Source organism: Dufourea novaeangliae, unplaced genomic scaffold (assembly GCF_001272555.1).
Source record: "Dufourea novaeangliae isolate 0120121106 unplaced genomic scaffold, ASM127255v1 scaffold11, whole genome shotgun sequence".
NCBI classification, from domain to species: Eukaryota; Metazoa; Arthropoda; class Insecta; order Hymenoptera; family Halictidae; genus Dufourea; species Dufourea novaeangliae.
In genome coordinates, this window is record NW_015373895.1 from 572184 (window position 1) to 841280 (window position 269097).

Sequence of the window (269097 nt, forward strand, 5' to 3'; positions counted from 1 at the left end):
TATTGTCAAAATAATCGTTCGGTTAAAAAAACGATCTTTTGAATCGATTCTCTGCCATTCGATTGTTTTGCGAATCGATTCGTTACCCCGAAAATCGAGAATCGATTTTTCTTTCTTCAATTTTTTTCTATGTAGTTCTCTCATGTAAATCTAGCATAAGTTCAGTGACTTCTGTGCTTCTGTGATCAAGGGGTGGTAGCCCTTCCCTCACGTCACTTTTCCCTCAACGGAAACCGTGTTCAGTGATACCAGAATCGTGGAACTTGGTTTCCCCACTATGACCTACCGGCGTCTCCCACTTTACTTCCACCGTTTTGACACATAGCATACCTCTAACAGTTAGAGCAAGTTAGAGCAGTGATGCCAGAATCGTGGGTAAACCGCGCGAGCGCTTACCCTCTCCATGCCTCCCGTGGGTATTTTACACAAGCATATTCTAGCTTGTCCGTGAGCTCTGCCCCCACTACGTCCTACTCGGCGACTCACCAACACAAGCGTTTTCTACCTCTGTCCGTGTGTGCTCTGCTTCGGGTGTTCTCGGCAAAAGCCTACGTCACGCGTTTACGACGCGACGGCCGAGTGGCCCAAGCCAGGTCAAAAATCCCAAATCCCAAGCAACCTAAAATTTACGTCCTAAACGCGGAGAGCTGCATGATTTCTCTCACGCGTTCATGATGAAGACCCCGTCCGAAACCCCGTCCGAAACCCCGTTCGAATCCCGATGCGACGGTTTTACTTTTTATTTTTAATTATTGCATAATTTCATTTTGTAATATGTCAGTAAAATAAAAACTTCGAAGATATTGATTCAAGAAGCATTTTAAAAAAATGGGAGATGTATTTATTCCTCTTCAATATTTAAATTTTATATTACACAAATACATATTCTCTTATGTATACACAAATTATTCGTACAATTAGATGTTACCTTCATTCTAAGTATTACAGTACATACATATGAAAACATTGGAAGAAAAATCCATCACATTAATATGTTACGTACAGTAAAATGAAAGCTTGGAAGATATTAATTTGAGAAGCATTTTCAAAATCAGATTTTTTTGTTAAGCTGGTCCACGCATATGCATTTTGTTGATTTGATGTCGGTGAGCATGGATAATATGCATGTACATACAACACATCGTCTTTTCTTTTTGTCCTGTAAATAATGTCACAAGTGTTCCGTCCTCAATATGGACTTTCTTTACTCACGGTATATTAATTTCTTTGGGCGGCTAAAATGCTTCTTTCAAAATCTGGGAAATTCCTAACAACCCCTTTTGAAATAATCGGACAATAATGTATTCGGCGCGCGTATAATTGCACCTAATTCAAAGTCCCTTTACGTTAAAATGGTTTCTAAGAATTCAATACCGTCCTACTTTCCGGTAATAAAGACATTTCCAAATTATGTGTTACAATGAGCCACCGTGCAGTCTCGTTATTGCCTCCATTTACGATAGGGTTGCCCGCGTTGCGGTCAGATACGTCTCACCCTAAGTACCTGCTCATATACGCGCGTCATGGTCATATTCGGTAGTAGTACTATTATTCCAATTGCGGTTCACACTATGTGTATACTTCTTTTCAGACATAGAAAAGTAAAGGACTACTAACATCACATGTGCGTGGACCTACTGCAACGGTTCTCAGAAACGCGAAATATATCATTAATACAAAAATCGAATTTTGAAAATGCTTCTCAAATTAATATCTTCGAAGCTGTTATTTTACTGACATATTACAAAGTGAAATTATACAATAATTAAAAATAAAAACTAAAACGGTCGCATCGGGATACGAACAGGCTCTTCATCATGAACGAGCGTGTGAGAGAAATCATTCTGCTCTCGGCGTCGGTCCTTTACTTTTCTATATCTGAAAAGAAGTACATATGCACATAGTTTAAACCGCAATTGGAATAATAGTACTACTACCGAATATGACAATGAAGCGTTTCTGAAATTAATATCTTCCAAGCTTTCATTTTACTGTACGTAACATATTAATGTGATGGATTTTTCTTCCAATGTTTTCATATGTATGTACTGCAATAGTTAGAATGATGGTAACATCTAATTGTAAGAATAATTTGTCAATAGTATATATAAGAGAATATGTATTTGTGTAATATAAAATTTAAATATTAAAGAGTAATAAATACATCTCCCATTTTTGTAAAATGCTTCTTAAATTAATATTTTTGAACCTTTTATTTTACTGGCAAATTACAAATTAAAATTACACAATAATTAAGAATAAAAAGTAAAAGCGTCGCATCGGGATTCGAACGGGGTTATGGACGGGGTCCCTCGTCATGAGGGCGTTAGAGAATTCATGCTGCTCTCGACTCTCGGCATTTAGATTGCTTGGGATACGGGATTTTGACCTGGCTTGGGCCACTCGGCTGTCGCGTCGTAAACGCGTGACGTAGGCTTTTACCGAGAACACCCGAAGCAGAGCGCACACGGACAGAGGTAGAAAACGCTTGCGTGGTGAGTCGCCGAGTAGGACGTAGTGGGGGCAGAGCTCACGGACATGCTAGAATATGCTTGTGTAAAATACCCACGGGAGGCATGGAGAGGGTAAGCGCTCGCGCGGTTTACCCACGATTCTGGCATCAGTGAGTTAGAGTCTAACTGCCTCTAGGCTCTAACCTGTCCTGCCCTGTCCGCGTGCGCTACCCGTTCGGGTGTTTACGGTATTTATTACGTGGTATAATTTCAGTCTCTCTGGCAGATTTAGTTTTCAAAATAAATTAAAAAATATCTGTGATAAATGATGCGTTTCAGGTATCATGTTCACTTTGATCGTTGATTAAATATTTTTAAATGTTTTTAACGCAATAATAACTTGTATCATTTTATTCGAAAGAGTTTATAGAATCAATCAAAGATGACTAATTCTCATATTCAGCATTATCGTAATCATGCATGACATCTGCTTTATACCTTGATTTCTTATTCACACACAACACTCATATACACAAGCATTCACAAAAATGTAACAACAATACTTTATTATATAATAATACAAAATTAAATGTAATGATCATTGTACTGACATAATAATAACAATATCAAGTATAGTTAAAATAATTATTAATATAGAAATAACAACACTTATAATAATCATTAGTGCAATGCATGGTGCATGTAGATGGTTCTGTCTAACTGAATCTCTAAAGATCCATATTTCATAACCACTACCCATTATATCAGTCTTGTTATTCTCAATAGTTACAAAATCACAGTGCCACAGATAAATTATTTCATCTGCAATTTACAATTAGCTTCTTGTAACATACAATTTTAACTAATGTAAGTAGGACCCCCAATGATTGCATCTTCTTGTTGTTTCTTAAACAATTAGTAACTGTAAGATAAGAAAAAACTATAAACTCAATGAAAAATTCTAGATTTGAAGTTAAATACATACATTCAATTTAATAAAATGGTTTTTATAAAAGATATGTAGAATTTCAACTTCGACCATTTTTTACCATTGTCTTCGGCAATACGTTGATTACAGAAAAGTATCACTCAACTTCATGGTTCTCATAAATTCTGTAAAATTGTATTAAATAAATAAAGTTGTATAAAAAAAATAGATATGTATCAACTAAATAAAGCTGTTACATCAGGGAAATAATTAATTTACCCACTGTATCCTGTATGGAATCACATGAATAATTCATCTGAATTAGGTTGAGTTTCACCTCTTCCTTCTATTTTTTCTTCATTCATCCTCTTGTTCCATTTGTTCAAGGAAAACTTCTCTGAATGTTGCCAGCATTTTTTTAATAAAGCTTGGCATTGGTTCAACATGTTTCTTCAATATGTCAAATGCTTGCATCACTTCCCTCACTTTCTTGTTACCTTTTTTTTCATCGCATAATTGTTTACTCTGCTCTTTTATTGCAGTTTCAACTTGTACTTGTTGTACTTCTTGCATTGTTGTTTCACTTCGGTCTGTGTCTTCTGGTTCTTCTTTCACTACTACTGCTCTTTGCTTTACTTTTTCTAATTCATCTTTCATTACTACTCCTTCTTGTTTTATGTCTTTTAATTCTTCTTTTTTTCTTTCTCCTTCTTCTCCTTCCACTGTTTCTTGTCCATGTCTCATTTCTTGTTGTTCTCCAAAAGGATTTATTGTTAATTCTTTTTGCTTTATAACTAGTCTTTCCCCAGTTGCTTTATCTATGCTTTCTTTACCTTCAAAACTTTGCAATATCCGAATACCATGGCGATCTTTAAAACTATATAACCAGCCATTACTTGCCTTAAATGTTGATGATCCTCCAAGTTCAAAATTCATTGCTAGTGCCTTCTGCCGTAGCACCAAATCTGATACAGGGTTTCCCAGTGCCCTACATTGTATGAACCATGCATGCAACCTGCTGTCCAAATCTTCATTTACTGGTTTCCGCAATTTCTTTTTCTTATAAATGTTACACTCTCCATTGATAATATGATTCTCAATTGTTGCACTTTTTTGTCGAATTCGTCGCACAGTTGCAGGATTTACATCATATTCAGCAGCAAGATTACTGGTACTAACCCCTCTTTCCAACAGCCTAGAAATCTGAATCTTCTGTTCTATTGAGAGTGAAGTCCTTTTCCTTTTGTTGCAATTACTTGCCATTTCAGCCCACGGATGTTGCAATGATTACAGTAATTCTAAGACAGCTTAAATAATTTTTATTGTTGACATCTCAAAATAGTTATAAATTTATGCTTTCTTGAGTTCTTTCTTTTTATATAATTTATTAGAACGCTGTGCTTAATTGTCGAGGAAGAAATGAGTGATCATTTACATCTGAAATTCTAATTTTTCCGCGGAATTCATAACGCAAAATCAGCAGCCGCAACAAAAATTTATGAATTTTGATTGGCGGTTAAACTTTATTTTCCCGAACCAAAAATTATAGACTTTTTTTTACCTCCTGATAATATTCAATGAGTAGAATCTGAAAATGCAAGTTTTAAGTTTAGGAATCCAGCGGTTCAAAAGTTATGCGTATATAAAACCAAGCATTTTTTGCGCACTTTACAGGTTATTTTAACGCCATATTGACTTCCATACCAAATTCGTCCAATCAGTGGTGTCACTGCTTGTAAGGAGATGCACGTGATGGCGGTCATTTTTGCGAGATAATTCAAATGTGCTTGCAAAAAGGAATCACTTATTCAAAGCGAAATACGGATTCTGAATTGGTTAGAGCCTGTTTATGAATAAAAACATGTATTCAAAGCGAAATACTGATTATATATTTCCTTTTTATTAATGAGTGATGTTATTGGTTGTAAAGAAATGCACTATTTTTGTTATTTTTAAGTATTTGGATATCAAGTCCAGATAGCACATGACGCCTTAAAGACGCCTATTTTAAGTCCAAGGCGTATGTGCTACCTGGGAGAAAGAGTGATCAGAGTAGGTCTGGGCCATGGCCATAGGAATATAGGGACGAAGCATAAACCCCCATTTTTGGCGAGGGTAGTGAAGCCTTTTCAGGGGCAGGGAGGTACCAAGTGTGCCTAAATTTGATTGGTTGCATTTCTACGCATGCTCGGTACCACGAATTACGAAGTGATAATCACAAATTAATATAGTCTGGGCACCGACTAGGTATAGAATAGACCTATCATCTTATGGGACTTCGTGTCTCATGTTCTGAAATACCGATAGTATAAAAAGTCAGGGATTTTCTGCTGCCCTCTACGTTATGAGAACGGTGAATTTGTGAACTACGTTAAATCTAAGAAGGGACCATGGTCGTGAACGGATTCTCTTCCGTCCGTTCACTGTAAAATAGACGTATTAGAAAGGAGTCTTAGGTTCCAGTCCCGACGGACCTATTGGTTTTTTTTCGCGTACAAAAAAGTTATTGCGTTTAATATTGTTTTTATGAATATGTATATGTATTATTATGTACATTTGAGTAAATTATTTTATTATTCCATTGTTATTACAACAGTTTAACAGTGACAACGAACGCATGTATATTTTCAAATATCGGACTAACAGTATATTTTTATTCTATATTATTACATATAAGTGAGTAATACGTATCAAAAACGTAATCGAAACACAGATTTTTATTACACAACAAACATCGCATAAAAGATATTTCGTTATATTGACATTTGTAATAATTATGGATGTTGCGGGGAAATCAATATTATTGACATTATGGAACATGTAACGAAATATCACTGTAACACTTAAAAAAGTTTTAAAGTTCCATTTATATCATTGTCCTGTGAAAATGTTCATACTTCCAGCAGCATTCATATTCCAATCAAAGAATTTACAGAATAAGGAAAAGGAATCTAAAGTAATTTTCAATAGTTCCATGTATGTTTATCTTGAATAATTTTCTAAAACATTCAAAGTACTAGACATTTTTACACTTTGAATTTCATTTCGATTTCTAAAATAATCCTAGTTCGATGTAATATAGAACGTGCTTTTATGAGAGATTCGAAGTTCGCAGCCATTAGCTCGATATTGTCTTCAGTTTACAGAGTACATTACCGATGATAATACCAATTGCCCAGGCCTCACCATGAGGAGGTTGCTGCGAGTGGAGGCCCAAGGCAGGTAGATGGAATCACAAGTTCTACATCTTCCCACCTTTCACAATAAACCTTATAAATAACTTAAATCTTAACTATCTAATACTATCGGTACTAAAATCCCTCGGCGGATGACTTCTTTCTTGAGCCTAAACCTATAAAAAATTAAGTTCCCTCGTCGGTTGTCTTCGTTCTTCAGCTTAAAACTAATATTATCTTAATATTCTAATTATTACGAATTAATGCTATTAATACGAAATAACTTAAACTAAAGACAAAGTAGTCGCTAATACTCAAACGAAAGAGATAGACGGAATGAAAAAAGTTCCATCAATCATTTCGTTTACGCACCTAATATTCTATATACCAAGCAGTTATTAAGTCTACGAGAACTACGCGTTAAACTACAGTATGAACAAGTATCGCGATGAAAGTGTTGTCGCCAGAACCTGGTTTAAGAAAATAGGAAAGACGGGCGACACCTCGCTAACCCGGATCCATCTTTTACTGTCATGGAGCTTTGGGCTGGTCACCTGCGTACCAGACCCGAACCAAAAGAGTACACAAGCATGGTAGTGCAAGCGAGATTCTCTGTTAACCAGAGTCCGTTTACGGAGCAGCCTCCCGACTACTTCGTACCCTTGCACGCACGAGCCTTTCTCCAAATCCTACTTACCAGGCAAAGACTAAACACTTCCGATATCTGGCTTCTCAATAGAAACCAGAGGGATCGGCAAACAGTCTTAGTGTACAGACCCACTGCCCGTACCCCAAGTCTGTGTAGAGAATCAACGAGCAAAATGAATTAATAATAACTTGGTATGCACAATGGATGGTCACAATTTAAGTCTATTAATAGATAGACTAAAATTAATAATAATAATTATCATTACGATGTGATGATGAATATGAATATAACAATGAATATCGAATTATGATTTAAGTTTAACTTACAGTAACTTAATGCAGTGGTAGACGCTTTGAGGATGTAGACGTTGATCGATGTCTTCTTTCGATAGAATAACTGATTGGAAAAATATTTTTCATTATACAATACACATAGAATACATAATATGCACAGTAAATAAATCACAGTATAGAAATCACAGTAAATAATTCACAATAAATGAATCACAGTTTTTATTCTCGTCAAATCATGTAGTACACGCAATATGAATGGAATATATAACACTTCATTTGTGCTAATAATACTCAGGATTCATGCTTTATCGGTAACGTTGGGTATTGATACTAAAATGGTAACAGGGTTACGTAGCCCTATGAACGTGGGACAGAAAAAAGCATTGCCTCCCCCAAAACAACAGACGACTTTCTACGATTGTTTATTTTAAAAGGTTCTTTCAAAGGTTCGCACATGTGACTCTAACCATCACAGAATGAGTATTTTACTTTGAATAAGTGATTCCTTTTTGCAAGCACATTTGAATTATCTCGCCAAAATGACCGCCATCACGTGCATCTCCTTACAAGCAGTGACACCACTGATTGGACGAATTTTGTATAGAAGTCAATATGGCGTTAAAATAACCTGTAAAGTGCGCAAAAAATGCTTGGTTTTATATACGCATAACTTTTGAACCGCTGGATTCCTAAACTTAACACTTGCATTTTCAGATTCTACTCGTTGAATATTATCAGGAGGTAAAAAAAAAGTCAATAATTTTTGGTCCGGGAAAATAAAATTTAACCGCTAACGGAAGCCGAGGTGTAGAAGAAAGGTCTCCGACCTATCACCTACCACTTGGTCTCGGGAATTACTGAAATTTATTACTAGTACTACTACCAACAGCCCCGTTAGAAAGTGACAATTATAGACATATATAGACGGAGCATAAGCTACCACTTCTGGCGCGGTGTCCGTCGGATTGGAGGGGAAAAGACAGCGGTCGTTAAATATACGTCGGTTAGCTTCGGATGCATTCGGCTCGATTCGGCTCGTTATTAATGGCTGGTGGACTGTGTGCCAACTATTATTTAATGCTTTATACTATTTATTAATTTTGTTAAATACATATATCTATACAAACTACACGACATACGGAATTTTTAACGTATAATGAGTATATTCTTTTCATCTCTCATACCATACATGTATGTAACGTGATTGTATACCCGAATAGCACCGGAAAGGAACGAAGTTACCAGATTTATAACTAACCACCCCCTCACCGCGAATCTTACTCACCCGCTCAGTTCATGCTCCGTCTATATATGTCGATGGTGACAATTGTGAACACAGGTATACCAATCTTAATCGTCTGTGTTAAAAAGGGTTACATAGTAATGAACATGAGGTTACATTAAAAATTGTAAAAGTTATAAGTGTGCAAATATCAGGGATCGAATGATGGAAAAAAATAAATCAACAGCGGAAGTTGATGAAGAAAATTCTAAGGAAGTAGCTTGGAAGGATTTGGTAAGTTCAGTAATCTGTTTACAAAAAACATAACCTAAATGGAACGTTTCTTCTGTGTACTTATTTAACATTTTGTAATTAAAAAAGCAGTAAAACAACTATATAAATATTATAGTATGAATTTGTAGTTATAAATAAATATTATTTTTGTAAACTTTCGAATAAAAAGTGAACAATATAGGTTAGGTCAGTATGTGGTTGTTAAAAACAGTATCTAAAAATGATACATGTAATAGTTTTTAAATTTTATGAACGAGAATGACATAAAAGTCGTTTTTAAACATTATAAAACTTTCCTCGTATTCTTAGTGATTCAGTCACTTTATGATTATTAATAATATCATAAATGTCATTGTCATAATTGACTGTAAAATTAAATACATTATAACATAATATAATAAAATCACATTATTCGTAGTAATTATTATTTATTTGTAGGGGATTGTTGATACTTTATGTAAAACATGTGAAGATCTAAAGTGGAAAGCACCTACCAAAATTCAATGTGAAGCTATTCCATTAGCACTACAAGGTAAATAACTAGTATAATAGTATAAATTTAAAATTACAAACTCATAAATTATTTTATATTTATATTTCATAGGTAAAGATGTAATAGGATTGGCAGAAACTGGGTCTGGCAAAACAGCTGCTTTTGCACTTCCTATATTACAAGCATTATTGAATAGTCCACAAAGATATTTTGCTTTAATTTTAACACCTACTAGGGAATTGGCATTTCAAATATCAGAACAGTTTGAAGCTTTAGGTAACAAAGGGACCTTTAATGTGTTTTGAGATATCAAGATACCATGATAGTAAGTTCTGTAACTTTATTGTGTTGTAGGATCAAGTATTGGTGTAAAATGTGCCGTGATAGTAGGTGGAATGGACATGATGTCTCAAGCATTATTATTAGCAAAAAAGCCACATATTTTAATTGCCACCCCAGGGAGATTAGTTGACCATTTGGAGAACACTAAGGGTTTTAATCTACGTTCGTTAAAATTTTTGGTAATTATCACTATTTTTATTCATTGTATTTCATAAAAACTAAAATTCTGTTTGTTCAAGGTTATGGATGAAGCTGATCGGATTTTAAATATGGATTTTGAAGTTGAGGTAGACAAAATTTTAAGGGTAATTCCCAGAGAAAGGAGAACATTACTGTTCTCTGCGACAATGACAAAGAAAGTTCAGAAACTTCAACGTGCATCTTTGCAAAATCCAGTTAAAGTAGAAGTTTCAACAAAGTATCAGACGGTTGAAAAGTTACAACAATATTATATATTCGTTCCAGTGAAATTCAAGGTACAAACAGCTTATAAGCTATTTATATAAAAAATTCTAACTTTTGTTTTTAAAGTAATTCTTACGTTTTAGGATGTATATTTAGTACATATCTTAAACGAACTGGCAGGCAATAGTTTTATGATTTTTTGTGGAACTTGTAATAATACAGTCAGGACTGCCCTTCTTATACGTAATTTAGGCTTCACTGCAGTCCCATTACACGGACAAATGTCACAGAATAAAAGAATAGCTGCTCTTACTAAGTTCAAGGCAAAAAATCGATCTATACTTATATCTACAGATGTTGCCAGTAGGTAAGTGTATCTCGTTAAATCTATTTATTTACAACATTTTCATATCCTTTCTTTTTATAGGGGTCTTGATATTCCGCATGTAGATATTGTAATAAATTTCGACATACCTACACACAGCAAAGATTACATACATAGAGTTGGCCGTACTGCGCGTGCTGGCCGTTCCGGTCGTTCCATTACATTTGTAACGCAGTATGATGTGGAATTATATCAAAGAATCGAACAGTTGATATCAAAACAATTACCCTTGTATCCTACGGAAGAAGAGGAAGTAATGGTGCTTCAGGAGAGAGTAGCTGAAGCACAACGTATTGTTAAAATGGTGAGTACAATTTTTTAGGAATTAATTTGAATATTAATACAAGCAACATTCTATCTAAAACCTTAATACACCACTTCAGGAAATGAAAGACATTGAAGACAGTAAAAAATCTGGGAAAAGAAAAAAGCGTGGCGACAATGAGGACGATGACACGGAACAATCTGTTGGAGTCAGGAAAAGAATACACTTCAAACATAAAGGAAAGGGAAAAAAAGGTTGAGCGACATAGTCATCTTGTAAGATATGTTTGTTAATTCTTAATAAATAATCTGAACACCGGATAATATTTAATTTTATTATCATTGTCGTTTGTTTTATTTATAAATCAGATCACGATTCCTTTCATATGTATGTGCATCCAAAACTCATAGTTTGTTTTAAGATCCTTAAGTAAGTGTCAATTTACAAAACCACATTTAAGTTTTTTTCTTGTAATTTCTGTCTTTAACAGAATAACAAAAATAGATTTCACTGATGAACCAATCGATTACCGCTGTATCAATTTATTACTACATAACTAATCAAATTAAGTGTTAAAATTGAGCTTTAACAAATAAAAACCAAACGTTTAGCTTTAAAAGCTGTAGAATAAGATAAATGTTTTTATATCAAGGAAATCAATCTATGATAATAGATTGTTTAAGTTGTTTTCACAAAACAAACATCTGTTCCCCAAATAAGAACAATACAAAACAGATAATGAAAATCACAATCTTTTAACCTGTGTCATTTATCACTTGTAGTACTATTTGTTAGATGATATTAATAAAGCACCAAAAGCAGAAAACATCAGCCTACACAACCAATTTAGGTGTCTGTTAATTTCTGTCTACATGAATTACAAAGCAGAACCTTGTTTACTAGAAAATTTGAGATAAAGATTAGAAGCATGTAAATACATTCAAAGAGCGGGAAAACATTGTAACAAATGCAAAACTGTTATACGGCAGCACGCTGTTGTAAAATTTCTTCAAACTTCTATAGAAAATCATTGATTAGCATTGTACAAGATACTCAGGAGTAATATTGTTCAGTTTTAACATTATGATTATAATGCGACTTCTAAGGGCTACAGTATTATTTAACTGTATAAAGTGGTAACAAATCCTTATCTCTTTCTTTGCATATAACATGAGCCAGTCTGAATAGTTGAATCTCTGTTCGAACATGAGGAATTGCAAAACCAATCTCATAAAATGTGCACCGGAGAATAATGTAGTGCCGCATAAAGTGAATACCCTTGGTTTAGTGTAATTCTGCAAGTCTTGCCTAATCCAAACCTAACTTCCGTTACTGTATTATTAACAAACATGACACCTTCGATACACATTAACATATTGAACACTATGAAAAGGGTCATTATCAGTGGATGATGTGTAATCACGTTGGCAAGATTTTCGTCGAATATACTGAGAATAATCAAATCTGAAGTGTATTGTGAACTTGCAAACCAATATTTACGGCAACAACATTTGTTTTGAAGATGTATATATGTTATCGAATGTTGTCTCTCTGAATTGAATGAAAAAAAAATTGTTAAGTACTGTAATTTCGTTTTTAACAAAAGTTATCTGCTTAGAATACATCTATTGTTTGCTTAGTAAGTAGATTTCCATACTAGTGCTCAAGTGAAAACGAGAAATCTCGATTTTTCTCTGTATTACTAGGGGATGCAATATGCTTAATCTCGTTGTCGAAGGCTTTTTAATGATAAATAGCACGCGTGCAAGCGATCACCTTGAATCTCTGAAGCAAAGACATTTTGTCTGAAGTTATTTATTTTAGATGCCGATACTTTCTCATGATATTTAATAAGAAACATTGGAATTCAAATGAATAATATAGTATACAAACAACTATGTACATCTGAAATTACTGAAAATGTTTCTTTTTCTTTTGTTTCTCGTTAAAAATCTTTCGTTTCTTGGTGATATCGACAATTTATAATAAATAAGTTCGTACAATGTAGCTCTGTCTTTCTCACTCGCTCTTTCTCTCACTCACTCTTTTTCTCTCTTTCTACCTCATTTTTTCGATAATTCATAAATACATATGCACAGTGATTATCACGAATCGCCATTCGACGAATACAATATGTCGCTGTCGGGTCTGCTGGAAAAGAATGAAATCAAGACTCCAGAATTCATAAGGTGTGTAGAACAGTAGCTTACTCTGCCTAAGTATGCCACTTATAGATACGCGGTGAATGCGCTTTTGACTTTAACGAGCTCGAGTCTCGTTTTCATTTAGCCAAAATGCAGCTAATAACCTGGTCGTGGGCAAAAATACCTAATGGATGGAATGTTCCGAATGCAAGGTGTCGAAAAATGTGCCAGATGTGATAAAAATTGAAACAACTTAGGTTTCATTTAAATGAGAAATAAAATATATTCCATAATATTATTATTCACTATTTCTACACATTCTGTACAGTAATTCAATTTAAGGATTTTATACCTCAATATACTTTATACAAAAAGGCTACTTATAATCTAACATTAAGACATACCATTGCATGAGCGGCAGATGAGCCGCACGCATGTTTGTACTGGTATTACAGAGTCAGTCGCCAGCGAGTATAACTTCTTCCTCTTGTATCACACACCACACACTAAAATGTTACAAGTGTGTCTCTGGTGCCTCTCATATCATTACTTTTTTTATAGTTACAATTTACTGTCCCCGATTAACTTACTCCATCCTTCATAACAGTTGCATTTTTTTTGCTTCTTCAGATTTCGTGATTGGTGTTTTGTTTTCTTTTTCTCGAAAAGGAATATACATATAGAAGAGATTTACCGTCGCAACATTGAAATGTAATGAAGTGCCTTCATTTCCTGCTATGCACGATCTTTTCTTTCGTTTTTGTTTCATTTACTTTTTTTCTGAGATACTCTTTACCAATAAATAAAATTATATTTTGTGAAAATATAGAATTGTAAAAAATAAAATTTGTCTTTTCGATTTTTGATAATACCGGTACAGAAATAGTGCATTTCGGAGACTCCATGAGCAACAGGACTGTTAATTCAGATCCCTGTCCTCTAAGTACTTGTACTCAAATGTAAAGCCTTCCTTTTTCCTTTGTCCCCATTTTTCGTAATCAAAATAAATGTAGGTTCCCTAAAATAATCATACGTTACATAATCAACTTCTTTCTATTTTATGTTAAATTTGTGTAATTTATATTGTCTTTTGTCAAATAAAATAAAACGACGTCACCAACCTGCTCATATTCCTCGTTGATTACTTTTGGTTCTTCATGTCTTTGAAACCACATCATGTACTTGGTATGAAACCTCCAACTTTGTTTCTTTAATGCTTTTGCAGCCAGATACTGGCCCTTAGAACCCTCCATATAATAAAATATGAAGAATAACGTTTCTGTAGAAAGACGTTGGAAGAATTCCACAGTATCAGAATGGGGAAGTTGAACCTATTGAATAAAAATAAACATGAAAGAGAATAAAAGGACAAAAAAAAAAAACTAAGTATTTTATAGTTACAGGTACCTTTAAAATACTGTTCGTAAGATCAATTAATGTTAGAATAATACCTGCTGATAATATGGAGGCGTTGGACACAGATTTCTTGGTAAATACGGTCGTAACCGTTCAGAATCAGATGGATGAGGCATATGATAGTAAGCAGCCTCCATCATCTGGAACTGAAGCTGATGTTCTTTTTGAAGGGGTACTGGTCCGAGAGGCGCGACACCAAGTAAAGGAGGAATGTGTACTTCCGAAGTGGCATTATTATTGTTGTTATTTGCCATAGCACTATCAAAGATGTTTCTGTTCGACTCGGACGGCGGTATTTCCAAACCTGCTCGGACAATTACTTGTTGGGCTATAGATTTCAAAGAGGACATGCCATCAGGAAGCTTAGACATGAGACCATTGGCAGCGGATGGCGCTGGCGAGCAGGAATTTGCGGGCGGAGGTGAAGACCTACTGCTAACTGATGATTGTGGCGAAGAAGATGGTGGGATTGGCGTCGTCATTTCAGTTTCACTGTTATGATTCTGACTTTGTTGATTGTGTAATACGTGTGTCGTCTGTATAGGTGCAGGGTTATTGTGCTGCTGTGAGATCGTTTGTGGTACATTCGAGGTTACACTGGACGTAGATGAAGACGATAACAAACCATTTTCGCTGCTATGAGCTGGAAATGTAAAAAAATAAAAGGAATAATAAAATTATTAAAGAAATATTAATATCAAAAGATTTCATCGGTATATGGTGTTTCACAAAAGTACTTACAAGATGTTTTACTAGAGGTAGAATGGATGGCTTGTGAATTACTATGCGAAGCAGCAACCGTGGCAAAGTTGCCTGCATTAGTTGTAGCAATATGATGACTTGTAGAACTAGGCGAGTTATGGCTAGGTGTCATGGGAATGGTCTTGCTTGGAGTGCTGCTCGATAATAAATTCGATTTTATACTGGCAGTGCTTCCCGTGGTTGGAATGCTCGCTTGTGAATTTAATAATGGCCTGACTGCTGTAGGTTTCACAGGCTGAAATGAAAACATTCATTAAAGATCTGCTTTTTATGAACTACAAGTTATATGTATATTCAAAGAGGAAACCATAAAAAATACTATGTTATGAACCAATATTAAGCATGACAATATATAAACCTTTGTTTTTTTGTCATTATCCGTAGAACTATCACTTGAATGGTTGTGCATGGTGGAACTTAATGGAGGTGATGGTATGGGCGAAGTACCAGAGTTAGTTGAGGTTGGTGTACCTCCAGTCTCATTGCTGTTGTTGCTATCGGTAGTTGCTGATGAAGGAATACCAACCCCAGACAACTCTACTTCATCGAGACCAATAATATCATCATAAATATATTCATTTTCTTCAAAACCAGGTTCCTGCGAGGATTCTATATAATACTCTACGTCATCTTTTATCGTCTTAATCTAAAACAAAGGAAAAAAAGAACTTTTAACAACTGCAAACCATTAATTAGTATCACCTATGCGTAATAGAATTTTAATTCACGATAATTAGCATACTACGTTATTAGCATACTTACAGTATTAACTTCAACAGACATATTGTCCAACATACGTAACAATGTTTCCAATTTACGAATATGGAAACGGTGTTTATCAAGCTTCGCTTTCAATTCATCCATCCTATCCTGCTTATCTTTATCTAACCTTTTCTTCTTCCCTGCGAGTAACGATTCCATCTCCGATTCAAATTTATCCAGCTATACCAAAACCAATCATCAGAACAATATACTTGTTACAAGGAAATTTTCGTGCGTTTAATATCTTTAGCTATCTTTAAGATTATTCTTATAATCTTTTGTTCCATACCTGAAAATTTAAAGTATCTATAGAATTTGCAAGCCAATTGCTAACTTCTTCTCTTTCTTTTTGAGCTGGGTCAAGTTTCTGAGCTGCTCCCAAACCTTCTTTCGAATATGCTTTCGTTTTTGTTTCTCTCTCTACAACCTTAAACCTCTCCATTTGCTAAAAAGAATACACTGCATTTAGTACACGTTATACAGTAATATGTACAATTTCACCATTTCATTAAATTATACTTACAGTCTCAATTAACTTCCTATACTCAAGCAGGGTACTTTTATCCTTAATCTCGCCTGACGCAAGCCAGGTTTTGATCTGATCACGTAACCTCTGGAGTTTTTTGATTTCCTTCTTAAGGTCAGCTTCATATTTCTCCTTCTGATTGCTGTTCGTAGCATTATGAACCTTTTGCCAAATGTCCTCAAATGTCTCCACACCCTCTGTCACTTTTTTAAGGCACCGATCTATTTCACCTAGAATTTGAAAGTCACACATGTAGTCTTTCAAAATGTTTACATAAAATGTAAAAGTATACAATATCATTCCAAATACTATTAATAGAATTCAATACAAAACCAAATGGATTAAAGGCTGAGTCTTTTAATAACCAGTTACCTTTCGTTTATATAAAAAAAAGGTATGAACTTCTTACAATATATGCCTTATACAGGTCATTTATTTGAATAATTCAGTTTTTAAATTAGAACACTTGGCAAGCTACATTGTGCAACAACAGTTTCAAAATCACTATATAAGCAATACCTAATAGGTACAACTGATCTAGCTAAAAAAGTAACAGATGGAATAAAACATTATAAATAATAATAATGGATCGCTTTATTATTTTTGTATCGACTTCTTTACGAGTTATCATGAAAGAAAGTAGAAACCACTATCCCTCTAATATCTTAGAAATGTAATTTGTACGTGACCACTTTATGTTAGAAGCTACCATTGACAAATATTTCATATATACTGTCCTCGTACCACTAACATGTATATGATACAAAAGAAATAAGAAGGTGTTTAAAAGGTTATGCTGACATAAAAAGGTAATATTAGACACTTACGAACGTAACTTATATTAGAAAGAACAGATTTTTATTAAAGAAACATATGAAATGTTGAAGAGAACATACCAATCCATCATACCCTGGCAACCTGTACCAACTGTCAGGCACAGAAGCCTGCATGCAAATAGGTAACGCAAGTTAAAAATAGGCCGCTACTAGTTGTAAATACAAGCGTTTTAAACCGGTAGAGAACTGCAGAACGCGAAGCAAGATCGTAGGCAAAGTTGTAGTGGTGCAGGGCCATAACAAAATTTCTAAATGTAAACATGCTGGAAACATATTCTCCTCACCTTGCAACTTTCTCGTCGCAGCCATGGCTATGTAAACATGTGATACAATAATTCATGCATAGTCTAGACGTAATGGAAAAAGTACGAAACAATTTTACGGGACAAATAGTCGCTGAACTATTATTCCCTGTATAATATGGGAGGCTCGGCCACAAGATGGCTTCCGTTTTCAAATGACAACGTCCGACCGTCCGTGAACGAGCTGTGTTGATGCTCGCACTATTTTCCTCGTTAATCTTTCAACTTCAGCAAAATATAATGTATGCTACGTTTGGTCGTGAATCGACAACACATAAAAATACACAAAAAGTGATAGCATCAACAAATGATATATATGAAATACTGAATAAATGAGATGGTGTATTATGCATTGGCGCATTCACACATTCTATCTAACGCACATACTTAATGCATTCGTGTTCATAAACCAATCGAAATTTGTTTGAACCTTCCGATGCGTCCACAACAATTACACCTGAAAGTACTATTTATTTTATGTGACAATTTATAGTTCTTGCAATTTTGTCATTTATTCAATTTTGTGCAACTCTTAGAAACAGTACTACACAATTTCCTGAGATATATATGATAACACGCATCATGTGGCTTCTGTAGTTTCATAATTTCTTTTTAAAATCTGTTTTTCGTGAGAAATAAAATGAAAAACTTTATATTTTTACTAATTTCAGTTCAATTCTAATATATTTTCTTGTATTAATGGCAATATAAAGTTGTAATTATACCAGACGAAAAAGACAATGTTGTATAAATGCGCATTTCAAAGTAATAATTTAATTAATAAATACTGACATAAAGAACTCTATTTAAGAAAGGCATGCGGTAGGTACATATCTGAACGTAGAATCAATTATTCGTACAAAATGAGTAAAAGAATAACGATTAAAATAGTTGTTCACCCTGGTTCACCCCACTTCTGCGCTTAGAAAAAGGTATCCTCGTGAGCAAACTCGGCTTCCGCTAGGGGAAAAAAATGGCACAAAAGACGGATCTCGTGCCATTTAGTAAATTTATTTCAAGTACTGAAATAAATGTTGAATCGAATGTTAATTTGGCATAAATTTCAATAATTCCCGATATCAAATTGTAGGAGGTAGAATTACTGAAATTTATGTCAAATTAATATTCGATTTAACATTTATTTTAGTACCTGGAATAAATTTACCAAGTACATTCACAAAATTAATTAAATTTATACTTAAAGATGTATTATTGCTGTAAAGTAATTGTAAATATGTACAATATACCTGTTTAATATATATGTGTTGATTCAGTTGAATTCGAAATAGGACAATTGTTATGTTAAGTGAAAAATATTCTGTTATATAATTTTTACGTAAAGATAGTTTATTTCGAATCGATCTACGGCGTTGGTAATCTGATAAAACTATAAACGACATTATTAATATTTTTTGAAGCATCACAAGGAGGAGAATAAAAGATTTTACATATTAACACAAATTTGACGCTACGGCTGGTTGGGTCAGGTTGAAAATAAGAGTGGGGATGTCATAGCACTGATAGGCAGTATAGGCACTACATTGGGCGTACATGAGTGCGTCCACGAGAGATGCCGTCGCTTTGTGTTTCGAGTTTTTGCACGACAGTCGTGAGTCAGACAATAGCGCACTCGCGCTCAAGTCGGACGTTCTCCAAGGCGGATTTAAAGTCTTGTTCCGTTTATCAAAAAATCAAAACATTACAAATTCTATTTCTCTCAATGGCTCTGGTCTAACCTCTTCTATAGCAGGTTATGGTGGAACATGAAAGGTGGCATCACTGGGGACGTGTTGGAAGCACGGACGGAGCCGTACTCATTGATATGACGCCATTTTACTAACCTTTTCGGCGCGGATTGCGACGAACCACTTAAGGTGCTCCACTTCGTACCGTTTCAAGAGCGTCTGATACTATCGTTTATCTTTTACAAACCGCGCACGGTTATACATAATTTCAAGCAATTCATTCGAGCCGGAGTTTACCGGAAGGTACGCAACCCTCGTTACACTGGGATCATCTTGTGTTCAACAAAAGCTTATAACAATACTCTCTCGCTGAAGCTCGTCTACTGTGGTGTATTGTCCCTGTGTGTATTTTCATTCTTCTTACTCTGAAATTAGTTTCATCATAGTAATCTGTTTTGGTGGAATTTCTGGGGCTGAATCATTGTGCAGTGATGGTCACAGCGAAGGAGTTCTTGCATGTCATACCATGTGCTCAGTTTTGTAATACTCTCATCAGAGGTATTATATTAAATGCTTGTTACCTTATAGAGCATGTATTAAACATAAAGTTCTATCTTTTATATGTTGATAACTATGTAATTTGTACAATGTTCGATGCAATTTTAAAGTGCCTTTAAAAGTGAAGTAAAATGTTTATTTCTCTAAAATTATGGTGCAGTAGTTTTGGATCTTATCTAAAATAGTAATTTGAAACTTTTATTCAGTGAGCTAAACCAAAAATATACACACATTAAGTGTAACAGGTGGCTTTGTGCACATATCAATTGTGATCAGTTTCATGTTCTTTTAACTTACTTTTAATTCACACGTATAGACTTCTAAATATGTAATACATTTCTTTATTAATGCCATAATTTTGTTCAATATAATTTTAACAATAGGCATTGCTTATATATAATAATTAATAATAACAAACATTAATAGTTATGTGTATATATATATATATATATATTATGGAAGATGAAGACGGTGAAAGTAAAGTTGTGGATACGTGGAATGTTTTGGGAGAGCAGCAACTTAAAGATACTTCTCTTGGAAATTCATTGAAGTCTTCTATCGATAACACATACAGCGACGTCATAGAAGAAGAAAAGCAATTATTACGATATAATTCAATTGCATCTAAGGATTCGTCAAGCAAGAATAATAGTACAGGATCTCAAATTGTATTTAAAGGTTTTAAGAAGCGTATCCTGGCACAAGCTCAAGAAATTCAAACAAATACATCAAGAAGCATAGGACAAGAACCACAATTGTCACATTCTAATACATTGTTGAAGAATAGTAAAGAAAAAAAGGTGGAAATTAAGCGAGGCAAAATAACAGAATATGCACAATATTTGGGTCTTCAACCTTCGTCAAAGAATAAGTGTTTAAAGTGTTACTCATCATCAAATTTGTGTTCTGTATTAAAACAAAATTTGTGTACTTGTAATACCACAATGACACCAATGCCCAGCACATCGGAATCATCCACAGTGTCGCATTCTTCTAACTTTAAGATTACAAGGAAAGTTTATTTATGTGCAGCATGTGGCACTTACTTTGAAAATTGGAATTTATTTTTACACATGAGAGACATACACAAGCGCCATATATGTCTATTTTGTCTTGGGATGTTTGGTCAGGCAGAAAGGCTGTCGTATCACTTAACTAAAAATCACAGTGTTCCTGAAATGGCGTTTACATCTGTTGAAGATTTTTATGGTGCATTCAAAGGATCCTGTTACTTAGTTTGTTGCACTTGTGAAAAGGTTTTCTCTGAAACAGATAACTTTTACAATCATTTTTGTTCACCAACATCTAAACAAGATGTCACTGCATCTATATGCACTTTGTGTAGGCAGACAGGCTCTCATGCAAGTACATGCAGTTTAGCTATTGATACAAGTAGAGAAGCAAATTCTGCTGTATCCCCTCCTACACAAACAAGCATAATACCGACACATATACTTGATAGGACTGTGAATATTGGAAATAAAAGTGTTTCAAGGAAGTCAATAAAAAATAATAGGTCTAAGCATATAGAAGATGGTGTTTCTAATCAACAAAAAGTGCATACACACATAAAAAAGGCAAACAATAAAACTGTGTCTCAATTAAATGAAAGTCCAACTTTTAGTGATATTTTAAGCAGTGGTGAAAATTCTCAAAATGAGGTTCAGAATGTGGTTAAAGATACAGTCTCGGAGACAATAATGGAAGTCTCAAAGTGTGTTGAAGACTCTTGCGAGGAGAAAGAAGAGACGAGTGAAAGAGAGTTTTGTCAAAATGTTTCTGAAATAAAGTCATCAATTGATGTAGCCAACCATAATAAGCCATATGATAGTGTAATAGAAACTATTATGGAAGTATCACGTTGTACAGATAGTGCACAAGAGTCGAGCGATATAAACAAGAAGGAAGACACAGGTTTAAATGATACATTAGACACATTTGAGAAGCTAGAATCAGATTCTGATGAAGCAGAAAAACCTGATATTGAAATTGTGAACTCAACAGAGGACATTAATATTAGAACGCGTGAACTTGATACAGAGCATAAAGAAGCGGAAGAAAATACAACCGAAAATAATAGGATGGAGGTTGTGTTAGAAACAAAAGATGATTCTAGTTCTGAGGCATCTGAAAGTCCTGTTCACAGTCCTGTTAGTCGGTCGTTATTTAGTCCTCAACATGAATCACTTGCATCAGATTTACAGACTAAAGAAGAGAATTGCAAAAATGAGACCACAGAAAACATTAATGTACCTAATGAATCTCAATCTTCAGTGTCATTTAATGCCGTCGCTTCTTCCGATAGAAGTCTAGTTATAAAAATATGTACCAATAGAAATTCTCAGTTTTCTGTTACATCTAATACCGGTGGTATAGAAAATCACGACACCAGCAAAGAGTCTGAGGAAAATAATAACGCGGAGAGTCCATTAAGGGAAAATAAAAAGTCTAATGCTCTCGAGAGAGACATGGACAATGACAATAGCGATCAGGCAAATGAAGGTGACAGTGATTCTGATAGCTTCAAATTAGCGGTGGTGGACAGTAATGCTGAGGAGATTGACGAAGTTGAAGAAACTGATGAATTAAATGTGACATCACAAACTAAATGTAATTCAAATACGGATGTTGCAGAAAATGGAAACCAAATTAATGAAGCTACAGAAGAAAGTACAGCTGAAATAGATACAAATGAAAGACAGGAAGTTAACGAGGAATCTAAGGATGTAATGCATAGTGAGGAAAATGATGGTATACAATCACAAATGCAGCCAAGCGATGGAATCATGCTCGCTGGAGAAGATGTTCCATCTATTGATCTTAACGTTGACGGAACGTTAGATAGTCTGGAAATAGAAGATCTATTGAAACGTTGCATACAAGTAGCAAGTCCAATTTGCGTATACTGTAACCATGCACGCCATATAGCAGTAAACGGTAAACAATTGGGTTTACACATGCTTGGAGAACATAAGTTCCAACCTCAGCATCCTGCCATAATAATCCAATCAGAACAATTTATCATTAGAGTGAAGAAATCCCTCGATGAGTTGGACCTTCAGTTCTTTAATTTAGATTCTTATAGTAGTAGTACTGGTACCTACAATGTTCCAGACGTACGGACATACGAGTGTTTTCATTGTCGATTTCACTCAGCAGTACACAAGGAGCTTTACTTGCATAATCGGAAAATGCATCAAAAGACAATCTTAATTTGTATAATGTGTAAATCTACTTTCTATAGTTATAGCGAATTACTTTGTCATTTGTGTCCTGGCACATATTCTCCAAACATCAACGTCAAGTACAGATGTTGTCTTTGTCCCACGGGAAGTCTACCATCTGCGTTCAGATTAATGGTGCATTTACGAAAGCGACACCATGCATGCGACGTCTGTTTAGAATCTACTGGGAATCAACAACGGCTTTCAAATCATGTTTGGAAACACAAGCTTCACCATTTATGCTATAGATGTGGTATTGCATACAGAAATAAACCAGATATTACGAAACATTTGTTTTGGAAACATGGGACAGAAAGTGTATTGTGCAAGAAGTGTTTACAGAAAAAATGGCCGCATATTTATCACTTTTGTATACCACCGACTGCTTTCGTTTGCGAGGAGTGTGGATCCAGTTTTTCTAGAGCCGTTGCTTTAAAAGTGCACAAAAGGTTACACTCTGGAGACCAGCCATATGGTTGCAGCGAATGCTCTGACCGGTTTATTTCTCGAAAACTATTATCCAAGCATGAAAATGCTCACAAGGAACCACCACCTATTAGCACAAATTTGACAGATTCAGTGAATCAACAACAACTGGTGACCGATGAAGAGAAAATCGATAAAGAGAAATTAATTACAACTGACAGTATTGCCACAACATCTGATTCCATAAAGGAGTCTAAGGAACCTGTGAAGAAGGTGGTCGACGTATATGATCTGCCGCCTTTGAATCTCTCATCTGAAAGTGATACAGACTCTGAGGAAGAAAAGGTTGAGATAAAAGAGCCTACAGAGACCGAGAAGGCTAAGTCAATCGAAGAAAGTGCAGCATCGCCCATTGCTTGTCCAAAGTCTGTTTCTCCTCTGCCAGCTACAGACATAGTCGAGGTTGAACAGAATGAGGAAGAAAAGGAACAAGGTGCACAAATTATGGATGGTATTTGGGATAACTTTAAAACATACACAGCCAGCTTGCAGAAAAAAGAGCCAGGTAATGATATTTCGATTGACGAACAGGAACCAGAGACTGACGTGGCATTCTTGAGGAGTATAGTATTGGCTGACCACGATTACTGTGTGGTATGGTCGGAAAAAGAAAAGGAAGGGGAGTCAGGGTCCAAAGTAGAAGACAAAGAAGAAGTAAACTCGAACGGGGACCAGGATCACACCAGTAAAGTGCAAAGGAGTCCGTCTGGTAGCAATGGAATACAAAGCGTTAATGAAAGCGATCCGAATAGAAAGAAAGTGAAAAGTCCAAAGAAAAAGAAACAAAGCGGAAGCACTTCGTCAAGTGATTCGTCCAGTGACAGTGATTCGAGTAGTTGTTCCTGTGGAACGAACTGTAGCTGTAGCAGTTCTTCGTCCGGCAGTTCTTCAAGTTCTAGTAGTAGTTCCGATTCCGACAGTTCCACATCGGACGGTTCGCCGAAGAAACAGTCCAGTCGTAAGGAGCGAAAGAAGGAGAAAGAAACCGCGCAGGAATCGGAATCTGCAGCCATAGACGTCGAGAACAAAGGAACTTCTGCGGAGACGAAGAATGGAGACGCAACGATTTCGGCCGATCCTGTCTGTCCGCCACAGATTCCGCTTAAGGAGTCCGACTTGGAAACTGACGAGACGGAGACTGACGAAGATTTTTACGACGAACATCCGCAGCAGCTTGCGAACAAATTGCTTGCCGAAAAACGAAATCAGTTGTTACTTCTAGCAGCGGTTGCTCCGGCGTCTGTGGAGACTACAGTGCCGTTGAATAACGGCCTAACAGACACCGCCGCGATTCCCTCTCCCGACCCAATGCCTGGTACCACCGAAGATCAACCAGTGCAGCAAAAGAGGAAGGTAAAAACAAAGAAACGGAAAAAAGGTGAGAGAACGAAACAGCGTAATGCAGTGCCAGCTGTGGAGTCGATTAAATTAAACATTCCTAAAGCGTTTTACCAAAAGAATAATCCGTGTTTCTCGGCTTCGTCGCCGGTGCTGATGCAGCAGAGTATAAATTCCGCGCCGAGCATCTCGACGAGTGATATACAAACTATGAACGTGGCCGTTGAACAGCAAACGATAGGGATAACGAGTCAGAATATCAGCGGCAGTGGTTCCGAGACAGAGAATAAACGTTCTTCGAAGCGGAAGCGAGTGCCGAAACGATTCTACGGGGATTCCAGTGACGAGGAGGTGGAGAAGCAGCCGACGATGAAATGGAGAAAAATGGAGGCCCCTTCGTTCGCGGCTGTGCCAACTGTGAAACCGATGCCGCCGAGATTGTCGTTCGGTGGCAAGACAGTGGCGTATAGAGCAATGGAGAGCCAACAGGAGAATCTAAGAATCGCCACGGCCTCCGCGACCGAGTCGGAGGAACCAGCAGAAAGCAGCAGTGATTCCAGTGACACTGAAGTGGAAGCCGCCCAGCAGCAGATACAAGCACGTCTGCCAGAAAGCAATCCGCCGATACCAGAACGGCCAGTGAATTTGTACTGTTATTGTCAGTGCCCGTACGACGAGGTCTCGGAGATGATTGCTTGTGACGGCGAGGACTGCCGTATCGAATGGTTTCATTTTGAGTGTGTCGGTATCATGGTGCCGCCGAAGGGCAAATGGTACTGTCCGGACTGTCGAAAGAAGCACGATATTGTGCAGAATAGCGAGGACTACTTTGACTGATAGCAGCGGATGGTATCTGCGTATTGAAGTTGCTTTTTAGGTATACTTGATGATGATCATTCAATTTTCTTTCTCCATTTTCCAACAGTTTTGAACGATTTGATGATATATATATAAGTATGTCCGTGTGTGTGTATACACACACACACACACACACACACACATACACACACATATATATACAGGATGTACATTTTAACTCGAGCACCTAAATTATTTACGCTACTATTTAAAAGTAGAAAGAAATGACTAAATAGGATGTATATGGTTTTAAGACGTGCATCTGATGGTGATAAAATATTTTTTACTTATTACGTTTATTTACTTCTGCAAGCTGATCTTTTCGCCTTGAAGGTCACTTCAAGGTTGTGGTGTGTAAGTCGTTGAACTCATCTTGACGCCGACTACCACATCGCGTTATAAAAAATGCGCGTTATAAAAATGTTAATATGCAAAAAAAAGTACGATGACCTTGAAAAAACCGTTAAAATGACCTTCATAGAATTTATTTTATCACCATTAGATGCACGCCTTAAAACAATATACATCCCATTTAGTTATTCTTCCTTACTTTCGATAGTAGCGAAAAGAATTTAGGTGCTCGAGTTAAAATTAATACCCTGTATATAGAGGATGATCTAAAAAGAATATCTCCGTTGTTTTCGAAGATATGAAAGAACTTTACTAACAAAACTTGATCAGTATAGAGGAGACTATAATATGGCAGTGATAATCTTTTTGCAGCTATGGAAGTTTCGGAAATTTCAAGGTCATCTTCAGTTTTCTCAATGAAATAGTATGCTTTTTTATGCCTTGGTTGATGTAACTCGACGTTCTTTATAAAATTGTGTTAACTTATGTACGTCGAAAAATTATTAGTTTAGGAGATAGGCTATGGAAAGGCGATTACGTTATAAAGGCACTTGTTAACGAGCGGTTCGAGATGTGGGGCGTTTAATCTGGAACATTAGATTCGCAAAGGCGCAGCAAATATTGAATTATGAGAACCGTGATAAGTTATCGCACAAAATGTAATATTGCAATATTAGTATGTACAAGACGATTGTATGTATTTCCATAACCTATCTCCTAAACAAATCACTTTTCGACGTACATAGGTTAGTACACTTTTTTTATAGAGAATGTCGAACTGCATCAAATAATGCATAAAAAAAATGAAGGTGAACTTGAAATCTTCGAAATTCCTCCACCTGCAAACAAAATTATTACTGCCACATTATAGCATCCTCTATACTGAACAACCTTTGTTGATAAAGTTTTTTCATATCTCCACAAACAATGGAAATATTCAAGTGCTAATTCTTATCGGACCACCCGGTATATCCTCGTTCGGGTTACTTAAAATGTTATTCTAACACAAAATCTTTATAATGATTGGATGAATTCGTAAGACTTAAATGTTTATTGAAGTAGAATTGATATCCTTTAGAGCCTCGAAAATTACGTAGGTGTTGACATACCGAAATGATAGTATAATAGTAATGAAAAGCGTGGTAAAAGGACGTAGAAAAACATGTAAAGTTTCAATACAATTATAAGCTCGCATTTTAGGTTAAAAAATATTATAAAATATAATCTATCTCTATTTTTATTACAAATACTTTTATTATCAAATTCTTTGGGCAAAGGATTTTTATGCAGACCGTGATAGCAGAACAGTTCTAAATATTTATAGATAATTTTAATAGATTCGAATTTGTTTCAAAATGCTTAAGAAAATTGCAGATATTGTTAGTAAAAAAATTATAAACTTCCATAAACGAGGAACGTAATATACATTTTTTGTGATTGTTACTTTTTTAAAAATCTTTTCATACATTATTTATAGTAATTAGGTAATTAACAACAAAATCAGCCATTCAGAGTTGAATATTATTGTGATCTTTCTAAATTTTATACGAATTAATATTGTTAAGTTTCTCAAGACTTTCTCACTTTTGTCAAAATAATTACAGTAATTGTTAATTAAATACGTGGTTACTGATAACGAAACCTACTTCAAGTTACTGCAAACGTATAATAAAAAATAATGAATCTCTTTGAATATTATTCGAAGTTTAGATCACTTGAAGATTCTGCAGACCTAAAGAGGTCACATATGTATTACCATAATAAACATCTCGTACTGCGAACATTAAAACTTTTTTAGTAGCTACAGAAATTCTACTTTGATGATAGCTCTTACGAGAAATTCGAAAAGCTACGATGACTTTATAATGTACGCAATCTGAATAAACAATTTCATTAATTCAAGGCTCTTAAGGAATATTGATTTCTTACAAACATTTGAGCCTTCTGACGTTCTTCCAGAAGTTATCTGTCACTTACAAATGTTCAGGCAGTATTTTCATGCTACGACAGACATTCATATTAATCGTCTTTGAACGGGAATTGCCAGAAAAAGCTGGCCGAGCGGAGAGAAAATTAAATGGTCACCATTACCCCTCAGCGTTCTCCTTCATTCTTCTTCGTAAAAACAAACGAATCGTACACTGTTCCACGTTGATATTTTTCTTAAGCTGACATACGATAACGAGAAATGTTTGTAAATAACTGTACATACGCCTTAGAGTTTATAACAATGAAGTAAGGTTTTTTCTGTACATTTGTTTGTACTTCTTTTAAACGTCGAAAATGCGCCGTGTATAAAATTGATTAGTCTAGCCAGTAGCGGCGATGTAGCATTCTAGAGCGAAACCTAGGCTACGGTGCGTAGATCGAAAGAACATTTCGTGGTTTAACGTGAGAGGGGAGGGCTGTGTTTTTATCAATTCGAAAATCACGATATCGCGGCTGATACGACTGTCGGCACTGCTGGCAGTGTCTTGTGCCCCCGTTGGATAATCGCATTCCTTCGAGAATGACTACTTTTAATTATTTTAAAGTATGCGAGAGAGAGACACACACACACACACACTTAGCGAGCTTTAAACAAATTTTTGTCACATGTACCGCGGTTTTGTTTTCTTTACTTTTTGAGTTTAAGCGAAATTTTTACAAATTACACCCTGCTTTGAGGTTAACCTTATTCCTCCCAAATCATCAACTCCCACCCCAGTTATATATTCTTTTTACTATTGTATCGTGGAAAGCGCAGATCCCACCAATCTTTTCATTCTTCGTTCATAGAATAATCGACCAGTTAACGAACAGATCATCTATCTTTTTTTTTCTAGTCTAGCTATTTACTGACTCTCGTTCCTGGCAACAGCTCCTGTATTCACTATAGTACCAGTTCCTTGGCCTATACTGAGCGCCGCTAACTCTTCTTCGATCCACATTCGGTGTAAGCATTGTTCGTTAAAATTCAACGTCGATGACACACGTTTTGTCGTTAAAACTCGACGTAAGTATCGGATACGATTTCCGATCAATGTGTAAGTTTGGTGTTGCGCGAACGGCGAAACGAATGGACATACGAGCGCAACTTTTATTATTTTTTTTTTCTCTTCGTTTGACTATTGAATTGTATTCTACTTTCATGATTCGTTGGACTTGTAATTTATTTAATGAATTTTGTGGTTTTTTGTAATTTGGTCGAAATAGCGATGAAAGAATATAGGGGGGAGAGAGAGAGAGAGAGAGAGAGAGAGAGAGAGAGAGAGAGAGAGAGAACATCGTTCAGTACTGAAAATAAAAAGAAAACATTGCATCTCTGTTTACTGGAACAAAATCATAGTCGGATCAGTTTTATAAATTTAACCGAATTGTCTGTAGTACGAATTTCCGCGTAAACTGAGTCTGTCGGTCGCCGGAACATTGAATTTTTTAACGCGTAAACCATAAAAAGACGGTTAAATACGTTAGTATTCGTACATGTTTAATAGAATTCACAAGTACATGGTAATGCTAATAATATTGGTAATAATAGTGGTAATTGTAATCGACGTTAACATGCCAGCAATGCAAATCACGGTACAGATTAATTATTCATGGTCAGCCCTCGTTTCCTCCGGCAATTCAATACCCATAATGTCCGTGATAAAATCTTTGTAAGATATCCTCTGTATCATAAAATAATAATACATTACTTTCGGCGAGCCTAAGTGTCTCCTCTTCTGTTTTATTTTTTTATTACACGTAGTACTCACGAAATGTCTTAATATTTTCTTCACGGTATTAATTACTAGACTGCGAATGTTTATGCAAGTTTAGATTTTGTAGGTTACCTTAAAAGCAATTTATTTTTTCCATCAAAGCTGTTTGAGAGGTTAAGTTTTAAATGGAAATATGTTTGGATTTTAAATTGTCGTTATTGCTTTTGTTTCATTGTTTTGTATAATTGATTATGCTATATAAATGCATAAATTTCGCAATCTAATCACTATTATTATATTTTAAAATTTACGTTAGTATTGGACACTGGAGCGCATTCAGTACTGCCACGTATAATTTTTTCGACAAGACATACCTTACTTTTTTGAAATTTTAAGAAAAAATAGTAGGAACGGTTACTTTGGAATCAAAATATTTATATAATTAAAAATTATTTAATTATTGAAACTATTATTTAAGAATAATTGTTAAATATTGTTTCTTTTTGGTACAAGTACGTGTTAAATGCAAACAACTTTAATTTTTTCAAAATGGAGTAACATTTGGCTATTCAAAATTTGTTTAATATTATTTTTCTTTTTATTTAACTGATAACAGTTTTTTTATGATGCTGTATTGACAATTTAGTAATAATAATGTTTTCTAAATACATATACTTTAATTTCTCTTGAAACTGTTAATTTCGAAAGAAAACATTCAATGAAAAAATTCAAGTTGAATCGAAAGTAATATCATAAGAAATGTTGAATAGGTTGTAAAATAATGCATACTTCTGGCAAAAAGGTGAATTTCTGGAGTATGGATCGTTCGTCTTTGTTATCGTCATTTGTATTTTGCATATTGTCATCACAACCGCAGAGAAACTTCAGGTACATACGTGCTTCTTGTGGTAGTAATCGTTCTCCTAAAGAAACGGTATATTACTGACGTTATTATTTCTATCGGTATATTGCAAAATCTAAATTCATCCGCAGGAAAAAATCAACCGAAATCTTTGCTTCTGCTTTGTGGTTCCTCTACAGGACCTTTTCCAAATAAAATATTCAAAAACTGATTGCGCGTTAAAACCGGATTTCCAACGTTTAAAGAGGGATCTCCACTGGGATTTAGGAAGACTTGAAAAGCTTCCTGCAGTTCACGTAATGAAATGCCAAAAGCTGGACGATGGTTTATGTAAAATTTCACAAATTCTTCAAATGTTATTTCTTCAATTATTTGACCACTTTCTGCATAATTTCTGTAAGAGATCTCACTCATAAGAATCTCGATCTGAAATATTAAAAATCTCTGGATACTGAACTATAATAAATTGAAGCTTTGTAGTATATATATATAACTCGAATGAAAAATCAAAAAGCAAAAATTCTGAAATAACAATTTTATAATTATCATAATTGTTACATCTTCGTTACTGGGATAAAATCCAACGGCACGCATTAGATTTGGTATTTGTTTGGCAGACACTTTATCAGATACTATCCTGGTGGCTGTTGTATTTTCACCTTGGTGTAAAATTTGAGCGTAATAAAATAGGTCTTTCATTTCATGGATAAGCCAACCATCTCTTCCTCCTTCGAGAAGACAATAATAGGGCGAAAGCCCATTACCTCCTTGGTGTGCCAGTATGTCAACAGATCTGACATCATTTACGAAAAAGGTAAAATAGGTAATTAAATTACATTTTACTCAATTCTGGTAGTGGCCCGTTACGCTGCCATTTTATAAATGTGACCATTACCTGCATTTAATTTTCCACATTAAGACACAATGATCGTTGTAACCAGAAGTAAATAAATGTGTCCCGTCGGAATCAACACAAGTATTGGTGATCTGTTAAAATAGCATCTGTTGTAGTTTCAATATTTTTATGCTCGCAATAGGTTTTTGTTACCTTTCGCGGATGTCCTATCATTCCTAAAATTTTATAAGGGTCACCGTCGAAAGGAATTATCTGAAGACCAATTTCCTTCTCAGTTACAAATATTACATATTGATTTTTTTTTAATTCCTTGTTACGTAACACCTGTAGAATCAGTAATGCCTATTAGTCTTCTTAATTTTCAATCGATTGTTTATATTTTTGATTACACACCTCGAAATGATGTACTGGTGCGCCGAAAATTGGACCCAAAAACGTTCCTCGAATCATTTTTGTCACGTCGTTCAGTAATCGATACTTGTACTGATGGATATAACCGTGATATGTAAGCATTAATAAAATATTAAATATTGCTAAAAAAATAAAGTCAAACATATATTATAGAACAACATATTTTATAGACATTATATTGAATAGTGTGCGCGTAAATATTAGATGTACCAATTGATGGTTTTTTTTAAATTGAATGTCTGTTGCCAAGAAAATGCACAACACATAATAATACATTAATATAGTATTTGCAATTGTATTCTCTAACCTGCAACGCCATATTTTTATCAGTTTCAACTACAATTCGAATACATACGAATATGTATTAATGTGTACCCATTAAACTAGACCCAACAATGTTTTACAGTTAAATAAATAATTTGCAAGTTATTACTTCTGAGTTAGATATCATTAGGAATTTTTCAATAGAAAAGTCAGGGTACCACGCAAGGCAAAGAGGAGTTGCAGTACACTCGATTTGATAGATTGCACTTATCATGAGACCAGGTTCTGGATACGGACCACTGTAAAACGGAAATCGATTACATAAAATTTGTATCTGAACATTTTTTTTCAAAATGCAATAAATTTGATGAAATGTGAGGTTAAAGTTTCGATTGCGGCTTCTTTCGCTATCTTGAAGAGACAGAATATTAGAATATTTTCAAATTTTGCACAATTATGATCACATCTCTTCAGGGAGAATTTTATTTGAATGACAAAAGTAAAATAACTTTTTACGGGAAGTTCTTATTTTAATCTAAGTTCAATGACTTTTGAACATATCATGTATTATACTTATCTGTATTACCTATTCTTAAGGTCGTATTCAACTAGTCTCTTATCTTCTCCTAAAGAAAACAATTGAGGTGCAACACTGATGGGTGTAGCCGGACCAAACAGTATATCTGTTATCGTTGCCATATGTGTGTGATATTTTCCAAGAAAATCCCACAAATAATCGCCTAAGAATGAGCCATGATTTCGTTTAAATACCGCTACCACCAATGTATTATCCTGGAAACGTCAATTGTACTTTATTTTTATAGAACCAAAACTTGGTTAATAAAATGGATAGTTGTATTGAAAATATTCTTTTAACATAACATTATTCAAACTAGTACGTAATATCTCTACATTTTTGGTTTAATTATCACTTTGTAAGTAAGATGAAAAATTGATATATCAATAGTATCTATTTAAAATATCAGATCCCGCGGAAAGTTTGTTTGTTTTTTTGGCAGAGTGTAATGAAAGAGTTTTCGTTCCATTCGGTAATGATTTCTGAACATTAATCTGATTATACACATGCCCCCTATTCGTGGAATTCAACCCATATAGCACATGACACTTTGAAGACGCCCATTTTACGGCTATTTTAGGTCTAAGGCGCTTGTAAGTCGTTTTTAAGGCGGCATTAGGCATCATGTGCTATCTGTTAAGTTTCGAGCAAGCAAATTGTCAGCAAATAATGGAGTTTGTCTAAAAACTCATAACCATCTGTTTCCGCACTTGACTTGGGTTTTGCCGGCAAAGTCTGCTGACAAAATGGTAAAGCAAATTGGCAGCAAATATTGCAACACAATCCAGACTAACTAACCCAGGTTATATTGCAAGACTTGCTTCTAATCTGCTGCCAATCTCCGTGCAAGTTGTTGGTAGCAGATCTTGCATCAAACTTGTAGCCAAACTGACTGGGAGGTTTTGCATGGAGAATTATGTATTTAAAAAACAATCAATCTTCACGTGGAATCTGATAATTGCTAGTTCCAATAGATTTAGTTAATATTAACCGAATAGGCCATATATTCAGCACACTCTGTGAAAGCTAATTGAAGTATAGCTTCTGTAGAGTGCTTGTAAGGAATGTTGTGAATGGGTTCCAATGTGATGGGATGTAATATCCAAAGTGTTCCATTATCAAGACCACAAACAAGCTGATCACCTAACGTATAATACCTCAACTTTAAATAATGCACAATTTCATATGTTATAATAAATTCCGAGTAATTCAGTAACTACTGTCATCTCACAACCCAGATAGCACATGACGCCTTGAAGACGGCTTAAAGACGCCTTAGACCTAAAATAGCCGTAAAATGGGCGTCTTCAAGACGTCATGTGCTATCTGGGATGTGATACACGTGTAGGATTCATATTTACAATATACAAAGAAAGTTGAAATGTAATGCATATATACAATGTAAACATTCTCCTGTAAATCATCATTGACTACCATCCTCCAAACCGACAATGGTTACCGAATCTCTCCTTTTTACGTGTTGTTAACGAAATGCTTGCCTAATGGTGAATATCGTAACACAGAAACCGCAACTACACTGTCGTAGCTTTGTGGACATGTAACGTATCTTATATTACCAGTTTTTGCTTGCTTATCAAGGAACACATGAAAATCTGGAACAGGTGGAGTTTTTCTGCGTACGATAAGCTTACGTTTTTCGTACTGGTACAGGGACAGCAGACCTTGCGCGTTTCCCGTGACTATGTAATTACTTGTAACAGAAAAACAGTATTGTTAGGGCAGAGTGGGGTCCCATACAGCACATGACGCCTTGAAGACGGCTTAAAGGCGCCTTAGACCTAAAATAGCCGTAAAAAAGGCGTCTTCAAGGCGTAATTTGCTATTTGGGATACAATATCTAATTTTGGAAAAATGATTATAAAAATCAACTTTTTAGTCAGAAACTTCATTGTTTCAGTTCCGTAAAATCCTCAGACAGTCTTTGTGATGTATTAAATAATCAATGTATTTTCAGGTAGATATAACATTTTCCATGATAATAAAGTTAGGTTCGCATATAGTAACGTGTTTATCACTTTGGAAAATATGTAGTGTGAGACTGACGATAAAATTTTCTTATTGCAAAACATTCTCAAATACCTTCTAGGATGTGCTGCTAAACTGGTAATTGGTGCACCCACATCTTGAAATAAAAGTCGGCACTTTAATGCCGGTATGTCTAATAACGCGATTGCTCCAACTGTAGAACCTTTGAAAAAATATTCCGAATATATAAGATAGCTGTTTCAAAGTCAACGTTGTATAGGAATAATTGTGTTTTTGAATTTAATATATATCGTTAGATACGTATACAAATTTGTGGCACGACGAAAATATAAAATAAATGGGATAAATTAATTCTTTATGCACATATCTGTTGCAAATTATATAAAATAATGTATGTAAAAAAATTATTAAGTCTGTTTTTAAACGGGCTTAATACAAATACATATTTTTGCTTTAGCATTTTCGGAATATGTGCCCAGATAACACATGACGCATTAAAGACGGCTTAAAGGCACCTTAGACCCGAAATAACCGTAAAATGGGCGTTTTAAAGGCGTCATAAAAAATAACACAAACTATACTACTGTAAATAATAAAGAAATAATTGTATGTAACAAAAGAAAAGTATCCCCATCCTATAAGAATAATAAGAGGAAGATAGAAAAGTATGTTCGAAAAAGTGACAACTATAACGTTATTTCGAGAAATAATTTTAGTATCCTTACTGACTAAAAAGGGGTCAACATGAAAAGGGGCATTTTCAAAAGTAGCATCCAGTGGAACCTGATGTGGTCGATTAGATTTTTTGTGTTTCTTTTCGTGATCTTTGTACATGTATTCGACATTCAGTGTTATCGTAGAATCAACTTGTTGGTACGGCACTGTTGTACCTTCTGTGAGTTTCAGTAATTTAATTTTTTCTGCGCAAAGTGTGCTTTGTAGTGGGTCGTCTTGTTCTTCCCCTTCTTCCGCGGATTCAGAGTCATCTGTATCATCAACTACAACAAATAACAGATTTCTATATCCTTATCTTTAATTTCCTTATTTATAATAACTGCCAGAAAGTGGTCAATTTGGCGTGGAATAACCCGTACGGTAGTCGACCGTAATAGTGGAACGCCCAGTTGTTTTTTACCCAAACCGGGGTGCAACACTGTCTTTAACAGCTTACTGCGACGTTAATATGAACAGCACCACCCTACCGATAGGCTTATTTTATGTAAAACACTTCAACGAATACGATAGTATTTCTTTCGGATTTTTAAAATTACGACCTCCAGCCAAAATTTGCAAAAGAAGAATTTCTTTATAATTTTCAGTATTGCAAAAATGATTTTTTGACTTGAAAAAATTTATTCGAGAAGGCTGATCTTTCGCGATTAAAGCAAAAAAGGGACCGATCGAATACGATAAATAGCTTCCGAGATATAAATTCATAAGTACAATCCAGTGGAACACCTTATACATTCTGGGTCTCTTTTATTACTTTATATTAACATAAGTGCTGCCCATAGAGCATTAATATCCCCTAGATAATATTTATTTCAGACATTCAACAATTTCATAATACCCTATTACACTTACGTCGTATCCAATAACCCGGATAGCACATGACGCCTTGAAGACGCCCTATTATTAAGTCTAAGGCGTCTTTAAGCCGTCTTCAAGACGTTATTGGGCGTTATGTGCTATCTGGGAAGTGTTCTAATACTTATAAACGGCAATAGATTTATTTTATAAAAAGAAGATTCTAATTTGGGCATAGAACATTTTAATTTTTGTGAAATTTCAACGAGTTTCATATATTTTAATCAGTTTCTTGTGGTTATTATGTAACAAATCATAAACTTACATGTAGACGTACTATCACTAGCTACAGGGCCTAATAAGGAGGATTCAAGCGTGAAACCTATCGATCGTATAGAATCTAGACCATAATTGTTACACCAATAAAGAAGTTTTAATTCAAGGTCATAGAAGTTAATTCGTCCCACTGCAGTCCCCACAACTACCATTCTGAAATCAGATATGGTGATTACATTAAATTAAATAATGTACATACATATCGTGTGCAATCTCGGCGTCTTCCGTTAGGGGAAAAATAAGTGTCGTAAGAAAAGGGCTTCCTACCACTTGGTAAATTTATTTCAGCTACTGAAACAAATGTTAAATCGAATGTTAATTTGGCATAAATTTCAGTAATTCCCAATACTGCGTAAGTAGTAGGAGGGAGGAAGTAGGAGGCCCTTTCCCATGCGACATACTCGGGTCCGCTTCGGAGCATTCATGGCAAGGCGGAATAGCTTTCAGCTCCTCATAAATTTGTTTTTTACGCGAAGTGGAGCCTCTGTTTAGTTTCTGTTTATCCTATTTTAATTGATTCCACAAGGAGATCCCCCCAGTGATGGGAAAAACGCGGTTGTTCGTGTCGCATTCATCGAGTGATCACTGTATAACATAACAGCACTAATTCAGTTTCGTTATTAAAGGTTTCACTAGGTTGAAAATATAATAAAAGCACTAATAAACTGCACATAATGTTTTCGTATTATTATATTGTATTGCATATTAGACTATGCTATAAACATGACAGATTTTCAACCGAAAAGTCTCTGTATGTCACGCAGTTTTAGATTTTCAAATAATATTTTAAGAATAATTATGATTTAGTACAGGTTTACCCTTTGTGATGTTGTATCACAGTAAGACAGTATTTCTGCAATCGTACAGACTTGATGTGTTTCATTTTTCCTTTGTCTTTACTGCGCGTCTTTTCGGAAGTTTCACACCAAATCAAAACGTATCCTACGTACAGAAATCGGAAAATTAAATATTTGCAGCGGAGTGATTAGAATGTATAGCATTTACCATGACATTTAGGTTTTGTTACAAACTTGAACAAAATAGCAAGTAATTGTTTTATTATAAAAATGTTGGAGGACCTGAGAATGGGACACTCGTGAGGTGATTTGAAACAAGTTTTTCCTTAACAAAAATATTATTCAAGGCTTTGTTAACGAGATATTAACGAAAAACCCTGACCAATCACAGCCCGAGTCTGCCAGCTGAGTTCCCGCGACACGGAAACTCGGCCGGCAGACTCGCGCTCTGATTGGTCGGGGTTTTTCGTTAATATCTCGTTTACAAAGCTTCGAATAACATTTTTGTTGAGGAAAAACTTGTTTCAAATCACCTTACGAGTCTCCCATTTCCGGGTCCTCCAACATTTTTGCTACAACTTGTAGATAGTGTATACAAGGCTGAGCCTGCAAGCAACCTTAGGAATACCGTGTGACGTTGCAGTTAACATCCGTTGCACCTTCGACAGGTAACAAGAGCAATTGAGGGTTCCGTACCGTCGTACGTTGCCAGCTATTCTTGGACAATAATACGTCAGCTTGGACTGTTCCTGGTAAGTGATTATAGAAATTTGTAATTATTTCTGTTGATAAGCGCCCACTAAATATCAAAGTCACCTTATAACTCTCGTCCCCAGATAGCACATGACTCCTAGAAGACAGCATAAAGGCTTTACCTAAAATAGCCGTAAAATGGACGTCTTAAAGGCGTCATGTGCTACCTGGGTCTGTATCACAATAACGGAGATATTTCATGTAATTTCGTATATTGACTTATAACTTAGAACATCGATAATTATGTACGTACACTTGGATTTACAAGTTTGAATAAAATATCCCAGTCTTTCAAGATTTTTTTCCTTTGAAGAATATTTATGATATGATTACAATTTCCATTCTAAGAAATATCTAAACATTGCTAGATAATATGTAACATATAAAATAAAATATACAGGGTGAATTATTTGAATCGGTCCGTCCAAATATTTTCGAAACCGTTGATGATATCGAACAAGTATTTCAGACAACAGTTGAATAGTGCTTTATACGAACCCAAGTAAGGAATACAACACTATTTTCGGTAGTCAAGGCAAATTCCTCGGGTAAATCTTCGTTGAAAGTTATTTCCTTCACTCTATCCAAACAAGTTTCAGTCAGCTCTACAGAAGCTATAAATAACATTTTCAAAAACACTTAATGCATATAAAAAGAATTGTGATTAATTCAGAAGTCTTTGTAGAAGAACGAGTAGCAGAATTCCGTTTTCATATTATTCTCATTGTCAACCGTGAGTAATTATTTCGTAATCCACTGAGACATTCACTAGTGATCCCCAAATTCAATAAGTAATATTCAATAGTAAATTAACAGAATCTGACCTCTTAATATTACATTGCATTTAAATTATATTAAAAAAATACTGCACTATTCATTGGTTACTAAAAAAGAATGATAATAGATATATGAATTGAATGAATTAACCGTTAGGTTCATCTTTTCCGTAAGTCCACAACCAAAAGTACACTTTTTGATATCTTTCATTGCCAACAGTCACGATATACTTCGCATTCGGGCTGATTCTTGCTGCAGACAGATGACTTTCTCCGTGTGGATTGAACAATGTGCAAATTGGTACACTAGAAAAAATATTTTAATAACGAAATACTCCATATCCCTGTATATAAATGAAGTATAACAATAACTATTCAATATCATAGTTTTATTACTTAGAATAAAGAGTTTTCTATTAGAGCTCAAAAAATTATTATTTTTATTCTGCAGCTAAAAAAATAAAGTTTCTGTTCTACTAATTACACGTGCTAGAAAAGATCATCCACTACGGAAACCATCGAGTACAATATCCATTATTTCCAAAATATTCGATTTTTGGACATTTTAAAAAATGTGGCCCATCCTTCCTGGATTTATCTTGCCTATTAGTTGCAACGTTTCCTGATATATAATAATTTCTTTACCCACTTTCGGTGTCCCAAATGACGACCACCGGATCAATTTCGAAATCCGCAGATAACAACCATTTTCCGTCATTCGTGACCGAGATAGTTCTTACTGCATATTGCTACAAATTTCGTAGATCATTAATTTACTAAAAATTGCAACGACACGAAAAAAATTACTTACGTGGCCTTGAAGTGTCACCGCAGTTTTCGTTTCGTAGTTGTACATTATTACAACGTGAGAACAGACGTACGCGATGATCGTCCGATTTTTCGTAGTTAAATTTATCAGAGGTACTTCGGGATTGATTCCAAATGACCATAATAATTTCTGATTGCACACAAAAGAAAAAACATCGTTGAATTTAGGAGGAATTTGAAACATTTTTGGGGGGGGGGGGTTGCGTCGCGAAAAGTGTTAAAAATTACATTCATCAAAAGTAAATAAAGAACCACTCTAATGAAGACCAATGAAACGAAAAACTTAACCTAAACTAATGAAGTTTTTATCACATTTTTAACTTAACAAACGCTGTAATCAACAAAATAAAGCTTTCTTGAACTCTGATTTTTATAAAATTGTATTTGAAAATGAGAATTTGTATTGAACTTACTGGTTTAATCATAAGGAACTATGTATTATAAGCAATCTAATCCTTCGAGAAATACTTTAATAAATTAATGAAATACATTAGCTTACGAAAGGACATAATTCAGGCTTCTTAGTTTGTTCCTTTGAAGATCTCTCATCCTGAGAATCTGTTGATTTCTCTGAATACAATGACGAAGAACCGTTCGATGCCATGTCTATCAACGAATAAAATATAACTCTCTAGAATCTGAAATCGTCGAAACGTTATTCAACGCTTTGTTCCTTTGGAGATAATATCTGTTTTATTTTCGCACGATAAAGAAGGAAGCATCGCAAAATGATTCTTGATTGATTATTGATGATCGAGGCCGAAGAATATTAGTAATTCTTAACAATTTTTATCTTAGAAAATTGCTCCCAATTTGCTTCCTCGGAATCTAAAATTGCTCCCATCACAAACATTACATTTAAATTTGTAACTCAACATATACGTTCTCGTGTCTACGTATCGGAGGAAATACAATTGTCAAACATATTGCATGCAGTGCATATTTTGCCAAGAAACAAAGTAGTACATTAAAAAAAAGTAAAAGTTTTCACGTTTCCATTACATTTAAGAAAGCGCGGGAAAACTACGAAATCAAGAAATATCGACAGTAAAAGTGTTAACGGGATGGGCTACGTGAATCTTAATATCTTCCTCATATCTTTACGAAACATTCAGTTATTTTTGTTTCAAAGTCACTAATGGAAATATCCACCCTTCCCCCCCATGGTTGAAACTGTAAAATACATTTAGGTGTGTGTCATGACCGATGTGTTGGAACATTTATGTTTTCCATATTCAAATTTATGGGACCTTCGCCCTGTCCCATGGTCGTACCAGGTATACAAAACCTTTCAAGGAAGCTTAGTCGGCAAAATCATTTCAATTCTGTCTGTGAAAAAACAAAGTGATGCGTACATATAGTTAGGTACCCTTGATACGTGCAAAAGTCAACCACCTTCCGCAATACCACATCCCCACTCTTTAGACTCTAACAGGAGTCGCGCAGCAGTCGAAAATTTGCAGTCTCTCCTGACAGTGATGCCAGAATCGTGGGTCGCTTTACCCCCACCACTCCCCCATTCCGACGTACTATCGTCTCCCACTATGATGTCCCGGCTACCCCCACTTTACATCCACCGTGCTGGCACACACACAAGCATATCCCAGCCCTGTCCGTGTGCGCTGGCCGTTCGAGAGACGGAGAGCTATAGTGAGAAAAGAGTGGGGGGTCTACGACCCACGATTCTGACGCTCGAGACGGTGAGCTATCTTGGGAAAAGAGTGGTGGGGGTAAAGCGACCCACGATTCTGACATCACTGCTGGCTTCGAAATCCTGTTTGAATCCTACTGCGGCGAAAATTCATGTTTTCAACGCGATGCCCGGCAACCTAAACGCGTGAGCAACAGTCAGCGAACCCGGATCGAATCCCGATGTGGCGGTTTTACTTTTTATTTTTAATTGTTTTGTGATTTCACTTTGTAACCTCCCAGTAAAATAAAAACTTGAACAATATTGATTTGTGAGGTATTAAAAAAGAAGAAAATAAATGTTTTCCACTTCAATATTGAAGTTTTTTATTCTAGTCTTTTGCTTTTCTGCATATGAAAAGAAAAAACATAATTGAAATAGTAATTTTAATAAGATAAGATAAAATATTAAGGTTGCTATGAACTTATCTTTTTTTTGTAAAAAATATAAATATTATTGTAAACTTATCTTTTTTCTGGATAGAAAAAAATCCATCGATGGAAATGTAAGATATTACGCGAAAAAAATACACGCGGCGGAAGTACGGCGAAAGAAATACGCGTACAAGCGACTATAATACAATTGTAATTATATAATAACTTCAAAATGGACTCCTTAAGCCTGACATCTCTGACTACACTGTTCAACGCGTAAAATACCTCACAACTGTTAATAAGCGTTTCTGATAAATCTTTATGAAGTGAATGCGAATCTGGGAACCGTTTTCTCACAGCACGTTCATTTTGAAGAAATCAAATTAAAAAGAAGCTTAACAATTTCATTTTTGAAGAAATGTGGTGCTTCTACAGTAACAGTTATTCAGAAGCACCACATTTCTTCAAAAATGAAATTTTTAAGTTTTGTTTTAATTTGATTTCTTCAAAATGAACGTGCTGTGAGAAAACGGTTCCCAGATTCGCATTCACTTCATAACGATTTATCAGAAACGCTTACAAATATAGCTTATGTTAACTGACGTACGTTTATTGGAATATACATATACAGTGTATACCTGAATATTTCTGAGGTGAGATGACAAGGTGTAAAGTTAGTGCGAGTGTGCAAGCATTTCTTTATTTGTTTACTCCAACTCCTCCAGTATCAGAAAAATTGGTGCGTTTTCGATGTTCTTCTCACTTTGAACATTATTTAAACATATTTAGATATCTATAATATAATAACTATTCATATAATTTTGTTCGGAAGAGTCCAGAGAATTATTTCGTGTCAAAAAAAACTGAATAACTCATACTAAAAGCACAACACAGCTCCAAAGTTGAAAATTTTACAATTTCTGTAAAATTTGATTTTTTTTTTCGAAAAGTGGACGTACTGGAAAGAAACGGCTTGCAGATTCGTATTTAACCCATACAGCTAAAAATTGTAAAACTCTTTATGTATTGAACAGTGTTATTTATATATACTAAATTTCAAGATGACTCTTCAAAGACACTTTTAGCTACCAACATTCCGCCGAATGTTGTCATCGCTAACTAGTATTATTTCAAAGTTTATTTATGAATTAGGTTTAAATGTCCGTTTCTAAAACTGTGTAGAAATAGGCCGAATTTAATTGACATTAATTTTCCACCTTAAGTTAATTTTAATATTTTTCATAATCGATTTCACTACTACGTTAAATAGTACCTTGAAATAAGTCGAGTATGCCGTGCAATTTTGTAATAAAGAAAGCAGCTATGTCAAGAATTTTCATTCATATAAGTACCGTCAAGTATACTCTTATCAGAAAAATCAGTAATACTTCATTTTAAACAGTTATTCCAAAAGAAGAAATTACTTTGGAATGTCATCGATCTTGGCATGATATGAAATATTAGGCTTTCGTAGTTATTTTTAAGATAACAATAACGAAATATTTCAAATGTTCCATCGTTCCGAGTGTTATTCTTGTTCAGCGTTTGAAATCATTTCTGGCGATGGCTGGTTCGCCGCTAGAGCTCGCTTCAGGATGCGGTCGATGATCGATCGTGTGATTTGCACCGATGAACAGAAGAAAGCACTTCCAACAAGTTCAATTGGCTGTCGAGCACTGCGAAAGGTACCTACTACGTAACGTGCACATGTGTACGCTCGCCAGGCCTGTTCTTAATGGGAATAAGCTCATTCATCCCATATGAAACGGAAGATCACGTGACCTCCGATCGTCTAGGTCTTTGATGTATGGTCATCACTGGCAATTAGCTGTCAATTCAAGGCCGTACTTATGCCTCCGAAACCCCTGAACCGTAAGTCTCGAGTGGCAATCACCCCTTGAAGACGAAAGACGAAACTGTGCCCCGCTCCGTTCCCCCATGGGAATCGAATTTTTTATTCGGATAACGAGGACGCAATTTTTATTCGTCGGGAATCAGCGATATTTTCGTTCCAATATATACAGTTACTGTCCCAGATAACACATCACGCCTTGAAGACGGCTTAAAGGCGCCTTAGACCTAAAATAGCCGTAAAAAAGGCGTCTTCACGGCGTCATGTGCTATCTAAACAGACGAGTGACCATCGTACCATTACCCGTATCCTATATTTTTTATTATTATTATTTTTCAGTATCCCGTGCCTTTCGGCTTTGGGAGGTTCCCAGTCTTCACCATTCACAATCTACCTTTTACATTGTTTTGTCTTATAAAGTAACATAAAGTATACTAAGTAAAATAGAATAAAATAGTCTAACGTAGAATACAATAGAATAAACCCAGATAGCACATGAGGCCTTGAAGACGCCCATTTTACGGCTAATTTAGGTCTAAGTTTAAAAAAATATATAAATTTCTGATTTGGCATAAGATTATTTCGTAAACGATAATGAGAGTCCGTTTCTTTGTGTACTTAGCAACTGTACCATTGATCAAAACAATTGATTTAAATGTCACCTTGACGAACATCTACATGAAGAAGATGATTACATTTTTGCAATGTTTTAATTATAGATAAGAAAGATTGTGTTATATGTACATATCAAAATAAGTCACCAAAAGTGTTTGATTGCACTGTGATTACAATGATTATACGCATTACGATAACATCGCCTCACAATAATACGAATGTATTAAGAGGTTACTGCTTCCTTATTAGTATTCAAGAACAAGAATGTTTGCGTAATAAATCAAATCTGCTAATTGTACTTCTGATTAGATTAAAAAATGTTCTGCGAAACAATTGGGTTAAAATTGTCAGGAGAAATATTGAAGATATCATTTTAATTATCGATTCTATGCGAAATTCAAATAAAATAGTATTCTGAATAGAAAATGACATTTCAGAAAAAAAATATTTTTATTTTAATAATTTGGTGTAAGGAAAAATATTATCGCACAAGAGACTATGTATAATGTCTGGTAAAACTTTATAGTTTCATACAATTTTTAAGTTATTTATACATTATTTTTTATTGTGTTAATCTGTTAATACTTTTCTTATTACCGATGTAAAAGTTAATTTTCTATTATACTAATTTGTAGAACATATTGTCCATTTCTCTCTCCTCTAATGGGCAACGAAATGAGTCTTGTTCTGTGGTATATGGCTAATTAATTACGTTATAAACAAATTAACATAATTTGCAATAACAGCTGGCAATTCTTAGAATACCTACTTCCCTCGATAACTGTCGCGATGCTGACACGATCCACAACAGTTAAGTAGGCATTAATGTCCTTCTTGTTACACCTAATAATAATAAATTTAAATATTAGTTTCAGCTTTATTATTTGTAAGTCAACCCTATATTATTATTACTAACCATCCGTGGCCCCCGTTCCTTTTACTGCTTTCGTCATCATCTGGGTCTTTTATGTTTAAACCTATTTTTTGTATTACAGACTTTCAAAAATCTGCAAAAATTCAGGAATACTTCCCACGGTGTCTACTACATGATTCAATAGTTGTCATAGTTGAATATCAACAGGTTTTTTTTTATAATAATCCAATTATAATAGCAAATGTGTTTAAAAAATCATATCTTCGCAATAAATAAATATTATGAAAAAAATATTGCTCGATTTTAACTTTAAGACTATAACATTTTCGAAAAATATAGTTTGCCATAAAAGACCCAGAGGGGTTACGGAGGATTGATTAAATAGTATAATAGTTTCATACAATAACTTTCAAATATTTTCGACTCTTTTTAAAATTGTTGATAAGTTTAATACCTTTTTAGGTAGCAGTCGAATGCGTTTATCGGTCATGTGATAAATTATAAGCTCTGATTATTATTAGCAATAACAATAGCTCGTTACAACGTTATACAGAATCCTCGCGATTCTTGTCCCAATCTCGGGTGCGTGCTGGGACAATAATTTTATATGGAGAAATGCTTCAGACAAAGAAAGTATGCGCTTCACAGGTTCCACGCCCCCCCCCCCGCGCGGTGTTGGGGATAACGCCTGGACAATAATCGTGTAGAACAAGTCAAATGATAATCGAGAGGAGTCTGTAGCATCATTATTAACATAAATCGTAAAATTCTCATTGCTGCGCCTAATGATATTTCCATTGTCACTATTTATTGTAAATTCACCAAGTATTAACATCTTATAATTTAATATAATTATACAAATACGAACAGAGTTTAACACTCGTTCAGTTCAAACTTGGGTGCATGTATGTATGTACGAGTTATCAAATGAATTCTGCGATCCCACATACCTATATCGGTCCAGTACGAGCTAGTTAGATCGGAATAAATAAGAGAAAAAAACCGTCTTACATACATTATTCTATTTCCATGAGGAGAAACGAGACAGAAAGGCTGCAGCAAGCCAATAACTAAGTAGCTCGAGCATGTCGAATGCGGCACGTTGGTAACGCAGACTACAATCGGCGATTAAGTCGCGCGCCGGCTTCAATTCATATACGTACCAACACACGCGTCTTCCGTCCGCCCGTTTATTAAAATCACAGACAGCAGATATAATAGGGAACAGGCCGGTCGGAATAAAATATACTCCGACCCAACGATGCCTAGCCGTTGCTCTTCTCGCAAAACAATGCGATTTCCAGTGATCCTTATCCAACCTGCAATCGGTCACATTCGAGGTTATCTAACGATAACGTGAAATCGAATCTCGATACATCGATCGATACGACGAGGTCGCGATAAATTACTCAGAGCCTGTACAATCTCCTCAAGAATCTGAGCGACGACCATAGACATGGGAATATAGATTACGCGTCAGATTGGGCCGGCGTCCCAACTTTAGAAAGAGACGGGTTATTTTCTGAGGACTTGGTATCTCTTACCCCCCACTACTTAGATTTAAAAACAGACGCTAACTCCTCCGAAAGCTATCTACCTTTTTCACAACTTAGGGCGACTGTTTGAGGGAGATGATGCTCTATACAGGTGTAACAAAGATGTTGGAGGACCCGGGAATGGGAGACTCGTGAGGTGATTTGAAACAAGTTTTTCCTTAACAAAAATGTTATTCGAGGCTTTGTTAACGAGATATTAACGAAAAACCCCAACCAATCAGAGCGCGAGTCTGCCAGCAGAGTTCCCGCGGTAACGTTAACTACCAATCGCAGCGCGTAGCCAACGTTACCGCGGGAACTCTGCTGGCAGACTCGCGCTATGATTGGTCGGGGTTTTTCGTTAATATCTCATAAACGAAGCCACGAATTGGTCGGGGTTTTTCGTTAATATCTCATAAACGAAGCCACGAATAACATTTTTGCTAAGGGAAAACTTGTTTCAAATTACCTCACGAGTCTCCTAGTTTCGGGTCCTCCAACATCTTTGTTACACCCTGTATATCTATATCCCTATGGCAACGACACACATACACGCGCGCGTAATACAAAATATGAACCGTTCAATTTTCGTTTCTCTAATGGTTTCTCCTCTATTCGCCAACTCCCCGGCCGTCAATCACAACTCGTTGGTCCAATTCGCTAATGCAGAACGTTAATTGTCCAGTTAAAGTAGTTAGTCGAATTAACGGATCGACGAACTTTCCCGATCGACAGATCACGTTGCGACGCGACAATAGATGCCGTGTCTTCCATGGGAGCCCTAGAGAAACTTTTGAATGAAACGACGACGCCGCGGTTTGATCGACGAGAAGATCTTCTCGACCGTACAGATGGCTGTTTTTTTTTTTTTTTGAATGTGAAGTTGTCAGATAAACATTATCTCATCGATTAACCCGAATTTTGTTGAGCATTATATCTGAAACGAAAGTTCACGTCTATATGTTTTTGTAATAATTGGCGCAAAGTATTGAGATAGAAAGATGTACAGTTATTCGCAGAAGTATTTGCTCACCCCATACGTGCAACGTATTTCACATATTTATCTATATGTACATTAGTGGTGGCAAAACCTTGTCAGGATAGGAGCCATATAGTAGACTCGCGTTAAAGTAGCGGTAGGAACGCCTCAGCTCACACGCATTATTTACACACACGTGTGCGCACCCCACTCATTGGCGTAACTAGGTAGGGGCCAGCGTTGGTTTGCCCCCCCCCTTCCAAGAAATTATTGAAATATGTAAAAAAAAACATTCGTCAGTTGATAAAATCTTATGTTATACAAAATAAATACTTGGGCCGAAGTACAATACGAAATGCAACTAAGTACAAAAAATACAATACTATCCTTATTACGTTAAAGTATTAAGTAAAATTGTATTAGAATTAAGCTGTATAATTTTTACATTCTACTTAACTAATAATCCTGCAACATCAATTGAAGAGTGGGATGCAATTACGAGAACTAACGCTGGAGAATGTGAAAAAAAACAGCAAATTGAAGCTTATATATGATACACTTTAATTATTGGTACCCGTACATAATATACTCTTGATTTGAATCAATCTCAAATTTCTTTTATTTTTAAGAATTATATTTATATTCTTCTATTCTTAGTTTTACTGTTAAATAAACATGTAAATAATTATTGAAAAATGTGTAACTTTATTTTGTGCAACCCACGTACGTGGTATAAAATACATACAGGTGCCTGGAGGGGAGTGTTATGGGAGAAAGTCAGGGGACTTGGCTCCCCCCAGAAAAAAATGGTAGTTACGCCAATACCCGTAAACTAAACTGACACAATACGATGTTTAAAGGGACAGAAGACCTAGCAAGGTGCATTAACTTTCCTTACTTTTCAGTATCTAAAGTATGATACATCGATACTAATAATCTACAGCCATAGGGTTACACGCAATGATAATACATATATTTACTCACCAATTTGATGTTTAATGCTTTCCTAATCAGCTATAATATATATCCCCTGCTACGATTTAATTTTTGTCGGCTGCATCGATGGCGCTGAGCATTTGACGCACATTTATAAACATGTCATTATTGTTTCTTCTATGACGCTCAATTATGCACAACTGTTCGTTACAAATTATAAACAAAGTCACTGGTTACACTAATAATAAGACACTATGAAATAACACTAATAACAAAACATCACTACCCTACATTTCATATGATATTAGTGTTTCGATATAAAAAAAAGTTAAATATTTCTTTATATGATATATAAAGTTCCGAGTGCATCTCGAAGGAAATTTACAGTCACTTGGAAATGTTTTCGCTCTCGTGGCTAAAACAATTCAGACCCTTCGGAGCTCTTCGAAGCCAGGTAGAAATTTTGCGTATCCTTTTTTTAAGGCTCTCCCTTTGAGGACAGGAAGGGACAATAGAGAAAGTAACCGTGATTCTAACCCAATGTTTTCACTTACTTAAGCCCAGATGTCAGAAGGGCATTGCTCTTCTCTATTATCCATTCCTATCGTTAGAATGTATTCGTAAATCTGGATGAATACTGACAAAGGAAATCTATGATCGAACGTTTTTTTTAACGACACTTATTGTTAGCGTAACATAATAAAGAACATTGTTACATATTTCGGGCTATGAGCAATTTCGATACAAAAATTTATTTGTATCGAAAAATAAACTAAATATTATTTTGTAATTTATACCTAAATTAAAAAGCTGTATTTACTATGTATGTTCACATAATTACCTACGAAAATGTTATGCACCTTCATTGGTTAGCTGCTGTTTGAAGACAAATAAACGTGTCTGACATTTGCTGTGACAAAAAGATGTATTATATATTTCGAAGATGCTGTACAACAAGCAAACTCTGGACAGGTTTCTGCCATTAACATGAAATATTAACATTTTCATAGCTGGGTTGATTTTACATCCAATTAGAAGTGAAATAATATTAATCCTTATGTACGAAACCAATATATTCACGGTTATTGAGCAATCGGAATACTTCGATTCTGACAGAGTAGATAACATAGATAATTTTACTTTCCTAGCTTTCCGAAACTCTTAGTTTTCCCTTTCAATAATATGCCAAGTGCAGTTTTAGAGGAGAACATATAAAATTGTGAAGGAAATTTAGAAATTGGTGCTTGGGTACGCGGTGGCTTACACGAGGGTTAAACCCATGGACGTAGGCAGGTTATCAGCCAGAGGGGGGCAAAAATAGTAACACATCGACTGCCACAGTGACAAAGGCTGTACGTAAAGTATATACGTTTGGTTAATAGAGGCTATTGGTCGTGTTTCGAATTATACTCTAATATGAAATATTACGCAAAAATTTTATAACTCTGTGAAGGGAGGGGGGGGGGCAAAATCCAATTTTTTCTTGTAGGATGGGGCAAAAATCACTTTTTTCCGACAAGTGATCCCCCCTGGCTACACTCATGTGTATGTATACCAGAGGCATTCAATTCTTTTACATAACACACCGTCAATTAAGTTCTACTTCCCTTCCGTCTCTCCCTACGAATTCAAATTTTCTTTTCACAATAACCAATTTCTCCGCGGACGGACGACGAGCACGTGAGCGTGCGCTCGAGGAAAGCACGCGGGGGTGTGTTGGTGAAATGACAAAGCGACATCACCGCCTGTCCGCTCGCCAGCCGGCCGGCCGGTTAACGATAATCCGTTCGACACTTTGTCCTGCCCGATCGTAGATTGTCCAGCGCTGGTATGTCTGTGTGATTGCACGCACACGTACTTAAAGTGCCCTCCCCCCCCTTCCGACTGGTAGCCACTCCTGCGATCTTATAAAAGCTGGCTGGTGCCGCTGGCATCTCATTGCTAGCAGGCGTGCATCTACTACGTGTCCTCTCTCGTGTGCATCCCCGTTTTATCGACCGACTAAAAATGGTGCAGATCGCCGGAAAATACCAATACATCTCTAACGAGAACTTCGAGGAGTTCGTGAACGCGATGGGACAGAAGGAAATGGCGGCGCCGTTCCTGGTCTCCAAGCCGGTCGTCGAGATCAGCCAAAATGGCGACCAGTGGACCGTGGTCATCTCCTCGGACGAGAAAAGCAGCTCGACCACCTTCAAGCTGAACGAACCCTACGAGGAGTGCCTGCCCTCGTTCGACCGCAAATTCCCGGTTAGTCACGGAATAATATTATATCTGGACCTCAGAGTGTATTAACCCCTTGTCCTATAACATCGAGGTAGACTCGTGTTGACGATTTCAGAATCGATTCAACAGGGAAGAATATTAATCGGGGTTCTTTAAGTCGAAGCGAAATACCACGTTGCTGGCATTAATATTTAAGTTTTACAGTAAAATTTCCTTTCGTTTCTGGGGAACTATCGACAAGAATGTAATCCTGGAGTCTGCAGAGGTCAAGAAAATCGTAGGGCAAGGGGTTAACCCTCGTGTAGGCGACTGGGTATACATTTCTAAGTTTGCTTTAAAAATTTGTTATATTCTTGTCTAAAACAGTACTTGGTATATTACAGGAAGGGGAAACTAAGAGTTTCGGAAAAGTATAAAAGTTAAATTAATGTTTATCTAATCTGTCACAATAGTAGTATTCCGATTGCTCAATAACCGTGAATATTTTGGTTGCCCCTACAAGGGTTAAGTCATATTTGTCAATACTTAGAGTAGAATTGAGTAGTAAGAATTGAGCGAGAAACAATCGCTACCTTCGAACTATTGAATGGGTTTAAGACAAGTTTCTATACAGTAGACTCGCGTTAATATAGCGGTAGGAACACATGTGCGCACACCCCACTGTCGGTCGTCATCTGTAACCAAAGTTCTGATCCAATTGGTGGATCGACCGAACTGCCTCGAAATCCTGCGTGCCGATTGCCTCACGTTAAAATAGCGTTTCCAGGCAAAATCCGCCTCGAGAGCCCCGCAACGCTACTTTAACGCGAGTCTACAGTATATAGATTTGGTAGACTTTGCATTAATTCCTTTTACGCTGTTTTAAAACTATGAACATAAAATCATTTTTAGACTATTATGTATGCCTATATGAAAAAGTAGATGACTTGGAACGAAGTAATTTTTACCATCGGAGAGAGTGAAATATTTGATACAGAAAGCATGTAAAATATCATTTTTTTTAACTGTGGACCTAATACACTCTGGCTCTGGAGTCCAGATATACTCTTGAGCTTTTTCAGTTTTTATTAACCTGCAGAGGACGGAAAGTCTATTTTTAAGGTACAGAGGGATTGCTTGTGTTTTAATGAATGTATAAAAATTCTAACTCGAAAATATAAAAACTCAGGATAAAGCCTGCCCGTCCTCTAAAGGTTAAGGTTCAGAGTAGTCCAGAACTTTGAATGGTTTTCCTAATTTCTACATTGTTCTTAGACAGCGAAAGAACAAGAACATATTTTTAATGTAAAATATATGATGGAACAGTTAAAAGTAATATTGGAATACTTATTAATTCATCTAATGTTACTAGAAAAATATATATCTCTGTTTATTTGGAAAACAGAATGAGGTGCTCTCAAATAATGGTTGCAGGAAGTGTTCAATCATTCTCAACCACTCCTGTCTTTATCTCTTTCATTTTATTATGTCTATAATTTTCATGTTCCTGTCAAGGCCATATTATTTTATATTTGGTAAACAGACGATACACTTTTTTTTATTGATATTTTTTTATGGAATATAATTCTCCTATTCTATTGTACTTATGTGTAACGTATACGTAAATAATTGAGAGTCACCATGTTAGCATGTTTGATTGAATACTTACCGCCAAAGATGGTACATGATCCGTGTTGGTATTTCAATTGAACTTTCATTTGTATTGTAAAAGAATTTTTCTCATTAAAAATATATATACACAGAAATTTGTAACGCAAATGTAGTATGCAACTTCTAGTGTAGCGATCAATAATGGCGGATATACCTTTATTCTCTCTTTATGGATTGCAAATTATGTGTTTCAAATTATAATCTCTATTTGTAGCTAATCAAAGTTTTTATAATTTACAAACTAAATTTGATATTTTACTACAAACTTAAAAGTAATTCTTCCAAAGATATTTTCTTGTAGTACATATTCGAAATATTGGACTCGGGGGAGCTCGCCTGTAATAGTAAATGGATTGGCAATTGATGTCAGTTTGTTTGCAATATGTTGTAATTTAGATAACATCTAATCGTACAGTGAATGATAATACTGATCTATATTACGACAGATAACGAAATTTCGATAAAATTAGAAACATCGATCGTACCTGATAATGGGTCCAATATTTCGTTTTCTTTGGTATTTCAATTACACGAGTCGAACAAACGTCACGAAGTAATACTTATGACTAAATTTACAACATTGAGTAAATTTCAGAAATACAGAAAATACTAAAGTAACGTATGTAAGAAGGTTCGAAGTCTTTAACATAAATCATAATAGGAAAAGAGAAAAAAAACATTAGAAATGATGCAATCGGCAATATCACAATTGGACATGTTCTTTTTTTTACAATAGAACTTGTACGTACAATCCCAGTCAGCCAACCTGCAAAATCAAATTTTGTCCAAATCCTGTTATAAAGTTAAGGACTACAAGTTTGATGCAAGATTTGCTGTAATCTTGCGCGCACACTGGCAGTAAATAGGCAGCAAATTGACAGCAACATATGCAGCAAATTGTGCATACCTTGTTACGGTTTTGCCCTCAGTTTGACATAGGTTATGTTGCACGACTTTCTGCCAATTTCCTTTATCATTTTGTCAGCTGGTTGTTTAGACAACTTTTGTCATTTATTGCTGGCAATTTGCTCGAAACTTATACACAACTGGTTATCAGGCTAAGTAATGTAGTGGGTGTTTATCTTATTGTCTCAACGAGAAGATTATAAATTAAATTGTCTGTTTCAAAAACGAATCGCAACGTTAAAGGAATTAGGTCCTATTTCCAAAACATACGTTTTTTAAAGAATTTTTAATCACTGCAAGTGTCACCATATGCTTTGAAACATTTACTATTTTTTTGAAATTGAATTTAACTGTTGAAACGGAAGTAACGTGATAATTGGGAAAAGGGTCATTTTGAATATGATTAGAACTAGACCCTAAGTCTGTGATATTAAAAAATAAGCTTCACTGACAGACATAATATTTGTTTGCATCATCACACTTGTACGGAAGATACTACGATCTTTTTAATTGATGAAATATGCATTATTAGTCAATTTTATCAATGGAAAAGTATGGTCTTCTTCGTATATAATCGTTCGTTGAGAAAATCGAACTATCTTGAATTCTGGAATGTAACTTAATGAATTTTATGACTCTATAATCTATACATATTTCTGAGTTCGAGAATTCATTTTTAACGTATCAGAATTAATTCCTTTTTCGTTAACGATCTTTTAAGCCAACACCCTTAAAATTAGTGTGATTTTTTACTACTGATGTAACAGATACAATAACTATATTAACAATTAAAACTAACAGAAGCAACACTATTATAATTTTACTGCAGTAATTAAGTAGTCAGAGTTATATTTTTTGTGTAACAATAATTTTTATTCCTCGATATACTTAGTAAAGTAAATCTGCGTTTCTTAAATTTATTAAAGATAATTTTGAATTTACCCTTCACGAGCTTATATAAACAAAGTCAGAAATTTGTCATTATGTCGGCAAAAACTGTCAAAACAAATTTACAGAATAAGTCGTTACGCATATTCTTACCTTGATCATGCGTAATATAAATAAATTAGAACCCAAATTTTTTATTAGTCAAGTGATTAAAACCTTCTCTTTCCGTTGACAATGTAATCTGTTGTACCGGTAAAGATAAAGAATTTGGCGAAAAAAACTGATTTTGTTCCTTTTGTTTGCAGTCCATCACGACACAAGACAGCGACAATCTCAGAACAGTAACAACGCTGTCCGACAGTATCAAGATCACTCGTCTCTACAAATTCACAGAAACCGGAATGAGTGTGGTGAGTAAAAAATCATTTAAGCCTTGATAAAATAAATGAAACTGTAATCTATGCGATAAAATGTTAAGATTGATAAAGCGGAAATTGCATTTCAATAAATTGCACAATGATCACGACGTACAGATTAAAAACATTTAATTGTGATTTCATTGATCTCTTAAGATACCAAATTAAATTTTCCAATAATAAAATATAATTTAAACGTAACATAATAGTCCCTTGATTTGAAATATTCGTAAAAAAACATGCGTTTGAGAATCGCGGATGACAATTTTTTTTAATTTATTAATATTTCATTTTCAGCAAATCTCAGCCTCCACGATCGATGTCACGGCAGTACGTACATACAAGAGGCTCTAAACAGCAAACAAAATTTAGATAAACAAATACATCGCTCTTTTATATGAATTAAAAATAAACTTTTTTTTTATATCGCTACCTTCCCTTTTTCTCATCGCCCATCACGATTATGCTTTTTACAAAAGCTGAACGAAACACACGGTTGGAAATAAACAAAAAAATAAAATAAAACGAGAGCAAAACCATCGTACTTAGTTTATATGTTTAATCGCCAAATAAATACATAAGAATATATGTTCTGGAGAACAAATTTTGAAAACATAAATTGTTTATTCAGAGTATCATGAAAAACAATGGTTTTTCGTCGAACTATTTAAAACACGTATTTATACGCGTAAGTATACAGACCCGATAATTTACAAAAGAAAAAAAAGGGAGAAGGATTACAGATTCCACGCATCCAAACAGTTAAAGTTAAAATAAAAAATTAAACTGTGAAAAGCAGCTAATTCTTGCGCAGCAATATTTTTCGATAGTTAAACTCCCTCAGTTCTACCATAAATTCTTTAAAAACATTCTTTACTTCTTTATTCGTATTATTTAGTGGCTGTAAAGAATATGCTCGCTGTATAATCAGTCACATCCTTAAAAGTGGCAACTAAATGGTCCTATTGGGAGGGGGTTCAATCTACTAGATTTCTTTTATGGAATCCTTGATCCTAAGGGCTGATTTCTCTTCGTCGACGCTCGTGATCCCCTGGACACTCGATTCAGCGAGGCCCGTTGCGTGTACGTACAAATTGTTCGTTCGTTTCGTATTTGTTCGAATTTATTTAATAATATGTATCACATGAACCCATAAAAGTGCTGTACATAAATTGATAGAGAATACATAAGAATGGTATTTAATGAATGACAAATGTATAATATTCTCTCGCAGTATAGTCAACTTCGGAATAGGAACAAACAAAAAGAAATAAATATATGGTGTACCTGTCGTTCGCCGTGTGTGTCGGTGTATGTCTGTATGTGTGTGTTTAGTGTTAGTGTAAAACGTGTAAATTCGTAAGTAGACACGTATGTCCGTGAATGTAACGTGTGTAGATAAGTTCTTTTCCATAAAAGTTACGACGATTAATCATTTATCAAGTATAATGGACATATAAAATTAAAAAGTATAAAAAGACCGTCCAGCTTCGTGTTTTACATTAAGAATATGTTTAAGAAACCGGCTCGTGCGGTCAAGCGTGACGCGTAACGCTTCCATCGGATCTCAAGTTTCACATCTCTCAACGACATTCCGTAAGGGGGGGGGGGGCTTTGCTCGTTGGTTCCGCCTCTGTCCTCTTTGTGTACGCGTGTGTTTTGTTTGTTTTTTTTTACAGGCCAGTTCAAGCACCACGTGGACATTCTTTTTCTGGTAATATCTCGGAGACCGCTTGGAAACGCGTTCAATTTATTTACAAAAACAACCGATATCCCTTTCCGCATTATTTTCTTCTCCTCTTGTTCTTATCATCATCCTCTTCCAGCGAGACACCATTTTTCTTTTCTCTTTATCCAGCACGACCGAAGCAGTCAGAAACAATAGTATATACCTTTTTTCTTTTTTTTTCCTTTTCTTTTTTTTTTTTTGTCGTTAAAGGGTATACTCTCTTATTCTCTTTCGCACACGCACGCATACCACACTCTCTCAATACCGTTCACACGATCCTTTCACTCTTCGCCAATACGGATAAACGGACTCGTTATTTCATCGGTACATATACACATTAATATATTATCTTTTATACTTTACGCTAGTTATTAGTAAAAATTTCTTCCGGTTCGTTATATACTCCCTAATAAACTACTTCAGCGGATGTTATAGCCCTTTCTTCGTGAAGAAAGAACAACACTCTAAAAATCGAACCCGGCTCTGTCGCCCATCGTGTGATTCAATCGGAGCTCATGATCAGCTGATTGTCGTTCGGCGTGACCACCGGTGATAGGTCTTTCTTCGGTACATCGTCGATGATTGCGTTTATTTCGATTTTCTCGGACACTCCGTTCTGCAGAACCTTTCCTTTCTCGGTTTTACCGTCGATTGTAACTCTGTTGGTCACTTTCGGCACTGCAGTGCTGGCCTTCTTGATGGGCGACGGCGTTGTGGTAGTCTTCGTCGTTGATGATACGCGTTTCACCGTGGTGTTTGTATTGGGACTGGAAGGGAACTGACGAGTCGTCGTCTTGGTGGTGCTGGTTCGTGCCATGGAAATCTGTTTGTTCGCTGTTTCCTTGACTTGTTTATCGATGATAGGAGGTTTGCCTGTTGACGGTCGGGACTTGGTCGCGTTTCCAGCGGCTGGGGTTGTCTTGGGTCTCGTGCTGGCTGCGGTCGTAGTGGTGCTGGTTGCGGTCGTAGTGGTGCTGGTTCTTGTGGTTGTGCTGGGTTTGGTGGTCGTCGTAGCAGACGCAGATCTCGTCTTCGTTGTCGACGTCAGGGATGATACGCGTGTTGTCGAGGTTCTCGTTAGCGAGGTGGTCTTGGCCGTCGGTGCTGTCTTGGTGACAGTAGGCTTGGCTGCTGCGGTTAGTTTGCTTGGCGGCTTTACGTCGCCATTCGCTGTGGGCTTCTTGTCGCTAGGAGCCAGTTTCGAAGCAGTCGTGGCGGGTTTTGGTTTCGCGGCAGTGGTAGAGCTCACCCTGATCGCGGATTTTGCTGTGGAGGTTGTGCTGGTCGTTTTTGTAGAAGGCTTGGCCGCCACCACTTTGTTGGTCAATGTGCTTGAGGATATAACCTTCTTCGGAGCGTCCAAGTCCTTTGGACGAGCTGTTGGAGTTGTCGCTGGTTTTTTCGCTGTCCCGGCTGATGTCCGCGTTGTAGAAGTTACTGTCTTGGAAGGAGATGTTGGCGTTGATTTCTGCGCAGTCTTCGTACCTGCGGTTTTCGTTGCTTTTGTAGCAGGCTTTGCTTTTCCTTTACTCTGGACCGTCGTAGCTACTGCAACAGCAGCGGCTGCTGCTGCAACTGTTATCGCGGCAGTTTCTGTGATTTTACTTTCGGAAATCTGAGGTGCACTTTCTACGTCAGGTTTTTTCACTTCTGGAAGAGTTACCTCAACTTTTTCCTCCTGCTGCGCTTTACATTCCTGTTCGACAGCTGGTTCTGACGGTTTCTCTGGTTCCAAAGGTTTTTCCGGTTCCAACGGTTTCTCTGGTTCTAATGGTTTCTCTGGTCCCTCGGTTTCCATTATTTCTTTTATTTCCTGTTTTTCCAGAATTTCTTCTTGGAGTTTCGGAACAAAGTCGGATACCGGAACATCCTCCGATTTCGGTTGCAATTGACACTCCAGGCCCGTAAATTCCTGCATAGATTCAGATAAACACAAAACAGTTTCTTTCACTGGTTCTTCTACTACTTCAAGCGACTTAGCATCGTTGATTTCGACCTCCATAGGAGTTTCTTTTGATTCAATAACTTTCTCGGCTTCTGGTTCGGGAATAGACTTAATAGGACAAAGGAGATCGTCAACTTCTAGTACAACTTTTTCAGTAACATCCCGCGGGGAAGGTGGTGGTGTTGGTTCAGCGTCGATATGACTTTTAATAGGAATTTCCTGGTCTTCGCCGAAGACCAGGAACTTCTCTTGCAACGTTTCTGGGCATACCGATTCGGAAAGTTTCTCGTCAACAGGCTGCTTATCTAGATTCAAATGTTGTTCAATCGGTTCAGACAAATCTGTAGTTTCCGCAGGATGGGATTCGCAAACGTCATTGGCTTTCATTGTGGTGAATTCGCAAACATCACTGGCTTTCATTGTGGTGAATTCGCAAACATCATTGGCTTTCATTGTAGTGAATTCGCAAACATCGTTCGCTTTCTTTGTGGTGAATTCGCAAACATCATTGGCTTTCATTGTGGTGAATTCGCAAACATCGTTCGCTTTCTTTGTGGTGAATTCGCAAACATCATTGGCTTTCATTGTGGTGAATTCGAAAACATCATTCGCTTTCTTTGTGGTGAATTCGCAAACATCATTCACTTCCATCGGCGACAAGTCGCAAACATTATTAATCGCCATGAGAGACGATGTGGAAATATCATTTGTTTCTACTGGAACTGATTCGGAAACGTCGACTATTTTCGTGGGATAGGATGGACAACTGTCGATTGCTTCTGCGGGCGAAGACAAACATACGTCAGCCGATTGTGCCGAAGGAGATAAGCAGACGTCGCCCTCTTTTGCAGAAAGCAATTGGCCAACGTCATCAGTTTTCGTGGAATGCGATTCGAAATTAAAATGTCCAGGTGTGAATTCCGGAGCATCGGCATGCAGTGAAAACTGATGCATAGAAGAGACAGTTGGACTCTGTGTTCGCGCTACAGGGTCACTCTCTATCGCGTCAGGAATAGGTGATAACGAGAAAGGTGTGTCTGCATCATTTGCACGGGTTTCCTTTGGGAAATCAATTCCTGATAGAACTGCTTCCTCACTGGTTTCATCTATGGGTTTTGTCTTGTCGATGTCGGCGCTAGACGGTGACAGGGGTTGCTGGATGTCGACGAAGACTGCTTCCTTTTCAAACTCGAACTCTGCAGAATAATTCTCCGTCAGTGGAGAATGCTCGGATCTCATGGTTTCTTTTAGTTCCATTTGGGAAGACTCCGACTGCATGTTCAGAAAGTCGATGGGAGATTTTGTTTCATCCGCATGTTCGATGAAAGTGGCTTCGCTGTCATCTTGTTGCGAAGACAGGTTCACGAGTTCTGCGGGCTCTCCGGGGAAGACTTGCGTGTGTGCCGGTTGTTCAGCTTCAGGGGAAATCAAGGTGGTGAGTTCAAGTTGCAACTCTGGCGATTCTGCCCTTAGGTCTTGTAGTACTTCTTCCACCTCCATGATACCGTTCTGGTCGTCTAAATCGGTGTTACTAAGATCGTGAACGGCGTTCAAGTCGACACCTTTGTCAAATGCCGCTTCAAACTCACTGGGTGTAAAAGACATAGCCATAGGGTCTTTGGCGATATCATAATCGCGTTCAGAACTCGAAAACGATTCGTCAACCGTTGAGATACCGGTTCTATGGAATTCGGTGGCGGTTGCGAAACTGGCCGACGATTCGTCGCCGAATTCGGCCTTTGTTGATGAGATCTCGGAATCGTCCAGATTTCCGGGGAAACCAATGGTTTTCTGTCGGTCAGCCATCAAGTCCGTATCATCGATACGATGCAACTCCACTCCGTTTTCATATTCTTTGTCCTCGGATTCGACTTCTCTCGGTCGCTGACAAACTTCCTCATCGAATTCCCTTTGACTGGGCACTTGAACATCATCCATGTGTGCAACCTGTTTCAAAGGCGAACCAGAGATAGGATAATCTTCCACGAAATTGTTCATTCTGTTTCCCACAAACTGAGGCGAGACTGGAACAAATTCTTCAGCATCCGGATTTAGTTGAGATTCCATGTCTTTTGATTGCTCTTGTTCTTCTGCGAAAGCTTTCTCTTGTTGATCGTCTTTTTTCTCTGCGCTAATCTGCACACAGAAATCAAATTTTCGTGAAAAAAGTGCTATGGCAAATCTGAACCTCAGTGCCAAACTGTATTAAGTCTACTTTTTTTTTAAATGATATTTCACATATTACCCGTATCAAATTCTTCATTCTTACCAATGGTAAGAATTGTTTCATTCAAAGTCAGTTAGTTTTCAATATAATGGTATAAGAATGCTATTATGTCCATATTTTGTTCTGAGTGTAAAAATAATGTCAAGTCCTTCACATAGATAGACTTAATGCAATGTTCACCAATTTTACAGATCCAGACTTGTCTTAAATCCATTCAATAGTTCGAAAGTTTGTTTCTTGTTGAATTCTTACCGAAGAATTCCTAACCTACAACGTTTTTACACCTTTGATTTGCTCTCCTCTAAAGTTTGGTAAGTATGACTTAATATATTCTGACTCTGGGGTCCAGAAATATTGTAATAAAGAACAGAGTTTAAGAGGTTGACCAAGCTATTTTTCTACTAATTTAGAAACATGTAATTAATTGCACTTAATGAAATACAAAAGGCTTCGACAAACACCAATGAAGAGCCTTATATTTTAGTTCTGTTCCTTTTAAAAAAATATTTAGGTCCGAGTCATTAAAAAAATGAAATTCCGCACTACACGTACGAGTATTTCACGGTCCTTTCATACTTGTACTCTGGACAATATATCTTTATATTTACACGTGTTTTCTATTTCAACGCTGTGCAGTAATGTCATGATGTAACAACGATATCAAACTTGTTATTAAAGAATCAAACACTTTTTGGTATTTCTGGACGATGAATATTTTTAAAGTGCTTAACATCAATCAGTATGAAAACTTACAGGTCCATGAAACAGTCATAAAATACTGAATACATACTTTCTTTAGTATGATAATTCAAGTTTAATTTTGGTTCAACAAAGCCTGCATCATATTGATGCACTTTTTGTAATACTTAATTGTAATGTGATTTCACACAATTACAATTAACTAGAATAATTATTACAGAAATATGGGAGAAACATTATTAACAATGATATCCAGGATGTCTCACCAACTCTACCCACGTGAAATATCTCCATTACTTCAAGTAACAGGCGGAAAGATTATTTACAAAAATTGAATGATTATAAGAAAGACATAACATGATGGCAGTAGTTTCTTTTTTTAGATGAACGCGTAGAGGAAATCTGGAGGTCACTTATTTTTGTAAATGGAATGTCAGATTTTTTTAGCATAGCTCTGAGTATATTTTATAATGAAAATAATAAGGATGGACAAACTTGAATACCTTACTATTTCTATACCTAGAATTCGTTATTCTATCGAATTTTGCCATAAAAAATTAGACATTCCATTAAAAAACAAGAAAAACAAAACTGACATGCAGATCTTCTTTACACCTGCAAAGAAGCTATTGCCACCATGTTATATCTTTCTTGTAACTATACAAAAATTTTGTAATATTTGCGCCTGTTACTTGAAATAATCTACTACTGTTATCTAGAAACAAATATTCAGTTAAACTATTTAACATGATGTCTGCAGGAATTATTTACATATTAAAAATAGAATATAATGTATGAATATGAAAGAAACAGAGCAGAAGAGTTGATGACAATATTTGAGGAAAACGTTATAAAATTAATGAAGCTTCTCTTCAAATACAGAATAATGTTTACTGAAACTTACAAATTACAGAAAGCTATGCAACATTGCTTCAGCAATTATACAAACCATTTTTTCAGACCAAAAACTTTCGATAACTTTCTTTAACTTTTGTAAATTCTTAAATACTTCCTCCTCCAATCACTACTTCAAGTACTTACTCCATTTTCTTTTTTTTTTAATTAAACAATTTCATTAAAAATACCTCCCTCTTCGACTGACTGTTTCTTTCTTTAGCAATGAAAACCTTCTATATCCAATACACAAATAATCTTCACTTGCAGACATTCCGTACGTTCATTAATAAAATATTTTTTCCCACAGGTAATAATACGTAATAATCCCTTCATTGGTGTTCGTGCATTAATTTATAATATCCATTTCGTTTCAGACCTGCAAAACGACATATATTTTAGGATACCACAATCGACAATTTTCTGAAATAAAAAAATAAAACGAAAATTATGGCGTCGCTTATGTACCTCTGGGTTAATAAGCTCAAACGACTCTTCCTTCAAACTTTCGCATTTAATATCCTCCTGTACGTTCTCGGACTGGATATTTGATTCGTTATCTTCGACAGGAACCACCTCTGGACTTGCAGTTTCCTCGTTGTTCTTAGCTTCCTGCGTCTCGCTAACGGGCGTTACTGAGTCCTTTTCTTTGTTCGGATCAACGCGGTAGTAATTCCACTCGTCTTCCGAATCCTCGCTGTCCGCTACATTATCCGCTTCAGGGATCAGTGCATGCTGAAGAGGTTCTGCAAAACGTTAACAGAACTGAATTAATTGAATTCGATCGTTGATCGAAGGTGCGATTGAACATGAAGAATGATACAACACGAATAAGAAATACAAATACGATTTAACAAATTAACACTGGAACTACCAATTCCACAAAATGACGGACTGCAGATTGCTTAGCTTAGCATTACTGGAATTTTAATAATGCGTTTTGCGGAATTTATGTAGGCTTTTATTTTACCATACATTTTATTTTATATGCATACTATATTGTGATAAATTGTGCGATGTGATATGTATAATACTATATTATAGAATTTAATTTAGTATACGTTGTGGGAGGTAAATATGGGTATTACGATGATGAAATTAAGGGCTTTAAATGAGTACAAAAAAAAAATAAGAAAAACTGAAATGGGAATGACGAGTTGACTCGTCTTCTTTGGTTAATAAATTGAAGGAATTGTTACTCCTATTAATTATGTATTATACCATGTGATTCGCTTATTTCTGGAATTTAAAATATTAGGTTTGATGTTTTTTTTTAATCAACAGTGAATTCAGAATAAACTTTCTTCATAATCAGAGAAACAATATCAACATCGTTATAAAATTTATTCTATCTGATCTCCACATAGTGATTTGATTGTTCATTTGTTTCGACGTTGCAATGTTACAGGGTTAAATATAGTTACCGGGGACTTCGCAATTTCTGCCTTTTTTCATTTTCCAAATGAACAGTATTAAAAGTTTTACCAAATTCTATCGTATGATCTACACCTTTTTTCCCCATGCAATTACTACTTTAATTTTCATCAAATTTTTTTATGAACAGAAAAGCAATATCAAACTGGCAACCAAGTAGCTAACTGCAATTGACACATTTATCTATATCGATGCTGAAGATTCAATCAATGGAATAGACAAACTTGTACGTAATAATAAAGAGCTAGAAAATTAATTAGCATTTCGTAAAGCTTCTATTTTAGTGTTTTTCATTATCGTGTTTGCTGTAAAATGCATACGAGTAAAATTTCATCACCAATCGCAGTGCGTAGCCAACGCTACCGTGAGAATTGGGTCAGCAGCCTCGCGCTCCGATTGGTCGGGGTTTTTCGTTAATATCTCGTTAACAAAGTCTCGGATAACATTTTTGTTAAGGAAAAAGTTGTTTCAAATCATCTCAGGAACCCCTCATTTCCGGGAGTCCAAACTATTTTCGGACACCCTGGATAGTAAGAACAGATAATAAAGATATGCATATCCAACGTAAACAGCAAATAAATTCAAAATTCTGAGTCGCCCCTATATTTTACGATCGATACTTGTACATGTGGGTGCAACCCTCATCCGTCCCCCATTTTTCCAACTTAATTTGTCCCTCGGTGTCGAACTGACACAGTGGTAAAAAATCGATATAACGGAGTGATAAACAGTTAAATATAAAAATTCTTGAAAACAAATGTCACGCAGCTTTACCTAAATTTACCTACACACAACAAAATAATATTGTTTCTTAGAAGCTCCAAAGCAAATACTAATCACGTGAAGAATCATTTGATGATTTACGGGTAAAACTATTACACAACGGTATTACCATACGCAGGTAATTTGAAAAATTAGGGTTTGTGTAACAGTTTATCTTTGCTAATATTGTTTCCAAGCTCATCTAACTTCTTCGTACAGATACTAAACGAAATTTGCATTAACTATTAAAATAATGTCTATCAATCAAGAATACAGGGGAAACGGAGATAAGTTTCTACTTAATGTTATTTTCGGTAAAAGGAACTTTAAACTGAAATATTTTGCAATTTTTGTCTGTTGAAACTATACTAGTACAGTGATTCCTCGATAAATGTGACACGAGCAACAGCGTTATTCCCACCACTGGGGGAGTTCCTGTTGGGAACCAATCAAAACGGAGTAAACAAAAGCTAAGCAGAGACTCGGCAGTTATTCGATTACAGAAGTACATTACGTAATAGCTGCAGCAACTGCATGCACGAGAGTCTTTCTTCCATTTCCGTAGGTCTGTACTAGGGTGAATGTCCCAGTTACTGTCAGTGTCCCTAATACTGCCATTTTATTTATTTTACTTAGTAAAGACGTAACGCATAAGGAATTGTGTACAGAAAATTTTATTATTAAGTTGGGACTCTGATTTACATAAAAACAAAGAAATATATGCAGTTGTATGTATCTGTTATGTAAAAATTAATGTTGAGAAATAAAAGTGCAATTTGAGCGTAAAAAATGCGAGAACTGATGGCGAAATTATACTAAAGAAAGTGCCGTAATTTTACCATTCAACTTATATCAAGTGTATAAAATAAATTGTTAAAGTATATAAGGATTACTTTGATTTTTAAGGTGACAATTATAGGGACAATAAGTTTGCTCGCAGATTTTAATTAACTATTAATTAAATCTTCATACTTAACGTATGAAATGATATATAGTTTCTTTTTCACAAAATCAACTAAGCATTACAAAGAACTCGACTCTGAATGAAATACGTGTCATAAATTTAATAAACGAAATAGAGCTCACAAAGCCAAGAATTTGTTCCCGAAAACCGTACATTCCCGTTCAAAAGTAGTAAGATAATCGAAAATGAACTAAATGTATCATATTTAGGGGATACTGCAGATCGATCGACAAACACTAATGCCAATACAAAACAACAAAAGTGGCCCAAAATATAATTGTACGAGACATTACATTTTCTTCGTACGTGCCTCGGTGCCTGGTGTCTTAATACTTATTAACGGCAGTGTATTAATTTCGAAGATTTTTATAACAGAATATAATTAGAAAATCATTCGTACACTATCAAATATCCCTTTTAAATATCAAGATGGCCTTGTCTGCGCTGTAGAAGCTTTCAGCTAATTGCAACAATAACCGTTCAAACTAAATCCATCAGATAATGCAGCAACAATTTCAATTTCTCCCCGATACAAACGATTCGAATTCTCAAATAAACCGTCCACTACACGCACTTCGCGAAACACTGTTCGTCGCAGCGAATCACCGAAGGCGCTTCCGCCAGGGTGCGGCGCAAAGGGTTGATCCACGTAACACACCAAAAGGATCGTTCAATCACGAGAACAAATCATCGACAAGAAAAAAAAACAGAAAGAAACGTAACAGTAAAAGAAACGAAACAGGAAAATCTATTCGATGATTTGCTACGAAGACCGGAAATCGATTCCTCCACATCGTGTCACCTTCCTCCGACACAGGAAACAGTGCAGATGTAAAACGAACTAAACTCGATTCACCCCTTGCCATACGATTTCTTTTACGACTTCACTCCCAAGAATTGGAAACAATGGAACACAAATGGAATTCTATTCTTACGGCGAGTGTTACATTTATTCGAAACCTTAAATGTTAATACCAACGAAACAATACTTCACGTCGAGACAAAGAAAACGAATAATATATATGTTTACTTACTTCCGTTTAACCCTCAACAGTCACACAGGGTCTGCTCGACCCCGAGACAACTTGAGGCTAAATTTTACAAACATCCCTAAAATTTTATCAATGAATATTAACCCTTTGCACTCAGAGCAATTTTTAATATGACCTACCAGCAACTCCGAGTCATTTTTACTATGAGCAACTAGCTACTCCTGGACTATATAATTTTAACACACAATTATACATGCAATGTAACAGTAGAGGCCCCCATGGAAAAGTGAAGAATATTTCAATTTTTAAATGTATAAAAATACAAAGATACTTTCATATAGATTTCGCCGCAGCGATGACATCGGAGTGCAAAGTTAAAAATCTAAAAAGTTACGATTCTTTTTAAGTAACAACACTCATTTTGCACTGCTTCTTTAACTACACTCAAATTGAAATTAACACCTATAAAACATTTCATTCTTATTTTGCACTATTTAAATATTGTTCAATAATTTTTTCAACCTAAACTAATTAATCGTTTGGATATGGTAACCGTTTAAAGTCTACTATGACCCCAGTGACCGTTATGAAGCTCCAGTGAAGTGTGACCGTTAAGGGTTAAAATCGTTATCACGTGACTGACTCGATTTTGTAAGGCAAGTGGTTAAGAAACCTGTGGTGGAGGTATCAGAGATTTGTTTCCACGGGGGACAGAGAAAAAGACACACGGTTCCAGTACTCACGATTTCCAGGAGGAAACGAGCAGGATATCTGGCCGCAGGAGCGGTCGCCGCTGACTAAGAGGAACTACGCCCGCCAAGAGATGCATTATCGATCTAGTCTAGAGCCCTACTCCACCCCTCCCCCTGGTGCGCCCCACCCTTGCCCGGCCCTGCGCCACCACCCACCTGTACCACACCGTATAGCAACAGTCGCACCTCATCTCCGACAGGAACGCCACTCTTGCGATTGGTCCTGGCCCCCTGTGCAGAAGGTGACTCACCCTTGCGCTGGCCGCTATGTCGTCACAGGGAATTTCGCCTTTAATCGTCCCCGCCGTTGTCACGTTGGGTCAAATTGACCCAGAATTTGACATTAAAATGTCTTTGAAACGTAATTGGAAAAAGGGTATTGCTGGTTGTCGTTATGTAGTAGTAACTTCAGGTTTTTAGAATTTTGTTTTCTTTTCTTTCAATAATTTTTTAAACCTTAACGATCACATTTCACTAAAGCTTCGTAGCTAGACAATGGATGTTTATGCATTTATACCGTCCCCTGACTTGCATTCAAATATAAGATATTTTAATTCAAAGAATACGTGCCGCGAAAAGTTTACGCACAAATCGTTAAAAAATCAGGTTTTAAACTTTAAAAATTTGTTGTTTACGATTCCTTGTTTCTTAATGATCAAGGATTACATTGAGACTGTTAAAAATGTCAAAATTCAAAATTGAAATTTTCGTGCATGTCGTAGTTCTACACAGTTCGTCCCACTGTGCGCCGCGCCGTCTCCCTGGGCGATTGACCCGCGATTGACTCACGAAGGGCGTACTCCTGCGCTCTCGGTGGTTTTAGCAGCGAAAAATAGTTGGCGCGGAATATTAGTATTTCGTAACAATTTTTATCTTAAAAAATTGCTCCCATCGCAAATATTCTATTTAAGGAGATATTCGCAAATAAAAAATCAGAAATTTGTTATCTGCAAAATAGTAAACAGTTTTGTAAAAAGACCATTTACTATCTATTTCGAAGACAACAAATTACTGATTTTTTATTTGCGAATATCTCATTAAATATAATATTTGTGACGGGAGCAATTTTAGATTCCGAGGGAGCAATTTTTTCAGATAAAAATTTTTAAGAAATACTAATATTCCGCGCCAACTATTTTTCGGTGGTGTTTAACTGGTTCAGGGATCAACGGGTAATGGAGTGAACCGGTGAGAGACTGTATTACGAGGGATGAGAGGGCTCTATGACCCTCTAAATTTTACGAGTTCGAGATCTCCGATCGTATGAACGTTGGAATCTTGTTTTGACTGTTGTTGAGACTAGGTCGCATGGCAGGACAGGTGTATTTTATTTAGCCTTGAACTGGTGAGCTGGGATCTGAGGTAACCTATGAATATTTTATTTTTATTCGAGGGTTACTTGAAGTGACGCTTGTTTATTTCGATGTTTTCTTACATGAGAATGCATAGTGTTAAAGCCAATAATTACATAATTCGTGTTCACTATGTACATACCTTCATAGTAAAAGAGGAAAAGAAAGGCTGAAAACCCTGTTTCGCTAAGAAATGAAATTCAACCATATTTGTTACAATGAAGTAATCGAAATAAACGATGATTAGCAACTGTGAAAAAAAAAGTTCAAGCTGATGAGAAATTAGTCTGTACATGACTGTAATTTAATGTATCGAATGAAAAAGTATTTGCTTTGCAGACCGTTTCGGTGTTTATGAAAAATGCAATGCCGGTCAGGATACGAAAAGAACAGGTTTAATAACAATAGAAACTCTGGTAATTTATTTAGCAATTTCTTTTATTGGCAAATAATTTGTCAATTCTCTTCAAATCGAAATTCTATTCTACAAACATCACTACCTATCGACTATGTGACTATTTGTTTTTAGCAACATGTACAACTGCAAAAATATACCTATATAAACCTATTCGTGACACTGACAAAAATTACAATTTTATCTTCTGTACACATTTTAAATATAATAAAATATTCTATTTATTTCTATAAATATATTACAATAAACGTGTACTAAGTATTTTTTGAAAGAGAATCAAACATTCCTGCCTTGGAAATTAAAAAATAGGGGTCCATTATTACTACTATACATCGGATGAATTAATATCACTAAACTAAATATACATAGTAAGCAAAAGTTAATTCAACCAGAAGCAGCAATAAATATCCATTATGATTAATTGTACATGTATATATTTTTAAATAAAATGTATCACAAAGAAACGAATCCTGAAGATTAATAGAATCATATTTCTACACGAACGTTATATTTCTTAGTTATATAATTTTTCGCACTACAGAACCATTTTTTCAAAACAATTAAACATTTGTTTTCGTTCGTTTATTCGTTTGAACGTGTTCACGATCATAACAAATACTTTAAATATTCATTACATATATACGTCCACGTAGTATCCTTTTTATCTATTTTGTTGTTACTTTCAAGATTGAAAATCTTGTAAAAATATTTTCATTGTATATATTTTTCCAGTTCTCAGCGTGATGCAGGATTTATTCCATCTTCTCAAATAATAGCGTAATATTTATGATACTTAATATAACTTTTCCATTTATTTTTTTGTTGTCTATATTGGTTACAACTATACTATACGTTCTACTGTAATTATTTTAATACACTCAAGACAGACTTAGTAACAGCTAAGTCGAGCGAAGACAATCAATCAATCATGCACTTAATCAACGTTAATACAGACGTTATTATGATCGTGTATTTGACTGACGTACACTCTATGCATAATAAATATTAACACATTTGCTGCACCATATCCTGCGTAATTATTTAAAAATATAAGAAATGAAAATATAGCATTTAGGAAAATCAGAATTTTCAAAAAATCTTTAATGGAATCATCTATAAAAATCTTTAGTAGAATCTTCTACAAAAACCTAATCAACTCTATTGGAAGTAGGTTTATCGATACGTCTAGATCTGATGCTCCTTATTAGATAGTATAAGGCTTGATCCGCGAACTACAGAGATGAGGATTTTTTTTAGGAAATGTAAGCAGTACCAAAATCTTTGACTGAAATCTCGCTCATTCTATTTTTAGAGGGTTGGTATATTTATGTAGCACAATGTCTGTTTAACCCTTTCATTCCCAAGTGATTTAACAATTCCAAAAAAAATTCTTTTTAAATTTCTGTCCATGTAACACCACATATAAATGATTCACAAGAATATTGTACTATTCTGAAAGCATCTAATGCCATTTTTATAATAAAATCTAATGCGAGTTATGTATAATACTTTACATTATAAAGTACTATATACAATAAAACCGATTTTTCGTATTTTTACTCAATAAAGCCTGTTGAACTACTTGATAAAAATTAAAGCTATATGCGTTTTTACTGTATTGTTAATAATCCTCAACAGTTGAATTCCAGCAAACGAAAAACAAAGGGTAATAATGTCTTGTTTTACTGAAAATTTTAAATGTATATTAAAATTTGTGTCACGCCATCTATGTAAAAATAGAAGAAACTATTATATACTCGCGGATATGAAAAAAAAAACACACGATTCTAATATTTTATTTCATAATTTATTGTACGTAGCAATACGTCGAATAACGAAACCAAATGGGTTAAGGTGAGAGTTTCACATCGAAAAATCACAAGGTGGAAACGGATTAAAATTATAAGTAGATTCTCTTGAAATTCCCTTGGACCTATAATTATTCACACCACGGTGTGTCTCCACGCCAATAATATTAATACTCTATGAGCGCATGCAACGGGGGCTTAGAACAGCTACCGCACACGCCAGACGACGTTTCTCGAATCCATCCGGATAGAAACAGGCTTAAGGTGGCTCACGCAAATTTTTAATAATAGCACGTAATATTTAGTATATAATATCTAATACTGAAATAAAAAAAAAAGATAGAAGACAGAAGAAAAAAGAAAGAAAAAAATTTGTATACGTTTCTTGGATTCGAACCGAGTCTGCAGCGTGGTAAACAGACTACTCTATCGTCGTAGCCATGACACTTTCTTGGTGACACGTTTTATGTAACAAGACTACTTGACACATGCAAAACTTTAAACCAAAATTTCTCGAAAATCAAGGCCCATTCTGAAGAAACCCATGAGAATTTTGTAATACTATATATGTATTATAACTTCCACATAGTACCGTTCCAAAAGCGAATTCCAAAACCGTGCTATTTAACTACCGGAGCAAGCCGCGAGCCCGCTGATCACGATATCATGTGTAATTATAACGTGAAATTATATATGCACGTCCGTTAACTGCAGAGATGCAACATTGACGTCAGCTACACAGTTCCTTTGTTCTTATGTGCCGATGGCGTGACTTGACTGTCTAAAGCCAGTGGTTCTTAACGTTTTCGAGGTTACGGAACATTTTTAATTACAAGAAAAATGTGCGAAATATCAAAATCAGCAAGGTCACAAAACTAACAACACGATACGCGCATGAAACTTTTATTAAAAATTGTAGATTACAAATTAAATAACCGTAAAAAAAAGAACACATTAATTAAATAACAACATGGAACTTCGTTAAATTAATTTTAATACGCTATACCCAAGCTCGTCGGCTTTTGTCGATTTCAGCAGTATCATACGACGTTAAGAATTGTAAAAATAATTGAATCAACATTATTAGGACACTAACCATGCAACCAATATTTATGGTGATTGAATTGTAAATCTTTACGCAAAATTACACCGTAGGGCACTAATTCATAAAAATGAAAATTAGACAAACTTATTTTCTTCTACATGACGTTTTACGTTATGAAAATGTTCCGCTTCTCTTTTCAGGTTAATATTTCGCCATAAACGCACAAACAACCACCGTCTAATTATGATAAATTTCAAGTTTAAAATTGCTGTTATAAAGCTTAAGTACCATATTCCGTACTTGGAATCCGTATCCCATGGCATTATACATTTTTGTGCATACACTTAATCGTCAACTTCTTCTTTCTCAAGGCGAGCATATACCGCGGCCCAAGACTAAACGAACTCACCACGGTTTATCGAAACGGGACGGCGCGGTGAAGAGAAAATGCAAAGAAAAAAAGGAAAAAACAAAAAGAGTAAGCTCGAAGATTTCGTCCCGAAAGAGGATCCCTGTTGTATCCCTGCGCGCCACTCTCCTCCTTTTTCGTTGCGTTCGTCCTTTTCCTCTATTTTGGCCGGCCGTATACGCGGTGCCTACACCACCGAGTGTGTATCGGTTCAGCGTGCACATAGGAAGGAAGGGAGAGCTAATTTTAACCCAGCGACAGCGGCGAAAAGGAGGAAGACGAGAAAAAGAAAAACGAATCGAGAGACACGTCCTCTCCCCGCTATTCGAGACTCTTCTCTTGGTATTGCACCTGACGTATAACGTGATTTGGTATGAAGTATGGGATTTGATGAAAAAAAAACATGAACTGCACGATGTGTAACGAATCCAATGTACGAAACCCTCGAACAGCAACGATTCACTCGATTTCGTAATATCGAGTAGAAGCGCGACTATCGATTATCGTTAAATTATCGATATTTTATTGATACTTGACGATATATCGATAATATTCGTTATGGCAAATAGAAGCTACTGAGGTAGAATGGAAGGCATTAATTGTAACGAAATCATTTAAAATTCATTTGTTCTTATTGAAACTCATTACGGACAACATGTTAGTGTATTTTGGGTGCAATCTTGTTCTTCGGTTTGAAGGAATTTGTATATTTATATATGGATGGTGGAAATTATATAGTAGAAATATAAATATAACACTCACACATGTATTTTTCTTGAAAAATTATATCGTTAAAAAATATTTAAATGTTCACAGATATACATGAGAGTATGTATATGGGCAAATTTTTATAAGTACAAAAAGATAAAAAATTAAAAATACTGATTACTATTTTGCATCAATAAAATACGAATTGAACATTTTAATATTTTTTAACGATATAATTTCGAGAAAAATTCATGTTTGTATATTTATATTTGTAATATATAATTTACAATATACAAACTCTTCCAAACAGGAGGACAAAATTACAGTCAAAATACAGTAGTCTGTTGTCTGCAATATATTTAAACAAAAATAAATCGACCTTGAATCATTTTATTACAATTAATAGGTTACAGTCTACCTCCATGCGACCAACTCCGACCAATCAGAGTGTTTAGTTAATAACTCATTAACAAAGCCTCGGATAACATTGTCACTAAGGAAAAAGTTGTTTCAAATCACCCCAGGAAGCCCCCATTTCCGGAAGTCGAAGCCATTTTAGGACACCCTGTACATATATATAACATATTTTACATACTTAATCAGCATTACGTTAGAATGATTAATTATAATTTCCATAAGTGTAAAGTTAGATCCATAATACACTTTACATTAGGATGCATTCAATTAAGAAAATATGCATAACATGTATATTTAAAAAAGTACATATTGTTATCAGTGGGAAGTAGCAAGAGAACGGACACAGAATTATTCACCCATAGTGAATGTTTATTTTGTACAAACTTATTTACTTTTTTGTTTTATAAAATGTAATTAGACATTTCAATATTAAAATCGTGAAAATTTATTCCGTGGTAAGAAATGTACAGTAAAAATAGCAGATACTTTTATCTCTGAACTGAATTATTATTAATTTACATTTTTACTGATTGGGAATTCGTTGTAAAATATGCAGTGACAGTTGACACATTTTAAAAGAAAAATTCATTAAGAGTGCATTATTATGGGTTCTGACGTTTTTATGCGACGACTGACAATCGTCTACCGATAAGTACGAGAAACACTTTTGTACTTTATCGCGAAGGCTCGCGAGAGTATCGTTCCCTAAAAATAGATTTTAACCTTCAAATATATATAAATGTGCGTCAATCGTGCAATCTTAGTAATCTTAATAATCTGTAAATGGTTATTTTAATGTTGTTAATAAAATTAATAGTTTTTTACCAGAACAAACAAATCTGTTATCATTAATGTTACAATGCTTAATCATTTATTCAACAATAATTTACGTTTAGAAATTACTCTTTTATTCTAATTACGGGTTCTTTAAACATAGCCTGGATTGGATCACAGTCCTATACAGTAAGTCAATCTAAGAAAATTTGAAATTTTGGATAAGCAAAAAAATGGCATAAGCATCCTCAGATAAGCAACGCAATTGTTGTCAGAAATTCACTATACGTTGGAAAAGTCACGTGTTGTGTTAATACAGAGTTTTAAATGGTTTAATATATCTCAAAATAAATGTTCCTATTACAAAGATTTTTAATAAAAACAATATTTTTTCAAATCTCAAAGTAATACTCTTCGAATGTGTAAGCTCCACAAAAAATAATTAAACATATAGGAAAATTAGAAATAGTGCATTTAGAACAGTTTCAAATGCGAAACAGTAAATTATTCATAAAACTCTTGCTATTCGCATACATACTTTCGTTCCTCCCTGTATACGCATACCTATCTCAGAAACACGTTACACTGTTCTTAAAATACACGACCCGAAAAGACAGTAACACACGATTCAGCCAACCTTGGCAATAGGTACAAGGTATGAAATTTATCGGCCACGGGAGGTACTACACCAGCAGTTCATTCTCAAATTTCAATGGCGGTAATCAACGATCTATACACGCGTGCGTTGCACTGCGCGGCGTACAACTAATTATTACGAATGGGATTAAGTTCAACGTTCACCTACGAATCCGAGTCGCAATATGTTATATAGTGAGTACTCGATAAATGCGACACGAGCAACAGCGGTATTCCCATCACTGGGAGGATCACCCTCTGGAATCAATCACAACAGAGTAAATAGAAGCTAAGCAGAGGCTCATCTTCGGTCAAAAAACAAATTTATGGGGGCTGAAAATTTGTCCACCTTGCCATGAATGCTCCAAAGTGGACCCATGTATGTCGCACTTATCGAGACATTAATGTAGCTGTGGTACATACAAAACTGAATGGTTTTCAACCTCTCATAAATTTGTTTTTTACCCGAAACCAAGCCTCTATTTACTCTGTTTTGATTAACTCGAGAGGGGGGCCCCCAGTGGTGGGAATAATGCTGTTACTCGTTTTTTCATTCATCAAATATTCACTGTATAATCTGAATTTCATTGCTAAAATTAATTTTTTTGTTACTCTGTGTTTTTAAAACCTAGCTGGTGATTGATGGAATTGTCTTTGAATCCGATATAACGGCGCGTAATTAGAGGTGGTACATTCAAAATATACAAAATAATCTGAAACAATGCAAAAAAAAACGAAGACTTCAACAATCTATTGTTAAATCGAATGAAAGAATAAAAGAAATTCGTTCTGTATAGAATGTTTATCAGCAAGATTATCAGAAATTCCTTTAAAAAACGCGGATATCGTGACCGGTTGAGATAATACTGATACAATTTTATTTAATGACATTGTCCAGAGAATTATTTCGTGTCAAAAGAAAATTAATAACCATTACTTTAAAAGCACAACACAGCTCCAAAGTTGAAAATTTGCAATTTTTTTAGGTGATTTTTTCAAAAACTGGACGCGCTGATTTGCAGATTCGTATTCAGCTCATAAAGATCTAGCAGGAACGCCTATTGGAGGTTACAAAAACGAAAAAAAGTTCAAAATTCAATTCAATCCTAATTTTTGTTAAACTGCGTTGATTAACTTCTCAATCGTGTGTTTTAAACTGTTTTTTCGAAAAATACTACTGACAAGCAGATGAATCAGAAGCTCTATAAAATAACCGGATATTCTATTAATAACTGATTCATTGTTTAATATCCGGGTATACACGGCTAATATAGTTACAATTATCTTTAACCGCTTGCAATGGCTTAACACAGAACACAGTCACACAGGGACAAATTTACATCTCAATTAATATGCAAATATTTTTCTTTCGTGAATTTAGATGTACAATATCATGGGATAGTAAATATTAATTTTATTATTATTATCGATGTATGTAATCGCCAATAATTCTCTTTTAAACAAAGAAACAAAACTGAACATGAAAAATAAAGAATTGCATGATTAAAAATTATAATAACTTGCTAAAAAAGTACAATATGTTTCGTGAACACAAGCTTGTAAATCACCTATTATGTATAAAAATATTTGTAAATTATTGGTGATTATACACATTAATTTGCACTATATTGTTCATTTACCATATAATTCGCATGATCGAAATAAATAATCCCTACTATATGTTTCATTTAATATCGTAATAAGGTAAGCGTATAAAATTTCAAACGTTTTTATAACACTTCGTAACACAACCATGAATATTTTTTATCGTTAACGTTACTTTTTTTTCTCAGATTATGTTGCTAAAGAAAATAACACAATTCACGTGTATCATTTATTACCCGCAGAATTAATAAGTTATGATAATGTCATTCAAATTTTTATGCAGAATAAAACTTATCCAAGTAACTGTTCAGTTGTGCCTATTCAGCTCAATATTCATAAACAAAAAATTTTACTTGAAAAATCTAGTATTCAAGTAAAATCTTCCCATATACAGGATGCATAAAAGCATATGGGCATATCTTCAGGGATGAATTAACGTCATAAATATATTTTTTAAAAATGAGTAATTCTGAAATATAAATAGGTCATAATAACAAAAAAAAAAAAAAATAAAAATACATCTATTATCGAATGTAAAAATATATTCATGTGATATACATTTTTAACAATTAAGCAAGAGTTACGTTTGCGAAAAAAGTAAAACAGTGTTTTTGTTAACCTTTTTACGCCCAGTATTGCACCGGTGCAACACTCATTTAAAAAATGCGTTAAATTCTGTCGTCAACTAATATCTAACTTTTATCAACAAGGATCCGTAGTTTCACTGATGCAAAGTAGATCTCCACATTATCAGTTGAGAAATTCAAGTATTCCCTCAAAAGATAGAGAAAAAATGAAGAAAAAAAAAAATGTCTGTTTAATATCGATTTTTCTAACTTCAAAATAACAAGATACAACATACATATATCAGTCTCATAATTTTAAAATAACGATTTAAGGGTCTGGGCGTTAAAATGTTACCCGCAAATGGAGATATACCAATTCAAAAAATAAACGATAAATCATATTTTACCCAACTCTGGTTACAATTAAATGTCAATTGAGAAAACGTTTCACGGTCGAAATTAAGTAAATTACGAAGATGCTTAGCGTGTGACCCTCTGAAGAAAGTCTTATAAAATTAGCTGGACGGTCGCCCGCTGCTAATCTCATCTTCCCCCGCTTATTATTAGCGCAGCGAAGATCGCGACCGCGAGGAAGAACACGTCGCCGTTCTCACTTCTCCGTACCCGTAGGCCGTTGTAATTCGCTTAAGTTTTGAAGTAAGCCGATCCATGTTGCCTGCAATACGATATATATCCAATTACTGGACGTTGATGTGTGTATATACACGCGACGGTGGCCCCCAGAGCCTCTCGCTAATATTGTGACATGGAAAACTGACCGACGGGTGTATTCGTTGTGCATTCAAAACTGCGTAAACACGGTCAGTAGGACACGATTCGAAAGAGAGACAGAGAGATATTCGTCGGGGCTTACAGAGAACAGTGATACCTCGATGAATGCGACACGAGCAACACCGTTATTCCCACCACTTGGAAAATCATCCAAACCTGTTCCTGGCGGGGGTGCAAAATGTGCCCCCGCACCTGGGCGGCCGCAGATAGTTTGTTATATGTAAAATTTTGGCTATCAAGAATGACAATCAAGACTTTTTTTATGATTCTGAAAATTTCAGACAAATAGCTTTCAATCAAATTAATTTTATATGTCATTTTTGTCACACTATTCGTATACAAGAATGAACTATTTTTATGGACAGCCCACAATAGCATAAGATATTTAGCCACATTTATTGGATTAAATTCGTGTAGATAATTAATGGTCACTATTTATCAACTGTAACATCATTATTACAATCATTATATATTAGTTTTGTACTTAGATGTAGAATAAAACATTAATTTTAAATAAAACCATTTCTTTCAGGATCTTTGTTTCATTTTATGAAAATAAAAATTATGAAATATTCCCTCCGAATGACAAATGTTAAAAAACTATGTTACGTGGCTGGCAGATTTTTGTGGTGCTTGGGATTCATTAAAATGAAAGAAAAAAAAAATAAACGAGCTTCAAAGTGTTGGATCCAGTAATGAAGAACTTGTCTGTTATTCAGAAATAGTAACGCGTTTCCTAATTCAGCTCGGAAACCTGTCAAGAACTTATTCGGCTGTGTGCTTAATTTGATATTGAACTATTCGATGTTAAAGCAGAATATGTGTTATACTTGTAAAGTTTATTCAATGGGTCTCTGGTGAATTTTTATCAATTGTTATCAGTATCATGTTTAGATACGTATCGTTTTTTATTATTTTTGTAACGATACAAATTTTTTAGCCGTTTGGAAGAGTAAAAGCGACTTCCTTACTAGCGAAAGGGAAAACAAGGTACTAAAGAAAAGGCTATAATTATAATATTTGAGCTGGTAATATAATGAAATGTAATATTTTAGACAATATAAACACCGTAGAAAATCGGTACAAGCGTTTCAATAATTTTTAATTACTGTCATGACAGTAATTGCTCACAAAAACAAAGCGTTGCGCTATTAATGTCACCAATACCGTCTGCAGTCACGTACAACCTAACCTAAAAATGTGACAGTATTTAGGTATACGAGGTGACAGTATTTGGTTAGGTAGTAGTAATTGGGATGTCAGTAATTCTATCGAACGCGTTTTATGGGTGATAGTAATAGTTTTTAAACTAATGAATTTATAAACAAAAGTAGAGATTCAGAAAGTTACAACAATTATAATATGATTGTGGGTCAATTATATTTACATTGTAATTTTTATTGTAAATTTAGAATAATTAATTACTATGTAACTATAATTGTGATTTGGATTTTGTAATTAGATTACATTGTGCCCAACTCTGCGTTCAAGCCAAAATAATATACTTAACTATAATTGTGATTTGGATTTTGTAATTAGATTACATTGTGCCCAACTCTGCGTTCAAGCCGTCAGAAACAGTTTTATTTGTTACAATTGCAAACATTACAATATATTTATTGTAAGGCATACGATTGTGTTAATGCTTCCTTTATTCACCGTATGTTTTACTGAGAATTACAAATATTTTTTTATCTAACAGAATAATGAAAAGCCACTACATCTGGCGGCAACCCGTATTCAAATCCCATGGTTGCCAACAGTAATCTCGCTTCGATTCGAATACGGGCGAGATGATAAAAAATATTTCAGAACAGCATGCGTTACGAACCCGCTGTTCATTTTTGTGATATTAATATCGCTTCCATGCGTAGACAGAAACAAATTTTGATGCATGTGTTAAATAAAAGATGCAAATTATTCTGAATGTCGAAAACACAAACAATAACGCGATAAAGTCCGTGAAACTATGCATAACAAATTTTCTTATCATAATATGAAATTAGCTTAACAAATCGTTGACATAATAGTTACATAAAAAAACAAGATTAATAAAAATAAATTTTTTAAATAACAAATATCGTAATAACAGGATTCAACGCAACGTTAACTTCAATTAATTTTTACCTGGCTACTTTTAAAGTCTCCATAGTTTCGAAAATTGGCCCATAAAGAGGACAAATAGGGCTATATCCCCGTTTTTGTTTACATTGTTAAATAGTGCCCCGCTATTACAACATTGCATTTCTTTAAAGCAACTGCAAAATAAATAATTGAAAAATTTTTCTTAACCCAAATAAGTTTTATTATATACTCACGTATCCACTGTATGGAACTACAAAGCTCATTTTGATCAGATTGTTAGTTCAACAGTTATGATTAAAAAAAAACGTTGACAGTTTATTTCAAATAGTTGTAAAATCAAGAGTTTTAAAAATTTTCAAAAATCCTTCGATATACGTTTATATGTATATCATTAAAGACTACATAATATGTTCAAATGTTAAGAAAATTCGAAATGTTACTTCAGAAAGTGTCTGATTTTGCGTGGAATGACCCCATAGCGCAAATATGTTACATGTTACAACACCGAATGAGAAGTCCTATTCCATGTTTTTTTTTCGATAGACGTCTCACTGCGATGACTACCGTAATTTGTAGGTTATGAATGTCACGTATGCTCTCGTTCGTTTTCAATCACTTCGAATAAGCACGTGATTGACTACGAAATTTTTGTACGAAAAAAATCTGCGTATTATTGGATCCGTGTTGTCATCGAAAGGTAAAGTTATAATGTATTTCACAATGACAGGTAATACAAAATTGTATTCACCTGTAACTGTTAAAATAACATTGTACCTAATGACCACTAAAATTTTAAACTAGACGTTACAAAATTTATATTATTAGTACTTATTATGGATTTGTAAAGAATTCCAATAAAAAAAAAAGTCTGCAACAAACCCACGTCTTAATGCTAGAACTATCACCACTGAATACATATTACATTAAATTGCGTAATACGTAATATAATATAGCATAATATAAAATGTATGTAGGTACAATAAATTAGAGGTCAACATAAATTACGACGAAAATACCTTTATGATTGTAGTAACTGTAAAACAAAAAATCTGAAACCGTCGTTCTGATGGGTTTGATAGTTTTTAGTGTTAAAAACAGAGAAGCCACTGATAATAAACTGCACGATAATTTTTAATGGGATTACGGTAACATTAAAAATTGCTTTAGTACTTCTTGACCTGGATAATTATTTTAATAGTCCACCTCGGCAAGATCTGATGCTCGGTATTTCAAATAAATATACGTATTATGAAAACACATAAAAATATTCGAAATCTAATGAATCGTATGAAACACACTTCAACGAGAGACACTGCACGTTTAATTTGTCAGTAATATTAATTTCACTTCATCGAAAATTATATACACTGAAACGTTCAAAGCAGTTGAACTAGTAATTCGATCGTATGCGATCTTTGATGTACATACATATATGTATACATCCAGGTGTACGATAATTTCGGAACTGAACGCTTTTGTACGTAGACGTAGCACTTCGCGGCGGACACGTAACGAGAATACCTGCATATATCATGCACACGCATGAAGTGCGTAGGATACGTCGTCAGTGGGGCATGAAACTTTTTCTAGTAGGAACCATTTTAGACGCATACGTCATCCCGTGTACGAATGCTGAGCCTTCGAAGAGATCGATGAGAAGTGCATAGATCGGGGCGTATACGTATGTATGTAGGAATTACGCAGCAGCATAAAAAGCAGGCCCCCAAAACTTCACCATCGACCGAGCGCACAAGAGCAAAATGTATTTCACAACTGGTCTTGGCCAGACGTTAACGCTAAATCGTTCGAATTCGTTTCCAAGAAATGCAGCCAAGCCCGTGACGAAGCCGGGCCCTCTCGCGAGACAAACAAGAAAACTTGGACAGAGACGGTTTTGCGAGGAGGAAACTAATACGGGGACAATTGACTGTCGACCGTCGAGCACTCCGTTTGTCGTTCCACGGGCAACGGGTTCGTAAATGCCCCAAGGAATCCGGAGAATGACAGAAAAACGGCCGGCGAACGTTCAACGCCGGCCGGCATCCGTTCCAAATTTAAATTCGCCGCAAAACCGTTCATGGAGGACGTGGTTAACGTACCTTACAGAACTCTCTCTCGCTGGCACTGCCTGATTCTCCCTCGTACAACGGGCTTTTATGAAAACCTCCTGTCGAATCACGTATCGAATGAAGCTAGTCGAACTTGCTATCGGAATGGCACAACATATAAATCCGACCGTGTACAACGCACTACGAAAACACTTCAAGGAAGATCAAAGAAAACGCACATTCGCAACCGTCCGGGGCTCGAGTCCAACTGCCGGAACCCCTTCCAGACGGCCCACGCGGCATGCGGCACGATTGGCCGACGCCCGTCGCGCCGAGCGCCAATCGACACGCTTCGCGACTACGTTTGCCAATCGTGCGCAGTTACGACCCTTCGAGATACTTCTCTATGCTGGCGGCAAATTTAACTGAGATTCTACATGTGCGCGAGCGCGGCGAGTGTCAACGGTACTACTTCGACGAGTTTTCGATAGAGATTAGAGGGAAATAACGGTATTACCGGACGTGTCAGAATGTTATTTATTTAAATACGCATTTCTTTATGCACATATGTAAATATCTTCATAAAATATTGATTCTTTTATACTCTTCCATTGAAAGACTTCAAACCTGGTAAGTTTGATTACAATGCAATTTCGTGAATGTTACAGAGCATATTGTACTATAGACGAAACAAATTTCTCTTGAACGATAAAAATATCAAGTTTTATTTTTATTTTACGGATATATTTCATTTTGTAACTATACGAGGAGAAATCCAATTTCAAAGACCGAAATTATTTAATGTTCGGTTATCTATCGCGCTTGTAGCAAGGGAAATTTTCTGCGATATATAAATTATAAAGAAATTCGTTTTTTTTAATTTGCTTTTTTGTTTTTCACCGTTTGACTGAAACAGTCATTATAAGAGGTAGAAACAGATTTTCAAATGAAAGATTTTTCATTTTAGACAGTTTGGTAAACAATGTAAGAAAACATAATTTCAAAAATGTTTTGTATGCAACAATTTTTAACCTTTTACTTCATATTCGAATTTTATATTAAGTGTACATATTATTGAATACAACAGTGAACTAACGGTAAGAGTGAATAAAGAAAAAAGATACTATATTGTTATATTTGTCACATTTAAGTATACAAAAATAATAATGGTAGCTAATAGGAATATTTTCGCTAACGGAGATATTTACCTTAATGGGCATGTATGCTTGGAAGAAAATTAAACTGTGTAATATACATGAATTGCTAGTTTGTTGAAAATAAGCCGACTACTTAACCTTCATTCTACCACAAAATGTTTCGACAAACATATTCCTGAGACAAAATTACACGGATATTATTAATAAGGTTATAATTAAGTGTAAATAATTTGCAAACATCGAGATATAATTTATGATCGTATCTCGATATTTACAAATTGTTTAAACTTATTAGAAAGAAAAAAGTACTTAATATAATGGATTCTCATACATATGTATAGAGTGACTTACGATGGGTGTGGGTAGGAGTGAGTGTGCGTGTGCTCGCGAAACGGTTAATTCGAAGTTGCGCGATTTCGAGCCAACAACACAGAAAGTAAACACTGTCATCTGTGATCGGTGTGAGTGCGTATGTGAGGACAACGAGTAGTTGATTTCAAAATCGGCAGCGGTTATTGTCCTTCGAGGACGGTCAGTACAGTGTAAGCATTGCGAAGAATAGGCGTACGAGAGACGTGTTACGTATTGTAGTCCACTTAATTACGTTTAAGGAAATCCATAGGGTCTGCAATGGAAACAAAACGACCTTGGTGCTGCGTGCTCACAGATAAATTTAGATAGATAGCATACAAAAAGGGGGTGTGGTACAGCAAATAAATACGTGCATACAAGAAACGGCACACGTGACGCTTATGGCATTGTGTCACGACGATTACCATTTTTTAATATCGCGACGTACTTCGAGGAAAACGGTCGGTAAACGGCTTTCCTGTTACGCGACGACGAAAATATTCGATGTTTCGTTCCCTTACGTTCAAGGAATTCGATACTCAAATTATAATTACTGGCACGTGGATTATGCAAATGTAGGGTAAAAGACCCAATTACTGACACATACATAGACTGTTTTATTTGACAGAAGAAATAATCGTTGTCAAGTTATACATAAAGAAAATTCTACATGCAATAAAAAATGTAATTCATTTTTGTAAAATCATCCAAAATTTGTAGGCAATTGGAAGAGTAAAAACGACGACTTCCTTACCAGCAAAAGGGAAAACAAAAATCTTTGTAACACTACTTCTATACAAGAATGAACTATCTTTATATGCAGTCCAAGATTATATTTAGCCATATTTATTGGATTAAATTCGTGCAGGTTATAAAAGGTCGATATTTATCAACCATAACATTAGTATTACTAGACTGCGGATGTTTATGCATTTATAGCATCCCTTGATTTAGAAAAATCAATAACGTAAAGATTTCAATGAAGTTTAATACCATTCGTGAGTTATTACTAAAGTAGTAAACTCTCTAGTACAAAATTAAAAATTCTGTCCCATTTTAATTTTCAGATATTCGTATCTGAAATTGTGAATCTGCATAAACTTCCACACCCTAATTATTACAAACACTGTATGTAAGTTTTGTACTTATATGTGGAATAAAATATTCATCTCAAATAAAATCATATATTTTTTAAGGATCTTTGGTTCATTTTATGAAAATGAAAATTAAAAAATATTTCTTTTGCATGATAACTGTTAAAAAACGTTTTGTGTGTGTATATACATATATATATATACACACTACACATCAAAAGTTTAATTAAATAAAATTAAATGAATAAGGGTGGTCCAACAACCTAGGAACGGTCCTGCCTAACATGACAACATAAACAGAAATGAAATAGTACGTGAAGTATGGTGGTGATCTGGTAGGTCTGGAGATACTGTCTCGCAGTCGATCAAGTGCGTAATGCAGTAGACTCGTGAAACTTTCAATTACCATCACCAATGTGCACGCATACACGAGCATAAGCGGAAATAATGAGTCATAGGGTGATAATTGAGGTAATTCGTAGACATGTGTGCATGTGTAGTCGAGGAATTTTTCAACTGTTCTCGACGGGAACGAACCATCCTCTCTAAAAATATTCTATATTTGTACCAATAACTAGGTTCATTATTTTTTGTGAAACTCTGTATTCGTTACGAAATAATTGATCATTATTTTGTAATAATAGTGGAGAGTTGCCTATATTAGACAGGCTCCTAGATTGGATTATTTTGTGTATCTTTTTAAGGAAATATATTTACAGGGATGATTTATGTCGAGATATACAGGGTGTTAATTTTAACTCGAGCACCCAAATTATTTCCGCTACTATTTAAAGTAAGGAAATATGACTAAATACGATGTATATGGTTGTAAGGCGTGCATCTGTTCGCGATAAAATGTTTTGTACTTCTTATTACGTTTATTTACTTCTGCATTCTCCAAACTGAAGCTGTTTTCTTCGCCTTCAAGGTCACTTCAACGTCATAGTGACCTCGAAGAAACCGTTAAAATGACCTTCACAGGATTGTTTTTATCACCGTCTAATGCACGCCTTAAAAGCATGTACATCCTATTTAGTCATTTTTTCTTACTTTCAATAGTAGCGGAAATAATTTAGGGGCTCGAATTAAAATGAACACCCTGTAGAAACACATTATTTTTGCACTATTTCAAGTGAATTTTTTTTTACATCTTCTAAGTACCATAATTTTATGCATATAAAAGTGCGGGGGACCTTTTGCATCCCGCCAGGAACGGCCTCGGTTATTCCTGTCTGGAATCACCCTATAAACCCTCAAAGTTTCATTCCAATCCACCAGTCAGCGTTCGCGGTGTTCGCCAGTGTCCAAGATCCTCTATTAACCAAACCAACGAATCACAACTGTGATGCACTGTCCACCGCGTTTTACTCTCCCGAGCAGGTTGGCTTTCTAGTGAAAACATATACTCGTATACTGAAGCGTAATGATTCAATCCTGATGAGTCATTCGTCGTATAATAAACGTAATACAGAGGTATTTCGAGCGTTATCCATTAATCTCAGCGTGCAGACGTTAGCAGATTGTAAATAAGAACGAACATTCCTGTAAATCCGATCGAATTGCTTGGCGCAAGGATACAGTGGTGTAAGGGGGCGAGAAAGGGACAAGAAAAAGGTGCCCGTCTAGGAAGAAGGCGGGCCGATTCGCGAGGCGGATGACAATCAGTGCAGGAAGTGCACTGACTGGCACAAGGTGGTGAAAGCCGAAGTGCAGCGGAAAGTGGGCCGGGTTCCCGAGCGATATAAAGAACAGCATAGAACCTCGGACGTCCCACACGTTTGACATCCATATTTATGAGGATAGATGGTGTATAACTGGCCTTTAGATCGGCAAATGTACCGTGGGTCTGACCACACGTAGCGGTCAGGTTAGGAGAGTCTGGCTAGGATACCATATTCCTGAGTCTGCGGTCTGACCAAACTTGACACTGTGAGAACGATTTTGTAAACGATTTCTTTAACCCTTTAACGCCCAGAACCTTAAATCGTTATATCAAAATTATGGAACTGATATACATATGTAAATGTTGTGTCTTGTTATTTGCAAGTTGAAAATAGCGATATTAAATAGACCTATGTTTTTTTATTTATTTTTTTGGGGGGAATAATAGCATTTATCAACTAACACATGGAGATCAACTTCACATCAGTAAAATTACGGATTGTTGCTGACAAAAACTACATATTAACCGGCGACAGAATTTGATGCACTTTTAAAGTGAGTGTTGCACCGGTGCAACAGTGGACGTTAAGTAAAGTCTCACACGTTTGATTCGTATTACGCGCCAATTATGGGCATTATGGGGCGTTGGAATCGATATCCAGCTTGCCGCAGTTTTTCCCTTCTAGCTTAAGTTAGCTATTATATTTGTATGGAACATAAACATATCTGCTCCTTCTCTTGTATTTTTTCACATTGTAATAAGTTTATTTTTATCTTTTTATAATACACTATTAGTTTAACACACTATGCACTCTATCATCGCTACTACAATGATATTTAGGTTGGTGCACACAAAATGTCGTTTTTCCTGAGTTCAAATTTACCAGGCCAAATAACATCCATTAAATTTTGTTTGACCTTCTATTGTCTTAAAGTGTCTTAAACCCTATCAACTATTTCTGACATACTATATTTATTGCGAGACAATAACGTCCTCGAAGTGATTACATAAAAATACTACAACGATCGATTAAAATCATGCATTATTCTTTTAAGTCTGGAACCTTTGAGTGGTACATTCTGTGAAACTTATTAAGAGAAAAGCCCTATTGAGATTATTTCGTAATCCCCTTGTTCTGCCCATTTTAATTGTCCCACCCTTATTTCCATGTACTCGAAACTTTATTTTTATTTTAGCGAATAAAAAGAAATTTATTGACGTTACGTCTATTCATTCGGAGGTCTATTTAATACTGTTCCTTTTTCTTACTCAAAAGCTGTGACGTAACGTCCGCAAAAATTAGACGATACATTATCATTCGAGCACAAACCTTGAACTTACTCAAATGAACTCTTTTCACATAATTTTTTTATTGATACAAATTCAGAAAGCCTATTATCGTCCTCTAAATAATCTACGCTGTCTCTACCAAGTAAAACCTCAGAAAGATGGAAATAAAGGCTCCAATAATAATAAATTCTCGCTTGGAACGTATGTAATTTCGTCACCCCACGAACATTTCTGCGCAGATAATTCAAAGCACAGGGTGAAAAGCTTCGCGGTGGCTAAATGCGCCGAGACAGTCGGTACTGCAGGAGAACAGAAGCTATTTCCGGTACTCCACGTGTGTGGGGGACAGAAGAAGAACGTGAAAATTAAAAAAAAAAATCAGTCACGCTCTACACTGCTGTTTTACGGGAACGTACTAAAAAAAAACATCATTACTAAAAAAAGCTGATATTATTTTTTGGCCAAACTAATATTTAACATATAAATTTACTTATTCAACGCAAATCAACGCTACTTTTCTCTTATTCCTTTTTACAATAACAGGACACGTTCTACTAGATAAATGATTAAACTATTTTTTTATCGATATTAGTATTTCTCCCGTATTATTTTAACCCACAGACACCACACCTAGCGCGAAGTTGCACCAGTGGAACATTGTTTCGTCTGTTCGTTTTAAAGCTTATCATTCCTTTTTTCCAAATTTTCATAGTTAAAAATTATTTCTGACTTTTGCACTTATTACCATTGAATCTCTAAGGAGATTTTACGGTAAAAAATGAATTCGGTTATGAATTCAACTTGCTTTTATTCTCTCCAAGTTCTTAATCACCACAAAATTCAGAATCCTAATCCATACCAGTGTGATATTTATGTATGCTGAAGAGGGGCCTGATTTCGGAGGGTTAATGGGCATGCAGAATAACGTAAAAATGTTTTTTTCACTACAATCTACTCTATATCACATTACAATAAGTTAAATAATAATTTTTTACTTCTTTCTTTGCGTTTCTTACGCTTACGTTGCGTTCATTGAAATTATAGAGCACAACAATAAGAAGTAACCCCGATATCATAATATTTCAGCGATCTACCGTGAAATGGAAAGTCGTGTTTGTTCAATTTCTTCTTGACCACGGTACAAAGGAGCGCAGTTTCGTACAAGACTGGTCGAAAATATTCAACCGTATCGGGTTCTTCTTTCTAACCGGTTCCTTCGAATCGCCGGGATCACGACTTCTTTGGCGCGAAGAAACACGGTAATACCACAGGAGTTACAGCGTTATCAGAAAATTAACTGGTTCCCTTCACCGCGAAATACGAGATACAAGATACGGCTTTAATTCGTGGATTTCTGTTCTCCCCTGATCTACCATCTTCTTTCACGAATCCCGGGAACTCCTTTGTTCCCGGATTTTATTATGTTTCGATACTGTTCGTTATGGGCGGTAACGATCTCTGGTGCTCACCTCGAAGAAGCGATCAATACTTTCCAATTATTAAGAGTCAAAACGTACAAAAAATACGAGATATTTATGAATTTTTTAAAAGAAGAGTTTAACGTGTCGTGAAAAAGTTTGTTGGCTTTTATTAACACACCCTTTAGGATAATAACAACACTTTTTTTTTTCAATTTTTCGCTGTTGGCGTATTCGACCGGTGGCGCTCCGTGCAGTGCTATTGTGGCGACATTTTTTTAAGCTCAGCCGTCCCGTCAGACAGTTCATTTTAATGTTTGAATTTCGACATTTTTAGCCGTCGCTCGTTTTTGTATTAAAAAGTTAATCATACACCTTTGTATTGTGAAATTTAATTTTTTTCAAATTTTTAACAAATAAAGTTTGACTGCTAAAATTTTCTCAAGATCACTCAGGAAGGTGACGTTTATAACATATGTCAAGGTCAAGGTCATTGGAGCCCTTAAATATACAGAATAACTGCTACATTTCGAAAACGTCTTTTGTTTATAACTTTTTATTTTAAAAACCGAGCGATGGCTAGAACCTTCTGAAGGTCACTGAGGAGGTTGACCTAGACAACATATGTCAAGGTCAAGGTCATCGGAGCTTCCCCTCCCATATTCTAAATATTTATTAAAAAAGTTTTATTGTTATTAAAAATATTGACTAAAAGAAGAGCCTCCTTTCTCATTCATAATTGCATTGATAAAGAAGAAATTCTTACTCAGTGGCATATACGCTACACTGCTAAAAGCAGATGTCTAAACGGTAGCCATGAAATAAAAATATACTATGATTGGTGCGTACTTAAACTAAATAGTGCAAAAAGGGTGTTAATTTTATATATTCCATCTGCATAAAAATGCAGATGGAAAAAGAACGCGTATTTAACAAAATTATTTTTGTAGATGATACGAACTCTATCGAATGATTTTTTCATCTTCTTTTTTCTCTGTTGCTCCCGTAGCAGGCTAGTCCGCTTGCACGAATGCACAGTGGTCTGAAAACGCGTTTTTACTGGCCAAAAATCAATGTTTGAGGTTCAACATTTTGAAAATTTTTGTTGGTATAAAGTAACAATACTTCAAACCTTCAAAACCCAAAGTAGTATGCTATTCAGATAATTGTGTAATCCGAGGGTAACGTTCTGAACGCAAAATGTCGAAATTCAAAGTGAAACTAATTATTCTAATTACTAATTAGACGACAGTAAATGAAAGATTTGAATTATAGTTTTATGCATATCAGTAACTATATTTCGATCACGTACTTGTTTTTTAAGCGTTTTGTAATCCATGTAGATACAAGCAAGAATTTGGAATCAACGTCAGAAATATAATTATATAATAATATAATTATATATAATGAAATAATTGTAATTATAAAATAAATAATATATTTATATTAGTTACACTGAATAACTATAATATATTGCGTTGCAAAAGGTCGATATGTGTCTTTAGAATCCGCCATCTTGAATTTTGAATTTTCGTGTCGAATTCGTTATCAGTGACCTGAAAAACCCTTGGTAACCAACTTTTAAGAAGTTTCAATGATTGACTTTTAGTCAGTAAAAACGCGTTTTCAGACCATTGTGGAATAGTAACGCGTACGTGACTCATTGTGTCTCTACCATTAAAAATCAGAGAGGAACAACAAATCTCCGATGTTCTGCTTCTCGTTGCCCTCGTACGAAGAATTATAATCAAACAACAACTTTGAATGGTACACATACTGGGTGTACATACACATATAGTGTCAACCTATTTCAATAAACGATAACTATTGAACTAACAACAAATTAAACAAAATGACCTATGTGAAATTATTAATTTTAAAAAATTGTTTCAGTGGACAAAGAAATGTTTTCACCATTTATTTTGCAATTGCTCTAAAGAAATTCAATTTTACTATAGTGAGGCACTATTGGAAAATTTGAAAAAATTAAGATATAATTCTATTGGTCCTCTTTATCAGCAAAATTTTAAGAAATATAGACACTTCATAATTGGCTATGTGAAAATTAATTGAAATTAACGCTGCGTCGAAATACACTGACTCGACAGGCCGAGCCATGCGAAACAAGTAATGTCAGTTACTTTTCATAAGGCCATTTTGAAATGCACGTGTTTTCCAAAATTTATACATTCTTTAAAATAATTGCAAAATAAATAGTTAGAAAATATTTTTTTTCAACTGAAACAATTTTTCAAAATTAATAATTTCACGAAGCTCACTTTGATCAGTTTGTTAGTTCAACAGTTATAATTTATTGAAAAAAGGTTGACTATATTTCAAACAGCTGCAAAATCAACAATTTAAACAAATGTTCGTCTTTTTTTAAAACAGTTTAGAAAAATATCCAAATATGAACAAAATCCGAAATGTTACTCCAAAAGGTATCCGAGTTCGAGTGGAATGACCCCATCTCGATATGGAAGTACCTTACCCAGACCTATGAATTCTTGGCGTTCTCCCGATTAAAATTATATCAAATATCACGTAAATCGGACGAGTTTTAACGAAGTTAGCTTCAAATTATGGTTATCCGAATTGTGTTATTTTTGGCGTCATTTTCACCGACAAAAACATAAGGAATCGATTGGCGTCATTTTCGTGAAAATCTAATGAGAAATACGGAACTTTGCATTTCCGCTTATTATTTCTGTCCTTGTATTTCACCTTGAAGCTTCGGAGCATCTGAGTATATAGAATATATATAATTTTTCCTCTGATTTTACCGCTCCAGACGCGAACTCCTGACGAACTGTTCGAGAACACCGGTGGAGACGCGTCTTTAAGTTTGTAATGTAACGCTGCGTTTACACTATATAGCATAACATGTTACACAGCAAAGTTATAAAACTTGTTAGAAAAAAAGAAAGAAAAATGTTATGTAACGTGAGATGTTACATAACAGTTTTCGTGTCATATAGCAAGTTACATGTTATCCATCTAGTGTGACACCATTATTAATAATTCTTCTTTTTTCTCTTTATTTTTCTTCTTCATTTCCTCCATTATAGTATAATTCCAACTAATATTGATTTACCATAGAGATTATTGACTAATGAGTCGATCAATTGAAAATACTAGCATAAAAAAAATGTAATTGTAAGTGTACAATTAGGAACATTTAATAAAGGAAAATACAAAAAAAAGTTATTAATAATGAGACGCGAAATGTTGTACACACTTGTTACAGATTTGTCTGAAAGGTACAGTCTTGTAACAAGTTATAAAAACATGTTGTATAGCAAGGTTATATAACAATTTGTTGTATAACACTGTTTTCCTATATAGTGTAGACGCAGCTTAACTTTGTTTCATCATTTTACGTGTTGTTTAACCTAAAAACCGCCTCAATTTCAAACATAATACAAGCCAACGAACTTCAGTACCTAGAGAAATCGTAGACCGACACGAAACCGAATAGAACCACCTTTCCAATCAGGATTGCGCACCTGGCGATCCAATACGGGATGACACCTTTGTAGAATCGTTGCTTAACTTTAGGTTCACACTTACTGTTAGCCTGCGGCGAGGGCGGCGAGTCATCGTAGTCTACAGGTCGAGCATCATCGACGACGTCACGCTCGTCATCGACACGATCTTCATTCTTTATCAGTATCTCCTCCTCGTCATCCACACTGTCTTCGATCCGTTCGCGAACTGGTTCGTTCATTATTCCAAAATTATCCTCGCGAATCTGTTCCGGCGCTATCTGCTGGACTATTTGTGGCACCGCAAACTTATCGAGAACTTCGTTCTCCTCATCATCGTCGTCATCGTCATCGTCATCGTCGTCGTCGTCGTCGTCGTCGTCGTCGTCGTCGTCGTCATCCTCGCGTAAATTATTCTCCGCGTCCGGTTGGTGTTTCGCGTTCACTTCCGGCACGTTTACAACCACGTTGTCCAGTAAATTCGTGTCCCTGCGGTCTTCGTCCGGCTTCGAATAGTCGTCTTTGTAAAATTCGTAGGACAGATTCTTCACAGGCATCGTGGCGACGTCGTCGATCGCGTCGACGTCGGTCTCAGGCCCCAAATCCGAGTAATCGTATTCTGCATCGCCGTTTTCGTGTTTCCCGTTGCTGGCCGCAAGAATTCCTGCGTCACCCTGATCCCTTGTTTCCTGCGGGAGCATCGTTTGCTTCAGTATGTTCGAGTTGATCGCGTTGTGCGCGTCGTCGATGTCCAGGTACAGCGGTTTGTCCTTCGAGTTCATTTTCTCGAGTATATCCTCCACTTGCATGCGATAGGACGGATGGGCCCTCGGGGGCCTGGCTGCGATCTTAGCGGCTGGGTTTAACAGAATCACGATCAAGGTGATGTTGTCCTTCGAGCCTGCGTACTTCGCCCACTCCAGCAGGATGTGATGAGCACGTTTCAATCCGTCTGGAAGAAGAACATATCCTCTTTGTTACGGATCAAATTCGAAATTGTCGAATAAAAGGTATTCGGTAGGGGAGACCGGGGCTAGTTGAATAACTCCCTGTACTTATAGTGGACTCTAATTATATTGCCATGGTCGGGGCTTTAGGGCAGGGGTCGGCAAACTACGGGTCTAGATTTTATAATTTCAAATTTAAAAAAATTTTAAAGTACGCGCTATAACGGCTGCTCAGCTGTAACGCTCTTAGTGGCTAAAATTTTTACTATTTGGCCCTTTGCAAAGAAAGTTTGCCGACACCTGCTCTAGGGGAGTGAAATTGTAATGAGTTCAGAGCCCACTCCATGCTAAGTTCTATCTTCATGGCCTCGGCACCTGCGCAAAAGCTGGGTCGTGCTGGTGCGCAGGCGTACACAACGTGGTGGGAGAGCGAATTTGTGTGCTCGACGACACATGTGAAGGGGGAGTGGCTCGCGTGGCAATATAGTTAGAGTCCACTGTATTGTATTATAGAATAAATGGTGATTCTATTCGCAATATTCACAAATATGAATGACTATATCGTCATTAAATGTGTCTGTAAATAAAAATGGCATGAGACGGTTTCAAAATGTTAAAATATTCTTGTGAATATCATTTGTATGTCATCTAATATACACAAAACTACAACAAAATATTTCTTTGTTAATTTTTAAAGAATTTAAGAATGAAAGGACTACGCATTTAACTTATCGCGAGTTTCATGTAAAAAAATAGAGAGATAACTTGGCCGAATTGCGTGCATCACCCTATATATTAATCATTTGCCTCGAAGGTGACATTCTATCACTTAGTATCCTATATAAAAACAATTTCGAAGTAATATTCGGATTATCGGTTTAATGTGAGATAACGCGTGTCAGGCTCGTTCATGGATTATTTTTTTTCTTCCTTCAATTTGCAGAGCAATAGCTATTTACGGTACATGAATCGGTTACGATAACAGTGATTCATACGGCCTGGAGCGCCTCGACGCGAAATTACGTAATTGTAATTATTACATTGCCGGTCTGCCGCCTGATGTAATGTTACACGTGCAACAGTGGAAACATAATGCCACGCGGAACAATAGGGAATAACAGTGGCTTCTTCTTCACTCGTAATTTTCATTTTAATTATCAGTTTATGGGGAATCAGAAGGAGCAGGGAATTTTGTTTCTCCCACGAATGTATACGAATATTAGGTTATTTCATATACGGGGTGTAACAAAAATGTTGGAGGACCTGGAAATGGGAGACTAGTGAGGTGATTTGAAACAAGTTTTTCCTTAGCAAAAATGTTATTCGAGGCTTTGTTAACGAGATATTAACGAAAAGCTCCGACCATACAGAGCACGAGTCTGCCGGTCGAGTTCCACATTTTCGTGTATTTCGTTCGAATAAACAATCTGTATGAATGTTATTTAATTATTTAGTCTTTCGAATTTGGCACGAACCACCTTAACGTGCGAAAAGGGCGGCCTGGTGGGTGCTTTTCGTCGCAATGAAATCACCGACCGACGGAAACGAAACGCCCGAATTCGGGGAGCCAGAGACGAACTCAACGGAGGGCAAAATAGGAGAAACACGATAGGGGAAGGGGGTGGAAAAGGGAGCCTACGCAGGACAGACGTAGCGGGCGTAGGTCATTGCACTTGCATTTAGAGGCACGCATTCAGCTGCGTGTGCTTTTGTGAGCAGGGCCGTTCCTAGGTTGTTGGTCACCCGGGTGCAAAAAAAGTATGACTGCCCTTATTAATTTAATATTACTTAATTAAGAATATTGATATGCAGTGTTTACTTTTATATCTATATATATACATGTACATACTTTTTCAACATTTATAATACAAAATGAATATTTCTGAATTTTCTTTTGAATACATGGTTCCGTTTAAAATGAATATTTTATTCCACATATAAATACAAAACTATAATGGTTGTAATAATGATGTAATGGTTGATAAATATGTAGCGACCATTACTAACCCAGACCTACAAGAATTTAATCCATATAAATGCGCCCAAATATCTTATGCCATTTTGGGCTGTCCATAAAGATAGTTCATTCTTGTATACAAGTAGTGTTAGAAATCTTACATATAAAATCAATTTGATTGAATTCTGTTTCTCTAAAATTTTCATAATCATCAGAAACGTTTTGATTGGTATTCTTATTAGCCAAAATTGTGCATTTGATAAACGATCTGCAGCCGCCCCTAGATTTGGCCGCGCAGGGCCACCTTTTGCACCCCCGCCAAGAACGGCCCTGTTTGTGGTCATCTTGATTTTTTTTAACGGAACGACCTACTTTTTGTACCATTGATCGATGGAGTATCAAATTCTGAATAAAAATTCGTTGACCTTCATACGTCCTAAAATTAACAGTTAACGAGATATTTACAAAATAATGACTGTATTGAAGTTGAGGGTCATCAGTTCGAGCATCTATAGCTTCCAGATAGTAAGTACGTATTAAAAATTATTTTGAAAAACCGATTCGTTTTTATTTGTTAATACATCTTGGTTTACTTCCATTGTAAAAAGAGGTTTGAGCCTACTGCGGACCCCATGAGCTCACTTGTAATTTTGCCAGACGCCTACTTAAGGGTTAACAGTTTATATCGGTCACAAGTCGGCGAAACATAATATCATCCAAGCGGAAACACTTCGAGCACAACCACTATATTTGAGATTTTTCTAAACAAAAAGCTACCGAGCAAAACTCTACGAAGGAAACAATAACCCCGCGGTGAGAAATCGCTCCTTGATCGTACAACGCACCGTACAGACAAGGCATAGTTTAAATTACACGGAAATATTGGGTTACCTGCGCTACGTACGATACCGCGACAACGGCTGGGACAATAAACGACTGTGTTAACGGCGCGCAGTTCCTTTTATTCTGGTTAACTTTTGTGTAGCCCCCCCATAAAATATTGCACGAATATATTATACGAAATGTAAAAAGTTCCACGGACAGTTGTATCGGTTTTGAAGTTTTCGGAAAAGTATCTTAACCCTCAACGGTCACATGGGGTCTGTTTGATCCCAAGGCAACTTGAGGCTAAATTCTCTATAAGTAGTTATTTGAGATGTGACGTCACTCGACGCGTGGTTCGTCGGTAAGTGTGGATGGCACTCGGCAGGCCGGTAAGTGCGGGAAGCACCCGGCAGAGGTCTTCGTCGCGCCGCGTTTCTCACAAGTACTCGTTCCTAAATCCGTTCATATAAATACAAGTTCCAAAAATCATCCTCCGTCCCGTGTGTCTAGAGCAGGTCCCACCAGCTGTAGGCCTAATGATGAGTCTGGCTGGTGGCATCGACACGAAACGCCACCTCTCTTTTTCGTCCTCCTATCCGTTCCTTTCCTTTATTTCCCCGGCCTGCACCACATACTCTGATGCCTTAGGGCGGGAGTAAGAGCAAGGACCCAAAAATTGCGTCAACCAGGATACATGGTCCCCGGGACGTAACAGAGAACCATAACTTTAACTGGGCCATGTGTTATTATAGTAGTTTTTGGAACCCCCTTTACGACCAGATCCTAGATATTCCCCGCAACAGATCAGTTTACTTCCTACAACCGAATAAAGTAGTGCGTGAACTTTTTGGTAATTTTTGAGTTTTTTTTAACTTTTTGAGGTAACTGTGACCCATGTGTTAAGGGTTAAAACATGGTTGTCTTGATCCTTGTGTAGGCAACCGGGTACCCATTTCTACATTTCCTGACACAATTTCTTTGTGTTCTTGTCTAAAACAGCACTTGGTATATCATCGGAAAGGAAAACTAAGAGTTTCGGAAAAATATGGAAGTAAAATTGTCTATGTTTATCTAATCTGGCAGAATAGGAGTATTTTGATTCCTCAATAACCGTGAAAATTTTGGTTGCCTACGTATGGGTTAAACCGTACTGTTAGTCGCACAAGTATGCGTTTGCTGTATTTTTCCGTGTTGACAGCTATATACCTACGGGTTAAAAATACGACTAAAAAGTCATAATAAAATAGTCATAAATGGGAATATCTAAATATCTACGTTATTATTAGTCGTATGAAAAACTTCCAGAGGATAAAGTGGCACTGTCTCAAAGAGCCAATCCATTGATGGAAAATATTTTTTCTCAAGGTCACTTTTTTCACAAGATTTCAAGATCACCGTTTTTTGTTTAAATGGATAAATATATTTTTTAAACGGTACACTTTTCAAGTGGTTCAATTTGTAATTTCACCCTTTATAAGAATATAAACAAAAAAATATATGGTTCCATTAAAAACCGGTGACCTTGAAATCAGAGTTTGGCAGAATTTTATTCTAATTATACACAGTGAAAAGCAACAGTATCTAAGGGTGTCGTTCTGAGCTTTAAACAGTTAATGAGATTAAATAATTGTTCGACAAATGTCGATTCATTCATAAAGAAGTATTATTTTATTATAAAAATTGAAATTTCTTGAGAAAAAAATTCTCTCCATCAATGGATTAGCCCCTTGAGATAGTACAACTTTATCCTCTGGAATTTTTTGTATAGTAATTATATAGTATATTATTATTATATATTAATTATGTAGAAGTGAGTGTAATAAATATGGTATTAAGAAGAAACGGATTCGTTTCGTAACGTTTTGTCGGCAAATATGCAATATGTATCGATAGAATTATTTGCTATTAGGATAATACCAACATAACAGTATGAAAATGACCTTCACCGTTCTACTGTGGCGTATTTAATTCAATTTATTCACTTGTGGCGAAACGAAAGCGGGCCAGTCCGTTCACGATCCTAAGGAGTACCTTCAGCCACTAAGTTCTCCTGTCTTCAAACTGTTACTATATCAAACCGATATAAATTATGTAGGTGGTGAGCGCATAAATCGAGGCTTGCTCGCGGAACGATCGTTGAACTAATGCTCATCGGGCCTGACCGTTCGGAATCCGGCGACTTGCGAGTGATTTTTCTGCGGGAACAAAATGTGACTAAATAATTTTTTTAAATCGATTCAGCTGAATGAAAGGTAAGTCTACAGGAAGAGAAGGTTCCAAATAACTTTTGCAGAATTTTTAAATCTTAAGTTATTTTTGGAAATTTTAAGAGGACTAGTTGAAATAGTATTATGAATCATATGAAAACGTCTACAACTGTGTACATGAATTTCGAAAATTCCTTGTATTTCTTGCCGTTGGTAGTATTTCATAAGAAAAATAATAGTATACATTTATGGACTAAATTATAGAAATTGGAGTAAACAAGAGTTTGTTGAATTATATTTTACAAATAACTTATTGAACATTTTACTACAGAAGTTTCTTTAATTCAATTTAAAAGCAGTCAATATTTTAGAAAGATAAACATTAATTTCTACAGCTTTTTTCGGATAATTGATGAAGAAATTACGAATTTTAACAACTACAATTTTTGTTAGGCAAATTCGAAACCAGCAAAATTATTTCATGAATGCTTTATAACTTTCTGTAGATTACATCTTATTTTAATTACATAAAAATTTCTTTCTTTTTCTTGTACCTCATCGAAGTATGACCGACGATTGCAGACAGTTTCAGATAAGACATTTAAGATATTCTTAGACCATATGCTATTTGTGGTTAAAATAAACACGTGGTTTACGCGTGAGACGTGACTTTGTACACGTTATAAAACTTATCAGGAGCTTGGATAAGAAGTGAGGGCATTTACGCTTTTATTTTTTCGATTTTTCGTAAAATGAAGACACTTAGAAACTTTCCTAAAAAAAAAACAATGAACTATTGCATCACAATGTTATGAAGAAGACCTCTTTTAATAGCTGTATTTTTTCTAACAAAATTCGTAATACATAACCTGCGTATTTTTCCCCTTTTTATATACTTTACATATCAATTTTGTTCAACGTTTTGATTATTTTTTTATTTTGGAAAAGTAGTGTTTTCCTTCCTTATTTACTTTCCTTTGTTGTAAGCCAATATGTAAAGGCACAACGTATTAATGAATGTATGGTTTTATAATTTGAAGAAAATTGTTTAGAAAAACCGTTCGTGTAAATATTGAATAACTCTTTTGAAATAGAATTGCATTCAATGACACAGCACTAACTAATCTTCTCAATTTTTTTTTAAGATTCTGTACACTTCGGCATAATCGAAAAGATGCGGTGAAACTTTCAATCTCATTGGAATCATATCGGGAAAATGTATAAATTTTTATATCTCTACTATAACCGTGTTTAAAAACTGGTACTTCGTGTATTCTCGTTGAATGATTTCTTCTGAAAAAAACCTCTACAGAAACCCCGAATAAAGTTCTATGAATTTTACCTTCGATTTTATCTGAAATTTCTCAAATGAACACAAACAGAAGGTTTCAGCCGAATTTCGTTCTAATCATCTAGGAAATATTTCAGTGGACTTACTGCAAAAACAAATAATCTTTTTGCAACTACAGAATAAATATTAACAAATACAGAATATATAATATCATGGTGCACGGTTTCAAAAATTTATTGCGATTAAACTACCTAGAACACATCAACGCAATATCTTGCATAACAATCGATAACACGTTAAGCTTTTTGCAAGACTATCGAAAATGAGCAAAGTATTTCTAAATACAATTTTTTACCGATAGCTGAACGCAGGTGGATTGATCATATTTCTTTGGAAAATCAAGGGTACTACGTATCTCGACAGAAAAACTTTCTTGTTCCCCAGCTGGGTGTCACGAATGTGATTTTCCAGGAAGATTGAGTTCCTCCCCTCTATCAGAGAGATATCATCAATTTTCTCAGTGAAACTTTTCCACAGAGAGGGATTGGACATGGTCGACCTACGTATTAGAGGGCCTTCGGCAGATCACCAGATCCTACGGCAAAGGCAACTGCATTTTGGGGTTATGTAAAAATGTGTATATACAGGGTGTCCCACCGAACTCTGCTACCCTTAATTATTCTCTCATTTGACACGGTACAAAAAAATGGTTTGGGAGAAAGCTAGTGTATTTTAGGGGGGACATTAAACTATGAGATTGAAGATCATATTTTCTGAGATTTCTCAAATGGTAACATTTTTTTAAATAGAATACCCTATTTCTTTGTTTGCCATCACAAAGAGAAGATCAAAACGTATCCAACAATGTATTACACGATGACCTTGAAATGACCTTGGGCTGAAAATTTCGCACGTAACTGGTTGAAGTGGCAGCTCACAGAAACTGAATTGTAGAAACAAAATAAACGCTATAATCGCATTATTTATTATTTTAGTGCATGTTCTAAGTTTTGTCACCCCATAGTGTAATACATTGTTGGATACGTTTTGATCTCTTCTTAGTGGGTGTCTCCCTACTGTAACGGATCCTACTAAAATATTTACTGGGTGCTTAGCTATAACGCTCTTAGTGGCGAAAATATTTACTATTTGGCCCTTTACAAAAAAGTCAGGATCATACTATCGACGAAAAAGTCGCCTTTTAATCAGAGAAACGAACGGTGCGCGCATCTCTCCGCGCTGCGCTCGTTACAAACCCGCGTGTATCCGTTGCCGCTACGAGCGTAAATTTTCATAAAAATGCGGAGATCCGCTTTCTTTCCTGTTACCCGCCCCGGAACGCGCGATACCGCCGGCGTTGTGTGTTACGCTCTCATGTTAATTCCGGCAATAAAGTCGGATGTTAAAAAGCGGCTGTTTGCGCATTCCTGAATCACTTGGAACGGCCGCGGTCCAAGCACCGGCCAGGCTTTCAAGGCGAAGCAATGGCGTGAAAAGAAAAGAAAAATGAAAGAAAGAATGAAAATATAATTGGGGGAATGCAGAGCATTTGGCAATGTTCGACATGAACGCAAGAACGACCGAGATGATGATATGCGGTTCCTACTCACAAGGGGACAGCAAGACTTCACCACCTCCGATTTTTGTTATACTTTGTGAGCTTGTAGTATCTGGTTAGATATGTAATGTGTGTAAGTGAGAAGACGCAACGCTCAAGCGTTTGTGAGAAAATCAGTAAAGAAGTTTGACGGGATTCGCCTATACACTACTATACGCAATAGTCTCAAAATGTAGTGCATAAGACACCGTGGTCCCGCGCCAACGTTGCAGCTTTGTACCAAAGAAGTCGACGGATCGAGTCCTGCTGGGTATTTGCACACTTTTTCATATTTTTATTTTTGTTTTTTTTTCTCGTTTTCTGAACACACAGTTTTCCGTCATTATGTAATATTTATTTACATATTTTTAATAAATAATTACTTTATTATTCATTTTTGCCTGCCACTACAAAGCTTTTCCAAGACGATTTTCTATTCATCTCTCCCCCCTTAATTAGTATTTTTTACGGAAATACCAAACTAATTTAAATAATTTTTTGTGTGACTAATTTGTTATTTAGCTGAGCAGAAGTTGGGATGTTGCAGAACTAACAATACGAAGAGATCATTTATTACAGTTTTTATTTCCACAGTAACGATCTTTGAATTGTTTCGAACACCTCATAAGATCTCCGTAGAACAGCCTCCTCTATCACCACGAAGACATCGAACACTTTTCAAACGGAAACTCGACGATCGGTTTTTCGAACGGTGGTCACCGTTTTTTTTTTCCATTCTTTTTTGCCCCCTCGACTATGTCCCGGTGCACGGTGTTCGGTTACAAGGGCTGCGGCTTACCGCATTCGCTCTGCTTTCGTTCCAGCGTCCGGCACCGGGATCCGTGGGGCACCTTAATGCAGCCTAGAAAATGCAATTAAGCACAGAGGAGAGGTCTAACCACCGACGAGGTATAAGAACAGACTTTTCATCTTATGGGAGTTGGTGGCCCACCTAAACTGTAGTACCGACACCTTAAAAAGCTTGTGATTTCAGCGACCTCTACGTTATAAGAACGGTGAATCTGCGGTGGGTAGTGACACCACAGATATGAAAATTATTAACATGCAATGTGATTTTCTGTCCTATGCGTCGGAGGCGTCAGACGTCTCCGTACCGTTTCAGTATTCCATTTCTTGCTAGCGAAACCGGGGCAATAATGTATGTACGTATCGCTATATGCATAGGGATGAATCGATACAAGTAAATACGAGTCATTACTCGATACTTTTGTTTCGATACCGAGTACTTTTGATATCGAAATGTACCTAATGTTGCGATACCAATTTGGTATCGAAAAAAGTACTCGTGGAGTGAGTATCGACCCATCAACATTTGATATTGTAGTTACTTTCAACGCACAACGATGTTGTTTATATTAATAATTAAGCAATATGAACTTATTTAAATATTTTCAATATTAAAATAAATGGTAGTTTCAAATATAGAACAAGTTTGTCTGACATAACCTCGTTCAATATGCATGCTACCTCCACAACTAAATATTTTACTACTTAAATTTAGCAAATTTAATTCACTTGCGAAGTAAAAAACTGCGTTTTCCGTTTTAGTTTTTTTAAATATTTCGTTTCATTTTATCATTAATAAAAGAATTATTTATGTTACTGATGAAACTTTATTTATTCCTTTGTTTCTACAAAACTAAGGGGCTTTCCAATTTTTCTAAGTGCAACATCATTGTCTTTTTATATATTACATACTATATTGTGTTAACAAATAATATATTTTATATATTAGGTTACAAATAATATTTGATAATTAATACCTACATACATATTTATTTATTATATATATCTTATATCACATATATTGTATATAGTTTATATATGTTTGTTTATGTTTTATATTAAATATTTATACGTATAGTATTGTATTTTATTTTCTCTCAGGGTATAAACTTTTGTGTTGGGCATAAAGGTTAGGAAAATATAATTCGATACAAGTAGGTATCGATACTTCTGTTTCGATAACGAGTAAGTATCGATTCCTTCATACAATACCAACAATGAGTAAAAGTATCGATACCTTAGCGGTATCGATTCAACCCTAAATGTAGTCACGAGTGTGTTTGGTGTGTGCTATGCATCATCACGATGTCGAACGTAGTTCCTAAAGTCGGAAACTTTTATGTGGAGTGCGCTGGAACCAGCGCGATTGTCGTGGAACACTATACCCATAAGATGTTAGGTCTGTTCTTATATCTTGTCTATGGCGACACGAAAATGGAAATAGGGCGAAGTCGCCGCAGAAAGGTGGACCGAAAGAATGCATTGGATGAAATGTCTACTCGTATACATCGTCCGTGGTCTAACGTCGCATCGCTCTATGCGGCCGTACGCACACCTCGAGTTAGCGACCGAGGAAAATTCGCGGCCAACCTTCTCCGCGGGGTCTCTCGATTTTACTTCCTGTTACATATTACGCTCGAGCCCACGAGCGAGTTAATTGGTGAATTTTGCGAACGCTTCATGAGACGCAACCGCCGCCGATCTCCTCAACTGTGAATCGTGAAAGCCACGCGCTGCTTCCTCTTTCGACCAGAATTCTCGCAACGCGATCATTGGTTGCGATGGACAAACCGAATGACAGAGCTGCTTAAACATTCGAGAAAAATGTTTAAAATATTACTTTAACCCTCGGCTCTCACTCCTATTTTTTTCGAACGTATTTGTCACCAGGACCGTTTCTGACGGGGGTATAAAAAGTACCTCCCGCACCTTTGTGGCCAAAACCAGGGCCCGGACCGCAGATAGTTTATTACATGTAAATACTATTTTTAAATACCAGTGTAAAAAGTTAATGCAACTCCTATGTCATACTTAAACGCAGGTATTAAAATAAAAAAGATTATTTATTATTTAAAATATATGTTTTATGCAGTTCTGGTGAATGAAGAGCCTGTGATAGGATGTGGTATTTCCTTTTCTTCAATGTTCGAAATAAGAAAGTCTATTAAGTTATCCAGAAATAAATAGCGGCCTGTCACCGCAGTGTTCAATATAATATAACTGAGCTCAAAATAAATTGTATTAATCGAAATAAAAACCATTAGAATTTACATATTGTTATCAACAAGATGCAAATATGTTCAGTCTCTCACAGTAGAATTTTAGATTTCTAGAATTCACGAATTCTACAAAGTTGTGGTGTCTTTGGTTATTGAAGAGGTTTTATAAAGTTGTCATGATTTTTGAAGAAATAGTAATTAATTAATAACAACTTATGTGTATATAAATTACTACATAGGAAAATACAGAAGGTATGGAGAGTTTCTGTCAAATTTCAAAATACAAATTTAAGAAATTTAACAAATTATTTAGAAGATAAAAAATTATGTCAAAGTATGGTATTGCTATGCCGACTTTCTCTGTATTCGGTAATTTCATTGTATTCTCGTTTGGTGAAAGCGAACGATAACTGAGTCGAAATTCAATAATAATTGCGCGAGAAACCCAATTGTTATTACTTCGCGGTATGTGGTAATAAAAAAAATAATATTTCAATAAAATCGTTGCAAGGCCATTTTACTTCTCTTTCAGCACGACACTACATTTAATTGCACTTGTAACACAATTTCTTCGTCCACAATTAAAAATACTAAGCCACATCGCACACTGAAACAAGTACTACTTCGTCTTTTAAAATCTTCTTCATATTAGAATTACGTTAAAATTGTTGTATTTAACTTTCTTTAATAAAAACAATATTTGAATTGTAAGTATAGTGTAAGTACCCAATATAACGTTTATTAAAGTACCAGTGCAGTAGGTCTAAATGAAATCCTACTATTGCATCCACAAAAAACTTTCTAACTTCCACCTGGCTGCGCGTATACTTTTCTACACCTGCCTCAGCAACTGATACCTAACCATCAGATGTCAGCCCTCCCTAAAGCTGTTTTTTTGCTTTTCAATTTCTTTAGCAACGCTCACTGAATATTAGAAATAAATGAAAGGCGAAAATCTTTGAAATTTTGCTTTCTAATATCGAATTTTGGTAGCGAGAAGAAAAATACTTAGTATTTATCGAGACACCCCGTACGTAATCCCAGAGATTCGTAAGTATTTTAATATCCGGTTTGAAGCACTTTCTCTGTAAGCCACAACCAACCACTTAAAAGTTTTGTTTGCGATTAATTATTTTCGAAGAAATTGTAAAACGTGGGTATCTCATGTACCTACATAGTTCTAAGAATTTTCAAAATGCGTCACTTCGTAATAAGTAACTCAACAATATAAATCTAACAATTGTAAACTCGAATTAAGAACAATTACAGAATATTACTCCAATGATTATTAGATATTCACTATAAAAAATTGTTTTGGCCAGGGACTGGTACACGACATTTCCATTACACTCTGTTTTGAAAAGTATATTTGAACCGTAGAACGGTTCAACTCGATCGAAACTGGCGTATCGAAATATCCGGTTTGGAAATCTGACTTAACACTTTGCTAACCACTAAAGTTACACTTGATCGAACCTTGTTACGGTTAAAAATTTCACGAAGCCCAATACTAATTATACGGTACAATACATACCAATTACAAATATAGAGCAATTTCTAATTTTGGAAAAAAATGTCGACATTGCGGCGTCTGTTAAAATGAAAAACTTTCGTTTGCCCAGCAACGTATTAATATTACCGTGTCACTTAACTTTCGTACCATCGTTCCGTCTCGTTATTCATGCGGCACGTGTGAAATACTAATGAACAAACAAAATTCAACCGGCTGCCAGGGTACCGGTACCCTTTGCCGGTCGGTGAAATTCATGAGCATGTGTGTTTAGGCTCGAGGGATAAATTCCACCAGAATTTACACTGGAATCGTCAAGGGCACTCGCACAAGATATCCTCACGAAAGCGATAAACAACAGAATCGATACAAATCAACTCACTATTGTATACCGGCACCGGGAAACGTGGGTCCAGGCAGCTAGCCGTCACAGATAGAACACCACTCGACGAAGAGCCGGCTCTCTCGGTCGGTCAGCTGGAGAAATTGTTCTCTCGCGACCGCTGTTCGCTTGCTTTGCGTGCGCAGACTCGGGCCGGTTCCCCTCGCGTTCGCAAAACGATCGTACGAGGGCCCCGTGTTATCGAAACACACGGATTAGAGTACAAGAGAAGAATTTCTTGCAGATTTGAAACGGCGGGCGTGGCGTTTCGCGACCGACTGGCAGACTGCCGGCCACCGGATGTCGCCACCAGACCGTTGCCGATGACTCACGCCACCCTCGTCGCTTCTCGGCTTGATTGGTCCTTTCGCAACCCCCACCCCGAGGCACGGTCATCGCTCGAGGCCCCCGTTCGCCCCTCTACAGACCATCATCCTACTGCCTCCTCTGCCTGCTTGCTTGCCTGCTTGCCAACGCGCCAGCCCGCCCGCCTGCCTACCTACCTACCGTCTGCCTTGCGTTCGTGAAGATAGCGATCTGGTACGTAGCGTGCCAGGATCCGTGAAATCGTCGAATCTTCGAACTTCCAGCGATCAAATATCGAAGCAACGCGTGTACAAGCAATATTTCGAAGGCGGCTATATGAACAGAGGCTGGATTGAAATTTCTGACGATGGTAGCGGATAATATTGGTCGATTTTCTTGAGCAAGCTCTTTTTGCCCTTCAAAAAGGTCTGAGAGATTACAGGCCCGTGGAATCAATGAAACGGTTCAAGAACAAAGACGAACTTTGATGGATAAAAGTTTACTTTGTCCAAAAATGATATTGATCACCCGATTTTCTCTGGGTATAAGAAGAAAGTGGATAAACGGTCGTTGCTACCGTTGAGAATATTTTAAAAGTCGAAATAAGATATTCCAGTGCACTTCGTTGAAAAGTTTCTTTCACTAGAATTTTTCTGCGATAAATTCTCTTCGTAACTAACCACTGGTTATTTGGAGTAACGATTATTATTGAAGTAACAAGAGGCGAAGTAGGTAAACGAAACGGCCATAAAACTGGAGATAAGGCAATCGCGAGAACACGAAACTCGATTTCTGGAACGAAAGATGACCGGAACCAGACAGTAGCTACACGTATGTACTCGGGTGGCCTATCATCGCTCATGCATATTGATATACGCAATGCTCGGACAAGTTTCGTCAATTCGCTTCTCCTTCTGGATTAGTGCTCAATATTCTCGACCCGTTAGGGGAATAGTGGTGTTCCCTCGTGCCGTCGACCATGCGTCACACACTGCCCCCTTCATCTTTCACTGTACACATTTATCGGACCCTGCTATTTTTGCCCCCTCCGGTACCCGCTGCTCATTGTTATTATAGCGTTCCGTTTACTCCACGTCTATTTACATATGTATGGAGAGCCGTATACGTGCACGAGACACGTCATCTAGGACGATAAGCTCTGTAAAATTTTGCGATCGCCATCCTCGATGCTCTTACGGGTCGATTAATAGAGCATGAAATTACTAAGCATCCGTAATTGCGTTTTGTTCGACAAAGTAGTGTTCTTTGCTGTCAACCGAAATATCGGAAGTTCGGTTCTTTTGCTTTTTGGATATGCCTCTTGCAGACAGATGACACTTGACATCGATTTCTTTATTATTGTTCCTTTAAACCGCCACGATGTTCCGTTCCTACATTCCTGGTGGGTGGACAAACGAGTATGAGTCAGAATTATTAGTTATGCAGAGAAGCACTTGTAATATTAAATATTATAATCCGATTTATACTCTTGCCTGGCCACCGGAAATATATCAGTTTTAGAACTTTTCACAGAAGAATATTGAATGTGATAAATATAGTGAGGAAATTAAGAAAATACTGTTATAAATCTAGGTTTATGCAGCCTTTCCGACATTAACAAGTTTTAATTTTGTCGTAATTTCATACCCTATGGTATATGATCTAACGCAGGGTTTCCCACACTGTGTTCCGCTGAACCTGAATAGGTGTTCCGCGACAATTTGGAAAGGTTTTATCATCAAAGTAATTTTTACTAGTAGGAATTGCGGATTTGCGAAGTGTTCCATTGTAGAAAAAGTTTGGGAAACCCTGAAAATTTATTGTAAATATGGTAATACTTTTGCCATAACTGGGTTGTGTTGTTTATATAACTGTAGAATCATCAATACATTTTTACGTACAATAATTTACATATTTGTTCACATTTCGATGTAACAATGAAGGGTCCAAATTTTTGTACATGATTCCTATTTATTTATTCTCATTAACTTGTTCTTATCATACTTTCGTGACAAAATTCTGTTAATTTTGTATGCATTTCAGTCATATGAATCTGACGACAGTCCGTGAACAATATCACCAGCTGTTTCAAACTTCTGTCAATTTTTTACATTATTAGTCTATATTTATAATTTTATGATAGCTGAATAACAATCACCATGACGTTAATATTTCAGAATGAACTGCATCGTCATATTTTAGCGTATGCTATGTTTATGTAATATTAAAAATATTGAAGATACTTGAGCTGAACCGAACTTGCTCCTCCAGGTTCTCAAACGTACTATAAACAGCAGGTTTTTGTTTGCGTGGTCGAATCACCATAAATAAATGAAGCATGTAATAAATTCAACGATACGAGACAGTACAGCATTTACGAGGTTCATACTTGACGTCTTGAGTTTCTTTTGAGAATTCTTCTTATTCGAAGGTCGTAAGGGGACCAAGCACGAGATAATCCCTTTTGCAAAATAAATTTGAACGGCAAAAGAAATGTTCCTAATTACGCGAGAAAATACGTAATGTTATTTGACAATCTAAAATTAACCCTTATACAGCGAAGTACAAGTTTTATTTCTCACAACGTAAACTGCATCAATGATCTAAATTAAAAATTAATAAATCGATGTAATTTAAATTGTAACTGTGGAATCAGAATTCCTAGACTCATTGAGAAAAGGTAGAAAAATGGTAAAAGTGTACCATGACTGAAAAAGATCGTGGATTCAAAAAATGCTAGCTCGGTCCTTTTTTTCTTAAAGTTTTACATAACAATTTATTTATTGGAAAAGTAATCCCTACTTTTTATTTTCAAAAGTAGCACGACAAATATGCTTGAGGTTATTTATATTAAAATATACCAGTCGTGGAAAGGGTAAGTTGGTATAAACAGCTTTGAACCAATTTCTAATTGTAAGTCCGAAGATTATTCATAGTAATGTTTCATTGATTCTGGTTAACAATACATATTTACCAAAATTGTACCATGGAGTCATTAAACAAGTAATTTTGGACGATCATTTATCTGCCTTTTCGTTTAATTTTGTAAGTCTTTTTAATTTTTCGGTTTCTATGTATTAATTTTGAAAAATAAGTTTAATAAAGTTTTCTGATAAATCTGTTCGGATCTTCGTAAAGTATTCGCAGTTTCTTCTGCAACTCCAAGGTAGTTTTGAAAACAATTTTGTCCGAGTTATTCTGTACACAACGAAGGTAATAAAATCATTGAAGTATTCGCGTGCTAGAAATCATTTGTTTAATAACGAGGTGAAAGTGCTAATCTGTCAGGCAATAAGTAAAGGTACTTTTTGTTCTAAGACCTCGATGCGCTTGGTGCAATTCTTGGTGCGATTAATAACGGCCGAAGGAATTACTAACAAGAAGAAAGTACCGTCGTAAAAGAGGAGGAAGGGAAGGGAAGAAAAGGGCTTATCTGACTCGTCCGAGAAAGAGAACTCGTACCGGTTTCTGGTTCCCGATGCAGAGTTCATACGAATAGGAAGAATATAAAATTCACGAATTTCTGATCACTTTAATTCCACGAAAATGCAATGTAATAAAAGGTTTAATAAAGCAAATGAGTCTTCGTACGTTAAGATATGCTTTTTGAAGAATAACTCCTCCGAAGGTCATTTGTCATATTTTACAATTAGATATAATATTACACTAATCAAAATACGTAATCCCATTTAAAAAAATGACGATGACCTTAAAATATCAGAAAATATAACCTTCAGAAAAAGTCTTCTGTAGAACAATAATTGCTCCAGTAAAGCAAACATTTTTTCCCTTACACATTTTTAAATATTATTAAAAACTACGAAGATATTTCAAGTGAAAGTTTTAGGTGACTCACTCTGTATTAGATAGTAGCCAAGGTAAAAAAAACAGACTAGAACTATATGTTCAAGCTGTAGGGTTGGATTTTGTATTAAATGTTTCACACCTTACCATTCGCAATATTATAATTAATTACCTTATACTATCGACTATTTGACTTTTTGAACCAATTTTTAAGACATTTCAACGAACAAACTTATTTCCCAGTTGATACAATTTTTTCTGTCATGTGACCCCATTGTAAAAAATAATAGGGTTACACATATATCCCATTTCAAAACTACGCTTAACCTAGTTCTTTCCGTATGTTTGACTGTATTATAACCCGTAGTATTATATTATTGAGTTCATCGTTTAAACAAATCCACCTCGAAAGTGTTAAGTGTATTTGCAAATGAAACATTTTATTAAATTCTCTTTGCATGCTAAGAAAACGTATTCGTAATTTATGTACTTTAAAAGAAGCAATTATCAGTAAGCAATGCAAGAGTAAAAGTATAATAATAACTAGACTGTGGATTTTTATGCAAAATGGTATTTTCTAAGTATCATATTGGGTTCAGAATAAACTAGAAATATCATTGGATCTGATAAAAGTTTTGACTTTTACTGTATTTTACAGACCCCTGTAGGCTATAAATGCATAAAATCCGCAGTCTAATAATAATAATTCCAAGTGTGCCCCGTACCCTAAATCCGGGAGGTTCGATACGCCACCCAATTGTCCAGTCCCATTGAATATAAAAGTCCAGAAAATGAGTCGTCGCGGTTAACATGTTAATACCGTTTCACGACTTTTAAAACCTCCTAATCGTTTTGTTATCAGGCCGACAAATACGTACATATTCGTTCAAATTAAACTGCGGTCCATCATCGGCTATTAGGCTTACAAACAAAGAGCGTTAACGAGTACCGCCTCCTATCTGACAAGTACATTAAAGGGACCTGGGAAGGGAACTGGAGGGGGGCGCGTCGAGGCTCGAAATTGCTGATCCACCACACGTGGCGGTGTTCAAACAACTTTTCGTGCATACATGGGTCTGTAATCTGTATCAGGCGCGAAAACTCGAATTGACCGACCTTTTCCCTTTTTGACCCCCGTTAGGGAGCGCCTGGGGACGCGCGCTTTAATCAGTGTAATGTTTCACCCAGAGAGTTTTATTCACCTTGCGATGGGGAAAGGCGACGTTTTCATTCAGACAAAACAGCACGAATGGGTCAGATCCCATTAGCGAGAGCCTTTTTAAATAATGGTCTGGTCACGCGAAGGTGACTGATATAGTACAAAGAAGAGATAACGAATATTTTACTACAATAGAAGGTGATGAATCGAAACAGTATACACTCAAACCTGTTTTTGTGCGGGGGATAGGGACCGCATAAAAGAAAACGCGAAAAAAAAGTATTCTGAAACTTCATAAGTAGCTATAAAAAATGTTTGCGACACATTTAAAAAAACATTTAAAACACACATAGAAAATAATTGAAAACCTCACGATGTAACTAGAAATTGCTTTTCCAAACAAGATAAAAAAATTAATTTACACATGGGAACATTTTAAATATTTTATTTACTTATACATATTATTATTATTATATTATTATTCATTTTCAGGGATTATGTCTAAACAAAAGACAAAAAATTATATCTGAATATAAAAATTAATAAATTTACCTTCAATTTCACTTTAAAATTAATTTTATCTTAATGGTCAAGAGTACGCACTTCGAAGGACGGTAATCACATATGTAATGAAATTGGCTGATGCAATACGTACGTATGTATGTAATGTGATGATGAAATACATTTGGGCATTCAGGCAACCTTGCGGCAAAATAATCTTCAAATCTCTTACTTTTTATCCATATTATGCATTTTGATGGACATTTTTTTTTATATACCGCATATAAAAAAATCGCACGAAAAAGAACCGCACACAATCAGGTTTGAGTGAACTATGTATGAAAACAGTTTATTTCGAACCTTTGATCGTTTTGTTAATTATGTTTATTCGAAGTGTAATATTTAGAATTCTGATATACACTTCAGAAGTAGTCTAGAATGATTTTATCGTTGATTTTTTGTATTAAGATGTTTTTATTGTTTAAATAGACGGTTTTCTTATATTTGATACAAACGACTATTTAACCCTTTCGCAACGGTAGCGTCAGTCGAATAGCGGATTACGCATTACGGGAATGTAGGCTGGTAGGTATCGCGATACGCTCTTTGGGTTACTCCACTGTTTTCATTCATTGCATTAAAGATGTAACTTTCCAAGCATAAAAGCAAAACAGAATTAACATAAAAGCAATATTTATTTGAAATTGTATTTTATCGTTCATAAACGTTTTCAGTCTACTTGAAAAAAACTTCAAGTAAATAAACAACAATATGTAAAATAGGTAACTGCAGCGAAGTAAAAAACGTAATTAAACGCCGCAGAATAATAGATTAAGAAATTTAGTTCTGGTTTATACGATCACTTAGCCCACAGGTGGTCTATGTCTCTCAGTTCATATTTCATGTCGAGATTTCGAAGATAAGGCCACGCACAGTTGAACTAACAGTGAGTCACTACAGTCGAATTAATATCAACAAGGCCGCCCAAGACTGCCCCGACGGTTGTTCTCACCCTGCTGTCTGACTACCCCGCAGCTTTATACAGGGTGTAACAAAAATGTTAGATGACCCGGAAATGGAAGACTCGTGAGCTGGTTTGAAGCAAGTATTTCCTTAGCAAAATAGTATCTAAACACTATACTGGTCTTCGAAATCACCAGACGGTAATCCGAGTGAGAATGTCTGGGGCATCATTAAGTTTAAGGTTCGTGGAAGGCCTATACTTATTTTAAAGCAGCTATATAGCCAAATTAAACAAATATGTGGGACATTCTCTGTGGGGTACGTGGAAAACTTGAGCAAAAGCATAGAAACTATAATAGTAAGTAATAGGTAATTGCGTCGTAGTACTATTAGAAGTACTATAAACCAGTTTTTGAATTTTTTGAAAATATCGATTATTTCTCCAGATATCGTTCCAACGATCTTGTGGAACAGACTAATATCCATTGACAACCAAATGAGTGCAAAAGATAATATAATATATTAGACATCTTAGAAACTAACGCTTCTAACCAACCTAACTCTTCCATAATACAACCACCCTACAATATTGTTCCTAATAATCAAATATAAACAATCGATGCAACCTTAAAACTTTAAAAAAAAATATATTTTTTAATGGGGAGAAATGTAAAACATTCGTTAGATAAAAGTAGACATATACCACTTTAAAAAAAAGGCTGATATGTGGTTTTGTGGTGAAAATCAATTAAGAATCCTCTGTACTCTGAGAAATAGGCAACTGTTTGCTGACTTGGATACTGAGTACAGCGTTGCACGCCGAAGTACTGTGAAATAAAAAGATCAAGGTCGGAGAATAACAGGCTGACCCAAGGACAACTTGAAATTTCACACCTTTTTTACGAGCCACTGTAACTGTGATGAATCATAACTGCCGGTTAAAGAGTTACTTTCGCTTTTCAGCGTACTGCACGAATATTATCGTTTGACATTCCATTGCCACCTCTAAACTTTCAGTCGAGTATCGGTTATTATTTAAAAATTTTGAAAAGACAGTTTGCAGTGAAAGTATCAACCCATTGCGATCTTTAATTATTTTTATAGCTTATCCAGCAAATCCAGAATAAATTAGAGGAAATTCAGATGAAACAAAAGTATTTTACTTTTACTGTAATAATACTAGGGTAGCATTCTATTCTTATAAATGTTTTACTATTATTTTGAAATGACCATCTGAGACCCAGTTTCCTTTTGCATGTAATGCAATAAATATTTTCGTAAATAAATATAAACTCACACACCCACACATGAAAATATTTGGGACAGTAAAAAAGAAGTACGTAAAATTTTCGTTCTACTTTGTTTGAAATGTCGAATGAACTGAAAAATCGTCTTTACTATATGAATTTAGTATATTGTCGTATTACTAGACTGCGGATTTTATGTATTTATAGCCTATCCAACGAATTCCTACTTTTATTCTAAACTCAATATGACACTTAAAAGAAGAAAGAGATTTCTATATGTGCTCTTGTCTTTATGATTGACTTAGGAAATCTAATTTAGGCTACTTATTACGAAGCTGGACTTAGCACACTTGCCATTTGTAGGTATACCAGAATTTCACCGCATTTCTAAACGTTTTTTTAGTACATTCCTATAGAAAAATATTTGCACAAAATATAAAAATATATCGGGGATATTCAACTGAAACTCGATGGTCAGCCACACTGGAGATAGGACTCACTGGATTAGAACCCATGGCCAATGACACTGAACGTATCTAGGGTCGCAAAGGGTTAAATATAAAGTATGATTAATGGCGTTCTATTCTTACGTCATGAATGTACGAATAAAATAGAACCTACGGAATGTGAGATCATATTCATGGAAATAAACTGTTGGTATATTTCTATGCTAAGTAATTGAGCCGTTGACAGGCCAAAGTGTCTAATTCTGATTTTTGAATTTTTTCAAACTTTAGCGCCAATACACTTTATTCACATCACTTTTTACATTTTTATACTTTTATGGAGTTAATCACTTTCGCTAATGAACGGTTCAATTGGCAATAAATGATTCTATAATTATTTAATTATAGATATATTTTAATTTTTATTTTAATAGATAGTATTCAATTCCAGTGTAGCTAGTACCCATGAAATGTAACGTCTTGTGCTTCTAGTGGTGCTACTAGTACCATTTCGTTACATAAACATTAAAATTTCTTCTTACCTAATAGTATTTTAATACAAATAGGTTAATAACTTTTCACAGGGAACGATGAACTACATCGATAAATGTATTAAAAAATGTATGGTTCCATTAAAAAAAATTAAGTTGATCTTTATACGTCCCCTACGCTTCCACCTACGAAAAAACTACTGATATCAAATTATGTTCCCCTTCGAAGTCATCTAACTAGTTTGTTCGAAACATTTTCCGGTATCATGAATAATGTCGGAGATATTCGAGGGAATCAATACAACAAAATTTATCGATTGAATTCTGTTTGTCTAAAATTTTCATAATCGTCAGACAAGTTTCCATTATTATTCTTACCAGCCAAAATTTTACACAGAATAAACGTTCTGCAGCCGCCCCAGAGTTTGGCCGCCCGTGAGGGGGCACCTTTTGCACCCCCGACAGGAACGGCCCTGCCAGAATGTATGAAATGATAAAATCAGGTAAAAAGCTTCAAGACGAATTTGCACGAATAAGGTGGAAAGGAAACAGGGGCAGGTCGCAGCTTCCCTGAGCAACAGCCGCGAAAGGAATCGGTGCCCCAATCGGGTTCGAGCCAAGGACTTCTACCGAAACGTAAAATACCGGTATTATAAAACCTGTATCATACCGATATTTTCGGTTGTATAAGCTCTACCCTTATAGAAACCGAAAAAATATCGATATCTATTTCAGTTTTCGGTAATATATCGATTTCGGTATAGTTTTGATGGCATAATACCGGTCTCAATATCATACCGATTTAAGTCCCTGGTTCGAGCAACGGGCAGAGCGGGTCAAACGTGACGTAATATCCGGACGACTTCTCGCGAAGTGGAAACGCTCCGAGGAAATCGGCGGAGCGTGCAGACCACACGTCGATCGCTTCTTCTTGTATTCTCCGTTATCCTCGCGCCCCGCCGCCTTCCACTGTCATGCTTTGCCCCCCGGCCCCTTTTCAGTACATTGCCGCGGTGCATTCCCCAGGTATGAATCACTAAGAACCTGACGTTGATACGCGAAAACGTGCGATCATCGGTTTCTCGCGACTTCTTCTAGACGCCACGAGCTGGCTACGTAACTATCTGCGTGCCACCTCGACGGGAAAAGTTCGCGAGGGAAAGCATCTTTTTGTAATTCGGCCAGCTACACGTGGGAACTTTCATATGATCTTTGACGATTAAGGTGTTACATACCTTTAAGCTGTTAAATAAGAGGGAAAATAGAAAAATTTTGTTTTATATGTAGAATTGTTTATTACAAATTCAGGATATACATCTTATTATGTTATTTGCTTAGTAATTTCAATATCTATCAACAGAAGAAAATGGCTGCCATTTAATTATAATCCGTTTCATCAAAACACAGATATATCTTTGTAGGCTTTCATGTGAAACAAGTCTTTTTTGTAATTTTAGGGGAAAGGTGTCTACAACGATCCCTTTAAGGCGTAATTTATATACAAAAAAAAATACAAATCATTATTTAAATAAAAGTAAAGTAGTTTTTGTAAGTTAGTCTATGTATTTTATCATTGGCTTAAATAAAATTTAGCTAACTGATCAATTATATTTTTTATTCACATTTCTTTGAAGGCATACTTAAGGATAATTTTATATCTGCTGATAGTAAATACGACGAACATTAAAAAGCATTTCATTTATTACATTTTATTTAAATAAAAACAGTTTTGACGCGTTGTTTTTCTTTCATACTAATGGGGCATTTGTAACTAAAAGAAAAAAACAATAATATAGCATATGGGTAAAATGATTCCTGGGATCATTTTATCCTACTAGGGAGGGATCATATGACCCTAAACACCCAACTGATATTCAGTGGTTGAATATAACATCAACTAATTACATGCGGTAACGAAACATTAATTAACTTATTATTGAATTGTGGTTAAATCCGCGCAAGAAGCAGCTATCACATTAAACAGTTTGTGACAAAAGTTACACAACATTGAAAAAAACCTTATCTTAGATAAATTGCAGTAATTTTAAATTTTTCTTGTGGACAACACACAGTGCACTGACATTCACATGGCACTTCGAGCAACGATTGGTGACGTACGGGGAGAACTATTGTAAAAGAACATTACGATATAGCACCACTAATAGCCACAGGGCAGCCAGGAATTATTTTACCTCGAGAGATCGTTTTAGACACCTTTCCCCTATATTAATCTAGACAAACGGAACTAGTACTTATCAAAGTCGATTTTGAAAATATCAATACTTTACAAAATGGCGGCCGTTTAAAATTGAACTTGAAGTTTTCGACATAAATGTTCATCTTCTTTTGTTACTAAAAAAAAGAAAAAATACACGAATCAAAAATTTGCTTGGTCAAGTACCTACTAGATTTTAATCTTAAGAGTATTACCATAAAATTTGATCTAAATTGGTTCAGTAGTCTTTTAAATATTTCTGGTACCGATTTCGAAAACTGCATTTCGAGCAAAACGACTTTAAATGACAGCCACTTCCTTCTGTTGACAGATATATAGTTGAATTTTTCAAAAATTACTAAGCAAGTAACACATTATAAGATGTATATGTTGAATTTTTAATAAACAATAATTTTGCATATACAAAAAAATGTTCACTTTCCCTCTTGTTTAACAGCTCAAAGGTATGTAACTATAATACTATTATAGTACTATACAACTTCTATATAACTTCTTAATACTATTATAGAACTGCCATCGTTGGGTTTATCCTAAACTCAATTGTATGGTATATATTACACTAAATGAAATTATTTTTAAAAAATCAACAGCAGAGATATATTTACATTCATTACTTCTTGTAATTATTTCCTTATTCTAATATTTTAGAAAAGAACAAAAATAGCCTTATTGAAAAATAGGCTATTTATTCGTTATTAGTAAATTGGCTATACTAATATTCACTATGAAGAATAACATATTGACACGAATGATGACGGATCATTTATTTCCCTCCGAACTGATATTGCTTTGTACATATTATTTCAATTTCGCAATACAAATTTCTGTGAAACTCGCCACATTTTTGTTAGATAAATCGAACCGCGTATAATAATCCTCGAACATTATAAAAGCGTATAGAAGCAAATAGGAAACTGAACAGCACAGAGAAAGGCGTTTAAACTCGGACAAGCCTACTCACTCGGCCATGAATGCGCTGCATTTTCGAATTCTTTGTCGATACGCGGAGAAAAAGCGAGAAACAAAGAGCGAGCGAGAGAGAAAGAGAGGGAGAAAGGGGGACGAACAAAAAAAAACTAAAATTATAGGCAACATTACGGCCGTTAAACTGACTAGAAACGCGGCAAGGCAGAAAATACGAGGCAGATGAATTTGCAGTTCCGTCAATCCAATTTGAAACTCATCAAGCTGTTGTTTCTACGTAAATTAGTTCAAGAAAGTGGCAAATTATTTGAATCGTTTCGAATGTTCCACCTTTTTTTTTTCTAGCTTCGAGCAAAGTATCTAGTGACACTAATCTTCTTTTCCTTCCTATTTGAGTTTCGGAGTATTTGCGCCTTTAAATAACAACACAATAATCAATTACAATATTCTAAAAAATTATTAAACTAGAACTATGAAATGTTCAACTTTTTGAACTGATTTAGGATTTGAAACTTCCGACCACTCGGCAGAGTGTATATTTATTCTCATTGACAAATTCGAAGAAAATCGGTGTTTGACATAAATAATTCCTTTATATTTTCAAACATCCTACATACCTATGTACCTAAGCTTTTGTTATGAACCAAAATGATTCGGCGTACGTTAAAAAAAATTTGTTTTTACTGTCTGTATTCAATAATATATTAACACATCTTGAACCTAGTATGTAGTTTTGTTCTACCAAAAAAATTTCTAAGAATTGACGTTTTTGGGGCGTCAGAGTAGCATGGTCCCTTAAAGGGACGTAACTATAATGGTTGATATCTTTGACCCTTTACACTCGGAATTTCTAATTTTTCATACATCTTGTCCCTTCAGAGGGGACAGTCGAGCGTAGAAGATTAAAATTACGGAGTAGGGGTTAAAGGTTTAAGGATTAAAATATTAGAAACCTGAATGCTATCATCTTAGAAAACTCGGTTAAAATTGATGTCGGACAATTGGTGCCCTTTTCTTGTTAGAGATAAAACATTTCTGGATATTTTTTTATGACATTAATTTGTGTAACATACTTGTAAAGTTTGGTCCCTTATTATAGGAACAATTCGTGATGTTTAGGTTATGTTGTTATGGCAGCAAATGAGTGATATAGTCACCCAAAGTGAGGCATACCGATCAGATTAATTGGAGATCTCAAACAATGTGGATGGCAACTACCTTTATCACTTGATATGTTTCTTATCAAACCTCGCGTTAAAGAGCTCCAAATAATTCAAAAGTTTCTACTTATTTACAACATTATTATTTCAAATAACTAGACTGTCTCATGTTATATGCAATACATCAATCTAGACTAAGCTTTACTGTATATACTTGATTAGAATATCATAATAATAACAATCGAATATAACAAGCCTAGAGTCCTTCCAATAAATACAATATACCGATCACATCAAGCCTGTCGATTAAAATCGATGCTCAATTATATTCCATGTATGACAGCCACCAAACTTATTAGCCGACGATCGTATCGAAAAAGTTAAAGAGGCCAATCCTTTTGATTGTAATATAACGTCAATAAGAAAAAGAAAATCGTGCGATCGCGATGATTGAAATACTCGAGTAATCCTAAAATTTTTGTTTCCAATAAGAATACGCTTATTCTGATTTCCAGCTCGTCCGATTTATAGAACCTGGAGACCTCAACGTTCCCGAACGGTCGTTAACCGACGTCTGGAGCCGTAACACTTCAAATTACATCATGAGTCATCGGTTACCAGTGAAGCGAAGCCTATTAAAGATCGAACGGCAGAACGTATCAGCATCTTGGAAAGCATCGAAGCTGATCGATACCCCGTCGGCTGTAAATGGAGACTGATTTTACAACGGTGCCAGGAAATTAGTCGACTCGTGTATTCTCAACCTTCGAAACCACGTAATAAATATTCGGCATGTTCGGTAGTAGACGTTGTTGATGGTTTTCTTTTTTTTTTTTAATGATTCAAAATAAGATATACGGGAAAGACTGCGATTCGATACATTCAGACCGTTTCTAACGTGTGCCCGTATGAAAAGGTATTCGGGTCTTAAGTTAGAAATACAGTAATGTCTCGATCAGTGCGACATACTCTAGTCCACTTCGGAGCATTCGTGGCACGGAATGGTTTTCAGCCTCTCATTAATTTATTTTTTTCCTGAACCTCTGCTTAGCTTCTGTTTACTCTGTTTTGATTGCTTTCACGGGGGACGCCCCCAGTGGTGGGAATAACGCCGTTGATCGTGTCACATTGATCGAGGGATCACTGTCATAGTTATGCATACATAGAGTCTGGTTAATATATTTTAGATTAGGATGCATTCAACTGAAAAGTTATACGTAATAAAAAGAATATGCACAAAAGTATCCGCTCAAACACAATATTTATTACAAACAAACTTATTCGCAAGAAATTATTTGTTTGTCGGACATCTCGGCAATCTTACGATAAGTTTCTATTTGTTGTGCATAGATCGAAATACAGTGATCCCTCGATAAATGCGACACGAGCAACGAGTAAACAGAAAGAAACAAATTTATAAAGGGCTGAAAACTTTTCCGGCTTGCCACGAATGCTCCAAGACATTACTGTAGTTTGTTCGTGAAATTTGGTATTTGCGTTTTCTGTTCCTTTTTAAAAATAACAATACTTTTTAAAGTAAATTACGTATAATTTCTTGGTTCAGTACATCCTAATCTGAAGCACGTTAATCAAGGTCTATACAAATATGAATCATAAATAATATTCAAATAAAATATAATTATAAATTGCATTCAAATTTCAGTACCAAAATATAAATATAATTATAAATTATGTTTAAATTTCAGTACCAAAACACTTCATTGGTACTTCACTTTTTATATTTTTATGGTGTTAAACATTTTGGCAAATAAACGACGCAATTGTCAATCTTGACTTTAACATTAGTTAAAAATACGTGAAATATGAAGAACGTATGAAATGAACGGATAGTTCGGTACGTAACTGCACTGCGGCTGACACTATATGTACTGAACTAATCTTCTTGAAAGCAGCAATTTAACGGCGAGACAGAACCATGTAGGACAGCTTCTTTGCAAGAAAGCCAGTGTTAAAGGAAACTTTGGCGAACGGATTCATGCCATCAGCGCTAACATTTACTTCCATCATCTATATACTATACATAGTTCGAAGATGAGGGTCGTAAAGAAACGTCGTTTCGATGAATCGACAAAATCAGTGTGTATTACGAAGCTAACACATGGTCATGCTTGACAGAAAGCAGAATAATGTAGATGGAAAAGCTTTAAATCATATACTTTTTTAAAGTTCACCTTAATCTCTATCTCACAATTTTAGAATAATGTACTATCGTCAATGTTTATAAGTACAAGCAATAAGTAATAAACAGATACTCTAATGGAAGCGTAATGAATATTACGTAACATTATAGTAATATTTTACGTACATTATGTATTATGTAAATAAAGTGATAAATAAAATATATTTATATAACTGAAGCACATTCAAGTTACAGAATGTTGTTGCTTTGTGGTCCAACTTCTAGCACTTTTATTTAAAAATCGTTTAACATTTCTTTGAAAATTTTTCATTACATAACACTCTTCCACTTTTCTGTGTAATTATGTAACAACATAATTTTCTCCACATTTACTTGGATGGTCGATAACAGTGGTATTACGTGGCGTTAGCAGACAAGTCAAGGAAATTAGGTGGACGCTGCGTTTGTACTTAAACAAACTTACGGCATCTTTAATATTGTTCGCCATAGTTTGGTTCTAATAATTATTCACTTCAAATTTTTGCTGAGCTGAAATAGGGACATTTTATACTTCATATTAAACGAACTATTATGTTTTTAAAAATATTTCTATTTAAATAAAGTTATAAAGGGAGGTTAAATTTTATATCTAATAAGTTTCTTTTGTCGATTGTTGTATAAATAAATAAAAATCAATTTCTGCGACAGCAGAACTCTTACATGATCAGTGGAATGCGAATTGTATGCATTTATAGCCTATAGGACTCTGTAAAATACAATAAAAAACAAAATTTTCATCAAATCCAACGAGTTTTCTATTTTATTCTAAATCCAATAAGATACTTAAGAGGGAAAATAAATTTCTACGATTGCTCCTGTCTTTATAAATTACTTTAAATACTTTGATTTTGCATAAAAATCCGCAGTCTAATGATAGAAACAGAGACATTGACCTTACTTGAAATAAATTTACCAAGTGGTAGAAGACTTTTCCTCTACGCAATTTTTTACCCTAGCCGAGTTTGCTCGCGATGGTACAGAAGGCTTCGTCGGAGAGAGATGGAGAGAGGATGCGTCGCGAGTACAAGCGCGTGGGTGTGGCGAGCCCAGCCCGATTCCCAGAAAATCGTCATTTTTAAGGCAATACAACCAGCTTCGTCGAGACGATGCCCTTTCACCGTGGCCGTCGTCGAACGAGAAATTAGTTCCGCCCGTCTTGTGCGGCGAGGAAAGATCAAACCCTTGGGGGAGGAGGGGTGGGGGGGTTGTGCAATTCGAACGAATCAGAATCCTACGGCATGTGCAGTCGGCATTGTTATTGCGATTCGAAGAGTAAGCAAAAGGTCGCGACTTCAAGGAAGCATACTGAGAACAATATGCAGAATTACAATATGGGCGAAAAGTTTCGAATCACTTGTGCTAACTTCTAACGAAGATCGAATATCCTGATAAACTTTGTACTGACCTATCGTTGGTATACCAAATGTAAACAAGGATGCGTTTTATTTTTAGTGATTTTAACATTTTCTTATATCCAAAGTACAGTAATGTCGCGATGATCATACTGTTTGTTTGGCATAAATTATTTTTGCACGAACCCGTTTATCTGCTTAGCTCCCGTTTACTGTGTTTTTATTGGTTCCGGAAGAGGATACCCCCAGTGGTGGGAATAACGCTCTTTGTTTGTGTTGCATGGATCGAGGAATCACTGTTATTTCATAAACTATTTGAAATACGAGTAAATTGTTTACATAAAATTGAATGACACGAAGGGCATAATTAACGGAGACTATGAAGATCTTTTTTTAATGTTATTATTTTAAGAGATATAAAGGTTAAGTGTGAATTTTTAAATGGAACTATATATTTTTGTTTAGACCACTTGATAGTGCGTTTGAAGACGAATTCAGTAGCGTATAAGTTCACAAAGTTTAAGAGCGTCTTTTGAACGAACATATCATACTTCCAGTCGGTTTTCACGTTCAATTGAAACGGAAGTAACTACCGGTAGAAGTACAGTTAGCGTCTAATTCGTGACTTATCGGCTGATATGTGTCCTAGAAAACAACTAATCGCGAACAGTTAATTCCGAATACAAAATTTTCATACAACGACGCATTACGTTTTAATGCAAATTGAGTTTAATATATTTAATTGGATTTGCTATCTTTGTTACTTTTCGATGTAACTAGAGAGTACAAAATTATGGAGACATTTCAGAGATTTCAAGGTCACCTTGATTTTTTTTAACGAGATGACCTATTTTTTGTACCACAGATCGATAGAGTATCAGATTCTGAGTAAACATGTGTTGACTTTTATATATCCTAAACCTAATAATTACATATGTATATATATACATATATAAAATAAAATCACGATAATAATAATAGATATACAATACCATTTATTTAATATTCATGACGTGATTATTTATTCGTTAATATCAATACTTTACCAACTACACATCGTGTAAACAAGTAAATCTTATTATTGTCATTACAATGACTATTAACACTCCGTAAGCAAACTATGTCGTTTGTGTCAAAGACTAACTTTTTTTATTGTTTCGGGCTTTCAAAAAATTGGAAAAAATCCTAGGATACATAGCAAAGTTTCTATATTCTTTTCTACTATTTTCTCAATAAAAATAAAAATTCGGGGGAAATTCCAGGAAAAATGGGAATTCGCTTGAGTCGTCAACCACCCACATTGTCTGCGAACGATTAATATTATAGTATGAAAGGTGAATTAAACATTCCCAAGTACATAATCGTGATTTTATATTCTTGTAGTATTAACGAATAATAGAACATGGTGAATAATAAATAACAATAATATAAAGAAAACTATAATATTCTACTATTATTCTATTGCTATTATATTTAAAATAAATTGTCTTATATATTTTGTCTGTTTATTAAGCTCACTAATTGCATCCAATTAGGGAAGAACCAAAGCTAAGCGAAGAAAGGTGCAAGCACCGGTGTCCTATGGAAAAAAAACGGCGAAAAGGGGGAGAATAATTATAAAACGATGGAGACCTCCAGGCGGCTAATTAACTAAAGCCGTCGTCGGTGTGCGTACAGCGTCAATAAAGTCGCGACAAACAATTCAATTTCCGAGCTTCGCCGGGCCGTCTTCTAATTAATCGGCATAATTACGGGACAACGAGGTGCGATATCCATGTCATGAATGAAAATTTGTTTCCCCTGTCGGAGCATCATGCTCCTGTACTTTCTTATTAATTGGAAGCTATTTAAAAAGAACAGGAATCCGTAATTACTGGACGTACTGAATAATCCACGATTCCATTTTTTAACAAGTTGACAGTAGAATTTACATCTGAAGTAATTGGTTTTTTCAATATAAAATATTATTTTACATTAACAAATGTTCGATAACATAAATATTGCAATTATACATTCATTTTAAATTAAGATACCGATCTAAAAATGCATTTAATACATGAAGAAACTATCACTGTACTGCGGCATTTTTACTAAATTTCACTTTCGTATATTATTTTATAAAAACCGTGTAGCAAGAAGGTCAGTAAACTTTGTTTAAATACGTAAAACAAAAGCACTATCATTCATTTGATTACACGCACAAATGGAATCAAATGTTTTTATTCCAATGATCTATATATGCAAAATAAGCGAAGTGAAACCTGAAAAATTCATTCTCCTCGCCGGTCATTCCCGCGTATGACGTAACACGTAATAACAAGCTATGCTAATGCAACTGAGTCATCCGAGAACACGTAATTTCTCTAGTTTTATGCATTCAACACGTGACACCGGCGTAATTTTTCTATCAAACGATTAACACTTACAAGAACGCCTTCAAGGTTCGTCTACCTCGTGAAATTAACCTTGTTTTTAATTTTGCATTTACCAAAAAATTTCGTTTGTTTAATTACCAAAACAGTCAACATGACCGCTAAAAGGACGAATTCAACGACCTACATGTAATCAGGTGACTTTCACTTGACCTTGCACTTTCAAATGAAACGAAAATTTTTTGAGAGTAACTATAACACTACTTTCAATTTTTCCGTTTAAAGTAATGCAAACACGCAGCTTCATTATATTAAATTTTCGTTTCGTTTTGGGGTTCAAGGTCAACTGAAAGTCATCATATTATAGGTCATTAAATTCATCTTTTTAGCAGCTACAACGACCAAAGAAAAATATGCGGAGTCATGTAAAAAAACTCGAGCTCATCTTGATATTTTAGAAAATATGAGGTATTAAAAAATCAAACTGTATTCATATGATCAGCCCCCCCATCCCACCCGCCGAATATAATAAATTTAATTTAAAATATTTTTTAACGAAATCTATAGATATCGTGTTATTTTAAATGGATATTTTTATTGACTGACCTTTGAAAGTGAAGAAGTTTGTTAATTTATCGATTTGCATATTTTCACCAAGCTGTCTCTTTTACCAACGCGACAAAAATAGAACACGTTCATCGGCGGTAATTCTAGTGTTAATAAAAAGGGCAGAGTGCATACTAATTCTTTACGATTTACTTTTAACAATCATGATTTGTTATTTTTTACACCTGCTCTGGTTTTAGATACGCATTCTTGGGAAAGCCTGTACTACCACACGAGTCCCGGCAGACATATCGGCGAGAAAATTGGTAACGATGCTTGGCCGAGCTCCAAGTTATTTTCCTGGCATTCAACGTTGCGGTAGGTTAACCCTTGCATCGGCGTAATTTATTGGGGGACGTTGCGCGCTGGACAGATTTCCCAAACCCTAAATGGAACGTTTTCGTCCCCTACCCGCCATTATTGCGCCCAATTTGTATGGCCAGCGATAGTTGGCAAGGAAACAGGTTTAATTAAATTCGACGAATCAATAATGCCGATCGATCACACGTTGCTCCCTTTTTGTGATTATTAGGGTAAAAGACATTAATGCATAATTTCTGTATTAGTTGACCAAAAGCAAAAAATAATATACAAAAGTAAAATTTGGTAAAAATTCCGCAGTACAGTTTTTTCATGTATTAAATGCATTTTTAGATCGGTATCTTAATTTACAATGAATGTATCATTGTAATATTTATGTTATCGAGCATTTATTAATGTAAAATAATATTTTATGTTGAAAAAACCAGTTTCCAGTTGACCAAAAACATAAGTTTTTATTTGTATTTATTATTATTTAATATGTTTAATGGAAGAAAAAATTTGTTGTAACTTTCTGAACCCCTCCTTTTGTTTATAAGTTCATTAGTTTCAAAAATATATGTCGAAATCTATTACTGCCACCCGTAAAATGTGTTCGATCGAATTACTGACACCCCAATTACAACACCTAATCAAATACTGTCATCTCATATACCTAAATACTGTCACATTTTTAGGTTAGGTTGCACATGACTGTTGGCCGCATTTGGTGACATTAATAGCGTAAGGCTTTGTTTTCGTAAGCAATTACTGAAATGACAGTAATTAAAAAATTGTTGAAACGCTTGCATCAATCAATGTCACCCAAACATTAAACTAAAAAATTCAACGAATCGTTGAATTATGATTGACATTATTTTCTATGATCTTCTATTTATTTAAAACATTACATTTTATTATATTACTAGCTCAAATATCGCAATTATAGCCTTTTCTTTAGTACCTCGTTTTTCCTTTCGCTAGTAAGGAAAAAGTTGTTTCAAATCATCAGAGGAACCCCTCATTTCGGGGAGTCGAAGTTATTTTGGGACACCCTGTATATAAGTGGACTTCGGAAGTTTATGCAAATCCATGATTTTAGGTACGAATATTTACAAATTAAAATGGGACATAATTTTGAATTCTGTGTTAGGGGCGTCGTTACATTTGCGATAACACTTAAATAATATTAAACTTCATTAAAACCTTAGTTTTATTGTATTGTCCAAGTTAAGGAGTGTTATAAATACATAAACATATAATATAATACGCATAAGTGTCCGGATACATCTGGACGGTAGTGCAACTGACTCCATTGTTTCCTGCTTACTAATTCGAAATTAGAGGAAAAATTAATTGAAGAAAAATTGGCAGAAAAATTGAGAGCATGTTCGTAATTTTGGAGAGCATTTCCATAAGCACGCTAGACTGAAAAAGGTGGGAACGGTCAGGTGGCACGTCTTGGTTTACGCCTCAAAAACCCGACATCCATTAGTTAGAGACCAATCTTCGGGGTCGACGACCCACCACTTCCGCGATGAGAAATGCCTGTCAGCTGTTAAAATCGTTCAAACGCTGAACGAAATGGTCAAGGGGGAGATCGTAGGCGATCGTATTTTCGGCGCCAACGACCACGGGGAAGTTGTTTCCGAGGAATCGTCGATGCTCTGAATTATATGCACGTTACACAAACGATACAAATGTGGTTGTTTAATTGTTCTCCTCACCTCAGTTAAAAGGGATCACTAAACATCTGTCTTATCTACTGTTGTATGAAAAAACTTTTGAGGATAAAGTTGAACTATTTTAGGGGGCACATGTAACGGTGAAAAGAATTTTTTCTCAAGGTCTTTTTGTTTCCAAATTTCAAGATCATCCATATATTTTTAAATGAAATCCTGTACTTTTTTTACGATATTCTTATAGAGCATAGAAGAGCAAATTCAAGAACTTTAATAACGACACTGTCTTTTCGATCATATAATCTCGAGATGTTTGCGTCCGAAGATAATCAAAATTTCCTAAAAATACGATAACCACACTCCTATAGATTAAGAAATGTTTTGCCCTTTTTGTTTCAGATGATCACAACAGCCAGAACCATGTTCGCCAGTAGCAAACTGTTTTTTTCAAACCAGTTTTTACTACTACTACTGTAACATTAAACAGAATTATTATTATTGTTTAAAGAAAACTTAAGTAAATTCTCCGAATGTCAATTGATACAGTAATATCTCGATGAGTGCGACGTATTGGGGTCCACTTTGGAGCATTCGTGGCAAGGCGAAATGGTTTTCAGCCCCTCATAAATTTGTTTTTTACCCGAAGCCGAGCCTAGTGGTGGGAATAACACCGTTGTTTGTGTTGCATTCATCGAGGAATCGTTGTACTTACTTACATCGAATTTTTTGCTGGGGGGGGGGGCAGATCCCATGACATTCGCCCATAACACTCCCCATCAGGCATCTGTACGTTATTTATACCACGTGCGTGGATTGCACAAAATAAAGTTACACATTTTGCAATAATTATTTACAAATTTATTTAACACTAAAACTAAGAATAGAAAGATATAAATGTAATTCGTAAAAAGAAAAGAAATTTTAGATTGGTTAAAATCACGAGTATATGGCAAACATATTTTCCACATTCTCCAGCACTAGTTCCCTTAATTGCATCCGACCTTTCAATTGATGTTAAAGGATTATTAGTTACGTAGAATGTACAAATTAAACATCTTAATTCTAATACAATTTTACTTAATCCTTTAACGTAATGAGGATTGTATTGTATTTTTGGTACTTGGTTGCTTAACGTATTGCATTGCAGCCCAAGTACAGTGGACTCTAACTATATTGCCATGGTCGTGGCTGTAGGGAAGTAAAATGGCAATAAGTTCAGAGCCCCCTCTATACTAAGTTGTATCGTCATAGCCTCGGTCCCAGCGCCTGCGCAACAGCTGGATCGTGCTGGTGCGCCGGCGTACGCAACGTAGTGGGAGAGCGAATTTGTGTGCGCGAAAGTACCTGTGAAGGGGAAATGCCTTGCGTGGCAATATAGTTAGAGTCCAGTGTATTTATTTTTTATAACATAAGATTTTCGCAACTGACCAATGTTTCTTTTTTATATATTTCAATAATTTTGCAGGGGGGGGGGGCAAGCCCACCCTAGTCCCCATTTAGTTACGCCAATGGGTCTCATGGTAGTCGAGTAGGAACCAAAGCAAGAAGGCCCTCGGACACTCGGAAAAGACACGGTTTCGCGGTCTATTTGCGGCCGAATTCGCGATTCCGAGCTTCCTTTGTCCACGGGGGTATACATATATAACAGGAGCTACCCGTCGTGGCGAAGCGTATCTCCAGGAATCGTGTCTCGTTCGTTTTTCCCGGACAAAAATGAAATTCATCCGGCAAGCGATGCGAGGAATGTCGCCCGTGAGTCAGACGCGTTCGCACGCCCGCTAAAATTGGAACTGGCTGGCGTCATAAACGCAAAAAACCGCGTGGAAACGCTGCTTTCGGCCATATTTTCGGCTCGACCGTCGATTTTACAGCCCCCTCGTTTTTCCCTTCGTCACTCCATGTCTCTTCCTTTCTCTATCGTTCTCTGTGCCCCTCTGTTTTTATTTAGAGCCGTCAGGCTTGATGCGCAAAAGAAGAAACTGAAGAGGGCGCGTTGCGCGCGGAAGCGATTCGCAAGATTCGAATCCTTTCGTATAGTTTCTAGCGAAGATTCCTGTTCCCGAGAAACTGCCGGCGAAAATTGACAAACGAAACAATTAGTGTGGCGGTCAAACGGCAATAGTATGCAGTCATTTGAATAAAATTCATCTGTATACTAAAATAGGCGCGTACTTTATCACTTTAGTGACTATACAGAATCCTCTCGATTATCGTCTGGCTTGTTCTACACGATTATTGTCCAGGTGCTACCCTCACCACTGGGGGAAGCGGCAGGGGCGTGGAACCCATTAAACCCATATTTTGTTACCCCTTAGCTTTTGTCGCCAGGGCTTGAGCAAAAAGCGAATTTATGAAGGTCTGAAGCACTTCTTCCTACAAGATTATTGTCCTGGCGCAGACCTGAGTTCAGAACGGTAATCGAGACGAGTCTGTATCTGGAATCTTTCTTGCCTTAAAAAAACTGCTTTTAAATACAATACCTATATTTTGGAATTGTCGATCTTTATTTCACAAATTTTTTCAAATAATTTCTGTTGACAATGAACTTAAAAATGCCATTTATTTTTATAAATTGATTAAAAATTAGTGCCCGATCAAGAACTAGTTCCTTAGCCACCGACTCAACCACTGTTCACTGTTTTAATTAAATGACGGTGACTGTTTTGTCCACCGATGTCAAATGATTCCTTTCGAAACGTCTCTGATGGACACTTCGTTCTTGCTTTCAAGCAGGGCTCATCCATGCTTTCGGTTGCTGCGGTATTCGCGCGACGATTTGTCTTTCACCGTGTCTCTTTAGTATCGTCCGAGGAGGAAAAAAGCCAAAGGGCAAATAGAATCCGAAGAGGTCAAAGCGTCTCCTTCTTCTGGATGAAATGAATGCACAGAGAAAATAGACACTCCTGAGGCAATTACTGTCAAGCCTTCTGTTACGCGTCACGGACCAGTCAAGGGTGATGTGATCATTACAATGGGGAAAAAGGGACGAGAAAGATCACTAAAGCTTTCTTCGCCAACTGATATTACTCTTATGAAGGATGGTATTCTCATTAAGAACACACTATTATTGGCAATAAAATTATAACAGATACTATGGCTATAAAGAAAAACGCCGCATGGCAGAATTTCAACAAATTTCAGTTTTTCCATTAGTCGAGCTGTAGAATATAGTCTACTACTAAAACTATGATAATTAAAAAACATATGTAAAAATGAAAAAAAAAATCGAAGATGCAGGTTTTGAGATATTTGAAGATAAAGAACGTTTTCATTTTCCTTGAAATTATTTTCCTTTGGAAAAAAAGATGCTGTATTTGTTCGGAAGATGTGTACTTTTCCCTAACTAACGCAAAAAGAATTATCCTAATCGACCGATTTTAACCAAAGATATGATTTTTTGAATCTGCTAGGCGCAAAATGGACCATTTTTATGATTTTCAAACTACTGTAGTTCAGGCAAAATGTCCTGCAGGACATTACAGTTTTACCGAAATGCTTTTCTCATAGGTATCTAGGTTTCTACAAAAAAAAAATGAAACAAATTATCGACGGTCGTGTTCAAAAAGTCCCAATTTTGATCGATTTTCCATGGAATGACCCACTAATAGATATGAAAAAATACACGATACTAATATTTAACACTAGAACTACCAACGATAAACGCATATCTTTTTCGATCGATTGATAAATACGGCAAACTTGTGAAAATTTACAAATTTATAAATTAACTAATTTCTTTAATGTCGTATCGTAATAAAAGTTACAAAAGATTTGAGAAAATGTATTATTATAACATTTTAATCATCGTTGTAAGAGTGTATTAGGAAGTCATTTTGACTTGCTTGGTATGTAGTTCTTGTGTTAAATTCAGAATTTAAAATACGTAGCCAGTGGTAACGAAAGCATTGAACGTGTCACCGTTTTGTTTCTGAGGGGCTAATGCTTCACTATTTCCTAAAATATCAATTTATCGGACATACCCTTTCTTTCGTATCTTCTTAAATACTTTCAACGTTCACCTGCTGGTTTGAACCACAAAGGTGCGAGAAGGAAGTAGGAACGCTGATCCAATTAGAATCGGCGAGCACGTTGTGGGAGTTGCTTTCGTTCACGTGGCGCGATTTTGTGGCAAATGTTTAACGGTACCGGCGAAAGGAAAAAGAAGAAAAAAAATGGCGGATCGTTTCATCCGTAGGCACGTTCTAATAATAGATCATGGCGGTGCACGGCACAACGACGAATCTGGGCGAGCAAGGTTGCACAACAGTCTGATCCTCGAAATTGATGTTTCAACGCGATCATTTCTCTTGATTGCGACAGAGATATCCTGGGACAGCAAAAATACACCTGGCCGGACAGCGCGACTTTTCACGAGAAAAACTGTTCCGATTAATTGACGGGAAAGGGAAAGTACAGCAGCACTCCATTTATCCGTATCAGCCGGGGTAGAAAACAGTTCGTAGAGGGTATTGATAAAAATATGTTGCACACTTTCACACGGTGGATTCTACGTGCCAAAGCAACAAAGAGGAAATACAACGTAAGGCAAACAGAAACAATCAGTTATCAAAAGACACAACAGTCATAATCATATTCAATCCTACGCGCAACTGACGCACAGTAATGGCTCGATAAGTGCGACATACTCGTGCCCACTTCGAATCCGGACCTTTGCTTAGTTTTTGTTTACTCCGTTTCGATTAGTTTCACATGGGCACTTCCCCACTGGTGAGAATAACGCTGTTGCTGGTGTCGCATTTATCGAGGGATCACTGTATCTTCAAACTCGATTTTCCTGAAAACGATGACTCGGGCGAGAAATTTTATATGAAAACTTCTTTAAACTTTTTCACGTAGAATCACCTGTTTTCCAGTTTTATTGCGATTTCTGACCCACCCTGTATCTGGACATCAGAAAGTTAAATGTTATATATCTTTGCAAATAATGCGTATTGACAAAAACGCTCGGATATGGGGCAAATTATACAATTTTATAACTATGTACACTGCTTGATTCAGGAAACTCCCCTCTATCTTTCAAGATTAAATTGAACTTTCAAGCTTTCACGTAATATGTCATTTTTGGCGAAAATCGTGTATTTTTACAAAAGCTAGTATTTCTCAAGAACTGAGGGAGAATTTCTGTTTCCGGATTCGTGATCTGGACGAGAAACTCTATAAGCATCTCCCAATGGATATTGCAGATCAAAAATAGTGTTGAGCAGTGTAATAAAGTGATCCTTTGATAAATGCGACACGAGCAACGGCGCTATTCCAACCACTAGGGGAGTCCCCCGTGGAACCAATCAAAACAGAGTAAACAAAAGCTAAGCAGAGGCTCGGCTTCGTAAAAAAAAAAATTTATGAGGGGCTGAAAACCGTTCCTCCTTGCCATGAATGGTCCGAAGTGGGCCCGAGTATGTCGCACTTATCGAGACTTTATGTAGGAGCTTAGAATTCAGTAAATCGGGCAGTAATTATTAAAGTATAAATTTCCTTTAAATTCATTAATAATTGTTAAACTATAAACTTCGTTTGAATAAATTCAGTTCTACTGTAAAGAATATACGTTATACCGCTAATTCGTCAGGCAGCTTCTTCTGTGTCACGGCGATTATCAATTTGATCTAGAGTTTTGCGCAAAGTCGAATGAGTAACGAGCGCAAGACAATTAATGCGACCTGGGGATTAAGAATGCGGAGGAAACATTCCCCGGGAGCAAGTCGTGGTTCGGCTAATTCACCCCACTTTTTTTTCGCACGCGATTTCTTCATCAGCCTAAGATTTCATGACAAATCGTAGAAAATCTCGAATCTTCCGGAGCATTTCATTTTTCGTAAGGATAATCTTCTGTTGATTTTCCGTTTTCTTTTTTTTTTTTTAACATAATGCAAAGTGTAAAAATTTAATTAGTTAATGGGTTCCCTGAAAACAAGTCTTAATAAATATAGGTCGGTAAACTAATTGTTTGCAAGATATTCAATTTTTTAGTTTGTATATTAATAATTTACATAAACTGTCTTTTTTAAAAGTGGTATAAATCTACTTGTAACAATAATTTCTTTCACACGTTCGTTATCGCTGTTCCCCTAGAAATCCGACCACCACAAATCATGATTTTATTTCAACAATTCTACATAACACGCGTTTTTGCGTACATCGGACGATAAAATCAATAAAAATTTGAAAATATTAATTTTTCGAGCCATGTTTATTAGATCTTTTTTCATCATTTGACGAGTAGGTACTATCTACTGTAGAAGTTATGAACCCTTTTTTTCATCTTCCTGTATACTATTAAAATGTACTAAATAGACAACCTGAGCTAGCTTTCATAGTGTGTCACATTTAAATAGAGAATGTAGAGTCCTAAATTCATCTCCAAAACGAGGAAGGCCAAAAAATTCAATAAAATATCGTTTTCGTTACATATATACAAATTCAAGACCTATTACATCAGCTAAGTATAACGATATTATGAGTTTATTATCCTATATACCGTCTGTTTACCACGAATATTTCAAGAACCTTTCTTCTTATAAAAAGTTATTAATATTATCTATCTTTAGGATTGTACTTTTATTACACTTACTATAATAAAAATTTCAAAAATGTATGCTAAATGAATATATGTTTATATTCAATAACATACTTTTATTGTTTTTATTGTAATTATTATTATTTATATTTTAGAACTAGTTTTCAGAAAAGTCTGCTTCAATTGAAATATAAATTTATATTTGGTCGTAGTTAAGTTTGTAGAGATTTGTTATTTTTAAAAGTGGTACAAGTGCTTAAAATAATAAGAAAAATATGTCACCAAAGATACAAGATTGTTTATACCCACCGAGAATAAGACAAACCTGTCCATAAAAGACAATATGCTGCAGACAAACGTACGTACAAGAAATAAATTTCCCAATATATGTACACGAGAGCCCCTCTCACCGATAACAAATGTTCCGTGAGTGTAATAATGGTTGCGCTGGAAACTGAGAATCCGCGAAGAACGTCTACAGCCTATTGCTACTGAGTCACTGGTTAAACTCAATTTTACAAGCGATGACGCGTGACTCAATTACCTCTGTTACAACATCCTGTAACGAAACATTCGAAGTGTCACACGAAAACTGCGGTAGTTAATGGAAATTCGCAATTTTAAATATGTACTATGTAATATTACATCATAATTAAAATTAGACGGAATTTTAAATCCTCAAGTTCTGAAGGTCATCTTGATTTTTTAAAATAGAACATCCTATATTTCTTAACGGAACATAAAAAAAAACATTAAAAATATTTCTTATAAAAAAAGAAAAACATTTCTTGTCTGTCTCGCACGTTGATAACATTGTAATTTTTCAGATGGAATACAAAACACAAGCAATTGAGGGGTTGATAAGAAAAACGACCGTTGTGGATTTGTCAAACGAATCGTTTCTTGTGAGAAAAAAGCTTTGACAGAAATTGATTGGTCCTAGAGAGACGATCAATTTTCTATATGTTCCACTATGTCGTAAGTGTCATTTCTGATTACTAAAATCTATTATCATCACAAAAACCGAAACATGTGACAAGAATTTCTATCACGAGCCCCTCAATTGTATCAGTGCTAAGCGTCAGTACCAACGTGAACGTGACAATCGCATTTCGAAACCACATTTCAATCATTTCAACCCCGACGAAAACTTTCGCTCACTCCCATCGATCGACTTCAGACATCCACCGTCTGCTACAGTTTTCCGCCGAAGGAGAGGGTTAAAAACGACGGCGCCGTAGGATCCGTTCGAAGTCTAGGCAAACACGAAACCCGAGAGCGTAGTAAATATAAAAGGGGTGGAACAAGAGTGTCTATACGGGGAACAAGCGAACCGTCATCCCAACCGACAACTTTCCTCAGAAACGTGGAAGCAGCGACGTCGGGGAAGAAAAACAAAATGTTTCGAGTGGCCAGGAGTAGCAGCCCCTTTTAGCGAAACCAAATTTCAGTGCGCTTGCGTGTCGAATTGTATGCTTGGAACGAGTGAAATAGAACATAAAGCGGAGAAAGCAGTCTTTCACTCCAAATTACAATGTTTTCAGTGTGCACACGCGGCATAATTGTGTATAATTGTAGGGTTGCTAATGTTTCACAGCCGTTCCCGGGATGATTTGAAGCAACGTTTTCCTTAGCAAAAATGTTATCCGAGACTGTGTTAACGAGATATTAACGAAAAACCCCAACCAATCAGAGCGCAAGTCTACCGGCCGAGCATCCGCGATAAGGTCGGCCAGCGTTGCTATTGGTAGCCAACGTTACCGCAAATGCTCGACCGGCAGACTCGCGCTATGATTCGTCGAGTCTTTTCGTTAATATCTCCTTAACAAAGCATCCGATAACATTTTTGCTAAGGAAAAAGTTGTTTCAAATCATCCCAGGAATCCCTTGTTTCCAGGAGTCGAAACTATTTTGGGACACCCTGTATTATGCATCGATAGAGACCTGACCGCTACCTTTCTGCAAAAACACGTTGAAATCGAAGTTGGACAATTCCTGTCCCTTTCTTGTCAGGGTCAAGATTAGTCCGGGGATATTTTTCCGTATCTCCGCCCGACGCCGACGGGACGAAAGAAAAGCCGAACGGCTCGAAGTACAGACAGCGATCCAGCGATCGCAGGGTTATTGCCGTGGCGCAGGATTAAGGCGATGATCCCGTCCTGAATCGCGGACGATGGATGAACGGGAAAATAAAAAGCGACGAGAGAGATGGTGGCCGGGCGCGACGGGGCGGGGAGCTGGGAGCGTCCTTCGGGTGATTCACCAGGTTCGCGGTTAGGTTACTTCGGTCTGTACGTTGCCAGACGAGTACGGATAAGTGGTTCTCATCGCTGACGCGGAACGCAGTGATCTTCCCAATTTGGGGAGCGTGCAGGAGCCTGTTACAGTGGCATTGCTTGTTATACCGACGAGGGATGGTGCTCGCCTATTGGAGATGGTTGCGGGCTGAAATTTCTTTTTTTAGAAACTAATGATGATTACGGTACTGGTTACTGGAATAATTTCTCACATTGAATTGAGCCAGAACGTCCTTCGCAGGCAAAGAAAGTACTTGGTCGTTCGAAGGGTTTGTAGTGCTTCGAGCATAGTGTCTTTGTTATCTTTTCACTGGGCGATGGAAAAATTGTTTGATCTCGTGAACAGATACCCTATAGCTTGGCCCAGTTTCGTGGAACACCTCGTATTTTCTGAATTCAATTACAATTCCGGCCCAATTTAATTCAAGACACAATAATGCGATACTGTGTATTGAACCCAGTACGCGCGGATTGATATCAACAGGTTGACGAATTCGCTACGTCGAGACGAATGCTAATGTCGTAGTTACTAAATCTTGGTTCGTCCACGGAATAAACTCTCCAGGCAGAAGACTGAGACTGGCGGAAACATCAAACTCTCGCGCGGCAAACGTACCGTGTGAGTAATCGTTACGCACGGCACGTCCACGATTTTTATCGAGAAAACAGATCTCCCGTAGCTCTCGATTGAGAGACCAGACCGAGACGTAAGGGGTGGGGGATGGAGAGGAGAGAGCCCGATGATGGCTTCGAAAATCAACCGTCGAAGGACCCGGTAGAAGAGAACCGTGTTATGAATGGAGTAGGACCCCTCGACAGAGAAGTCCTTTCAACGCGAAGGAACAACACTGGAGAACGGTTTCGCTTCAGTAACCGCGGTCTTGGTTCAGCTCCTCCCGGATTCCTTTGTTTAATGCCTTATTGCGATATTTTAACGCGGTTCCGCTGTTGCCATGCGGCTCCGCTCCACGCTTATCCCGCTGGTCGTGTGTAGCCACAGTCGGCCAAGAATCATCCTACTCTCTGCTACCCCGGCGTGATTATGCAATCCGGTTCCCCCCCCCCACGATTTCTATCTCTCTCGCTCTTTTCTGGAATTAGACCTGATATTTGTAAGTCAGTTTCTGTCGATTTGTCCTGAAGAAACTGTAATAGTCAATTTAAATTGCGTGTGAATTGCTTCCAGATTTTTGGCTACCTACTGTAACCCAAAAGTGAAAATAAAGGAGGATGTGTTTATATGGGCTATGTTATCACTTGGTCCATATGATGTGTCGACCTGGTATTGAACGACACATGAAATTGTGGAATTAGTTTCGAAACAACAATGATTTTTCTTATTGTTACTTTGTCTGTTATAAGAAATATTTAACGTGGTTTATGCGCTAATGTTTTGGATCACTGAAAGACACGATTATACAATCCGGTGCCTGTTTTGTCCCCAATGGGGTTGTACCTGATCGTTTTAGATGAATCTATTCAGTTTCGGTGGATTAGATCACAGGAAACTGAAATGCTCCACTTAAACTGTATAGACTTGTGTCACTTTTTTTAATACCCTGTAGGAGCCACGATCGATAAAGAAGAATTGTACGCGGTGTCTTAAAACCACCATTGAAGGATAAAATGTATAATTCATTTTGGAATACGAACTTTTATCGATTCAAAATCGATTGCTGAGACAAATTAAGATTATTTATAAGAGCAGATGACTAAATCACCGTAACAAACACTAACACAAAAAAGAAATATTAATAACATGCAATTGTAATTTTGTCTTATTTACAACATAATACAATTATTCTCAACGGAAGAATTAAATACCCATTGAATTCCACTGTTCGCGAAATTAATTATTTTGACAATTGCAAATTAATATTTATGGAATATAATAATGGAAGTATAACTGTTCCTATCAAAGTTATCCGGATTTCTTCCTGAATTTTATAAATGAAACATTGATCGTTGCTTTTAATTACTGTGGGTAGAAAAGTTAATAAAACCGTTAGCGCGTACTGGCAAGGTCGTGAGGAAAACTCTGCCAAAGAAGTAGCTCCGGTTTCTGCAAAACGGGTGCAAATGATGATAGTTCGCAAGAGCCACGGATATCTGACGGATATCCGCAAACAAGAATCTCTGCGAACGACGGCTGGGCACCATAGACGGATCAACTGGATACACAGCATACCATTAAAATCCTTTGCATATCACGGCGAATGTTTTCTAATTGCGTTAATCGCGACCGGAAGAAGCTTGTATGGAAAAGTACGGTGCAACGACGGACTCCTCGACACAATGTAAACTTAGCATAATAATTTCATGTTATTAATTTACAGTAACGATGTAAAATAAACTTAACATTTCATTACAGTGGGAAAACCCTTTTTTCCGGGATACAGAGATTTATCGAGATATAGTTATGCTTTAGTAGTGGGAACATGTGATAATTGCTTCGTCGACATTGGATATCAGCTACTCGTTAGAATGTGTCGTCACCTCACCTTTGATTAGATGCATGTATACACACACACATTTACCGACGTTAACCTTTTAACTCCCAATATTACACCGGTGCAGAGTATGCGAGCCGATGTGAATCGACGCAGCGTTCACTTCAATTAATTTTCATACAGCCAATTTTAAAGTGTCCATATTTTCGAAGATATATCCATAAAGAGGACAAATAAAGCTATATTCTCATTTTTTTTTTTTTTTTTCAAATTTTTAAATATAAAACAGGGTACCGGTATAAAAACACGGCATTCATTTAAAACAATTGCTAAATAAATGGTTAAAAAATATCTTTTTTTAACTGAAATAATTTTTATTTGGTACTCTTACGTCTCCACAGTAGGTACCAGTAAAGCTCATTTTGATCAGTTTGCTAGTTCAATAGTTATGATTTATTGAAAAAAGGTTGATCCTAAAGTTCAAACAGCTGAAAAATCAACAATTTTAAAAATTTTCAAAAGCCTTTGAGATACATTTATATATCGCTAAAGACTACAACGCACCCAAACTTGAACAAAATCCGAAATGGTGCTCGAAAAAGTGTCCGATTTGAGATATCCGTATGATTCTGTTTTGTCTCTTGCATTCTAAGGACGTTCACATAACTGGAGTGACGCTCGGGCGTCGTTCAGATAATAAGAGTTCGGTAGATGTTCCGTTGATCGGGTACTCGTTAAAATTTTGGATGAAATAACTGGAGTTCAGATACGCGGAGTTCTACTGTAAATATAGGAGCCGCTCCGCGGAAACAGCTGGCGCGTTTCATCGGGACACGTCGCGCAGCGCGGGTACTCGCTCGCGCGGCGAACACGCTTTAATATCTCTGCGTAATGAGAACAAGAAAAACAAGCGCCCGGCGAAGTGACACCGACGTCTAAAGTGCAGCTGCAGCAAGTGGATGGGCGTGCGGTGAATTCCCAGCGGGTCTAATTAAGAGTCATCTGCATATTTATGGAAGGGGAACCGATGAGGGGAGAGCGGTGGAGGGGAGGGGGTAGGGTTGCCGGATTAACGCGGGGAAAGCAAAGAAGAGGAACTGCTGCGTATTAAAAATATAAAGGGTGAAACAAAGAAGCGGAAGAAACCTACGTCTGGTTAAAGTGGCTGACGTTTACTACTTTTTGATCTCTCATTATGGGTCGGGTGGTTTTGTTACACCGTGAACCGTTCTGTGTTGTGACGCTTGGTCGTTTGAAAGGATTCACGGTGGTTTGAAAATGAGGAGAACGTGGGAAAAATTCAACGAATTGAAAGTGAAAAATTGGTGTCATTTTCTTATAGGTTAATAGCTGGGTAATTCCTTGGAAATACAGTTTGTCGATGTAGGTATATTGGGAACTTTGTAGCTAAATTGTGTTGATAATTGTTGGGCATGGGTCATTCCACGTAAAGTCGGACACTTTTTTTGGAGTAACATTTCGGATATTATTGAAAATTGGATATGTTATACTCTTTAGTGATGTAGGGTAAATGTCCCTAATACTGCGACTTTATTAATTTTACTTAATAAAAACGTAATGTACTGAGAATTGGGTAGAAAAAATTATTATTAAATTGGGACTCTGATTTGCATAAAAGCAAAGAAAGACATGTACTTACGTGTACTCGGTACTTAAACATTAATGTGGAAGGATGAAAGTGTAATTTGAGCGTCAAAAACGCGACTACGTAAACGAAGTGATGGCGAAATTATACTAAAGAAAGAGCCGTAATTTTACTATTCAATTTATGTCTATTGTACAAAATGAACGGTTAAAAATATATAAGAATTATTCCAATTTTTTAGGTGATTGTTATAGAGATACTGGAATTGTTCGCTGATTTTCATTAATTATTAATTAATTCTTCATATTTAATGTACAAAACTATATTTGTTAACGAAAGAGATGTTTCATAATATTATATTCCAAACTAAAACGATTTTTATGTTAAGCAACAAGTAAAATGATTAAATGAAGTTAAGCTACAATCTTAAGGTGGCAGTGATTGGTACATCTACCCTATAAACGTACCTCGAAGGACTTTCAAACATGTTTAAATTGATTTTATAAAAACAAAATTACAATAAAATATAAATAAATAAATTATAACTGTTGAACTAACCACTTGATCAAACTGAGGTTTATGGGTGCTTATAGTGGAGAGTGCCTTATTAGTAAGATATTGACAATGACAACGAATAAATCACCATATTTTTCTTTCTGTAACAAAATTTCGGCAGTCACGTGATTTCAGTGTAAGTTTAACAGATCGTGAGATAGATGAAGCAATAATTACACAACATTTTAAATGCAAAGGATGGATAAAGGGGAACAGATACCGGAAGAAAAGGAAAGAAAGGTAATGGAACTATTATAGAAGGAACTTAGGAAGAAGAATAGCATAATAACCGAGATACTGAAATATACTGAAGTGGGAACATAATGGAGAAGAGCCATAATTAGAACAAGTAAGGCAAATGAAATTATATAGAACAGGGTATAGTATCACTTCAATTATCCGATGACCACGTAAGCGAACGTTTAATTATCCAAACAGCACTTCAAACAATTCATTCTCAAAATAGTATTAATGTACATACTGGACGAGTATGATATATTCAGTTGATTAAATTCAGTTGGTTTAAAATGATTAATATTTGTGAAAGTCCAAGGTCTATTTACAGTTTATTACTGAAAATGGAATGTACTTTCAATATTAATTTTCCAAGAATCTTAATATTCATAACCATTCCTTCTAAATATACTAGAAAACTTAGATCGACGATAGATTCCAAAATCATCGAACAAAAAATGAAATAAAACACTGGAGTGAAAATTTCGAAAGTTTCATTATTATTATGAATTCCTACTTAAAGTCAGATTGACAACAGAGATTATTAGCGACGAAAAAAAGACAGTGCACTGCTGCAAAGAAAAGATGCGTTCACGGTAACCAAAATTACTAGATGTAGAATTTTCTGAACTCAAAAAACCAAATAAATTCTTTAAATGTTCTATCAATGATTATCGTATCAGCTTTCAAAAACGCAAGAAAAAATAAAATGAAAAGAAACAAGAAGTTCTAAAGAGAGATAATTTTACACAGAAAAATGTTAATATCAACAAAATATATGCTGTCAAATTTTTGATCGAAAGCTGATCCAATAATCACTGATACAATTAAGAATTTATTTATCAGTTTCTCAATTTCAAAAAAATCTACGTCTAGTAATGTTGGCTGCTCTGAATGCATATTTTCTTTGCAGGAGTGCACTATATATATTTATATATAGAACAAAATCCTAAAAATCACTTAATTCTTTAGCATTTTCATGAGAAAGTCCCCTTAATACACGACTCGTCGTTATTTAATTCATCCCACGTTAGTCTTCGGCGGCCATACTGTTCTTCGTATTTCCAGAAGAATACGACCGATCGTCGGCCGTAAAACGAAAAAGAGATCCGCTAACGCTTCGTCTACTCTACGAGCACGCGGCGATAATTACATGGTTCGTGACCGAGAAGTATATTTTCACAGACGACTGTACCGGAGTTTCGCGGAGAAAGAGATTTCCGGGCTCCTTTCAATGGGCGGCCAACATTCTCATGGTGAGAAAATATATTTCACACGACGATGATCATCCTTCGCGTTTCTCTTCCTCTCCTAAGCCGCCATCGTCCCCCTCCACCCCTCCGAAAAAAAATAATGTATCCTCGCTTAGCACGGAAAACTCGCGAAACAATGAATTACGTCAACATGGTCACGGAACAAATGAAATACGACTCGTATATACATATGGACGTAGCCAGGTTATCAGTCGGGGGGGGCAAAAATCAAATTTTTTGAAGGGTGGGGCAAAAGCCACTGTTTTCCATCCAGAGGGTGCAAATGCATAATATTGAATCCGCCATCTTGAATTTGTAATTTTTCGTGTAAAATTCGTTATCAGTGACCTTAAAAATCCCTGATAACCAACTTTTAAAAAGTTTCAATGACATATTGACTTTTGGCCAGTAAAAGCGCGTTTTCGAACCACTGTGCAGTGGCTCAAAACAATTCAACCTACTCGATTCTTTCAAACCACTCGGTTCTTTCGAACCAGCTTAATAATGATTTTTTTTCTACATTGTTTACACATGAAGTTTCGAAGGACACCTTCCACTTTCGATATGCCAGTATCACACATCTGTTAAGGATAGTAATCATTAACACAATATTACATTTGCCTTAACACTTTAACTGCTACGTAACCGACATTACATATATGTATATGTATATAGGTGACACAGTTTTCAGTGCAGAATTGCAACAAAACATTATTGTACAAATTTAAATAAATCCTACAAGACTCGGAACGAAATGATCTATTTTTTGTACCATAGATCGAAAGACCATCAAATTCTGAGAAAAAATATGTTGACCCTCATACGTCCTAAACCTGATAGTGAACGAGATTTTTACAAAATAATTTTTAATACGTACTTACAATCTGAAAGCTATTGGGATTTACTCATTTTCGTCACGCAATCTGGTGGCGAAAAAAATAAGCAGTCAAATCGGGACAACTATCCCTTGTGACATACGGAGTTAGTACTGTTTTTGGTCATTCGAAGTACAATTCTTTGTTTTAACACGCTAGATACGTTAAACATTTAATTTAAAAAATGTGGAAGATACATAGAGTATTCGATTTTCACTAAAAGAAACCAGAAGCAAGATATACTATTGTGTATATGGGTGTAGCAGCAAAGCTTGTATCGACATTGCGACTGCGGTTCCAAAAATGTTCACCTTCCGGTTTTGATGAAAATTGGTAAAATTGTTTCAAATACTCCCAAATAAACAAAACATTTGTTAGCACATTTGAAAATTAATACAGATATATAAATATATCTATATATATACAATAAAAATGTATAGTATTCCATATATACGTATGTATATACCTATATTAATTTTAAAATGCTCCAAAAAAGCTTTTACAAATGTTTGTTTGAGAGTATTTGAAACAATTTTACCAATTTTCATCAAAATCGAAAGGTGAACGTTATCGGAACTATATCCAACACTACTGTTCGTTTCCATTATTTTCTAATGAAATAATGAAAAAATGGTTTGTTAAAAAAATGATTTCGGACGTAACGAGAGTTAGTCGTTTAAAAATGCAGAAGAAAATATTAAAAGTTGGAAAGAGTCTATGTCTACTTTTTGTATATCAAAAATGATAATTATTTTTTTTCGGGTAAATGTACGTATGTTTGCACACATAATCATAACTATTTGTTTTCACAATGTATGTTAATTGCTTATATAATAAGTTAATTGTCAGTTTTATTATTTGATATCTCAAATTAAGACATGAAAGGAAGATGTTTAAAAAAACATGATTATACTTTTTACTGTTTCGAAACAGCTAGTGTTGTCAATAATTAATGTTTTTCAATAATTATCGACACATCTTCAGGATACCCTTTTGTTAAATTAGATGTTTGAAGGCAAATAGCTGTTTATTTACATTGATCCTCATTTTCACAGTAGATATTCCACAACAAATTAAGTGGCCTGCATCAATTAATGTTTCTCCTTCTATGAAATTCTGCTATTTGACGTTGAATTTGTAAATTCAAACAAACTGTTTTACGTATTTAAAAATCGTTTGTGTGTAAATACGACTGGTATACGACACTCGTATGACACTGACCCGATTACAGAGCTTCGGAACTACTGTGTCGTTCCTAATGTCAAAACCCAATAGTTCTCGAACTGATGCCCCTCAACTTCAATACAGTGATTATTTTGTAAATATCTCGTTAACTATTACGTTTAAGACGTATGAAAGTCAACGCATTTTTACTCAGAACTGATTACGTGTGATACCGTTAAAAAAAATCAAGGTGACCTTGAAATCTCTGAAATGCCTGCACCCACAAAAAAAGAACACGTACCATATAAGACGTGCCCCTTGATGCCATTTAAGTATCACCCGTAAAAATGTTCATAAAGTGCACCGTTAAATCATTATTCGAGGTGATCAACTTAGGTAGGACACCCTGTCTATGATAAAAATAATATGCAGAAAGGTTGTGTAAATGAATGGTCTGAGAAAGTATACAAATAGAAGGAATACGTGAGAATGTACGAGTGTAAAAAAAATGTATAAATAGTTCCTAATGTTAAGTAGGCAAAATGAAACTATCGGTGGAGATAATATAAAGAGAAGAAAATTGACATGGTCGGAATTTCTATGGACGTTAACAGTAAAATTGTATTATATTTAGAAAGTAACAAATTCGCATCGACTTTTCGAACTCTGACGTTACAGATAGCCTAGCCGTGTTTACGCGAGTTCGCGCTATTCTCGTAAGACTGGGCAACGCACGAATCATTGATAGCTGAAAGGCTGCAATCGTGTAGACGATTTATTCACGTCACGCGTACACGAGCGCATAATTGCATGCCCTTCGTGTCGTCGCGGCATATAAAGCAGGGAGAAACATTGTCCGCGAACTATCGTTGATATTTAATTACGGAATCAACGTCCTTCGCAGGAAACGGAGTCGGGAATACTTATAAGTTGTAACGCTATTAAATGATACGAGTAAAAAGTGTGGACATTCCATTCGTCATGAATGTACAGGGTGAACAAAATAACTTGATCACATCGCGTATCGTACTTGTATTCGATGATTCGAAGGGTCAAATAATTATTACAGGCAGAACATTTTTCTCACGGACATTTTTTTTTTTTTTTTTTTTCGACATTTCAAGGTCATTGATATTTTTCTTTTAATGGCGGTACACATATTTCTCATCATGACGTAACAGGTAAAGTCTTCGGAGGAAAAATTCAGAAATGCTTATGAGTAGATGCGAATAATGAAATAATTACGGTACACCTAACGTAGTCTGACGGATAAGCACTGTCTTGTTATGCGATTACACTTCTGAATTTTTCGTACTCAGGATCACGTCAAGGTGGTCATGGTATTATAGGTTACTGTATAGATCTTGACCTCAGTATTATAAAAATATGTGCTCCCATTGAAAAAGAAAACATCGATGACCGTGAAATCTCAAAAAACTATGACCTTGAGAAAAATGCTCTGCCTGTCATAATTATTTGGCCCTTCGAACAAAATAATGTTTTTCTTTAACATTTGTTCGTACTGTCTAAAACAAATAAAGATTTAATGTCAGTATTGCTTTAGATATCACAAACTGATGTGCAATTTGGTTGTCGTACATTACTTAAAAGTCGGTGAAAGCTTAGATCTGCAATTTAATATGGAGATACACTACTTGCTATACTTTGTTGAAAGTTTTATGTCCAACATATTTTCGTTAATTTCAACCAAATGTAACAACATAAAATCTTGTTAAGTGTTGTAATAAATAGTTATTCATTAAGGGATATTATAATATGTTTGATCATTTCGCTACTTTTCTGCTTCTATAATATTAAACTTTATAAACTGTAACTGTACACTAAAGTTAACAAATTCTATTCATCATACGGTACCCGAGAACATTTTTGCGACAACGATCATCAATGTAGACCCCGTTTGTTTTTCGAGTACTCGTCGCTTAAAAGATTCCCAAAAGAAATAACACAGAAGTGGACCGCTAAATGCTGTCTCCGAACACTGCACTCGGAGGATTGCGCACGCTTAAGTAATCACAGTGATTAAATCGGAGGAAAGCCCGACATCCCGAACAAAACCCGCGTCGCGTTCATTCGCAGCCGGAAATGACGTCAGAAGGAAGTCTTTCGACGGAATCTTGCTGCCGGATACGCTCAACAAATCCTATGACAGTCCAGAAAAAGCACGTTTCTTTCTACAGTGATCCTTCGATAAGTGCGACACTAGCAACGACGTTATTCCCACTACTGAGGTAGTCCTTATGTGGAACCAATCAAGACGGAGTAAACAGAAGCTAAGCAGAGACTCGGCTTCGGACAAAATCAAATTATTTACGTCCGAGATCATGATGTTATCTTCAGTGAATTTTCTCACTGTGATCTTAATTCTTGATCTTTAAAGAAACACATATTCAATATGATTTGAAACTTAATTACATTAATATTTGCGTTTTGAAAAATCAGTAGAAAAAAATAAAATAACTGATTGGTTAGAATTTATAGTCATTAATTTATTCATTATTCTTTATTGTTCCTAATTATTCCTTTACTTTATACGATGTAACCAGCATTTTTCTTTCTATGTAATTAATATCAAATATACAGGTTATGTGACGCGTACAAAGAACTATTCTTATATTCTCCACCAATCAGATACGATCATGAAAAATCACGTATCACTGTGAAAAATTACCGCGATTCAAAACGAATATGATCGAATCACTCGTGACTTACAAGTAACAGTTCACGCCATCTCTAATCCACACAGTCAAGACTTACCGGAACAATAGGCAGTACACAGATGTTATCCTCTTCCTTCCTTTCTGTCGGTTAGGGATCACTACAGACCACTATGAATCACTAAGTTCGACTATATTCCGACCTGTTCCGACCGAATAGCTCCTAGCTACCGAATCGACCAAGACGTGTCGTCTACACGGACGGTGACGAACTGTTCACGGAATCCCTAGAAGCTACCTGCGAGAAAGAACTCTCCCTCGTTTCCTGATTAGAAAAAAAAAAAACTCGACGAATCCACTGTTTGATTTCTACAGTGACGCGAATCGATATCGTATTCCGACTTCGAACGGCGAAATATCGCTGGAACGACGACGGTATTTATGCCCAGTTTTAGTCGAGTGCGAGAGTTTACCGGAAGCGAATTTGACCGACGGATAGGTGGTAATTGCCGGCGTGTGGCCTCTGACGGACAACTTCACAAACGAGTGACGAACGAGCGAATGGTCGGAGAACCCGTAGGCATCGACTCTTTTGCTGGAGGACGAAGGAAGAGGTAGGTAGGCACTGAGCCATGGCGCAGGCTGAAGGCCCCGGGGCGTATTACAGTCAGAGACAAAAAAAGGATAGGAAACTTCAACGGTCGCTTAATTTCGACTACCACGTTGAAAAAGTTTCGAGAATTTTTCATTTAAATGTCGCGCGTATATGATATTTTAAAACTTTTCTTCTCTTTTTGTTGGCACAACTGGTGTTTACATTCCCTCCAATATTCAGCTTGACAACTTATTATTTGTCATAATTACAGCGGTCTGTTTACATGAAATTTTTGTGTCTGGGCGATGTTTAATATGGGCCCGAAACGTGTTGTTGCAAGATTCGTGCAAAAACATTGGATTTCATGCAAAAATGGAATCGTGTTGAAATGGCAAAAAACATGCTTTCCAACATGTGACTTTTTCTTGTTCTATCGACTCAAGGAAGTACGATAGAAATAGAGTCAGAGAAATTGTACTAAGGTGATAATTCAGGAAGTAAATCAAACGGAAGGGCGCTACTTTTATATCCAAAAAGCTAGACTTCGTGACGTGTAGGGGAAAACGTAACACTAATATTGTGTTCAGCAATCTTTAATTAACATAAAAAACCAGGTTTATAATTTGTAATTAACAACTGTTCACCGAGAATACAGAAAAAAGAATGAACTTAGCTTGTGTAAGATAAAACAAACAGTTATAATCAAGTAATTTTACTAATTCGATCACCCACTGTATATGAATGAAGTGAACTTAAATTTTAAGAATAAATTTAATTCCGTTTAAAAAAATGCAAATATTAAAGAAATTCAATGGAACAAGATGTAACGCATTTAGCGAGAAACTTGACAATGTATACAAATTAATTAATGCTATTGTGTTTAATGTGTTGTGAAATCTTAGTTATATTTAATCTTTAACAAATAATTGCACAATTGCTGAATGTTCCTTCAATTGTTGGCTACCAATTGCAGCGCTAAGGCAACGCTACAGCGGAAGCTCGGCAGGCAGACTCGCGCTCCGATTTGTCGGAGTTTTTCGTTAATATCTCGTTAACAAAGCCTCGGATAACATTTTTGCTAAGGAAAAAGTTGTTTCAAATCATCCCAGGAACTCCTTATTTCCGGGAGTCGAAAATATTGTGAGACAGCCTGTATATGAAAGTAAATCTATTAATCGGGGTTAATTTCACCTTCCTAAAAAGAAAATCGCGACAGTTTGAAAAGTTTTCCCTGCGTATGTATATCCCCAGTCTCCATCCTACGAAACTGTATATGTGTGAAAAAGAGAGAGAAGAGGGAGAGGGGAGGGGGCTTTACGTGCCAGCGTGCTTCTCCTGCTAGAATGCACTCGACCGCCATACTGGTTCAGACATTTCCATCTTTTTCCCACCCAGTCGAGCCAAGCTGTGGTGGCTTTCAATTTTATTTCGTTCCTCAATCATAAGTACACCGTCTGCTTCGTTCGCGGAAGCTGCAATGCGGGCCCTCTTCCCCCACTGGCATCGATTCGACGACGAGCGTCGCTTTTTCGCGGAGGAATAATAATGATCATATCACAATGGATATACAGTGTGTAATAAAAATATTGAGGGCCCGGAAATGGAAAACTCGTCGAGTGATTTGAAACCAGTTTCTCCTTAGCGAAAATGTTATCCGAGGCTTTGTTAACGAGATATTAACGAAAAACCCCGACCAATCAGAGCGCGAGTCTGCCAGCCGAGTTCCCGCGGTAACGTTGGCTACCAATCGCAGCGCGTACCTAATAGCTGAGCTTTAAACAGTTAATGAGATTAAATAATTGTTTTATCGAGTATGTCGCACTTATCGAGACTTTACTGTACACCAGAAAAACTAGAGAGGATTCAAAACCGTGAAATGGACTATTTTTACAGAGGAGGTACCTACTTCCCTTTCAGAAAGAATGACTTTCAAACTAAATTCAGTTTACTCGTAACAGATTGAAAATCCAGTGAAAATTCGCCCGAAACAATTATAATACTTTCTCCCGTGCACGAAATACCCAAACAGCATATTTACAATCTAGCTTAACTGTCGACTGATCGTTCAAGTAAAACAATCTTAACTTTTATTCATCAATCTGAACATGACCATTCATTATCCTTCCGATCGATCATTTCCGTACGAATGAAACTAGCAAATATTCTCATTTCAATTCACTTTTACACCGTCAAACGAAACGCAAGAAAAACAAACAAAATGAATTCCAAGAAAGAGACGCGTTGACAACACTTTTAGTTCCAACGGCTCTCGGTACGAATTTTTCACGCACAAAAGGGATGATCGATCGAGGCCGTTTTAACGACACGAAACTTTCACGCACGCGCCAATACGCCGGCTTTCATTAGGCAATTGATTATCGTGCCGCTGCCGTACAACACGCCACGATTTTATCCGCCTAATGGATCTTAGAAAATGTGAAATAACCAGAAGTAAGTGTTCCATGGCTGATCAAAATTCTCCTCCGGAATCGCGTCAGCTCGAGCGTGGGTAATTACACACGGCACAGAGTGCAGTGTCGGAGCTGCAGCCTAACGATGGGATCAGGTTCAATACGCATACACGAAATTGCATTGGGTTAGTGGATATATGAAATATATGAAATATCCGAGGCTCGAAATTACCGGGCCAATAAATGCATTAAATTCCGACCGATCTTTTATTGTTTTAAACCACACTAACACTTTGACTGACAAGTCACCCAAATATGGGTGGCACGTATATTTAGGATCAAACTCGGCTTCCACTAGGGGAAAAAGTGACGTAGGGAAGGACCTCCTACTATTTGGTATCGAGAATTATCGAAATATATGTGAAATTAACATTCGATTTAACATTTATTTTAGTATTTGAAACCAATTTACCAAGTGATAGGAAGCCCTTTACTTACGCTACTTTTTCTACTAGCGGAAACCGAGTTTGCTCGTGAGGGTACATTGCAAAGCGGCTGGATTATTTAAATAAAGTTGCAAAATTCTACCCTAAATAAAATTTCGTTCCATTAAATGAAGTTCTACCGTATTTCATCGAGTTTCCGTTGCCCGCGACATGCTCGACCCCATCAGTAGTTACAACCACTGATCTGTATGTATGGATAAGGGACCGGGGCTTCTAAGCATAGCATGGCTTGCTGCATTTTGAAGGTACGCCATCTTTGAGAATAAACCACCTTCGCCGCCTACATAGATTAACGGAAACTAATGCTTTCCATTCACATGTATGCTTCCTCGTATAATTTGTAGAGTAATACAAAGTATGTATGTACTTATTTGTTGCATATAAAGAACATAAGGTGTGAACGATAAATCAGTCAGAAATTCAGATGAAACAAGTACTGATAGTATATATTATACTATAATAAGCGTTACAGTATGCGATGCTGGTTGATTCCTCAAATGGTTGAAATTCAGTATGCAGGTATAAAAGTTCCCTGCGTCCTGTAGCGAAACGTCCGCTCCAGTCTTTGCTATGGTGCTCGGACAGGGCCAAGCAGCGTCAATTCAACATGTGTCCGTGAAATTTTTTTTTCTGCTACTCGATGAAAACGTAGTTTCTGCTTTCTATCTCGAAGTAATGGGAATCCTGGTAATAAATGAACGGAGCCTCCGCTTCAGTGAAACTGCACGATGGGTCGTTCGTTGCACTTTTGCAAAGCACGTGTTTTCCTAGGACGCTGGTTTCTTTTTACCTAAATCTTGCTGCCGCGGTGGGAGTGAACTCACAATGTAACGATGAGAAACTACTTGGGGATAGAGGAGGCCCTTTCGGAAAAATTCTGTCAGTCGGTTAGCGATCGGGCGACAGAGATGTTCAGTTCACGGGAGTATTACGCAATGTTCTGGTGGTACACACAGAATAACGGATATGCGGCTGCTGCTGTACAAGTGTTTGGCTACGTAAAACATGTAATAAATTGAAAACAATCGACCCGTTTCGGGGCCACCAATTTTCCTAACGTAAGAACAACACGTTCGATTAAAAATACATTAAGTAATCGTGTTGGCTGATCAGTGTTAGTGGTCGTGTAGTGAAGTGAATACGTATTCGGTGGAATAACCCGGACGCATTTGACGTTACAACCCTTAACTTCGGCTGGTGTGGTATACCTGCGATCACTTGCGGACTGGGCGATACCCTGCCATAAACCGTTTCGGTCGTCGATGACCAGGATCGGTACAGTGACCTATTGACACAGGTCTGCAAGCTGCAGGTGAAATTCCGAAAGGGTGAGTTCTATTCAATTTATTGTTGATTATTATTTTTTTAATTTAACGCAAGGCTATATATGACTTTTCTCGGCAATAATTTTGCAAGTTTCCGTACCTACATTTTTCTTAGAGCTTCTTAAAGATTCTGTTTAAAAAAATAAGTATGTATTCGTCTTTTTACATTACACATGATTTTCTTACATTTATGTTTCACTCATTCATCAGTTTAAATGACAAACGAAAGATGATAAAAAGTTCGATTTGTTATGTTTTTCTTATTTGCTATTATACGTGGTTTTCTGGGATGCATGCCGACTTGTTTGTTCGAAGCTTCATAGTACAAGCGTAGCGCGTAGCCACCGCTACCGCGGGAAGTCGGCTGGCAAACCCGCGCTCTGATTGATCCTGGTTTTTCGTTAATATCTCGTTAACAAAGCCGCGGATAACATTTTCGCTAAGGAAAAAGTGGTTTCAAATCATTCCAGCAACCCCTCATTTCCCGGAAGGGAGACATTTTTGAGACACCCTGTATACAGATCAGTGGTTGCAACGCTCTTAAATATCTAACGAAGGTAACCACGGATGCGACGATGTGTTCGTGCGCCACGTGCTCATAACACGCGCCTGCAATTAGGCTTAGGAATCATCATTGTGTCGGAGCTTGACCTCCCTCCTCCCGCATATAGACTCCCGACAATGGGAATGCGAGCAATTTGCTGACAACAACTGGCTCAAGGGTTACCCTTACCTCACCGACAATCATTTCACTGACACGATTTCATCGACACCGAATGTCGCCGACAATATTAACTCACCGACAACCACTTCATCGACAATCATTTCACCAACAATGTTTACTCATTGATGTCGACTTCTAGTGCATATAATGATTGTTTTTTTTATGTAACCATTGACAATATGTGTATATACATGTATTCAGGGTGTAAAAAAAATGTTGCAGGTCCCTGAAACGGGTGACTCGTAAGGTGATTTGAAACAACTTTTTCCTTAGTAAAAATGTTATCCCAAGCTTTGTTAACGAGATGTCAATGAAAAACCCCGACCAATCAGAGCGCAAGTCTGCCAGCCGAGCATCCGCAGTAGCGTCGGCTACGCGTTGCGATTTGTAACGTTACCGCAGATGCTCGGCCGGCAGACTTGCGCTCTGATTGGTCAGGGTTTTTCGTTGATATGTCGTTAACAAAGCCTGGGATAACATTTTAGCTCAAGAAAAAGTTGTTTCAAATCACCCCTCATTTCCAGGTGTTGGAGCTATTTCACAAAAAACAAAATAGCTTTGTATTTAAAAGGTATGTTCATTTTTTATATAATAAATTAATTATCAGTTTTATCATTTGATATCTAAAATTGAAACATGAAAGGAAGAAGATGTTTGAAAGAAGATTATTGCACTTTCCAATGAGACCAGCCTTACAGCTGCATTTTGCAAATTTAATTCTATCAATTTTTTTCCAAAAATTATTACCGCTTCATGGGGGTGCCCTTCAATTGAATTAGATATTTGCAGACAAAAAGTTAATTCATATTGATCCTCGTTTTCAGTCGATATTCTGCTGGCTTGCCTCAATTCATTTTTTCCCTTCTATGAAATTTCTGCTGTTTAACGTTGAATTTGTAAATTCAAACATACTACTTAATCACGGAAATATTACGGTATATCTTTTTAAAAATCGGTCACGTAATTATAATGGTAGGTATACGACGCTCGTATGACACTCTGATCCGATTACAGAGCTTCGGAGCTACGGTGGGTCCCCCAATGTCAAATCCGAACACCAACAGGCACTCCTGAATATTGAACTTAAATGTGCTCACAACAATAAATCAGTTTTCGAGAAGTTTTCACACTAGTAAAATAGTTCTAACTGAACGTTTTCTAGCTTATAGATTCGAGGAACCCCCCCTTGGGAGTTCTAAGGTTAATAACAAGTTGATGGGAGTTTTTTTTTTTAATAAAAGAAAATTGTGTTTGACCATTTAAACTGGTAAATTATTGAATCTGGACCACTATTATGGTTCGACACGTTCGACACATTGAATAACGTTAAATTCGGGTGTACGGATATAAGATCGGCCGGTGGAACCGTATCGGATGGCTCGACCGGAAGGTGAACGAACCTTCATCGAGGAATTTCTACGAGCAGAAACGGAGGAGCATTTTCTTCGGAAGGAAAGAACGTTCACAAAACGAGCGCCGGGGGTAATCGGTATCCGATCTTCGTCCCTGAGACGGCAAGAAGCAGAGCATGACAGCGGTATGAAGGAACGGTTGGACACAGTTTGTTGCCGGTTGCTTCGAAGAAGTACCAAGTCATTTACGAACATTCACGCGTTTTCCACTGCGAAATTCCTTGCGGGACGGGGGCGTACGAACAAGATTCCCCTTACTTTCTCAAACTATCCGTCATCGTTTGCTGCACCGTGTCGGATACCGCGAGAAAATTCAGGCATCTTGATCCTTTGACGTCAGAGACCGCTGGTATGAAACGGGTCAGGATGATACTTCATCGCACGAGAGAGTACAACCCACGAATAATTCAGCTTCTAACGGTCACGCTCTCGATTACTCTTTCATATCTTCTCGTATACATTGCTTTTTTCTACTATCTTCTGTTCATTCGGTACGTTGAACATTGTCATATGGAAACATACAATGACGCATGAATAGAAGCTGAGTCAATAAGAACTACTATCTATAGCTCGTTACCTATTGACGAGTTTTAATGAATTATGTAGCATTTCAAGGGACGCATCGGATGGATACAATTTGATTTCATTGTATCTTTTTTGATATCAAGGTGACCTTAAGTTTTTTTAGCTCGATGCATCTTTTTTTAATGCCACGTTGTTGTCGATAGAAAGACGAATTCAATGACCTATAACATAATAGTATTTAAAAAAAATTACCTTGAAAAAACTGAAGGCTACCTTGTATTTAAAAAAAAAATAAGATATAATGAAATCAAATTGTATTCATCCGATGCATCGCTTAAAATGTTATATAATTCATTAAAACGTTTCTTGATACAACTAACAGATAATAAGATATTTTACGATAGATAGTAACTGTTATTGACTCCCCCTGTACATTAAGTGAATGCAAAAGTTCGTATGGTTAATTTGGTTCATAAATTAATTTATTAACACGCGAACTAAAGTAAAATCGGGTTCCATTGATATGCCTTTTTATTAAGATCGAAATTAAATTGACGATATAATAAAAATTGTTCAATGGTGTATTATGTTTAGGGCCTCCAAAATTAATCAGTAAATGCAAAAAAAAAACAAATCCGGCAATGTGGTAGTAACAATTGTGATAGACCGAAACAGACAGTCCAAAAACTTCTCTGTACTCAACTATTTCGGCCACCGGATAGATATAGAACGCAGCTAGGAATTTTATCTGTTCGATCGCAGATTCAGTCCGATGATTAAAGGTTCCTAATAATTTCGTATGAATCTAATTCCCTCGCGATACTGTAATTATCCGCTTCGACTGTTCTATACGTGGCATGGAAATCTTCGCGTTCCGGCAATAAATCGACCAAATTAATGGAACATAACCAAGCACGCTACGTGAACGACGACTCAGAAGGTGCATCGTTTTCTCTTCATTTTCTCTCTCCCAGCGAGAACAGTAAATTGGATTGGGAAGGGAACAGTTGCGGCTTTCGTTCGACACGTTCCGTGCGTAGGCCTTTTACTGTGACTGTCCGTTAACTACACATAGATCATAGACAGTGATGTGACTGATACCGTATCGATACTATCGATACCCTTTCTCCAAGTTTTAATACGGTATCGATACTATCGATACCCTTTCTCCAAGTTTCAATACGGTATCGATACATATCAAAGACGTAGACATAAAAAAGAATCGATACCTATTTGATACCTACCCGAAAGTATCGATACTTGTTTGATACCTACACGAAAATATCGATACCTATTTGATACCTGCTCGAAATTTGAATACTTTTCGGCAGCGCGTTCTCCGGGAGTCGAAGCTATTTTAGGACACCCTGTATACAAATAGAATAAAAAAATGACCCATAAAATGGCAAAAAGCTGTGGATAATGATGATAAATACATCATTGATTAAAATAGTAAAATGTGTTTTACTTGCATTGCTTCAAAATTCCCCATAAATACGAATTTATGGACTAACCTGATGATTTAACAAATCTGTTACTAAATGAACTTAGTTTCTCTTTGGTTCTGATTTCTATAAAACGATTCAGAAAAGTGAGAATTTGCATGAACATTCGCAGTCTAGTAATGAGGATAAGTGGGTACACTAGAATCGCATTTCTGTCGTATTTATACTTAATTATTATTTCGATAGTATGTGAACAAATGTGTGAGTCACCGTATATTGAATAGAAAACTATCAGCTAATTTTAAGAGAAAATAAAGCGTACAACATTATTAGGCTATTAATTCGTTGAAAGTTTGATACTATTCATGTACGTGTACCAATTACTGATATCTTCATTTTTGAACAGATAGAACAGAACACATGAAATTAAAGAAGAAAAAAAACAAGTGAAAACATTTCATTTAGAATATTTACAAGGAAAATTAGTGCTTCGTCAGCGAAACCTAAAGCAGTTTGTAATGAATATTATACATACCTATTCATTAGTGTCAATCTAATAGTGTTTGAAGAATTTACATACTTCAACCATGTGAAAAAAAAAAATTGATTACTTTCATGCTAGAAGTATTCATTTCAGTTATAAGGATGAATTTCAATATAGAACTGAAATACAAAGCGAAGATATTGAAAGCAGTTTACAATAACAAATGAAATCTACGTCTAAAAAATGTTAGGTTGGTATAAGATCAAAATACTAATCACTACAACTTACTATAATTATAGAAACGCTAATCTTTATTCTACCGTGAAACCAAGTGAAAAAATTCTACATATCCGAAATTTATAACAATTTTTATTCTTTAAATTGTTCTACAATATTAATCTCCATATAAAGCAGTCTTCACACATGAAGAATTTCTAAACAACAGAGTACTTTTCTAAAGTTAATAATTCTAACTGTGGTATTTTATACAAAATGACCTAAATATCACTAACGAAATTTAATTTTTCACGAAAACATTTTTAAGATATCCAATTCTAATTCTAGGCACAAAACAAATACTGTCAATATAAAAAAAAAGATTTTTGATTATCTTGTATTTCTTGTTCACAGCAAGCAATAAATTCTTACAACGTACAATTACTTTCAATCACTGATAAACTTTTAAGAAATACAAAGAAAACCTTTTTGTTAAATCTTGTATTTCACGAAACACTTGAATGCAATCGATACCAAAGTGTACAGAAAAATAACCTTAGCAATAAGAGTTAGTCACTCAACTAGCATTTGAAGAGATTGCCAGAGTAAAGATATTTGAATGGGTTTCACGTGAGGTGAGTGGCGCTCAGAAGCTTAAGTGAACGACGATAACAGCGTCGTCAATCTGGAGGAACAAGCACAATCCATTTTCTAAACAACTCGTCACATTTGTTGAAAAGCAGATGTTACGGTTAAAAATAATAGAAATAGCGATCGAGTAAAAAAAAAGGCAGACAAGACAGCAGCAATCGGAACGTGATTAGAAATAGGGACATTGGTCTTACTTTCTCGTTCAGAAAAGCAGTTTCGCCTGTAGGAACCCAATACGTCGCACGGCGTAAAATTATTCAAATAATTATGTACTCACTCGGATTTCGTTGTATTTCATGGTAGAGGATGGTTACTATGTCCGCAGGATCCACGAAATCTGTCAATCCATCCGTGGCGAGAACTAGGAAATCCTCTGCGCCATCCAAAGGGATGCACTTGACTTCTGGATTGGCCGTTACAAATGGTTTATACCGAGCATCACCTGAAAGGTAATGAATACGTTAAGTTAGACAACCTGAAGATTGAATTTTTGTTTTATTTATTTCACTTTTATAGTAAATTTCCTATCATTTAATTTATTTAATTTATACAATAACTTTTCCACGTCGTATAACAGCCATTCTGTTTTTCTTTCAAGAATTCGATCTCTTCGAATAAATTTTTTAAGCGTAACACGTTTATTCGTCTCACTTTGGAATTTCATTTTACATGGAACCAATTATAGGTATACATTAGAGTATCTTCTTCTCTTTCTTCGCGAATTTTCATGTTTCTTCAATTATTGACTATACGCGGTTTCATTCATAGTTGTAGCAAACCGATGGATAAAAATGCATAAATATATAATAACCGGAAGCGTCTATGTTACGGTAGTGCTATTATTTAAATCAGCCACGCCATTCATTAAATAGATAATTAAAGTTAATTACGGACTACTTGAATACTGGATACACCCCACGGCGTTGGGATCGCGTGTTTTTCAGATGTAAAAAACAGCGCTTATGCGCAATGGGTAACTGTAACAGTTATCACGGATTCCATAAAATTGCACGTCACGGGAAATGAAATTTTCTTTCTCTTTCCTTTCTTTTTATATGCACCTCGCCCGACGACACGATCGACAAATTCATTTCAATCTATCGTCTAATTAGAGAAACCTGAACCAGACACGGAAACTGACGAAATACAAATTTTTCAACTCTAATTATACTTGAAACACGTCACGTGCCCCGAAACTATTCCGTTTCACATAACTGTTCAGTAATAATTTCGGGAAACAAATGGATAGACACAGCGGAAACGAATGCAATTATACAGGGTGTAACAAAAATGTTCGAGGGCCCGGAAATGGGAGACTCGTGAGGTGATTTGAAACAAGTTTTTCCTTAGCAAAAATGTTATCCGATGCTTTGTTAACGAGATACTAAACGAAAAACCCTGGCCAATCAGAGCGCGAGTGTGCCGTCCGAGCATCTGTGGTAACGTTACCAATAGCAGCGCGTAGTCGACGCTACCGCGGATGCTCAGCCGGCAGTTAATATCTCGTTAACAAAGCCTAGGATAACATTTTTGCTAAGGAAAAACTTATTTCAAATCATCCCACGATTCTCCCATTTCCGGGTCCTCCAACATTTTTGTTACACCCTGATATTGATTGACCATTTGAGAAAGAGTGGAGGCAATTTCCACTTCAAGGTTAGCCATGTCATTTCTATAAATACCCTTGTGAGAGGGAATTTAGGCAATAGTTATTGTCTTACCTGATTTTAAAAATTTGTCATGTAATTCTTGAATAACTATATATATTTCGGTGGCTTGCTTAAAATCTTGACATCTTAATATAGTGGACAGTCGGAGAAAATGATAAATTTAGAGTCAGGCGATGTATCAATAAAATTTAACGTTCGTCGATCTTGATCGTAAAATCTACCGGAAATACCAATAATAAATGCCTGCAACGACCGCTCTACTCGTCGTGAAATTTCCGCGAAGCCGAAGAGAAATTCCGGCAAACGAAGAAGGACCACCGAGACACGCGTCTTCTCGTGATGCAAAAACGGCGTAATGAGCTGTTAATTATTCCGGGCATGCGATTGTAGCAGCCACCCAGTAAAGCGTGCATTGCTGGGAGCATGGCTGCACGTACTATTGTGTCAGCGGTCGAACGGAACCAACAGGATATTCGACACGCGTCCAGAATTTTTTTCTTTCCTTTTTCTCGCGATACCTAATCCATAGTTGGCCAGCTGCTACTACCATGTTGGCCTCTCCCTACTTGACTTCCGGGCAAAACACTCGACTTTTCGGCAACTCGAATTCAATTTCGTGTCACCGATCGCACACGAGGTCCGACGCAAGCGAAGTCAACATGTTCTTCAGACTTATATCATTTTTATTTTTTGGGAGAGTCTAAAGAAGTATTTCGAGTCAAAAGCAACTAAATAACCATTAGTAAAAGAACAGAAAACATTTGCAAAGATGAAAATTTGCAATTTTGAAAAAAATTGATTTTTTGAAAAACTGTATATCTTGGGAAGAAACGGTTTCTTATTCACCTTATAGAGATTTATCAGAAACGTCCTATAGTGAAATGAAAAATAAAAAGGATAAACCTTTTTCTTTGATGCGATGATAAATACTGTACTTATGAACGTTAGTGTATAAATTAAAAATTTTAAAGTCAATGTGTAAATTGTCGACAACAGTGAGATTACAGTTTTTAGCAGTATGACGTTCAATAGACGATCACATTAGTCAAGTCTACAAATCAGAATTCGATAAATGTAAATTCTGAAAGATTATAGGTACCCTTTTCCATCAATTGTGAATACAAATTTTCGTAAAATAATCGTTAATGGCGACGGTTTTACCGTCATCTCTAGACAATCAGAAATAAAGCAATAATAATTGTAACAGAAGTATTTCGAAACCTGCCGATCGAGGTGATAATAGAGTCAAGTTTCAGAAACCGCAGAAACAAACCCACGGGAATCAACGCAATAAAATGATTAAAAAGGCATGAGAACGTCTCGGTGTTTATTTTAAAAGTTAGAATTGTTTTCGTCATTATTGTATATATCCTGTTACAATTCAAATAATCGACAATTGTTTTTCAGTGCTTTTAATCAGATTCTCTATGGAGACAACAACTCTATGACACTTGGTATATTATAGGAAAGAAGAACTAATACTTACTACTATGCTTATCTAATCTGTCAGAATAGGGTTTATTCCAATTGCTCAATAATCGTGAATATTTTGGTTGTTCACAGAAAGGTTAACGTCAGAGGCCGAGTATTCGAGGAGTCTGTTGACTTTTTGGAAAATACCCGCGCGCCGCCACGCGGTGGGTAGGTACACCAAATGTCTGGGCACGCCAGAGGACGCCAAGAAAGCAGCGACTGGCCCTGTGTGGTCTGGTAACGAATGGCGTGAAACACATTTGACGATTTGCACCCACAAGGATATCGTTTTACACATCGTCCACGGTGTACCCGCGTGAAGTTCAGTAATACCTCTTCTATACTTGGTGGTAGGAAAATAGTAGAATACTCGTGGCGAACACGAGCGATATGGGGAAACGATACCCCGCATACGTACAGTTGGTCACAAAAGTATTCAAACACTCTTTAAAACCGAACAACTTTTTTAAAATTGGTCCAAATGACTTGAGTTCTTTTGTGAAATTAGGGACATCAGTTTACTAAACGATCAGTTCACAAGAGAAATCAAGTCACCTGGACCACTTTGAAAAAAGTTATTCTGTTTTAAAGGACAATACTTTTATGACCAACTGTATATCACCCGATTCAACTAACAGAAAGTTAGACCTACGACCTCGCCGTTTCTCGTGAATTCGCGGTAATACCTACGCATTAATTCGCTTGATAAATATGTTTTTCACACCACTCAGCTGCCATGGACCAGTCATTCCCCTGGTGTCCTTAAACCTTGTCTACGCGACGTAATGCACAAAAAGAAAGCATGCCAAATTGCTTGTGAGATCTTGGCTTCCCCTATTCAAATTCATTACTGTTTTCACTCTCTGTTGCTGTTATTCGGTACAAACCACGTGCATAAGTTTCAAGGTGTTCTAATATACCAGTTCAACAAATCAATTTTTTGCATATTGCATTATCTTACAGTTTAGGATCTTAAAAATGTGTTCCTAAAACAATATGGCAAATATTCATAAAATTGTCGAACCTATAGAAGAATAAAGGACGGCGTGTATACCGCGCATCCAGTACGACGCAAACAGTATTAATGAACCATAATTCTTTAATTCCACATCCTTCATCAGAAGTGAAAGATTTTCTGGATATAATACTTTAAGTTTTTCTGTTCATCAAATACTTCTTGCCAGATGCAGTAAAATATAAAGTCTATGAATGTTTGTATTTCAAAATAGTGTACAGTTGAAATCATGTGTGTCTGATGTAATTTACCAATTGTAGAGAATACTTGCACTGCCATCTAGCGATTGCCAGCTTTTCTCCAAGCAATAGCGGATGTCACTCCTGCAGCTTCGATTCGTTGAACCAGGGACAATGTCACCGATATACATTACACACATTAAACGGTTTTCAACGTTTCTGGCAAACACTGAAGGAACTTGAATTTAAGAATTTCTCCCCTGGTCAGATTAACGAGGAACCCATTGAGCATTTGACTTTGGGATGATAAGAAGTCATGGGAGAAGAAATGTTAATCTAACACCGATACAATTTCAAAGTTCTTTTAATTAACAATCCTACATCAACAAGAACAGTGAAAAGAAATTGTAACGATGACAATTCCGAAATATTATTTTCACTTCACAATTTTGCAATATTAGCTAATAATTCAGAGAATGCAGACAAACCATTTATAGAATCCCCGAAAATCGACAGTGAAAACAAGTATATTTTATTTAATGACGACGAGTTCAACTCTAAGAGAACTTGCATCGACAATTCCCACATTCTGATAAAAGTAGTGAATAATATTAGGCGAAAACACTGTAGCGACAGCATTTCAAATATTCTATATTTGTTTATATACTTTTTTATACCACTTTACAGGGTAACATTCCGTTCTTTCGTTGTAAGAAAGGATTAATGAAAAATGTAACAATATCGTTGACTGTACAATTAGATCACATTCAAATTTTGCGGTACTTGGCCGTCATATTGACTTTTAATTCCCATTAAGAGTTCCATATTTTAGAGGGCGTTCGAAACACTACCCGTCACTTACATTGAAGTTTTCTGATGTAAAGTGTCAAGTTGGTTGAAAAGATATTTCACTGTTATTTCACTGTGCAAAATAAAACGTTAACCTGTGCGATTCGTGCTTACCTATAAATGTGAGTACGAAGAACGAATGTAAATAAATACTAATTGAACATCGACGACTTTGACAACAAACGGCCACGCCTTATAAAAGCGCAATTTCCTTGTTCGTGTTTGATTTTTATTAAAATGTTATGACAGATCGCGATAACGAAACGCATTTTTATATAACCTATCGTAGAATTAACCTTAACTTTTTACCGAAATGCATGACAGTGATCGTATTCACATTTTTATCCCCAAAAAAATTATTTATTTAACTGTGTTGTCTATTAAGTTTTACGTACTATGTAGGAATGTAAAAATATTTGCAAGATTTATAAAAGTAAAGTACTCTTTTTCGTGGAAAAAATTAAATAATTGAAGGAATATTTTGTACTAAAATAATGTACCAATAAACCATCTACTGAACTGTAATGTTCTTGAACACTAAACCTACCTAACCTTTCCAAAAGGTAGGAAGTAGAACGACAAAATCGGTCGTGGTAGGTTTAGTGTTAATTGCAGCACTGTAGCAATAAAATTAAGAGTGTGCTGTTTTCCACACATCTTTTTTGTCACAAAATTTATTGAAACTGAGAGAATATATTTTTCTGTATACCACTCAGAGTAATTTATGTTGCTAATACAGATTGTATCATAATACCAACATAAATTTGTTTATCTTTATTTGTTAGTAAGAAATAAATTTTTATTAATTCCTTACAAACATGCTCATAGGAAAAGACTAAGTACATCGCCTACTAGATATTATAAGTAATTTTTTCCAGAAACATACATAACTTAATAAAAAGCAACTTACCTATTGCCCTTGACACGCTTAAGACTCCATTGACTCGCATGATTCCAGCACTTCGCATCACTACTCCTCCCATCCTTCGTATTCTTAGTACTTCATCCTAAGAAAAAGAACCACTATGTTTCTTACACTTCGCCATAAACTCTTTACAAACATACTATATCTACGAAATTTCAATTGTTTTTCATGTCAAATTAAATGGAAAAATTTCTGTTAAATGTATTATAAATACAGGAAATATACATTATAATATTATCCAGTAAACGCTCAAATGACTGATTGCAGAATTATATTTAAAAATGACAGTTCTGGGAACACAAATAGACAGTGATAGAAGATTGTTAGAATTTACATCTTATGAAAATTATTTAGATTCATTGGTAACATTTGTCGACCTTGGATATTTAAGAAATTTACACACTGCTCGACAATTAGCTGAACTTGGATATAGATGTACTGGAGAAACTCTTAGCAAAGATGCATTCTATCGACGTTTGGAAGCTGTAAAAAATTTACTGTTTCCAGTATACAGACCATACGAACTAACATCAGAATTTATAACCCCAAGCAATGCAGTAATGCAAGAATTAGCACTTCGCGAACGACTAAACAGACTGAAAGTTATATCCACTATTATATTCATAAGAAACTTTACAAAACTTCAATTTGAAGTCTCTGGTTACATAGACTTTAGTGAAAGACTTGAAAAAGAAAATTGGCTTCCGTATTTTCAAGGGAAGAAAAAACTATGGCCTCGTCCATCTGATCTTGCATATTACCATTGGAGAACAAGTAAAACATGTTTAAATGAAACGTCAAACTATCAACCTGTTATAGATCCCAAACTAGGTCTTAGATTTAAACACTGTCATGACAGGGAATTGATTAGCATTGATCCAGGAAGTCCATCTCCAGGTATGGATACAACACGAACAAGAGTACGTTGTCCAGAATATGAACATGTTATATTGTATGACCATATGATTCGAAGTAAAAGTAACGATGAAGGCGATGAGGATTTACTACTTGAACAATACTGTCACGTCTTATTAGCATAGCTGAAGAGTCTCCTACCCAGGCAATGTATAATGTTCTTTTTAACAACAAAGCACAAACTGCTGTAGTTCCACCGAATACTTTCTACAAAACATATAGATCATTCTAAATATTGATTGTATATTGCGGAAATGTTTTATGGTATGTAAATTTCTAGTACTTACTTGTGTTTTAGACTTCTCTATAAATTGTGTGTCTGTAGTAATAAAAGCTTCGTGTAAGGCACGCTGTATATCAGTTGGATAATATATGCTTTCCATTAAATACTGATGAAGATGCGCAGCAGTATAGACAGCTGCATCATGTCCTGCATGTCCATCAAATACTCCATAATAATTTGCCACAGACTTATTCTAGAATTACAAAATATTCCTCTATAATAATATTTGGTACCAATGTATATGTATTCCATAGAGACTCGGAACCAGATCTACCTTAATACCGTAGGTAGCATGTAAATCATGCAGGACTATATGGCGGTCCTCCATTTTTCTTCTATTTTTGTTTCCACCTGCTGCTACCTGTGGCAATGGTGTACAAGGAGGAGGTGGTAGTAATGCTAATCTACTACTTTCTAGATAGCGAATGCACATCTCATTAACTCTAGTGACAATGGCTGTCATTAATTTAAAAAAATTATATGCTGAAAAAAAATACAAATTGTAAAAATTTCGTTTTTAAAAAATCAAACTAGTAAGTGTATGATAAAAAGACGTATACTTCTCTCTTGTGTATTGAAACCATAATGTGCTGCTTGTTTTTTGCACATGGATTTGGTTTCCTGTAATATTTGATGAACCAAGTGTCCTTGCAAGCATGGCGGGCATTGCCTGAAACACAAAAAAAAATTGTATAAATGTATAACTACTGCAAGAAACTGCGACAATTAAAACTGCTATATACGTACTTCCGAAAGAATTACACTGTTCAACAAATTTTAACCTTTTTTGATAAGAAATAATTCTCTGGATTCTCCCGAAGAAAATAATGTAAACTGTTATATTATAGACATCTAAATATGTTTAAATAATGTTCAAAGTGAAAAGGACACCGAAAATGCACCAATTTTTGCTGATATTCTTCGATTTATTTAAAAAATTAAGGATTTAGGAGAAAATCTAACAATAGCATGCAATAGAGCAGACCTTTCTGCTGAGAAAGGTATCAAGGAAAGTTCTAAAATCTTTTTGTTTTCAATAGGGTAGCGAAACAGTTCAGCAAAACACGCGCCGATGACAGTGGTAGTCATGACGGCGTGGCGGTCACCTTGGCAGCTTAACCCTTGTGTAGGCAACCAAAATATTGACGGGTCATTGAGCAATCGGAATACTTCTATTTTAACAGATTAGATAAACATAGATAATTTTACTTTTATACTTTTCCGAAACTGTTAGTTTTCCGTTCCAATAACATACAGAAAGCTGTATTAGACAAAAACCTAAAAAATTGTGAAAGGAAATTTAGAAATGGGTACCTACATAGGTACACAGTTGTTTACACAAGGGTTAACGGAAGCGCTAAATACGTGCAAACGAGACGACGCTGGCATTGAGTACCACTGCCGCTGTCGCTGCGTGTTTTGCTAAACTATTTCGCTTCTCCATTGAAAAAAAAATAGATTTCATAACTTCCCTTAACACCATCTTTAGCAGAAAGGTCTACACTAGCGGATGCTCTTGTTAGATTTTCTCTTAAATCATTCATTTTTGAAATTAATTGAAGAATATCAGCAAAAATTGGTGCGTTTGCGGTGTCTTTTTCACTTTGAACATTATTTAAATATATTTAGATGTCTATAATATAATAACATTTTACATCATTTTTTTCGGGAGAGTCCAGCGAATTATTTCGTATCTAAAGCAACTGAGAATAACTATTACTGTAAAAACACAACACTCCAAAGTTGAAAATTTGCAATTTTTTACAAAATTAATTTTTTCACAAACTGGACGTACTGGGGAAAGAACGGTTTATAGATTCGCATTCAGCTTATAATGTATCTATGTATCAGAAATGCCTATTAACGGTTATGAAGTATTTTACGTGTTGAACAGTATTATTTAAAATAACAAACTTCACGTTTTAAAAACTATGCTGAATACAGGAAACATTATTTATAACAACCAAAGCAGAATGGATGACAGCAAGAAGCGTACGTAACTTACAACCAAGAAAATTTTTGATTCTGGTTTCTATAGTGAAAATTACATATGTACAGCGATATACAATCATGGATTTTTCATTTAGAAATTCTCTTCATCGTAAGCATTAAAAATTATCACTAAAATGTATTCGAATATAATTTTAAATCGCAAAAAATATGCATAACTAATGATTTTGATTTCATTATATCTTTCATAAAATTTTATCTTTAGTTGTTCTTTCCAAAATATTGTACAACATCTCGTGAACACAATCTAAAAAATATTAGTAATAGAATGTTTACAGTAAATATAAAGAAATTTTAATTGACCCTCAGCAAATATAAGAGTGTTCTGTTTATTAAAGTTTATGAATTTCAATATTGTAACTGTGATAAAATCTAAGCCTAAACTTAAGACTTAATTCCATTTATCCTGTACTATATGATTTAACTACATATTTTTATCTGTCTTAGTTTTAGCATTATTTCTATTCATGTTCACTTTATTATTTTTTAATTGAAAGTGATCCCTTCTTACCTGTGGACCGGCCCCCAGAGATAAATCTGAATTTTGGGAGTACAGTGGACTCTAACTATATTGCCACGGTAGGGGCTGTAGGGGAATAAGATGGCAATGAGTTCAGAGGCCCCTCGATGCTAAGTTCTATCGTCATTGCCTCGGCCTCAGCGCCTGCGCAAAAGCTGGATCGTGATGGGAGAGCGAATTTGTGTGCTCGAAAGTACGTATAAAGGGCAAGTGCATCGCGTGGCAATATAGTTAGAATTCACTGTACGTGGAAGAATTCTCTATCACTCTATTTCCAAAATACTAAGAAAAATAACATTCAGTTGGTTATGAAAGATATTACGGAAGTACATAGTTGTCGGATTATTCATCTCTGAGATGAGTCGTCTCGTAGTTAAGGACTAATTCTATTACGCGTATACGGAAAGACAAATGAAAAACGCCTGGGTGGTAAATGTGTTGACCGTTAGAAATCGTACTTTTTAATACTGAAAATGTTACTGTACCAACGGCATGACAATGTCGTTCCATTACTTCAAATTCACGGAACATTCTCTTGTTTCGTTCGAAACAAAGAAGAAACCTACAGAGGACACGTTCCGTACACATGTAGTAGTGCAACGGCGTTTCGGACCTGCGTACACACGTTTACGATATTTATAAGATAGCGTATCACTATTTAGATATGAGGGATCTTTGGAGAGGTGAGGTGACACGCAAACGGTGCTTTGAACGGGAACAAGGAGATTGCGCTTTAGACAAGTATTTTACCCCGATCGAATGCACGAACAACAGTGAAACGCACGTGTCGAATTTGTTAGCACCCGAGGCTTTCGAGTTTGTGCGTAACGGGACGATTCAAGACGAAGGATTATTGCAGTCTTTCGGCAAAGAGCGCCCCGAGGAAACACCTGGCGAACCTAAATCGCTGATTTTGGACCGTTATCGGCTGAGGCGAGAAATGGCATCGATCGTCGGCACTTATCAACACGAACGCAACGAGAATCTCGACGAGTATTTCAGGGCTGTAGGTATGTTGAACGCAACGGTTAAAAACAAATGCGGCATACCATACGATGGTAGCAAAAACAAATACGATTTTTAAGAAAAAAAGAAAAAATGTCCGTCCTGCGCTTTGAGTTGCGATTGCTTTCATTTAAGAGATACAAGAGCTAACAGGGCTTAATTTTATCACGATTTATTCTGTTTCGGAATATTTATTGTAATTAGAAATTTGTTTATACGATTCTTATAATTATTTGTACGTCTACCATATATGATTTACTATTGCGACTTTCTGTTTATGAAATATTTAGTTGATTAAATAAATGTTTAAATATTGACAACATTAATCTTGCTTATTTCGAACCTATTATCGACTTACCTCGAATAACATTACATATTTACCGACACGAAACTACACTGATCGGCATAAGAAACGTAACAATTCCCTTTCTGGTGAACAAAAAATCTAACTTGTTTGTAGAATTACCTATACAAAAAACTTCTAATTATCTTACTACATATTTATGTTCTCTGGTAGTTTTTAGCAAACTATTATCACTATTTCGTGAGTTAGCTTGTGTGAAATGTTGTTTGTAATACTTCTTATATACAGTACTGGCAAAAATTATAGCATCATTTGTACACTATAGTGAAAAACTGTCCAACTTCAAAATCAATCTAAAATTTCGATACTACAATATTTAAGCCGATTATTTACAGAAAGCCAGTTTAAGAATTTAGGAGACCTATGCAATCGTATCCTAGAAGATTATCAAAGTATTGAAAATATTGAAGAACTTTTCATACATGTTGAATAATTCATAAAGCCACGCTATAAATTGTGGTGCATTCTTGTCGAAGAAAGACATTTTGAACGGTTCGTTTAATAAGAAACTTTGGAACGCAGTATTCTTGGAAATAAAGCATTTGTGGAATGACGTATCACTATGATGAATAGAACACACTGATATAGTTTGGCCTTTTATTTTAGGGACACCCTGTATGTGTATAATAGCAACATTTCAGTATACATAGGTCACAATTAATCCAGTGTCGGTCCTCCACATCGCTGTTAGAAGATCGACTATTGTTCGAGACTTAAATAGAGTGCAGTATACATGTACATACAACATTACCTTGCATTAAGTAAAAATTATTCCCAATAAAAGCACAGTAAAAGTGATCCAGAAAGACTTCCTATACTATCGATGGGCTGTAAAAGTTCTATTCCCTATAACGTGACGTGATCATCAAAGACGAATTAATGAAGGAGAATAACATATAGTAATTTATATTAAGTTTAACATATAATAATAAAGTATATTAATTTTACATGTAGTATAATAGTATAACTAATACAGTGATCCCTGGATGAAGGCGACACGAACAACCGCGTTTTTTCTACCACTAGGGGCTCCCCTTGTGGAACCAATTAAAATAGGATAAACGGAAACTAAGCAGAGGCTCAACTTCGTGTAAAAAGAAAATTTATGAGGGACTGAAAACTTTTCCGCCTTGCCATGAATGCTCCGAAGCGGACCCGAGTATGTCGCACTCATCGAGACATTACTGTATAAACTACCCCAAAAAACTTCTTTTTCCAAAAAGAAGAATTAATACCTTTTACTTCATAAATTTCTGAAAACGACGGAAAGGGAATATTATTCGAAGATTTTTGATGTTTCACTGAATGTTGCGTTTTTGTTGCCAGTCAGTGTAAGATTATGTTGGGAGTAATTCTTGCCAATTGTATGCACTCACAGGTGTGCCGTACATTCCACGGAAAATGATGGCCATGTCCAGTCCTCGACTGGAAATACTGAATGACGGCGACATATGGACAATTCGTACCATTTCAATGATTCGCACAGTAGAAGTGACGTTTACACTCGGCGAAGAATACGAGGAACACATGCCCGCCGGGGTTACATTGAAAGTATTGTTTTCTCTTTATTCTCTCAGATATATGAATACTTATTGTACTACCAATCACAGCGCGTAGCCAACGTTACCGCGGGATTGGTCGGTGTTGTTCCTTAATATCTCGTTAACAAAGCCTCGAATAACATTTTTTCTAAGGAAAAACTTATTTCAAATCACCTCACGAGCCTCCGATTTCCGGGTTCTTCATTTTTGTTACACCCTGTATACGTCACAGGTCCATAAGTATATACGAAATTATATTATTATTTTGTACTTTTAAGTGTATTTTGTAACCAATCTCACGTTTCATTACATATTCGTATTTGATATTGTATTCTTAAAAAAAGAGAATATTTTCCGCGTTTACGTAAACGTTCAGTAACGGCCGCACAAACTCATTGTCAGTCCAGTAGACTCTAACTATATTTCCACTAAACATATTGCCACACGAGGTACTTTCCCCTCACAAGTACTTTCGACCACACAAATTCGCTCTCCCACTACGTTGCCAGCGCACCAGCACGAAACAGCTTCTGCGCAGGCGCTGAGGTCGACGCTATGACGATAGAATTTAGCATGGAGGGGCTCCGAACTCATTGGCATTTTACTCCCCTACAGCCCCGACCATGGCAATATAGTTAGATTCCTTGAGAAACTTTGCTCATTTTCAGACGCCTCAAGGTGATTTATATACCCCTTAAAAGCCGAAATGTTCGCATTTTGGATCATCGTTTTAAGGACCTAAGAATTTGGTTTGAGCTTTTATTAACAATTTTTTTACAATTTTAAAAAATCTGACATTTTTTAATGTCATATAAAATGTACTAGGAATTAAATTTTATAATATTTAATCTAGTACTTTATTAACGAAATGTAATATTTACATTATTTGTGATAATATTTATAATATACGCAGTAGGAACTTATCTTTACACGAATCTAATACAATTTTGAATACTTTCGTGCACTTAAAAATAATTAACAAAGTTCAGCTTCTGTTTACCAAATACCTCAAAATGTTTCATCTTTAAAATATTTTTTTATAATAACGGTGAAGCCCTAGCATTTGATTCGTTCAGGATCTATTTATGCACATCCACGCTATCTTTCACACTAGCTTTCATTAAAAAAAGATGTTTCGTCAATCCAACCCAACTGAATGATAATCCTTTGAACGTTTTGATAATCCGGATGACGTATATATACGTTCTGTATATTTATGTAGACATATATAATAGACTGCATAGTTTTATGGTACGCCTAAAGGCGGCATAAGAGGGAGACGGCAATAACTGGAACCGGAACAGCTACTTCTCTTTCTAATGGGGCTGTTGGTGGACGATTCTCCTAGGGCTGTAGTCGAGGTATTACATGCGTGCAGTATCTTTTCCCCTCATTGCCCTCCAGTCGCTTTCCCCTCTTCCCTCTGTGATATGCGAACAAGAGAGAAGCTACTCCAGCGCTACTTCTGTCCTTTCGTTTCGACTTCATCCCTACCATAAAACCGCGGAGTATATTATATATGTCTATGGTCATACACATGGGACACATATACACCCGGGAAAACTATAGTAGCATAGATATAGAAATATAAACTTCGTATCTCCCTTACACAGGCGTCCCAAGTTTAGACTGAGGTATACAGCTTCCGGAGAAGTTGGCATCTCTTTTTAAATTCAAGTAGTGGGGGTGAATGATTGACTCAGCTATATTAGAAAGGGTTAGCAAGTCCTCCGAAAGTAACCTGTCTCTTTATAAAATTGGGACTAGTCTATATTTTTGTGTCTATGGAAAAACTACAGTAGACATAGAGTTTAACTCTCTGAATACGGCGCCGGAGTCATTTCCAGCTCGAAAGCGACACGCACACAAGTGACAGAGTTAGTGGTGGAGACCAGTGTTGCCAGATTGGGTGATGTATCGCAATTTGGGCGACTGATTTACTAAAAATGTGATGAATTTTCTTAATATGTGTCTTATATATCTATTCTTTGAATGTATCATACTAAATTATATGTCTATTCTTTGAATGTATCATACTAAATTAAGTACTTTAATTTAACCATCCCGTGTTAACAACACCACCTTCATAACTTTTTTGACAGCGCTATGTGATTTTGGGTGATTTTATACAACTATGTTTGTAAAAATCTTATAAAAAATCTGGCAACATGGGTGGGGACACGTAGCTCCGAGAACTACACACACACACACAAACAGTGAGAGAGCTGTCTCTCTGTAAATTGGAAACGGACCAACGTTTCTTGAGATATGGCAACGGGCAGACCGGACTGAGACGCCGCAGAATACTGATTCTTATCTTCGGCTCACTTCCTATTTATTTTTCACTCGCTATCCTTTATTTCTAGCCAAAAAAACTTCTGTAGTTCGTTCGAAAAGTCGCGATCGAAATGCAAGACGTGTCCAACGAGTCAGAACATTTATTTTAAAAAAGATTAGTTTTTATTGTTTTTACTGTATCTCTTACCACATTGTATGCGGATTACCTGGCGTAACGCGGGTCATTCTTACGGACTTGGCTGCGTCAGCAAGGTATTTCGAAAAGTCGTTCTAATTACTCCGGTAATTAAATGACTCCGGCGCCGTATTACTAATTTACTGTAACATTTTAGCTACTCTTCTTTTTTTCACTATTCCCTCGATGTCTTACTATCAAAATACATTTTTTATAGATACTAGATATTTTTTTAAGGTTAACAATAAAAAAACACTAAATATTATATTTTTTGGTTCAAAAATCGGTTTATAAGGTTATATTCTGTACAAAACAATATATTTAAAACTTTAATAATATTTCATGGTATGGTACCGTTTAATTCCAAACGATATGTAAAAAAACGTACTAGTATGTGCTCCGCGAACTATCGACAGTGTACGAGACACGTACTAGTACGTGTTCCGCAGACTATCGACAGTGTACGAAAAACGTACTAGTACGTGCTCCGTAGACTATCGACAGTGTACGAAACACGTATTAGTACGTGTTACGCAGACTATCGAACATGTACGGAAAACGTACTAATACGTATCCCGCATACAATATGTTAACCAGGTAACAATAACAGACATGCTCCGATATACAATTTTTGTGAGAGGCATGTTTATTGTTGCCATAATATAAATTAATGGGTGTGCTTCCGATAAGATCCACCCTCCGATTTTCATGAAACTTGGTACAGCCGGTCACAGGTTTACCAAGTTTCATCAAAATCGAAAACTAGGACCATTTCGGAACCGCAGCCATATAGAATCCATATATTTTTTTATAATTCATATGGTTTTTCTATTGTATATGTACATATAATGAAAATCCGAATGCAATACAGAACCGACTATGCATTATATAGTACAGCGGTTCCTAACCTAGGATACGCATACCCTCACGGGTACATACTTGGGGCTTTATAGGTATATGAAAAAAACTGAAGTAACAGGAACTATATAAATTACAACTATTTTTCTAATATTAGGGGGCACAATTTAAGAAAATGCCTGTCAAGTAGTATACAAGTTAAAAAAGATTGGGAACCGCTGACATAGTAGTATATACATACATATATTGGTGAGCGTCTCGAGCTCTAGCGACCGTCACTATGTTAGTATATAGACTATCGGCATGGGTCAGGTTAGAATAGGCTCTGGCATCGGGCTCCGTGGTTCAATACTCGGAAGGTTAAAGCACAGGGTTGTAGAGGGCTAAATTTCCAGGCACCCAATGAAACGCGCGCTCTCCCTGTCGCTTATTCGTTCACTTGTACGACGCAGTTATATACAGGGTGAGCTGGATGTACGCATTTTTTGATCACATTAACTATCTTCGTTATTTTTAGAGATATCACAAAAGTTATTTAGTATTGAAACATGTTTTTAAGACAATATTATCCAGGGTATCCCAAAGAGATGGGACAACGTGGATAATCCTTATACAAATACAAATCGAAAAATCCTGTACCGTTTTTTTTTACTTTTTCGATTTGTATTTGCATGAGGAATATCCATGTTGCGAATTGTCCTATCTTTTTGGGACTTCCTGTATATACCGCACTTTTTGCGATGAAAAGTATGCAAATTAACCCTCCGAGTACTGAACTTCAGAGTCCAGTGGCAATTTTTTTACCCACGCCTATAATCTACTAACATAGTCATATGTATGTGTACTATGTAATGATTAGCTGGTTCCGCATTACATTTGGATTTTCGTTCTACTTATACTAGATAGAATAACCTCGCAAGTTATAAAAAAATGATATTCATTCATTTTTTATATTAGGTACTGTTGTACATGAAAAACATACAATCTGACAACTTCGTACAGAATGATCGTTACAAACATGCCTCCTACAAAAATCACATACAGTTGCATATTTATTGTTGCTCCCTATGCACGAGCAACATCTGGCTCGCTTCTGACCCGTTGCTTTCGGCTTCTTTATTATTTTTCGGCCAGTCGCTTCTATGGCAAACAGTACACTTTTGTGTAATCCTGCTTCACCCTTTTCAAATTCCGTTGCACGATTGTCAATGTGTTCTGCAATCAATGTTTTTATTAATTCTTGTAAAAATAACTTCCTCTTCTTTTTCGCTGATAGTTTCCCTTCCCATCCAGGGTGCCTAGTATTCCATATCACAAATGCATTGTACGCCGCAACATCTATGTAGTACATGAACAGTGACAATGGCCAGCGGCGGGTGGCACGTCTGCAAGAATACTCTCGTACAATTTTGTCGAAGACTTCAACCCCGTTCTTGGTTGAATTATAAAAATTAAGAATCTCCGGCTTAAATTTCTCCTGTGTTGATGAAATACTATATTCGTGGTGTAGTGAGGAAACTAGGATCACGGATTTTCGCGGTTCGGGGATGTACGATACTAATGTTAATTTGTCCGTAGATAAAAACTGCGAGGAATATTGTTCCCGGGTTTCAACTTCTGTTAATATTTTCGGCAAGTCTTGCTTATTTTTTTTTAATGTTCCGACCAAAAAAATGTTATCTTCTAGTAATTGTTCTGCTAGCTTAAGATCGGTAAAAAAACTGCCCGTTGTTACGCAACGGCCTGAGTTTTTCCAGAAATGTGTTAAGTGTTTTACTACACGTTGTCCTTGTCGTTTTTCTGGAACTGTCCCACTTGCACCCAGGTATACTTCCATATTACAACAGTAGTAACTCTGTGAATCGCATAGTGCCCATATTTTTATGCCATACTTGCCACGTTTATGTGGCATACACACTTTGAACGAACACTGACCCCTAAATGTTATCAATTGTTCGTCCACACATCCAACGTCTGCTGCATTGTAGGATTCCTGACAATTTTGTGTAAAAATATCTGTAATACTTCTTAGCGGCGCCAATTTATCGTAAACTTTTCTTGCTTCGCGCGTGACAGAATCATCGAACCGAATATACTTTAGGATCTCGGTAAATCGATCACGCGACATTATTGCTCTATATATTTGTCGCGAACATGCTTCGTCCGTCTTCCATATATCTTTCTTACACTCTCGCGATTCTTTGTATCTTCCCATAACTAACAGAAGTCCCAAAAACGCATTGATTTCTCTACGATCTACAGGTTTCCACCTTCTGTGTGCCGGTGTACTCGCATTTGCCTTCATATTCGTATGTAAAATAATAATCTCAAGGATTTCGTCATTTATAAATAAACGAAAACACTCATCTATTGATTGTACATTTTCACTTTTGCTCGTTAGTGAATTCGTTTGTAATAAGTTTTGTTCTGACATAATATTATTAGGAGCAATGTGCTGCCAATCACGATCACATGCAATTTCATCTTCAGACATCATCGTATCCTCATCGAAGTCCGAATCTTCAAATTCAGGCTCGGCATCGCTGTTCGATGTACCGCCACCGTCCGATGATTGATCGTCGTAGTCATTGTGTTCCTCCAAAGAAGAATAAAAAGAGCCTTTGCTTGTTGATGGCACAGACATTTTGTCAATACAGTTAAACAATAGAAACAATAAACACAACAAAAAAGATATAAATAACACAAACAATAACAAAAATAGACTTTTACAGAATATCTGAACTAAATGCGAACGTCTTTCTCATTCAAAGTATTAGGACAAACTATTCCGTGTCGTCTGTTCCCAGAGTCCCCAGTGTCGCCAGGCGTAGCTACTTTTCGGCATGAAATTTGTGGTGTTTTGTAGAGGTCTAGGGGACTTGTCTTGCGTAGACAGACCATACACGCTCTGCACACCGTGTGGCGTTTATTGGTACTAATCGTGGCGACGTCGACGCTTGAAGAATCTAAAGGATCCTTCAGATACATGTACTATTGACGAAATGTAAAAAAAAATAATAATACAGAAATTATTTATTTACGCAATAATTTTGGTAAATTGAAGTAATACGTATGCGTACTATAATATACGTGTATGTACCCTTACGAGCAAACTCGGCTTCCGCTAAGGTAAAAAGTGGCGTAGGTGTAAAGACCTGCTTACCACTTTGTAAATTTATTTCAAGTAGTGAAATAAATATTCACGGCAATGCACATTTGGCATGCATTTCAGTAACTCCCGAGATCCTAGTGATAGGAGCTTTGCACGATCTATTTACATAGTGCTTTTTACCAGGGAAGATTAATTTTAAATGCTGAATTTCCTTGTGACCGCAAAGTGATTAGCATATCGGTAGAATGGAAAAAAAACGTTTTGCCCCTATTGTCTTTTGTATTCACACACTGCTTCTCTGTTTCGGTTTAGAATGTGACTACAATGGAGGAAGACAGTCTAGTGACAGTTTCAGTCGGAGCAGGTAACAACAAAGTGGTGCGGAAATACGAAGTTATAAAGGACGGTGTACTTTTGGTATGTTCCACTTGTTTGTGTTCGTACAATTTTTCAAAGCTGAAAAGACCCTTCAATCTATTTCAACAGATTGCATGAACAGTTTGAGAATCAGAGAATCCACTTAATCTTTATTCTTAAATATGTAATTAACTAAACATAAACCGAAAATACGATTAAATAAAAATATATGGACAATAAAATTGGTTAGAGACAGTTCAAGAAAAAAAAAGTAATTCAGAGTTGCTTCCACCGTCTGATTTTTCGTTTTAGTGATAAAATGAAGCTATTTAAAAAAACCGCAGTGAAACAGCTAAAATTGAGAAAATCCGCTAAACTGCATAATCACCTTATTTTTAAAAAGTGTTTAGACAATACGTATGCCATTTCCGACAAAAACGGATACGATATTCGTATTCAGTACGAGAAAACAAGTAGAATGATCTTTATTATTGTATAAAACGCTTGGGGGGGGGGGGGGCACTAGTAAAGTCTACCAAAAATTGCAAACCTGAATTATTTAAAAATATTTTGAGAAAAATAAATGATCCCTTTTTATATTGATGCATGTATAAATGTACGCAAAATAACAGTAGTACAAATATTAATGTCATCATTCTCTATTTTCAGACAATGACCCACGAACAGAGTGGCCAAGTAGCAAAACGCTATTTTAAACGTCTTTCATAAACAATGGCGAAATTCACAATAACAACGACAATGTTTTCATATGACATTATATTCGTATCACTGAACCCTGTAATGTTTTCGTATCATTATGGCCCGTTAGTAGCTTTTTAAACTGTATTTCTAAACGCACAAAGTAAACGGCAGAGAAAGGTAGCACGCAAGAACGAACAAAAACAACATGACAAATGCCTACAGTTGCCAGAGGAAAAAAGCTGTGGATCGATCGTAAACGTTCCTACTGTCATTCAAAGCATGTGCCCCGCCTTCTTTAGACGGTTGTCACGTGTTGCTCCAGATGACAAATGTGAATAAACAATGATTGTATTGTCGCTGTAAAAATAAGAATAAATTCTTGATCGAATTCGCATAAACCTCTATGTTATTTTTTCACAAACTGCACGATTAATCCTCCGAAGTATAAAGATGGAAAGCCATGTGACCGAGAGGAAATTGTTAAAAGTTGTTTATAAGACCTAATATCGAATCTATATCGTATCTGTTTATATTCAGCGCCGGCCGCTGTGGGAGCTATCACGAATAAACACGACCGATGTCCACCCACGCACCGACACATTGCAATACCCGATCATTTAAAAGTATATTCACTTACATTTGGCTCAGATATTGTAGAGTAACGTTGATAATCTCACCGACGATCTCAGCGTCGGTGACGTTGTACGAGCTCACTGTTACAGGCAGCTGATCGTCAGGATTCATCTTGGCAACAAATTCGACGAAAAAACGGTGATACGCTCCGAGATAATCGGCGTTGATGCAATCTTCCGCCATGGTTTTCTATCCTCGTAAAGAATTCCACTGACGAACACTGACGCGCACTTTCCCTCTGCACAAAGAAAACAATCCTCTGCCACAGGACAGCGATTCTAAACGCTTATGAGGAGACGTTAACACGATACTTGGTGGCTGTATCTTGACGAGTTACATTACCACACACGGAAACACGAGAACGGAAGTAAGGGAGAACGAGAAAATCCGTTTGTGTATGTACATGCGTGTCAGTATACGTATATCTCTCGGATTATGAACGAAAGTGTCGGCGTTTTTTTATTTATCGTCGTACTACGATCAACCTATTCGGCGATAGGTGATATTTGTATTTAGGTTACGTCTCTCATTCAACTTCGCGTACGCACGTCACACTACAAGCTTGGTGGAATACGCATTGCTCTGTTGTGCGTTCTCGGCGAAGTGGGGAGAATTTGCCGCGACGTTTAAAACACTATCTCTCCCGCTTCTTTAAGGCATCACTTTTTTACCTTTCTTTTTACCACTGGCCACTTGCGGATTGACTAACGGAGGATAAGTGCGTAAAGGAATTCACGGAGCGGTACAGTGCGCATGTCCGTCACGGAACTCTGTGTTGTTCGTGTTTATAACACTGATCTGTATATACAGATCAGTGGTCAGAAACATGTGCTCCTCCACAAAGCGGTACAGTGCGCATGTCCGTCACGGAACTCTGTGTTCGTGTTTATAACACTGATCTGTATATACAGATCAGTGGTCAGAAACATGTGCTCCTCCACCTCTTCTTTATTATATACGCTCAGTTGTCAGTTACTATTACTCTTCGTATAATCTTTTCCTAGGGTGTAATTACGCTTCCTTTTAATTTTTTGAAATACATTTTTTCTCGAACTTCGTTGTGCGATTAAATATTAGTCGCAAATAATTGCAGGACAAAGTTTCGAATTTGTATGCGGGAAATCGCGATGAGTTTCAATGTAAAATTAGATTATTATATTATGGCATGTATTATCCCAGCAAAATTCGAATTTGAATATTGTTAAAAGACTTCTTACATTTAAATGATTCTGGTACTCTTACGTTTTATTGTGCAACTAAGCTACAAGGAATGAAATATTATAAAGTCTAGTTCATGATGTAACGTACAAGAATTGCAGTCCGTTTTTTAAATATGTACTACACAAATTGCGCTGTAAGATATTGTAATATTTCCAAGGTTACAAAAAAAGTATATATTTAAAAAAATTTATTAATACAACTGTGGAATTACTATTATGCACATGAATATTATACATTTGTAGCATAATATTTAATTTGTATGTTTGTCTCCAGATCTCTGACATTTTCAAATATGTATTACTTATAGAATTTATATGGGAAATTTGCTTAAACTGCCTAAATGGTTCATAAACTAAGTACAAGAACTTAAACTTTTTAATATTCATTTTTTCTACTACATTATTGTACAGGAACTTTTTGATTTAGATTCTTTAAGTTCATCACTTGCAATTGAGAGAAATGTGTTTTCCATTTTAGTTTGTAACCAATCGGGTAATTGTCCATTCCAGTTTTCTGGTGGTTTGTCTCTTTTCTGCCAAACATTGTTCTGGAAATGAGGTCGTAACCTTTCCATCCTACGCTTCTTCTCACCGTCTATTAAATTTGTCTATATACAAAACAATACTTTGTAAGAACATATAACACTGTAATTTAAAAATGCACAATTTTTAATAAAAATCTTCAACATACATATGCTTTTTCAGATTTGTACTTTTCCCATAGGTAACAATTATGATAATCAGTTTTCCATTGTGTGCAGTCTATTCTGTGTCCAAATACAAAGTACTGATGAAATCTTGCTCTGATGCTTCTACAATCTTTATATTCTTCGTTATATATCTCACATGGTCTTATCTAAAAGATACAAAACGTTTTTGGTAATGTCATGACAGAAATACAAAGAGCATTAAGATTCATTAGAAAGGAATCATTAATTTATATAATCATAACATAAAATTATACCATCCAGTCAAATTCACGGTGTTGATTATCTTTATTCGATGTGTCCTTTTCATCAGGCGTGTTTTTTTCTTCAGATGATGCAGATTTAGTTGTATTATCCGAATCAGGCATCTTTTCTTCTTCTTACTTTTAAAATTAAGGTTATTACTTACTTTTTTTTAACTGCACATATAACAACAGTTTATATTTATAATTGTAGATAGCAAATATACTTCAATTGTTTAAAAAAACCTAACTGATGAACATCATTCTTGCATAACACTATTATTATTTTAAAAACAAAGCATAATTAAAAGGTTCCAAGTATATATATAGTATATATTGCGTAATACTCACGATAAAAACCGTTGCTAATATATACCTATTCTCTTTATAACATCGTAATGCGTATAAAAATTAAGAAAAGAAAAACGATATTTAAAATGAGCGTGAAAACATTTTTTTATTTTTTTGTGATTCTGAACAATTTAAGTCACTGTCAGTCACTGTTGCAAGTTTCATCATTTAAAGAGTGTTAAAGAGTAAAGAGTAATGTAGCTGTAAATCTGCCTTAAGCAAATCCCTATTTGACATAGAGACATATATAATAGACTGTGCATTCTTATGGTAGGGATGAAGTCGGCACTAGAGAGAGAGCGTGCAGCATTCCCTGCATTCCTACATTTCCTACTCCTCATTGCTCTCCAGTTGCTTTCGCCCCTAGCCATCCCTAACTTTGCGATGTGCGAGCAAGAAAGGATGAGAGAGGAGCTACTCTATCTCTGCTTCTGTCCTTTGGTCTCTACTACATCCGTACCATAAGACGCGTAGTTTATTATATATGTCTATGGTTTATTCGTTAGAAATTTTTGTCAGTGGTGCTCATGTTAACGTAACTTCACAATATTACATTTTAAATTTTATTCAATTTAATGCAGTACTTTGAGGACTCTTTCAATTAGTATAGATGTATTTGTGTCTAATTTAATTAGATAGAAGTGACTGAATGTCTTCGAAACTGGAAAAATATTTTTCATTAATAATGAGTATCACTGGTTTTCGCCATTCCTTTCGCGCCCCTATGTTCTGTCTTGGACGTATCATCTTGGTATTATTATAGTCTCGTTCTTGTCTTGAATTGGAAGACGTTTACGATTGCACTGTTGAAATTGGTGACTGCTGTCAGTTTCCTAACCTCTCCACTAACGAATGTCCCGGTGTTTTGTGTTGTGTTCAATTAATAGTGACTTATAATCGCGTAACATGATGTCGCGGTCAGTGCGTGCAGAGACTCGTAGTCGTGCCAAGGATGATATTAAGCGTGTAATGCAAGTTGTTGACAAAGTTCGCCATTGGTAAATCTCTTAACATATTATAGATGCACGAGGAAATGTGGGAATGTCTCATAAAAAATATGTAGAGCAAGAAAGTAGTAAAACAATATTGGATATCGAGAACGGATTAAAATTTTTAATAGTTTTGCGAGATGTAATAAAAATTTTGTATTACACATGTCAGCTGTAAACAGGCCCCTATAGTTCTGAAATATTTCATGGGTGTTGATTGTGTGTTCTATGTCTGCTTTTTTAATAACAGTAAAGAAGGTAGCTTCTCTGTCTGTCGTTTTAGTAATGATCCAAAGAGTATGTTTTTCATGTTGACATTCTTATAGGGAAAAAAAATGGGTTACAATAGGGGAAACTACTATGAAGATTTATAAGTGGGTGCCTATTTCAACGCTTGATCAGGTGAGTAGAAATGAAGTAAAATATGTGTGATAATACAAAGTAAAAATATGTGTATTATCATTTAGAAGAAGAAGGGAAAGACAGTCGCAGACAAAGAAAATGGTTTACCAAGAAAAAGTGGATTAGATTCTTCAAATTCTAATTTTGGACTTACAGAAGACTCTAATACATGTGAGATGCATCATATTAATTTATAAAATTGTTAATCTTAATAATTACATGCTTAAGAATATGTTTTTTAATATACTAGGTTTTTCAACAGTCAGCGATTCCCAAGGGTTAACAGACTTTTCTGCACATCTGGGATTTTCAGAAGATTCAAATTCACAGAATAGTGAACCAACACCAAAAAGGTTAAAGACTGATTAAAATTTATGCTGTGATTGTTATTTGGAAAATGAGATATTTAGGAAATCGTTCATATCTTTTACAAATTTGAACATGATAAGATTATCTTTAATTGCAACTGTGACTGGATAGTTTGAAAGAAATGTTCATTTTTTATTTTCCTTTGTGTTTAGTGAGAAATTTCATATATTGAACAAACAATCAGTTGTATGAAACATCTTGCATGTTTTATTTTTTTATATGTGTATATGTTACAAATCTTCATGGTTCAGTTTACAGACTAGAATTAATAATAATAATAGTTTAATAAAAAATTTGTATTGAATGTTCAGTCCGTTTTAAGATCTGTTTTGAAAAAATAAAGAAGACGTGGGCTACCATTATTAGGAACGGATTGTACATTCTTAACAATCTTTGTGTCATCACAGTATTATTTCGTTCTTGAGATATATTATATATATATATACATATATAACATTTTCATTTACTGGATAGTTATATCTCACAAAATGATTACAAAATATTGAAACATTGTAATCTTAAAAATGTATGATAGATAATGGTACATTTATTTTTGCTGTATTATAGTAACTCAGAAAAACTTATACATATGGTTATACTTATCTTCAAGGTATTTATACCTCTAAACATGATCATATGTTCAATAGTTTGTGGTAATTGATTATGATTGTATATATTTGAAATATCATTTTTTGCAATTTAATATTCTAGGGCAAATTTGCATTCCTTCAGATTATGTTATAGCACCGAGACATGTACAAAATAAGCTTTGACATTTACAAATAAAACAATATAATTGTGAACTTTTGATTTTATGTTTATACAGATTTTGTAGAATGAATGTCCTCTCGTGAAATTATGGTTGTTTTTATTTTTTTAAGAATAACTAAACATAACATTTATAATTATAATTCTTAAATATTTGTGTTTTAAAATAAAAGTATTGTATCAAATAGATATAACTTCTACACGAGAACTACATATATGAATTATTTATTATCTTAGTACCTTCCACTTAGAAGTTTTATACAAAAAAATATCTGACTGTAAAACAAAATTTAATCTCATTATTAGTGCATGCAAAGTATTTAATGTACAAAAAGCATCAGAATTATATTAAATTGTACAAATTTCTTAAAATGAATGACAGTTGTACAAAAATAGGAAATAAAGATTAATCTCCATATGCAAATAATTTCCATACCTCTTGTAATGTTAGGAAATATTAATAATTAAGGAGAGAATTTACCAAGGTATAATTTTTCCATTATATTGAATGAAACAGCCAGTGTGTTTTTCAGTTAACGAATTTAAAGTATTCAAGATATTATTGACACTTGTATCAATGTCCATGGTTGCATTACTCCCTCCCATATTTGTACGCACCCAACCAGGATGTAAACAAGTGACTAAGATTCCATCCTCCTTCAAATCAACGCTCATTGATTTTGTAGCTGCATTAAGCGCTGCCTAAAAATTCGACAAAATGTATAAAATATTTTAATTGTAGTGTTTAGAATATTACTAGTTCAGTCTACTCAGTATGTTGTGAAACTAAAAATTTATAGTAGAATTACATTCTGGTATAAAAAAGAAATAATTCTGTGAAAATATTTAATTATAAAATGCAATTTATAAGAAATACATACATAAAACTTTAGTCTTATAAATACTCAAGAATAAAGCATAGCATGAAACATTCTTGAAAAATGAAACAAGAATTACAAGATACCTAGCGTTTTGACTATACATGTATTTCACACAAAAACAAATTATGCATACATTTTTACAGAAATATATGGCAAGAATTTAAACATATAACATTATATTTCATGTTTAATATATTTGTACTTCTGGTGAATTTAGTGCATGAATATTACAATGAATTAATATCACCTTGCTGCATCTATAAGGATAAAATCCACCTGTAGTATTATCAGTAATGCTTCCAAGGATAGAGCTCATGTTAATAACTGCAGATCTATTGATGTTCATTTTTGTTTTTTCTGTACAATTATTAGCAGCAGTTTTTAGCAGTGGCAAAAGTGCCTGAAAATTAATAAAAGTAATATTTCTTTGGAACCTATAGAAGGTCACAATATGAGTTAGTTAAACAGTGTATATCATGTTACAATATTTGTCCAGGATTTGAATTCAGTGTTACACTATTTTCTTATTTTAACACTATACCACAATCAGCAATAAAATTTGCATGAAAATTTGAATTAAAATTTGTTATTAAAGAAAATGTTAAACATAATCCTAATAAATATTAAATTATTATATTGTACTTAAATTAGCATATTTATTACTAATCAGGATCGTTCTAGAATGCAGTGCTTTCGAGCCTTCTTTTTAAAAATGCAAAAGAATTTTGTTTTCTTTAACAATAAAAGAAAACAAATAAAAGACAAGATCAATGACACATAAAAATTTTAATCAAATTTACAAAAATTGTATCAATTAGTTTGAAGATAACTACAGACTATCGTACGTATTTCTGGACCCCAGAACCAAAGTGTATTAAGTCACTTTTCAAACTTTAAAGGAGAGCAAATAAAAAATGATTATTTAATTAAAAAAATATTATCTTCTGAACTAAAAGAAAGGAAAAATAAACTCACCCACATAGTACATGACGCCTAATGACGCCTTGAAGACGGTTTAAAGGCGCCTTAGACCTAAAATAGTCGTAAAATGGGTAACTTCATGGCGTCATTTGCTATCTGGTCAATACGAAGAAAAGTTTCCGAGATAAAAATTCATAACTACCTAGACCCCGGTTTCATTAAAATAGGAAAAAATTGCAAACTTTGACGGCTTGTACTTAAAAAAAAAATGCGATACCCTGACGTCGAGAGCAAAAAGTGATTGATTTGGCGTGTAATAACCCATTTGCTATTAAAAATTAATTTTCCAATTAATTTTAAATTAGAAACAAGTTATCCTAATCCTATATTTTCTATATTTAATAGCAGCGGTTATTGCCCATTTATCCTTTTACAATTCTTTCTGTTCTTGTGTAAAATAGCGCATGGTACATTATAGGAAGGGAAAACTAAGAGTTTCGGAAATGTATGAAAATAAAATTATTTATATTTATCCAATCTGTCAGAATAGGAGTATTCTGATTGCTCAATAGTCGTGAATATTTAACAACTTCTTCGGGACGAGCGGTTCGGTTATTTTTTTGTCCATTCTTGCTTTATATTGTTTGGTTCGGAACAAAATATGAACTTAACATCATTTTTAGACAATTATATTAAAAATTAGACAACTTGGAACGAACTAATTTTTACCATCGGAAAGAGAGAAATATTTGATACAGGAAACATGTGAAATGTCATTTTTAGAAAAAAGTGGACTTGTACACTGTGGCTGTGGGGTTCAGATTTGTATTGTATATCACACAGGAATTAGTTTTAGTTGTTACGTTTGTTATCTAATTATTAATCAAACATCATATTTACACAATTTTTGTAAGACGGACTTACTTTCGTCAGTAATATCGGCGTTACTGTATTTATCAAGAACGTTTCTGTAAGTTGTTCTTCCCTTACAAAACCGAGTCGTGTGAATTTTGTACTGGCTCCAGCATTGTTAAACAATACATTCAGCCCATCATTGCCCACTTTCTCACTCACAGTTTGTACTATTTTATTGTGATCCTTTGTATCAACTAAATCTTTAAACAAAAAAATAAAACATATATAAGTGAGAAAATTGGAGTAAATACTTCTGATAGTATTATGTGTGTTAATTTTTTTTGGATGTCAATGTATGCGTATATTATTATTTTCATGCAATAATTAATCTATTTGATAAGAAAATTATTTTCTGTTACTCTCCTTTGAACATTATAATTAACATTTGCTTATTGAAATATTTTGTAAACTTAAAAGATGGTACTCTAGTGTAGACGGTCGCTTTCGATGTCATGTTCAGGAATTAAATTAGAGAAAACTATCAAATTATTGTTATTTGTCATACACATGGAGTTATGGTTTACCGCGAATGTTTTACTTCTACACTATGGCAACTGTTTCGATCAATACAATAGTATTTTTCATACAGTCACTGCGTGGAACATATTTTCCGCGTATGCAATACACTTTGTTCTACACTTCTTAAAATATTAACTGAATAATTCGTATTTGTTTTACTTCAACTGAAACTGACATTGTTCACGCAGGTAAGTTACGTCTCTTTTCTTCGCTGATTGCATACTACATCATCACGCGTGTTCTTTATTTTGCTGAAATTAATTAATTAGAAAATATTGTGTCCATCAAATTTGTGCATTTATCTTATCACAAGGGATAATGGGGGGGGGGGAGTTATCTGTAAACATAAGCAACGCAAAAAGGTTACAAAAAATTAGAAGACTATTCTGTCCTCCTTAGCTTAATTGTCGTAATTGAGACAAACACTTCGCAAACATCCCTTGTCAGTCAGGGAATTTTGTCCCAGTCAGGAAAATGATCATTTTCGACTTTGTAGCTCTGTAAATTGTTAAATTAAGCTGAATTTTACGGGATAATGTATTTCACGTACAAATACCTGCAAAACAACTGCAAAATCGAAAATGGTCATTTTCTGACATTGAGACTTACCTCTGACCACCAATAAGTCAAAGTTACCCCAACTACGGTATCTTTTTTGAATGAAGACAAAGCATTCAGTTTGATTTTATTTTCTTGTTTATGTCCGAGGCCAATAATCTGCCGGGTTAACTACTTTAAAATTCGATCATTCTCGTTTATCATAAAAACAATATTTCGGAGTTTATCGCTGAACGTCTTCGTCAGCCATTTTGATTTAATAATTCTCTAGGTATGATTTCCAATAAAATCTGTACATAAAGATCTCTATTCCATTAACTATCTTTGTATAGTTGTAAATAAGCCTCCCCGACTTGCGTAAGATCAAGATACTTGACATTCGGCCGGTGAGAAAAAATGTTAGACCGCTTATTATTATCAGATAGCAGATCACCGCGTATCGATTGGCACGGTGTCAATGAAATTTCATCGTTTTCCACGGCACAAGAATACCGGTAATTAAATCCCGACCCCGTGCGCGACAGTGGCGTAAAAATTTCGTTGTAGAAAGACTCCTGTATCCCGGTTTTCGTAACATGAAATCTGATGGCTCGACGAAAAAGAAATCATGGCGTTTGTGCTGCCGAGGGAAACCGCAGACCGTGGACTCCGATTTGAGCGACCAGGAACCGGCTGAGCACACGATTTCTCCGAACGAGACTGCAGAAACGCAACAGAACACCACTGGTAAGCGTTCAGAAGTAATAGTGATCAGTTATTTTTTTTAAATTCATTTTAACGGATCTAAGATACATTGCATCGACGATTAGAAATGTTTACACAAACCGTCAGTTATGTTGTACGATCACGTTCCATCCCAGATAACACATGACGCTTTGAAGACGCCCATTTTACGGCTGTTTTAGGTTTAAGACGCCTTTAAGTCGTCTTCAAAGCGTCATTAGGCATCATGTGCTATCTGGGATCCATCTAAAAGTTTCTAGTATTTAGTGCAACTTATCGAAAAACACTTGCTAAGAACGTCATATCTGTCATTCGTGTTTATACGTAAATAATGAATGTCGGTTCCATGTACGTATTCTTTTTTACGCGATGCTTATTCAATCCATTTGAGGCGGATCTTTTTTTTAAACGTTTCGTGCCACGCCAATTTTATATGTCGTCATCCACATTTGTCATCGATGAGCCATGCGGCAGTTCTATTATATTTATAAGTAAAATTTATTTCGTATTGTGATTCAAGTTTTACAAAACTTATTATTATATAATGAAAATCATTTTATAATGAAAATTAACTGATGATAAATAGGCGATGAAAGGAAACAATGAATAAGAATTTGCATTTATTCCATTGCACAAACGCATTAGACCTGTAATAGCCGTAAAATGGACGTCTTTAAGGCGTCATGTGCTATTTGGGTAAAAATCAACTGAGAAATTAAAGTAATCTATTCTTTTACTAGGCCCAGTTTTTCAATAAATTAATTCTGAAAACGAGATCAGCATACGTGCCCAATGACGCAATGAATCGCGATGTTATTGAATTGTAATAACTGATTAAATCCATTCTTTTAGTTATATCTAGATAATATACTATGATAATATGGTACTTGGCTTCTACGTACAATGACTCACACATTCGTTCACATACCTTCGAAATAACAGTCAAGTATAAAAGTTTGTATGCAATTCGTATTTATGTTTGCGAACTATATTTATTCTTATCGTCCTTTTGTGATGCATTTTCCTTAATTTTTAAAAAGAAATTCGTAGTTTAGCATGGAATTTGGTCGAATAAATATGAGACTTCCGTGAACAAATTAGTCACTGTACTTATAAGGAAGTAATGCCTATAATATTTTTATTTATCATTAAGTTGTACAAAAAATATTAGAAGAATATAAATAAACAATTGAATTTAGAATAGTATTTTCTTTAAATCAATTTCCGGTTTTATTTATGCACACTACCTAGATCGTTTTAGGCCTCAATAAAATCCTGCATCATTATACAATAATTAATCCTACATTATTATAAACTTTTGAAGGTGGTAAAGAGTTGTAAATTGTTCCCCGCGATAAAGACGTTAATCTATATGCATTCCACTTGAAAATTTATAACGATATGGTATCATACATACCTATTTCGATAATATGAAGATTTTCCGATTTCTCGGCAAGTGCGGTTAATTCCTGAAATAAATTGTGGACCTCTTAAGTTCGTTAAAAAAATGGCAATAAGAATGTTCTGGGTTGCAATCATTATCAGTTACTTTAATGGGAGCAAGTCCTTGAGGTTCGTTTCACTTATAAACGATCTAAAGAATCCATGAATTATTCGAGAACATACTAACGTGGTAGCTGCGATTTTACCGATTGCAAAAATATGCGAAGACTTTTACGTAATAGCAAGATAATAAAAGAATATGTTTAAATTTCAAAAGTAAGCCTCATGCCATCAGGACGAAATTTTCATGAGAGTTGATCGGCACGATTCTTCCAAATCAGAACTGGACCGGAGAACCGGTTTCTAAAGATCATTTTGTAACAAAATCCGCAATGACTTGCACGTCATCGTTTACTTGCGTAATCGAACAACCGCGTAATAAATGAGTCAGTATAAACGAGACTTAAAACTCAAGTGCTTGTAGCAACCGTATAACAGATGGCGGTGAACGAACGAAGTAGGCGTCAGTTCGCTCTTGTCTTTCAGTCTCAAGAAATCGTTCGAGTGTAGTGTGTCGAGTCCTTAACGTTCTTCCAGAGAGAAAACTATTAGTTATATATTTTTTTGTGACGTCGACCAAACAGCAATAGTAAAAGCAGAGAATGGCACCGATTGGTAAGTCGAATTTGCGAAACGTATCCGGTTATTGCGTAATGTTCTTTTTCATTTACTTTGCGGCCAATCTTACCCTTGCTTTATTCACGTCTCGGCAAGTCGCGAAAATATTCTGTGGTGGTTGCGTCTGGTTCACCAGGTGTTTCACTAAACCCAGACCTATTCCACGGTTACAGCCGGTGATTAGGATCGACTTCATCTTCTGCCGTGATTTACTTTACAGAGTTTTCTTTAATACACTCGCGATTTTAGAGCAATTTTATTATCGTGTGTGGAGAGACACGAGTGTCATCATCGGGCTGACGTCACGTGGCCGTGATCGGCTAACGATAATCATGGCGACGTTAACGCTGCTCGCGAGATTTGTGTCATTTCGTTTTGCACACGCCAAATTGCTCGAGTTACCAGGGTCCAGGTGTAACGCGTTCCCTTATGGTCGAACTATGATGGCCTGCATGTGCAGTGAGTGTCGAGATTTCCTGATATTTATATGCAAATGCGGCCTAATTTTGGTTGTTGACGTTCGATAAAAACGGTTTTGTATAGATGACAGCTAATCGTACTACCGACAAGGTTAAAATGCCTTGAAACAAATTAACGTAATTCGACGATTTATTAGTTGAAATATAATTGATGTACACGCGATTAAAAGGGTGACCTGGTTTCCATATTCTTTTCGAATTACTCCTATGTTTTCGTGAAAATGAAAGTTGATACATAACCTTTTCTTCTATGTCACTATCTAACCTTCATCCACAAAAATTTCTTTCTTCTATTTATTCTAAGTATATTAATAACTTTTAAATAAAGCATTGTTATGTATTCTGGAGGATTATTTCTTCTTTTGCAGCGGATCCAAAATTTATGTATGATTTACTTGTGATTGGCGGTGGTTCTGGTGGTTTAGCTGCAGCAAAAGAGGCAGTGAATCTAGGTGCAAAAGTTGCAGTTCTTGATTTTGTGACACCGTCTCCACAAGGTACAACATGGGGTTTGGGTGGCACTTGCGTGAACGTTGGTTGTATCCCAAAGAAATTGATGCATCAAGCTGCTCTACTCGGAGAAGCTGTTCATGTGTGTTGTTTTTTTAATATATATATATATATATGTATATAATCTGTGAAATTTGAGGAGCATTGTGACATCATAATCTTGGTTTTTAGGAATCAACTTTCTATGGTTGGCAACTGCCAGATCCACAAACTATTAAACATGACTGGGCAGCATTGAAAACTGCAGTACAGAATCATATAAAGTCTGTGAATTGGGTCACACGTGTTGATCTTAGAACACAGTGAGTGTTATTATAATTTCATTAGATTGTATAGAAATGACTTGCAAATGTTTGTATATGTTAGTATTTTAATCTTAATATTTCACTTTGTGTTTCTCATTACTTAGTAATAATTTGTTGTCGAATATTTATTTCAATGTTCATCAGATACCATAATGCATTAATATTTTTCAAATTATCTTTTCAAATACTAAGGACAATGTAATTCATGAAAATTTAAAGAAACCATTAAATCCATCGAATAAAAACATCTACTTTTTTAAAAAATTGTTGATACTGAACATGAATATGAATACTTAATATTATAATTATTTTATGTTGATTAAAATGACATTGGAACTTATATTATTCACATAGTTACTATGATTATTAACCTAATATATATGAAATTAACATTTTGTCTTAATTTATAATGATATTTATTCTGTTATTTCAGAAAAGTTGAATACGTCAATGCACAAGGATATTTTAAGGATCAACATACAGTATGCGGAAAGATGAAGAATGGGCAGGAAAAAGAATTTACAGCAAAAAATATTTTAATCGCTGTGGGTGGTAGACCAAGATACCCTGATATTCCTGGTGCTGTAGAATATGGTATAACCAGTGATGACATTTTTAGTTTAGAGAAAGCTCCAGGAAGAACGCTTGTTGTTGGTGCAGGATGTATCCTTTTTTCATGAAAAGTGTGAATGTTAATTTTTTGGTTTCCCTTTTATATAATTAATCTGCTTTTCTTTAATAAATAAATAGACATTGGTTTAGAGTGTGCTGGATTCTTGAAAGGTTTAGGGTACGATGTGACAATAATGGTACGTTCTATCGTCTTAAGAGGATTTGATCAGCAAATGGCAAATATTGTTGCTGACGAAATGCAAAGACGCGGTGTGAACTTTGTTTACAAGGCAAAACCTGCGAAAATTGAGAAACAACCTGATGGTAGCCTTCACGTACACTGGGTGGATGAGGTATATTTTAAAGTTCATTTCAGTTAATACGATGATTTCATATAAATAAAACTCCGAATTGCAAATGATTCTAGCACGGCAAAATACATGAAGATGTTTATGATACTGTTCTTTTTGCTATTGGTCGTAAAGCACTTACGGAGGAATTGAAACCCGAGAACATCAATCTCAAACTTGTTGCTGAAACTGGAAAGATTGATGCAGTGGATGAACAGACGAATATTCCAAATGTATACGCTGTCGGTGATGTCCTTCACGTGAGTTTCTTATCCTTCGTGTTATGTATGTTAAATTATTACAAAATTATCTATTATTGTATTCAATTGTTCTTGAAAGTACAAAAAAAAAAATTATTTAAACTTAAGTTCAGCACTGTTTATGTATTTTTAGAAAAAACCGGAGTTAACACCTGTTGCTATTCATGCTGGCCGACTATTAGCAAGAAGATTATTTGGAAATTCAACGCAACAAATGGATTACATTAATGTAGCGACAACAGTATTTAGCCCCATGGAATATGGTTGTGTCGGTCTCAGTGAAGAGGCAGCGATTGCAATTCATGGAGAGGAAAAGATAGAAATTTACCACATGTACTATAAACCAACGGAGTTCTTTATACCACAGAAGGATGTTTCTAGTTGTTACTTGAAAGTTGTCGCTTTTAGAGGCGGTGACGAAAGAGTACTTGGTATGCACTTTGTTGGGCCACATGCTGGTGAAATTATCCAAGGCTTCTCTGCTGCTATGAAGTATGTATCAACTTATATTTCGTGGGGCAATGTTAATTACAAGTCTTTTTATTCCGTATAATTTGTTTCAGATGTAATTTAACATTCCCAAAACTAAAGGAAACAGTTGGTATACACCCAACGGTCGCGGAAGAATTTACTCGTGTAAATATTAGTAAACGTTCGGGACTTGATCCGAAGCCACAGAGCTGTTGCAGTTAAAGCACATGTATAATGTAGACTTTTGGCTGATTGTGAATATTTTTAAGTACTGTCAACAGTAAACGTACTATGTGCTTGTGCACACTAATCATTCGCCTCGAAAGTAATTCACCGAAGGAGGCTCTAAACCGAAAATATTTTGTTATTAAGTCCAAATAAGAGAATTTTTTAGAATACTGCAGTATTTTCAAAAAAAACATTGTAGAGCAATTGCGACGCATTATGTCGTACAAGATGTTTGCTTCTTTTGAAGCATGTATTATTGACTGATCTGCGATGTTGTACTTAGTAACTTTTATAAATATAATTTTTCACAGTAACAAGATAATCCTGATGTATACATTCGAACACAAAATAAATACCGCTTAAATTATGGGTAAGGTAATTTATTTGATAATGGTTTCTACGGGGACATAATTTTATGTCAATAGTTTTTTTTGTAGGTGGAGGCGTAGAGGACATATTAAAATCAATCTTATTTTTGTTAATGGAAACATGTATTTTTAATGCATTAGTCGATGCACCCTGATAACCAGTTGTGTACAAGTTTCGAGCAAATTGCCAGCAATAAATGACAAAACCCAGATAGCACACAGACGACTTAAAGGTGCCTCAGACCTAAAATAGTCGTAAAATGGACGTCTTCAAGGCGTTATGTGCTATCTGAGAAGTTGTCTAAACAATTTTTTTTATCAATAGTCGATGAACATTATACAGTGTGTTCTCATTTAGAAACCTTGAAACATAACTGAAATTACTTGTGCATTGACCTAATTATCACTATGTACAAATAAAATTTTGAAATTGTAATATCTCAGCTAAGAAGCCTCAATTTCCAAAATGTCAGAGAACTGTTTGATTTACTATATTTCAGAATGTTCTATATTCTTGGGATACCTTGTTTAATTTTAAACATTCTTTTAACTGACCCCGACCGGAAGCTACAATAATGTTGGCATTTGGGGTATCAGTCGGTTTGAAATTAAGTTTTGAATACAAACTCCATGTAGTGGAAGATCTTTTGATTTCGTCCACGACAGGCTGAGCTCCTAGCGTTGGCAACCAAATAGCGACGCTAGCTTGCAATAAGAATGCCCGTAATAGTGTGTAATCAAGTTTTTTATTCTCTACACAAAACTATACATAGAACATGCGACTACACACTAATACGTAATATCTTGTTTTCTCCAACCTTCTGAACTTATTATGTAACGTTTCTTTCGTTGCTGATCTTCCGTTTTCCTTAAGACATCTGTAACGCCACATCGCGGAGATGCCATCAGCTGAAACAGAGATTTATTATTTTCTGTGCAAAAGAAGTTACAGAATATACAGTGGACTAACTATATTGCCCTAGTTGGGGTTGTAGGGGAGTAAAATGGCAATGAGTTCAGAGCCCCCTCCATGCTAAGTTCAGTCGTGGTGGGAGAACGAATTTGTGTGCGCGAAAGTACGTATGAAGGGGAAGTGCCTCGCGTGGCAATATAGTTAGAGTCCACTGTAATTAAACTCTATTGGAGAGTGATGAATCTTCATAAAAAGAAATAAATGAAAACCCTAGAAATAATTATTTCATTTCATTTAAGGGCCCGTTTTCGAGAAAATTGTAGTTGACAATAACGATATTCTAAGATAGACTCAGCGGGGCCATAAATGGAAGATTCTTTTGCAGAGTCGACCCAGTCAGTCTTCGAGATCGTTTTCGGTATTTTAAAAATTTTTAGAACTGGAATAAAAGGAAAGTTTACTTGGGAAGAAGCCGTTCATACCACGTGATGAAAAAGACCGAAATGGACTGGTGATAGACCATTCGATAGCTCACAAAGAAATAACATATATGTATATATGTACATATTTCCCTTTTATTGCAATTCAGATGTAGAAACATTGTGAATTGCAATAAAAGGAATATATATTTTTTTCCAACACACGATGGACAATTTCATAAATAATCAAGCGTGTATCTTGTAAACGTCATATTCTATTAGATCGTCACGTAAACTTGTAACAAATTTTCATTACTAAATTCCACTACTATTTTTCTCTCATTTTATTTCTAGAATCGGTAATCATTTTCCATTTTCTCTAATTTAAAAGTTCTTACAATCCTGTTAGTGTAGTCATTATACTTATTCTGTAGTCATTGTACCATTATGGGAAAGCATTTTTCGATTTTCATTGAACTATTCCTCAATGCTCATTTTTATAAATAATTATTGTTTAGGAAGGATGACATATAGGTATAACCAAATTTCTCAACCTAAATACACAATTTTCGCCATAATTCGATAATTATTATTTACTAAATAATAATAATAATGCAAACATTTGTATTGGATTAATACCACTAGGATTAACAGTGATTGAGAATATTGAATAGATTACTGTTAACTGTAGAGCAAGCATCAGAATTAACTGATCGTTTCGGCCAATTTTCAGAGACAGCCCCCTTTCTCCCGCCGCACGTCTTGGCTCCCGTGACGGCCAAGAAGCTCGATCCACCTCAGGCGCGTGCCATATCAACCACACGAATAGTAGTTGATTTTAATAATCAAAATTTGTTACAAGTTTACGTGACGATCTAATAGAATATGATGTTTACAAGATACACTCTTGATTATTTATGAAATAGTCCATCGTGTGTTGGAAAAAAATATATATCCCTTTTATTGCAATGCACAATGTAGAAACATATTAAAGACAAAATTGACGCACCTCGAGTGTAGCGTTGTCCAATTTTCCTGTGACTGGAATATTACCGAATTTCTGCACATTTTTTATTGCATCTGTTATAGCGCTTTCCTTGTAGAGTGCATCTGAATCGGCAGTACCATGTTCTAGATACCCGTACTTTTTCATAAAATCCATCTGCACGATTACACAAACATTCGTGATTTATCATTATTAACTATTTTACAAGCTAGCGTCAAATTATTATTCTGTGTATGGTAATTCTAGATAATTCAAAGTGTGTGGTATCTCAATCTTTAATTTACTTCGAAAATGAGGAGGATATACCAAAACACAGAGGCTAATTAATTGAATACATAAATAATCTTATACTCTTGTTTAACCAAAAAATAGCACTTTTTATACAATAATTCTATATAACATTTAATATAATAATTTTTATATACATGCAAATAGCACCAAATTTTCACAATAAACTCTCGAAAATTCGTTCATTTTTAGCCGTTTACACCAGCTCCCACATTGACCCTTTGTGTAGGCAACCAAAATATTCACAGTTATTCAGCAATCTTTATACCCTATTCTGACAGATTAGGATTAGATAAACCTACATAATTTTACGTTCTTACTTTTCCTTTTCTATAATATACCAAGTGCTGTTTCAGACAAGACCATAAAAAATTGTGAAAGCAAATTTTAAAATGGGTACCTGGGTACCCGGTTTACTACACAAGGGTTAAATATTACAAAGATATCATGCAATAAATGAGTTAAAACATTGGTTACATTACATGATATTTATGCGAGTGTCAATGTGGAATAGTAAGAATACTTTTTGTGTTTAAAAAAAGTTGTACTTGTTTTACCTACCGCAAACAGGGATGCCGATGTAGCGTCAACATTTGATAGAATTGGTGCCGATTCGTACTTTCCAGGAATGAAAGCAACACACAAAAAAACGATACAATATAACACTGCCATTGTTGAACTCTTCAGTCACTCGATTTGTGACCGTAACTTGTATTTTCAAACTTGTTCGTCGAATGCGGAAACAAGCGCGTTTCCACTCGATGCTCGTGTAGTTTTCGATTTTTTTTTCTTTTTTTGCACGTTACGAGTCTCTCGATTTAATCGGACATATCATTAGGTCAGTCACTGCTTGAAAAAAAGAGCGCTTCGGGAAATTGATAAGAAAGGTCGACTATGTCGCTCGATCTCTGACAACGTAGAAATTACCAAAGAGGCGGGGGAGATCGATTCGTTTAAACGTTGATTGAACAAAGACATAGGGTGAACGCACTAGTGAATGAACACTTGAGAGATTTTGTGACTATTAAAATCGAATTAATATGATAACAATCAGAACAATCAGAAATTTCTTATCTGCAAAATAGATAGTAAGTGGTCTTTTTACAAAAATATTATGGTACAAAAAAATTGCTTCTGATCTGTTTTATAATATTCAGTGGTCAGATATCTTAATAACAACTTATTAACAAGGAGCAATTGAAATAATGTTGTTGCATACATGTTTTTTTGTATTCTGCAGATAACAAATTTCTGATTCTTTATTTGCGAATATCTCATTAAATATAATATTTGCGATGGAAGCAATTTTAGATTCCGAAGGAGCAAATTGGGAGCAATTTTTTAAGATAAAAATTGTTAAGAAATACTAATATTCCGCGCCAACTATTCTTCAGTCACCGGAGAATAGTTGGCGCAGAATATTACTATTTCTTAACAATTTATATCTTAGAAAATTGCTACAGATTTGCTCCCTCAGAATCTAAAATTGCTCCCACAGCACCGTTTATATTTAATGAGATATTCGTAAATGAAAAAGAAAAAATTTGTTAATAGAAAATAGGTAGTAAATGGCCTTTTTACACAAATATTATGGTACCAAAAAATTGCTCCTGATCTGTTTTATAGTAATCAATAGTCAGATATCTCAATAACAACTTATTAACAAGGAGCAGTTGAAATAACGTTTAGATTATTCAATAATAATTGTATAAAATTTTCAGATATACATGACCTTTTATTTGTGATTCAATATAACATTAGATAAACGACATAAAAAATAACGCGACGCAGCAAGTTGGAGTACTTTCTTTTGTTAGGCGTAGATACATTTCAATTACAATTTCTCTGGTCTGTATTCCCGACTGTGTTTTCAATTATTTTGTGCGTGAAATACATTGTATATTTTACACTTATTACATTATATACACTCAGTTGAAAATGGAAGTGCATCGAATAGTCCAAAATATACCAAAGGGATTTCCATCTTTTGCAAATCAGAGTAAACAAAGCTGTTAATATTGTCCTATTATAGCGTTCCTTTCGTTTTTCATATAAACTTGCTTCTAGTACATCAGTTTATATTTGATTATATTTCAGATTATATTTTGATAGCTTTTCATTTTTTCAATGTACATTTTTTAATTCTTATTTTTTGTACAACAATATTATTATTAATTGTGTATACTTTCGCAAAAACAGTACATGTCGAAATTTCGGGTACTGAAATTAAGTTATAATCTACTACAGTAGACATTCGTTTCCCGCACTAGTCGGAGCTTTAGCGGGCCAGAATTCCAGGAACCGTGCAAGAAGCAGACACCAATTACCCGAGCGCTTTCCCCACCACTCGGCCGTTCAGTCGTGCGACGCAACTACATGTAGAGTTGGCTGGATATGCGTACTTGACGGTTACATTACTTATCTCCGTTATTTTTAGAGATATCAAAAAAGTTTATTCACAGAAGTTGTTCAGTATGAAGAAGGCTATTACTTAGCTGAGTTAGCAGTAACAAGTTTTTCGGAGGTGGAGTATCTTCTAAGTTTTTGAAGTTAATTATGTTATTTTTATTAATGATATTAAAATATTATGCAATAAAATACTTTTATTATATAAATCGATTCTTCCAAACATTTTGCGTAATAAAATATTAAGGTATTATGTGAAAAAGGTAATAATTCGTGACATATTGTAGTGGCAAATGTCTAGCTTGGTTAGCATCTGATTATCCATTACGTGTAATCCGCGAGACAAGAAACAATCAAATTGCCACCAATATTCATTGCATCAATAAAAACATTATTAAAACAGTATTATATACACTGCGCTTTCCGTGATGAGATATGTCAGTTAATCGTGACACCGTATGTGTTCCGGCCTGGGCATGCTGGACGACAGACTCTGTCGGCAGAGTAGGGTACGCGGGCGTGTATGAGAAATACGTATAAGCAAGGGGCGTGGCTTTCGTACAAAAACGGTGGCGCGGGAAACGAATGCTACTGTCATATGTAGGTATATTCTATACCTCGTCGGTGTGGAACCAAACCGGGCAGATTCCTAATATTATGCTGGAATTGGCCGCTTGGTGCAGCACATTGAAATGATATGAAAATGTCTAATCCACTTGCAACTTCAAGAACAGTAACATTTCATTAGAAAAATTGAAAACAAAATCAAATTTAATTATTCAAATCATACATACATACATTAACAAGTAATTCAAGTAACAAATTATCTCTAATGCCTTACTATACTCTAAAATGAATTTGATGCATAGGTTCGAATATGTACAATTTTATAAACTTGCAGTTGAAATATATTTTGAACTAATCATTTTGCGATACAAGTACTTCAATATCTTCTTACAAGAAAAAAAAAGAACATTCATTGGTGTATGAAAAAAACTCATCTATTTAAAAATAAGAGCGATTCTGAGATCTCTGAAACACTGTCACCTGCTCCAAAGCAGACACATGCGTTCTCTAATGCACGATTTAAAACCATAAAAATATGCTTAATGAAATATATTTCTGTCTTCTAACTTTTAAAAATCATAGCTTGCCCCATCAGTTACATAGGACACTCTATATGTAGACTAGTAGACTATAAATTAATTTCAGTACCCGAAATTTTGACATGTACTGTTTTTGCGAAAGTATACACAATTAATAATAATATTATTATACAAAAAATAAGAATTAAAAAATGTACATTGAAAAAATGAAAAGCTATCAAAACTTTCAGATAATATAAATTACTCATGATAAGATGAAGTTTTAATATCAGTCATGAAATGATAATAAACTGATGTACTAGAAGCAAGTTTATATGAAAAACGAAAGGAACGCCATAATAGGACAATATTAACAGCTTTATTTACTCTGATTTGCAAAAGATGGAAATCCCTTTGGTATATTGTGGACTATTCGATGCACTTCCATTTTCAACTGAGTGTATATAATGTAATAAGTGTAAAATATACAATGTATTTCACGCACAAAATAATTGAAAACACAGTCGGGAATACAGACCAGAGAAATTATAATTGAAATGTATCTACGCCTAACAAAAGAAAGTACTCCAACTTGCTGCGCCGCGTTATTTTTTGTCGTTCATCTAATGTCACATTGAATCACAAATAAAAGGTCGTATAAGTCTGAAAATTTTATACAATTATTATTGAATAATCTAAACAAGGTGTTCTTGTTAAACATGTGCTAACAACATGATTGAAATCCCCAGTGCCAAATGGCACATAGAAGAAGAAGCGAATGACGTGTGTACAAACGTTTGTGCTGATTGCCAAGAGAACGTTAAATATTGACTAATTGATCAATGAACACAAAGTGGCAACAAAAGTTATGATTGCACAAATCCTCACCTTCCCTATGTTTTCTACCTCATATCTAATTTTAATTATTTGTTATACAAAAACATACATAGATATGTTCATTCGATTAAATTAATAATAAATAGCTATGATGAATTGTGACGACGTAGCTTAAAAAACGAAAATACTCTTTCTATATATACATGACCGATGCAGGCGTCTCCCCGCACACTAAATTCATCTAAGCAGATTAGAACACTATTACTCTTAAGTACAAGGCATTTCCGTGCAGAAAATTTCACTGCCTATAGTTTACAGAGGCAAAATAGTAAAGGAATAAATGTCCCAATCGCTGCAAACACTGGTAGCATTACTGAAGAATCATCAATTGAATAGGGATCTGGAGTTCTAGGGCCGCTTGTGTGTCGGCTACGCACTGTCGATTCTTCTTCGTCTTCTTGTATATTCTGATATTCCTCTGGTTCTTGAGGAATTGGGCCTAACTGTGGTATATCTGAAAATTATAGAAATTGATTACAGGACATAATTTAGAAACCTTTTGAGGTGCACAGAAGACTTAAAACAGTACCTTCTATATTTCCTTTTATAACAGCAATTGCATTTATCTTTGGGTTATCTCTATACCCCTGTAAGCGATGGATTGATATTAATAAAATTGTAATGAAATAATGTATAATACATTCTAGGAAATAAGTAACAAAAATAGTTATAATACTTTTATAAATTCAACTCGAATCTTTCCAGCTAAAATATCTGATTCTTCGTCATTGTATATTAATTTTCCTCCTTGAACTTTAAAAGGAATATATTCATCGTGTGCTATACCACGACCAACTCTTTCAAATATATCTAAGTCAGTAACAACAGTATGGTCTCCATTTAAAACCACATCAAAGACCTGGAAAAAAGTTGTTGGGATCTAAATTATTACGAAACATTGTTTAACTATTACAAAAAGAGTACTTAAACCCTTGAGAATAATAATGGTATAAAATAAACAAGTTATATGATTGACTTATTTCAAAATATTTGTTCATTATATTAAATAGCATGCACTAAGTGTTAACATCACAACATTCCACAGATTATAATCCACACAAATATTTTATTCCAACACAAAAATTTTAATCAACCTACAAATCTAAATAAGAATTATGATTTTGTCACTCCTGGTTCTGGTACCTAATGTAGAAAGTGAATCATTCTCCATTATGTAGTGAGTGTGGTATAAAAATTATTTTGCAGATTTTGGATTATTTTATTGGATTTATAAGAATGATGTTGAGCAAATATAAAAAATAGTTTTGTAACCAGGAAGGGTTTATAAACGCTTGTTCACTTATTTTTTTAGGTTTCAAATTTTGTATAATATTCTCTAATAGCTCTAATAATTTTAAATATGTAATATTCTTATCAGTCACCACCATTTTAAGAAGGTTGATTCAAATGTCAAATATTTAATGAAAACCATATTGGGACTAAATATTTTGCAGAATATCATTATTTGATTCTTATGGTTATATCTTCAAATTTTATTAAAACTATCATGAAATCACCCATATGGTCCCTTCTGACTTACGCCATGTTTATTATCAAGGGCTTAACTAGTCATTTAATAATTGTTCATGTAATATTAACTATTATTAGCTAATTCTTATTTATTTTAAAGTGATTCGTTGTTTTAGAATTAGAATTTGTCAATCATCAAAGTACAGTTCGACATACATTATATAATTAAAAATCTATTAACCAGATTGTATAATTAAAAACATTATAGGGTATTACCTTCATATTGGGAGAATTAAAATAAACTTCGCAGAACTTTAATATTATAACATACTCTCCATCTTCACTAATTGGTATATCATACCCAAATGTACTATGGTGGTAACGCTCAGTCTGATACAATATTTGATCGATAGCATTTATTCGTCCAATAATTAACTGCTTGCCATAATCAGATGCCGTTCCAACTTTACCCATTAATGGATCTTTGGCATATCGAATTCCATAACTGTCAGTGTGTGCTTCTCCTCCAGAATTTATTGCATATATCACTTCCAAACTCTGGAAGCTTTGCACACAGAGGACAAATAATAATATTGATATTGTCAACAAATGTATTACCCATCCTGTGGTCATTTTTTCTTATTATACAATATAGCAAAGTTCAACTTTTTCCAAGCAACAATGTAATCATAACTTTCTGCTTCTCAATTTGTTCTGACCGGCAAGTGAGGTTACAATTAAAATAGAGTAACATTTAAGGCCAACGATTCAACGACGTTGCGCACGATGAAATCCACATGTTATCCGATCAAATTAAAGTCAGTTCTATTTGAATAAAACTAAAACGGAGCACACTGTCTGTTATGTCAACAAATATTATGAATCTTTGTGGGCCACGAATCACACGCTTTTAAACATACGCTGACGACAGCCACGTTACTATTACGTGTCACTGATGTGTCAGGTTAGGTGAACAGAAACAGCTTTTAGTGCAAAATAAATAGCGATGCACTGTACTGATTGCAGAGTTTCAAAAATTTCTTCTGAATGGATACAGTATGAATGAAATTTTAATTTGTCTAACTAAAGATTAAATTGTTTGTAATTAGCGTAAACTTTATTATAACATTTTTAAATATTGTACGTGAAAGGTGTACCGGTCATATACATGTTATTTCAATTATTACCGACTGAGTCAGAATGCAGTTTTTATTAATGATTATATGTACACCGTTTTGTAAACATAATAATACATAATACGGAATCATTAATATCAATTTATGGAGAACCATTTTATTGCTTATATTTTCTTATCATTGCAGGTATCGGTATTGCAGTCTATAATCCGATAAGTTATCTATAAAACAGTGTACACGTGGAAATTTGGCTTTACATACAAGGATGTAGGACCTGTAGACGGTGACCAATGAACTATAATAAGTTATAGTTCATTGACGGTGATTCAGAACGAATGCAAAAAACTAAAGTACGATTTGGGAATCCATTTCAAGTAGAAAATGTTGTACAAATGTTAATGGTTTAAGAAATTAACACAAAAGACAGTCTGAAATATTATTTATTTACTATTCACTGTATAAGATATGTTCATTTTACATATATTGCTGAACACAACTACGTAAATATTGAGAACGATGGTTAATCATCGTATATGCAATTTGATAGTTATTGCATTCGAATACAAATCCGAAACCGTACATTATTTTGCTCAGTCACATACAATTCATCACAAAAGTATTCGGCCATCGTAGGCGAAGTTTGCGTGGAATTGTAAGTAGGTTCGCAAATAAAAACCTATATCAAACCCTATTTTTAATGAACATTTATTGTAAAATAAATTAATAAATATTCATTAAAAGTAGGTTTTGATATAGTTTTTTATTTGCAAACCTATGTACTTACAATTTCAAGCACAATTTACTTAATGCTTAATACTATTATGACCAAAAACTTTTGTGACCAACTGTAAGTAGAACAATAACAAGAAATGTTCTTTTTACATTATTCTGAGTAGATATTTTTGAATATAAAACCAAAAATATTGTTCCTAAACATATTTTCTCCGAAACACGTTCTACTCTGTGTACAGGATTTCCGAAAATTCAGTATGCCTTCTAATCTCTTAAAAACAGAACTTTTACTGCGCAATAACGTTTGAAAATACTGATAAATTGCACGATGTTTGTTATTTATCGGTAGCCTCGCAAAAACGAAGCTCTCTTCGTTCGTACACGTGCTCGAACACAGACGAAGTCGCACCTTGACGAGTTCAGAAGACGTTAACGTTAACGTCGCACACCTGCCAATGCTGTCTTCCTTTTCTTGCCACCTGGAAACCTTATAACGGCCGACATAAACCGTGATCCTTTGAAAACTCTAACAAGGCACGTAGTTTCCGAACTTGTACATACCCAGGGCCAGTCCTAACTGAGGTACAAAAGGTGCCCCCTTACCTGGGCGGCCGCAGATCATTTATCACATGCAAAATTTTGGCTAATAAAAATAATAATCAACACGTTTTTGAAGATTATGAAAATTTTAGAAACACAGAATTCAATCAAATTAATTGTATATATAATATTTGTAACACTACTCGTATACAAGAATAAACTATCTTGGACAGCCCAAAATAGCATATATGACATTTAGTCATATGTATTGGATTAAATTCGTGTCGGTAATTAATGGTCCCTATTTATCAATCATAACATCATTATTATAAACATTATACGGTAGTTTTGTACTTATATGTGGAATAAAATATTCGTTTTAAATTAAACAATTTATTTTTTAAGGATGTTTGGTTCAGTTTATGAAAATAAAAATTAATAAATACTTGTTTAAAAAGTATGTATCTATATAGATATAAAAGTAAACACTTCATATCAAATTCTTAGTTAAATAATATTAAATTAATAAGGGCGGCGATACGGTTTTTGCATCTGGGTGGCCAAAAACCTAGGAACGGCCCTGTATATGTATACCTACGACCTACACTGCTCGGCGCAACGAATCGTCCCTAGGGATTGTACTTATGTATGCAAAAACGGATCTTGTGCTGACGCCCTGAGGAAACAGAGTCCGATTTCATTTCTACGTAAAAAGGAATATTTACGACATAATGTTAGGATGTCTAAGAAAATATTGTGCATTACATTAGTTTTATTCATTAATTTCATGTTTCTGAAACACGTGTCTTGCAATTTTAAAGGTGAAAGTTTAATGTAACGAAATCTTCTTGAAATTTTAATATTTTATTTACTGATGACTATTTGTTAGAATTGTCAAAAAGTAGGATTGTCGTCTTTTTAAGTCACGTTTAAATTAAAACAAAGATTTTTTTGCAATAAGAATTAGTAAATTATTAGAAAGGTATTACAAATTACAATTGATAAATTATTACATTCTCGTACGAAATGATGCTGATTACTTCACAAATTAAAAAAGAACCAAATTTCATTTGTTAAAAATTTATAAAATTGTTACATTATATTACATGAAGATTATTCTTTATGTTTTCCACATTTTATGTATTGGAAAATGTAAATTTATTTGAGTAAATCCGAGATACTTTGTAATTAATATTAATCCTCTGGATACTGTTGTTTAATAAGTATGAGTTATTGATTTTTCAATTTTTACAACGAAAGTTATTTATGACTTTACTCAATTTAGAACATCTAATAATGTGTTTTAAATATATGTATATGTATATGGTATGAAATTCAATTCCCTTTACGGCTGTTTTTAGTCGTTTACCTCGGGACGTTTTAACCAAGGCCATTCGTATGTACAAACAGAGTATGATTGAAATTACTACATTCTTGGACGAAATACCGAAGGTTTTAATACATATTAAAACTTTTATCTACACAAGTATGTGTCTAGTTTAGCAATTTTTTAAAAATAAACAATGTACAAAAAAATCTGTATGAATAATTTATGCCAGTTATTATCTCGATGTAAACTAATACATTAATCATGTTACAATATATAATGTGAAATCGTAGGTCAAAAATACGTGTGAACAAAAAGAGCTTTATTAATTATTAATTATTACATCATACAAAAACCGAGAACGCTACTACATCACAATAAAAACAACAAGTTAACAATTAACTGCAACATGAACGTTTACTAATTATTATGCATCACATTAATCGATTACGTCGATAATCGAATTCTTATCACATTTTATATATTTATAAAACATGCGTATGCGTAAAACACAAAAAATTAAGACTCCTGTCAACTGTAATGCATAAACAGTACAAGCAAATTTGATAAAATCCAATAGAACTGGAGTTTTAATAAAGATAACAAAACATTTTGCTTCGTTTAAAATTCACTTTTTTATTTTAAATTTACCGATGTATTGTAAAATAGTCTAAAAAATGACGGCTCGAAAACCATTGTATTTTTTTTATGCTGGTTTTCCCAAGTATAGGTTGAAATCATTTACGGAGAGACAGAAAAGCTGATATGGAACAGAAAATTTCGTGTAACTATACTATATAATTTATTTTCTAGTAATAATATCTTAAAGTTTTAAGACATTTGAGTTTACTTACGAAATACTGATAGACATACGATTTACAATTACATAGTAACTATACAACTTCATTGACGGGCAAAAATGGAATAAAGCTGTCGTAATATATTTCGTAGTAAACTTGTATAATTTACCGTTAAAGTTTGGTATTGCCAATGTTCGGTACACAACATTTATCACAATAAAATACATGCGACTCAACGAGTTTCTGCAGTTACATGATGACATAGCAATCCTTCGTATCTTTCCATTGTTTTGCAGTAATGATGAGGAGATAGAAATATTTATTTCTAAGAATAGCAAAGGAAACGTTCAAACTATGAAAAGCTACTCAAAATCGATTGCTTATTGCGCCTTATTAGATCAAACATATTTCCCTGATTGTTTAAGTAAAATAAGAAGAAACACATTAAATTTTATTAAGAGAGAAGGATGATTTCGACATAAAAAAACTGGATGTAGTTCCGGAAAAATTCACTCTCCGATTTTCCCGAAACTCGGTAAAATCGTCCCGAATATTCCGAAATTAACATGTGTACAAGATTTTTTGGCAAAATTAAAAATTCACTGAGATAATACTAAGATAATAAATATACCTTTGTGTAATAAACACATGAAATTGAAATCGTGACATACAGTAAATACTCGATGAGTGTTCTAAGGTTCCTCGGAATTGACAAGGAAACGTCCCCAGATGTAACGTTGACTTTTTAATGAGGTTTAGCACAATGATAGAGTATGGAATTCCCAAGTCAGTGATATTTATTTCAGCCGCATATGGCCCTTAATTTATTAAATATTTAATATTCAGTGCCGATGAGCTATCGAACACTCATCGAGAAATTACTGTACAACGTCTCGTGGTGCTACACTAATTATGTTCGAAACTGCTTCAAACCAACTATTGTATGTATGACTCACCCATAAAAATATATGATACAAAACACACTTTATGTGTCGTTATCTTAATATTAATATATCTGTTATGACAACAAATAATTATCCCATTATTCTTGCGTTAACTCAGTTAATTTTCAATTCTGACACAAAACGTTTTACATACGTTCATTTGGGAGTATTTGGGACGAATTTACCAAGTTTCATGAAAATCGGAGGGCGGACCTTTTTGGAACTGCAGCGAAACGGTATGTTATCTTCGAATTTTATTCGATCCAATGCTTTACGTCTGTTATATTTTGATGGAATCTCAGAACAATCTTTCACGTATGGCAAGAGGAAGTGCAATCGAAATAGTGCGGAAAAGTAACACTACATCTAAATTTGTATCTCTGTCCTTGTTCATTGTTGGCAATTGAGCGGAAGTAACTCTTTGCATCAATTGTTTAACGCAGTTATCTGTGAAAATTATTACTGAACATCAGATCTCCATGCAATTTTAGTAATTTTACATTATTTAAAAACACACTTTGTTGATTCAAAATTAAATAAAACTTTTTATCATTCTTGAAAATATATATGTATATCAAGAATTCATACGGTAAACCAAAAGTAAACATATCTTTAATGACAGGTCAACAGTGTACATATGTATACTAGCTATCACTAAATATATGTATAAGTATTTGCCTATCCACATTAGATACATTTTACTAAAAAATGTACCAAATTTGTCACAAGCAGTAGTGTTCTTACTAATAACGGCCAAAAAGCAAGTAAAATTCGTAAACATTTTTTTCAAATTCCCAAAGTATAATATCAAATGAAAAAGAGTAAAATTAATATTTCCTCAATGGGCAGACAATACTTATGAATGGTAGTGTACGCATATATGCAGCTACGGGTGTGGCTTTTGATGGGTTAGGTAGATGTACATATATTTTAGGACAAATTTACATCGATCACGTTATGTGTTTGTGATATATTCTACACGTAGATGGGATTTTCACCTGGACGTTTACACTTCTGCGATATCGACACTATATAACGAATAACTCATTGTTAGGCGATGAACACACACACGCGTCAAGCACGTATCGAACAAATGTATATAGGTACATAACCAGCTGTTCTAGGTTACGCTGGAAGTTTCTGTATAGTTCGCGAACTTTACTGCAATGCTCGTCGTCATCGATTTCCTCTACCGTCCTTTGCTGCGTCTACAGCATCGTCTTTGTAGCAATATTTTTGCATAATTTAACAATGGAAATCAATAAAGAAGCATTATGATGATGACTGTTCATCGAATCTGTACCTACAAACTGTCAGCTGTTGCAGGTAACAGTATGATAAGAGCAACACAAGTGTCTATTATACATATTACTGTATATTAGTGATAAATAGTCGTACAATACTGTTATATTAAAAGTGTGATATTGTAACTCATTTATAATTAATTTTGGCTTCACTTGTTACATCTATAAATATTATCAAAATTAATTGGCATACAATTTTTATATCAATATTATTTATTTAAAACTATACATTTCTAATTGTATTCCTGTTGTTATAAGACTGTCAGTTTTTATAAAGATTTGCAGCCTAGGTATAATATAATTAAACAGTTTATAAACGTATAGTCAAAGTAAATATGTAATTATATTCATAACATTTACTTTCTTCTTTCACTTTTGTTCAACATAATATGGATTTACGATAAAATGATATTTTAAGTTCTCCGAAGACGGGAGTGTATACGTCATGCGATTTATATTCATACGTCACAGCGTATATTAGTTTATATGTATGTATGTACTTACCACCAACACGTCACTTGGTGAAACATAGTTCAATGAATTGACAAATTTTTACTATATTGAAACTTACGAACGTCTTAGTCTTAGAGATATACAACAGTGATTTTTATAGTAAAGTCCTATTTAACTTTATTTTCGATAAAACGAGTATTGTCATGATATATACAGAAAACTACAGGTAGATTTCTTTGATTTTTACACTATGCTATTATACATATTGAGTTTTAATAATGAATACATGTTCGTAGATTAACCATTAGATAATCTCTATCAATAAAATGGATATGTAAGGATCATTAGATAATCCAGTCCATCGATTTTATATGAGGAAATAAAATGTACACGATTATTCAAAGACAAAAAATTAGTACTTTGCCGACAAATCTACTTTACATTTAGTTCGCAAGTTTACTTGACAAAACTTCAATGTAAATTCCCACCATTGTACTGACACGTCGATTCAGAAAAAAACAGTTTATCATACCCGTTCTAATGCAGCATTGCCTTTCTTTCCAGTGTATTATTTTACAAGTATATAATATTCTGATTTCAAAGGCAACGTATCTTATGAAATATTTAATCGTTTTACACGTGTTCAAAACTGTTTGGTAAAAATTTAAACAGGTAAACTGTAAAGGTTATAGGTGTCAATGAAATCAGAAGACCTTGGATACAGCTAACCATAACCCTGTATAAATGTAAACTGCATACACGCTGGTGTGCGTGGCCATGCTGCTCGGTACCTTCTAGAATTAGATATTTCTCCACTTTTCTCACTGACTCTACTTCCGTGTCGTCTGCCAGATTGAACGGAAATCATCTTGATAAATCATTTCACAGTTAAGTGTGGTTGATCCTTCAAAAGAGTACTGATAAAATTATTAAGCAGCTTTCTTTAATGGAAAGAATACCAGTGCATAATATTTGTAAGATGTAAAGTACATTTTAGCTGATCGATAATCATGTAAAATTTTATTACTGATACACGTAGTTTACGAACGGTCACCAATGGCTACACAGATCCAGCAGAAATCTGTCGTTCGATTGGCTCATGCATTGAGCCTGAGCAGTAAGAACATTCTAGAAGCGTCCTCTGGAAAGGTAATATATACGGAGGCGCGAGTGCGGTCTCTTCACTCACGTTGCGAATCGTCAAACGAAGAACTTCTTCGCTATCCTAGAAAGTACATTTTTATAATCGAACAAAGCGAACAAAGAAAGGTGCGTAATTGTGATCTACGAGTCTTATGTTATCGTCCAGGATACGTGATTATAAACGTTTGATTCAGACGTTTTTCAAAGAAATTCATTTGTCTTTATTTTCTATTTTCTACAGAAAAAACAAAGATGGCTAAAGCACCCGCAGTTGGTATTGATCTTGGCACCACCTACTCGTGCGTTGGTGTCTTCCAGCACGGAAAAGTGGAAATCATCGCCAACGATCAAGGAAATCGTACAACGCCCAGCTATGTTGCATTCACAGATACCGAACGATTAATCGGTGATGCCGCCAAAAATCAAGTTGCCATGAACCCGAACAACACAATTTTCGGTAAGTAGATTTACGGAAATTATTAATCCTAGTAACGTAACATTATTAGGCAAAATACAGTGCATTAATTTTGATAGTAATCGATATAACCAAGCATTAGATTTAACTATCGTTAGAATAAAAAATTATTTTCGAACTCTTGATTAAATAATTATGTTAAATTGTAGAGAAAAAGTTTTTTGTAGTCATGTTAACTCAGTTTTAATTGATTTAAGCATTGCTAAGAATATTTTTGTTTTTATTCGAAAGACATTTTATTCAATGGTTAATATTGTAGGTTAATCATTTGGGCGGGTACAAGTAGCTTTTATATCAACGTTTTATCAATTGTATTTTCGGCAATATTTTGTGTATAATCTGAGGACATACAGAATAGAAATACGTAATACATGCATAACATTGCAAGTAATTTTGAATATTGGAAATAAGCGTGGAAAATTCTTAACATGGTTATACAGACTGGAAGGTCAATACTACTATATATATGTTAACCACGCACGCGCATATATACGGTTAGGGTCATGGCCTCTAGAGGACGCCTGTTTAGTGCCTTATTAGGTCAACGTCACGATTTATTTACTACATATTTAAAAAGTTCATACATACAGTGTAAATCATTTTTATGATTTAACAACATAAAATGATAATCACTTTTTGAAATGAGGCAAAATAAAATTGAAAATGGTAAATTCTTACTAGGTTACGGATGTTACAAGATTATATGCACATTTGAATTTTAAAGTAGAAAAAATAGTTATTTCTAATTAATCATATTTTTTTTCATTTTTTTTTTCAGATGCCAAGCGACTTATTGGACGTCGGTTCGAAGACACTACAGTTCAAGCAGATATGAAACACTGGCCATTCCTTGTTGTGAATGATGATGGCAAGCCTAAGATTAAAGTACAGTACAAAGGAGAGATGAAGACTTTCTTCCCTGAAGAAGTGAGTTCAATGGTCCTGGTAAAAATGAAGGAGACTGCTGAGGCATACCTTGGAAAGACCGTCACTAATGCTGTGATCACTGTACCTGCTTACTTCAACGACTCGCAGCGTCAGGCAACCAAGGACGCTGGCACCATTTCGGGCTTAAACGTTTTACGTATTATCAACGAGCCCACTGCGGCCGCCATTGCTTACGGCTTGGACAAGAAAGCCACTGGCGAACGCAACGTCCTAATTTTCGACCTTGGCGGTGGCACCTTCGATGTATCTATTCTGACAATCGAAGATGGCATCTTTGAGGTCAAGTCCACAGCAGGAGATACTCACCTTGGTGGTGAAGATTTTGATAACCGCATGGTCAATCACTTCGTTCAGGAGTTCAAGCGTAAATACAAGAAAGATCTTACCGCTAATAAGCGTGCCCTTCGTCGTCTTAGAACTGCTTGTGAGCGTGCTAAACGCACTCTGTCATCGTCTACTCAAGCGAGTATTGAAATTGATTCCCTCTATGAGGGAATTGACTTCTACACTTCGATCACCAGGGCTCGTTTCGAAGAGCTTTGCGCTGATCTGTTTAGAGGAACACTTGAGCCAGTAGAGAAATCACTGCGTGACGCTAAAATGGACAAGGCTCAAATTCATGACATTGTCTTGGTTGGTGGATCCACACGTATTCCTAAGATCCAGAAGCTGTTGCAAGACTTCTTCAATGGCAAGGAATTGAACAAATCTATCAACCCTGATGAAGCTGTTGCTTACGGAGCTGCTGTCCAAGCTGCTATCTTGCATGGTGATAAGTCTGAAGAAGTACAGGATCTGTTGCTTCTTGATGTTACGCCTCTGTCCCTTGGTATTGAAACTGCTGGTGGTGTCATGACTGCTCTTATCAAGAGGAATTCGACCATTCCAACAAAACAGACACAAACATTCACCACTTTTGCCGATAACCAACCTGGTGTATTGATCCAAGTCTACGAAGGAGAGCGTGCAATGACAAAGGACAACAACCTGTTAGGTAAATTTGAGCTAAGTGGAATTCCACCAGCACCCCGAGGAGTTCCTCAAATCGAAGTTACATTCGACATCGATGCCAATGGTATTCTGAACGTCACTGCAGTGGACAAATCTACTGGCAAGGAGAACAAAATCACCATCACCAATGACAAGGGCCGTCTTAGCAAGGAGGAAATCGAGAGAATGGTCAACGAAGCTGAGAAATATCGTAGTGAAGATGAAAAACAAAAGGAACGAATTGCTGCTAAGAACGGTCTTGAGTCTTACTGCTTTAACATGAAGAGCACAGTGGAAGATGAGAAGTTGAAGGACAAGATCAGTGCCAGTGACAAGACTGTGGTACTGGATAAATGCAATGACATCATCAAATGGCTCGACGCCAATCAGCTGGCTGATAAGGAAGAGTATGAACATAAGCAAAAGGAATTGGAAGCTATATGTAATCCTATTGTCACGAAGTTGTATCAGGGAAGTGGAGGTATGCCTGGTACTGGAATGCCTGGTGGCTTCCCAGGAGCAGGAGCCGCTCCAGGTGGAGCTCCTACTGGTGGTGCAGCTGGTGGTCCTACCATTGAAGAAGTCGACTAATCTTCTCAATTACCACTGCCATCTACATGTGTTCACGCAGAGAAAAAGGAACAGCGAATTTAAAGAACATAGAAACTATTACAGCTGCGGTCTTTTCGTTCCTCAGTATGATTTAGCTATGCTTGTTTTCATGTACGCATTTGAAAACAGATTATTACGTTTATATTTATTTTATTTCTGTAGAACTGGAAAAACGACTTATTCTTGATTTTTTTTATTGTGGAATCCAAGTAACACTGGAAAACGTAATTTAATAACTGTCCATTAGTTAATAATGTGGATAAAAAAAAAGATCTGTTGATTTTCTATGTTCGAAAAACTTCGACTGAAAAATAAACCAATCATGTGAAACTTAAAAATGATTTCCAATTTTTCCTTCTCTATAGATTAATAAAAATTAAAATCTTCCAGATTCTTATCAGTGATATACACATAGAAATTTATGTCTTTATGATATATATGCAATCGTGCAAACTGTAAGAAAGAAAGTTTAATACAGATCAACTAGTTTACTTCGAATAAACTTTGCTATCACGTTACTATTTATATATAAAAGATTGTTAATATGTAGATTATTTCATAAAAGCCAAAGTCGAAGAATTCTATATTACATTAAAGAATACGTTTGATCTGGACAATATATATGTTTAACACATAAATTCTAGGCAATGTTTTGTTTCAAACCTAAAGAAAAATACACAGTAAAAACGAAGCACTTTGTAGATACATACAGTTGAAAAATTTAGGTATTGAACTAAGTTACATTTTTATTGAGGCGAAGTCTGAAATACTTGAAAATATAACAATATCATTTATTTACGCATGAAAAACATCTAATGCTCCTTTCGTTTAGAATGTTTAGATCATATACAGTATGTCTGGTTTAAGTGCATACACGCTATTATTTATCTAACTGCTGAAAATGCGAAGAAATGTTTCATATGAAAGTTGCTTGATTTCATGGAGCGAACCTAATAGAATATTTCAATTTTTTTTTGTTGATTACAGAGGTTTTAACATTTTTTTAAAATGGAAATATATATTTTGTTATCATTATCATTTTATTAGAAATTTTATGACGAATTCGGACAACTTTTATATGGAACATTTTTCCGCATTTTCTATAGTTAGATAAATAATGGCGTGTATACACTCACATCGGATATACTGTAGAATTATTTTGTTAGTAGATACATAATCAAAACGTGTTCAATAAAACAAAATTTTATTTGCAAGCACAACAGGCTGCTACAGAAAACAATTATATCCGTAATCGATAATACAATGATGAAAATTGGATCGACGTGAGATGTGACACCATTAGAATATGATTGTACTAGAAGTTTAATAATTTTCTAAAGTTATTACCCCAAAAATCTAAAATATTGTAAATAACAAATCGATGGCGAAATTTAAAAGTAAGAAGGTAAAGACCCAGCATTATTAGGACTGAAAATTAAGATGTGTGTGCCATAGTAGTTTCGAACAGTACAGTCGACTTTCCCCTCTTCTTCTTTTTACCACCATTCTTCTTGGCTCCTAAAGAACAGAAGCAAAAATGAAATTATGAGCATGCAATATTTGCTGTTTATTACAAATAAATTTCTGCAGTAAAAGGTAGTCAAAGCTAAAGTTAGTATAGACTGTAGGCCTAATTTACTAACAAATTGTTGGACGCGTAAGATCGAGATTTTTAAGGTGAAAAATTGCTGCTGTGATGATAAACTATTACGTGATAGGTATAAACAACAGTCAATCGGTTATCTCAAGCAGTATCGAACAGCCATTTGTTAATTTCATAGTATTCTTTTACAGTTTCTGTGGAAGATATATAACATCATTGTAAAATTAGTCAAGAGTAAAGGGATTTTAACGGATTCTTATCTATTTCATAATTATTTACCGCCGATAATAGCAACTTTCAACCTAGCACGTAAAAATCTAAATATTCGTCAGCAAGGAATTAATTTACATCTTAAGTGTGTTCCTACATTTTGTACATTTGGCATTTTTATTACAAGAGTTTGTACACAAGCTAAATATATTTTCTATATTCATTTCAAATTTTCTTATTATATGTCACAAGTAACAACTACTATCCGGTCTTATGTTTATTAGAAACTTTTTCCAATTTTTTGAAATATGCCGCGTATGTCATCATTTTACGAGATGATCTATATTTGCAAAAACAATCACGTTTTATAACCATAAATTTATTAAACTTGCCTGATAACTTCGTTTGTTCTAAAGCGGCTGCTATAGCATCGCCGAAACTTTGACTGTATGACGATGCGGAGAAGTAATCGTCTTCTTCCTCTGTATTTTTTGAAAACGTCTGAGCAGACAGACTTGAATTGGACTCTCCGCGCATGGAGCTGACAGAAGGCCACGCCGCCGAGTTTCGAGGTTTCGAGCGTGTACCGGTGTTCCGCAACATTTCTGCGAACGATGGTCCCTGTTCATGCGCGGTATTGTCAGTTTGTCTGTTTCGAACAATTTCGTCGAACGTGCTCAACGACGGACTGCTAGCTATGCTGGAATTTGTCGTTGATTCTGGAGGCGAAGGAATACTTTCCCTGTAACGTACATTATTTCGATTAATTTTACAAATTCATTAGATTGTAAGTCTAAAGTTTATATATATATTACATGAATTCATAAAAGTGGCAATTATAAAAAAATTGTTATTATTATGCATCATAAGAATTTTAATTGACCATATTTGAAGTATTTTGATTAGTTCATCCAAGAGACACGATTCGAATCTGGAGAAGTCATTGAAAGTGTTTGAAATCGAAAAAGTATTTGTAAGCCAATTACTGTTTTACTGTAATTTCAAAAGATTGTAAAAAATTGCGAAAGTAGTTAATGTCCAAATAATAGCAATGTTACCAGAAAGCTATCGCGAAAGTAATATAAACCAACATAGGTAATCTTTTCGGTAAAAGTAAGCGAGATACTATTGCAATAACAACGATATAACAGTTCAAATAATAAAATATATATACTCAGGAACTAATGATTCTGGCTGCCATTGAGGAAAATGTCGCTGTGAATCGATGTGTACTTTTGGCGTTGGGTATCTTCCCATTCGCTTATTTTCTTCTTCGGTGATCTTCTTCTCTCTCTTTCGTTCCTCAAGTTCTCGCTGTTTCCTGCGTTTATGTCTCAATGCTAACTGATCTAGAGAAACAGTTTCCATATTGATTAGAATTTCTGTGCAAAACGAAGCGAAATAGTTGTTTCCTAATAACAAAAAGTACCCTGAAACGATGATAGAACTTGTTCCGATACAATCGGCGGTTTTAAATCAATTTCGGCTATTTCAAATTGGCAAGTAAGTGGCAAATGACATAGATATCTCAGTCTACGTCTTAAATCTTCTGTAAAAATTCCTCCTTCCTTTTCCAGGAGTTTTCCTTTAATAACATGCGGAGAATTCTCAAGACTACCATACTGCTTTTCCAGCATCTTCACATTCATTGCGTGAAGGTATAGATGTTGCCCATCATCGGCTAAACACAAACATTTTTTAAAACTAATTCATCACAATAATAAAAGAAAAGTATGATAAAAATATATCCACGGGTAATAACCTTGATAAAAATAAAAAAACTTTTGTACACTCGAAGTCGACTGAAGACTACCACTTGAATTTTCCGTTATTTTGATAGATTCTTCATCTAAACTTTTTAGGTCTTTCTTATCTGAAACATTACTGATTTCTTCATAATCTTGTAATTCCTGTTTTTCAGTGTCGTTGCCCTGTTCTTTTGTTATTAAAGCTGTATTCATTTCTGATGTTGATTTGTTCTATAATAGAAAAACATCATTAGATTTTTAGGCCATACATAATTCGTTGCTCTACATTTACACAAATAAATTACTGTTACCCCTTGTAATAGCTCCTCTTCTCTTTCTGAAAGTTCATTAAGTGCTTCTTCAATGTAACAATTTTCTGGCGAATCAGGATTATCAGACATTTCCAATTTTAATTGAACACGTTCCCCTTCAATAACACTCATAATCTAAAGATTTTTATTTATTAAGAAGACTTTCAACGTTTTGAAATTAAGCATTATAATCTTCTATAACTTTCAAGTGGCTTACATCGTTTGTATTTGCAATGAGAAGTTTTGAATACACATCTTTGCTAATAGCATCTGCAGCTGGAAAAAAGTTTGTTGGATTTTGCGTTACAGACCCAACGGGTACAGCAAGCAATGAACCTCTTTCACGGCGCATCAAACGTAAAGTAACAATATCTCCTGAATTTAGCGGACTTTGCATGATTTCAGTAACACTAGAAACGGAGAAAGGAACAGGTATTCATAAAGTTCCTCTCTTGTAATATTCTAAAAATACTTTTATTTTCAATAAGCACTGAAAGTATACCTTTTCAAATCAGATTTCTGAATCAATTCATAACAAATGGGACATTTACGCCAAGATTTGTCAGAAAGTGATAAGTAATGAAGAATGCAGGGCCAACAATAAACATGACCACAACGTGTCATTTTTCCAGCAACTGGCATACCCAAACAAATTGGACAAGACAAGCATTCAGAACTATAAAGTTTCTGGAATATAAAGTACTCATTAACCCGAGAAGCCTAAACATATGGTTTATAACTTACAATTTGCTCCACTAATTTCCAGTCAACTAAAGCATCAGGATCAGTCAGATATAACGTGTAATTTCCATTGGCAGTTACAACAAATTGGCAGCTACAAGAAAAATAATATTTAGTGCGTAAAGACATAAATATTTCATACATTTAAACATATGAAATTATCATATCGTTCTACCTGGCTTGTAGAAACTGTTCTTTGTTGTATTTGTGTCTCTGGACTGGTGGAAGCCATCTATTACTGTTGCGAGAGCAACTCTTTATTGACTTTCCATGACTCCATGCACCCGAACCACTTTGCATTTCACGCGGTTCATAATGAAAATTCAGCAGATGATTCAAATTCTGCTTTTTACTTCCTTGGACCAATACTGAGCCATGCTCAGCTAATTCTGCTTCCACTACCTATATGTAATAATGACATTTAATTAAAACTTAACTTAATGAATGAATGTTGTATGTAAAAAAGAACTACAATAATTAAACTGCAGTACGAACCTTGGTATCCTCCTTTGAACCACCATGATACTGTCCTTTAGGTTTTGGTCTCTTATCAAAACTTTTTGTTTTCTGTACATTACACTTCCTTGGCTGTTCATATTTTGAGAAGCTATTAGTGCCAGTTGTTTCGCGTCGGCGTGAGGACCTTGGAAAGAGCTTACCATTTATAACATCTGAAAAATGGTAATGAACATAGTTTTTCTTCATATTCTTATCCTGTGAGAAAATTTAAATAATTAATTTTATTATTACATTATTTGTAATTTTAACAAATTACATTGAAATCAGAGATTGAAAACTGAAACCAATAGGTTTCAATTTTCAGAACTGTTACAGAGAACCAAAATGATGTTACAAGTGTTATGGTTGAAAACTAGATCCAACGTAGGCCAGAATCTTTTTCAACCATAACAAGTTATAGCATCATTTTGATTCTTCACACAGACTTCTATATAAAGTCTGTGGTTCTTCATAACTGTATCAATCAAAATTCTTTATATAACAGTATATTATCAGAACTATTTCAACCCTTGGTTAAAACTACTAACATTCACAGAATGACATATATCATAAGCAACATTATGTTCTGAAAAATTAATCTTTAAGTAATATATGATTTCTTAATATTCATGCAGTAAATAGGCAAATTGTGAAAAGATTACATTAAACTTCATAACTTGCATACCTATATAAATTAATCATTTTCAGGGTGATATAAGATTAATTTTTTTTTATGCATACAAATGCTAATGAATAAATAAATTATTAATTGCAAAAGCTCTTTTATGGTATGTTTAAACATAAGTAAACAGTATTAAATATTTTCTGCAGATTTCAGCATTGGGTGTTATAACTGTATGTACATAGCAAAACCTTGTTCTTTTATTAGACTTACGTTATAGTTAATGTATTGAACATGGTCATGTTGTATTTTGATTTAAATTAAGATTATGACTTAAATGCTACTATATGTCATATTTAATACATGTATAGTAAAAAAGTATTCTTTTGTTTCCTGTTACGGATAAGATGCATTCTTTTAATAATACAAAGTAAACTGAAATATACGAATTGGAGATTAATAAGCTATTAACCCTTTGCACTCGACTGTCGCCTCTGAAGCAACAAAATGTATGGAAAATTAGAAATTCCGAGTGCAAAGGGATAACATATAGACAAAAGCTGTAACCATAAACGAAACTGCAAATTTTTCTTGTTAGTTTGAAGCAATTTAAATCTAAAGTACTAAGTCTAAAATATTTATGTAATTGCATGATATTTACAGAATGCACATTTTTAGTCAAACAATAAAGATTTGAAATGATATGTATGAAATGTAAATAATGTTCAAATATATATAATCATTTATATAAATTTTATCAAATCAGTATCAATCTTGATCATTAATAACTCTCAAACATAACACCTTTCTATTTACACTTATCCATACTAATATGGAGTTAATCATAGGTATATTTCATATCAAATAATGTGACATCAACACTTTTTGTTGTCAACAGTCTTAAATACATTTCCAAATATTCAACAAATCTTTCTTCTAGTTTATAAATAACATATCCGTCATTTAGTTACATATAATGCCTTTTAAAATGAAATAATCCTGTTACTGTTCTAGAGTAGTGTTAACATCCCACGAACGAACATAAAGTCTTATGTAATTATAATTTAACAAATTAAAAAAGAAAAAAAACGCGAAGGTAAATATGATAAATAATGAAATTCCAGGGTACAGAATATTTCTTTTTGTGATAAAATACACGCATAAGACGTCACCAAAAAGATGACGTCGCTATCGGAGCGATCGACATTCAGATAACGACGCACCTTGTGTTTTCTTTGAATCAGCAGGACCCCCCTTCGCGGAGGACTGCGGGAATTTTGTGTTCTTTTCCATTTCTGGCACAAATGTGCTCGTGCTGACTTCCAGCGTAAACGAGGCTGTGGTCTCCTCCGTATGGAGAAACAGTGTATTTTCGCAGACCCTTCATCTTCTTCAATAAGCCATGTTTTCTCAGCGTCAAAGGTGTAGAGAATATCGCCCAGATGCCGATAATCGACGCCCGATAGTACTGTACTACGATGACTACGGACACGTGTATAACAGAGCAAAAGCTCTGCCTTGCTTTTCGTCGCAAACGACGACGACAACCTCGTTTCTTGGCTCAGCGGCCGAAAACGGTCGCGATCTCGTCGCTATGATGGCGACGAAGGCGACGAAACTAATGACTTGCGCAACCGGAAATCAAATGCGGCACATATCAACTGCTTGGATATGCACGTGACGTTCAGGTGACGAATCATTATTTTCAATATGAGTACTTAATAAGCACGCTTCATCAAAATCCACATAGACCGAAAACAATATAAAAATGTAAAACCACGCACGCATTTAGGTTTACTGAATAAATACATACGTACGTAGATATATTTAACGGTAGATATTCACCTGATTTCCGGTATTTGAAACCTTCAAGGAGCTAACCTGCCCTCTAGTGCAAAAACATAGAACTAGTTTTGGAGGGTATGAACTTTAAACACTGTGGTTGACAATGGAGTTTAAATTGAAGTATTACAAATCAAATCGGTATTGTTCAGTACCTCAATATAAATCAAGGTGTACCAGTGACATTTCTCTTCTCATGCTTCCTAAAGATGAGAAGCTCAAAAAGCAATGAGCTCTGCCCTTAAAATAGGGAAGAAAATAACCAAGTACATATGTACGTGTGCAGTTTGCATGTTCTCAGGAACGATTTAATTTTACCAGGTATGTTTACTATTTTGTAAGTTTCATTATCAACATACGATATTATTCCAGTCATATTTATTTAAATGTAAAACTGTTTTGCTTTAAATATTTATATTTCATCACCTATTTAAATTTGTATGTTATATATATATAAATCTTGAAGCTTGAGACCCCTTCCTTGTCAAATAACAAAGATTACTTTATTAATTAATTATCTAAAATTACAACAAAATTAACAGTCCACCCAGTTTTTGTTTGCCTTTTACTTCTTGATGTACCACAGTGCAGTAATAATGTGTTTATACTTTTGACCAGCACCAGATTTACATGAAAATAAACAATTCTTTATTATATTTGCATTATTTTCACTATACAAATCAATGTTTATTTTGTGTGGTGGATCGTGTAAGTTACTTGTCTTTAAACAAAGTGCAAACACATCCACCGAATTTTGTATTCTGTATTTGAGGCCACATAAGAATAAATGATTTGACTTCAGAATACTTTCTCCTTCTATCAAAGGTCTTTTTGATTGGCTACAATAATCAATTATGTCACAAATACTTAATTCTATTCTTAATTGCACTATAAAATGTACAATAAAATCTATTTTCTTATAGTATAACATATGACAGGTCCAATAATGTTTATACCATCCTCAGCCGCCATGACAGTGCGATCGCTCTGCCGCGTATAGTCGCTTTAGTTCGCGAATGATAGATTAAAAAAAGTTCGAATTCTTTTAGATGTTGTAACTGATATATATTGAATTTTTTTCAATATACCCGGTGTTTTATTGAAATTTTACTCAGATTTTGAATAATTTCAGTTATTCCAATGCGTTATTGAAATTGCGAATAGTTTTTCAAGGTAAAATTTTAATTAAACAATTTATTAATTACGATACACTTAAACATTTTTATTATATTCAGAGTTTATGAAAATTTATAAAGCAAATTAAATAAATTCTTAAAAAATTTGTAGATTTTTAAACTGTGAATGAATAGAACTTCCGTTGACAAAACACATGCAGGTAGATTGCGAATTTTCCACGACAACTGAAGAGTCAGTTTAGTACGTGTCTTTCAAGAGTCAAAAGAAGCTTTGTGAATTAGTACAGAAAATATGAAACTTAGTCTGTTTATTTCATCCGTTGAGGTGACAATATTTTGGTAGCGTCTTTGATTCTTAACGCTCTAACGTCCACACCCTTAAATCGTTATTTGCAAGTAAAAAATATCGATATTATACAGACCCATGGTTTAAAAAAATTTTTAATTTGTTTTTGGAGGTAATACTTAAATTTCTAAACTGGAACCGCGGAGATTTACTTCACATCAGTGAAACTATGGATCGTTGCTGACAAAATTTAGTTATTAACTGGCGACAGAATCGTCTCATACATGTTTAATTCGACAGCGATTGCTTTGTAACGCTTTAATAACCAATTGAATGTTATTTTAGTTACCCTTTTGAAAATAGTGTGCCATGTACTGTTAGTTGAGGGTATTCAAACACTAGGTGCTTCTAAACTTCTCTGCTGGTGTGTGTCAATGAAAGAAAAATCAAATTCGTCACTGTGAGACGCGTGGTCTATACGCAGATAGCACATGACACCTTAAAAACGTCTATTTTACAGCTATTTTAGGTCTAAGGCGCCTTTAAGCCGTCTTCAAGGCGTCATGTGCTATCTGGGTAGTTAAGTGTTAATTGTTACAAGCATACAGTTCGTGAAAGATGTTTTGGACTATTAAAAAAAAAAGCAGAATTAGTACTGTTTACGTGGTGGTGAATATTTTGCATACATTGTACTGGACGAATTTATATAATTTTTTGTATAACTAATTTATTATTTATCTTTTTAGATTAAAGAAAAACTATACGTACTGAGAAGAAATGGGGACGTGGTCAGAAATGGAGACATTAATCTTAGGTACTCTTCGAGTTCAATAAGTGTTTTCTTTACCGGCCAAAAGCGTTCGATTCTCCGAAATTACAAATTTCGACTACTTAAAGGCGGCAGTGTATTTCTTCGAAGTGATTGCATTCTATGCACGGAGGATGGATGCGCGCGTCTTTCCGCTGAGCGCGGAATTCCGCGCACCCGATTGGTCCGCGTTCTCGCGTTACGTTACTCGCGGCGTCACGTGACCGCGCCGCGTACATGTATACGTCCGGCCGCCGGCGAAGTTCCTCACTCACTCTTTCGAACCTTTGCGCGGCGGTTCCATTAATTTTTTTCGACAATCCGTAACGCCGAGAGAATCTTTTCGGTGGCCAGTTCACCGTGACCGATGTACAACTGGTTCCAGGACTTGTCCGCGGAAGAACAATCCGTTCGTTCTTCCGACGGCGGTTCCCGCCGACGATTCCGGCCCGATTTGAACGGGCGCGGTTTAAACGGACAGTAAGAAAACGGCGAACACGCGGACGTACGAACCACTAGTTCGTTAACTCTGCTCGATCGTGACACGTCGAGGAACACGCGTGACTTGGTGCCGTCTGAAAGCCGTCTCATTTGGGACAAGTCTATCGAACAAGTCTATCAACAAAAGCAGCGTTCTTGTGATCGGCCAGTGACGCGGGAATGGGTCTGACAGACACCAGTTCCGTGATACTTTTTACCCTGTGGCGGGTTCTCGTCGAGGGAGTCGCGTGGACCGAAGGGGCCCGCGGTCAGTGTCGTGGCGTCTTGCCGAGCCGCAGCATCGTCGACGGTCTCGTTTGTTAATCGGTCGGAACGTGGACCCTGGTAAGTAAAACGCCATACCATTATGAAACTACCGTAGGATCGATCTGGAGGACCGGAAACTGGAAGCTCGACGGCTAGACGATAGAAAACGGCGGTTGCGTCCGTGATTATTCGCACACGTTAATGAAATTTTATGCCACGAAATAACTACCTGTAGACGCCAGCAATGTCTTTATCAGGTAGAATTTCGTAACTGAGGATTTTATGCATTTATAGCATGTACGAATGTGTAGAATTCAGTGTGGTTCAGAGCTTGATGAAGTTTAGGGAGGTTTCTGTTTCGTTTGGAACCTGCTAGAATTGAGAATAAAGTAAACAAATTTTTTATTTCATTCGGATTCCTGTAAATTAGGTAATAACTAGAGATGGCGTAAACTGCTACTTGTGAATCACGAATAATTCGATCACATTTGTTCTCAATCACGGTAATTTTTTACAGTGATTCGTGATTTGTCGTGTTATTTTCTGATTGGTGGCAAAAAATACCAGTTCTCTACACGCGACACATAAGCTGTATATTTTATGTTAACGACATCATAACAAAAATTCGAGTTATGTCGTGTAAAGTGAAGGAATAATTAGAAACAATGAAGAATAATGAATAACTTAATAATTATAAATTATAATCTACATGTTATCTAGCAAATCATTCTTTTAGAATATCTTGTTTTTTCTGCTACACAAATAGTAATGTAATTCTTCGTAAAATCATATTGAATATGTTTTTCCGTTTAAAGATCACGGACTTCTGATCGCAGTGAGAAAATTTACTCAAGATAAAAAGATCGTAATCACGGTCGTGAATGAAGTTAAATCACGACCGTGATCGTGATTCGGCAATCACTCTGATAAATCACCGTTAGTGATTTTGGACGCCATCTCTACTAGTAACGATCTATATTTGTGTTACACTAACGATTACTACAATAAATGAGTAATACGTAGATATAATATAATATTATGTTAATAACCTTTCCCAGGTATGACATGACGCGTAATGACGCCTTGAAGATGGCTTAAAGACGTCTTAGACCTAAAATAGCCGTGAAATGGGCGTCCCCAAGGCGTCATGTGCTATCTAGGTTGGTAGTTGATACTACGTAAAAGAATGAGGCAGAAAAATACGAAATGAAATTGAAAATTCATGGTGATTGTAAATAACAAATTGCACAAGATGACAGTTAAAAATAAAAGGCAGAAAGGAACTGGAAAAAATATGTTTGCAAAGTAGTCGAACGTTCGATTAAATATTTTCGATAAAATGAAATGAACAATCTGAGATATTAAGTGAAATACGTTTTACCAAACTGTCCAACTTTTTTTCTTCAAATTTTGCAAGATAAAAGAGTTTTACAGCGGTTGTCGACTCGTGCTCTCATTTTTGCTGGAAATTGAAAAAGAGGAATAGGGATATCAAAGTAGCCTTTGGACGAAATATTCAATTCGCTGTAGCTTTTTACTCATTTAAACCTTTCAAATCACATTCACCCTGAAAGGTGTAGGAAATCGTGCAATTTTACATTGTTCAGTTTGCTTTTAACGATGTTGTGGCTCTTAACATTTTGAAGGATTGAAGAATTACGAATTTAAAAAATAGTTTTCGAACTTCTAAGAAGAATCACACTTTTAAAAAAAATCAAATGTCTTCGTTGCAAAAATCGCACTACTACAGAAATTAAAAAAAAAAAATGTTTTTCACACATATAAATAATGTATAAATAAAGACCATAAAGTCTTTACTATATGTTACATACCTTTGTACCGAAAAAATCCAGAAAAGTCGTCTGTGTTTTGAGCGTTTTAATGAGCAACTCTTGTTAGGGGGTTATGCCTAGTCAAGAGGCCGTGAAAAAGAGTGATTTTTGGGAATTTTTTTCTCTAAAACTGTAGGACCTTTTTTAAAAAATGTTATCGTATTACAAATAGTGTATTTTAGAAAGTGTTTCCTAATTTTTGTATTTTCACATATTTATCAAATCACGAAATTGTGGCCGATCTCCTGGAGGACCTCTAACAAAAAAAGTTTTGCGGTGACCACTGCTGCTCGGTACAGAATCATCTGAAATTAAACATTCGAAATGATTTCTTTAATATATTAAATTATCCAATCTTTGAACGAAGGATTTTTTTGGTTGCATATTTTGTGTATTGGCTAAAAACGAGCGACGTTTTTATAAAATATCGCCACTTTACCATAAAACGTCTACCATTTTGTTCCAAATCAATATTTTAGAACGTCCTGTTGTCAAAGACTGAATTATTTAATACATTAAATAAATCTTTTTGAATGTTTAATTTCTGATGATCCAGGTACCGAGCAACAGTGGTCATTGCAAAACACGTTATTTTTAGAGGACCTTCGGGAGATTTACCGCAACTTCGTTATTGATAACTATATTTTTAAATAAAAAAATTACGAAATACTCTCTGAAATGTTCTATTTCAAATACGACAATATCTTTTGAAAAAAGGTGTTACAATTTTTCTGAAAAAAATTCCTAAATATCACTTTTTATCATCTTTTTCAGCCTCTAAATACATTGCATAGCGTACTTTGGTGTATGTAACGCGACTGAGAATGATAATGTACGCTGAATGTCATGTCTAGGCTATAGATTTTATGCATTTATAGCCTATATAGGTCTGTAAAATACAGGAAAAAACAACATTTTCATCAAATCCATTCAGTTTTTTAGTTTATTCCGAACCTAATATGATACTTAAGAAAATAAATAAAAAAATACCATTTTGCATAATAATCCACAGTCTAATCGTGACGAACGAAGATCGGTTTCGTGGACAGGTGCACGTAGATTTATCAATAAATTGCCGCAGCAAGTGGTTTTTCACATCTTTTCACGGCCGTCTGCGGTCTCGATTATTTTTTCGATTCTCCGGTTTCACTGTTTATATATTTCCAACCGTGTATGGTTTACGCAATCTTTGTTAAACGTGTGATTCACAGAAACCTGGAATGATTAATTACTAGTTTTCCACGAAACGATCAATTTTTCTTTCATAGGAACTTGCGTATTTTAACGCAGAATGGGGTCAAGGGGGGTAATATACAATTAATTGAAATTTTAATTGTTTTACTTATAGAGTAGTAGTCAATATGATCGAATTTAAACATTTATTTATTGTCTTTGTCGCTGTAAACTGTATACGATTTACATCAAACGTACCCAGATAGCAGATGTGGTTTAAAGACGCCTATTGTACGGCTATTTTGGGTCTAAGGCATCTTTAAGCCGTCTTCAAGGCGTCATGTGCTATTTGGGTAATTGCAATAAACTGCCATGAATGGGAATAGGTAATTTGTCTAATACATATAAATATTCAGGGATAATATTTCTTAACAAATGTAAAAAATTAATACTTACTACCTTAGTATAATTGATGGTACGAATAGATTGAATTTTTAAAGAGATCCTTTAACAGTGTTCAGAATAACAATTAATTTTTAATGGATAATCGTAAGATCGAAGTACCTATTAAAGTTATTCATTTTCAAAAGTAATTAGTAAAACATAGAAAGAAGAATAAGACATTTAGGTGTATCTTACAACAACAAAGAGATATATAATACATACATACATGTAAGATTTAGTGTTTCACAGAATTTTCAATTCGCTATTTAAGAATGCTTTAAAGTAAAGATTTATTGATGATTAATTGAATATAATGTATCTTATTTAATGCAGATGTAATATTAGGTGAAATACATATGTATTTGATCACAAGTAATCAATTTTATACATATAGTGCACAGAAAACTGCTTTCAATATTAAATTAAGCTTTCGGAAATAGTCACGTAACTTACACGATGACCCAATAATGGAGATGTAAATCAGGCAGAAAGAAGGAAAGTATGGTAAATCAACCAGTGAATGATCGAATTGTCGAACTTCTGAACGTTTAAGCTTAATACTTGAATGTATTTCATTATAACAACAAAACAGCTGTTGAAATTGCAATGACATTTATTTTTCTTGAAATTTTTATAAAAATAATTACTTATCGTTATTGTAATTTTTTAAAATTATAATAATTACTTATCCTTACTGTCATTTTTTAAAAATTATTCATAAAGTGCAGAGCGTGAAAAAGCCCAGTAAATGACTGCTACATTCTGTACTCACTAATATTTGCTTAATACGGTAAATTAAAAATATGGGATATTAAAAATGCAAGTGCATGAGGTATGCAGTCAATTACTGGTTGGTTTATCCCATTGGAAAAAAACTATGACGCTTGCAGATTCGCTATGCAGCAAACTGGATAACATCGAGAGTGGAACGGTTTGTTACTCTTGAGTATCGTAGATCGTGATCCATCGGAAATGGAGTAGCGTTTCCAACGTTAAATTAATTAATGCCGCAATCTTGTTTGTAACCTTGAATACTTTATCCCCACCGTTCGGTACGTATCACGTTTCCTCGAATTTGTACGCCTGAACGCGAAACTTTTTCTTTCTCTACATAGCATCCAGAGTTGGGCAAATTTTATTTCGAATAACGAATAATGATTTTATTCGACGAAAAATTATTCGTTAGTCATGAATAAAGCGTTATTCGTTATTCGTTATTCACGAACAATTATTTATTCGTTATTCGTTATTCGTTATTCACAAATAATTCTTTATTCGGTATTCGTTATTCTGAATAACTCCACAGCGAATAAACGTCAGGAGTAAGCGGCACCGCTTCCTATCTATGGATAGGACCTAAGGGGTACAATGAGGTAAGGGAAACCCTTCTCGAGATAGTGATTGATGATTCATGACTAGACTGCGGATTTTATGCATTTATAGCTTCCAGAGTTCTGTGAAATACAAAAACCACCAAAATTTCACCAGGTATAACAAGTTTTCCATTTTATTCTTAATCTAATAAAATACTTAAGGGAAGAAAGAAATTCTTACTTTCTTTCTTGTTTTCATGAATTACTTTATAAGATCTCATTTTGCATAAAAATTTGCAGTCTATTGATGACATACACTGACATAGTCAGAGAGTGGTTCTATACATATAGTGATCAGTGGATATTATAAAGCGTTAGTACGCTATATTAAATTAATTTTATCGTTGATCAATTGCTTAGATTCGCCTAATGGTAACATGCCCTGGAATATGAAAAGATTGTATTTCTAATAACAAACAAAAGATAAGGAAGAAAGACTCAAGTTTTATTAATGAAGAACGAATAATGATTTTTTCGGGACAGAGTCAGTAAAGGGCGTACAGTCACACTAAATACTCAAAGACTTGCAGGAAAAGTAGGTAGAATGGCTACCTACTTACCTGGTAAAAGATGTCGACAACTTGTGACGGCGATATTTGATTCAAATTCACTTGTATCGCATTAACACTGGTTACTCGATAAAATTCGCAGAAAATGTAAATATCATCTTACGAATATTATCGAGTAGGAAGGATTAATACCCCCTTTAGTTATCACTAGACTCCGCATGTTTATGCAAATTCAGAATTTTAGACGTTAATTTATAAACATGAAAATCAGATAGAAATTTAGTTCCTGTACTAAATGTCTTGTTATATTGATAGTAACGTATAAGTAATATTAAGTTTTATTAAAATCTTTATTTTACTGAATTTTGTGTGTTAAAATCTGTTATAAGTGCATAAACATCTACTGTCTAGTTATCACATACAGCAATTGTCCTGTCCACGTGTATCCATGAAGTTAATCTACACATGCACGTAAACCACAGAAGTACGCGAAAAATGTCCACACACACTACGATTGTCCCACTCGCGAAAAATGTTACACACTGCGCGACCAATTAGACCCTCGCTCGGTTCCTCCGTTGCTTTTACGACTGTACACGTTATACAAAAATAACACTTACAATAATTAATTGATAACTACTCCTTATACTGATTTTTAACCTACAATAATTAATTTACATTATTTATAACAACCACGTATTCTAACTACTAAATAATTACCACGTAATCACTGAATAAATTAAAAGCTAGTTTTCTGAACATGAACTCTATTTGCTCGAAGAATGCTAGAGGCTCCGTTTGGAAAGGACAACTGAAACTGAAACTGTTGAACAGATCCTCCCTCGTTAGGATCGATGTAGCGTAGTAGGTCGATCCCCACTCTTTCATGGTCAATACCTTTTTGGAAGGAAAATCTGCATAGGGAAAGTGTTTTGGAGGTCACGTTTCTATGCGCATTATTTTTATAGCAACGTTTGTATTTTTTTTTGTACACCACTTGGGGCCCCTCGGCCACGATGTCAAGGGTGTGCGATTCTGGACATCATGAAACTCTCTCTTGTCTTCTGCAATGCGACCACCCGCGGATTCCCTGTACGAATTGTTGCCATCGACGAAGATCTTGCCTATTATGTTTCCGGCTGTTCCCCTTCTAACTCCATCCTAGAAACGGTTCATGGTAGTTATACAGAATGTATGTGTTTCACAGTTTTCCTTATTCTATTTCATGTAATTTCATCATCCATGGTAATGCAGATGCGACAAATTTCATTTTAGTTTCATTCTAATATACGTCTGATACGATCCATGTTTATTGCATATTCTTTTGCGGTTACAAGAACCTCAAACAGTTGGGGGCAAGAAACTAAAGATGGCGGGCTTCATATTCATCAATATGTCTAACATTAGGATAATTAGCCTGTATAGGATAATTAGAAATAATGGATAATAAACGACGGATCGTTAGCATCGAGCGTGCGCTAGATTAGAATAAACAAAGTATAAAGTTAATAGGTTAGGTACAAGTTACGCTCAATGATGGGAGAAGCCCATCATGTTTAGTTTCCTTCTTTGGGTTAACTCTCATTTTCTCAACCTAATTTGCCCGTCGGTGTTAAATTGACCCAGTGGTAAAAATTAATATAATGAAGTTATAAATAGTTAAATTTGCAAATTCTTTAAAGTAAAAGTCACGAAGCGTCCGCTAAATTTATCTACACATGAAAGAATTACGTCATTTCTTACGACCAAAGGGTTAATAAAACTCGTTCAGATATGACACGGAGCGCGCCACTGTTGTTAACTGCTTATTGTGAATTTAATTTCATTAGTTACAGTTGAAGAAGCACCTTATTTATGAAAAATAGGACCATGTAGAGGAAACGACCCGTATGAAAATTTGTTGAAAATCGGAAACATTTCGGGACGGTATTGTTATTTCTTCGATCTCCACGGTTCGTTTTCCTTTCACACATGTAAACATACAGCCGTCTCGTTCCCCTCGATCGCTGCTGTTACGGTTGACTCTAGATTACGATACGAATATTATAAAACCAGGCAAAAAAGGTATTGTCCTTTCGAGCGAGGAATAATTAGCGTCGACCGTGTCAGATCGTTCCGTCCTGTTCGTCCTAATAAAACGTCCAATTTCGAGAACTGACTGGGGCGCTCGTTCGGAAACTCCGTTAAGGGTCGTGGTTTACGATGATATCGCCAGGTGATGCACGATGCTTTTAATCCTTAACGGTCACACTTCACTGGAGCCTCATAACGGTCACACTGGGGTCGCAGTTACCCCACAGACTTTAAATGGTTATCATACCATTAGGTTGAAAAAATTACTGAACAATCTCCAAATAGTGCAAAATAAGAATGAAATATTTTATAGGTGTTAATTTAAATTTGAGTGTGGTAAAACAATCCGTGAAAAAGGAAGCAGTGGAAAATGAGTGTTTTTACTTAAAAAATCGTAACTTTTTAGATTTTTAATATTTACTGGTCAAATTTTAGGGATGTTTGTAAAAATTAGCCTCAAGGTTGCCCTGAGGTCAGATAGACCCCATATGACCGTTGAGGGTTAAACGAGTGCCTGTACAATATCTTTGACAATATTTTTATGAGAATATCTTTATTCCTGAAACATTGAATATTGACTTAATGTATGTTTTATGTGCAATGTGTATTTTATTATCACTTCGATTTTACTCCAACTGTTTGAGGTTTTTGAGTAAGATGAAATTTTGTCACACCTGTATTACCATGGATGAAGAAACTACATGAAATAGAATAAAGAAAACTGTGAAACACATACATTCTGTGTATCTACCATGAACCGTTTCTAGCATGGAGTTAGCATTCGACGTTAAAGGTCCTTTTTAGAAGTTAATTTCAAGGGGAACAGCCGGAAACATAATAGGCAAGATCTTCGTCGATGGCAACAACACGTACAGGGAATCCGCGGGTGGTCATACTGCAGAAGACAAGAGAGAGTTTTATAATGTCTAGACTCGCACACCGTCGGCATCGTGACCGAGGGGCCCCAAGTGGTGTACAAAAAAAAAATACAGACGTTGCTGTAAAAATAATGCGCATAGAAATACGATCTCCAAAACACTTTCCCTATGCAGATTTTCCTTCCAAAAAGGTATTGACCATGAAAGAGTGGGGATCGACCTACTACGCTACATCGATCCTAACGAGGGAGGATCTGTTCAACAGTTTCAGTTTCAGTTGTCCTTTCCAAACGGAGCCTCTAGCATTCTTCGAGCAAATAGAGTTCATGTTCAGGAAACTAGCTTTTAATTTATTCAGTGATTACGTGGTAATTATTTAGTAGTTAGGATACGTGGTTGTTATAAATAGTGTAAATTAATTATTGTAGGTTAAAAATCAGTATAAGGAGTAGTAATCAATTAATTATTGTAAGTGTTATTTTTGTGTAACGTGTACAGTCGTAAAAGCAACGGAGGAACCGAGCGAGGGTCTAATTGGTCGCGCAGTGTGTAACATTTTTTGCGGGCGGGACAATCGTAGTGTGTGTGGACATTTTTCGCGTACTTCTGTGGTTTACGTGCATGTGTGGATTAACTTCATGGATACACGTGGACAGTTGCTGTATGTGATAACTAGACAGTAGATGTTTATGCACTTATAACAGATTTTAACACACAAAATTCAGTAAAATAAAGATTTTAATAAAACTTAATATTACTTATACGTTACTATCAATATAACAAGACATTTAATACAGGAACTAAATTTCTATCTGATTTTCATGTTTATAAATTAACGTCTAAAATTCTGAATTTGCATAAACATGCGGAGTCTAGTGATAACTAAAGGGGGTATTAATCCTTCCTACTCGATAATATTCGTAAGATGATATTTACATTTTCTGCGAATTTTATCGAGTAACCAGTGTTAATGCGATACAAGTGAATTTGAACCAAATATCGCCGTCACAAGTTGTCGACATCTTTTACCAGGTAAGTAGGTAGCTATTCTACCTACTTTTTCTGCAAGCTTTGAGTATTTAGAGTGACTGTACGCTCCTTACCAATGCTGCCCCGCCGACAGTCCCCGCCGGACAGATTGCCATCATTTGGGTCAACATTTAAACGATAATAACTAACAAACGAAGAATTTGTTGCAATTTCGTTACTCTTGATTTCCGCCTTATTTTGCCTCCAAGAATCATACGAATCTAACGCATAATGTTTGTAAAAATGACGTTATGATTGATAAATAGTGATTATTAATTATCAATAGGAATTTAATCCCTTACATACGGTAAAATGTCATATGCTATTTTAGGCTGTCCATAATGATAATTCCCTCTAGTATACGAGTACTGTTACAAAGATTACATACGCAATTAATTTGATTAAATTCTGTCTAAAATGTTCATAAGCATCGGAAAACTTTTGATTGTATTTTTACTAGTCCAAGTTTTACATATAATAAAAATAAACAATCTTCAGCCGCCCATGAGTTTGGCCGCCCTGGTGTGCAGGGGCACCTTTTGCACTCTCGCCAGGAACGGCCCTGTGTGTAAGATCTTTGGACAATCTGTCAGAAAATTCGCAGGCCTCGGAGGTCCAACAGTTTTTCGTCGCGTCTGTTCGCAGATCTCGCCATCGTTGTTCGGCAATAACCGCCGAATATCAATTAATCGGGTCGATCTATAGACAAGCGTGGATCAGTGCGTGTGACAGAAAACCCCTCGGTCGAGAGTCAGAGTCCCCTCGAGGTCGGTACCGCGACCGCCTTTGAAATATACGCTGTTTGTCCGCGACCCGTCACAGGGGCACAATGAGCCTCGCTCGGAGCTTAAGCGTTGTCGCTTGAAGGGCTATCGATAACTTGTCGTCGCCAAATTACACACACGACCACGCCCCCCTCCCGCTCGCACGCGACTCCATCCCCTGCCACCTACCCGTGATTCAAACCCACGCCCCCCGCCCCTCTTCAATTTCATCGTGTCTTGTTCACGAAATAAATAATATAATCACCCGTGTCGCCCGGAGAATTAGTGATTTTTTTTAGGTAGCCTCGGTTAGGGAAAAACTCGCGGGGAAACGAGGACCCATTACGCTTGTCAACTTGATCCTGGATAACCCCCTGTCCGCTCAATGAATCTCGATCTGTTGCCGCGTTTCATATCGGAGATTCCTCGAGTGCTTTGCTTTCTGGACGCGATTAAAATCGTCGATCGACGATGATTAGTTGTGTAATATACCCTATCCTTTGGCGCTCTGTAATACATATTGTGATGGTAAAAAAAAAAGTTTTTTTTTATTTCAATACAAAGCATCGATGCTGGTTAAAAAATCTACGAGGAGTGTTTTGCTGAGTAACATGTTAGGTTCGAATAAATGTGTCGGTTAGTCCCGAATAAATTTCTAGGTTATACGTTAATAAAACTAGTATAAAAATATAATAAACTAATATAAAAAATAAAAACATAAGGTTTCATGCGTGATATATTATCCATTATTTAAAAGAAAATTTCAACAACATGAACAACGTTTGTTCACATCGTCTTGTTAACGAACGTACCGGACGTTAGTGATAAATAGACTTGCGGATCTTCATGCAAATACAGATTTTTCTGAACAATTTAGAGAAATTGAAATTAAACAGAAATTAAAGGTGTTCCATCAGGTTTCAAATAAATTACGAACGTTAATTTTTGCATTGTGTTTTATGCAACCATGCATCCCATAAATGCATAAAATCCGCAGTTTAGTGATCGATCGAGAAAGAACTGAAGCTTTATAATACGAATGAATTGACGATATAGACCCCTCTCGATTATCGTCTGGCTTGTTCTACACGATTATTGTCCAGGTGTTATTCCCTCCACTGGTGGGGAGAGGCCGTGGAATATATCAAGCGCATACTTTGTTGCCCCTCCGCTTCTGTTGCCGAGGCTCGGGATTCGGGCAAATAACGAATTTACGAGGGTCTGAAGCATTACTCTCTATACGATTATTATCCCGGCGCGAATCCTGGTTCGGGACGATAATCGAGAGGAAACTGTATCACTATAAGGAAGCATGATAATTAGGAGTTGGGAGGGATACTGTAGATTTATCGAACCAGTAGAGATTAATCGATCGATTTCTTGCAGGAAGACGCGCCATGTCGTCAAGGGTGGTGAAGAATCCTGCTAAGCTCGAGGTGTCTGTCGACGGCAGGGAGACCTGGTCCGGCAAAGTCGACTTCCTCTTATCTGTCATCGGATTTGCCGTAGATCTAGCCAATGTTTGGAGATTCCCTTACCTGTGCTACAAAAACGGCGGCGGTAAGTGAATTAAGTGATTTCGAGTAATATTGGCTTTTATTTGAATCGTAAATTGCAGAAAGGGGACACATGTCGAAATCTTATAATGTCCAGAAAACGAAAATTTTCAGGTGAAATCGCCTGCATGTGTACCGTTTTCACGGTGAACCGAAATTATTTACGTCCATAGCTCACTAGATAAATAGTACAAGTGATTCTTTTGCAGTAAACGGTATATTCAGCCCACGGACTTCTACCGAAACGTAAAATACCGGTATTTTTGGTTGTACCTTCGCGATATATAACCCTATATAAGCCCTACTCTTATAGAAATCGAAAAAATACCGGTATTTATTTCGGTTTTCGGTAATATATCGGTTTCGGTATAGCTTTGATGGCATAATACCGGTATCAAAATCATACCGGTTTAAGTCCCTGATTCCGCCTACAAAAGCGATAGGTACCTTGTCGAAAAGCGAATTCCTTAGAGAAATAAAGATATCCCCCTTTCTGCAGTTAGCGATTCATTTATCGTATCGTTTTCATTAGTGGAATATTCCAAAGAACAGATGCATCAGTGAACATAATGAAAAATGAAAATTGAAATAGAAATACAATTTTCTCAAGCAGTTCTATTAATTTATCTTATCCCTAGGTAGGGTAACGATCTCTAACATATCCCAAACACGTGTCAGAATTATTTTAAGAAAATTACAAAATAATAACCAGCTGTAAATTATGCAACATTGTCCATAGTTAATTTAATATAATATAATAAATCTGGCATTATTGTCAAAAAAAAAAACTATGAACGCACGTGAAAAATTAACAAAGAACTCGTGGAAGTGATTATAAGGTGATTTTAGTGGTATTAGATGAGTTATTTTAAAAAATTCGTTGCTAATCTTTTACGCGTCATTTTTATCACAATATTTTCTGACTTCGTCTTGCCGGCCCATCTCGTAACGTTGTCAAGCGTTATTTCGCCGCTGCAACGGGGGATGCATCAAGTAATGCACTCCTGCAGCCAAGTAATACCACGTTAACCGGTCGGCTAATTGGCATTTACCTCGTGGAAAATGACCCCGAGATTTAGATCTCACTTCGGGCTTCTTATCCACGAAAGCATCCGCAGGACTTGAAATTGGCTCAAATTAAAACGAAAGTGTAATTTAAGAGTCGCCTACCGTCCGGGAAGATTGCACCTTTGAGATAGATATCATTTGCAAACGAGTTATTATTACATTTCTTTTTTCGACCGGTCACTTTAATTAAGTTGCGTCATTTTTTTTTTACGTTGTCGCCGCCTCGCTACTTAATAATATACACAGAGATGTTTTTGAGAAACTATAGGAAGGACAAATTAATATATTTTTTAGTTTTGATATATCCGTGTATAATATTTGTATATACAGACTCTTCTCTATTATCGTCTGGTCTGTTTTACTCGATTATTGTCCAGCGAATACTTTGTTGCCCCTCTGCTTTTGTTTGCCGAAGCTCGAGGTTCGGGAAAAAAAAACGAATTTACGAGGATCTGAAGCATTTCTCCCTATATGATTATTGTCCTGGCGCGTACCCGAGTTTGGGACGATAATCGAGAGGAGTCTGTATAACGTTGAGATTGAATTCAATGTTTCCTTAATATTTTTGAAATCATTTTATTAAGTCGTTATTAGATTGCAGGTTTGGGTTAGAATGTGAACGTGGACAGTAGAATATAGTAAAACTTTTTATAAAGACTATTATAAATTTTGTTTTTCTTTGGACTTAAGGACCAATATGTGATATAACTATAATACAATAAACTAATTTCTCAAAATTTGAATTTGTATAAAGATCCGCAGCCCAATTATTAGCATTGACAAAGTCAATGAAACACATTGTATAGGAATTATTTGTCCAGCTGTATATATTTTGTATACTTTCGTATGTATTCTGCGATTTCTCCTTTGGTGATGCTTTTTATCACAATAAAAATTTTTTATTAAATCGAATATTTTCTATTTTTAATACATGTTTCAAGAACACAAAATATTTTTTAAAATATTAGTTTGATGCTTATTTCGCCAAACTAGTTGGGCATAAAATGTGTGCTTTAAAAAAAAAGACACCTCTGATGTGATCATGTGTGTGAAATTGTGAATCATGTATCTGAAACAATTAATACCAAAAAGATTTGTAATCAGTAGACTGCGGATGTTTATGCAAATATAGAGTTTTAGGGGTTAATTTACAGGAACTGAATTGAAACAAAGACCTGTTTAATTTTATTTACTATTCTATCAGGTTTCAAAAAGAATAAATACAGCTTTAAAATGTATCAAATTTCTTAAGTATAGTGAATTTAGAGAATCGTGTGTGCTATAAATGCATAAAATCCGCAGTCTAGTAATCAGCATGACTGTCAGAGATTTAAGGCTTTCACATCATTATACAGTTCTTACTGTTGAGGCTTCCGGGTGTAAGCCGTGTCCTTGTGGAATTGTTTTCCCAATGTTTCGCAAGGATTGCAGTTAGCTTCATCAGGGGGACGAAAGACACACTGATAATAGTGTGTACCTTATGGTGCTTCTCTAATATACTTGATGAGCTTGCTCATGTTCCGGTTCATTGCTTACCAATCAGAAGAAATTTTAATTGGTCAGCCGAACAATTAAAAAACTGGGAGGAGGGAGCTCCAGATTGGGTTCAAGTGGTGGCCTGTATCCCTGTCGATGTTATTAGGGTGTTTCAATATCTCCAACGTGTCCCGGTATTTTATATAAGTAGTACCTTGTATAAAGGGTGTCCCAAAGTAGCTTCGACCTCCGGAAATGAGGGGTCCCCTGAGTGATTTGAAACAACTTTTTCCTTAGCGAAAATGTTCTCCGAGGCTTTGTTAACGAGATATTAACGAAAAACTCCGACCAATCAGAGCGCGCATCTTTCGGCCGAGCTACCGCGGTATCGTGGGTTACGCGCTGCGATTGGTAGCTTACGATAACGCGGGAACTCAGTCGGAAGACGCACGCTCTGATTGGTCGGGGTTTTTCGTTAATATCTTGTTAACAAAGCCTCGGAGAACATTTTCGCTAAGGAAAAAGTTGTTTCAAATCACTCAGGGAACCCCTCATTTCCGGGAGTCGAAGCTATTTTAGGACATCCTATAGTTCGAGTCCACTGTATATATGTATATATGTATATATATATATATATGTATATTCGCGATTCAGATTTTCACGGTACAAATCGGGGTCTCGACCAATACCGCGTAAATCGACTTCCTTGAATAAACCCTCTAATAACGACACCTGGTAAGCATCTACCCAACGACTTGGAAGACTGCGCTCGTCGTCGGCGCGGCGATGCTATTAGCTGTTCTATCGAGTCCCCCCTTGTAGGAATACGATTAGGGCCGGCTATCAGCGATACGGGGGCTCCTCAAAAGCGGCTGCTAACTCAATTAAGAGTAGAGTAGGGCGCGCCATTAGTACCGGCAAGATCGGTCGCTAATTTCCAATTACCTTAATTAATTATAATTTCCCATTCGGGCCGGCCTTTGATCATGGACGCTCGCGACGCCTTTACCTGCCGCTGCATGCCACCCGTACGCGATCCATTATGTCGCGTCGTGTGATTTCGTCGAACGTTTGCGCGCTTCTTCCGTCGGGAGAATCGAAATTTCACGCGTTCCTCAGTATATCCTCGTAGGCCGGCTGAATCTTCTTACCAGGACGAAAGAATTAGAATTGGAATAACTGATACAAGGCTATATCTATTGACGCTAAAGCTGCGTCTACACTATACATATAACGAAACAGTATTATACAGAACACCTACGTTAGCAAATGGAAGAAGTCCTATGGAAATCTTTGCTAGTATTGATATTATGTACAGATCATTTTCACGAAACAAAGTGAAATTACTCGTTAATTATTAGGTTTACGGATAATAAAGGTCAGCACTTTTTTACTCAAAATTTAATGCTCTTCGATATTTTGGCATAAAGAATATAGCATTCTATTTAAAAAAACGAAGTTGACCTTAAAATCTCTCAAACACCTCGACTTTCAAAAAATATATATACATTACATAATGTATCCTTCCAAACCTTACAATTTTTCTATAAAAAATTTTTTCATACGATGTTTACTTTAGAAGTTATTCAAGGTGAACAAGTTGCATGGACCACCCTGTATAACATTGTTGTACCTACATGTTTTTGTGCCTAGTTAAAAAATTATAAACTTCTGGACAAGTCTGTAATAAGTTTGTATAACATTTCGCATCACATTATTAATAGTGACGTCTAACGTTGAGGATGTAATTCTGGTTTTTGTTCTCAGTTTTTATTTTTCTCATGAAAGGTTTCCATTTACAGAATACAAACACGATTCGCACGATTTCGATGCAAATGTCATAAATTACCGCATACCATTAATTACTTTTCATAACATTAAATAAGGACAATATTTAATTTTACATAAAATTGACTACTTAACAGTTTCTGTACTTCAGAATAGTATAGAAACTGATTTGTAATTAACATTAATTTACAGATGACTGTAAGTAAATAATCAACTTTGTATTCAATAAATGCTAATAGGGGAGTATTTAAAGTAGTCCACAAATAATTACCAAATGATCTAACAGTCTTAAGAGCGAGTTAATCTTATTTCTAATCTCGAATATACCACTGACATGGTCTGTACATTTTTATGTAATATGTCTGTGCATTTTTATGTAACATGTCCATGAGTCATGCACGTTTGATTCGATTCTCTATTTCTTACGCTTTATTCAATGGATTGTGACGACCAATCTTTAAACAATGCGTTTTCCTGTTACGTATTACATTAGCAGTTGTTTTTCTTCTTTCTGAAAAGAATCAATAAATACTGGCGTAAATACTAATGGGCTAAAATACCTGAAATATTCTTGGTATTATTACACTTCATTACCGTGTGTAAACTATAGAATATGGATAAAGATGACAGGATTTTCATGAAACTTGATAAAATCGTCTCAAATACTTCCAAATGAACATACGTAAATCGTTTTTTGGCGTAAATATTACTATTAGGCTAAAATACCCGACATATTCTTGGTATTGTTACACTTGAATACCGTGTATAAACTACAGGATATGGATAAAGATGACAGGTCTGAAGGAGGAAAGGCGATTCGCAGGGAATGCCAGCGTCCCTAGCTTTCTATTTTCCCCTATGCCACTTGTCAGATGTGTTGTCAGTTACCGTCAACGTATCTTTCGTATTAACCCTTTTTAACACTTATTCTTCACGCATTCAACTTCGACATCGATGTTTGTTGTTTGTGCTTTTACTCAGCAAAAGAGAAGATATTGTTTTACAAACGTTATTCGTTTGTTTTATTAATTTATTGACATATTGTTCGCGCCCGCAATGACTCCAACGTTGGAGATGCACCGAATGTAGAACGTACCAAATGGTTACACAAACTCGGACAGTAAATGAGGAAACTTGGTTCAACAAAAAACTAGTGGACTGTATTTAATATATAAACAACTTTGGACGCGTGAGTATTCAGGGGCTGTCCCTGCTCAAGAAACCAAGACTGACTTGTACGCACACAAGCACCAGTTTGGTTCTATCAGTCACACTGACTGTTCAAAATGAGATTAATGTTTCTCCCTTGGAGTACTGATTTGATTGAATCTGGTAAAACTTCGTAAGACTGAAGGCCTCCTCGGTGAAGCGCCTTGCCCCCCACTCTCACAGTCCGCCCTCAGCGCACTTCTTCGTGGGGGTGGAAATGTAAAATGCCCGCTAGGGTGGACGACAGTTTGGCAACCTTGGGGACTGTCCTCCAGGTACCGTATGCGAGGCTCCCTGCGAGCCGAAGGACGAACAACAGCATCCCGTTACCCTTCGGAAAGCCCTGGTTTATGACATGGACCGGTAACTAATTTGGCGCGTGGGTGACTAAAAACTGCTGGTAGTATAAAATAATGTCGTACCGTGCACATTTGGCGACCAAATGTGCAGGACAAAGTCTTTACAAATCTTCGCTCGCCTCGTCGATGCCATAAACCAATTCCTGGAACACCGTGTTCCAGAACACATATTTTTCTCCAAAGACAAGGATCGGAAAACTGCGGTTCGCGAGTCAAATACGGCTCTTTCGGTACTTACATATGGTTTTGAAATACAATTGAAAATGAAAATAAAACCAATGAGAGTAATTTTTGGTGTGATTTTTACTTCATTTAAAAAAGATATATTTAATATTGTAACTTGCTATAATATTACTTTAAATTTTTCTTATTCGTAAAAATATATTTATGGTTCTCGAATAATTTTTAAATTGTTTTGAAGTACAGATTTGGCTCTTTGTCTCAAAAGTTTGCCGATCCCTGTTCTAAGAAATGACGTTATTCTGTCATGTGTAGGTAAATTTAACTGAGACTCCGTGAATTTCATTTTAAATGAAATTGCTATTTAAATGGCAAGGACTTATGGGACAGCCCAATACATGACGCCCTGTATATGAAGTATCCACAATTTACAGAACTATTTTCACTTATTTTTAGATACTCCATTTGTTGTTTGTTTTATGTATAGGTAATTTCAGAGATCTATATATATTTAATGTTTCCTGAAATCTGACTAATATCTGACCATCGTAAAGTATCTATAATTTTATTTATTATTTACAATATTTCTGGATAAGAGCTTTGTACAATGGTTTTTCGAAATGGATTTTTCTACAAGAGATAATAGATAAGAAATCGGTAAATTAATCGACGGAACAGCTGGATTAAGAAATCCGTGGATCACGTACGATCAGTTCCACGTTTCAAGCACAAAGAGGTGTCTGAAATTCACCGGTATCTCACGCTCAAAGGACTAAAATTGAGCGGAAATGTTATTTAAAACCGGACATTTGCTCTCGACGTAGACGGGAAATATCTGTGCACGTTAGTTGTACAGATGGACCGGTATGAAATCCCAAAAAAAAATAAAAATTCTTTGACATTTTATTGGAATGTCAACAATATGCGCGTCCAAAATATTACATTAAGTTAAATAATAAATAGACTGCGGATTTACATTTAAACAGATCGCAACGGCGATGGTAAGAAAGTGTTAATGAGAAGCACACTAACAAAGTAATGGGTAATTTGACAGACAGAGAAGATACAAATCTCACAGTGATAGTCAATGCATTGCAAAAGTATACAATATTATGTACACAACGTTGCGACAGTAAGAATTTATATAAAATTGACAATTTATATACCTTATCTATAGCAATAATTAGTTCAATAATCAAACTTTTATGTATACATAAAATTTTTATCAACAATGAATTAGTAAATTTTTCTTCATAATAGTTGTTCATTATTCTTCATTTGAAGAATGCAAACATGATTCGAATAATTTATGTAGATTTGATAATTTAGTTCTAGTGATGTTCTAAATTATCGTATACTAGCAATAACTTTTTGTAACATTAAATAAGGGGTTAACGTCATCTCAGTTAATTTTCAAATTTACCAGAAAAACTTTTACATACGTATATTTGGAAGTAGGTATTTAAGACAATTTTACCGAATTTCATGAAAAACGGAGGGGTGGACCTTTTCGGACCTGTAGCCAGAAATAATTTCTAATTTCAAGTAATAATTAATTTAACGTTAGAATTTAAATTGATATATTGTGTACTGGTTTGAGCAAGTTTCCTTATTACATCGAATTTCTAAGAATTCCGTGGATGTAGAGGTATCTATATGTACGTAATTATCAAACCCTAGATGACGTTACTTGTTAGCATATTAATCGCAATATTATTCATGAGTATCCTGGTATGTATCGTTTTGGCTATTACTAAAGTGTACATAAACAGTAGTAAAATCAATGTATGTAGTTCATTTATAGGTACATTTACTGTAAACGAAGTCAATCAAATATAATAGATAAAGAAAGATTAATTATAATGTTTGGAAAATTTTAAAAAGTTCAATTTTGTATATACATTTACGCATACTAAGGTGGATATTTTTATTATTGTCTATTGCCATTACCAACAATTTCGAGATCGTTTCTTGTAAATTATAATACAGTGATCCCTCGACGAATGCGACACGATCAACAGCGTTATTCCCACAAATTTGCGTTTTTAACTTACTATTGTCAATACCAAAATTCGACCACGAACTTGTGCCAATGTGCAGAATTTTATAGAAATTTGTACATTCTAACATTAAACAAATGTTTATTTTTTCTGTTGACGATACTAATGAATTATCGAATAAGCAAAAGTCCTGGAGAACGTTCTTCAAGTTGTTCATTTAATATATTTTCTATAGTATGTCTGACAACACTAAATTCTTAAATTTCACACTTCTTTACTATATACTTTGAACGACTGCTAGTACAACAATAATTAATATTTTTAAATTGAACAGGCACAGTCTTCTTTGTCTCGAGATATTTAAAATATTGTATTTCGACATCTGCATCAGCCGGAGTTTTCTGACACCTAATTCGTAGATATATAGAAACACCTTAATTTTTCCATTAAAATAACAGACAGCAGTTAGTTAAAAAATCACTCCTATAACTGTTCGTTTCTACCACTGTCACTGTGTAGGTTGCATTAGCCTACATTTTACGCGCCAGTTTAATCTTACATGACCAGGGAAAATGATATATAATGACATCTTAACTGACGGCTCTAATGCTCCGAGCCAATTCGACAGTTTCTCTTTCGAGAATAGAATTCTCTAATGGATACAGAGAGCAATTTTGTAGACCGTAGTTTGCGATGGTCTGTCAGAGAAGTAACAGGATCGATAGCGTAGAAACGTCTAAGTTACAGTGATCCCTCGAAGTGTGCGACACGAGCAACGGCATTATTCCCATCACTGGGGGAGTCCCTCCTGTGGAACCAATCAAAACAGAGTAAACAGAAGCTAAGCAGAGGCTCTGCCTCGGGCAAAAAACAAATTTATGAGGGCCTGAAAACCTTTCCGCCATACCACGAGTGCTTCGAAGTCAGCGCCGTATCAAGAGGGGGTCTAGGGGGGGCTGTAGGATAAGAAAAGAAGATAACAAAATATACGACTTTCTTCATCGAAAGTTGTTTCACAAAAGGCTTTACTTCGAATTTTTCATTTGTGTCAATATCTTCCCGAAAAAATTGTCACTATAATATACTTAATATACTATAGTATACTAAATTGATCACTATAATATACTATAGTATACTAAATTGATCACTATAATATACTATAGTATACTAAATTGATCACTATAATATACTATAGTATACTAAATTGATCACTATAATATACTATAGTATACTAAATTGATCACTATAATATATTTCATGAATAATAAAATGAAAACAAATGCTCTGTTTTTCACAGGTAAATGAATAGAAAGACATTAAGGGACACCTATTAAATTTGTTCGTTACTGAGAAGAAAAAGTAATCAAGGTAACCGAGATGCATAAGAAGAAGAGAATATTCTTTCTTTAATGCGATTACGTCTCCGTGGCTACGAAGGAGAATTTAATGGGAAGCAAACAGGCAGCACGGTAGGAAGGAATGTACCTACCAGTACATGTCAGAGGATTCTCGTTTTAAATTGCGAATGGTGGATCCCCGATTTCGTACTGATTCAATCATTTAGAATTTAGACCATAGTTTCCCAACTATAGTCCCATTTTCAGTTTTTTATTGTTCAGCGCCCTCTTCGAGTAAAATATCTGTATTGTCAAAATTTTCCAATTGTAGTCGTGTGCGTAATTTTTGAATTTTGAAAAATTAGATTCAAAACAAAATAACTTCTGCCCCCCCCCCCGATCTCCTTGGCGAACCACGTTGAGAACCGCTGATATAGACTCACCTAGAAGAATAGGTTATGGAATTTATTCTGAAGGTGTATACAAAATTGATTTTCGTCGTATTTAAGACATCATTTCCAACAGCCATAATGATAAAATATTTATTACCACGTCTATAGTAACTCAAGAAATACCAAAAATAATTACATAAAATTCTACTAAAGTTGTTTCAACAATGCGAAATTGCGAAAATTAAGAATTCTTTTATTTTAATATATTTAACTTTAAATAACTTTCAAAAACGATGCCCCAGCGCGCTAAAACCTTTTTTTTTATGTAAAATTTTTTGGTATTCATACTCCCTCGGGTCGTTTGGCAAATTGGCTTCATCTGAATCGCCATTTTAACGCCACCTTGCCACATTTTCGAAAGTTCGCTATCGAATTACGCACCTAAAAGCATCTCGCTACAGCCGGTGCTCTAAATATCATGCAATTCAGTTATGCAGCTAACACGGTGATGCGAGTAGCTCGCATATCACTCCTTTTTTTTCAGGTGCTCTATGTACCATCGGCCTCTTGACACGCGGTCAGATGTCATCAAAGATGATAAGAATACGTTCATTTTTTGTTCATACATCAATCGAACACGCAGATAGGCGAATTTTCAGGAATTACAGAGCAGAGAACAATGAAAGAATAGGAAATCTTGAGAAACAGATGCAGCTATCATCTCTCCCGTGACCATCCCGTACAATGGTCCAGAATCAAAACTCAGCAGTTCAAATTGGTCAAACACAAATTTCTTTTACCTTTAAAAAAACTCACATTAACTTATCATTAACCATGGAAAGTTTGTTCCATGCTATTTTCTTCTTAGTCCTTTTTGTATTATCAAACTCAGTAAAAAAAAAAAAAAAAGAACAAAAATTCCCCAAAAATTTAGACTTTCATGAAGATATTGGGAAGACATTTAGATGGGACAGGGACAGAGGCAGTTGCCAGTCAATCGGTGGATTTAGCATGCGAATATTTTGAGAATATTATAATTGCAGTAAATCCTCGATGAGTGTTCGAAAGCACAGTTTTTTAATGAGATTTAGCACAGCGGTAGACCTTGGAATTCCGAAGCCAATAATACTTGTTTCAGCTGCATATGGCCAGTAGAGGAGCCCCCGAGCACTCATCGAGGATTTACTGTATTGGGTTGTTCGGAAAGTTCGTAGTGTTTCGATCGCACTGTTTTCGTTATCTTTTTACTAGACGAAGGAAGAATTGTTTGATTGGTGGACAAGTATTCTTTTCCAGGTGCGAATTGAATGCATTTGCTGTACAAGTTATTTGTCATCTTTTTGTCATGTGTGAGAAGTAATATGGCAATATGTATGGATAAGCACAAAATCCGTCTCCATTGTGTTCTATCCAACTTGTAAAATAAATAATTACGCTATTTCGACTGCAAAATTTCATAGCATCTACTCAATTAACTAGGCTTTGCCCCATCATATGTTTATTCCTTTGGATTATTAGAATATTTGGTATCAAAGAAAAACTTCGAAAACAAAATACATCCAAAAGCAGATCGATGAGTTCTCTTTAGCTAAAACAATCGAAGTTGTATACAACTGGTAAAATGAAATTAATTGAGAAATGGAAAGAAACTGTCGAAAACATCCGAGATAGTACATGACACCTTGAAGACAGCTTAAAGGCGCCTTAGACCTAAAATAGCTCAACTGAGGAACACCCCAGGCCTCTGGGGTAGGGGTCGTTACCGTCAGCCCCACTGACGAGTCTTGGTAAACTATTCCAAAGACGAAACGCCATGTTTTTGCATCGCCTACAATGGGTCTGTTTATATCATACAGATTGTAAGTTTACCCTTAAAAACGCTAGGAAATTCCCGAACAACATAATACTAATGAAGATTTCATTGAGAATTGAATTGTTCAGAGATGAAGTGTAATATAAATTGATTTATGTTCCCAGGAGCCTTTTTGGTTCCGTACTGCATCATGTTGGTTGTGGGCGGAATTCCTCTCTTCTACATGGAGCTTGCCCTAGGTCAGTTCAATAGAAAGGGAGCGATCACCTGCTGGGGTCGTATAGTACCGCTTTTAAAGGGTAAGTGGATATTAATTTTCATTTCGTACACCACTGTCTATTGATACTCGAAATTACACGAGAAAGTTATTATTCTAATATTTGTATATACATATACAGGGTGTCCCAAAATAGCTTCGACTCCCAGAAATGAGGGGTTCCTTGAACAATTTGAAACAACTTTTTCCTTAGCAAAAATTTTATCCGAGGCTTTGTTACCGAGATATTAACGAAAAATGCTGACCAATCAGAGCGCGCGTCTTTCGGCCGGTAGACTCGCGCTCTGATTGGTCAGAGTTTTTCGTTAATATCTCGTTAACAAAGCGTCTGATAATATTTTCGCTAAGGAAAAAGTTGTTTCAAATCCACCCAGGAATCCCTCATTTTCGGGAGTCGAAGCTATTTTGGAACGCCCTGTATATACATGTATAATAATATCTGATTCCATAATAGATTATGGAATATACAGTAGGGTGGTGCTTAAAACTCAACTTTTGAAATATTGTTTGGACACTCTGGACACTTTGTTCTTTATGCTGAGAAACGAGCTTAGTTAAAATTTGATTTTATTTCATACTATTTTAGAGGTTGTTTTTTAGAACACCATATACACACCACTATAGTTCTGAACTCACCAAATGACCATTGTACCAGTGAGCCCGTTAAATGTATTGGAATCTACTGGACGACTGAAGTTGTCCACGAAACTGAATGAAACTTTGGTTGAAATGATTGCTGTCAATCGAGATAATACTCCGTCATCGAGCGATTACTTTTCCCGTCCACTCTCGGCGAGATTTCTGGAAAAACGTGCACGAAGCACTTTGCCGTCACCTTTTACAATGACGAACGGAACATTAGGCACATCCAGTATACTTTCTTTTATTGCACACTACGGGTGCACCGCAACGGTGCTCTCTAATGCGTATAAATCCAGGGAAATCCGTTGGGGTAGACGACCCACTCTCGGAAAAGAAGCTCCATTTCCGTCGATTTCCTGCCCTCATCGCAGCGATTTCAGCCGAGGACCATCCTGATGATCGATGTAAGCGCGGGATTCCTCTTGACTCTTGTCTCTCCCGCGTCTTTATCCTTTTGATCCACATCGATGAACAACGTAATTGATTCGTCGTCCGCGGCGACCCTCCCTGCGGGATAATGGAATACTTATTCTCTTCTGGCTTCGAGGATTGGATATAAGACACGTCCCGGGAGGTTTTTAATCCTTTCGAGATGAATGTCCTATGTATAGAATGAAATCCTTTCGCTTTATGCATTAAATAACTACAGTCCCTGGCGACAAAAATTGGGGCTACCCATAATTTTCGAAATTTTCTACGGTAATCGTAGAATTAAAAGGCCAGAACGTAATTTAATAATGATTTTTATTAACCCTTTTGCTAAACATTTTCGTCAGTGTGCATTTTTCAGAATTGATATGGAAATCGTCAAAACACTAAAAATCTTACTAGATTAAACTCATATCATTTATTTTTTGTAAGAGCCTATTTAGATTTTAGAGCGCCTGTGGGCGCCAACCGTGTATAGTGACCAATGTGAAGTGAGCGCTTATAGGCGCTAACCGTTTGTAGTGACCAATGTCAAGTGAGCGTTAATAGGCGCTAACCGTTTATAGTCAGCAATGTGAAGTGAGCGCTTATAGGCGCCAACATTATTGAAAGGGTTAACTACTAAAGTATGTACATATACATATATTACATACATACATATTGTTATGACGTTTGAAGCCACGAAGCTGGCTCCGCGTTATAACTGAAGATGCCTCTGACTTCGAGAATCGACTTGTGGATCGGTTGCGCTTTCGCTGACAACCGCCAGTATTTAAAAAGAGAGTCTCTAATATGACATGAGAGAGAACAGACGTACCATAATTAAGTTGTACATATTTACATATAATTAACGTCGTACAGCTGTACAGTTGTAAATAAACGTTGTGTTGTGTTGTGTTCTATAATAAAACTATTATGTCGTGTGGCGGAACGCCACGGTGTAACAATATTAATAATTTATGTATTATTGTATGCAATGTTTTATTTTTATTTTTTACTTTTGCTAGGTAACTCTCTCGGCATGAATCCCATTGAAAACGTCTAGAGTATACTTGAAACCCTTGTATGTGCATCAGCTGTCGCCACGATAGATGATTAAAAAAACATTTTTTTGGACATTTGGCAAAATCATTCGAAAATAATGGATACCATAAAATAATGCATAAGGTGTATGCCGGAAAAGGTGCATGCTTTAATAAAAGCAACGGGGGGAAACACAAATTATTATTATGTATGTATGTAATATACAGGGTGTCCCAAAATATGTTGTAACTTGTAGATTTTTGTTGCACTAGTTTTGTACAATTTTACAAGTTACCAGTTAAATCACTAATATTATCAGTACATTGTATAAGTGTTGAATCCGCAATTAATGAGATTGTACAAACTGTACAAATTCAATTGTAGAATTTTTACAAGTCTTGGAACGTTGATAATTTTATTTACAGGTTAATGTTTCTGACTATTGATTAGTGAATCTGTATTGATTCTGTTAATTTTAAATAGTTTAATAACGATTGATAACTGCTCTTTGCCATTCTTTATTGATAAATTGTCCAAATTATACGTACAACTTTAGTTTGCGTTGATCTTCACGTTTACCGATTTTTAATAAAAGAAAATACACTTGGCTGTATTAATCACTAATGCGCTTTTATAAAGACGCACATAATCTAAAAACGCGAAATAAGACACTCAGTTGGCTTGTGATTGATAAAATTTGCTTGTAATTAGAACTCTCCTTGTTTTATTAAGCAATTTCTTACTACTGTGGGACAGAATCTATCAGGACTAGTGACTTGTAGTTCGTGATTTGTAAAATTTCACCGATTATTATTAGTCCAATTGTACAACAGGGCTCTGATCTGTCGAAGCAGATGGCTTAGATTACTCGAGTGCCCCGATGATTAAACGACTGTGAATATTTTGGTTGCTAACACTAGAATTAATACGAGAGTGTATTTTTCAATTAGGAATCGGATACGCCGTGGCCCTAATTGCATTCTACGTCGACTTCTACTACAATGTGATCATTGCTTGGGCGCTGAGGTACTTCTTCGCCTCGTTCTCCAGCCTTCTACCTTGGACCACCTGCGACAATCCGTGGAACACACCGCATTGTCGCGCATTCGACGCGAACGTTTCTTACACATTCGACGGTTTGTCTATGGTCGATACACTGGATCCACGAGACTCCAGTAATTCGACCATGATTGAAGATTACTTGGACAGATCCTCTAATCTAGGGTACAACAATACATGGTACACCAGTGCTGCACAAGAATACTTTAAGTAAGTGTGCATTTCTAGCATTCTTTGAGTTTTGTACTCAGTATTCCTAGTTCATAAAATGTTATTATTCGTAAGATGAGACTAGGTCGTGGGTAATCAAACTATTCAAACGTGTTTAAACCAAGGGCTTGAAAACTCTCATCAGATCGATTTAGGTTCTGGGAACAATTACGAAGAACCTTTATTTTGAACAACTGTTTTGAAGGACCTAAATTTCAGACTGTATAAGTTTCAGTTGCGATTCCTATATCAGCTCCCATGTCAGTTCTATAACTGTTATTTTTTAGGTTCTATATATAGGGTGTCCAAAATAGCTCCGACTCCCGGAAATTAGGGTTCCTGGGATGGTTTGAAACAACTTTTTCCTTACCGAAAATGTTATCCGAGGCTCTGTTAACGAGATATTAACAAAAAAACCCCGACCAATCAGAGCGCGAGTCTGCCGGCCGAGCTCCCGCGGTAGCGTTGGGAACGCGCTGCGATTGGTAGCCAAAGTTATTTTGGGACACCCTGTATGTAAATTCCGAGACGGTTATAAGAACACTGAACGAAATTTGTCAGTAATTATTATTGAAGAATTGCCTCAGAAGTTGAAATTGCATCATTTATTAATTATTATTGATAAAGACTTACTCATTCTCATCGAATGATTAATATTGCATACGTAGTATCTTAGAATATCATATACAGAATGCATGTTTACCGGCGTAATAGTCGACATTCTAATTATTAGTAATTTCTAACTCAGACAGGAATATTTAAAGCAACGAATTTGATTTCTCATGATAATAATCTAGGTTTATATATATTACATTCCAAAGAAAAAATTCTTAACATGTTTTTTTGAATATTTAAGGTCACAAGTCTTTTGAAAGTGCACTTTTTAATGCACTGTAATACAAATGATAAGTACCATCTACCGTAAATAATAAAAATTTACTAAACAATGATTACATAACAATGAACAACAAGTAAACGTATTTAACATAAGTAACAAATATTAAGATTAATATAAAAGGACATCGGATAATACATTAATTTTAATTAATAAATTGTTATAGATCAACCATAGAAATTATTTATGCATAAAATTAACAGTAATTTTTAAAATAATTCGAATTTTCTTTGTACCTATAGTTTCGCAAGTGTAAACCGTAACAATTAATAACGTTTATTCCGATGCGTAAAAAGACATTAGAAGATTATTACAAAGTTTCGAGGAAGACGGCAAATGTTAACATATAATAATGAGAAGCAATATTTTTTTAAAGTTAATTGAAAAATTCTGTTTAAAGCCGGGCTATCCTAGAACTTCACGAGAGTGAAGGATTGCACGATCTTGGAGCAATTAAATGGGACATTGCGTTGTGCTTGCTGGTGGTCTACGTTATTTGTTACTTCTCGTTGTGGAAGGGTATTTCCACTTCCGGAAAGGTGAGCTTCAGAATTACCAATTATTATTATTATCGAAATAAATTAAGTTTAAATAATTATTTAAAAAATTAGTTGAATATTTAATTTATTAATAAAAGCACTGTACTTTAGTAATTTATACATATGTAAAGTATACGGTACAAATGTTTCTATACAATTCTATTTCAACAATTTTATTCTCTAGTTTTCTACTTTCTTAAATTATCCCTTTCAATTTTTTCCTTTCCTAGTGACTTCATTTCCGCTAGTTCTAACTTCTTAAATTCTTTCCTAATTTGCTCAAGTAATGCATCTTTTGCTTTACTCTGAGAAATAAAATGGTTTGAATATTCGTTTCATATTTTCTTGTTTTATAGTCATTGTTAAATTTTGCAACTGAAAATACAGATGTAAGACTTACGCGAGATTTTAATCATTATTGTGGAATTGAAAGAAAAACAATTTGTTTGTCACAGGTAGTTTGGTTCACGGCTCTGTTTCCGTATGCTGTTCTACTAATTCTGCTTATACGAGGCGTCACGCTGCCAGGAAGCCAGGAAGGGATACGCTACTATTTAAATCCTAACTTTTCCGCTATCACTAAAGCAGAGGTAATATAAAACATTATTTACTGTATTAGCTGTGTAACGAGTAATCTGCTGTATCCTTAATAATGCAGCAATATTGTTTAAATTCGAACGATACCGTTATTTTTTATTATTTTATTTCCTTCGTCGGGGCATTTTAGACATTTTCAATACCGGCTCCTTATAATTTCAATTTCGTTAACAAAAGGGAATAATAGACAAAAGACTCGAACATTTGGTCTGCAGTTCGCCATAAACAATACAGACATAAACCCTACCGTTGGGAGACTCGAAATTTCGTCGCGGTCAAGTCGCACCGTGACACGTGCGCGATATTTTTCTAGCGTCCACTACGCCCCGAAGGAAAGGTTTTCCACCTCCACGTCACTTGGGAAAACCCAGGAATTTGCCTTCCCCTTCAGAGCATAACCAATAAGAATGCGAATTTTGGTAACGCCTTCGGCGAACTTTGAAGAAGCGCGACGTCACACGAAACTCATTCATTCGTATTCGATCCCTCGCAAAGATTCGTACTCGTATCTCGTATCGACAATTACGCACTCTTATCGACAAGAGTTATTCGGACTCGAACATTCATTCGAAAACACTCATTCGACAAGCCACGCATTCTTTGATCATTCGACAAGTGACGATCACAATACTCACGAATCATCAGCTCCACCGGTCGAGGCAATTATCCTGTTTATTCTCACTTAGAGAATATTGAAACAGTTGCCTAATATTAATTTGGCGGGCAACAGTCGCAACTGTACGCGTACCACGACAGTCGAGCCTGGAGTTTACAACTCCAGGCGGATTCGAAACAGAATCCGCGCGGACGGATGCGGCAGTATCTTCCCGCTCTTGTATTTAATATAAGGTCAGTGTCCCTATTTTTAGTCATTTAAGAGTTCTGCTATCGCAGAAATTGATTTTTATTATATATTTACGCAACAATCAACAAAAAAGCTTTTCAGGTATAAAATTTAAACCTCCCTTTATAATTAAATTTAAATAAAAGTATTTTTAAAACATTTTAACTTAATAATAGTACATTTAATATTTTAATAATTAAATAGTTAATTTAACTTAATAATAGTACATTTAATATTTTAATAATTAAATAGTTAATTTAACTTAATATTAGTTAATTTGATACTTTATCCCAACTCTACTTGTAGACTTTCATACATATTCGATCCAAAAAAGGTACTTTCAGTCGCCATATTATTGGATCCGCCATTCTGTATTTACAGTTCGTAATATCAGATTCGGAATCAGAGACCCCGAAAACCTCTAAAAAACTGCGGATTTTGATGAAAGAAGACATTTTCTACAGTAATTTATAAAGTCAAAAGCAATGGTAAGAATTTCATTCTTTTCGTATCTTATTGGATTCAGAATAAAGTAGAAAAATCGTTGGATCTGATGAAAGTTTTCTCTTTTATTGTATTTCACAGACTCCTATAAGCTATAAATGCATAAAATCCGCAGTCTACCTATAACGTTCATTGTTTGAAAAAGATTAGTTTACTTTATTAATATTGCCTAGTGTTTCGGGTCTCCGCTGTGCAGAGGATCTGTTTAGGCTCCAAGAAAAAAATTGGAGTTTGCCTCCCCCTCTTCCTTCCCAGAATTACAAATTTTTTTTGTAATATTTAATATAGCAGTATAATTTGAAACACGACCAACAGCCTTTATCAACAAAACGCATACATTTTCAACGATTTATGACTTTAAAAACAGAAAAAGGCCTACATACGGCCTTTTTCGCTGTGGCAGTCGATGTGTTAATATTTTTGCCCTCCCCCCCTGGCTACTTCAATGCACGCATTCAAAAGCCCTATCATAAATTCTCCAACGGTCAAATAAGCGACAGGCCATCCGCCTGCGACTCCACTTAAAACACGTTGGCGCTAACAAGCCTACCTAACGACAAGGAGTCTTTTCCTTGGATTCGGTGTATCTATCAACGCCCCATAGTCCCAAGATCTATCAACGTCCATAATCCCACCGCAGTCCGCTTGATCTCCGTGACAATACGCGCAGTCGAATCGAAAGCAGGGTATTAAACGTGACGCTAAGAAACTCCCCTGTCCCCTTAAAACCCTCTAACAATAAGTGGAAAACGTTCACGTTCCTGGTCACCCGTGCATTTGGACTCGGAGAATAGTTTTCTTACTGGATGATCGCGGGCATATGAAGTGGCCACTTATCGTGGCGCTACGTGAAAGAATAAAAAAAAAAGCGCCGGCTAGGAAGCTAATGCAGCGGCATAAGAGGGTCGAGAAAAATCGGGCCAGCGGCGCGAGAAATATTGGCGAAGGGGGGGATGGGAGGGGAGCAGAGAAACGTGCCGGGTTTATCCGACGACGCTGAGAATGGAAACTCTGTGTACCTGTCATAATGACCATTAGAGTTCGGTCAGTCACAGGCCTGGAGAGCCAGCACGTCCGACCCTACCGAGATCGTAAGTGGAATGCATTTCTCTCCGGCGTGGTAGCCGACGCGCCCTTTGGATCGCTAAAATGGATTTTATACAGCGACCGAAGAAATTTGTTGATTCCTGGAATCCGAGGGATTACGGGAAATCATCCTGCACGCGTCTTCTACCCTAGTAAAGAAGGATTCCGACTTTTCCTTTCAACTGGACCACGCGTTCATGGTTCTTCTTCATCTTTAAGGGGGTTGATCTGTCCAGAGACCCGTAAAATATACACTCTGTCCTGAAAGTTTCCGAACTGAAGTTCTAACAACAGTTGGGTGTAATTACGAAAAGGTCTGCACACCACTTCGTCCAAATCGTCCTAAATACCACCTAAGTGACGTATGTCTGGAGGGTTTTTTGACGCGAGGAAAAATCAACTGACGCAACAGTGAGAGCTGAAATAATAAATAGAGGATGCCTCAGCTAAGTAGGATCACCTAAATATCTGTCCTATTTAGAGTGACTGTATCGAATATGAGACGGGCCTAATATAAGAGCCTATAGAGTACTTCCACAAAGAAGAGCTGCAATACTGCAGCAATGCTTGAAATTATTAAAACAATTGACAACGTCGTCCGTATAAGTTTGTTTTTTTTCGTCGCTAGTTTCTACAGTCATTTATATAAAAGCTTTATATGACACTAGAGGTAGCTTCGAGTCTTCATATTAACATCTTCCGAGACGATGTTCCTAATCTGAGACCCACGCCGTCCCCAATACAGAGATCCCTCGATGAGTGCGACACGAGCAAACGAGTCCCCCTGTGGAACCAATCAAAACATAGTAAACAGAAGCTAAGCAGAGGCTCTTTTTCGGGCAAAAACAAATTCATGAGGGGCTGAAACCCTTTCCACCTTGCCATGACTGCTCCGAAGCGGACGTCGCACTCATCGAGACATTACTGTATGTGTAGGTGAAATAGTAAAAATTAAAATGCGATATTTACTGTCTACAAATATTACCGTTTTACTTTTGAAAATGGCAAACTCGATTTTAATTATGGACAGATAAGATATTCCATACCTTAATCTCTGTTTATAGGTATGGGTGGATGCCGCAACGCAGGTGTTCTTCTCTCTTGGGCCGGGCTTCGGGGTGCTGCTGGCTTATGCGAGCTACAATAAATATCACAACAATGTTTACAAGTGAGGAACAAACGTAAAGTTAAAGAATATTTAATGAAACGTGCTATGTATATGAAAATTTTTAGCGTTTGCCTCGTGAAGCAATCGAAAATAGTAACTCAACGATGAGTAACAAACTCGACCATAAAATCAAAAGTTTTCCGTTGAGAAACAGTGATTGGAATCTCTATATGTATACACACCCAATTCTGTTTTTACACGAACTTTTTGTACACGATTTTCATTTAACATGAATTAGAAAAAGAAATTTCATTTCCTTCTTACACGATCTGTTTTGATTTGACACGATCTTTGGATCAGGATTTTCTGTCCGATTTGACACTTCTTTTGAGACGAATCGAATATTTCTCACTTTTTCATTTTTTGTTTGCAAAAGAAAGATTTTAAAGTATTTTTACAATTTTGTATTTAAAATTTTTTTAAGTAATTAGCTTTCTAAACTTTGACTATTATTTTTTTACTATCAAACGGAAGCAACCCTGCAGATTAAAAAAAAATTTTTTGCACCGACTGTGTTTTGAAATTTTGCATGTTACTCATGCTTCCAGGGATGCTTTGTTAACCAGCCTAATTAACAGTGCAACATCGTTTGTCGCCGGATTCGTGATCTTCTCTGTGCTCGGTTACATGGCTCGCGCGAGCGGAAAATCGATTCAGGACGTAGCGACTGAAGGACCCGGTCTAGTGTTTATCGTCTACCCGGCTGCTATCGCAACTATGCCTGGATCTATGTTTTGGGCACTTATCTTCTTCATGATGCTGCTTACTTTAGGACTGGACAGCTCGGTATGTGCTTTACTATATAGGGTGTCCCAAAATAGCTTCGATTCCCGGAAATGAATGGTTCCAGGGATGATTTGAAACAACTTTTTCCTTAGCAAAAATTTTATCCGAGTCTTTGTTAACGAGATATTAACGAAAAACCCCGACCCATCAGAGCGCACGTCTTTCGGCCGAGCTCCCACGGTCACGTTGGCTACCAATCGCAGCGCGTAGCCCACGATACCGCGGGAACTCGGCCGAAAGACGCGCGATTAGTCAGAGTTTTTCGTTAATATCTCGTCAATAAAGCCTCGGATAACATTTTCGCTAAGGAAAAAGTTGTTTCAAATCACTCCAGGAATCCCTCATTTCCAGGAGTCAAAGCTATTTTGAGACACCATGTATACGAACATTTACGAACATTATGTAAAAATGTAACATAAGATCCTTGTGATATGTAGGAAAAAGAACAGAAAAAATGTTGTTCCGAAATTTTGAATAAAATATAACGACACAATAGCCGCATGGTCGTATTTCCCGCTGAGTCATTTCGCGGTGTAATTTTTCACGTCCACACCGCTGCAAAATTCAACAATGTACACACTGACATGGGTTTATAATGCAGTACATTAACAGGACTGGTTGTTGTTTCCACAAAGCCATGGCAACCACATTCTATTTCAATATTTGAATTTGTTCGTCTAAAAAAAATTACTGTTCTGTTATTAATTTAAAGTAAGACAAAAAACAAATCTATTTGTGAATTAACTTGATATATTGCAGGTTCACTACTTGAAACAGCAAACAATGTCCTTATCAGTTTCCATATAACATTGTAATATTTCTTCTATGAATATGCCAGTCTATATTTTCATTTTTAATTTAATGCATTTTCCTGAGAACAAATCACTTTGAATACCTACTGAATTTTATTGTTCAAGAGCAACTCAATAATAATTATTCTCATTAAAATGACATTAATTATTCCAAAGCCCTTGAATTTCAGAGATTACGTCAGTTGTTTAAAACTTGTATTATTTGAAGGCTGTTGCTCCCGAAAGGGTAGAATAAAATGTTTCAATTGTGTTAATCACTCATTATTATGTACGTGTTGTTAATCATGTGCATTTATTTTTATAGTTCGGAGGTTCTGAAGCGATAATAACTGCTCTCAGCGACGAGTTTCCAATTATCGGGAACAATCGTGAGATTTTCGTCGCTTGCCTTTTCACGCTTTACTTCCTCGTCGGATTAGCTTCGTGCTCACAGGTAGACCGATTTAATATTATGTAATATTTGTTTAATTGTAGTCACGTGTCTTAATTACAATCACAGATCACAGGATGCCCCATATTCAGTGCGATATAAGCTTTTATTTCCGCATTATATCGATATGATTCGGCAATGTTGAAATTTTAACGTTTTACATAATTTTTTATTAAAATCACTGGCCGAGTACTTCTCTCATAATACCAATACAATAAACTCTAATATAATGTTTTTTATATTCTGAAAATGATTAAAAACTTATCTAAATTATGTGTTAATGTAATTATATTTTTAAAAATTTATTTAAAACACTTAATTTTAAAAGATAGCTTAACTGAGAGTACACCGTAAAAAAATTACCATCAAATACGGTATCTTTGGTACATTTAGACTGATCATTTGGGTGTACAGTGGACTCGTGATATATTGCCGCTTAATGTATGGTTAAAAACATTCACGATACTCTGGTATCATCGAATTCCGGACAATATAGTAATTAAATAATCCGATCAACTTTCGTCTGAAACATTTTTCCGATATGTATCAGTTTTGGAGATACTTTCGTGGATTAAAATGGGACATCCCCTATTACAGCTGCTGTGCCAATTAACAAAACGTACTACTCCTGGATATTAGTTTGTAAAAACAAAACTAAATATTAGTATTGTGTTGAAAACTGGAGTTCTTTACCGAATTGTTTCGCTATTTCCATTTGATTGACACAGCAGTGTAACTTACAGTACCGATCCCCTAACTGTTCCGAACAATGTGCAGTAAATTCTCGATGAGTATTCAAAGGCTGATCTGCGTTTAACATTAAATATTTCATAAAATAATGGCCATATTCGGCTGAAACAAGTATCATTGGCCTCAGAATCCCAAGCTCTATCACTGTGCTGAACCTCATTAAAAACGAACATTCATCGAGAATTTACTGTAGTTAGATCGTTACTTGTCAGTCAGCTTTAGTATGATGTGCAAATGAATTTCTAAACTTATTTTCACGTTTGCACAGGGCGGTTTTTACTTCTTCCACCTGTTGGATCGTTACGCAGCCGGATACTCGATGTTGTTTGCAGTTTTAGCCGAAGCGATAGCCATTAGCTGGATCTATGGAACGGATCGATTCTGCGCGGATATTAAAGACATGATCGGGTTTTCGCCAGGGATTTACTGGAGGGTCTGCTGGAAGTTTGTCGCTCCAATATTTCTTATGGTATGCTTAACAATTAATTTACAATAATATTAATCCAAAATAGTAAATACTATTAATTCATAGTAATAAAAAATTGCATAATTTTAGTTTTGGAAATTTTGCTTACAATTAGATTCAAGGAATAAAAGAAGCGAAAATTGTAAGGGTTAATTTCACCCTAATGTAAATTATAATTGCTTATTCTGACTTTAACATTAATTAAATATGTAACATGTGTTACACAATAAATAGACTATGGAAAGGTCTGTGCAGATGCAGATTTTTACGAAATAATTTATAGAAACTTAACTCAAACAGAAACATTGTTAACAATGTTGTCAAGTCCAAATAATATAAAAATTTCATTACAGTTTAATAAAGCCTTAGTTGCACTGATTTTGTAGGCATCGTGTATGGTATAAATATTTTTAGATATTTTAGATATTGATTTATTATAGTTACTTTTGTGAATACTTATAAGCACTGTGTGTATTCACCAAATTTTCTAACCGTTAATAATTGTTGAAGCAATATTTCATCGATCTAAATAAAAATTGAGTATAAAAAAAAAACAGCAAAGCCGTTTTGTCTACGTATAATAATTCACGTAATTTTCGCAGTTTATTATCGTTTATGGCTTAATGGGCTACGAACCATTGACTTACGAGGATTACGAGTATCCAGTCTGGGCAAACGTATTAGGCTGGTTAATTGCGAGTTCCTCAATTGCCATGATACCTGGCGTTGCAATTTACAAGATCATCGTCACTCCGGGCACCTTCATGCAGGTAATTACCTAGGTCTTAGGGTAATATCGTTTATTATTTTTTTTTAATCAGTACTTTATTTAAACATATTCAAACGTTAATACATACATTTTTATTAAATTGTAGTGTATTATATACAATATCTATTCCCTGAAGACATATGACGCCTAATGACGCCTTGAAGACCGTTTAAAGACGCCTTAGGCCTAAAATAGCCGTAAAATAGGCGTCTTCAAGGCGTCATGTGCTATCTGTGGTGTTTATAGCAAATCTTACATCAAACTTGTAGCCATAACTTTATAACAGGCATTGGAGAAAATTTGGCTTTGCAAGTTTGGACAACTGGGTTGTTTCTTAAATTACAGAGATTGAGGGTGCTCACAACACCCTGGAGGGACACCCAGCAAAGGAATGTGGATTTATCCGCGGTGGTGAACGGCGCTGTTCGTCGTAGCTTCATCGGGGACCAGGACTTGAATCTCACCGACGAGCAAAGCGAGTTAACCAAGGAACAAACGGAGGTGATGATCCAGTCCGGGGAGGGTATCAACGGAGATCCACCCCCGGAGCCAGTCTAGGACAGTGCGGTTGTGATTTTGCACGGTGCCCGGTTCCAAGTATACCTCTGCTAAGAAATTTCATCGTTGAGGTTTCAAACGTTTACGTTGCCACTGAACCACACGGACCTCGAACGCACTCACTTGAATCCATAGGACGCGATACCTTCGACGATTCTTTGCTCCCTGTACGGCGAGGGGACAGGACCTCTGCGCAGTGGATTGGGACGGTCTCAATGACGGAGGAGATCGTTCTTTAACCCTTTAACGGTGTTTTCGACAAGTATACGAGTCATGGGGAAATTACCATTTTTTGGGTGACGCATATACTCGTCATGAAGAAGGGTAATAGCGAGTTTACTCGTCATGAAGAAGGGTAATGACGAGTATACTCGTCATGAATAAATGACCATTTTTTTGGTAGCGACGAATATACCCGTGATGAGGAAATGATCATTTTTTGAGTAACTACTAGTATATTTGTCATGAGGGGCTGACCATTTTTTGGGCAATGCCGAGTATACTTCTCATGTGAAAAAATGGAATACCTTCTGCTATAAAAACCGAAATTTTAGTAAAAATTACGAAATATATTTCTTTTATTGGAATTGAATAAAGCAATCGAACGGCGTAAGGTTTTCATATATGTTAATTTATCCTGATTTCTTTAATTACGAATTTTTCAAGGTTGTATTAATAATATATGTTATATTAATGAATTTTCTGGGTTTTTAAATAAACAAACTTGTAGTATTTGCCATTCTGTTTGTGATTCGATTCAAATTTATTGTAGGTGCATTCATTCTGCGTTTGACGAGTATACTCGTCGTCGCTTAATTTTAATTCCGCACAGAATACACATTTCCAGGAGAAAATACCACCGTTAAAGGGTTAACGCATAAGTATTGTCCGACGTTACGACAAATTCTGTCCGTCATAAGAAATGAAACAAAAATTTGTAGTTTTCGTTGCTATGAAACTTGTTTTTTTTCCTCGAATGTTTGAACAATTGTTTCTTTTACAATAATTTCGTTTAAAGGAAGGAAAACTGTACATGACAAGATTTGTCGCAGTACTTATTTGTTTAGTGTTTTAGAATCTCGTCTCTCCTGATGAAATTTGTTCGGTTTGTTTTAATTATAAATAATTAATTGTTTAATTGTTGTAGGAACGTTATATCCTTTGTACGAGTGACGTGGTAGTTGGTGGTCAGTGTACTAACACATTCATACTTGGTACTTTCTTCATTTTCCTAATTGCTGGTTACTGCATTTTAGAAACTGAAATATACACTGTAGTTAGATGTTACAAGGTTCCATCTTCAAAATGAAAACGGAGTCGTTATAATTATGATTTTCTTCAAAATATCATGTTTGTAATTGCTTTGTACTTTTTCGTTATGAATCAAAGTACAGATAATGCCAATGTTGTATGCATCTTGTGAAATTCGCTAAATTATTTATTAAAAATATTATACGAATATTTTCATCCAAAAATAAAATTCAATATTTTGGTATCTCTTGGGTATCATTTGAAGCATATTTGGTATATTTTTCTGGTTAAAATGTAAAAAGATGTATGTATTAATACATTAGCTGCAGCTGCAACCAGCTATAGTTTGTTAAATGAAGTAATATTATGTAAGTAATTAGGAAGGTGTTAATAGTACATTAAGCCACCAAAACGCCACCCAAACAAGTATTTCCAAATCGGACGTAACGATATAATAGAATTATTATATTTGCTTTATCATCGTTTTATTATACTTTCGTTTATTATGTTTGTTGTAAATAAACGTTCAGAGACTACTTATAAGATTTTTAGAATTTCTTTGAAAATCATTTGTTTCTCGAGAGATCACGTCGAAGCTTTTTTAAACGGAATCATGTTTTTCTATATCCTTACACAGATCGAAAGGACGTGTTTAATAATTAGCAATAACACACTATTATTAGAAGTGCACACATATAGCGAAATCTTGAATGAGAAAAAATTCACGCAGAGGTTTATTTCTTTAATGAGAATACAATAAGATAAATAAACTTGAAAGTTTTTATTAGGTTTGCCATTAAGTAATCCACTATTTTTTAATAGTACCTCTAGATGAAACGATTTTTCCTTTGCCCAGTAAAACGGTAACGAAGACACTGTGCTCGAAAAACTTTTGAAACGATCCAGTATTTTTTGTGATTTAATATTTTACCATTCCATTTAATGTATTTACTATAAGTGATCCACGTGTAGACATACTTTTTGTATACACTGTATGTACATCCTGTATATAAATACTTAATGTACATATGTCAAAAATATCATACAGTATAGGTACTTACTCTTAAATGAGGATCAACAAATTGGATTACAATGGTCGATTGTAAGAAAATACATACTCTTTTTGGGACACTCTGTATACAGAGTGTCCGCGCGAACAGTATACAGGCCGTTTCTTCCCCAAACTATTTGAAATGCGGGAAAGCTTTTTCGTAACATTCTTATTTTAAGAGATATGACGGTCAAGTTTTGGTTTTTTAAAAGAAATGATAAATTATGTATATATTTTCGGATCACTTTATAGTGCGTCTCAAGATGAATTTAGTAACATTTAATGTATACAACCTTTCCCAAATAGTTTTCGAGATACAGTAAAGTCTGGATGAGTGCGACGTACTCGTGTCCACTTCAAAGCATTCATAAATTTGTCTTTTGCCGGAAGCCAAGCCTCTGCTTAGTTTCTGTTTACGCTGTTCTGATTGATTCAACAGGGGGACTCCCTCAGTGGTGTCGCACTCATCGAGGGATCACTGTATGTACTTGTTTCTCTATCGATTCAGAGAATCGACGTTCCACTGTAATCTTGAATCCGATACGCATGAAAGAATGAACCTGCTGCCAGAGTTGAGCACAATTTTATTCGAATAATACATAGTGCCCAGATAGCACATGACGCCTTGAAGACGGCTTAAAGACGCCTTAGACCTAAAATAGCCGTAAAGAAGGCATCTTCAAGGCGTCATGTGCTATCTGGGGTGAAAAGTAACAATATCTAAGGGCATAATTGTTTGTTGATTCATTCAAGAAGATGTATTAGTTTAGTATAAAAATTAGAATTTCCACGTTTAAACTATTGAAAATGAGAAAGTGCTTTTTTTTAACTTTTATTCGAAACTGTTTATTTAAATAATGAATTTACCCATCTCTGCCTGCTGCAAATGTATTAGCGCATAAACCGAAATAAATGTACAAATCTGGAGACTGCATTACGACTAGTTGCTCGAAGAAGAATGCAAAGGGTTAACACGAATTTGTTCTAATGTTAAGACTCCACCGTCGAATGGCAGTATTATCACGACTAAAATTCTTTCCATTTGATCGTTCGAGCGCTATCACAACGTCCTGGCTTGGGCCAGGCGGACATGCTGTGTAGACTATACGCGAATTGTATTTCACCAATCTGGTGTAAAACGTTACATTATATGACGTATTCACGTTCAAATGTTATCTAAATAACGATGCCTATCTAAAGAGAAAAGTAAAAAGTATTATTGTCGGTTTAATATTTAGAATAGATCAGTCGTTAGACAGACAATGCTAAGGGAACGAAAGCACAAAGGGAATGGACTGTCACGAATTTCATTTATTGAAACGTATTTAAATGAATTATTGACCAGGTAACCTGTAAATAAAATTTGCATAGTTTTCGGTTTATTTAAGTAATATTTATGATATTGTTTCTTTTGTATCATCGTTTGTTTGTAGAAAATTTGTATTATTTATAATTTCTTAGAAAATCGTACTAATAGAATCCAAGAATTGGAAAACCGAAGAAAAATAGCTGTTCCAAAAACAGGAAGTCTGTCAAGCATTTGGCCAATGTAGATCGTGCGTAAAATTGATGGTAAACGTAAAAACATCTATATTTGCAGATATTTTTACTCATCGATACAACTACCAAGATAGCACATGACGCCTAATGACGCCTTGAAGACGGCTTAAAGGCGTCTTAAAGGCGCTTTAGATCTAAAATAGCCGTAACCGGGTGTCTTTAAGGCGTCATGTGCTATCTGGGTACATCTTCCGTTATATGACCTGGTTCTTCCTTTTAATTAATTCACGAATTTCTTTGTTTAATTCTTTAATTATTTAAAGTAAAACATGACATGACGTCGCTTACAATTAGTAACAATAAATTACTAAGGCAGATAAAGTGTTGAAATAATTATTTAGAGTTGGTTCTTTAACTTCATGCTTATTACACAATTTACAAAAAAAAAGTCTATAAGATCGCTTTTCTTTATGTATTTTTAGTGCTTCTTTTAAGACATCAAAATTGCATTGATTATTTTTTAGGACAACTTCGTATCTCTTCAAAGACGAATTTCAAGGAACATTTCTATTTCTAATCATTTTCTTGCACGTTACTAAATTTATTGTTTTAAAGCGAACGAACAAATTTCGAAACTGTACTCGAAGCAATTGTCTGTCTGTCCTTGACTTTCCGAATCGACGACGAAAATGGTTGAGTAGGGATTAAGTATTCAAGAAAAAAAAAGTATTATCGTGCATTTGTTAGGAAAATATTCTATGTGCAGATATACATGTATGTACGATATAGTTTATAGCTATTGTTGTTAGATAAATTGACACGTATGTATGTATGTATGTATGTATGTGTGTGTGTGTAAGTATGTATGTATGTATACATATGTACAGGGTTAAATCACCGGAAATGAAGCCTGTAAATGTCACATCTAACTGCGAGATTTTGAAAGAAAGTTCCAAGTATGATTCGAACAATTTCAAGCAACGAATTCGACTGGAAACAATTTTTTCCTTTCAAAAACTTGATTGTCTCCTTTCCACTGAAAACGTTTTTATTCTTCAAATTAAGGTTTCAATATGGTATAGTTGTGGTCGAAATTCAACATATCTTTCCACTCATTCGTTTAGTTAAAATGGCGGCGGATGATTGAAATAAATAACGAATACTGTTAAAATAGCGTAGAGACTTTAATTATTTCGGAATAAATAGATAATTTCACGAAAAATAGTGAATTACTTATTAGTACATCTAATATTTCTATTAGATCGGAAGAAAAAATCGGAAGAATTACAGCTTTTCAAAAATATAGAAATTTATTAAAAAAATTAATTTTTTCATTTATATATTGCAGTAAAAGATAGGAAAAATGTCAGAAAATACACTGTTGTAACATTTGCACAATTTTGTATGGTTTTTACGAATCGGTTATTTTGACTGCTTTTGTAGTTCTGTGTTAAAAAAACATTCATAATTTCTGGTTCTGATATTAGTCAATTAGAAATATTCTTCCCGCGATGCTCAAAAACATAATTAAAAATATTCTGTATTAAGTGCTGACGTTTTATTCGAAATTTCGGAACAATTTTGAAGAAATGAAAACATTTTCAGGACAATTACTACAAGAAAATGTTTGAAAAAAAAATTTTTTCGATATCTTATTCGTACTGTGAAAGAGGTCAAATCGTATCCTCGACATTCTTCAAATTCTCAATAGCGAGGAAAAGTAATCTGGTGTTCCGTTTAAAGTGAAACATCCTGTATAATTGTATGTTATATTTTATACATCGCATCTGAGTTGCGACCACAGCCATAGGTAACAACTCGGGCCTTGTTAACGTGGTAAATAAAAATACATATTCGCTGGACGGCTACCATAAATGAGATAATATTCTTTAGTTACTTGTCAATAATATATTTAAATTTTACCGTAAGTTTTTACAATTTTGTTGTGGTGTAAGAGACCAATTAATAACAACGTCAACATTCAGACTCAGATTTTTCGTTACAGTCACTCCACATTACGGTGTACAATTTCACCTTTTAAATCAAGTCTGTTTCTTTAATAAAAATTTGTGGGAAATATTTAAAGAAGAAGGTGTTGATTTGTACCCTATTCCTTCGATGTAATGAAAAGTAACTATATACCCATTTCTATATTACCCAACATACATATATTAATTTTAAAAGTATTGTATAAACAGATGGATGCCTCCACTACAGCCTACACTGTAGGTCTCACTACAGCCCCGTTAGAAAGAGTGGAAAGTTACTCGAGTTATTGTCCTCTCTCTGTAGTGCCGACTTCATCCCTAACGTAAGACTACTATATTACCACCGACTAGGTATAGAATAGACCTATCATCCAATGCATTTTTCTGTCCCACGTTCATAGGGCTACATAACCCTGTTACCATTTTAGTGTCAATACCCGACGTTACCGATAAAGCATGAATCCTGAGTATTATTAGCACAAATGAAGTGTTATATATTCCATTCATATTGCGTGTACTATGTACATGATTAGACGAGAATAAAAATATCCGATGCTTCAGTTTAAGGTTAAGGGATAAATATGACAGTCATGAAACATGAAACGGAAAAGTATATATTTTTTCACTTAACTACAAGATAATTTATTCTAAATGCATCATTAATGGACATTTTACTAATGTTACTTTTTACATGTTCTTGTTTTATTCATTTTTATATCTTGCATTACATTTGGATATTTGTAACAGATAAATTCAGAATAGATGTAGTTTCATAAATAATTTATCAAATCTACATGTGGGAGAATATATACACCACTTTTATTAACATTTACATATTTGTAATTTATATGGGAGTATAAATAGTTTTACTGCCTATTGTAAGAATTTTAATACGCACGAACGATTACTTTCTGGCAATCGGTAAATTTTTACATATGAATTTACTTACACGTTATTTACTTCCAAAAATTTTATTTATTGCGAGTAATTAAATAATGAACGTATGTTAATACACAGCTACGTGTCTCTCAAATTAAGTGAAATACAGAAGTTTTATTTTCTTGAAAATTAGTGTCAAAGAATGCAGCAACTGGTCAGATTAGTTTCGTAAATAAATCGAAACCCTGTATCGGCACACTGTTTTTTAGGCTATCAAATATCACACGGAGTTTTTTAGGAAGCAGTAAAATCTTCTACACAAGTTCAATGAAATACTTTCAGGTACCTAGTTTAGGGCTATGAAATTAGAATGTTCAAGAAGAGGTAAAGAAGTTTCATATTTGCAATTATTTTGTGATACTGTAATAGAAATCGGTATCCTGTGAGAAAAATCGTATTTAACGATATTAAATGAGTAATAAATAACGGTCTTAGGGATTTATACTGGAGAGCTAAATCTTTAAAAGGAACATGTCGCTTAAACAAATTAGTTCAAAATGATATTTATTTGAGGAATATGAACATCATAAATAAACGAGAGCGGTAGAGCTAGTTGCGGTATCGGTGCTCTCCGTCGGTGTCGACGCGTACCGAACGAGGCCGAAGATGGTCGGAGCGGGCGAAAGGGAGAGAGCGAGCCGCAGTATCGGTGCTCTCCGTCGGTGTCGACGCGTGCTGAGGAATTTCAGTGGTCTATGAGGGGAGGTGTGCGAGCGAGAGAGTACGGTAGAGCGTGCCGCGGTATCGGTGCTCTCCGTCGGTCCAACGCACTAGTGACGTTGCGTCACACAGTTTATTGACCTAGCCGTGTACGCCGTGTACCATAGTTGTACCTGGCTGTACCATCCGGTGTTTGGGTCGTTCAAGGAAGGTCGTTCAAGCCGGCAAAAACAATTCAACACGAACAAACCTGCGTACGCCCAATACATAACGGCGTTAGCTTCCTCACTTTCTCG

The 269097-nt window shown here is 35.5% G+C and overlaps 15 protein-coding genes across 18 annotated transcripts; 8 read left to right on the forward strand and 7 right to left on the reverse strand.

Moving 5' to 3' along the window:
• Positions 1-8921: 8921 nt before the first annotated feature.
• LOC107190470 (probable ATP-dependent RNA helicase DDX47) lies at positions 8922-11219 on the forward strand. Its single transcript, XM_015579277.1, has 8 exons — positions 8922-9015; positions 9454-9547; positions 9620-9784; positions 9863-10029; positions 10090-10326; positions 10399-10622; positions 10683-10944; positions 11024-11219. The coding sequence occupies exons 1-8, from the start codon at positions 8944-8946 to the stop codon at positions 11162-11164; spliced, it is 1362 nt and encodes a 453-aa protein (XP_015434763.1). The 5' UTR covers positions 8922-8943; the 3' UTR covers positions 11165-11219.
• Positions 11220-13904: 2685 nt separating this feature from the next.
• LOC107190488 (CCR4-NOT transcription complex subunit 3) lies at positions 13905-18014 on the reverse strand. The gene is made up of 9 exons (XM_015579301.1): positions 17636-18014; positions 16513-16745; positions 16279-16434; positions 15990-16169; positions 15586-15873; positions 15207-15462; positions 14501-15108; positions 14171-14380; positions 13905-14067 (listed from the first exon to the last, which is right to left on the reverse strand). The coding sequence occupies exons 1-9, from the start codon at positions 17658-17660 to the stop codon at positions 13969-13971; spliced, it is 2055 nt and encodes a 684-aa protein (XP_015434787.1). The 5' UTR covers positions 17661-18014; the 3' UTR covers positions 13905-13968.
• Positions 18015-20351: 2337 nt separating this feature from the next.
• Positions 20352-25949, forward strand: LOC107190294. The gene has a single exon (XM_015579087.1). The coding sequence runs from the start codon at positions 20352-20354 to the stop codon at positions 25779-25781; it is 5430 nt and encodes a 1809-aa protein (XP_015434573.1). The 3' UTR covers positions 25782-25949.
• Positions 25950-50677: 24728 nt separating this feature from the next.
• On the forward strand, positions 50678-55206 carry LOC107191181 (fatty acid-binding protein-like). Its single transcript, XM_015580158.1, has 3 exons — positions 50678-50938; positions 54664-54768; positions 55072-55206. The coding sequence occupies exons 1-3, from the start codon at positions 50696-50698 to the stop codon at positions 55126-55128; spliced, it is 405 nt and encodes a 134-aa protein (XP_015435644.1). The 5' UTR covers positions 50678-50695; the 3' UTR covers positions 55129-55206.
• Positions 55207-55874: 668 nt separating this feature from the next.
• Positions 55875-178887, reverse strand: LOC107191165 (flocculation protein FLO11-like). 2 transcript variants are annotated; one of them, XM_015580146.1, is made up of 10 exons: positions 178611-178887; positions 165592-165701; positions 165306-165514; positions 165036-165224; positions 164812-164955; positions 163819-163915; positions 158000-158164; positions 92376-93242; positions 62737-63014; positions 55875-60584 (listed from the first exon to the last, which is right to left on the reverse strand). In XM_015580146.1, exons 1-10 carry the CDS (start codon positions 178787-178789, stop codon positions 57006-57008), a joined length of 5817 nt encoding a protein of 1938 aa, XP_015435632.1. In that variant the 5' UTR covers positions 178790-178887; the 3' UTR covers positions 55875-57005. The 2 variants fall into 2 exon arrangements, with proteins under 2 accessions (XP_015435632.1, XP_015435624.1); XM_015580138.1 differs by lacking the exons at positions 163819-163915; positions 164812-164955; positions 165036-165224; ... (1 more) ...; positions 165592-165701; positions 178611-178887 and adding an exon at positions 160879-160891.
• LOC107191189 (fatty acid-binding protein, adipocyte-like) lies at positions 168356-178338 on the forward strand. The gene is made up of 4 exons (XM_015580170.1): positions 168356-168571; positions 170309-170481; positions 177227-177331; positions 177941-178338. The coding sequence occupies exons 1-4, from the start codon at positions 168502-168504 to the stop codon at positions 177998-178000; spliced, it is 408 nt and encodes a 135-aa protein (XP_015435656.1). The 5' UTR covers positions 168356-168501; the 3' UTR covers positions 178001-178338.
• Positions 178888-180184: 1297 nt separating the features above from the next.
• LOC107191072 (UPF0545 protein C22orf39 homolog) lies at positions 180185-180910 on the reverse strand. The gene is made up of 3 exons (XM_015580024.1): positions 180791-180910; positions 180518-180682; positions 180185-180434 (listed from the first exon to the last, which is right to left on the reverse strand). Exons 1-3 carry the CDS (start codon positions 180899-180901, stop codon positions 180222-180224), a joined length of 489 nt encoding a protein of 162 aa, XP_015435510.1. The 5' UTR covers positions 180902-180910; the 3' UTR covers positions 180185-180221.
• Positions 180911-181970: 1060 nt separating this feature from the next.
• On the forward strand, positions 181971-182886 carry LOC107191016 (B-cell CLL/lymphoma 7 protein family member B). The gene is made up of 4 exons (XM_015579942.1): positions 181971-182124; positions 182442-182517; positions 182583-182688; positions 182768-182886. The coding sequence occupies exons 1-4, from the start codon at positions 182033-182035 to the stop codon at positions 182884-182886; spliced, it is 393 nt and encodes a 130-aa protein (XP_015435428.1). The 5' UTR covers positions 181971-182032.
• Positions 182887-184131: 1245 nt separating this feature from the next.
• LOC107190266 (C-factor) lies at positions 184132-190624 on the reverse strand. Its single transcript, XM_015579046.1, has 5 exons — positions 190363-190624; positions 189589-189640; positions 186381-186571; positions 184783-184935; positions 184132-184356 (listed from the first exon to the last, which is right to left on the reverse strand). The coding sequence occupies exons 1-5, from the start codon at positions 190486-190488 to the stop codon at positions 184132-184134; spliced, it is 747 nt and encodes a 248-aa protein (XP_015434532.1). The 5' UTR covers positions 190489-190624.
• On the forward strand, positions 190173-193984 carry LOC107190245 (thioredoxin reductase 1, mitochondrial). Of its 3 annotated transcripts, XR_001516243.1 has the most exons (9): positions 190625-190751; positions 191140-191363; positions 191453-191583; positions 192020-192249; positions 192337-192551; positions 192626-192808; positions 192942-193300; positions 193372-193877; positions 193945-193957. XR_001516243.1 is itself a non-coding variant. In XM_015579034.1 (8 exons), the coding sequence occupies exons 1-8, from the start codon at positions 190277-190279 to the stop codon at positions 193499-193501; spliced, it is 1485 nt and encodes a 494-aa protein (XP_015434520.1). In that variant the 5' UTR covers positions 190173-190276; the 3' UTR covers positions 193502-193984. The 3 variants fall into 3 exon arrangements, 2 of the variants coding, with proteins under 2 accessions (XP_015434520.1, XP_015434509.1); XM_015579034.1 differs by lacking the exon at positions 190625-190751 and adding an exon at positions 190173-190289 and having other exon boundaries at positions 193372-193984; XM_015579023.1 differs by having other exon boundaries at positions 193372-193984.
• Positions 193985-194574: 590 nt separating this feature from the next.
• Positions 194575-197218, reverse strand: LOC107191112 (matrix metalloproteinase-24-like). Its single transcript, XM_015580070.1, has 3 exons — positions 197063-197218; positions 196217-196369; positions 194575-194784 (listed from the first exon to the last, which is right to left on the reverse strand). Exons 1-3 carry the CDS (start codon positions 197171-197173, stop codon positions 194665-194667), a joined length of 384 nt encoding a protein of 127 aa, XP_015435556.1. The 5' UTR covers positions 197174-197218; the 3' UTR covers positions 194575-194664.
• Positions 197219-201134: 3916 nt separating this feature from the next.
• On the reverse strand, positions 201135-203335 carry LOC107190594 (malectin-B). Its single transcript, XM_015579423.1, has 4 exons — positions 202636-203335; positions 201566-201748; positions 201419-201476; positions 201135-201343 (listed from the first exon to the last, which is right to left on the reverse strand). The coding sequence occupies exons 1-4, from the start codon at positions 202990-202992 to the stop codon at positions 201135-201137; spliced, it is 807 nt and encodes a 268-aa protein (XP_015434909.1). The 5' UTR covers positions 202993-203335.
• Positions 203336-210770: 7435 nt separating this feature from the next.
• On the forward strand, positions 210771-214101 carry LOC107191158 (heat shock 70 kDa protein cognate 4). The gene is made up of 3 exons (XM_015580129.1): positions 210771-210864; positions 210980-211195; positions 211992-214101. Exons 2-3 carry the CDS (start codon positions 210991-210993, stop codon positions 213740-213742), a joined length of 1956 nt encoding a protein of 651 aa, XP_015435615.1. The 5' UTR covers positions 210771-210864; positions 210980-210990; the 3' UTR covers positions 213743-214101.
• Positions 214102-214950: 849 nt separating this feature from the next.
• On the reverse strand, positions 214951-221119 carry LOC107190438 (RING finger protein 10). The gene is made up of 12 exons (XM_015579240.1): positions 220720-221119; positions 218872-219047; positions 218552-218778; positions 218380-218470; positions 218138-218322; positions 217853-218045; positions 217636-217770; positions 217339-217555; positions 217006-217257; positions 216751-216925; positions 215969-216318; positions 214951-215281 (listed from the first exon to the last, which is right to left on the reverse strand). Exons 1-12 carry the CDS (start codon positions 220787-220789, stop codon positions 215199-215201), a joined length of 2154 nt encoding a protein of 717 aa, XP_015434726.1. The 5' UTR covers positions 220790-221119; the 3' UTR covers positions 214951-215198.
• A 14668-nt stretch (positions 221120-235787) lies between these two features.
• On the forward strand, positions 235788-261423 carry LOC107190202 (sodium-dependent noradrenaline transporter). The gene is made up of 11 exons (XM_015578973.1): positions 235788-235950; positions 247733-247867; positions 250890-251208; positions 252504-252642; positions 253098-253232; positions 256738-256841; positions 257390-257627; positions 258744-258872; positions 259888-260088; positions 260688-260855; positions 261200-261423. The coding sequence occupies exons 1-11, from the start codon at positions 235788-235790 to the stop codon at positions 261410-261412; spliced, it is 1944 nt and encodes a 647-aa protein (XP_015434459.1). The 3' UTR covers positions 261413-261423.
• Positions 261424-269097: the final 7674 nt, after the last annotated feature.

Bases quoted from the DNA above. Each gene is read 5' to 3' on its own strand.
- LOC107190470 (XM_015579277.1), top strand. From the start codon at position 8,944: ATGATGGAAAAAAATAAATCAACAGCGGAAGTTGATGAAGAAAATTCT. The intron at 10,327-10,398 runs GTACAAACAGCT...CTTACGTTTTAG, and splicing joins TCGTTCCAGTGAAATTCAAG to GATGTATATTTAGTACATAT. The intron at 10,623-10,682 runs GTAAGTGTATCT...TTCTTTTTATAG, and splicing joins TCTACAGATGTTGCCAGTAG to GGGTCTTGATATTCCGCATG.
- LOC107190488 (XM_015579301.1), bottom strand. From the start codon at position 17,660: ATGGCTGCGACGAGAAAGTTGCAAG. The intron at 16,746-17,635 runs GTGAGGAGAATA...TTCAAATTCTAG, and splicing joins TGCGACGAGAAAGTTGCAAG to GTGAAATAGATCGGTGCCTT. The intron at 15,109-15,206 runs GTAAGTACTTTT...TTACATTTCCAG, and splicing joins TACCTCTAGTAAAACATCTT to CTCATAGCAGCGAAAATGGT.
- LOC107190294 (XM_015579087.1), top strand. From the start codon at position 20,352: ATGGAAGATGAAGACGGTGAAAGTAAAGTTGTGGATACGTGGAATGTT.
- LOC107191181 (XM_015580158.1), top strand. From the start codon at position 50,696: ATGGTGCAGATCGCCGGAAAATACCAATACATCTCTAACGAGAACTTC. The intron at 50,939-54,663 runs GTTAGTCACGGA...TTTTGTTTGCAG, and splicing joins CGTTCGACCGCAAATTCCCG to TCCATCACGACACAAGACAG. The intron at 54,769-55,071 runs GTGAGTAAAAAA...TTTCATTTTCAG, and splicing joins CAGAAACCGGAATGAGTGTG to CAAATCTCAGCCTCCACGAT.
- LOC107191189 (XM_015580170.1), top strand. From the start codon at position 168,502: ATGGCATCGATCGTCGGCACTTATCAACACGAACGCAACGAGAATCTC. The intron at 168,572-170,308 runs GTATGTTGAACG...ATGCACTCACAG, and splicing joins CGAGTATTTCAGGGCTGTAG to GTGTGCCGTACATTCCACGG. The intron at 177,332-177,940 runs GTATGTTCCACT...CTCTATTTTCAG, and splicing joins TAAAGGACGGTGTACTTTTG to ACAATGACCCACGAACAGAG.
- LOC107191165 (XM_015580146.1), bottom strand. From the start codon at position 178,789: ATGGCGGAAGATTGCATCAACGCCGATTATCTCGGAGCGTATCACCGT. The intron at 93,243-157,999 runs GTGAGTACATAA...TTCTTCTTCCAG, and splicing joins TGAAATACAACGAAATCCGA to ACGGATTGAAACGTGCTCAT. The intron at 60,585-62,736 runs GTACATAAGCGA...TTCTGTGTGCAG, and splicing joins TTGAGCTTATTAACCCAGAG to ATTAGCGCAGAGAAAAAAGA.
- LOC107191072 (XM_015580024.1), bottom strand. From the start codon at position 180,901: ATGCCTGATTCGGATAATACAACTAAATCTGCATCATCTGAAGAAAAA. The intron at 180,683-180,790 runs GTATAATTTTAT...TGTATCTTTTAG, and splicing joins ACCGTGAATTTGACTGGATG to ATAAGACCATGTGAGATATA. The intron at 180,435-180,517 runs GTATGTTGAAGA...TTTTGTATATAG, and splicing joins ACAAATCTGAAAAAGCATAT to ACAAATTTAATAGACGGTGA.
- LOC107191016 (XM_015579942.1), top strand. From the start codon at position 182,033: ATGATGTCGCGGTCAGTGCGTGCAGAGACTCGTAGTCGTGCCAAGGAT. The intron at 182,125-182,441 runs GTAAATCTCTTA...ACATTCTTATAG, and splicing joins GTTGACAAAGTTCGCCATTG to GGAAAAAAAATGGGTTACAA. The intron at 182,518-182,582 runs GTGAGTAGAAAT...ATTATCATTTAG, and splicing joins CTATTTCAACGCTTGATCAG to AAGAAGAAGGGAAAGACAGT.
- LOC107190266 (XM_015579046.1), bottom strand. From the start codon at position 190,488: ATGAAGTCGATCCTAATCACCGGCTGTAACCGTGGAATAGGTCTGGGT. The intron at 184,936-186,380 runs GTAAGTCCGTCT...ATTAATTTTCAG, and splicing joins CGCCGATATTACTGACGAAA to GCACTTTTGCCACTGCTAAA. The intron at 184,357-184,782 runs GTGATATTAATT...TCGAATTTTTAG, and splicing joins ATCCTTATAGATGCAGCAAG to GCAGCGCTTAATGCAGCTAC.
- LOC107190245 (XM_015579023.1), top strand. From the start codon at position 190,625: ATGGCGACGTTAACGCTGCTCGCGAGATTTGTGTCATTTCGTTTTGCA. The intron at 192,250-192,336 runs GTATCCTTTTTT...ATAAATAAATAG, and splicing joins GCTTGTTGTTGGTGCAGGAT to ACATTGGTTTAGAGTGTGCT. The intron at 192,809-192,941 runs GTGAGTTTCTTA...ATGTATTTTTAG, and splicing joins CTGTCGGTGATGTCCTTCAC to AAAAAACCGGAGTTAACACC.
- LOC107191112 (XM_015580070.1), bottom strand. From the start codon at position 197,173: ATGGCAGTGTTATATTGTATCGTTTTTTTGTGTGTTGCTTTCATTCCT. The intron at 196,370-197,062 runs GTAGGTAAAACA...GTAATCGTGCAG, and splicing joins CATCGGCATCCCTGTTTGCG to ATGGATTTTATGAAAAAGTA. The intron at 194,785-196,216 runs GTGCGTCAATTT...TCTCTGTTTCAG, and splicing joins TGGACAACGCTACACTCGAG to CTGATGGCATCTCCGCGATG.
- LOC107190594 (XM_015579423.1), bottom strand. From the start codon at position 202,992: ATGACCACAGGATGGGTAATACATTTGTTGACAATATCAATATTATTA. The intron at 201,749-202,635 runs GTAATACCCTAT...ACTTTTTTCCAG, and splicing joins TTAATTCTCCCAATATGAAG to GTCTTTGATGTGGTTTTAAA. The intron at 201,344-201,418 runs GTACTGTTTTAA...TATAATTTTCAG, and splicing joins TATAAAAGGAAATATAGAAG to ATATACCACAGTTAGGCCCA.
- LOC107191158 (XM_015580129.1), top strand. From the start codon at position 210,991: ATGGCTAAAGCACCCGCAGTTGGTATTGATCTTGGCACCACCTACTCG. The intron at 211,196-211,991 runs GTAAGTAGATTT...TTTTTTTTTCAG, and splicing joins CCCGAACAACACAATTTTCG to ATGCCAAGCGACTTATTGGA.
- LOC107190438 (XM_015579240.1), bottom strand. From the start codon at position 220,789: ATGGAAAAGAACACAAAATTCCCGCAGTCCTCCGCGAAGGGGGGTCCT. The intron at 219,048-220,719 runs GTGCGTCGTTAT...ACCATTTTTCAG, and splicing joins TGATTCAAAGAAAACACAAG to ATGTTATAAATGGTAAGCTC. The intron at 218,779-218,871 runs GTTCGTACTGCA...TATTACATATAG, and splicing joins GTTCAAAGGAGGATACCAAG to GTAGTGGAAGCAGAATTAGC.
- LOC107190202 (XM_015578973.1), top strand. From the start codon at position 235,788: ATGTCGTCAAGGGTGGTGAAGAATCCTGCTAAGCTCGAGGTGTCTGTC. The intron at 251,209-252,503 runs GTAAGTGTGCAT...TTCTGTTTAAAG, and splicing joins GCTGCACAAGAATACTTTAA to CCGGGCTATCCTAGAACTTC. The intron at 257,628-258,743 runs GTATGTGCTTTA...TTATTTTTATAG, and splicing joins CTTTAGGACTGGACAGCTCG to TTCGGAGGTTCTGAAGCGAT.